Here is a 285,568-nt window from a genome sequence, read left to right on the forward strand (position 1 = left end):
ATATGTTTGTCATTTTGCCTCCGAAGAAGATTCTGCTAGGATCGAAAGCCTAGACCCCTTTTGACTCTCTTATTTACCGCATTGGCTCTTTTTTTTTTTTTTTTAGATAAGCAGTTTACAGCAGCTTCTTTTTGCTATTTAAAAAAATGTTGGCTCCAAGAGTGCTGCAGTGGCCGCACCCGCCATCCCACCCTCATTGGCGCACGAATGAAAGATATAAAGAAAGAAAAAGATTTTTTAAAACGAAGGATAGGAGAAAAAGAAAGTCAAGATCGATAAAACAAAAGATAAGTGGAGGAAGAATAGCGAAGTGAATTAAAAGGCCGGAATAATTTATCAGACATTTAGAGCTCGCGATTCTCGCTCACATTATTCTTGTTATATTACTCTCTATGAATTCTTGGAACACAGTCCTTGTCCCTCTGTCAGTGTGTTGAAAAATTCGTTACCCGAGCTTCAGTCTCGCATTTATTGTTTCTTCTTCATGATTTCAAAAAGAGCTTGGAATTTTCTTTTTTTTTCAGGTTTAAATACATATGAAAACGTGTTAAGCCATCACTCTGATTTCCACTCAGATTTTGCTAAAAAAACGCGCAAAAACCCGTTTTCGCACTTTCGCACGTTTTTTTAATATTGGGTCAATACCAAAAAGTGAAGCAAATCTAGAAAATTTAGATTTTCAGCTTTATTATATTAATCATATCAAATATGTAGAATTTGAGATACCGCCAATTTAGACCTACATTTTTCAAGTTTCCCCCAATTTTGTGTGAGAGAGGGCTACAGATCAAGGACTTCACACATCTTTTGCTCTGATAACTTCGCGCCAAATCAAGCTATAAGTAAGAAAGTGAAACATCATCTGAAAGTTCAGATCACTGTGATTACAATGATATAACAAGTCATCCATTTTGATTAATTAAAAAGAAAGTACCGCCATTTTCTTAATCCAATCTCTTTGTTCGTTTCAAAATGTTGACATTTTACCTGGTCAGAGTAAACCCGTACCCGTGGTTGCCAAGGACAACCCATGCATAATATGCGTATGTGTGTAACAGTTCTGTTGCAGCTCGGTGATCGAACCTTATGCTGCACAGCCCGAGCTTTGGGGAGCTTTGTCGAATTTATTGGTGAGTTGCATTATTATTTTTCAGAGGAACTAAATTAAATATTTTACCATCTTAACATGAGTAGCATACCTTACAAATCACACAGAGAATCATTTTGAATAATTCCAAATAGAAATTAAGTTTTATTGAAAAATTTGTAGGCATGCCTATAAATCGCTCCCTGTGTCAAATTCTACACGAAGACGTTGTGTGTTAGTACTAGGAACGTTCCATTTTGTCTACGGTAGATAGTAAGTTGTCTTATAAACCGGCGAATGTTATGAACACTTGCAGTCAACATGCAAACACGTCTCCTATATTCATACAACATGTTTACATAATAAACACACTTCTCCAGTCATAATAAATAAACGATCGCGATTCAGAGCATTGATGCTATCTATATACAGTCCAACCTGTATTAGTGGCCACCTGTCTATATAGTCGCCACCTGCCTATAGTGACCACTAAAACAGCTTCCCATGGAGGTAGATTGAGTGTTTTAGAACCTGTCTATAGCAGCCACCTGTCTATAAAGGCCACATTTTGTGTTTCCCTTGGGTGATCGCAATAGACAGGTTTCACTGTACATACAGTGAAACCTGTCTATAGTGACCACCAAAGGGAAACACAAACTGTGGCCTTTATAGACAGGTGGCTGCTATAGACAGGTTCTTATACACACAATCTGCCTCAATGGGAATCGGTTAGTATAGTGGTCACTATAGGCAGGTAGCCACTATAGACGGGTGGCCACTAACACAGGTTTGACTGTACACTATCAGGCGCGGATCCAGGAGGGGGCCGAGCCGGCCCCGCCCCCCCCCCCTATTTTTTAACAACCAGCAGAAAAAGTGTACTCTTTACGTTGATAGACCCTACGAAAAACAGAAAGAAAAGTAAGAAAGAGGTATTTTAACAATGATGTGTAATTTACAGCCTCGTAACGACCGGCCCGACCTCGAAAGGAAACCAAAAAAAAGGTGAGGGGAAGAATTGGAAAATAGACGTTATATAAAAATTTTCGCTCGCGCTTCGCGCTCGCATTGCCTGTGAAATGAATCCCAATCAAGAGGGTTAAATGGCACTAATATATAACCAATATATATACAATTTATCCAGTTCTGATATCAATTTGCACACATTTTTTAGCTCGCAAATCAAGCTTTCATTATTTTGATTTACACAAATTGTTAATGTGTATCAAAATGTTCAGCACGCGCTGCACGCTCGCATCGTTTGATTTGTGGAAAAAACATATGCTCTTTGGAAATTCTTACCAAAATTTGTTAAAATGCTCCTTTATCATGTCAGTATATCAAAAAATTAAGCTCATGCTTCGCGCTGGAATTTAATTGTTTGAGACACACAGCTTGTTTATTTAAATAAATACGCGCTTAGACTGTTCATTTTTTTTCAGGTCGGAATATCAGAAGTTTTGAACTCGCGCTTCGCACTCTCATTATTTAATTGGTGATACTTGTATCCTCTCCATTAATCACTAAAAACAGTCCTAATTGAGTCACTTTTCATGTTACTATATAATAAAATTTCGGCTCGCGCTTCGCGCTCGCATTGTTTAGTTGGATATTTATCTTTGTTAATGATTACAAAAACTGCTCTGAATCTTCAGTTCTAAGGACATAAAATATCAAAGAGTTTTAGCTCGCGCTTCGCGCTCGCATTATATATTAAGACCACATGAGATACCTTATATTTTTTATAGCAATAAAAATTAACATATACTTAAAACTTCAGTCTTTAGTTAGGACTACCCCCTGAAAAACCAACAAAAAAAGCCAGATTGTAGCGGCCAATCGAGAAAAATGTTGATCAAAATATTTTTTGCCCCCCCCCCCATTGGCGAAAGCTGGATCCGCCCCTGACTGTACATTATTTACAATGCAAAATAACATGCATAATTTGCGTGCAGCGAACGTAATTGAGGCGCGCAGTAATTTTCTCTCCGGACTGCGTTCTTTTATATACCCCTCATATCCTAATGGATCAGTCCGAGCCTTTTTTTTTATTCTGTGACCTGTCAGACCCACTGATCTCTATAAAAAAATCGTCAGACCGTGCGTCGTGTCTTGAATCGCGTCAGTAGCTAGCGTTGGAAAAGATTCTCAAAGCCCCGGTGGGGTCATTCAATATGACATGGGGACCGCATGACCGTTACCAAAATCGCGGGAAAAGGGGTCAATTTCAAGGAACGTCCGCGGACAGAACACTCCTCGAAGTAGTAAAAATAGGGGTGCTCCGACCGTCCTCGATCTGATGGAAATAGGGGTCAGGAAAAAGGGGAGAACGATTACGGGAAGTAAAATCCGTCACCAAGTCACCAGCCGCAGAGGGCGCGCACATCATGCTCTGTATCTTTATATGGACAACTCTACATTTATTTTTACAAAGAATTCTACCGTTACTTTTCTTATTTTTCAAGAAAAATAAAGTTCTTTTGGATTATTGTATCAGTATGACTTGGCTCTTGGTCATCTTTAAGGACTGAGCACTCTGACGCCTGTGTTGCAATTTCCTCTAATGAGGAAAGGGTGTTAAATGCCGTCCTTGAAATACGGTAAATAGGGGTAAATTTGCGAAATGGGCAAAAGTGTCCTTACAATCTTATAATTAGGGGTGTTTCAAGGTACCATTTTATGGCAATTTTGTCCTTGTTTTGCGTGAAAATAGGGGGGTAAATTTCACAAAATGTCCTTGAAATTGACTGCAATAGGGGGTCACTTGCATTTGTGGTAACGGTCATACGTGTCCCCCTCTGCGGCTCATGAGTGACCCCACCGGGCTCAAAGCATAGAGATGTATACTAATAATATAATTAGTGTACATCTCTATGATCTGCAGACATATTTATATGTCTACAAATTGTTTAGAGACGTTTTCATTTTATAAGCGAAATTTTATACTGTACAGTGACATGAAAGATTTGAAAAATTATTTTCCAAGTCTTCCGCTAGCTCATCTTATTTCTATTTTTATTCACTCGTCCTCTTATTTTTCCCCTTCTTTTTTTCCTCGTCTCTTTTCCTTTTTTCTTTTTTCTTTCTTACCTTTTTTTTGTGCTCCGCCAATAGGGGGGGGGGCGGGCCCCTCGCCCCCCTGGATCCGCCTATGCCATGCGCCTGCGCAATTCATTTTTTTAGCTCCCTGACTTATTATTCATGTACGTACTATGTACCATCATGACCATATAGCGTTTCTATGTACGGAAAATATGTTCACGGACCAAAACTACATCTTTGTAGCTACGTGCGAACTTATCGTTGATATTTTAAAAAAGAATGCCGGAGGTAAGTTGCAAAATTTGAGGGTTTTTTGTGGTAATACAACATCTGATCGATGAGGTTGTATGGTAGGCTATCATAATTTTATTAGTCTCGGATATTATCCATTCAATATAGGCCATCACAGCCGGTTTGACTTGGTTTAAGACATTCTCGTACCGGTATCTGTCACCGTGTTAAATTGGCGAGATCAATAACAATTTCTACAATCACTCGAACTTTTTATAAAATTAAGACATGCACGGAAAAATAATATTGTGCTATACAAAATTATTACACTTAAAATTTACATCGTGTAGTAGTTTGAGGTCCATGATAATCCATTTTACTCACAGAGACGATCTTCTCACTCGTTTAATCACCATAGAGATGTACCGTAGGCTATATATCTCTGGAGAGATCAGTGAGTACATACAATCCCCGAAAAAGGTGCCATCTTGAAAATATCGAGTTTCGCGGGATTTGACTTCGGGGTTTTATTTTCTCTCTCATCGCCATTCGAAAAAACATAAAATTTCTTTCTTCGCTAACATGATTTCGAGTTCGAAAAGTTGTTTTGATGCTGGAAATACGAAACGGGTAAGCAAAATTGTGTTTTTTTAAGTGAGTTTTTGTTTGCATACCCAGAAGGAAAAACCAGTAAGACCTGCAGTATTTTTTTTTTTACTGGTTTCCAGTATAATTTTACTGGTTTCAAGTATATTTTTACTGGGCCAGTTGATTTTTAACTGGACCAGTAAAAATCATCTGGAGACCAGTCAATTGCATTCCAGTTGAAGCAAGGTTAAATTGTTTTTCGTTAAACTGGTGTATAACGAATATTTTCAATTTTTGTTCGGCCTTTATTCATCTTTTATTTCTCAGGCGACGTTTTCTCGTCGATGTATGCGCCGCCGTAGAGCAAATGTGACCAAAGTATAAGTGTGAGAACTAATTCACAATAAAAATGTGTAATTTCATATAAATTATCACATTTAACATAACAGCAGAAAGATTAATTTATTATAATCCTCTTTTCCATCACATTTCATTGACCATGGCCTTAACAAACCAAATGCATGTAATAAATTGATCCAGTAAGACCAGTATACGAGGACCAGTTCAATCAGTTCGAGGACCAGTAGAAAATACCAGTAAAGATCAGCTTGAATTGGATACCAAGCAGTATGAAGACCAGTAACAACCACCAGAAACAAGACCAGTATAAAATTCCAGTAATTCAAGACCAGTTTAGTTTTTGACTTGACCAGTAACCAGTTAGAGTAAACCGATGTTCCAATTTCCAGAGTTACCAGTTAAAATTCTACTGGTCTAATACCTTGGTCACATTTGATCTACGGCGGCCGTACGGCGAGTCGACAACAGCCGTTTTATTAATTTCAATTCAAACCACCTATATGTAGTTGGTACAAAAAATGTTGAAACGGCTGTTGTCGACTCGCCGCACGGCCGCCGTAGACATGGTAGAGCAAATGTGACCATGGTATTACTGGTCCAGTGGAACTGGTTTTTCCTTCTGGGCTATTTCGGGCGATGATTATTTTTCAACTTCACAAAATGTGTCGTAGACTAGAGCCATTCTGGAAAGAGGCCTGTAAAAACTTTAAGAAGCATTTTAGGGTAAAAGTTGGGAACCGGTCTATTTCACACAATTCAAATATGCTGAATCTGATGGGATCGGTTCCCAAGCTAATTTCTCATGTTTTGACCACCTAATTTGCATAAACAAAATGGCTGCAAAATTGATAATTCAGAATATTATTTTGACAATGTTCTTTACTTATATTCGCTTTCATTTTCATTTCATTTTCATTTATTTATTTATTCACGTCCATTAAAATACATTGAGCATACAAAAAACATCAAAAATACATTTAAAAAAAACAAGGAAACAAAGACACATAGCAAGATGCAAGAAAGATTTTAGAAAAGGGCTAAGATTGTATAAGGATAATTACAGTACATGTATAAAAAAATGAACATGAAATGGGAAACTGCAAAAGAACAAAGCAAATGTTCTGTCGAGGCAGTCCCTATGGACAGTAAAATATAAAATTCAAGACTTGTACTGATAAAATAAACATATAATAATTAGGAAATATGATGGGATAAATTAAATTAAGATGTTTGATGGTTGAAAAGAAAGTTTTTCAACTTGGATTTAAAAGAATTTAAGTATGAGATTTGTTTGATGTTACGGGGAAGAGAATTCCAAATGCAAGGTCCTTTGAATTTAAAAGAAAAGGAAGATGCTGCATTTTTACATTCTTCAACATAATAATTTTCAGGATTTCTAGTGTTATAAATTACTGTGCATCAATATTTTACTTTTGATCATTGAGGCAAGATTATACGGCACTTTATTTTGTTTATGTTTAAAAACCATTAATGCTACACAATATTGATTCAATTGATATACATTCAGGAAATTAAGTTTTTTAAAAAGTGGTTTTGAGGGAGCATTAAAATCAGACATGCAATATATTCTAACAATCTTCTTTTGTAATTTGAACAACCCAATGAGCCTGGTGGGATATGTGTTCGCCCAGACAGTGTTACAATACATTAAATAAGGCAAAATCATTGAGTTATACAGTAAAATCAAAATATACTGTGGCAAGAAATGGCGCAGTTTGCTGATGACACCAATATTCCTTGATATTCTGTTTGATATGACTCTTATATGTTCGTTCCATGTTAAATGTTGGTCAATAACAACCCCAAGGAAATTTGTAGATTGCACACGCTTTATGACAACATTATTCATTTTGATGATTAAATTATTTGATAAGTCATCTGTAATAAAACTTTGCTTGTAACTAAAATAAATGAAACTGGACTTCGATGTGTTAAGTGACAACTTATTACAATTAAACCATTGCGAGACGTATTGTAATTCATCGTTCATAGTTTTCTTTAAATCGTTAAAATTTTCATCACTACATAGAATATTGGTGTCAGCAGACATAAATACTGCAAAATCCTGCATACATACGTATACCTTTCGGAAAAATTGTTATTTTTATTTCAGGCTAATTAATTATGCAGATTGCATATTTTGGATCATTATGCTTTAATTTGATAATTTCAGCTCAAATGTTTATATTTTTGGTACAAATAGTATTTGCATCATTATGAATAATTATACGGCCCTTAGAATATAATACCACAGTGAATAATAATGTATTTTATTGTTTTTTAATTTCTTATGTATTTCTTTGTATTTTGAACCTTTTGTTTCGTGCATGTTTTGTCATGGGATCTGTCAAAGTATTGATTATCAAAGGCAGAAAATAATAAGTTTCAATGATTTTTACATTTTTGTATTCGTATACCCATGGGCATGGACCGACTCCCACACTCACATCTGCATACGAAGGTAAATTCCTTCAGGGAGGGCCTTCGCATTTTAAAAGCACACTGTTGATGATCCAAAGAATTTCATGAACCTATCTGTATTCAAGCGAATTTCACTATTAATTGCTTAAATTTTTTATATAAAATGTTTTTTGAATTATGATATCAATCAATTCATTCGTATTTACAGTTTTAGATGATGGATTATTAAATTTGAATCATGACAGTACTGTAAATCTCAACTCCTGATATCAATCAGTCGCATTTAAAATCCTTTGGAGTAGTTATGTTCCCCGACCAACAGAATCTCATTACACATACATGTATATATATATATATATATATATATATCAGTGTGCTTTTCTTTAGCAAAATGAAGTGAAAACAGTCTGCTGAAAATGAAATGTCTTGTGTGTTCTCCATTATGCTTGCCAAATTCTTCCAATTTTGAAAAAAAAATCTCAGAACTGAACCCACATATTTATAAACCATCTAATGTCTCATTTTGCCTATCAATATTAGACCGTTTTAAATGATATAAAAGCCAGACTATGGTGTTCTAAAGTTCCACAAATAAGTCACTGCATGTCCTTTTGATAACAAATTTTGATAGTTGGACTTCATTAACTGATTACATGTGCATCTCCATAATAAATCTTTTTCCAATGCAGTACTGCACCTGTCCTATCAAAGATTGCCGCTTCATTCAACTTAGAGGCATCCGGCTCCCCCCCCCCCACCAGCTTGATACAGCTGCATTGGATGGCTTGATTGATCGGGCAGCCTCATATTATAAAATTGTTGAAATCAAATCAATTTAGCACAAGTATTATGCGGAGGCAGTTGGTATCGAAGTCATCGTGTTTGTGTTCTTGAGATATGTCTGATTCTTATGTCACAGATCCATAGAGAAAACCTAAACTGCTCTCTGACCAGATCTTGTTTCAGGTGTTAAAATGCTCGGAGTGCACCTTTCAATACCGCAGTGAATTGTGTAATGTCCCCTTGGCCATTTATCGAACTTCTGATATTCTCACATATTCATATCATCATAAGATAGATTATTTCTAATTGATAACGAAGATATCTGTCAGAGGATGGTGGGTTCCTGACATGTTTGGTGTTCCTGTAGGTTATTATTAATCCACTTCTTTTGACCCAACAGCATCCAATAGCTGACCCAGCTCTGATAGGCTGCATGCGAGTGTGAGATATCACCATCAAAGTCTAGGTCAAGAATTTCTTTGTAGAGCCAGGAGATCTCTTTCTATGAAGAAAGCAGTTGCCTAAGTTATGTTTGACTTGTCAACCGGTTTTGGTACCCGCTAAACATGTCATTCTTCTTGGGAGACTGACAGTCTGTTTTGGAATTGATGATTCTGCACTCCAATGCTTTCCCTTTACCTTGCCAACAGGAGGACAAGCTGTATTCATCACTGACATGCAGTCTCCTGTTACTATCCTTTGCTATGGAGTTCATCATGTTCATTGGGAGTCTGTCCTTGGTCCCTTGTTCTTCAAACTGTACATCACTCCTCTTGGCTCTATAATGTGGCAACTTGGTCTTGGTGTGCGCTTCTATGCTGTTGACATCCAGCTGTATACCTCACTTTTGATCCATAATTTAAAGATACAGAGGTTCGTGCAGCTGCTGCTGTTGTTGGTGCTGCCACTAAGGATTCGATGTTGGATGAAGGTCAACTTCTTGGAGCTTAACGATTAAAAGCGAAGTAACTTGTTCTGTCATCTCCATATCCGTAATTATTATGACTACAACTCCAGTCTTAATAGGTGAGGAAGCTATATATCTCCAGTATGCAAGAATAGATATCTTGCCGTTGTCTTTGATAGAACAATGAGCATGAAGAAACTCACATCACATGTCTGCCAATCTGCATAAAATATTACCAGCTTCACAGAATTGCTGATATCAGACACTGTCTTACATTAGGTGGTGCGGAAAATATCATCCATGACCAGATAACCTCTAGACTGGACTTCTGCAAACTGTCTCCATGCTGGTTTACCTTCATCAGGCATCCCTAGCACTTTTCAACCATAGAACGCAGTGTGAAATTTGTTCTGCATTGGGCAGTGACTGGGCAGCTGGAAACCTTTTTGTTTTGCCCATGTTTTACCATTGAGCTTATCTGTGTTTAGCCCCCTATTTTTTATCATTTAATCTTCTGTATTCAGTATCGTTTGGCAAAGAATCTTCAATGGCAAGGATTGGATAGAAGCTGTGGTTTTCAGTTACTACTTTGATGATTGACTCAGAGGAAATAAATATATCAGTAATGATAAAAAACGAGTAAGTGATCCGGTAATACAGACCCTTTGCCTTTATTACAAATTCTTCTTTTGTTAACTGTAATGATTGCCGTTCTGATGGAGACGAATCAAATATATAATTTTGCTACAAGGATGTTAACAATGTACTGATACTTAAATCCGATTGATAAACTACACTGAAAAAAAAATCATTAAAGATCATTGATTATTGGGTCTGTTATCTAATTATAAAGGATATTTCAAGAAATCTAATTCCAGCATGATTACAGGTTTTCTAACTTCTAAACCCTTCTTTTCTGACGGGTTCATTGAATTTGGTAATTGTCATGATTATAGGATCAGCATCAATGTGTTTTATATTGGGCATGTATAATATACTTTGCAAGTATATTACTTTCTATATACAGGTGTGGGTGTGGGAGCATGTGTGTGTATTTGTTCCTGAGTACAATTAACAGTTGTGGCAAAAGAAGTTTATCAAATGATTCAATGATTGAAGCTTGATATTTGTCTGCCATTGATACTAGTTTTTTTCAAGATCTCATATCAAACATATACAAAGAAAATGGCAAAAAATACAAGAACATAACAAAAATCAAAGTATAATAAAATACATATAAAAATTGACTTAAATATTATATTTAGGGGCCAAACAATTATCATAATGATACAAATTATATTTGTACCCAGAATAATAATTTTTTGAGGTGTAATTATCAAATTATAGCACATTTTTGCAAAATATGCATAAATTTGCATAATTAATTAGCACCAAACAGAAATAACAAATTTTCCTGAATGGTACATTGTTATGTATGCAGGATTTTGCAGTATCCATATCGGTGAAAGCAAATATTATAAAAGAATATTGTAGAAATAAGATTATAAATAGTCAATTTGGCAGCCATTTTGTTTATGCAAATTAGGTGGTCAAAACATGAAAAATTGGCTTGGGAATCCGTCTTATCAGATTCAGCACATTCAAATTAGATGAAATTGACCGGTTCCCAACTTTTACCCCAAAATGCTTCTTGAACTCATATTCTCCCCATATTGGTCTTGTCTATCGCATATCGCCCCATATCGCCCTCAAATCTAAAACGCAAGGGGATGTCGGACTATATGAGTCATTAGCCTATTTTTCTTGAGTTTGAGCGAGAATGAGCTGGCATTAATAATGACACATGATATGGTTGTTTGATATAAATAACAATTCGTAAAACGAACCGGGAAAACGAATAAAAAATGTCGCATTGAACTTGTGCAGTGATGAGGTAAATTGAAATGAATGCCTGTGTGTCGCTAGCTAGTGCATATGGGCAGCCAAAAGGACCAAAATTAACAATCTACAAATTAAAAAACTCTCGGAAATCCCAGTCTTTCAGAAATAAATGCAGCCTCTCAGACTCTCTCAGAAATGAATTATTTTTGTTATAACATAATTATATCCCCGCAAAACTGTGATTGTGTTTATTTCCAAGAATTGTTTTAATTCCGTGTGAACTTATGATTCTGAAGTTGTCTTTATTTCTGTGGTTGCTTTACTTCTGTATATCTTTACTTCTGCAGTTTTCTTATTTTTGACATTGTTTTATTTGCGAGGTCGTCTTTATCTGAACGACGACATTCATTTGTAAAAATATACTGCTATTTCAATTACGATATTTTTTTTTTGAATGTGTCCTATAATTCAGAAAAAAAATCTTCATCTATGATTGACAAGATTTATTTCAGAGTTGTCTTTTATTTCTCAATTATATCCATTTCTGGTTAAATACTTTTATTTCTGACTTATGTACTAGTCATCCAAAGTAATGTATTCATTTCTGAATGTTATATTTCTGAGATACTACATTTATTTCCGAGAGTTTTTTTGTCTCACCTGCGAAGCAAAGTGAGACTATAGGCGCCGCTTTTCCGACGGCGGCGGTGGCGGCGGCGGCGGCGTCAACATCAAATCTTAACCTGAGGTTAAGTTTTTGAAATGACGTCATAACTTAGAAAGTATATGGACCTAGTTAATAAAACTTGGCCATAAGGTTAATCAAGTATTACTAAACATCCTATTAGAGTTTCATGTCACATGACCAAGGTCAAAGGTCATTTAGGGTCAATGAACTTAGACCATGTTGGAGGATTCAACATCGAAATCTTAACCTGAGGTTAAGTTTTTGAAATGTCATCATAACTTAGGAAATATATGGTCCTAGTTCATGAAACTTGGACATAAGGTTAATCAAGTATCACTGAACATCCTGCATGAGTTTCACGTCACATGACTAAGGTCAAAGGTCATTTAGGGTCAATGAACTTTGGCCGAATTGGGGATATCTGTTGAATTCCTATCATAACTTTGAAAGTTTATGGATCTGATTCATGAAACTTGGACATAATAGTAATCAAGCATCACTGAAAATTTTGTGCAAGTTTCAGGTCTCATGATTAAGGTCAAAGGTCATTTAGGGTCAATGAACTTTGGCCATGTTGGGGTTTTTTTGTTGAATAACCATCATATCTCTGTAAGTTTATTGGTCTAGTTCATAAAAAGTGGACATAAGAGTAACCATGTATCACTGAACATCTTGTGCGAGTTAGAGTAGTATTCAAAGTCAGCACTGCTGCTATATTGAACCGCGTGATGCAGGTGAGACGGCCAGAGGCATTCCACTTGTTTTTTTTGAGAATGTTAATTTTGGCCCTTTTGGCTGCCCATTAAGTACAGTGGTCACGGCGCGGGTAGAACGCGAAATCTACACGTGGCGTGTGTGTGGTGTGTGTGCATGTATACAATTACAAGTCATGTGCAATCATCAGGTGTGAAGCCAAAGGAGACAAAGGCCCCTCTTCAAATACTTTTGACAGCAAATGGGTTACATCAGGAATGAAAGGGGTATATCTCTTTTCAAACATAGTGTTGCAGGGGTGGATCTAGGATTTTCCAAGGGTGGGGGGGGGGCACATTTTCCCAAGGAAAAATTTGACAAGCCAAAAAAAAAATGTTTTCAACCAAAAAAGAAGTACATTTCTTCTACAACTCGACCGCCTGCCCATGCATTGCAGAAGATGGATCGTCAACCAAATCAGATGTCGTCATCCTCCATCCTACCTCAGCACATGCGTCCCCCACCTGGTCCCCCAACCTCCTCAACAACGTATGCAATCTGTGCCACTCCCACCTACTTCAGATTACCCTCCCCCATTTGCTCTACATCCACTGAATAGGGTTTGACCCACCACTAATTGCAACACTGGATATTCCACTGCAATGCTTTCCAGGAAGGTCCCCTGAACAACATACTAAAAGTCCCCAAAAATCCAAGCAGTGGAAATTTATGAAATTTGCATATTATGCAAATTAGCCATAAAAAAAGTTAGAAAAATAAGGAAAATCGTCCAAAAATCACAAATTAAGTGTCCAAAACAATTTTATTTGAGCGAAAATTCATGATAAATAACTTTAATCAATGTTTTAAATCAAAAGTGCAAAAAATCTACCTCATTTGCATAATATGCAAATAAGCATCCTTATATGAAAAAAAAATGTCAAGATATTGTGATTTTTCTCTCATTGACTGCGTGAAAATGTCAATAATGTTGAAATTTACATGCTATCACTAAGGATGTTGAATACATTTATATTAAGCTTAGTGTCTGTAGTGTCATTTGCATATTATGCAAATAAGTATCCAACATGTAATAAATATTCAAGAAAACACACTGGTGATACATTCCTCAAAAAATGCAAGTAGATTATCTATTGAAATTGGAATATGGCAATGCCTTACAGGAAGTTAACACCATATTAAAAGTCAAGTGCGGAAAACAAGATAAATTGAACAGAAACTCATGGTAATCTTTACAAATTTAATGATTCTTCAACTAAAAAAATTGTAAATAAATCTACATCATTTGCATATATAATTATGAGCATCGATCCATGTATGAAAAAAACAATCGAGAAATTTTGATTTTTAATAATAATAATAATAATAATAATAGGCATTTATATAGCGCCATCTATCTAGAAATATTCTATTCCGAGGCGCACAAGAAAAGAAAGAATGAGAAAGTTTGGATGAGTGTCAAAGTGCCAATAACTAATACTGTTAGAAAAGATAAGATTTCAGTTTGGATTTGAAGGTCTCCAGTGATTGTATAATTCTTAAATTTAACGGCAAATTATTCCAGAGAGAAGGTGCTGAGGCAGAGAAAGCTCGTGCACCGTATGCTACACGTGTCTTGGGAGTCTTAAGAAGTTGCTGACATGTGATGATCTCAGGCTTCTAACTGGTGCATAAGGCGTGACAAGGTCTTGTAGATATTTTGGTGCCAACCATTTAACACTTTCCAAGTGAGAAGAAGTATTTTAAATTCTATACGCTTCCGGATTGGCAACCAATGTAACTTTTGGAGAATTGGTGAGATGTGTTGATATTTTGACGTACCAGTTAAAACCCTGGCAGCTGTATTCTGAGCATACTGAAGTTTATTAACATTGCGTGAGGTTATATTAAAAAGAAGAGCATTTCCAACATCTAATCGAGATAGCACAAATGAGTGTATAAGCATAGCAGCAGACTTATGGTCAAGGACTTTCCTAATGCTGTTAACATTATGAATATTATAGTATACTGATTGACATATTTTCTTTACATGTGCATCCATGGACATATGTTCGTCAAATACGACACCGAGATTTCGAACTGATGACAAGGCTTTAATCAAGGAGTCCCCAACCTGTATTGTCCGGTCCGTAATCAAATGACTTTGTGATTTAGAACTAATAATCAACTCCGTTTTAATTTTTATTTAATTTCAACTTATTGTTTAGCATCCATGACCGCATATCATTCTGTCTATTGTATTTTGTAAACGAAGCCTGGCAGACAACTCACTAGCAGGGTCAGTTGGATCAAACAACACATACAACTGTGTATCATCCGCATACATATGAATGTTTATGCCATGTTTATGCGCAATTTTTGCCAGAGGACTAGAATAGATGGCAAAAAACAACGGCCCGAGGACTGAACCTTGGGGCACTCCGAAAGGAAGTTTAACAGGAGACGACCAATCTTGACAACCTGTGATCTATCATGAAGATAGATCTTTTCTCACACAAACAGTTAAACCCCCATTCAACAGGGAGCAAGACCTCTGAAAGACTGCTGTAAGACCATAAAACTTGCTTGCTCTTTCAAGGGTCTTTCAACGAACTTTCAAAGATCTCTGATGTCTTTCACGATTCCTGATATATCTTTCAATGGTCTTTGTGGCCCTCGTGAGTCCCAAAACTTTTTGAAACGGTTCAAAACAGTCTCAGCGGTCTGACAGGAAAATTGTTTTTTTTATGATCTTTCAGTGGTCTTTCAACTAACTTTTAAAGTTCTTATTAGTCTTTCTATGATCTTTCAAGATTTTTTTCGGAGATTACTGTAACACTCATGAGAGATCATTGAATGATAATTGAAAGACTAGGCAAAGTCTGTGGAAAGAATTCTAAAAGATCACTTGATGCATAAACATCTCTGAAAGACCATTGAAAGATTTCTATAGGACAGGTGTCTTTTAGAGTTCTTTGAGGGGTCCTTCTGAGTCATTCCACAGAGATGAAAATTTTCAGTGATCTTGGAGACTGCTGTATAAGACCTTGCCAATTTTTGGTCTTTGAAAGGTCTTTCAAAGGTCTTCCCTCTGTGGATCTAGATCAATATTATGATTACTAAGAATGCCTAGTACATTAACTATCAGCTTAATATATGAAGTGGAATGTACATACATGTATTACGCAAATAAGCATCTGGCATGTTATGAATAATCAAGGAAACTTGTGATATTTTCTTTTAAAATTCCACGTAGATTTTGTGTAACCTTGATTACCTTGCTTGGTTGATATTGACTTTTTTTATGAGCAGTTATCACCGGAGCAGATACCCCACTCATATTGTGCAATGATGAGTCAGTTCTACATGGGTCCCACTGTTTTAATGCTTCATATTTCTATCCAAGTCTTGCTCTCTCCTTGACTTGGTAGAGTCTTTGCGTTTCTTGCTAGTATAGTCCACGCTTGCATGCTCCTTGATTGTCAAGTGATCAGCACAAGATGTCACACCCAGTACAAATAAAAGCTCGTTAGTTTCGAATATTTGGTCCTTGTAGCACACCACTTGTCTTTGTGGTGAATATGAGTTCTAGCTTGAATCACGAAATCTCTGGGCATGGTTTATAAGAGTACCAATGAGTATTTGCCCATACGAGCGACATGAAAACCATTCATAAAGTCATGATAAAGGCGTAAAGTGTATATAGACATCTTTCCCAGATACAGGAATCATGATTAGATGTTCTTGCTGAATCCAGTTGCTGCTTCAGGATGAAGCATCCATTTTCTGTTCTTTCCTCTTTGATGAATCTCCTAAGGATGGCAACTATCTCCAAATATTGTAGCTATAGTTACTAAGCAAATCGTATCCAAATAATATCAATTTCCTGATATTTATGGCAAATGGAAATTCCTCAGTGAGACAATGAACAACCAAGTAGACATTAACAAATGAAGGACTAAGCCAGATTATTGCCTTCCCAACAAGAGGACACAACATAACGGAACACCCTTAACATCACCATCAAATTCCATCCAACTTTGATTAGACAGTGTGTACCCATTCCAGGATTTGTTTGCCACTTTGTGTTACTCATTGGTATACTGTGAGGGTATACAGAGGAATAAACCTTTCAGATATTATGGTACGACTAAGGATGTTCGTCTGGAGGAATGCTGACTTTCATAGTGTCATGCAGATGTACATGTACTTTGGACAATCATACAACTCTCTGCACTGAAATCCGACAAGTCGAGCATAGAAGATTGAATGTCAATCAAGAGGACTTTGACAAGAACCAAACCATTACCCATGTCTACTTCCGACACAAGATGCCTCAATGAGACACTGGACATAGATTGTGTCGGAAGAAAAGTTTTATAGGAAGGCTTGCGCATGTTGAGCTCCTAAAGCATCAGTAAGGTGAAGCTCAGAATTGCTACTATGCATTAAAGAGGACCATAGTATGGTTTGTAGACAAGCCTATAATACACAATTTGTTGACCGGATTGGCAGTGATCCAGGCTGTAACAACTAGCATGTTGGAAGCCCTTAATATCATGCGCTATGACTACATTGGAAGACAACAGATTTTTAGTCTAAGTATTTACCACTGATCATGATGATGATGACGCTGCTCTGCAAGTCCTGGAACCCTGTTCTGACGCAGACATGGCCAGAAAACATTTTTAATCAAACGGGTGTAGCCAAATTACTGAAGAAATTGTTTATAAAAAAAACAACCTGCATGAAGCTACTAGGCCAGATGGAATCTCTGCTACACTTCTTAATGGGACTACTAATCAGATCTCACATGCCATAAGTTTGCTTTTCTTGGCCTTCCTTCTGTCGTTCCCATCCATTTGATATAAGAAAGGTAGGTCAGCTCTACAAACTACTCACCAATTCTCACCAATTTCAAATACTGTGCTTTGTTCTTGCCAATCCCATCATCTTGTCAGACTAACAACATGGCTTTAGGACGTGAAGAACACATTTCAAGTATTTTCCCTAATAAAACAAATTATATTAGGATAAATATGCATGCTTAGTGATAGCAGCATATTGATTTGAACAGTCAATGTGAGAAAATGAAAATTTCTTGACATTTTCCATATATGGATACTTATTTGCATAATATGCAAATGAGGCAGATTTGCTAGATTTTTAAAATAAAAACATTGTACTCATTTATTCATCATGAAATTTTGTTAAAATTACTTGCTTTTGACATTTGATTTATAATCATTGGATTATTTTCCTTATTTTCTATTTCTAATAGCTAATTTGCATAATATGCAAATTAATTTTCAGGCACTGTGATGAATTCTCATGCTTAGTGATAGTAGCATATAAATGTCTACATAAATGAAATGTTTTCAAGCAGTCTATATGAGAACAACCACAATATCTTGACATTTTTTCCATATAAGGATGCTTATTTGCATAATATGCAAATTAGGTAGATTTGTTGGCGCTTTTGAATAAAAACATTGAATACGGTTTTATATTTATCATTACTTCTCGCTCAAATTAAATTGTTTGGACATTTAATTTGTAATCTTTGGACTATTTTCCTTATTTTTCTAACTTGTTATGGCTAATTTGCATAATAGGCCCTATGCAAATTTCATAAATTTCAACTGCTTGGATTTGTTGGGACTTTTAGTATGTTGTTAAGGGGACCTTCCTGGAAAGCATTACCGTGGAAAATCAAGTGTTGCAATTTAGTGGCGGGTAACCCCCCTATTCCCGGCTAGATCGACTGAACTACAACTAGAACCGTCTCCCTATCAACTATCTCAGCTACCCCCCTCGCATTTGAATCAACCATTGAACCACAACTATTTCCCCTCTAGACCTACCTATTCTTATCCGAGTCAGGGATTTCCCCCCGTCTTCGTATGTAGTTTTTTAGCATCATGTGGAAAACAGAAGGTCCTCGATGCACGCACGCACCCTTATAACACGCAGAATTTCCTTGCATCATACCCCCTTTTTCACAAACTAATGTTTGTGACAAGATCTAAGTATCCGTCCGCCTGAAATGAACGTTAACAACTTCTATCAGATGATCATAACGTTATTTACATTCAAAGGGTAAAAATGTGGCACTTTAATTAAAATCACTCAAAACTATCCAAAGTCAGGATTATGTATTTGGATAAAGGGTTTGGGGGACATTTTTATTTTACCCGGGTGGGTTATATCCGTCGTCACATCGGCAGGTGATGGTATCAAGGATTTTCGTTGGAATTATAATAAAGGGCACATTATAAGGCAAATACTCACGAAAGAACCATGGGGATTGGATAATAAGGAAATATAGCACTTTTTATCATCAAATCAGAGGAGATTTTCCTTGTGATAGTGATGTCCGAAGAGCAAACCCACACGCGACGTGCATTCAACATAATTTACAGGGCTGGTCAGAGCGTTTTTGTACGTCAGTGTGCTGTTTGAGTAACGGCGGTTTTCCAGCTGTTTCCATCACTGCTGACCATTTTATGAGGAATATATAAATTTATATAAATTTTCAGTTCGAACTAGATATAAATATATAAAAGATACCATAATTTTTGCCAACACAAATCAATGTCATGCTCTGATATTGTGACGGGTCCATTATGTATTCGGGGATGCATCCTAGCTTACCACTGCATAGTTGAGTCTGAAAACTAAGTTTTATATGTACCTTTCACTTGATAATGATGCTTTAAGTGTTCAAAACAATAATTCATGAAATCAACGCTGAAAAATTATTTGTGTATACATTTTATCCCTCTGTAATTTCCCCAAAAGCCAATATGGAACATGGTCTGCAGACGTAGTCTGCTATATGTCCAGAACACTGTATGCAAGTTTTCGACATGTGATCGTCTACAATAGCCGGTTTTCGATGGAAGACGGTTGAAGTAGTCTAGAACTCGTACATTATCCTCTCCATCGGCAGCGAATGATTGAGGTGTGTGGTAAATTCGGCAAGAATGAGACCAAACTCACTTCTCGATCTTGGTGTGAAACGACATTTAATTGGCAACGTTTTATGTACGAGACGCTTCATCGTCAAATTTCTGAAAACCAAATTTTTTACCAAAACATTTTTTTTTATTTCACAAGCCTTTGGCGTCTTAACCCTTGTTTTAGGAGTCATTGGATGCATTTGTGCATAACAGAAGAGTCACGTATTTGGAAATTGACTTGATACAATTTTTTCCATATTTCATCAGTCTTTTTGCAGAAATTTGCATACTTGACATAGGATGCGAGGTAAATGAGGGGTAATTCAAATCCCTGTCTGACCTTACTTATTTGAAGCGGCTTGTTGTCCTGATAAAAATAACATTTCGTAAAAAAAAACTGAGTGAAAATTGTGACATCGTGAACCCCAAAACCGGATTTAGAAAGGTGGACGGGGGGGGGGGGGATGGGGATAAACTCTGGTTTAAATGCTATAAGGTGTCAAACAGTTTTTAAAAGGCTTATTTTCATTAAAGTAGCTATTGAGATGTGTAGCGTAAGGTTGTTCATTCTGATGTATCCCAAACAAAATTAAATTTTAAAAGGCTTATTTTCATTAAAGTAGCTATTGAGATGTGTAGCGTAAGGTTGTTCATTCTGATGTATCCCAAACAAAATTAAATTGATGGTATAAAAGTGTAATACAGTATTCAAACACTGTTCAGTGAGCACCAGTGGTCAAATGATAAGTTTTACTCCATATACACTGTATATGCAAATCATTAAATCAGCCATTGTCATTAACTTTTTAAAATCTAGAAATAAATATAAATAAGTGAGTAAACCAAAGAAGAAATTACTGAAAAAACTAATTTGGTTAAAAATTGGTGAACTTAGTGGATACATGCATCCCATGGCACCTATATTACTTTTTTTTTATTTAGTATAACCATCTCATACACATATTACAAAACAAATTTGATAACAATTTAAAATAACATGCAGTGTACAGTATGGATAAGTTACATTTTAATTAAAAAAATACATACAAAAAACAACAAAGGAAAAAGAAAAGAAACATAGAAAAGCAATACAGGTCTGTTCGTCTACATTACCCAAAATCTGATAGATTCCATTTTTTAACAAATCTATACATAGTCAGTGTCCCTATAAGCAATACACTTTTCTGTTTGGTAAACTTGTTTTAATTTACTAATAAACAAGTCAAAACAAGGAAGGATATTAAAGTTTTCTTTGCTACAATAAGGCAATGATTGAATAACACATCTTGCTTGTTTTTAATTCCGAATAAAATCTCTTCATCCTTTACTTGGATAATTTCTTTTTAAATTTAATATGCCACCATCTTAGAAAGTCATTCCAAAACTCTCGAGCATTCTACCAACAGGTGTTTGATTGTTTCCTGTTCTTGTTTACAAAAAGAACACATCTCATTGTCTACAACTTTCATTTTCTTTAACTTTGCATTATACCAAACCCCTACTTCTGAAATATATTAGAGATCAAGGTATGACATAAGTGAAGATGATTTTATTTTTATTTATGAGTTGCCTTTTAAAGTTATTCCAGATACAAGAACAAGGATATTTCAATAAAGAATAAATACAAGATGCCTATAACTTTCTTAATACGTGTTATCCTTGGTTTCCTTTAAACACTATTTAAATACAATGGATAGGTTTTCCAGGTCAAATGTCCGTAGATTGGAACCAATCGTCCAAATAGGTATTTCAAATGTCCGTGTACTTGAACAAAATAATGTCCGCATAAGAATATGGATGTCCGATTAGGGATTTCAAATGTCCATGTAGGTTTAAAGTGTTCATATTGCTAAATCAAATATCCGAGTCGGGAGTTCAAAATGTCCACGTAGGTTCAAAGCATAGGCGGATCCAGGGGGGCCCGGGCCCCCTTCTGTTGGCGGAGCAAAAAAAGAAAAAAAATGGGAAAAAGAAAGGAAAAAAGAAAAGGAAGGGAAGAGAGAGGAGAAAAGAAGAAAGGCAAAAATAAGAGGAGGAACGGAAATCCCACATTTGATTTACTGGGCTAAATACATAGAGGGATAATTATTTACATAACTCCACTATAAGTGAGGGTTTACAAAATAGATTGAAACATGCATAATCTTTCTTGAACTGAAATAATGACAGTAGCAGTATAGCGAGTGCGCAGAATGGCGTATCCCCAAATACCACTTTCAAGTGGTTTGTAATATCACAACAAGGGGCCCGTTGCATAAAACTTTTTACCAGAGAAAACTCAGGTTGTTTTTACCGGAGTTTTTTCCCTGTGCTAAAGTCAATGGCGGAAATCAGACTAACCTTAGTTTTCAATTTTTACCAGAGTTTTCTCAGGTAAAATTTTTTATGCAACAGGCTTCAGGGCTATGGATATGGGAGTAGTTTGCCGTGTGCCTAATACTACCATCACATTTGTTGATTACAGTTCAAGGCCCGAATATAGTAGAATAGTATTTTGATTTATTAACCTGAAAGGTGTGATATTTTTGGTTACTTTTCTTTCCATTTCCACTTCTATGTATTTTTAAAAACTTCTTCCTCCTTTCTTGTTATTTTCCTCTTTTGTTCCTCATGATCCTTTGTGTCGCCAGCAAAGGAACGAGGCTGCTTCAGCTTCCAAGATCGAACTACATCTTCCCATATATTTCCCTTTTCATTTTTTTTTACGAGACGGCAAGGGCTTTTGTTTAAAAAAAAATCATTTTTTCCATTTGCTGTTATTCATTTCTCTTTTCCATATTATCATTATGATCGTCTCTATATCCTGCATGTTTCCTCAATCAATTTCCTTAATCCAATTATCCTTTTTCTCATTTTTCTCTATCTTTTATTCTGTTCTTCCCGTATCTCTTAGTTTTTATATTTCCTCTTTCTCTTCCATTCCCCTTCCCTCTCTCCTCTATTTTGTTCACTGTCCCTTTTCTTTAGTCTCTCCCAGTTTCCTTCTCTCTCCTTTCCTTTTCTCTCTTTTTTTTTGGTCTCTTCCCCATTCCTTTTCTCTCCCCTCTTCCCTTCTCATTTTCTCTTTGTCCCCTTCACACTCTCTCCCATCTATATGCCCCTTCTCATTTTCTCTCTTCCTCCCCTTCCTTTTCTCTCCCCTGCCCCGTTCCCTTCTCGTTTTCTATTTCCTCCTTTTCATTCTCAACCCTTCACCATTTTCTCTCTTTTCCACCTCTCATCCTTTCCGATCTGCTTTTCTCTTCTCTCTCAGTCCCTTTCCCATTCCCTTTTCTATCTCCCCTCTTTTGAGGGGAGGAGGGGGGGGGGCATTTCAGGCCCACTTGATCCACGCATGGCGGGACATTGTATCTGGCAAGTGAGGGCAGTTGTGATCATAGAATAAAATTTTTATAATAAAACTTTTATTGTTGATAACTAATGTATGATGCTTGATCATTATTATGTTCAACAGATAGTTTAATTAGTCAAATCGGTTTGAATAAAATTATGAGTACAATTAACATGTCTCACCTGAGTTGTGGAAGCCATGATGTAGAGTAGTCTCAAAGCACTGACAAGTGGTTGAAGGCAAATCAGAATAGGCGGCTGTTGCCATTATACAATGTCAGGCAATCCCAATAAAAAGAGGGTCAGGGCGTGGAGCTTGATTAGCCACAATTTCAGGGGCCATATTGTTTTTGTACAGTAATCGGCCTCTCAAACTATTTTGTCTAATTCGGATGGATATTCCTGAACACTCCCATCCCTTACATTGTTATCAATGGAGGCCTTCATGTTTTTGTACCCCCCCCCAAAAAAAAAATAAATATACCTTTTCAGCTGAACCCTATTTTCGGGGGCCCTTTGGACCTACCGTCTGGGCCACTATACAGGATGAAGTTGCTGGCATGGGTATTTTTGAAAATCCCAATGTATACTGCTTCCATTTCAAAAGGAATTATCCATGTACATTTTCAGCTGAATAAATTAGTTGTGGGGCATATGGGCACTTTGGGGCTACTGTCTGGGCCCCCTTACAGGGTAAAATTGCTGGCATGGGTAGTTTTGTGAGCCTTAAAGTATGCAGATTACATTAAAAAAAAATTAGCCGTGTACCTTTTCAGCTGAATAACCACATTTTCGGGGGCCCTTCGGACCTACTGTCTGGCCCCCTATACGGGATGAAATTGCTGGCATGGGTATTTTTGAAAATCCCAATGTATACTGCCTCCATTGCAAAAGGAATTACCCATGTACATTTTTAGCTTAATAAATTAGTTGTAGGACATATTATACAGGAGATATGGGCACTTTGGGGCTACTGTCTGGGCCCCGTACAGGATAAAGTTGCTTGCATGGGTATTTTGCGAAATACTCGGTCCATTGCCAAAAAATAGCCATGTACCTTTTCAACTGAATAAATCCATTTTCGGCGGGCCCTTCGGGCCTACTGTCTGGGCCCCCGTACAGAATAAAATTGCTGGCATGGGTATTTTTGAAAATCCCAATGTATACTCGGTCCATTGCAAAAAAAAAATTAGGTATGTACCTTTTCAGCTGAATAAACCCATTTTCAGGGGGCCCTTTGGGCCTACTGTCTGGGCCCCCGTACAGAATAAAATTGCTGCATGGGTATTTTTGAAAATCCCAATGTATACTGCCACCATTGCAAAAGGAATTATCCATGTACATTTTTATCTTGATAAATTAGTCGTGGGACATATACTTTGGGGCTACTGTCTGGGCCCCGTACAGGATAAAGTTGCTGGTATGGGTGTTTTGGGAAATCCCAATGTATACTCGGTCCATTGCAAAAAGAATCAGTCATGTACCTTTTCAGCTGAATAAACCCATTAGTCGGGGGGCCCTTTGGGCCTACTGTCTGGGCCCCCGTACAGGATAAAGTTGCTTGCATGGGTATTTTGGGAAATCACAATATATTCTCGGTCCATTGCGAAAAGAATTAGCCATGTACCTTTTCAGCTGAATAAACCAATTTTTGGGGCCCCTATTTGGGGCCATCAGGGCCTTCCGTACAGGATATGGCCCGGCAGCAACACTTTCCCTTGATGACTACCTTCATGCAAACATGATCGGACCATCAAACCTTTTGTACCCGATCAGCTGAATAAACTCTCCCAGCCCCCGGACTATAGCGCTGCACGCTAGCATTTTGATTAGTGAGTTATGTGTATCCCAATATTAATTCTAAATCAAACTACTTTGATGACAGTTTATCAAAAATTTCGGTTCGCGATTTCCGCTCGCATTATCATGCATCTTATGCATAATTACAAAAGTGCTTTAAATGTCCAATTTTCAGGCAATAATATTAACAGATTTCACGCTTTCTTGCTTAGGAAGAGAAATAGGAAGATAGTCATCATTTTCATATGATGACATAATGCCCTTATAGAATGTCCCGGTCCTATGTAAAAACTCAAAGTAATAATAAAATACATCAGCTCTTTTTTAACTGTGATCCATCACAATTCACAATTTTCCCACAAAGTGTTTGCAATACAGAGCTTAAATTGACCCTTCATAGATCGGAATATCATATATTTTTAGCTCGCGCTTTGCGCTCGCTTTATTAATTTTCATGATAAGAAAGGTACTTAGAATACTCGAATTCTAGGTCGAAATCTAAAACACACGTTTATTTAGATACGCAGATTGTTCTCTTTTTAAATCATTATCCAGTTTCAGATCACAATATCATTGTCTGCTCGCGCTTTGCGCTCGCATTATGTATGTATGAAAATTGATAACTTTTCATGATTTACAAAACATGAATAGAGTGTCCAGAAGTTTTCCGCTCGCGCTTCGCGTTCGCATAAAAAAGTTTAGTTTATATACTTAGAGTCCTTCCAAGATTACAAAAAGTGCTTAGAATTTCCATTATTCAGGTAAAAAAAGGTCAAAAATTTTCAGCTCGCGCTTCGCGCTCGCAGTATTTAAATGTTGAAATATGTAACGTCTTATTGGCTAAATGCAAGCAGTTCAGAACAGGTACAATTTCGAGCAGTTCAAAACGTATACAAGCGCGAGCAAAAAATTCTTTGATATTTTATGTCCTTAGAATTGAAGACTCTGAGCAGTTTTTATAATCATGAACACAGACAGGTATCCAACTAAACAATGCGAGCCCGTAGCGCGAGCCTTAAATTTTATTACAGTAATAAAATTTAAGGCTCGCGCTACGCGCTCGCATTGTTTAGTTGGATACTTATCTTTGTTCATGATTATAGGGACTCAATTAGGACTGTTTTAGTGATTAATTAAGAGGATACTTACACTCTAAAAAATGAAGTGCTAATTCAGCTCTTAAAGAGCGTGTATAGTGACTGCACTTCGGAGTGCTGATTTTTCTCGTTCAAATTTGAACTAGACAAATCAGCACTCCAAAGTGCAGTCACTATACACGCTCTTTAAGCATGTTAAGAGCTGAATTAGCACTTCATTTTTTAGAGTATCGCCATTTAAATAATGAGAGTGATATTCCGACCTGAAAACTGGACGGTCTAAGCGCGTTTTTATTTAAAATTAAAGAACAAGCTTGTGTGTCTCAAACAATCAAATGCAAGCGCGAAGCACGAGCTTAATTATTTATATACTGACATGATACAGGAGCATTTTGACAAATTTTGGAAAGAATTTTCAAAGAGGATTGGTATCTCACAAATAAAACAATGCGAGCGCGCAGCACGAGCTGAAAATTTTGATATAACAATTAGTGTAAATTGAACAAAATAATGAAAGCTTGATGTGTGAGCTAAAATATTGTGTGCAAATTGATTTCAGAACTGGATATATGAAGTGCCATTTAATCCTCTTGAATGGAAATCATTACACAGGCAATGCGAGCGCGATGCGCGAGCGAACTTTTTTATATAAAGTCTATATTTTCCAATTCTTCCCCTCATCTTTTTCTTGTTTTCTTTCGGGGTCGGGCCGGCCGTTACGAGTCTGTAAATTACACATCATGGGTATAATAGCTCTTTCTTACTTTTCTTCCTGCTTTTCGTAGTTTCTATCAAGATAAAGAGTACATTTTTCTCTGCAGGTTGTCAAAAAATAGGGGGCCGGGGCCGGCTCGGCCCCCTCCTGGATCCGCGCCTGCATAATAACCCAATTTCCACGCATTTTACTTTAAATAAATATGCTATTAATGTTACACTCTCGGTATGAAGCATGTTGTTTCTGTTAAGCTTTCCATAAATGTTCAAGTATTATAAACCACATTGTAATTGGCTTTATACCCTATTGTTTGAATAATCTTTACTACTGAACAGAATTTCGATACTTAATGAGTACATTCGTCATACGTTATAAGAAAATTTCAATCTCTTTTCAGCATCATTAGCATATCCAAATGGACATTTTAATTACCTAAACGACATTTGATTTACCTATGTACGACTTGCCTTAATTCATGCATGATTATGTAACAATTACATTGAACGGATATGGACGTCTTATTTCCCTATTAGGACATTTGATTTGCAAGATGGACATTTGATTTACCTATTGGAAACAAATTCTATTGTGCGGACATTTGACTTATCTAAGGACATTATTCATCTATCGGGATGCAATTCTTGCTAATGGGACATTTAAAGTCGCTATTGAAATTAGAATTACCTAATCGGACACTTGCTCTGCACACGGCGGACATTTGACCTGGAAAACCTGTATAAAAGTTTTTTTATTTAAATTTCTTGATATTGTCATCCTGTTCAAACACACAACCTTCAATAAAGACGTATCAATAACTGAAGATGTCATCCCAAGTTGATGATATAATGCTCTGAATAGCGTTCGGATTTGCGGCATGAGGGATACTGTGTTCCCTTTTCAGCAATTTCATCAACTTAATGATACACTACTTGTACATTTAATGGTTAGAAAGACAATATAATTATACATGTTCACCCTTGGTTGAAGTTGTTGTTAATGAAAAATGAAAAAAAAAACACGTAATGGTGAAAATTTGGCAAAATCCATCAATAATTCAAAGTTTTATTGATTTCTATTAACATCACATACATGTACATGAATGAACGAGCAGCTACCACATTTTTTATGTGATACAGAATTACAGATTCAATGAATTACTGTTTTTTAAGAAATATGAGAATTACTTTACCTGTCGCCTCACTATAAGTATTATCAGGTATATTTCATTTCCGCTACTTTAAGACAAATTTTTTCAGTCATCATGAACTATTATAAAATGGGGAATTATTGAATTCATATTTATAAAACGACATAGGAAGCCACTGCTTGCATCATATGACATCAAATCTTTTGGTCATTTTTTGTCAAACCTTCACCAATATGTTTCTCTATTTTGTCTACACAATCACATTTATTGTCAAAGTAAACATCCCATTAAACAGCATCTCTGTATAGGATTGTCTGATGCTGACTAGCCTTTTTTTTTACTATATCCCTTAAAATCAGGTGTTTGGTCTGTATTCATGTTGCTCATTAAAATGAGTGTCATTTTAATTGGGACAGCAAGACGTTTAACTAGGATATGTCAACTTGGGTCATTCAGTTATTGCACAACCTGCAGTAAATATGCAAATTTCTGCAAGAAAATATGAAATTCAGTAAAAAAAAAAGTACCAAGTCAAATACTTATCATCTCTTCCTGCATGAACATGATTAACCAATTCCCTGACCCACTGAAACTTATAGGTAAAGAGACCAAAAGTTTTTTTTAATACAATATAAAAAAAACTATGGCCAAAAATGGGATTTTCTGGGGAAGATATAGTGGCGGCCATCTTGGATTTTTGGCCTGCATACTTTTTGTTCGAAACTGATAACCAAGAAAAAATGCCATTTCACACATGAAAACTGTTTCCCCAGAAAAAAAATAATACCCCCCCCCTCCCATTTATAGCCCACTTCTTTGTTTCATCTTTCGGAGACTGGAGAAAGTGCTCAAATAACGGTCAGTTTCAATATCCAACCATGGACCAGGGGAGCGTTTTATAAAAGTACATGTCAGAGGTTTATCCGACATGTACGACAAGTCATGTTTTATCTTATATCTTATCCCCGGGATCTTATAACTGTTGATACAACTGTTTTCCCTTTTCATTGTTGCTGTTTGCCCTTCTCGAATTAGCACCTGAAGTAAATGTTATGTATTATCCATTTATGTTTGCATTTTTGTTTTCATATTTCCACAGATGTTATCCAGAGCCAAAAGAGTTGCTGTCATCTTATTCATCGTTCTGTGTCTGTTGATATGTTTAGAGATATTTTACCACCAAGCATTGATCAGTGAACCAGTGACCACGTCTCTGAATCATATAACTGGGGGAAGACAGGGTAAAAATAAATCTACAGTTGAAGGAATTTACCAATTATCTTCTTTCGAGTATTTTTCGCAAGTCTTACATGGACATTCCGAATTTATAGCAAACGAAGATAGGCGTGGTGAGTTAAATACTTTGAAGAACTCATCGCTAGCATGCACAAAGCGGATTCAAATATGGAGAAGCGATAACCTACCGCAAAGAATTGAGTCTTGTCCTGGATTACCCTGTGGAATCAAGTTAGTTTTTAACACTAGTTATGAAACTCTAAAGGATAGCGATGCTGTTTTGCTGTTCCATGCTTCCAGTTGGGATTGGGCTAGAATAAGGAGTAGCATAGGAGACGGGCAGAAATTAATCTTTTTCTCTCATGAAAGCCCTCCAAACACGGGACAACACGTTGCCCCTCCTGAGAAATACTTAAGCAGAGCCTATGACTATTATATGTCGTTCCGTTTTAGAGAACAGGGGCAACTTTACGGCAGTTACGGATACTACGACCCCCTCAAACCTTCGGTTAGTTTAAACGACACACGTAATTGGGCAGCTGGTCGGAAACAAAAAGTTGTTTGGCTTGCCGCTAAATGTAAATTCCCGGGTGAGGTTTCATGGGATAGGACAGGGTTTGTCAAAAAACTGTCTAAACTCGTTGATGTGGGCATATACGGGAAATGTGGTGAAAAACCTCCATGCCCCTCACGTTATGAAATTGTAGGGGGGAAGGACTACTTAACAAGTTGTAGTGAATTTCTACACCAATTTAAATTTTATCTTGCTCTTGAGAATTCTGCATGCCGCGACTATATCACTGAAAAATTCTGGAGTAATGCTTACATGAACGATTTAATCCCCATTGTATTTGGGACTCGGCGTGCCGATTACGAAGCAGTAGCTCCACCTAATTCATTCATTCACGTTGAGGACTTCAAAACGCTCCAAGGCCTTGCTGATTATATCAACCTCCTGGATAGGAATGACCATTTGTACAACAAATTTTTTCGTTGGAAGAAACATGGCTCGGTAGTCGTCACTCGGCAGGATTGGCTCTTTGAGCCAAGAAATATGTGCCAAGTTGTTCACAGAATTTTAGCTGACGAAAAAGCTGAAAGTGATGGTAAAATAATCAACCATTTGAAAAGCCCTACAGATTTTAATAATTGGTGGGGTCGGTCATGTATGCAGGTTCCAGAATTCCACTAAGAATAAAATCTAGGAGACAATCAATATCAGGGTGACCAGACGTCCCGTATTTCCCGGGATTGTGCGTATTTGGCTCCTTTGTCCCGGTGTCCCGACAAACCCTTCCCGGGACGCCTATTTGTCCCGTACGTATTTCAGATCATTGAACAAAATGTAGTTAATACATTTACAAGTGACGATTTTTTTTATTAAATAACCAACAGATGACGAAGCAGAGACAAAACTAAAATCGTTAAAGGTATTGTTTAACTTTGTGAGCAGCCGATTTAAAAAATTCTCAAACTAATATGAAACATGTGTACAAGTGCATGTATTAGAACTAACAAACCCTGAAAACAACCATTATTGAGAATGAAAAGCTAAAACTACAAGGCAAATCCCGATTTTGTAAATAGGCGTCTTATAGACGCCTAAATAGTACACATAAGTGTATGGGATGAAATTAAGATGGTGTTTCCGGGAACTTTATATTTCAATTTTTGAAGCACTAAATAATTATTTTCGAACGCAATTTTTTCTGGGCTTCATTTTTGTAACATATCACAGACACAGGTGACAAGTGTGACCTTCTAGCTCAGATTTTTTAAAAGTCAAACCAATGTTAACCAATCACTTTAACTGTAAACTGTTGCGTAAAGTTTTTTTGTAAAGTTCTGCGGCGATTTTTCTTGTTAACCCAATGCATTGCAAACAAATTGGCCTCCTGCCTGTGTGTGGCAGCTAGCTAGGCTACTAGCTAGGCACGTGGGATCGGAGCAATTCTCATTGGTGCAAACTATCTCACATGAGAAACAGTTTTTCCACCAAAATAATCAAAAAATCGGCGGGAAATTCTTAAAATTATATTGTGGATTCTCAGATTAATGATTTGGAGATGTAATCGGAGGAAGAATTATTAAGTTTTCAAAACTTTTTAGATCTAGTTTCAGCTTTCGTTTTGAGTCTTGATGTGTACGATGCCGCGATGTTTCATCTACTTTTTAAGTTTGACAATGTTTCACTTTGAAATTTTATTCATTTCTAAAACATTTTACTTTTTAAAATATATTAAAAAAACCTAAATAACATTATGATTTTTGTAAGATGATTGGATTTTTTGGTTTGCTTGAAGTTTGAACTTTTTTACTCTTTATTTTCTACCCTATCCTTCCTGCTTGCCATTTTTGTTCCTTCTATCTTTATTCCATATCTTTCTTTCTTGAACCTTTCTCTCTGTCTGTGTGTTCATTTTCCTTTCTTCTTTCAAATGTCCTCTTTTATTTCCTTAATTCTTTCTTTTCTTTAAATTTTCTTTGCTTTTCCCTTCCTCTCCTGTTTCTTTTCATTCTTTCTCTCCTTCCATTATGTTCTCTTTTTAATTATCTCCTCCCTTCATACTTCCATCCCTCTCTTTCTTCCTTTCTTTATTTTTTCCTTCTAATTCTTTTCCCTTATTCTTTCTTTCCCTTCCTTCCTCTTTCCCTTCCTGTTTTTCTCTTTCTTTCAAAGAATGATGGAAACATTTTTCTTTTCTCTATTCTTTCTTTCTCCCTTTTTCTTACTTTTTCCCTTTCTCTTTTTTATTTTGTACGTCTTACACACATTTATTCATCTTCCCTACCTTTCTTTTTCTTTCTTTCGATATTCATTTCAAAGAATGACAAAAAACTTTTTTCTCTCTCTTTTATTCTTTCTTTTTGGCATTAAAAAAAATGACTGGCAAATTGACAATTCAGAACATTATTTCGACAATGTTCTCTAATTATATTCGCTTTCACAGACATGAATGCTGCAAAATCCTGCATTCATAAGTGTACCTTTCGGAAAAATTTGTTATTATTGTTTGCGGCTGATTATGCAAATTTATGCATATTTTTTATCATTGTGCTATAATTTGATAATTTCAGCTCAAATGTTTAATTTTTTGGTTCAAAAAGCATTTGCATCATGATGAATAATACTGCCCTTGCGGAATATAATATCACAGTGAATAATAATTTATTTTATTTTTTTTTAATTTCTTATGTATTTCTTTGTATTTTGTACCGTTTGTTTTGTACATGTTTTGTTATGGGATCTGTCAAATCATTGATTTTCAATGGCAGAAAATAAGTAGCCTCAATGATTTAATTATGTACGACTTTTTTACATTTTTTATTCGTATATATCCATGGGCATAAACAGCCGATGCACCAACCCCCAGACCAGGCGCGTAGCCAGGGGGGGGCGGTGGGGGCGGTCGCCCCCCCCCCCCAAAACGTCCCCAAAAAGAAAAAAAAAGAAGGGAAAAAAGAGAGGAGAAAAGAAAAAGGGAAGGGAGGAAAGGGGAGAAAGGTAGCTTTGTGTGTTTTTTTTCTTTTTTTTTTCTTAAAAGAGAAACTCCATCACTCTTGCTCTAAATTTATATATGAATTTTTCTTCCGCGCTGCGCGCGGTTAAATGACAATATTGCAATTCTCCATTGTTTCCCCCACCCTTTCTCTAACCCTGTTTTTCCACCTCAGGTATATGTGTTTCTTACCGGTTAAAGTTCAAATGTATCCATTAGGGCATGGAATTAGAGTAAGGCTACGCCAAAGTATATGAAGTTATCTTTTTTTTTAAATTGATCGCGCAACTTCTGGTCGGGTCGGCTCCGGGCGGGTAAAATTTTATATCAATTTCCACCTCCATAAAGTCAACTTCTCCTGCTTTTCAGCTCATTACCAAACAATCATAATTCTGGGGCAAACAGGTTCCTAAAATTCGCGTCGTATTAAATAAAGAAGTACAATATTTTTTTTTTCCCAATTCTATTAAACTTCATGTCATTTCCCTTCACATTCATCTCCTGCCCTGTTTTGCGCCCTCAGTTTGAAATGTTGAATGACACTTAATTTTCTTTATTATTCAAAATGAAGCACTTCAGGATAAGTCAAAGAAATTAGGAATCCTCTTTTTTTTAATTTAATTTCAATAAATCACAGAAGTTTCAACTTTCTGCGCACTATTTCCTCATAAAGAAGTTCAATAATCTTAGAAAATCATTTTAATTAGAGTCGATGGTGGTATTAGACGTATCTGCATTATTTTGATGAAACGTCCGCCCTTTGAAATGTCACAGTTTCATTGCTCTGCGCGGGGCTGAATATCTTTCTCCCGGCATATATACACTTCTTCTCCTCTGTTTTGCGAGTTAAAGATATGCACTGTCGCTAAATTGTTTGTAATCAAATCTGATCTTTCCAAGGGAAGTATTCAATATATCTTTGAGAAGACCCTTTAGTCGGGACCCTTTTCATGGCAAAAAAATGATAAAACGCTTTAGCTTCCGCGCTTCGCGCGAGGGTATTATTTTAATTTCCACCAATGTATTCCTTTTTTGTGCGTTCACAATCACTTTTTGAAAACAAATTAAGGTTCATGAAAACAATGTTCAAAATCACAATGAGTCAACTGAATTGGAGCTGAAATAGGCACTAGAGACAAGAGAGACGGCTCCTTTTCATTTTAATTTATGAAACACCAAAAGCTTCGCGCTTCGCGCGGGAGGGGGAAACTCCCCCTCCCTGCACCCACCCCCTAGGGAGCGCGCTTCGCGCGCTCTTTAAGTGTTGGCACGCTTCGCGTGCATTTACCGCCCCCTCCAAAATGAAATCCTGGCTACGCGGTTGCCCCAGACCCACATCTGCATACAAAGGTAAAGTCCTGCAGGGAGAGCGTTCCCATTTAAAAGCACACTCTTAGTGATCCAACGAATTTCATGATTTCTGTATTCGAGCGAATGTCACTATTAGTTGCTTTAAGATTTAATTATAAAATGGTTTCTTGAATTATGATATCAATAAATTAATTCATATTTACAATTTTAGATGATGAGTTATTAAATTTGAATCATGATAGTACTGTAATTCTCAACTCCTAATAGTTAATCAGTTGCATTTAATATCTTTTGGAGTAGTTATGCTCCCCGACCAACAGAATCTGATCACACATACATGTATATATATTTAGTGTGTTTTTCGTTAGCAAAATGAAGTGAAAACATTCTGTTGAAAGTGAGATGTCCTGTGTATTTTTTCATCATGCTTGTCAAATCGTCTCAATTTTGAAAAAGAAAATTATGATTTATTACAAATTGTTCTTTGGTGAACTGTCATGATTGCATTTCTGATGGAGATGAATCAAAGGATATAATTTTGCTACAAGGATGTTAACAATGTACTGATACTTATATCCGATTGATGAACTACATGTACACTGCATAAACCATACGTTTAATTGATTACTAGATCTAAATATAAAGGATATAAACACATGTTAATATAAATTATCATTAAAAAATAATCTCAGCATGATTACAGGTTTTCCAACTTCTCAACTCTTTTTTTTTACGTGTTCGTTGAATTTGGTAATTGTCATGATTAAAGATCAGCATCAATGTGATCTATATTGGGCATGTGTAATATACCTTGAAAATATATCACTTTCTATGTATAGGTGTGGGTGTGGGAGCGTGTGTGTATGTGTTTGTTTTTAAGTACAATTAACAGTCGTGGTAAAAGAAATTTATCAAATGATTCAATCATTGAAGCTTAGTATTTGTTTGCCATTGGTAATAGTTTTTAAAGATCTCAAACATATTATACAAAGCAAATGGCAGAAAATACAAGAAAAACAAACAAAAAAATATCAAAGAACAATAAATTACATATAAATATTGACTTAAATACTATATTTAAGTTCCAAACAAATATCATAATGATACAAATGCTATTTGTACCCAAAATAATAAACATTTTAGGTGTAATTATCAAATTATTGCATGATATTCAAAATATGCATAAATTTGCATAAATAATTAGCTGCAAACAGAAACAACAAAAAAATCCTGAAAGGTAAATCTTATGTATGCAGGATATTGCAATATCGCTATATCGGTGAAAGCAAATGTTATAAAGGAATATTGCAGAAATAAGATTATAAATGGTCAATTTGGCAGCCATTGTGTTTATGCAAATTAGGTGGTCAAAACATTGAAAATGGCTTGGGAACCGGTCTTATCAGATTCAGCACATTCAAATTAAGTGCAATAGACCGGTTCTCAACTTTTACCCCAAAATGCTCCTTGAACTAAAACTCTCCCCATATTGGTCTACCGTTGTATACTTGACCGAAGGTCCGCGAGGCCGAGGGTCTGCGAGACCGAGGGACCGCGAGACCGAAGGCCCGCGAGACCGAAGGCCCGCGAGACCGACTTTTTTTCCCTTCATCGGTTGCCGCGGTCGAGTGGTTTAAGACGCCTCGTTGCAGTGGCGTAACAGGTGCATGTTGTCGGGGGGGGGGGGGGGTGCCAAATAATTCCCGGTAACTAAATAGAATCAGTGGCCTTGCTAGGATTTCATGACTCATGAGAAAGAGACACATATCTCACCAACAAATTATAATGCGAGCACGCCTGCTCACCACCGCTAGGGCGGTGGTGAGGGGGTGTTTCTGCTACTTACAGTATAAACTTACGATCAGAGGCGTCGATCCTGGGGGGGGGGCAAACATATCGTTTTGCCCCCCCCCCCCCCATTATTCTGGATGTGTAAAAATAAAATAAGATTGTAATGTTAGACAGAATCGGCAAGCGAAATTGAGATGCACAACTCGTTCTTTATTCAAAATCGTGCTCAAAATGTCCGTTTTTCAGAGTGGAATATAAAAATTTTCAGCTCGCGTTTCGCGCTCGCATCACTTCTTTAGCAATAAACCCATACTTTTCATGATTAAATGGGTGAATAGAATGTCCCGTTTTCAGGTAAACCTAAAAAAAAACAACTCTCGCTTCGATTTGCAATAATATTTGGTTGGATATATACATCTTGTTCTTTATTAAAAACGTCAATTAACTGTCAATTTTTTTCAGATCGGAATATCAAAATTTTCAGCTCGCGCGCTTGCGTCAACTGTTCTTTTAGTTACCCATCTTAATCATTGTTACCAAAATGCTTGGAATATCAAGCTTTCAACCGGCAACCGATGAATGGAAAAAAGTCGGTCTCGCGGACCCTCGGTCTCGCAGACCCTCGGTCTAGCGGACCCTCGGTCTCGCGGACCCTCGGTCTCGCGGACCTTCGGTCTAGCGGGCTGTCACCTACACTGGATATGACATCAGCTGTCGTGGTCTAGTGGTTCTGACTCTCACCTTACAAACAGAGGGTCATGAATTTGAGTCCTAGCCATGGTGTTTTTTTTTCTTCAGCCCGAAATTTATCCACACTGTGCTGCACTAGACCCAGGTGAAGTGAATGGGTACCCGGCAGGATTAATTCCTTGAAGCTGTAATAAGAAATATTGGATGAAAACAATGCAAAAGACAGTATATTAGCTAAGGGTTCAAAATATCAATGCTTGTCGTGTGTGTAAGCTTTCTTTAGAAGTTCATATATTTTTTTTAAATATCGATAAATTTGCAGTATACACTACCATTCAATTGAATGGTACCAAATAACAAATATCAACAAAACATTTTGTAAAATATGATAAATAAATTTATGTTTAAACATAGATGGGTAGAAAATAACCTATAATCTAATGGGAGGCCCCAATGATGATGACAAATACCACAGCAAATGAATACCTGAGGACAAATAAAGTGTCCACCCCTCCTCCTCAGCCAACATACTTAATTTTTTTTTTCAGCTATGCCACTGCAGGAATACAATCTGTTTTATCTCATGAAGCTTTGCAATTTTTTCTACTGAAGAAAATTCTTACACACATACCTTTCATAAACTCCATTTTTTTCTTGTACACGGCACGTTTTCTGTGTTCGACACCCGTCGTGTCATTCCCAGATAAGGCTGGACCATCTACCTTATCAGTGCATCCGTCGTCCAAACTTTGAAAATGAAATAAAATCAATTTGAGTGTTGTAAAATCTGCATGTATGTGCAGATACAAACAAAAATAGAATACTAATATAGTAATAGAAAAAGAATGATCTTAGAACTTTAATTTTAGAGATATTTTTCATGGATCTCTGATTACCAGCCCAGAATTCAGGAAAATAATAAGGAAATGTGATCTGGTTCAGATTAGTTCAGACAAGGCTGCACTGTTAAAAAAACCCTGATTTTACAGAAAAATAAAAGAAGATTTTGCAGAAAGCAATACCAGAATCATTCTTTAAAATTCATGAAACAGGAATTTTTCTGCAATTTAACAGAACAGGTCTGTTAGAAAAAGGGGAAAAGAGTGTTTTATTTAAGGAAATTTGTAAGATTACACACACCAAATACCAATTTCCTGTAAGATTACAGGTGTTCTCGAGACTGCTGCAGGAACTTCTTTTAGTTTAAGGATAAATTTTTTAACAGTGTGTATTATAACTGTGCATGCTTTATACTAGTAATAGCTATGTCATCTGAAATTAAATTTCCAGAGCAGCAATTTTCAAAAGGAGGGTAATCGACATAAATTCCATTTTCCTGGTATTGACAATCACAGAAGCGGATCCAAGTGGGCATATTTGACCTGGGGTGCATTGTATATTTATAGTTGCAATAAATATCATGCGCAACTTGATTTTCAACCAATCAACAGCGCGCGACATGCGATTGATTTTTTGACTTGCGTTTAAACGCAACTCTTTCTGCAATGGACCCCTGTGCCCCCACCTTGAGAGCAAGATAAAAATGTGGCTTTCTTACACAAATGTTCCCCCCCCCTTCGAAAGTTACAGCAAATATTTATATTGAAAATATTGTCTCATACAAGAGTGAGGATCTCTTTTTTGGTTTGCTTGTTATTTAAAGTTTCCTTGGGAAAATCTGCACCACTACCCCCTTTGAGAAATCATGGATCTGTTCATGGACAATCATATGCCAGTGGATGAATTCCAGACATTGTTTTAGGCAAGTTTTGATCAGTAAATAAAAACAGATAAAATGTGATCACAGGACAAACTTAAAAAAGGATAAAATTTACTTTAAAAATTGATATGCCTAGCCCCATGAAAAGATCTAATAATACCCTCCCGCATTAATGCTTCACAAGTTTCACACCAGCCAACTTCAAGCAAAACTACCCACCAGAAATTGTCTACACACATTTTGATGTCAATACACAATATGGCCACCACTTTTCAAAATATTGCGGATCGCTTGGATTCGCCATCATGTTGATATGGACCGAAGTTATATGCGACCAAAGATTCGCATGCGGCATGCTGGCTGTTTGTTCGCCACATGTTAGCATGATTTGTTTGCTAACTTCAGTCCAAATAAACATTACGGTGAATCCAAGCAATCCGCGAAGTGACGTCTACGGATTAGATCAACGCATCGAGATCGAAGACTAAATACAGCCGTTCCTTAAATTAAATTCTAATTATGTGATCGATTTTTTCCATTATAATCAGCAAATAACACATTTTATTTATATTTCCATTCATTTCATTATACGTTGTCTCCTATTATTTCTTTCTTGGGTGTGGAACCAAGACCCCCCCCCCGCGCCTGTACGCCAGCTGATTGAACGTAAAACTTAATGTAGGAAGGGCCTCTACAGGGGGGCGTTATAGAGCCATTTGAAAGTTATAGATGAAGAGCCCCTACTGCCTGGGGTCTGGGACAAAGCCCCGGTAGCTTATTTGCATGAAATTTAGCAAGCTTATATATAGCACAATGTTGTATGCAGTCAATTTTTCTTCCCGCTCTTTATTTTCAATCCTCGCCGGGCAGCCCGGTCGTGTTATTTTTTTTCTCGTCCCTTTTCTTTGTTTTCCCATTTAGCTTTTCACTAATTCCATTCTACCTTTATTCCCCGCTATAGTTTGCCATTTTGTCATCTTTTAATTTATTTCCCATCATGCTATTGCATTACATAGGCCTATTTCGGAATGATTTTTTCTTTCTGGAATGTTCTTCTTAATTCGTTCTTTTTCCCGCTTTCCTTTTCCATTTAAAGAAAGAAAAAAAAAATCTTCGTTTTCTTTTCACTTTCCCTTTCCTTTTCCTCCTTTCCTTTTTTACCTTTCCTTCCACTTTCCCTTTCTTTCTGTTCCCCTCCGTTTTCCTTCCCCCCCCCGTTTTTTTTATTTTCCCGGTGAAATCCGCCAGAGGGGGGCAGCTTGCCCCCCCCCCCCCCGGCCCCCCCCCCGCCTGTCATACGCCACTGTCCCTGACATGTAAAATAGAGCTATCTAGGCAAAGGTATTTCTGTCCGAAATGTATAAAATCTGACCATTATTTTTCCTTCATTACCAATTTAGATATTCGTGAGCGATATTCGTTACAAAACAAAATAACATTCCAGGCTATTAATGGCAATAGACTTTGAAAAGCATTCGACTCTGTGTCCCATTCAGTTTTTAAAAATGTTCTACGTAATTTCGGTTTTGGAGTATCTGGTGTAGGCGGATTAAAACATTATGTAATAAAGCGTCAAGCTGTGTTTTTAATGGAGGCATATCTACAGGTATATTTCTGCGTTGAAAAGTGTGTAAGGCAGGGGGACCCGGCCCCTCTCTGCCTATTTATGTTATGTATCGAGGTCTTAGCTCATTCGATTCGTAAAAATTCCGATATACGTGGAATTCACTTTGGTGATTTTGAAGTTAAACAAATAGACGATATGACCCTTTTTGTAAAAGATCCATTATCAATAGATAACATAGAAAAAACCTTTGAAAAATTTGAAAAAATATCAGGTTTGAGAATAAATAAATACAAAATGTTTGTTTTGCTGTAAGGCCCCCTCTCAGAAGAAAACGTTAGAATGCCTTTTGGTAAAATAGTAGAAGTCATTCAATAATATGGGGAATAACTTTTTCATTGGATGTGGAGGTACAGGAAAGGAAAACTTAGAAAGAGATCTTAAGCAAAATAAAAAATGTGTTGAATTGGTGGAAACAGAGATATCTCACTATGGGAAAAATTCAATTGATGAAAACATTTGCACTCTCGAAAATAATTTTTCTATCGTCACTCACCCCAGCACCACCTTGGGTTTTTCATGATATTGAAAAATTAATGTTTGAATTTCTGTGGAATGGGAAAAACAAAATAAAAAGAAACGTTAAGTGCATGGATTGCGAAAAGGGGGGGCTTAGAATGATAGATTTTCACTTATTTGTATTTGCACAAAGGATTATGTGGTTAAAGAGACTCATACTCAGAGATTCGAAAATAGGATGGAAACGATTTTTTATAAATAGGACACGTAAGTGTGGATCGAGGTTTACAGATACTTTTTAATAACAATCTTTAAACTTGTGCAGATTGTCCCTACCAAGCTTTTACATAAACATGTTGGAATATGGGGTGCTACGAAAGAATTATTGCTTAAAAAAGGAAACGTCAAAAAAGAATCAGATATTCTTAAATAATAAGTTTATACGTTTGGACGGAAATATGCTATTTGAAGAAAGTTTATTTCTTATAAATATTTATAAATTACATCATTTAGTTGATGACAGGGGTAATTTTGAATCATTTCGAGCCTTCCTGAGGATGGGATTAAAAGAAGATGAGATAGAATATCTCCACAAAGTATATGAAAATATTCCAGCAACGTGGAAATGTCTCTTGAAGAAAACAGACATATTATTATGCAGGGACACAGCTTTAAATTTCGAATATATGTTTCATGGAAATATATATAGCTAATATTACATCAAAGAAAATCTATAAAGCTTTGTTAAACATGAAATCTGAGAGGTCATGCACTGTTGAAAACATTCAAGAATATATGACTTTTCCGAAAAAGATATATACTGATACAATATTTTTAAGACCCAGGGGAGTTTCAATTTAAATTGTTATATGAACTTGTATATACTAAAAAATATTTGTTTAGATTTAAATTATCAACAAATAATCCATGTTCGTTCTGTGGCAAATGTGAAGAGACATATGAGCACATATTCTTCACCTGTGAATACATAAAAACTTTACGGAGAAATTTATTAGTACGTTTGAAAACGTTAATTGGAAGGATATTCATATTGGAGTTAGGGTTTTTGATATAGGGAAGGAACATTTACTATTTTTTTCTAATTAAATTTATGATCTTTGAGCAAAGTAAGGCTAAAAGAAAACCCCAACCCCTCAAGAGTTTAGAAAAAATATTAGAAAATGAAAAGGAGAAAAAAAAGAATAGCAGAGGCACGTGGAAGATTATCCAGTAAATCTGTGTTGAGTGTGATGGGGGTGGGATGTGAGTGTGCGGGAAGGTCCGAAGATTATGAACAGTAAATCTTCTCTCATAAATCTATAGTAGTATTTTAATAACTTATAAGGTTTCTTTACAGAGTTTTTTTTGGTGTGATACAACCATCAGGAAATGGTGAATAATTTGATTTTAGGTTGTAATTTTTTTTTTCAATTAGACATATGTATTATGTATGTATAAAATGTAAGAGAAAAGAATGTTTATCAGATATTTTGACCAAAACAATGCATTGACTTAGAATTTATTTATGACATTGTTTTACTTCATTTTTGTTAAGAATTGTCAAATGTATATGGATGTGTTGATCACAATATGTACGTTCAAATCAAACTTTGTAATTATAGGTAATTCAATTTGATATCGCTTTTTAATTTATGATCATGAATGTTGTATTTTACTATGTTAAAATTTGTTTTATGAGAGAAGAGAATAAAAGATTACTAAAAAAATACGCTCTGGGCCGTTTTTAATTCCCACATTTGCAGTTGTACTGCCTATAGAATTGTGACCAAGCAGTGGAAGTGGCGGCCGGCCTTGCCCGAGCTACAAGCCTATAAATTATTGAAATTTAAGGCCCGTTTTATCAAACCTTTAAAAATGTGTGGGACAAAAGGTGTTATGTGTGTGTCAGTGCTGAGGGGGTGGCCGGGGGAGCTGATGAAGCCAACTTTGGTTGAAATTAATTAAAACCCCGAGTCCCCCGGTTCCGCGGCCCCTGCATGCATATCCCCGGGGGCCGGGCCTGCATAAACTTATATTACTGTACCGACTGGATAACATGTTTTGTTGTAATTTGCTCGCTAGCTAAAACATGTACCGGTATATAGAATATTATGATAATCAGAAAAAGCGAAAATATTCTCTTTTTTAATGGTTGATATCAATATGAGCGTGCATGGTTTGTTGCGCCCATTTTTGTTTTTGTGTTTTTTGCACTGTAATATTATAGAATGATCCCGCCCTAATGACATTGAACTCCTGACTGTTTTAGATACTCATTATAAGCCCTATTTTCATTATCTACATGGGGGTGGTGGGGGCATGACCCCACAATCTGTACGCCAGTAATAGTGCAAAACGATATAGACAAAAGAAAATCATTGATGCGGCTTGAGAATGTGCAGAGATGAGCTACTCGCTATACGTCCCATCTTTGAAAGGGCTCTCATATCCTGAGAGACTGAAGAAGCTTAATTTGCCTACTCTTGTTTATAGACAAGCTAGGGTGACATGATAGAGACCTTTAAGACTCTTCACAAAAATGACCCTGATGTTACATGCACGCAAGCTCTTCAAGAAATTAGAGCTAATAAGAATACACGTAAGAACTTTTTTACATTGAGAATTCTGCAACTTATGGAATAGTCTTAATTCCTGAGCTTGTAGTAGAGTCTAAGGATGTATTACAATTTGAAAAAAAAGAATGATTTTGGTGGCGTAATAATCCCGTAATGCAGAAATTTGATTATAAGGTTCCTTCCCCGGACCGCTAACAGACGTCACTGTTTATCACCAGGAGCTGGTCATAGAGGAACAGAAGGTCCTGCGTCAAGAACTGAACCTTATGTAACCTTATGTATGTATGTAACCCCCCCCCCTCCCCCCAAAAAGTTAGAAACATAAATCGATGTAGTTGTTGTTTGTTATGGACAAATATAGGTCCGAATGTGTTATAGCGTCCACATCTCCATGGTCACTTTCTTTAGTCTGCTGTGGTGCAAACTCTTCACTCGAGTTATGAATCCGGAATCTGAATCCACAGCCTACAATTATGTATAGAATGCCTCTCTTGCTCACGACAAGTTTATATTTGCTCATCTTACGCGACGAATCATGTGTTTCACTCAGAGTCTGTGCCTGCAGGCTGCAGACTTTAAAGTCAAGACCGTTTAATTTTCAATTAGGGTATGTGCATGTCTGGCCTGTAGACTACTTCCATTGGGGGATTCCCGGTATTTATGGAAGAAAGCGCGCCAAGATCAATTCGGGCTGCGAAGGGCAGCATGCAGTGCATCGAGAGCAACTGTGGCAGCGGATTTCTCGGGGAGATTTCTACAAAAAATGGTGCTGTGATACTGATATCTCCGTTGACTTATCAAGAAAAAGTTCTAAGGCTCATCTATTGTCGTTTGCATGCTAATCTGTCAAAATCAAAAGTTACATAATACATATGTTTATAGAGGCAGAGCTATACTATAGACGGCAAAACTTAGGTTTTTAGCTTCAGTTCTTTCTCCGTACCAACTGGGAACCACTCCGGCCACCCGGTACCCTACTACGGGGCGACCTGGCGCCGTTGCATCGGCTTTTCCGCTGACTTGCAGATCTGATATGTTGGCTGCTTGACTTTAGTCTTAGATGAGTTAGTTTCCTTCCCTGCCTTTTCCTCTGACTATGACTATTTGAATGAGATTGGAACTTAGATCTAATTATATATCTAAACTAGATCTGACAAGTCAAATCATGCATTATTCCTGTCAGTGTCTACCTTGGCTACTCTGTCTTTGATAAAGTGATAATAGTATGTGTACTCAAGTCAAGAACCCCCTGCTACAGTTGTAACTGTACATGTAAGACCCTTAAATTCAGAGTCTTTAAACCCTGGCCTCTAAATGGCTGAGAAGGCTGTAGAACAGAACTTGTCGTGCCCACTTTGTTTTGAAATCTTTGATGAGCCGACCATCCTGACTTCGTGTGGACACACTTTTTGTCGGAAATGTCTAAAGAATTATGACAAGTCCCAATCCCGTAAGGAACCCGATCGCAATTACATGGTGTGTCCCATCTGCAGGGGGATCACAGAGTTTAAATCTACCAACCGTGTTGATGATTTCTGCCCTAACCTGTTGGTCAAAGGCCTGGTAGATGATGTGAAAGATGTCCTTGAGAAGAAGAATCTGAAATCCAGTAAGTATAGAGAGATTAAAACGGGTATTTTTCTTTTGAATTATTAGATAGGATAATACATCTTCATGTACAACATAATGGATTGATTTTTGTATTAAAATAGTAATTTTGGGTGGTATTCTAATAACATTGTTTAATTTTTCTTCTTTTTTAATGCTGATTTCTAATTCATTCACCAAGAACATGTATTATTGACTGGCATGATTATTTTTTAATTCAAAATTGCTGTGGTTTTCCCATTTGGTCAAAAGTGCTTTCTATGACTAATTATGTCCATTTATCTGAAACTACACAATGCTTAAAAATTATCTGTTTTTATAAGGAGATGAGAAAATCCTATTGATTATTCTATGAATTTCATATTATTTTTTTAGCGTTGATGGATATGGTTTGTTTATTAAACATTAAAGTGTGACTAAATTTGTATTCAGTTTTTAATAGGAGATAATTTCAGCAGTTGTCAGACAATCTATTGATCAAAGGTAAATGAAGCTCTTACCTTCTTGTATTATATTCAGATATCTAAGGTTTTTGTATCGCCTGCATAGCAGAGCGAGTCTACTGTAAACAGGTGCTGCTTTTCCGACGGGTGCGTCATCGTTAACATCAAATCTTAACCCTTTGAAAGTTTTTGAAATGTTATCATAACTTAAAAAGTATATGGGCCTAGTTCATAAAACTTAAACATAATGGTTATGGTTACTGAACATCCTGCCAGAGTTTGAGGTCACATGATGAAGGTCATTTAGGGTCAATAAACTTTGGCTATGTTGGGGGTATTTGTTGTTTTCCATCATAACTGAAAGTTTATGGATCTGGTTCATGAAACTTGGACATAAGACTAGAGTAATCAAGAATCGCTGGGCGTTGTGGTATGCGCCTGTAATCCAAGCTGTGGGGAAGTTACAAATTGATGCAGAGGTTCGAGCCCTGGTCACGTCTTTCGGATGGTGACGATAAAGGTCGGTCCCAGACGTAAATAATCATATCTGATTGATACACGTCTGACAATACTCAAATACACACACTGAACATCTTTTGTGTGTTTCAGGTCACATGACCAAGGTCAAAGGCCATTTAGGTTCAATAAACTTTGGTTATGTTTGGGTATAAAAAAAATTTTAACCAAGGTTCAGTTTTTAAATATCATAACTGAAAGTATATGGATCTAGTTCATGAAAGTTAGACCTACCGGTAAGAGCAGTCAAGCATCAGTGAACATAATCCTGCATGAGTTTCAGGTCACATGACCAAGGTCAATGAAATTTGGCCATGTTGGGGGTATTTGTTGAATTGCCATTATATCTTTGAATGTTTATGGATCTAGTTCATGAAATGAGGGTAATCATCTATCACTGATCGTCTTGCACAAGTTGTTGGTCACATGATCAAGGTCAAATGTCATTTAGGGTCAATGAACATAGTATTTTATCATCATATGAACTGTTGATGATCCCACCACATTTTTTCGTAATTTATTTTGGTAAAATATCAATTTGATTTTAAAGTATTGTTTATGGTGCTGCTGTAGTTTCAGTATATAATGATGATTTTATGATTTAAAAAAAAATAATTTGAATGGTCAATATATCCTTGAAGATTTTGATTGAAGATCTGGTTTATACATTCACATTTTATAATCTCTGTGGCTGTGCAATCCTAAATTCTAAGCTGAAAAATAATCACACCAAGACCACATTACAAATATGCACATGTTGGACAATGAATTACTGTATTACTTGGAAAAAGACCAGACACCCGGTCGGGTTGTCATGCGTTAAAACCAGAATAATTTGGCACATTTTTTATTTCCATGCAACTTGGGCTACCATGTGGACATAAATTCAGTTCATTTCAATATTGTCCCTATCTATATTATTTGGAAAGCAGAGAAAAAAGTCTTTATTTTTTCAATTATACAGTCTCTTTTCCGTTCAGTTTATTGATTTTTTTTCTTCAAATTTATCTATCTACAGATGAACGCCCTAGCAGAAGACCAGCTGAGACTCAAAACCCCTCTAGCTCAACACGCAATGACCCAAATGCCACGTCCAGTTCCACTTTGAGACGAGGGGCCGTCAAGATGATAGTTTTTGATGATGGCACCATGATTAAAACAATGCCAGACGGGAGCAAGATCAAGGTTATGCCTGATGGCCGCAAGTTTAAGATGAAGAGGCTGACTTCATCCACGGCCCGAACTGCGGATGCTCGTTCAAGCTCCAGCCGACTGAATAGTGGATCCCCCGTGCCACCAGATCCCTCATCAAATGCATCCAGGCAAGATGAATGTCTCCACCAACCATCAACCTCTGGTACTAGCGTTGGTGAGCCAGAACAAAGAGCCCTCCAGAACAACACAAGAGACTCTAGTAGAAGACCAGCAGAGACTCGTAGCACCTCAAGCTCAAAGTATATTAACCCAAATGCCATGCCCAGTTCAAAGTCTAACGTAAGGGCCATCGAGGTCATATTGCTCAGTGATGGCACCATGATTAAAACAATGCCAGACGGGAGCAAGATCAAGATTATACCAGATGGCCGCAAGTTTAAGATGAAGCGTCTGACCTCGTCCTTGGCCCCGATGCAGAATAATGGTTCACATTCTAGCCAGCTGAGTAATCCGGCACCAACCAGTCTGAATTCATCCAGGCCAGATGAACATCTGCAGAATCCATCAAGCAGTGATACCATTAGTAACTATTCTTCATCTGAGTCTTATTTTGAGGAAACCAGGTTGGTGATGATTGTTCAAATTGATATATTCTTATACCAGATTAGTTGATAAAAATAACATAATAATAGCATGCAACATTAATGTAGCACTTAATACAATGTTTCTATTAAAGGACAAGTCCAACCCAACAAAAAGTTTATTTAAATAAAAAATCCAACAAACCCAACACTGAAAATTTCATCAAATTCTGATGCAAAATAAGAAAGTTATGACATTTTAAAGTTTTGTTTAATATCTCAGAACAGTTGTATGCACATCCTGGTGGGTATGCAAATGAAGAGACTGATGATGTCATCCATTCACTATTTATTTTGGATTTTATTACATGAAATATGGAATTTTCTATTTTTTCTCATTGTCAAGTGAAACAATGATTAATTCCTCCCTGAACATGTGGAATGAGCATTGTTTAATACTATATGATTCAGTCAAGTTGTCAAAGTTCATTGTCAAATAGATCTATGAAAATGAAGTATTGTATAATTCAAACAATAAAAACAAAAGAAATAGAGAGGGACATCATTGACTGTCTCATTTGAGTTGTGCATATCACTGTTTTGTGAAAAATAAGAAAAACTTTAAAAAGGCATAACTTTTTTATTTTACATCCAATCCAATTTTGATGAAATTTTCAGCATTTTGCTAGATTAAATTTTCTCTGTTTATTCAAATCAACATTTTTCTGGGGTGGACTTGACCTTTAAGGACAAGTCCACCCCAACAAAAAGTTGATTTGAATTGAAAAAAAAAATCAGCAAGCATAACACTCAAAATTTCATTAAAATCAAAACAGATCTATGTAAAATTATGACATTTTAAGAAAGTAGACATTTTAAAGTTTCACTGAGTTTCACAAAAGTTACATGCTCATCCTGGTTGGTGTGCGAACGAGGGGACTGATGGCATCACTTACCAATTATCTTGTATTTTATAATATAGCATTTGGAATATTCAAGTTTTCTCATTGTCCTGTGAAACAAATTTATATTCCTCCCTCGAACACATAGAATTACCATTTTTATACCATTTTATGGTTCAGTCAAGTTGATCCTTATTGTCAAATCTGTAAAAATTGAAATACTGTATAATAAAGTAACAGTAAAGAGCAAAAGAATAGTGAGTGAGGGACATCAGCAACTCTCATTTGCATGTCACTGAGTTGTGCATATAACTGTTTCGTTAAAAATAAGCAAAACTTTAAAATGCCACAACTTTCTTATTTTAATTTTCTATTGATTCAAAACAGCTTTTTTTCTGGGGTGGACTTGACCTTTAAGGGTTTAAAACTTCTTGCCAAAATGATAAGATAGCAGGATGGGAGCTTCTTTAAGGGAGAATGAAACCCAGGGGAAAATCTTTTTTTTTTTGATAAGCAATTTAAAAATCAATTCCCCCTCCCCCCCCAAAAAAAAAAGTAAGGAAATTATGAAAGTTGAAAAAGTCTCAATTTTCTATGGCGATCCACAAAGGCACTTTTTGCTTCCAAGTGATATGTTTAGTAGACAGTATAACTCCTTATATTTTGCACACAAAAATCTCCATATGCAGACATTCAAAATGTTAGAAATGCACTCTAAATGGCAGAATCTATTTACCCAATTTGTGATCTTAAATGGTGTAATCAAAGAGAAAGGTTCCAAGAACAGGAATTACAGTTTGATACCTAAAGTTGAGTGAATACAGGAAATCAACTATTTTGCTTTCCGAAGTGTCCACATCTATGTGCAATTAAACAAAACCCATGCTAAGAGGCTCCTGATTATCGATCATTGCACCCCTAAATGTTGTAATCCACATTTAAATAATTTGCAAGTGCAAGAAGTGAGCAGCAAAGGTTACCCCAAGTGTCTTGTGCGGTGCTGGTGAATGGTGCTTATAAATCAACCCTTTCTCTAAAAGACAGCAACGATAACTGGTAGCCTGAAATGAGACCCTCTTGTTCATGCCCATTTCTTTGACACAGTTAAGGAGGTCTTGTGAAATAGATGGAAAATATTTATCTTTGTTATGCCATATTGTGGTGATATGATTAGGGGAATAGCTTTGTATCGGTAGGCCCAATTCTTGTATAATTTGTGAAAATTTAATTTTTTTTTTCCAGTTATTATTCTTTAATGTATATGATAAAGTAGTGTTTTGATGATATTCCGTGAATGCCAGTATTGATAACTTCTCAATTCCCAACAGCCCTTTTGAATCAGAGGAGGAAGATACTTGGAATGAGGAAGAAGGGAGTGAAGATGATGACTCTTTCGTAAGTTTGAATATTCCACTTTTGCATTAAAATGTAACAAAATGAATATAATACCTCTTTAGAACAAGGTTTACCTGTGCCAGTTAAATGTATTGTTCAGTGAAAGAGTTAGTGCTCTCTATATTTTACTACTCTTCATTTAGAAATGAAAATAACTACATATTCTGATGCTAGATCCATGACTTCAAGTACAGGTTACATTTGTTTGAACAGTATTGGTTCAGAATTGACTAATTGGGTATTGTTTGAGGGCTTTGAACAAAGAGCTATTTTTGTGTAAAATAGTTTTGTTCCTGCAAATAGTGTTGTACTAGGTTGTATCATAGGCATACCATGATTAAATGTAATGAGCTGCGAGTAAACTGTTACTGTTATGTGATAATTTTAAATTATATTTCTAAAAAGTCACCAGGTAACATGGGTTGGATATCAAATGATGTGTCACAACATGCTTCCTGAAATTCTAGTGGTACCTTTCGCCTTGACCCTTTCTTTTGACATAGGACAACTGGTTTGATGAGAGCAGCAACACTGAACACTTGGAGTATAGTCCTTCAAGTTATGATGAAGTGGACAGTGATGAAGACGAGGATGACAATGATGAAGATGATGAGGAGGAAGATGACAATGTAGAGGATGAGTTGGATTCTGATGAAATGGATTCTGATAACGATGAAGACGACAATGACCCCCTGCTAGAAAGGTATAGTAGATTTTTCATACTAAATAGGTTCATTATTGCGGATTGAAATAATCGCTAGAGGGTATTCATTTGTCTCGCAATCTACTATGGTCAACAAGGAAATTCGTGATCACTCTCGCAATAAGTGTTCACTGGCTTTCTAGGAAATTCGTGATCACTCTCGCAAAAAAGTTTTCACTAGCTTACAAGTTCACGAGCTTTCGAGTGCCGCTGCAACTCTTTATCAAGTGACGAAAATTGTCTGATATCGTACTCTAAACTAATCTCCAGGACCGTACGCACGAACGCGGGAAAAATAGGTGGGCACTGATCCGTTGATACCATAGTAGATTGCGAGACAAATGAATACCCTCTAGCGATTAGATTTTTCATTTTCAATAGATGGTACATGTAGTACTCAGTGGTAGTATTCTGAACATTGTCTTTTCTCTATATTTTTTTACAGAATCTGTATTCTGTTGGATGTCATAACTTTTGTCATAAATTCTGTCTCTTACTTTTAGCGCGTACCAAAATGTGTGGCTCCTAAATGCGCATAATCCCAATAATAAGACATGACAAAGTTTATGACAGGGTCTAGCAGTCATAAATTTTATCATCTTTAGTACCAAATATCCAGATACCATGCTGACCAAATGTCAAGCATACAATGGTATAATTTAGAATAGATTGTGGTATAAGTGAATTAGAATGCTATCACCAAAGTGGACCTATATTACAATACTATGCTACTCACTCAGAAGGGGGGGGGGGGTAGGGTAGAGGGAAGCTTTCACCGTTGCGGTTTTGATATTTTTCCTTCAAGTCTCCATCTTTTTAAGACAAAATTTGCGACACCTGGCTACGTAGTTTGTGTAGATAAGGCATAATTTTTCACATGTATATACATGTCGTACAAAAAAATTCATCAAATACATGATTTTGTGTGCAGTATTGATAGTTGTATTTTCAGCCATACATCATCAATGTATGTAATATAAAAGGACAGAAAGCCGAAAATGGATGAGTTCGCACCATGTGCATGTAAAACCCACAAAATAATGCAATTTCTTGTTAAAACTGCGTAATACAGGTGAGACTACCAAGGGCATTCCTCCTATTTGTCTTCCTTCCAGATCAACTTATCAATAGGATTTTTCTTTAAGCATTGGTCAACATTAGAATTTGATTGGTCATTAAACTCATTTCATTTGATTCAAATTATTTCATTTTATTTCCAGGCAAGGGTTTTCTAAGAAGTTGAAGTATGGAGAGCCTGTTCAGAAGAATCCAGGCCAGAAAAGGAAGTATGAAGAGAGTGAGGAGGTATATAGTTCAGGTGAAGATTATTAGGATGATCAGACCTTTGGATTACAGTAATACATCTTTTTCAATAAAGCAGATCCGAACCAGCAGCCTATAAATAGATAAAGCGTATTTACTTTGAACTTCAGTGTGATTGTGTAAAATTTATTTCTCTAAATGATTAAAGAAAGAGTTCCATGTTATAAGGATAAATTTATATTCATGTATATATCATAGAAAAACTGTTTTCAATTTTATTCATTCCGCAATAGTAATCCCGTTAATATTATGAAAGCTTTATAACTTTCCAAGAGAATACTTCATATTACAACCAAGATCTCTATCAAAATTACATGACAGTGCAATTTTCTCTTCTCCTTGCTCAAAATGTCTGAAAAAATAGCTTTTTACCCACTCTCTTTTTCTTAAACCTTTTCGTTTTGTCCTAATATTTCTTTCCTTTCAGGGAATGAGACCATGGGGAAGGTTTTGTCTTTCAATTTGATGGTGATTTGCTGTGATTAATAGTTTTTAGATATATAATATGAGGTGGTGTGGTGTTCCTTCCTCTTGTTCTCATTTCCCTTCTATTTGACGCATTTTTAAGAGTATTTAATTATATATACTTGACTATATTATTGTTCTTTTTTATATGATACATATTAATATATACCTCTAATTTGTACACAAGACTGGTATTGGTTTTGGAATTTTTCGTTTTTTCCCTGCCTGCATACATGTAGCAAGACATAGACATTTCTTTTAAGAGAGTAGCTGTGTGGTCAGCATCAAATATTAATTATATTTTTAAGATTTTAAAATGTTATATCTCTGAAAATTTCAGAAAATGTGTCATGTGTCACTAATCATTTGGTCTGATTAGTGACATAAAAGATAATCGTGATTTCAGGTCCCTAGGATAAGGGCTCAGTTTACCATGTTGCATTATCAAAAGAAAGTTAAAACCAAAGGTTAAGATTTTGAATTATGTAAAACTTTGATAGAAAAGTTATCAGGTATCAGCACTTGGATGAATATAATTTCAGGTCACTGGTCAATTCAGATCAATGAACTTTGATAAAATTGATATTTTGTCCATTATATCGAAAGTATATAGTCAAATTGTAAATTTCATATTGCATTTACCAAAGAGTTAAAGGGGTATCTCACTGAGCGATGAATACTTGCAAATGTATAGATTTGAGGATTTTGTCAGGGTTTATGATAGATTAGACAGTTGAGTTACAAACAACTTTACTTGTTGGAGAGTATCGAACAAGTTCAAAATTTCTAATTTATTTTTCTCCAAACATTCGTAAGCCTTTGCAAATAAGTAAGACTGCTGCGTTACATTGAAATTGAAAATTCTAATCGCAAGAGGCATGCATTCATTCCTCAGTGAGAAACATCCTTGTTTACACCAAATTAAATGATTAAAATATTTATTGTACCTATTTCAAGAGTGATGCTTTGGTATTGAAATAATAAAACATTGCTTAATTACCACCAAAAGTTGCATGCTTTATTATTATCATCATTTTTTTATTTATTAAAGAAAAATGAAATATATTTCAGTGTGTGAGGAAAAATGAGATCATAAAATAATTCATGATATTGATGATGGCGATAGTGGTGGTGATGATGGTGGTTATAAAGATGATGGTGATGATTGGATGAGAATAATGGTAATAAATGGTGATATTGATGATGAAAGCGATATGATGATATACGGTGATGGTGGTGATAATGATGGTAATGACGAAAATGGTGTTAGCAATGATGGTGATGATACTGATATTGATTGAAATGATAGTGACGGTGACAGTGATGAGGATAAAGATGATGGTAATGATGTTGGTGGTGATGATTGTGATGACAATTCATGATGGTGATGAAAGTGATAAGGATGAAGATGGATGTGATGGTGAATATGGTGATGGTACTGATGATAATGGTGAATTATTTCTAGTTCTATTTACTTTGAACTTTCACCATTTGTTTCTCTTAGTTTCCTCATTTCCACACAATTTTATTACCAATGATTGGTTTCCCTTTAAAATTGAACCACAATATATACCAACATCATTGCCAATTTACCATCACAATGATCATCATCACATCTGCGATATAATCATGAACACTCTCCATCACATATTACCAACATGATTGCCAATTTTCCATCAAAATGATTGTCCTCACCATAATCGATATCATGATCAACACTTTTTATCACATTTACCAACATCACTGCCAATTCGCCATCACAATGATCACCATCTGCGATATCATGATCATCAACACTTTTTATCACGAATATTTACTAACATTGCCAATTTGCCATCACAATGATTGTCATCACCATCACTCTCTATCACAATATTTATGAACATAATTGCCCATTGCCATCGCAATGGTCGTCATCACCTTCAACAATACCATGATCATTTACACTCTCCATCACAATATTTACCATTACAATTGGCATCCCCACTAGGGTCATGGTCACCATTCTTACTCTAGTCAGATTTCAGATCACCACATACACCCTAAACTCTTTGAAAAAAAAATAGAAATATACAAGCAAACATTACATTCCACCTTTTGACTTTATTAACCTGCTAGTAATAGACAAGTGCACTTCTATTAAGTTCCAACTTTTTTTTTTCTTCAATCAATCAATTCAGACATGTTTCTCCTTGTACTTAATTAGGCATTGAGTTTTAATACAAAATACATATAATTCTTCAAGTCCAACTGTACATGAGTACGAAGACCGTCGTTGGATCGCATCCTCCCGCACCTGATCCAAACCTGGCTCCTACTCGGTCATAAATTCATAAATAGATACAGGAGAATTGCAAGAACAGAAGAAGAAAAATAAGAGCTCATGATGAAATTTTATAACTACAAGACTTCGAAGAGAAAAAGCTGTATAAGTTTGCACATCTTACATTACAAATAAAATTACAATCCTTATCTTTTTTTTTGTCATGGTTATTTACAGACATGTTTAGGGTGGAGAACACTGATGCAATACTTAGGCACTGGTTTGAGGGTCACACTAATTTACATCGCAAGAACTCCCCCCCCCCCCCCCACTCTGGTTTCCCTTCTTGAAAAGAGAACATCAATTGTATAAACATTGTAATATAAGGGCAGGTTATCTTTACCATACCTGCAACACTGTATTGGGAGAGTTTTGCAAATAATTATTACTTTCTAAGTAGAGACATTCTTCAATACTTAATATACACACTTCTTATGTAATTACACATGCCAGGCATTTATACTATTTTCTTTCTTTTAAAGTAAATCTTGTATGGATGATTGCCATTCCATGAAATATGATTCTTAGAAAAAGGAGAGATGGAGGATGTGAGAAACAGAGGATTCAGGAAGGGAGAGAGACAAAGATGGATGATGGAAGGAATTTGAGGGAGGGATAGAGAGAGGGTGGAGGAGAATAAATGAATAGAGAGAAGGGTAATGAAAAAATGAAATGAGGGGAGGAAGAGAGAAACAGTGGCAGAAATAAGAAGGGAAGAGGATTGAGGGCGAGAGGCCCCACTGTACAACATAACAATATATTAAAATAATCTTTTCTCTACATTGCAAACGTTGGCAAAAAAGACCTTATCATTTTACTTACAATTCAGAAATTAATAACTATGGCATTCCACAACATAAATATATTGAGCCTTAAAAAAATAACTTACTTTCCAATTCTCAAAAAAAAACATGATGATGCAGTTTAGATAAACATACATGACAGAACATGATAAAAGCAATAACTGTTTTATTTCAACTAGCAAAGACAAAAAAACATTTGTCAGCAAAATAAATGACAGAAATATATCAACATGACAATGCAATGTTTCTGGAATGTATCAAGAATGATTAAGAAGTCTTAAGAACAATCATTCAATAATTCAAACAATTAATGGCTCAAGGTACATACCAACACCCATGTTTAATAGGAGCAAATATATTTACACATGCCCTGTCTTTATGGAAGAGATAGGGCTTCAAGCCAAAATCTCATTGTTATTTGAGAACACAAATCACTTTGTGACTACTAACAGAGATTTGAACCTGGCATCAACAGTTCATGAATCTGGAGTACCAACCACTATGCCATAACCCCATCGGTAGAAAAAAAATCATTAGAAACAGTCAAAATTAGCCTACAGACCTATATTTTTAGTTATGTACTTGTTTTCATATTTTTTCCAAGTCTTAGGAGTCCTTACAGTGCAGAAGTATATATTCACATTGTTTTTGCACTATGAAATTATTACTATTATTATTTTTATTAATATCATTCTTATTATCATTATTATTATTATCACGATTATATTACCACTAAGTATAATAAACATGGTGTCAAGGGAGAATTTTTTTGCTTGCAGTATGATATTTAGGCATTTGTGAGGAATTGGTAATGTGAGTCAAATTGAAATCTCACTCAATAGTGAAATCACAACAATAATTTTAAGTTTAATATAGGATTCATCTACATCAAGATATTTGCTGGGCAACAAAGCTCAAATTCTCCATTAATTTATTTTGTTTTGTAAGATATTTCACTTAGTCTAGTTTCCAATATCATTATTGTACACATTCAGTTCAATACAATTATCTCAACTTTCAAATTATATTAAATATGAACCTTTTTACCACTATGCCTGTGAACTGTCAATAACACTTATTCATAAAACACATGGACTTCACTCAATATGAGTATTCCTCCATAGATTTATAATGTTTCATAGCTATTTCCAATAATTCTTTGCAAAGGTATAATAAATTATAATAATATCCAAGTTACATCACAAACAATTTGAATACCACTCATAATATCAAATTACGATTGAACAGTAAGTAGGCATAATATCATTTTGTATAAAGACAAGGGAAGTTGTCACAACTTGTAGGTCAGGAGGACACACCACTACTAGGTATGTATAAAAATTAGCGGTTCGGTTTTATAAGGAACTCACACTGCTAGAGAACATCACTATTAATGAAAATATAAGATATAGAGAAACAAATTGGAAAAAATTCTATCAAAATTAGTGAAAAAATGAGTTATACAAGTAAAGAAAATATCTAATTATCTGTACCTTCACTGGTCATTCTCAAACTGGTAATGTTTGAGAAGGGCAAGCTTTTGCACACAACTTTACATGTGATTGTGATTTGTTTTTGTACTTCATTATCATTTTTTTTAGCATTATCTCTTATGGTTCAACTTGTCTATCTCATAAATTTAGAATTTACAAAGATACAAGCCGCAATTTACAGATAGACATTAAATTAAAGGTCAAGAGTAGGCCCGTTTCGGGTACACGTGTACACGCACGGTCAAGTCAGTACACGTGTACTAAATTCCATCACCGTGTACACGGTAGCATCTGCATAAAGCTTGCATGGGACTACAAAGTCAGTGAACAAGCTCACAGCCTCACATTAAATCTTAATTCTCAGACACTGTACATGTTTTAATCACTAATATGTCAATATATTGCAATTAATCTAGAGTGAGTTCACTTCCAAAATCGCCGATTGAGACTCAAGTTATTGTACCACGAAATGGGTCTGCTCCGGTCTCGAAAGCTCAAAAGCGTTGCTCAATCACACTCAGAGCCAATTTGAGAATCACCAATTGCGACAGCGATCATTGCCACAACTTACGTGTTATACGCTCGTACACATGTGCTACAAGCCTACAAACAAACGCTCCTCAAATTGGCAACAAAATAATGAAAATCAATCGATAACTTCAGTTACACTTAATTCTGCAGCAATCTGTGCATGCATGTACGATACAGTATACAAAATGCGCATCCAACGAGCGTCGGCGCTAGCTAGGGCCCAGCACTTATTTTCTTAAGCAGTCTTTATTAATTTAATGCGTTGCTAAGCTGGGTAAACTTTTAATTTGTGTGGATTGATACTTCAAACTTCTCAGGTAAGCTTTACAAGCGTGACTTAGGCTATATAGACCCTTTTTATGACATGTTGATGGGGGTCCGTGTCGACATGAAAACATAACTCGCTCTCACAGTACACGTGTACACGACCGAAAAACATGCCGTGTACACGTGCATCAAAAATTGACTTTCAAAACGGGCCTAGTAAAGAGAGAAAATACCAGAATCGTAACAGAGATTTTTTCTTCAACTCTAAATCAATGATGACAATTTTAGTTCCAACATATAAAAATAAATTGAGACTTTTTACATCCATCCACTGTGTCAGTTTGTAACCGATTTTGATAAAACTTTCTTCCAACTGCCTCTCTCTATCATACCTTTCCATTTGCCCTCCTGATTTGGGTTTCCTTTAGTACTTTAATTTCCTTCAAGATTTGATAACAATTTGTTTCTTTACCAGTGCTCTCCACCCCTATTTACTAAGTGTTTCGACCAAGCTCATAAATACATTTACATGTGAGCATAGGGCATGTCCATTTGTCTGCCAGGGGGGTGCTGTCCATGGTACCAACCGTATGATGCACGCAGGGGGTCCGGGCATCCTATTTGACCGAATGAGGCACCATTCCGGAGCTTACATTGTTCGTCACCACCCACCCAGTGAAAACGTCCCTACAGATACAGATAAAGAGAGAAAAATGAAAATTATTAACAAGTTGTGAATATACTTTTTTTAAGCTGATCAACAAAATGCATAACTCAATTTCCTAAAATCATGCCAAAATGCACAATTTTTGCAGCGATAACAATTGAAAAAAAGAGCAATGTAAAACTAATTAAACAGAAATGAATAGTCAGACCCATAAATTTTGAATACCAAAGACCAAGTTGATCTAAAGTAGTAATCTAAAATTGATTTTTAATGGATTAACACAAATTTGAATATTCAATGAAAATAGAACCATGCAAGAAATGTGCAAGAAATGCAAAAATGTCTCCTTTTTACAAACTGTTTTCATGAAATTGTCACTATTTTTTATATGAAATTGTCGCTATTTCTCTAAAGATATTTGTAAATACTAAAATTTCCCTCAGGTATAAAAATGACACACAGCAATATCTCCAAAAAAAATTAATGGTCCAGAACAAACATATCAAATGGAGTAATAAAGAGCTCAAACACAATGCGATTGTTGAATAACAATAAACAGGGTTAATAACATGAAAGAAATACATGCAAAGCAACAAACGCATACAACAAAACACATTGCACCTACACAGAAAATTATTTACGTGGCATGCAAACAATATAAAGTATACATATTTTAGAGTAATCCTATGTATGGAAATTATAAATTATGAATTAAAAGGTGGAATGGATTTAAGAGATGAAGATAGATGGTAAGTATGGGGAGTGTCATGAGAAGATAAATGAACAGAAAAGAATAAGAGAAAAAGACCAAGTTGAAGAAATGAAAAATATGAAGAGGAGGAAATGATCAATATTAAGTAGATGAAGAAGAAGATAGAAGAACAAGAAGGTGAAAATACAAAGCGAGCATAGAGAAGGACCGAATATAAAAAAAATAAGTATGTTTATAAGAGAGGAAAAGTAAAAAAAACCCCAATGATCTGGTTTGAATGAAGAACAGATGAAAAGTGGAAAGGATAATACAACCCTACACAAAATAAAGAAAAACAAGGTGGTCTTTCTTTTAATTCTTGAAGGTGAAATCAGAAGCTATTTGTTACAAAATTTGTGTTTCCATGATGCCAAGATGCAGTAGTAATAATAATTCTTGTTGCCATGGTAATTTTATGAATCTCGGTCACAAAATTATAAAAAGAGCAGGAATATTTTCATTCTCATTTGACCCCAATGACTTTTCCATGAGGTTAGTCAGTCATCTAATGGGGAATAATGGTAATACACAACTAGCGCCCTCTGTAGCTTAGAAGAAACCATTTCCCAAGTGATTGTGCTAGTGAGTGAGTGTATACAAAATGAGATTATATACAAGTGAAATTCATTTCAAATGTTTTTGAAAATGGATGCAAGTTAATGTGATTTGCATGACATTGCCCTCAATATGAAACTAAATATTCAAAACATGATGCCCAATAGGTGACTTAAAATGTCAAAAGTGGTAAAAAGAATGGTCAACACCCCAAATTGTCAACGAGACACAATGTTTTAAAACACCATTATTACAATATTTTTGTATAATTTTGCTGATGATAAGCGTATAAACCTATGATAAAAATTAACATAAATAAATGAAAATCAAAAGCAATTTCATTTAATAGAACATTTCTTCTACATTTAAAAAATAGTCCCCCCCCCCCCTCAAATAAAAAAAAATGAACCTAGGATTGGGAATAAAATCTAAATGATCGAATTATGGATTGGATTCTACCGGTACGTATTTATTGCACTCTGTTAATCACATCATGAGAGCCAACATGGTTAGTATGCAGCAAACTCTGGTATTGTGATATTGAAAAAGGTTAGTTTTGAATGTAGAGTTTAACACTCTCTAGGCTGATAAAGAGAGAGGCATTGTACCTGCAGTGTTCTACGACACACTGCGAGCTGCAATATTCGTTATCCCAATCGGGGCTTTCTATAGGAGGCCGGTTACACCCGCTGCGAGTACACAGCACTGGCTGTGGCTCGCTTACGGCCTTCGGTGGCGACTGGCAAAAAAAAAAAATGGTAAAACAATTCAGGGGAGGTAAGCAAAAGGAGGTAGAGAAAGGGGATAAAAAAGAAAAGAGAACAAAAGAGAAATTTATATAATCATCCCATATTTACAATAGCCTTGAACATTATTAATTATCATGAATCTATAAACAATACATCACACAGAACTGAATGGAATAATATATAATTAATATCAATTATTTATGAAGAAATAAACAATGTTTATGATTTTTATACCAAAAACTGGTAGATCATGATTCTTTTTAATTTAAAGGTTTCTATCAAAGAGTCCCTTAATGATTAATTTAGGAGTGACAAGTACAAGAAAACAAACCAAATACAGTATCACATACTGAAGGGCCCATACTGGCTCCCAAGCTTTTTGAAGTTTACTATCACTGATATAATTCAAAATGAAACAAAAAATCATAATAGCATGCAAGACAAGTAATCTACACATTGACACATTGATCAAAATCATTGCTAATAAAGCACTATTCATGTATCATCAACCTCATACAAGAGCTGTTCTTTTATTTGATTTTCTAAAATTCAATTAAAAAGGGCCTCCAAACCCCACACCAAACTCATACAAATTGATAAAGAATCATGCCGAACTTGGAATATGATAAATAATACATTTAATACGATATAAAGAACCTAGTCTTGCTATCAAAGTCCTTTGAAAGCGCATAGAGACGTTACATGCATAATGTTACGTCTCTATGCGCTATACAACAAGAACTGTATATCATCATTATCCATTTCAACATTAGTCTGGTTACTCTGATGGAAGGAAATGTAATTCATTCAAAGAGAAAAAAAAAAACTTGTAGTAAGATAGGAAACATCTATTATTACATTCTTTTCATTCATTTTTGTTCAATGGTTTTCTCCATTGATTATTCATAAAGGGGGGGGGGGTTGAAAACTACTAAATTTTGGGAATATATATATCTGTTGAATTATATTACAAGAAAAAAATTGATCTCATTTCACAACCAGTTCAGTAAACTCAGTATAATTTGAAAAAGATCTTTCCTCACCCCTTCTTCTGATAAAGTACAGTCCACCAACTGGTGTATTGTATCTTTATATGAGACCATTAATGTTCAGATGGCTTTAAAGGTTTTTTTTATATATTTTACATTAACTGATGTGTTATATACCTTGTATTTCTAATTTGAAAAGCAGTGCATATATTGATGTCTGCATGCTTGAACTTTTAATCTGAATAATTGAATATAGGCCAAATTGAATTTCTTTGAAAATAAAATGAATCATAAAAATGTGATTTCATTAAGTTGATGATACATGAATAAAAAACAGCACAAGTGGTATTTAATTGCCTTTTTAATACAAAAAATAAAAGATAATTTCAAAATAAATGAGTGGTATGCGTTTCTCACCATTGGTTTGACGACTCTTTGTACGTTCTGCATTGGTTGTACCATAGCTGCCGGCTGACCGTACGGGCTTGCTGCAGTTGTCATGGTGCCGCCGCCCACCGGTGCATTGGACGATGACGGTGGCTTGGGTGCAATAACCCTGGGTGCAACAGAGGGATGGTGCTGGCCGACGACACCGGCCACATTAGCACCATGAGGGGGAGAGACCGAGACCGGACCAGACAGTCTCTGCTGCTTACTGGGAGACTGCTCCTCAGGGTCCATCTGGTCTACGGCGGCCTGGAAACGAAAAACAAAGATTATAAATTAGAGAAAATATTACACCTTAGGATTATCCAGTTTCAGTCCGCCTGTTCAATTTACAAATCCATTTGCCTGCTAGCGAGCTACCACTTCAGTTTAAATGATGATTAAGATTTTCCACCTATAACTATTTCACCAATTAACAATAAGCAACATAAACTTATCTAAGTTAAGTATCTCCATGCCGCTTATTCCCTCATCCCCACCCGGTCACTTTATATATCTTTGTCACAATAAGGGATGTCGGACATCTTCAAACTTCAAGATGTGGATTTCAGTGTCTTGTGTGATTAAGATTTTATAGATATATATCAATTGGGTATGATTATTTATGTCTGGGAACCCCAGAGGGAGGGGGGGGGCACTCACATACATTGGTGGTACTGGACGTGCTGCTCTGGAGGCCCCCCTTTTCAGACCTCAATTCCAGCTCTCTAGATACTCCATATGAAAAAAGTTCTATTCAGAAGCCGCCCAGCCCCACTCACAAGACCCCTGTTACGTAACATCTCTGTTCCCCAGGCCTGCCAAAAATGTCCAGCCGTGCACGCACAGCATAGTGCTAGGGTGCAACGTACCTACAGTATAAAATACTGCGATCCTGTTCCGCAGAACCTGTTTTTCACACTGCTTGGTATATTTCTATTTCCAAAGACCCTGTATTTTACCCTTGTAGTCAGTTCCTTAGACCCCTTTCAGGATTTTGTGAGGCACACCCCCATCTAAATATAATTTGAATGCTTCCCCCCCCCATCCCCGAACTGGGAACAACCTCCAACATCACCATCTAAAAGACAGGACTCGAATCTAACCTCTGCATCAATCATTTGGATACTTCCATACTTATCATTATCTTGCTATAACTGACATAAGAATCAAAGGCCACAAGGGGATCCTCCTTTCCCCTCTCCTCCCCCTTCCCCCCTTCAACACCATCAATGACTGCGTGTCAATCACGCAGGGAAACTGTATGATTCTTGTCGAGCAAACGAACGAATCTTTACACAGCAGGAGTCAAGTTACGATCAATGCACTTGTAAGAGGGTCTCTCTGTCTTAGTGCTTGTGCAAGTTAGCAGGCAAACAGTTAGTCTGTGCCAATCTCCGCAAATCTACAGCAAGGAGATGCCTTGGGGATTGCAATAGAGGGGGGAAAAGACTCAATGATCATCGGAAGCCTAAAGAAATTCCAGAAAAGGGACTGAAACTGTTCTTATATGGAGTCATTAAGAGATTCTTCATATAATAATTTCATTGCTGAAATCTTAGTGAGGATGATGGCAATTCTTTTTCCACAGTTCAATTTCTGATCACTGGGTCCGTTACCTTAAAGCAATTAATCACAAACTTGTTTGACAATCAATTACTAAGATTCATGTAAAGAGCCCACAGAATTGATTTGATGGATAACTAATTTATCATTGAAGGGCCTTGCACAAATGACCTGACTAGATTGAGTCAAACAAATTCCCAATCACAAAAGGAGGAAAAATATCAATAAGTATTGCTGATTTTCAAGCTAATATTAAAAAAAAAAACCTGAAATGTTTCTTTGATTTGGCATCTACTTCCCTAACTGAAAGAAGTATGTACAGCTAAAATACACACAAAAATCTTCTCTGATTGAAAATGCATCAGCATACAGAAATGTAATGAAATGGAAATATCAAAACATCATGTCGTTCCAATCTATTTCTAAATTTCAAATATGTTTACATTTTATTTCCTCCGAAGGTTCCCCCACCTGCATCACTGTACAAACAGTTAGTCTTGAATCAATAGAATTAGACTAGTTTCAAGACTTGAGACCTGTTTTTATTGGTGGAAGGTAGAGGATGGCGGGAAGGGGCTCTTGCTTGATGATGAATAATTTGATTTGGTAAAAAGTAAGACCTCTTGATCATACACATTTTATTCCAACACTCATGTTTCTGCATATTGGGTGGGCTTAAAAGAAAGAAAATGTGAATGGAATCACTCCTTATTATCTTATCAGAAAGGCAGAAAAAATATATGTGCTGTAAACACTTGGAGGGTGTTATGGAAATAAGATAGCGATAAAACAAAACATGTGATCATAGCAATCACATAGAGCATGAAGACAGGGTGAAACATATTTATTCATCATAAATTCATGATTAATGTCATTCAAAAACTAGGGTTGTTTAAACCACAGAGGGTCTCTTTACCATTGACAATTGCTGTCAATGAGCCTGGTGGATAGGCTACATATTTCTTTTGGTTGGTGGGGGGGGGGGAGGACAGAAGAGGAGGATATGCATGAGGTATTGACCCAGTTTAATCATTTTTCCTATACTACCAGTCAGCCTTGAATCAATATTTCCTTTGATGGTTTCAGATGGTTTGAGTATACATGTAAGGGAGGGGTCGGGGGGGGGGGGGGGTATGGAATGGAGCAAGGGTGGCATTGTAACTGCAACAGATAACTGTAAATACATTTACAAGATAATTCTGGATAATGTTCATGAATGGTATCAGTTAGTATCATTATTGCTATCATTATTATTATTATCCTTATTACCGATATGACATTATCAATATCATCTTTTGGTCCATCTAACAAATCATCAGAAATATATGAATATTACAGATCTGTGTGACAAGTGCACCTGAGAGACACGCCACATCAGTGTCATGGCCGTTTCATCATTTGTATTCATATGTCATCAGCACCTAACCCGGTCGCCATGCATTACGATCACAAGATAGATTTGATATAACCATTCAGTATTCAATATCCATCTCCCCCATCTCTCAGAGTAGGGTGTGTAGGAAATAAACGGCCTTATTCTCATCATTCCCCCAATGGGAGAAGGAGAAATGATAATAATAACCGTGCAACGATGCTGAAAACATAAGGAATAAGCTGCCAACACTTAGAGGACTTGTTAGGGGGTGCAAATTGAGTTATAGTGGCACGCAGATCCTGCACAAATTATTGATTGCTCCACTAGTCCCTGCCAGTATCTAGTCCTGACCTAGTTGAATTGTTTGTGCTGTGTGTTATTCTTCACTCCAGAGATTGGCGAGTGAGATAGAGTAAATGTTAGCATAGCTGATTACTAGGAGGACGGTGGAGGAGGGAGAGGGGAGGGGTGCAAAGAGGGGTGGGGTAGGGGGCAGCGAGGACAGGTGTATCAGGGCTGAAGGCCTGTTCCTGTATATGAGATGGTAGCGGGAATGAAGGAGGGGAAGGGTGGTGCTATCGTATAGAGAGGGTAGAGCTGGGGGATGGTGAGGACAGGTGTGTTAGGGTTAAGAGTCAGTCTCCATCTACAAAATTGGTGGAGAAGGGGGAGGGTAGGGGTACAAGAAGGATGGAGTTGGGAGATGGTTAGGAAAGATGTATCAGGGCTGAGAGTATCTCTGTACACAAGGTGGTGGTGAGGATGGTGGAGGAGGGTTAGGGGAGGGGTACATGAGGGATGGGGTTGGGGGATGGTGAAGACAACAGGTGCATCAGGTAGGGGAGTAGGGGTAAAGGAAGGGGTACAGAGATAAGTGGGGTTGGGGATAATGAGGATGGGTCTATCAGGGGTGAAAGTCTGTTTCTGTACAGATGGTGGTGATGGTGTATTGAATTGATGAACACTGGATTTTCTTACTGGTGTGTGGTTGGGAGGGAAGATGGGGATGGGGGTCAAATAAGTTACAAACAGGATAAGAGGTTTGACGGCTGCTGTGATGAGCGTGTCATCTATATTATATCAACTTCATATGAAAACATAGGATTTGAAATGTACAAAACACTGCAATGGGGAATAGTAGGGGTGGGGTACATAGAGGGTGGGGTTTGAGCTTTATCTGAGGATAACAGTGATGAAATGATGATTATGGTAGTTTTACATTTAAGAAATGAAGTGAATACTTATAAAAATGGGATATGAGGGAGGTTGTGCAGTGGAAGTGGAACAAGAGAAAAGGCATGTGGAATCCTTAGGAGAGTTACCAAAGAATTATTTTTCCCCAAACTGATACTGGGAGAAATAGTGGTGATGATAGTGACTAGAGTGCAATAGAAATGAAGTGAGGAAAAAGTCATGTCGTATCGATGGAACTATCACATGATGATCTAGCAGCCTATTCCTAAAATTGATGCATTGAATTAACAAAATTTGACAATTAGCTAAACAAATCGCTCTCTCAAATTTTTTTGTTGTTGCTACTTTGCTCTGAAGCACCTTGAACACCTAATTAGAGATGAAAAGTACACTACATCAATCTTCTGTAATATTATTATTATTATCCTAAACTATATCACAACCAGTAAATGATTGTTAAGCCAAACTGTCACACATAAACACAGTAAATACGAAGGTAATACATGCATCCTTGTGCAATGTCAATCTATGCCTGTGGGGTGGGCCGAGTTACTGTAATAACTTGCAAACCGTGAATATTTCATACTTTAATATTCCTCTTGACAATCGACTACGTACAAGATTTACATCCAATCATCCTATCTCCTGATGCTTAATTGATTGATTCCATGGCCCAAGAGAGATCGTCATCAATATTTCAAAGGTCATCCCCTTCTACTTTCTTTCTCTCTTATATACTCTCTCTCTCCCTCACCCCCCCCCCCTCAAATTGCCATATCCCAATTTTCTTGTTGAACTATACAGAGGAATAATTGAGCAAAGCCCTGGGGAAGCAAGACTACAAGACCTTAATGAGATCGCTTGTAAGACGCTTGGGAGAGGAATCCACTGAAGAACATGTCTGCCCATTACCAGAATTAAAATGTGAAAATTGCTAATGAGTTTTGGTAGGCCGAGGATCGCAAAACGGAGCCTAATTGGGCCCGTTTGCGGTTTAATGGCCGATTTCGGAAGTCATGAATGTTCCGTGGATAGCTGAAGGGGCCAAGAGAGAAAGATTGAGAAAGAGGGAGCACAAATTTGATATTCATTCCACTTTTTACGTGTTAATCTTGCATGACAGTGTGAGTAGTTAAAAAGTACATGGTAAAGATTGCATGAATGAATGAGGAATGTATGTAAAGCCTTAAGTGAATGAACAAGATTTAATAGAGCACGGAGAGAAAGATGGATTGCCGTAACAAAGAATGAAGTTCAGGGCCATTTATCATTCATGAATGAAGATTTTCTCCCATCTATATATCTGTTTGGGGCATGGCAGAACAGGAGATAATGCCAAAGTTGGACCAATAGAAACAAAATTATAAATAATAAAATCCAGAGATAAACTCGGTGATAAATGAATACAGAGGAAGAGAGAGATGGGGGATAACACAAGAAATGGAATAAAAGAATAATACAAAAAAATTGGTAGGAGGAAGGGAGAGGGAAGTAGGGAGGAAGGGAGGGAAGTAGGGAGGGAGGAAGAGGGAAGGGGGAGAAAGATTGAGACAGAGGGCGCGGGTGGGGATCGACAAAGTGACAATGACATGATGTATGATTTCGGAATGGAAAGCAAATAGAGGGCAGTGATGGATGTGTTTTGAAAGGACTTGGACGAGATGGAGAGAACGAAGGAGAGAAGGAAGGAAAGATAAACAAATGAGTCATCAAAAGGAGATTTTGACAAAGAGTGCGTCACTGGTATAATCAGTCAGCTTGTCAAAACAATTAATTGTAGATAGTAAGATTGATCACTGGGGAAACTGTAGGGGAAGGGGGGGGTGAAGGAAGAAAAAGGGAGAGGGAGGATGAAGGGGGTGGGGAAGCATGGGTTGGAGTATGGGGGTAAGGAAGTTTGTTGTGAAAAAAAGGAAGGAAGAGGAAAGGGGTGAAGTAGATTATGGATGGGGGAGAGAAGAATAAAGGGAGTGACGAGCAAATAGTTGAGGGGTATGGGGGAAGGGGTAGTAGAAGGGGGTAGATATCAAAGAAAGGAATAAAACAACTGGGTAAAAAGGGAAGGTAAATAACTGATAGGGAAGGGAAGAGGGATAATAAAGTGAAAATAGGAAGATACATTAAGGTGTGTACATGGCAGTGTATGGGGTATGGATGTGGGTTATAAAATAAGGAAAAAAATTTGCTTGCACAATTAATTTTCATGTGTAAAAATTAAGTCAAATCTGAAAATCAGTTCTATGATAATTCCAAATTTAGTGAGTCAACACCTGGATTCATAAATCTTGTATCAATAATGAATAACAATGTTGCTTTCATGCAATCAATGCTACCATTTTAGAATCTTTTAAATAAAAGTTGTAAATCATTTTTTGATAGGGTTTGGAAAACTAGTTTCCCTTCAAGAAGCTAAGATGAAACTTTTACCTTTGAAACTAAACTTGCTCTGTATGCTGCAAGCTTCTTCAAGTATTCCTTCTTTGCCGTTTCCGTCCTCTGCTTGTAAGCCTGTAAAAAAAACAATCAATTTTAATGAATCAATATCATATTACTCAAAATCTATGCTTCTTCCTTATTCTTTCCCAAAATACATTCGGAAATATGTAAATATAAACAAATTTGCATGATGTAACACACAAAAATCACACAATTGATACCAATTTTTTTTTGTCGTTTACTTGATTGAAGGGGGCCGTTTCATAAAACTTCTTAACTTGGCCATTATTGTAACTACCGTGGAATCCTTGAATATGATTGGCCCCCCAAGTCCTGGTACCATGGTATTTGCCATAGTTACCATAGTTATAACTCTTCATGAAACGTACCCATGGTCGCATTTAAATAAATCGTCTAATCAACTGGGCATGTTAGCATGCATATGTGTAAAGTCAGCTGCATGTGGAAGTTACAAACTGATTTTGAGATCCATAATTCTAGTCACGGCGTGGGTCACATCTTTTGGATGCTGATATTAAATGTCTGGTCCGTTACAATAGTAATAACATAACATGATAAATGAGAAGTGAATGGGGAAAGCCTTGCTCAAAGTGCTGCAGCCGGGTATAAAACCCCACACTTTCATGTGCTGAGTCAGGTACCCCAAACCACTCGACCGTGTCCATAAAAATCCCATAACAAACACACACTCTACCGGTTTCTCATCTTGATGGATGCATGAAAATCTGCATGGGAATATTGAAAATGATGGAATCATATTTTGTATAAAATGTGACTTACGGCCTTCTGTTCAGCATCCAAGCTGTCCCACATTGATGCAACGATCTTAGAGACCTCTCCGAAGCTAGCGTTGGGATTCTGACCCTTGATGGCCGCCTGTGTATCCCTAAAGAACAGAGCATAGGCGGAGACTGGCTTCTGGGGTTCATTTGGGTCCTTCTTACGCTTGCGCTTGGGGGGCTTCTTTTTCGTTTCTTTGACGACCTCTGGCCGCTTGGCCTGAGCAGCAAACTGGATGAGAGAATGTGATATAAGAAGGAAATAAATAAAAACAGATAATTCAAATACAACTATTTCATTACAAGTTTAATGAACAAGCCTATCTTCTCAATTTTGGGACATTTTTTTAGTTTTCTTTGATTTCATGACTCAGTAACCTATAGATGCCATGACAAATGTAGGACTCATCTTATTGTATATAGTGTAATGGCTGCCATGTTTTTTTTACTACATGTATCTGGAACATAATTTCATTTCCGCTATCTTTACTCTTCTAAATAATTCATATTTTTCCTATCGATATTTACTTAATGAGCAGATCTAACAATCTTGAACATTACGGCCCTAAATCTTATTAACAAAAAAGCTTTACACAATTTTCCTGTAAATTCTCAATATACCTCTACCAGCCCATAAGGTGGACCATAACTACTCGGAGTACTAGATGACATTTTTGAGCAGCTAGCTTTAAATTGTTTCAGTGAAGAGGAATAACTCTTTAAAGACAAGATCGTTTGGGTGATTTTGTTCCAAAAAGAATTTGGAATATTCACCTGTGCAAGAGGAGTGTTGTCATCGCTGTCCTCACTACTCTCTAGGTGCCCCGCCCTACCAGCTACCATGTGAGGGGGAGAGGCAGTCTGTCCTGCCATGAGTTGTGCATGGTGTTGCTGTGACATAGGGGGCAGTCCTCCATGGTGCAAGCCAAGCCCAAGCTGTGAGTGATTGATGGTAGATAGGTGCTGTGGACCGGGTGGGTGGGGTGGACCCATCTCTGTATGACCATGATGGAAGAAATTACTGCTGTCCTGAGGGTGGTGTGCTTGCTGGGGGTGGTGAGGGTGGTGCGGTTGCTGTTGCTGCTGCCCAGGGTGGGGGTGGTGTTGCCCCGGTTGCTGTGGGTGTGACATGTGGTAGGAGGGGCTCATATGGGTGGTGGCCCCAGACATTGAGCTCCCTAGGGAGGCGGCCATGACGGGGTCCATACCACTGTTAAAGTGTCCCATACTGCAAGCCGCATCCGTGATGGGCGGTACGTCAAACATCTGAGGGGGGAACTGAGGGTTAACGGGGGCTTGCGCCGATGTCGCCACTGGCAAACTTTCAGTCATGTGTGAGAGCTGATCTGAAAATACTGGGGAGGACTGGCTCGAGTAACTGGGTGTGACATTCGACAAGGAGGTTGTGTAGGTTCCTGCAGGGCTCATAGTGTGGCTCAGGGCAGGGGATTGGGCTTGTGACAGTACTGGAGAATTCGTGGAGGTCCGTGGACTTGGAACGTTTGTAGCTTGTTGAGGGTTTAGAGGGGAGGTCAAGGAGGACATCTGTTGGGGGCTTCCGGCAGTGTGAAAGGTGGGTTCTGTACCCCCACCACCACCCCCTCCTCCACCACCAGCAGCGGTGTGTTCAGGGTATCCTACGGCTGAGGCAGGGTTCATTCCCGGCGTAGCACCCTCGCCTGGCATCCTGGGAGGAGTGATGGGTAGAATCTCAAAGTCCTCACCAAAACTTGGGGTGTGGAATGTCTGGAAACAATAAAAAAAAAAAAAAAAAATTCCTTCATCAATCCATTTTGCTTGGAATAAACTCGTGTGTAAAAATGTGATCAATTAATCATCATTTTGAATACACTACTTATACTGCTTCAAGAAATTGATAACAAAATGCCACTTGTAAAAAGTAACTAATGTATTAATAGTGAAACCTACAGGTACATTATAAAGAATAAGATATTTGGCAAGTAATAAATGTAGGAAAGGACAGAAAAACATATTAAAATGGTAAAACAAAATCTTATTGACCATTCATCAAAAGGTATCTAATGGAGAAACACATTCAAAAGTAATCAAATTTGGGGGACATATTGCCATATATCAAGGAAACTCAAATTACCTTAGAAGTGGAAAAAAGAATTTTGAGTGTCAATAAGGATAGAAAAAGAGAGCAGGAGAGAGAGAGAGAAAGAGAAAAGAGAATGAACAAGTTTTCCATTAAAAAAATGGAAAGAGAGTTTATTGGGAGAGACCCTGGGTACCTAATACACTGCCATCATTATACTTTCTGGAGATAACCATCTAATGGCATGCAAATCTGCAAGATAACATCACCTAGTTTGCGAGAATTCTTCAGGTATTAAAGTGCTCAATAAACAGTACAAAAAACAAGGCTTCCTCTGAAACACTTCATACATCACTCCCATTTCCCCCTTTTCCCTCATTTTTCAGAATCAACAAACAAAAGCGTTTTTTCCTTCACTCCTCACGACACCTTGCCATGACGACAATAACGGCTTAATTTTTATTTCTTCGCGGTGCAGTTTTGAGAGAGGACCCAGTTATGAATGGTAAACCGTATATCATGTGACGTTGGGTAAGCTTCAGAGCACTTAAATGTAAGTCTGCTGATACCGCTGCACGATTCTTAAAAGCAGACAGCTTAGATCATAATCGCTTCATTGATACAAACTAAAGGTCGCGATCTGTGATAAAACGGTGGCATGGGGGATTACAGCTTTGCAATGGACCCCTTAAACCTATGTAAATGAACTGAGCTGAATATTTTGAGACAAAATGCTGGAAAATTTAGACAAAACTGTGAAACTATACTGTTCTCCAATTTGGATAAAGGGGAAGGACTGTGTGTCTGTATGTGAAGTGAAATTTTAAAAAAGTATGAAGGTTGCTATCTGCTCTCTGAAATGTAAATAAATTAAAAGCTGATTTAACCCTGACAAAAAGTTGATTTGAATAAACACAAAAAGATTGAACAAACTCAATGCTGAAAATTTGATCGAAATCAAGTGCAAAATTGAGTTATTGAATTTTACAATCTTATTTTTACAGAATAGTGATTTCAACTTCATTGCTTGCATTTTAATTAGCGAAAATATGTCAGATATGTATTTTTTTTAATATCAATGTAAAATTTTGATTGATTCCTGGGGCCTGTTGCATAAAAGTTTTTACCTGAGAAAACTCTGGTAAAAACTGAAAACTAAGGTTAGTCTGATTTCTGCCATTGACTTCAACACAGGGTTTTCTCAGGTAAATTTTTTTTATGCAATGGTCACCAGAAGTAAGTTCTGAATAGCTTTTATAACCATCATTTTTCATAATTGGGTGTTCACCTTTAACCTTTGTGTAACGGGACCCTGGATGATGACTGCTACTTCTACTTCTTCTAAAACTTCAACTACTAATTGCAGAACTGACTGGTTGAAAAGATACATTGATCTTATCTATCTTATGATAGCACACTTGATGTGAGAGAAGAAAAAAACTTTTATGATATATTACAAATTTAAGTAAATTGTGATTGAAGTTTTAAAACATTTTGCATTTCCAAAAGTTGCAAGTTTTGTTCCTGTAAACACTAACTTCATATTAAGAGGGATATGGTCTTTCAACAGATTCATGTCCCTTATCATTTGTGTATCTCAATCTTGTAGAAAGCTGGTTGGGATAATATAACATGCAGTAACAAAAACTAGGACATGATACAGCCTTGCTCCACATAAACTGAAACGTCTCTTTATCTTTTAATAGGAACAGCACCATTACTCACTCCATTACCTGTCTAAAATTTTAAAAGATAATGATATAAGAATCATGGATCAACTTGAAAGATGAAAAGATAGAAATTCAGGGTAACTAATACTAATATTCAGCAAAAGAAATAATAAGGACAATAAAATGAAAAAGTAGGTTTGTAGACTTCTAATCCAATTGTTTCATTTTCTATAGTTATTTTTATCCGACATCTGGGATATTCAAACTGTATGGACTGACTGGATTACGATCAAACAGAACGCTAACTCGAATAAGATCATTTAGAAGGAGATACGACAGAAACAGAAATATCTCGAAGGCTTGTCCGTCTGGATGAGTGACCCCTTGACCCCATAATCGATAATTCTAGAGTACTTTTCACAAATTAGAGAGCAGGTGTGGAGATGGAAGCTAGATTATTCCGGTGGCAAATCCAGAAGATATTAAGATGGGTTAATAATACTGTTAATAAGGTCAGAATATGGAACACTCATTCTATATCCCTCTTATTTCTATTAATAGGAAGATATTAGAACTCGACAAGAAGTATCATAAGAAATCAATTATAAAGCTAAATTTACACAAAGACGAATGCAGTAGTAACTGGAAGAAACATCAATAAAAACTGCCAAACCATCTATCCAAGCCCTAATAGTTTTGAATGTGTAAAACAATTTTACCCCTCCAAATATTTCATTTGATAGCTTGTATCACAAAATAGTCAGTTTGAACTTTTGTCCATTTTTTCAGAATACTAATCTAAAGACACTTGAATGAAGAATTACTCTATGGACAAGGAAACAATTTTTTTTCCCGAATAGTATTGAACAAGTTGGGGAAAATTATAAATAAAAATGATAGAACTGGTAGTGACATAGCCATTGACAACAGTGGGTCTCTAAATAGAATATTTCCAATCTAATTACAGATGGTGTTATGTCAATACCCACTAATATTTTTACTGGTATTTTTATAATACAGGGAAGCAGGGTACTTTATCCTAGAAATATTCTTGCCAATATTTTCCAACAAGTAAATTATTTACAACAAGCAATAATTCACCTTTCCCTTTTAAGAAGTAATCTTCTAAATCTATCTTTCAATTTCTCACAGACAAGTAAAGCAATAATGACACAAGGTAAACAAAAAGTCTTCAAATGTCCTAATTTTGTAAAAAGGAGACCGAAAGATGAAAAAAAGAGAAAATTCTGAAGATTTCCATACCTCAGACATGTTTCTTGAATTGTAGGCCGGCCTGCCGTTGCGTGTAATGTGTGGTACCTCGCGGGGGTTGCAATAATCGTAGCTATTCACAAAGCCTGATGTTATCTCGTGCGACTGGAGGGTATAACAACAAGAGAGGGCGACAAAAGGAGAGAAAAAATACAAAATTAATGTCATGTCACCGCTTATAGAGCTATGATAATACACAGATGCCAATCTCGGGTTTCTTTCTTGATTCTCTCACATTTCATATGGTTGGTTTTTTGGGCTGTCATAGATGGTGGTTTGGATGTTTACATAACATTTGTGTCTTCCTAAAGATGAATGTATGGAAGGATGAAGATAACAAATGCCATTTTAAAAGTAGGAAGTACATGTATCATGCACTGGAAAGGAAAGGGTTAGAAAGGAGAGTGAGTGTATGTGTGTGAGATAGAGAGACACAAAGAGGAAGAGAATTTACTGATGACTTTTCAGAGAAAATTGCTTATGAAGAGAATGAAATAATGAGGTATATCCCCTCTCTTAATCCAAATCCTCCACCCCTCCCCAATGTACCCTACCTCCCACCCTTACCCCGTCCCACCCCCTCACCCAAACTTTTCTTCTATATGCACCTGGATCCTAGCAAAATAAACAGAAATCAATACAAGAGGAGCAAAGGGCTCTGCAATTGCATGCCCAAATGCTACAAAAATACACACTCGGCATCAATCGATGCTGCAATACAGTTGTAAAAATAATTCCCTCATATCTCCACAAAGTTTTGTCCCGTCTTCCGGTATTCTCTGCGACTCTCCCCGAATGTTGCTGTCTGCTACCTTCAAGGGGTTAATTTTCTCCATTCTTCTTCACTTCTTCAGACTAGTATTACTAATGAGCTATGATTCTAGAAGACATTCCAACTGCAGGTATGCTATGTCACAGAGGGTAGTAAGGTATGGTCACATTGCTATGACTAGTAATAGCTTGCAGTATTGACTGAAATTGATCCACATTGAGCTACACTAAACCCAGGTGAGGTAAATCGGTACCAGCAGAACGTAATAATTCCTCAAAAAGGATATTATAGGAGTGCCTGTTATTATTATTCATTGTTATCTCTCACCCATTACACAACCAGGGCTCTGTAACAAAGGTTTTTTGATGAATTTCAAATATGAATTTACCGGTCAGAATTTTAAAAAGAGTGCGCATGCAACAATGATCTTGATTGGTCATTGGTAGTAACTAGGTAAAACATATATATATATATATATAGTTGCTTCATATCTAACTTAGATGGTGTAATAAGAGGAAATATAATATATCCACTTGGTCTACGTCCAGTCTAATACCACATGGAAAAACATACTTGGTCTACTATCAATTTGGTAAAAATGTCTTTTGGTCTTCACAACACTTGGTCTACTTTCCACTTTGTCTATTCATTATTTTTCATTTGGTCAAATAAATTTGATTCATAATCACCTAGCTTTTAACCCCCAAATATATGTATAATAAATTAAATTGATTCATTATATCACTCATCTCTCCCCGAAGTGTGTGTTAAATGATTATAAACTTTGTGTCCTCTATAGTGTATAATTAAACAGCACTGCCCTCGAAGTGTATCATCACAGGCAATACTGTATTGTATTTATTTAATCATGGTAAAACTTACATTCAGTCATAACAGACTGCTTTTCAGCAGGTCCGTGAACATTAAAAAACATGTAAAAGTGAGACAATACGAAAATATTTTAAAATATTACAGTAACACATAATATAAGACATACCAAGTTATTGTACAATACTACATACCAAGTTATTGTACAAGAGATATTAATATCAGCACACTCATATTTAAAACATTAATATATCAGTCTAATATTGCAAGATCAAATAAAGGCTGTTTCCAATAACTAAGCTTCAATGAAAATTCATTTTGCTGTGTCCAACCTACACTCATAAATCAAGCTGAAGGAAAGAATAAGATGAAAAAATTGAAAAGGCATAAGGGGAAAAACTGCTCGCAAAAAGAGACAAGTGATATTTATGGAGCAAGAGTGAGATCGGAGATGAAAGACTATAAAAAGAAAAATGAGAAGAGAGTGAAAGTAAAAGGGAGATATGTTAGAAGAAATAAATTAAAGAGGAAAAGAAGCTACTGTGGGTACGAGGATATAGGGAATAATGAAAACGGGAGAATCAAAGAAAAACAAATGAAAAAATAATTCATAAACAGATTGAGAGAGGAAGAAGGAAAGAAATGGAGAGGAAGATGGAGATAAAAAGTGAGAGAAATGGGAAGAGAGTGGGGATGGTGACATGAAAGAGAGAGAGAAAAAGAGGGATATATGTGGAGAAATAAATAAGGAAAGATGAAGGTCTTGTTCTAGGCTTTCAAGTAAACAAAATTACACTGGGACAGAAAAAAAATCAATCCTCAAGTAATTGGTTTTCCAAGGTTAAAACGGACAAGACTGAACATTGTTTCTTCCGTGTATTTAGCTGCGTGAGGTATATAGGCTTGATTGACACACGAGATTGGGTCAGCATGGTGAAATGAGAAAAAAATGGACGGAAATGCATATTCTGCGCAGGACTAAAATTTTATGGGATCATGTTTGTTCAACTGCTGCCAATGGATCTGAGAGAAACGATAATTACATTTGTTGGCAGGCTAAGTATATAAAATCATGTACAAATACGCAATCAAGAAATCTGATATTGATGCATGAGGAAAGATATCCATTGTAAAACAATGCCATTGGATTACTGGATGAATATCTAACAAAACTGAATTAAAGATTTAAATAAACAATCTCAGTCCTCTCTGAGATATTTCTAGAATATGTGTCAAGTGCAAAGCTATTTGCAGATAGATTTCATGAAACAGAGAAAAAGACAATTAAAGAGTAAGTGAACAATTCATAGGTATGATTTATCAAGAAAGACAGTGCGTATATTCAGTCTGTAAATAAGCTAAAAAAAACTATATATGCTATGTCTTATAAAATCAAGTTATTCAGGTATTCCTCTACCACAACAATTAAGACCCTATCTTCTCTATGTTAATCTTCATTTAACATTTAGAATATTGCAGTGGTAATAACAATATTCACTTTCCTTCCATTACACACTCTGTATGGAGATGTACATTATGTAGGCTGATGCTATCTTTAGAATATGATCACTAGATGACCTGAAATAATGGACTTAGATTTGGTATTGTCAGGTAATTGTCTTTACATAATTCCAGGCATTTACATCCAATTCCTTGGCACTTATTTCCAATAGAATGTCTGAAACCACAGAGTCTAAATATATCAAAGAATTTTTTTTTTTATCCATATATGTACACACAAAACATATCTTATAAGAAAATAATTATGACAGCGGATGGAGGATAATAGGAAAGGAAAAGAAAGATGGATAAGAGAGAGGAAAGGTAGACAGAAAAGAGAGATAGGGAGAGTGTGTGTGTGAGAGAGCATGAAGGAAAAAGAAAGTGGCAGAAATAATAAAAAAAGATGGTGAGGAAAAAAGAAAAGAGAGAGATTTAAAATAATAATAAAAAAAGAATTGATGATCTATGATTCTGGAAAGAAACCATTCCCCTGTGAGTTTACATTTCCATTAGCAGACACCCTGTAACAAGGTCCTCCACTACAAAAACCAACCAATTTTCCAATGTTCTAATTATCCTCATTATGTCTGCTAAGCCTAGAACAATGGACACTGATTGGGACTTCCAATTATTGGAGCTTGTATTAGGTTTCGTCTTGAGGGGCATCATGGGATATGGATACCGGGGTAACTGATTAATTGGGGTATCATGTATTTCATAATGACTTGCCCACATGTGCTGCTATTACAAAACATTACAAATTGAAAGCAAAATATGTATAATGCATCCAGATAAATATGGACCAAAATGCTAAATTTTATCCAAGATTTGCAACATAGATTAATTCTGATTTGTTTCAAATGTTTCCCCTAAAAAATATAGGCATAATTCAACAACATTAGAATCTATTTATTTTGACATGAATCTTCAACTGAATGCCAACAAGCTACATAATTTTCATTAGCTGGGCTATTAATATAGCACTCTAGAATTTCAAAGAATAAATTCTTGCCAGTATCAACGACCAAATTAACTAAGTATGAATTCTGTCATTCCATTAGGTATTGTAAAGGGTAGTTCCAGTTCGTAACTAGTTAACTCATCTCGGTCTCACATTAGCAAACCATAGATAAAGCCCCCTAACCCCCCCCCCTTACCAATTAAAAATAAACACCAGACCACAATGAGGCTCTTAAGCTTAAGAGAGAAAAAAATGGTTGACACTATCATGATAAATAAAGTCATCAATCTATGTTAGGGAGGAGTTTTCCTGTGAAAAATGAGAGAAAAAAATTCTTTGGAAGATTACTTGTCTATCTGGACATCATTATTGGCCGAAACTTTCCCTCGATATGCCCTCTTGGGAAATACACTTTAATTTACAGTTGTCGCACATGATGAGCCCGTGTGGATCGGCAAAGCTTTCATTACCATGACAACACTGTTAATTACTTAGAAGGGGATGCCCTCTATGCTATCAACTCACTTTGGAAAAAGGTAATGGCGGATGTGAGCCGTAATTAGGATAATTGTTTTGACAGTTTTGATTCAAATTGGAAGGGGAAAAAATCAAATTTAATGGGTTTTGCCCAATACTAATGAGAAGAATGATCCTGTTAAATGGGGAAATAAAGAATTATTTGACCTTTTCTGTGATTAGTTGATGGATAGAGTCATTTAAGAGACCTTCAATTTTCCTTGACTGTTTAGTCTTTACAATATTTTGCTTTAAAAGGATTGGCTTTAAGAGAAGGCCAGTGATACATGGCCATCTGAGTAAAGGCTAATGGCTTACTGAAATGAAAGTGATTTCATAATAGAAATGATTCCAATCATATGTTTATCAGTGGATCCAATGTTGTTAATGAACAGTAATTGCCCACTAAATATTAAAAAAATCATCACATTATGACACTAAAATTTATCATAACTTCTACATTTACACAATGATCAATAGCACGGGATGCCATTCTTCAACTTTCTTAGTAATACAAACTGATTCGATAAAGAACATTTATATCCATTATTCAAAATATTTAAAAAACTCAAGCCATAGAAACATCACATGGGAACTACATGAAATTAATCCTAAAGAATTTGAACTAACGAACTTGAAAAATCATTAAGCTGACTATCAATAAATACCACAAATTGATAAGTGCCACAATAGATATAGTTTAATCTTCATCATCTTTGTTGATTTTATGAAAATTCATTAGATTTCCTTTTGAAATAGATGATCAATGAAAATAAAAAAAAAATTGCTCATTACAAATATCAAAACCAGGTGTAAATTAGGATCAAAATAACAAATGTTATTGCTCCCGATGTGATTTAAATAATTTTAATGATTTGAATTAAAAAAAATAACTGTTCACCACAGGGAGAGAGATGAAACAGTTGAAAAAATTTCACACTTCAGCTTGTTAGCATGATAACAATGTCTAATAGCATGAAAATACACAATTATTACAAGAGATTACAAAAGCTGGTGATCATTCACCTAATGGAGTGTAAAAATAAATCTTGGAATTAAACATTTACTCTTCTAAAAGGTCCATCAATTAAAACCATACCATGAACTGTCAAATAGATAAAAAGAATCCTACCCCCCCCCACAACATCACAACACAACCATTGGAGAAACACTCCATAAACGTAATTGGATTTTCAATTTTAATGGTGCATTTCACGCACCAAATCACATCGCCTGCTCTAAAGAGAAAGTACCGTAATGAGTCAATGAATTGATTTTGTGCGATATTTCTCAAAGATTTATTATACATTAAATATGTGCACTGAGTACAGGCTAATTGGATTTTGGCAGCGTAATGGAGCAAAGGGCTCGGTGGCAAATCTCTTTAGGGCATAAGATGAGAGAGGGGGAGATAAAGAGAAAGAGGAAGAGAGAAAGAGAGAGAGAGTGGGAGAGAGAGACTTATGTCGTAGAGGAGGAAAGTGTTCAGAAAAAAAGGCTTGTATGGATGCTATCAATGGTAAACTACATCAAATGTAACAGATACATCATTATAAGGGGCTACACAGTGCACACAAAAAATATTATAAATACAATATATTTCTAAATAGGTGAACTAAAAGATTTATAACAGAGACACAATATCTAAAACTTGAATTTAAATGCTAAATCAAACAAATATTATGTACCTGGTTCAGCCCCTCAAAAATAGTACGGTAAACACTAAATCATTATAAAAATCATATTCAATATTTTCTTTATGGATGTATAAATTAAAAGTAATCCAGTTGTTTTTCAAATGATCAGAGAATTATTTTTGAATGCAGAAAAAGATTAATCTTCATCATCTAAGATCTAGTACAAATGTATTATTTGTGTATGTAATCATAAATATATTACTTGATGTAAATCATGAACTAGATTATGTATGTATACAGTGCCAGAATTATTAAAATAATAGACTTAAAAGTTGTAGAGCTAGCTTATGTGTTTGATAGTTATAGGGTTAATCAACAATAGAAAGAGGAGCACTTAGAAATCCCTACAGCATCAATGTCAACCTCAAGAGATTACATCAAAGATGAGAATATAATGGGCAATTTTGATGGTTCATAAATGTCTGATAAAGACTTATTTGGAAGCATTAAGCTCTTTTTTTTCCCTTTTAGTTAGTAGCATTTCTGTTGAGCACCCTTGCCCTTATGTTGTGAAAAGGGTACTGTAGGCAAACAATGAAAGAAGCATTAACGACAGTGTGAGTGACAAGGCGATATGACACGACTTGGGGACCTACTTAGCAACAAAAACCCATGCCATCTGTCCATTTTCTACAGTCCAAGAAAGGAGAAAGAACGAGGGAAACCCCTTTCTCCTCACCTCGAGGAATGATCCTCTTGTTTTGGTTGAGAGCCATGTTGGATAGCGATCGTTGGAGGGCTTCAGAGTTTCCGACGGCGGCATCGGGGGGACACAAGACTAGTTTGATTTGCACCTTAATAAACCAACTTGTTAATGCAGTTTAATTACTCCAATTGGAAGAGATTGGTTGTACAAGTGCAGGGACCGTGATGCATATTAAACCTTTTACATAATGTTATCTCATAAGTTCTGCCAATTCAAAAAAATGGATCTGTCTAAAAGCCATCTTGTATATTTCTTGATCTTTTCATTATTTTTACTTTCATGTCACTAAAATGTAATGTATAATGTCCCAAAAGGAATGATACTGTTCAGATTTGCTAACAACTTTTTGTTCAGTTTCTTGTGATCCTACCAATCAATATCTTTGCTTTTGATTTTCTTTAATAATTCTTTCTGCACTTCCATTGCCAATTCAGTCATCCCAAACATCTATTAATAAAAACAGGAAGTTGGTCTGACAAAAAAAATTAATGGTCACCATGACAACTCAACATTGACTGTTAATGGTGAAAAAATACACATGGCCCAATTAACGGATGAAATCTGATCCTCCACCAGCTCGAAATGCGTTTCATCCTTTGTCAGTCCCAATGACTCAATCACTGTATAAACACTCATTAATTACCCATAATCCTCCATTCAAAATGGTTCCAGACAACATGGCTGGGGAGGGGGAGCGGTGATAAATTGTCCCAATTGAAATGGAGTGAAAGGTGAAAGGGCATTGTCATGTTGATGGGGAAGGGGAGAGAGGGAGGGGTCATGTCTTTGTAGGTATGTTCAATCAATTAAACCACAGTGCTAGATCATACAGCAAGGAACCATTGTAATATTCAAAGTAAAAGAAAATAAAAAGGATGAGGAGAGAAAGAAAAGGAAATAGGATGAATAATGTACTTAACAAAATATATTACCTGAAATTTATAAGATATTGAGGACAGAAAATAAAAACGGGTTAAAGAGTGAAAGAGCATTTAAAAACACAATTTAGTGAAACAGTGATAAAATGGAGAGGGACCAAGAAGACTGTAATCTAACCGTGCGAATCCATGTTCATCTTATGCGGACACTCTGAAATAACCTCAGACAAAAATCTTACTTCCTATAGTTTCTATTTACATAACGATGACATTTTGACACCTCACTCTATCCTCTCCTCATAGCTCAAATAAAAAAAAGGAGGGAGAAAAGAAATAAATAAAGAGAAAACACAAAGGCAAAGTTTGTTAAAAATATGGCATAAATTAGGGTGGAGTGTTTGCGTACAATCACCACCCCGTAATGGCTCATGCTCACGGTGAATAATTCATGCCCCAAACAGACCGAGTTTAGGAGTAATTGAATCCCGCGGGGGCCCTTCATACATAAGCAATGCCATGGCATTAAGTACCCTTGTTCCTTCATTCGCAAGTAGAGGAGATTTCAAAAGCCAGAGAAGAGAAAAAGGAGACGGAGCCAAAGAATAAGGAGAAAGAGAGAGGGAGACAGAGTAAAACCATAAGAAGAGTTTCACGTTCTCCTTCTCCATCTTCATCTTTCTCTCGTTGCGCTATCCATACCGGGAGGTTTTCTTAGGTAACAACTTTTGTCAGCCACCCCAGCTGCAGGAGTAACAGACCGTGATTAGTGTTGATTTAAGGAACATCTTCAAATGGAAGCTGATCTCTTTCTATCGCTCTATGATGACGTCCAGTCCTCTTGTGGGATAGAATTTAACATTTTCATTTTCAAGAGTCCTTTGTCCACGACTCCGCAGGATTCCATTTTTAAGTACTTTCTGTCATCGTTGAGTCATGAATATTCATTCAACAACCTCTCATATTATGTATCTTGTTATCAAAAGATAATATTTGCATTCTTCTTTTTTACTTTCTTGAAAATAGGACTCATCTTATATTTCCATTGAAGAGAGGTTACTGACTTGTAACTTGGTTTTCTAATGTGAGCAAGGGGGGGGGGCAAAAGGATGATGATGAAGAATTGGGAAGAGAAGAATAATGGATGAACAGATAGATGAAGAATGGAGAGAGAACTGCATGGATGAACATAGCATGAAGAAATAAGGAGAGATCAGACAATCATTACATTCAATGATCTAATGTACGATGTTCCATCTTTAATAAAATCAAACAAGAACTACTAAGTTGATAAAACATGAAATTCATACCATTCTTATATTTATGAGATGTGTATTCAGAAAACTTGTCCCTTGAAAGAGAAGAAAACTATACAGTATGCAAAAGCAAGAGACAGAAACCCATCTGAAAGGAACTAGATTATATTAAGTAGATTAGTTCACAAGAAAGAATTTCAAGAACATTCCATCAAATGAAAGACGGATCTTGATATCCTTACGATGACTTACCCTAACAAACATGCGTCTCATACCAAGATCTTTTCTTGAGGATCAATTAGACCAACCTGATAGACATGAGAAGCCGAAGACTGCTGGCAAACAAGCACGACACTAATAAATCACAGTAAAACACCGCTTTGCTCCCATTCGAACACGCAAAAGGGGGACAGGGGACAGATGCGTGGATTAGCCACGGAACCCCTAATCAGATGGAAATTTGGGCCTGCGGCGTGGGAATCCGATACTTTGAACCGACACCTGTTTGACAGCATATGAATTCACTCATATTTTGCAGCGCATGGCAAGAATGAATGGCATATTATGAGCACCATGAGATTGAGAAGTGCCAAAATGCTTCAGCGATAACCAGGGGGGACGTCCCGTTTCCTTGGAGGCTCACCCCTTGTAGACTATTATTTCAAATAGCTTTTTTTCCCTTCAGTGTATGAAAGATGACATGAAGAGGTCACCTGAGTAATATTTTCATAAATACTCCACTTAAATGAAGATTTGAAGAAGAAAAAAATATTTGAACTCTTTCCTGATCTATTACAATTAATGAATAACATAATTATGTCATCTAAAATCATCTTTCCCTCTTTCTTTCTTTCTTCCATGTATTTTTTCTGCTATCTTTATCTGTTTGCCAGTACCTGCATTCAGGTACAAGCCTTATAATGTAACATAAATGGACCTAGCTTGTTCTCACTCTATGATTATAGTTATTTTTCTTTGCTTACATTCAGCTATATCTATCTATCTATCTGTCCATTAATCATCAATCTCTTTCTACCTACATGTTTATCAACGCCTATATCTATCCAGTAAGGTTATGCTCTTCCTTCTTCCATTTTCCTTTTCATTTTAAGACTTTTCATACATCTCTCCCTCTTGTTTGCGATCTCTTTATCATTCTATCTATCTATATCCATCCATCTATCTATCCATCCATCCATCCATCCATCCATCCATCCAATGATAAATATATTTATCCATCCATCCATCCATTGATCTATCTATCTATCTTTCTATCTACCCCTCTTCTCTCTCTTTCTATCTCTTTCCCCCTCAGGTGTAATTTTAACCAGTTAACACGAGTTTAAATGCCCAAAGGCTGTCACTATCCAATGCTTTCTCAAGTGCTTATATATTACTTATGCATTACAACCGCAAGGCACAATAAACTCTCAGAGCTTACACGTCTATCTACCCTTTTCCTCCGCGACAAATGTATTTTTCTCACCTCATCTGCATTAAATTCGCATATGGACACTATTCTCACCCGTACAGCTTGTATAAAGACAGAATTTATATTTTATTCAAAAGCATCTTTTGTCGTGACTGGGGGCAGGGTGGAAAGGAGTGAGAAATAGAAAATCAATTAACTCCTCTTTTTTGTGCGTGTTCCACTGTCATGGATATTGTCCTGATACCAGATGGCTTTTCCACACAAATTGATAGTTTGAATGAATGGATTGATAAATCAATGATGATGAATACGGAATGAAAAGGCAATCTACAATACCTGTTAGCAGTGTGTTGCAAACAGGAAAAGTGATTGGGAGAAACTCAAACTACATGTGTGAGGCTACGAAAAGGACTGAAAAAAAACTTGATTGAAAGGATTGATGCATATACAGTTTTCTCTTCAAGCATGATTTTGTTTGAAGTTCGGATTATAGGATGATTTATGAAGATTTGTGAAAATAAATGGTAAACCATACTCTATGGAAAACAGTCAATCATTTCATTCAAATATTTTCATTTTATATTTAAGTTAAATCATTCAAATATTATCTTTTTATATTCAAGATAATTCATTCAAATATTATCTTCAAATGATTCAAATTATTGCTGTTAATCTTTTATGTAACTAACATTCTAATCATTTCAAAATGTATAACTCAAATAGAGCTGGGATAAAAATACTCCTACTCATTGAAATTGGATTTTTCAAATGTGACTCCATATAATAATGTATTATCTGATTTCATTACAAACTTTGAAATCAATGTAATATTTAACTGAATTCATTTTATATTACAAACACACTTTCAATGGGAACAAGAGCAGCATCATGCATAACTTATTATGATTAATTCCACTATGTTCATATCTAATAGAGATTACTTCTCTCTTTTTCTAATTCTCCTCCTCCTTCTCCTCCTCCTTTTTTTTTCTTCTCCTTCTCCTTCTCTTGTAATCACCTTCCCACCCACTATTTTCTTCCAACTTTTCAATTCTTGCAAAAATATATGCAAAAAGCACACCATGGAATTAAGCCAATATGATTGAGAGTAAAATTTAGAAAAAAAGAAAAAAAGTATGGAAAAATATAACTTCTACCAATTTACTAGTTCAGATTTGTTTTATATCAAACTTAATCATACATTTGACCACTCCACAGCGCTTTCTAATTAAACCACTCATGCTTGTAGCATGTTCACTTTATAGGTAGTCAGTTTTGATACATCAAGTACCATGACTTCACTCTAATTGATAATTAACGACCAGCCCAACTAGCAGTAATGGCTTATATCCAAACATAAAGCGACTCCGTGTATTTTCATCGGGCGTCATTCCAACTTCCGGCACACGATCAATTGCTGAGGTCAGCACCAAGTCCGGGAGATAAGAAGTGGATGGACCAATGGAGGCTATCATCGCTTGACCCCATTACAGAGTGACCAGCTCGATCAATGACTCCATGACCAATTAGGAGTCTTCTTTCTCCTCTTGGTGATAATCAACAAGTGGAAATGATGTCATTGATTTTTTGACAAACAATCCCTTCACTGATGAAAAACTAAACATAAGACTGACCCTTAAAATTAACAAGTTTTGGTTCAATGTCAAGGATTTTCCATAGTGCAACGGAGAAAAAAGTAGCTCCAAAAATGATATAGAGACAAAGATGAAACTATAATTACTACTTATCATTACTTTTATCACAATAAAAGAAATTAATTTGTACAACCGTACTTTTTATATCTTCCACCACACAGACAAAAACAACTGTTGGTACAGTTGCTTAAAAGCTTTCTTTCGTTACAAAAAAACCCCATACTGATTAGAATTTACTGCCCATTAGTACGGAAGATTGGTATTCAAAATGAAAAAAAGGCAATAAATTAAAGTGTACTAACATAAAAGCTGGCAGGATAATACAGAGAAATAGCGATTTACAATGAAAATCATCCTACAATCTCTCTCTCCCAATCATCATAAAATGACCATTACCATAAACAGCACTGTTTCCATAGCAACAAAATAAAAAGAGCAGTTGGTCACATGATTTATGAGAGCAGCAGATCACAAATTAATGGCTTTATACAGAGGGATGGTTGATAAAGGCACAAGAAAAATGCAACAATGAGAATTTTGGGATAATCAATATAGGGCTCAGTATTCTCCTTTTTTGTCACTATTTTTCTTGTGAATAATTAATTTTGAATCAATAAAATATCGTGAACCGTCTCCATGTGGATAGTTAATCAATTCAAGTTTAGCGACCTCCCATGGTAATTTCATAATTTTCTAAACTATTAATATGCCATATTAATTTATTGACAAAATAGTAGATTTTATTTTTCAATCTCTATTGATTTGCAATTTGCCAGTACTACCAGAATTCAAATTATTACAATTCTGTAAACAATAAGTACAATTGCACAAAATGTGTCCAAGGAGCACTAATGGTTCATAAAGACCCTTTGAATAATGATTTTTTTTTTATTTGTATTTTTGTATATACATTACTAAATCTATATCAAGTTGTATCCTGCAATTTTCACACATTCTATGGTTGAGAAGAAGCTCTATAACAGATGAAATTGTATGCAAACTGTCGAGGAGTTTCCAAAGAGTGACATTTCATTTGAAATTCTAAGAAAAGCTGTCTTAAAGGAAATAAATGAAATAAAACCAAGCATATTGTACATAATGTCATGAAGAGTAGTACTTAGATCTAATACAATCTAAATATTATGACTGGATAGTTTTGCTTTCAAGCAAGGCTGATTCATTATTTTTCGCCCACTAATGGAAAGAAAATAATTTGCTTGATGAAACAATAATAGAGATGACAAATTTTGCACAAATGACATGGATAAGATTAATTTCCATCACTTAATCAACCAAATTCTCCCTCATAAGAGGATGAAACTGAGAATAAAAAGATGTCATTTTCGCGAAATTGGAACCTCAAATTGAGCACGCTGCCAACATAAATAAGATTAGAAAGGGAAAGTAATACATGGAATTATGACAGAAAATGGATTCTCCGATGTCATTAATTGCTGTGTCTCTTTGTTCTTTCTGACTAAAAGTCGTCCAGTGACTCAGAGTTTTGATCTCCTCCCTTTCTCATAAACTGATGAGCTCTTGGATGTAATTGATTGGACAAGACTTACAGACTAAACAGGAAAGACAAGAGATAAATAAAAACATTGGAACAAAAAGAAGGTGCGTTTAGAAAGTAGAAAATGCGATGTTCCATTGAAACGTTTGATTGTGAACTGTTAGCCGTGGAATCTAACAAGGGAAGTTACAGGGAAAGGGTTAGAAGCGTTCACAAAGTCAGTTGGTTTAATTACAAGATAACGAGCTGAACATCTAATTAATGACTCAATCAAACAATTAATCCTATGAATATTGTAATGTAATTTAGAGTGTACTACTATGCTTGTTTGAACCAAAATGCAGCTCTAACACATGATATCATGTCTAATGGTTACTAGGAAGCTTGCTGATTTCAATAATTAGTCATTGCATGTAAATCAGCAACCTCATAGTCCCACCTGTACAAAATGAATTCACTACATACAATCCTATTTTCATTAAAATATCTTGACAAATACCTGTCACAATCCTTCCAAACTGAAGATATCTGTATCTGTGATTCCTTAAAAGAACACTGTTTATCAAATAGTGTCATAATATCTCACTCAACACATTTCACTATATTTCAAGATGGAAGGGGAAGGGGGGGGGGGTGGCAGGAGTTAATCATTTTGGATGGATGACATTTCCAATTTTATTGCCTCCTGTTCGAATCAAATGACAAAAAATTTATACCCCGTCATCTGATAAGTCGGATTGAATTTCCATCCTAAACATTGGTTTCACTGGAAATATATATTTACATTTTCCACAGTCATGAGAGTGGTAGTCAAGTGCAAGGGGGCTGAAAATCAGATATATGTTTACTCGTACCAAAATTGTGATATACTCCACTGAAAGTCATTGTTTGTGAGTTGTATAAACAGAGCTGTATTGCTAAGCACTCTAACAATAATGCAAAAGTGATAAATGAATGACAGGGAATGTGTTTCATATATTCCTACTTGTCAACCTCCCTCTCCTTCTTTCTCTCTCTCTCATTATCTTTATTTCTTATTCCTTTCTATCCCTCCCTCTCTCATCCATTCATCTCTTCTGTGCTCCTATCCCTCATACTTCACCACCTATATCTCTTTCTCTCTCTTCATGATGCATAATCAATCATTGAACTTTATTGAAAAGGTTTGTAATGGCTACCACTCTTATTTTCTCATTTGAAATCTATGTACATCGATGATGCAACAACAGAGCTATGCTTTTTTGATCATCAAAACTAAAAAAATACCATCTTCAAAACTGGACACATATCAAATTTTAGAATTTTTCATCTGGCATAAAGCACAACATGAACCTTTGCTACTCACCGTCATTCTGTATAAGATTTCTCCCCTACTACTGATATGATACCTTCCCAACAATTGACCCTTTCCACTAGAAACCGATGGCGTGCTATGCCCCCTATATTCCAGTCCAACGTGCTGCGAGAAAGGGACACAAGGCCACGATAACAAAAGATGTCCAAGCCCGTTATTAGTTTGCTGCTGCTGCTGCTACTCTTTATGTATGTGTTACTGATGAAACCAAAACAGAGATGTCTTCAACAAATAATGCTTTTGTCTTCTATAGTCCTTTTTAATATCCCACTGCTTTCTGAATTCTGTAACTCTTATAGGCTTTGGAAAAGGGCCATCGTCAATGGCATAATATAACATCCAACAATGCCTTCAGAGGAAATAGAATACAAATTTGGACGATCAAAGAGAGAGAACTGCCCAATGTTTGATGTCCACTTTCCAACAAATCAAAGCATAACCTCCTATTCCATTAACAAACGATTACACAACTAGGAGCAGCTTTCTCTAGTCCTACAATATTTCAATGTACATGTAGTATGACAGCTAACAACCGATACAAACGTGCACTGTCAACACATAATTGCTTGAGGAACTCCAACTCCTATAGGAGAATAAGATGCTGACACTATAGCAATGGTGGAGATGTCCAAATTGACTTGACTACAGCATCCAATGATGACCCAGTGGCTGCGTATAACACAATGGACTGTCCTTGTGGCAAATGCATCTTTTGACAACAAAGGCAAGCTGACGTTTTGATTGAGTCACCAGGTCCAAGCCAATGGGTCGTCGGAGGATGGGTGGATGGCATCACTGAGCTCTATCGGTGGCTTTCTCTGAATCACAGATGAGTAATTACTGGGAAAGATTTTGTCACGGCTTAGATCCACCACAAACGATGGTGGATACATGTGGTTAGTCTGGGACTTGGTAGGAATATACCAACTTGCTTTGAGACAATTGAATGATTTCCCTTTTAAATCAAATAAGGTTGATATAAACATCTCAATATCTCAAGAATACAATAAATAATCCACTCCTCTTCTGTATAGGTCTATACCTCCATGGCCTCTCAACTGCAATTACCCAAGTATAAAAAAAATGCTTCCCAACTAAATAATCCGATCTGCCTCCACCCGTTAGCCTTTAATATGCACTAATTATACACAGTCCAATTCACAATACATTACAGAGACAGATCAATCCAATTTTTCTTCTCTCTTCTTTACATCTGCATCAATATTCATCTAGGTCGAAACCTGATTGCACAAAATCCATTAACAAGCAATCTCCCAGGATTCAATTTTTCTTCATCCTCTTATCCTTGTCTTCTTGTATTTTATTTTATTGGAGATTTTCTCTCCTTAGACAGGCTCCTTATTATTTTTTCATAAAGATCACATTTATATTTTAAAAGGATAAAAGCTAGTGTTTAATACAAGTCTATGATTGGATAGGATTCTTAAGCATTTTCAATATCTTTTTAGTCCGATGATTTCTTTTTCTCCATAATTTACATTGTTTCTGTTTCTACACCTCTCATTAATAATATCATCAATCCTACTTTGATAAAATGACAGTTTCTGATTTTGCAATAATAAAAACAAAACAGATAAATCATCTTATTCTAATTAGTCCTCATGTTCAACCTTACATGATTAATTATAACTATACTCCGGCCAATTCACCCCCCCCCCCCTTCATTCATCATATATTTTTTCCCCTCAAAAACTTTATATTTTATCTTCCACCCCTCCCCTTTTTCTTATTTACCTGTTTTAACCACTATTATACTTTACAGCCCCCACCCCCCAAAAAAAATATTTTTGGTGGCTTTTTATATCCTTCTATGTAAATCTGCAACATTGAATAAGCTTAAACATTGTAGTGAGTGGGGATTTTCTAGGGCCCTTTTTGAGTAATTTGGGGGTGTAATCGCCCATCAAGCCCTTGTGTAATTTTTCCCCTCGTATTTTGTTTATCTCCTCTTATCTATCTGCATTTGTCTCTGCTGGTCTATTTACGTCTCTTTGTTGCCTTCATCTCTTCCCTCTTCTCTCTTTCTCTTACAGACACTCTCTATACCTTGCCTCCCTCTCCTCCGTTGCCCAAAGGAGAAGTTAATAATTGAAGAATACAGACGTGTATGTTAATTGCACGCATGACCTTAACTATATAAACTGTGAACTCACAACAAAATATCATGCAATACACAATAAAATTCACAAAAATATTCCATAAAGATTGTCCTTGTTATTCTGCCTAAAGATCTATAAGGAGGCAAACAGTTTATGCAACGTTTGCTTCTTTTATTTATTTCTCTTGCGTTGATTCAAAAAGCATTCACTGCCAAACATACTTTACTTTAAGCAATAAGAGAAAAATCCATCACACTGGATTGTGATTTATGATTTTTTCGTCATAGGGTCTATTTTATTTTTTTAAATTATCTATTCAAGCACCTACCCTTCTAATTCTGTAACAAGTTTGATTAGTGTATGCATCCAACAGAATTGGGCTTGCTTAATTCTGTCATAAAATAAAACAATGCCACATTGTTTGCTTACAGAGTTTACTCAGAGGGAAAAGATTTGATAACAATCTTAGATAACAAATACCAAATTAAACTGACACGTGCCGGACACCGTAATGATGCAATTCTTCATTAATAATTATCAAGCGACTTGGGAAGCTCTTGGCAACGGGGGACATAAACGACCATTAGCGAGGTTGCAGCTTGTAATTTTAATATGAAATATAACACTGGATAAAGACTTCACGTCAATTGGAATACGTAGGCCTGAAAGCTGGGATAGACATATTTATTAATATAATTAACAAAACTTATATGCAATGTGATTCATTTAAAATATGACGGATGGAGGACTATTGACATCTATTCAGGCAAGAAAATAAAATAGAATAGCAATAAAACAAAATAAAAATAAATCAGGTTAGCGATTAACCGCTCTCCAAAAAGAAAGAAAGTAAATGAATCAATGAAGTGGGGCATATTAACCTTTAGAAGAGGAATATAAGTACTCAGTTTTAAAATGAAATTAATACATTTTATATTTGAAGCTTCATAATCATTATCATTTACATAGAGGAACCCTTCTAATGCAATAAACTATATAAAAAACCAGGCAAAGTCAAAGAATAAACAGTTAAAGTAGAATACATCATGGTATACTTAAAATTCGAAGACATAAGAAAGAATCGCAGAGAAAATCACTTACAGAATGAAATGAAACTGCAAAGGAAAAGATAATCAAATATTCTTATCGACTTTCAACTCCATGTGTCTCCCAAGAGTGATTACAATTATGAAATCTGAAGAGTTAATTTCCACCCAACTGCAATAATTGCAACAAAAAATTGTTTTCCATTTGAACAATAGTGATACAAAAGAGATCCAAAGTTTGAAAATATTGCTGAATTGTTGTGGAAGGTCGTACAGGTTTACACTTTATGAATTTCCCCAAAGAAATGAAGGAAGACTGATTCACTGACAGGAATAAAAGAAAAGATTCTATTTATTGAAATTGAGTCTTGTCAAAAACATTTCCTCCAATATATACTGCTTGTAGCATACCAAAAACAAATTAAACAAAAAATACTCAAGGATTCAAAAGTCAAGGTATGGTCAAACATAATGAATAACCTTACGTGTGGCTAACTTTGCTCCATCTTCGCATCTTGCCTTGAGAACAACTCCTAAAAAAACAAATTTTTGTATGCCTTTTGACATACAAAGCATAATATGTGGTATCTTTCAAGATCTTTGCGGTAAAATCCATATCATCTTTTTATTTGAATCCATGTTCCTTCCATCAATCTTTAATACATATCCTGCCCTTTTTTGCATTGAAAACTGATCTATACACTGGTGCATTTGGAGCAATAGATCAATAGATAGTCCTGCCATTCATATCATGGAAAGCTTGGTTCAAAAAGGTAACATATCCATCTTTACTATTATGGAGAAAATCATATTTTGTTGATCATATTTTTATCCTTCCACAAAAGATAGAGATAGATAGGTAAATTTTCAGAAGGTTGCTCTCAAAGTCAATTTCAGAGACAGGTATAACAATCAATCATAATTTAATAACAATAATTTCAATTTTAATGAAAAAATGTTGCATTACCCTTTACCACTAAGCTCTACATCCAGATATCCTTTTTTTATTTGATAGATGCTCAATTTCATCTCGTGACACTCTTCAAGGCTACAATACCAAAATCGTTTTTGAAAAATATACAAATATTGATGTGGAATAGTACAAGTGGACTCACACGAATAAGGATTCAAATGGAGAGAAGAAAAAAAAACCTCACTGGCCGATATTACCTACTCGATGAAGAGTCGGCGAAACCTACCAAACATGAAAAACAAATTCATATTTAAAATTCATATTCAAAATGCACAAGCATGAAAGAGACAATGCCGGCCATGTTTTATTAGTGCCAGGCAATTAATGACAGAGAGTTATTGATTCTCTGTCGCATTGGGGGACACAGCAAGACAATGGCCGCAAGGACAACAATACGACAGAGAGCAATAGACTTTATATTTGGGATGCAGATAATTGGACCTTGAGAGATGGTTTATAATCGTCCAATGTTTTTTTTTCTCCCCTCTTTAATTAATAAGGATAACTGAGTGATGATATAATAAGCAGATGATGTTTGTTTTGTAAGAGTCAAAGTGCATTCCACTTCATCAGCAATGACAAGCTTGAAAGAAGAGAATCACAATTGATGCTGGACCTGGTTTCATAAAGCTTGACCTATAAAAAAAACACTGTTACAAGCTACTGAAATGATACAATCTGATTTGGTAAGCTGATATTCCTGACAAAATAAACCTAGAGATTTTGTTAAAACAAAAGCCTGGATCATTCAATATACAATACCATACCACTCAGATTCTTACATGTAATATAACTTTTCTTAACTGTATCACCTATGAAGATATGACCCTGAACCCCCCCCCCCCCCCCCCCCCGAGATTGAACTAATGTACAACTGTGGGTATCTTGGTAAACATAACCTAACTGGAAACTTAAATTTCCAGTGATATTCATTAGAATAAGATTTTTCCTCTCCCTTCTGCAACTTATGATATTTTAATGTTTACTTGCAATAAGATAGAGAATGCTCAAATTACAATATCCATGTGACTGGAAGGACATGACCATGATTGATAAAAGAATGAACTAATGACTTTCTTGCACCAAGCTAATTAGCATTTAAATGTTTAAAATTCAAAGGAATTAGCATTTAAAGAACTTGAAGCATTGAAGCATTGTAAAAAAAATGTGTTCACATCTTCATAAGATAACATATTAGAAATCAATTCGAACTTGGTATATTTTTTTTTTTTTTCAATGCGGGAGGGGGGGGGGGTCACAATGCATGTAAGTTTGATTGAGAACAGATTGTTTTTTTAAGACCTTGTTATAATATTTGTAATGGCAATGAGGTATCGAAGATGACATTTTCTCTCTGGTTGTGAGATTGACCTAGTTTCATGGAACAAACCAGCTGCTTTTTTAAGTCGGATCACACTCATGTTTGTGGGCATTGTCAGAAATAATAAAACACAATGTGAACTGGAATACTATGGGACTACAGGCTGCTGACGCGCTTCATTCACAGGAAGATGACTATAAAAGATGTTTTTAATTGTAGCAAATGATCAAATGTTTCATGTTTTTGTGCGAGGTGGCTAGGTCTTTTGGAAAGGTTTCTACTTGCGATTGAGCATTCCAGCTTTTTCACACTTCTCTCCCTATTTGCCACCCGCTTGCCTCCAAAATAATATGGCAAATGTCACTATCACACTTTGGCTAATGCAGATTACTGCTTGTGGTAATGCCACCACAAAACATAACAAGTAAATGAACACATGGGACTTAACAATAAAATGAATATAACTGGTGTTGAAAAATTTGCTTTCCCCCACTCCACTACAAGCTATCATTTCTCTCCTCTTATTCTATCCAATTCTTCAATTTTTCACCCTGAATAGCTTGGCATGACAAATCCAATTCAGTCCTCATTGCTCTTTCTCTATCTTCCTGTATCTCTCTATTTGATTCTATTCTGTATCAATTTATAATTTCATTTTGAAACTTCAATGCTAACTTTAATTTTCCAATCTATCCCTGTCACACGAGACTAATAATCCTGTTTTTTCTCTTAATAACTACTACATCAACTATCATTGCCTTCATTTCTACTCATTGTCAAAAACTCTTGTTCTTTCTTGTCTCCTCCTTATATCTCTCTCCTCTTTATATCGATGTTGCTTCCAACATTCTTTTTTTATTCTCTCACACTCTCATTCATAACAATCTCTATTATTTTATAATAATAGAAAATGAATTTCAGTAGAATTCTAAGGTCCTGCCAATAGAGAAATTTCAACAATTTGCAGCAACTAAAAAAAAATAATATTAAAAAAATCACCCCTTAGCTGGATTTAGATATTAATGTACAAAATATTTTTGTCTCCTTTCCTCTCCATCACTATCTCTCTAACCCCTTCCCTTTCTCTTGTGTTTTTTTTAATGTCTGTTTTGCAGGTGCAAAAGGAGAGGGATGATCCCATCGTGCAAGGGGGGACATTAATTATTCATGCAAAATGCAAGCAGGAATCAGTGTTATTTGGCCTTGTAGGGTGTGAACAAGTTATTGTTAGAGGTGTTTGGCTAATATCGCCACAAGGCTCAGTACACTTTCGTGAGGGGGCGGATTTCCATGACAAAATTTGTTCACATGTTGCGTGTGAAGTTGCTTTACAATGGACTAGGGGGTTGATATTTGAGTTTCATCATATAAATGAAAACCATCATTGACAGTTTTAGAATACACAAAGAGATAAGAATCAGTATCTTAATAGGCAAAGTGGTTATACTTGGAATTTACCAGACAAAGTAAGTTAGCCATGCATGGATGTCTGAAATTCAATACATTTACAAGATTTAATGTAAACACACAGGAAAGAAGTGATTTATTCATTAATTCTTTTTATACAAGGTAGCTTCACCAGTGTTCTTTTATTACAGGAAGAGCCTTATTCACAATTTTTCATTAAATCTAATAAAAACTAGAAGTGAAATATTAAGAAAATAAAGGTAGGAAATAAAACTTCAGTCAATTTACTGCCTCCTCCTGTCAACATATTAAATTATTACAAGATAATGACTGATTCTTCTCAAATTAGCTTAGAATACTCTGGACTATAAATTTCAACAGGATAGTTGGAATTATATATACTTTACTTTCACTTCAATAATTGAAGGTAAATTGAAGTTTCCTTGAAACAAAAAAAAACAAGCTAATAAAATAGCCAGGGTAAGGAAAAGTGATACAAAGAAAAAATAAATAAATGGAAAGGATGATGAACTAGATAATTGCTACACATTCTTTTTAATTTATATCATCGGCAATCATTCTCCCTTTTTACAGTTTTTTCTCTTATTGGACACAATTATTTTTCTTTTCCCCCATTTTCCTTAATCAGGTCTTGTCATAACACTGTATTACGTTGGCTCCAACCCATGATTCGCTGTTAAGCCAGCACCCATTAATGGCTTAATGTCCGGATAATGGGGCACAGAGAAAGCTTATTCTTACCTACTCTTTTTTTTCTTCCTTATCTTTTTTTGTTGCTATTAATGCAGGATGGAGATAATTGATGATCAGTTTGCTTGAGTGATTATCTTTTTTCCTCATCTTGTTGAAAGCTTTGCATAGCAATCAATCAATGTAATACTTTCTAATCAGAAGATTTTTCTCCCCCCATCGTAAAGGAAAAAAATCAGTCGTGTAGAACGGGTCATAATTATATGCCCATCAATGGTCTATCCAATATGAATCTACCAAAAAGGTAGATAATGAACTATACTCCATTGAATTGAATTCATTAATGAAATTTATATCCATTTACATATGTAATGAGTTCTATTCGGATTACCACTTGTTTTCCTAATCCGGAACATAAACAGAGAAGTACTACTGAAATATGACAAAACAACTCTATGATTTTCATTTTTGATAATTCCCATTGATGATTATTGCAGAAAAAAGGCGTATATTGATTCCATTAATGAGCAAATAAATTTGACTATTGAATTCAACATCAATATAAAAGAGCATGAGAAATATGAGCACCTGAAAGAATGACTTCATATATAATTCAAAAGAAATGTAGTTTGCGAATACAAAGGTTTTACAAAGAAACAATGAATATTAGAACACATCCATCCTGAAAAGGCTTACCTGTAATAAATAACAAAGAGGGAGAGTGTGAGAGAGCATGAGAGAGAGAGAGAGAGAGAGATGGTGTGGTCAGAGGAGTGACGACAGTTAGGGGGAAAACAGAAGTAATAAAAACATATTATAAAGTCAAACATGGATAATCTTCCTCTATGCCCAATTCATAGGCTCAAAATTACACCTACATGTCAGTGTGTCCCTACCAGGTATTTTGTCAGAATCTTGGAATAATTCTGTCACATCGATGCCGGCTCATGCCCAGCTAATTATGAAAAACAAGATGCCAAACACTGCGCTAACTAAACAATGCCTCCAGTCCTACACTGCAGACTTGTCAATCTTCAAAATCTAATATCACTCATAAAGAATGGAAGAGAAAGAGAGGGGGGATGGAAATAATATAAAAAAGAGTGATGCCTTCTTGGAGGATGACAAGAAGAGGGAAGAAAGAAAAAAAAGTGCAGGAAAAGTGCTGGTGACTGCAGCTTGCAAGCTTGCATGTACAATTTCTCAACAAATATGCTCTGTGCGTTTATACACGAAGGCAAACTAGGGCTTGCCCGTGAGTTCTGCTCAAGGGTTTAACAATGAGACAAACCAGGGAAAGAGAGGGGAGAGAAGAAGAAAAAAGAAGGAATTGATTGTATTTGTTTTGTCTATTTTGGTTGCTGTTTCCATTTCATATCTGTTGGGTCCGCGGGGCACACGGGGCTTGTTTCTCTGCCGGGGTTGCATTTCCTCTCCTCCTCGCCGGTGCGACATGATGAAACACCCGTCAGTGGCGCACGATTGAATCGTGGATCAACGTGGAGCGTCGCGGCAGAGGGAAATTACGACAGTCATACGATAGCTTCACCTGTATGCTTTGATTCAAGCAGGTGATACTGCCATCATGGCTCCAGAAAATGGATCACAATCAATCGCAAGCCGCTTGTGGTTTTAACCTTTCAAAGTAGTTTTGCTGAAAGAGAAAATACCATTTTGTCATTTTCCAAGGAAACGTGTCAGAGTAGTCTCCTGAGCATTATACCATCATCTGCATGATAAACAAACACGATCCCATCATTCATATTATTATGTTTCTGTAATACTTGCTCATTTTTCTCCCCTTTTCCTTTCTGATTGCACTCTTGGTAACGTCATTCAAAACAACACGCTGATGCTAGAAAGTAACAATTGTGTTAGATTTTTGAAAGGGTCCAAAAAATAATAAATGTGGGTGGTAAGGGTAGAGGTTGATGATTATTTGGAATGCTCTTCAAAAATGGAATCATTGAGTGAAATGTTACCCCCTTTACACATAATATTTGATCTCAAATCTGGAAATAACAAAAAAAACACAATATATATATCAATATTATATATTGTAATACTGCAAGACATAATGGAATATGAAATAAGCTACATATAGCTCATGACCCACCTCTAAAAAATTATGAAAATCCCTGCTTTATAAATGATTTAGTCTCAACATACATCAGATTACATACATAATGCAGACAATAATATGATCATACCAATATGGACCTATAAATGGGGGTGTGTCAAATCATCTATTTCCAAATAAGACCCTTCCCTGGAGGGAACTGCAATCCTCTTAATTCATTGACCTTGTGATAAAAAAGGGACAAAAAACTCATATCCTCCTTACAGCTCTTCATTTAGAATGAATAATTGAAGTCAGTGAAGAGGAAAGATAAATAAATCTCTTTTGCTGATCGTGACTCATAAATTAAGAGTGTTTTTGGAGCCATTATTGATGACTCATTACAATGGCAACCAAGCACATCCCTTTCTGTCTTAATGTAATAAAATGCATTAAGAGCTATAAATGTAAAATAAGACTGTCCAGCGTGTGGCCGAGGTCAAGATAAATTCTTGAATATGAAATGATTATTGGAAAAAAAAGAGAAAACATTGCATTACGTAATTCCCATGTCAAAAAATACCCATGTATAGTTTTAAATCTCATGTTGCAGATTCTTATGTAAGTCTGTATATTTCTGTTAAAAGGATTGCCATGGTTTAATATTGGTTACCATCAATGGTCTACGTATTTTCTTCCCATAATACGAAAACAAAAGTTTGTTTATAAGAAAATTAGATGTGTCATTGCTATTGTGATAGCATCATTACATCTATTTCTAAGGTACGTTGTATTTTTTAATTACAAAATGAACATGCCTATTAATCTTGTTGTAGATGGTTATGATGAAACATTGTAGGATTTCCCGATTAATTTAAAATATCAAAGAAATAATTACTTTTTGCAGGAACGAAGAGAAAAAATGAACAATTTTTATATCAATCCCTTGTTCTTTAGAAATTTAGCATTGCAGATTTGTATTGGAAACCATTCACAATTCATATAAATATAAGCTCCAACATGTAGTTTGCTGATAGGGCAAGCCCCTGTGTGGCAAAATAAAAGATGAAATCTGGTGATAATATCTGTATCTCTAGGTCAGATGAAATTGGGTTCTCTTTATTTCAATAAAAGCTGCGAAATTGAATTTTTAAAAAAACATATACCAACAACGTCATTCACTATTTTACAAAAAAGGATAATGAACCAGATAACAAAAACTCCTAGTAAAATGAATATTTTGTTTACACCTGTAGAGGAACCACAACTCAATTACTTGACATCTTTAATCATAGATGCAAACAATTGCATCAAAAATATAAGCAGAAAGACCGAAGGTCTACACTCTACCACAAAAGCTTGATTCTATTTCAAAAAGAGTAAACTGTACAATTCTTGAATTTAATTAGCTTTATTTGATTAATAATTAAACTGCAGATTGGATATGGTGAAAATATAAAGTCATTATTCAAGTGAGCAAGCGATAACTTTCTCTTTGATTTCAGAATTTACAATTAATTATTTCCCACTGATGCACAAATTTATTATATCAATTGTCAAATTATGTAAAAGAAAAAAAAACATTACAAATTCTAAAAGGGAATTTCATCAGCTCTTTTCCTGAAAAATTAAGATTGGAAAAAAAATGGAAGAACCATTTAACAATTTCATTCAATAGAAAACAAAAAAGTATTTCAATAGGCAGTTGACAGAGATATCAGATGACCAAAACAAAGTATACAAATGATTTTTTAGATATACTGTATATTAATTAGGATCTAAAAGACAATCATTGATTTCCTCCTGAAATGGATATACTCCATCAATCATGAAGTCTAATGGTGTCTCAAACATCTCCAATTAAAACATGAAAAACAACCTCATCCTATATTCTTCTCGCCAATCAGCGATTAATATTCCACTAGTAAGAGAGCGAGAAATAGGAGGTGGAGAGAGGAAGAGAGAGAGGTAGAAGGTGAGAGAGATAGAAAGAAAGAGAGAGAAAGAAAGACATGGAGGATGGAGAGAAATAAACGATCTCATCACTTGAGTTTCAAAGTAAACAAGTGATGTAATTTCCGCAGATTAATCAAAATGATGAAATTTTCGCCGAGGAGCGGAAGAAAATGATACCAGTTTTAGGGGAGAAAACAAGGTTTGGTGAATGGGAGAAGAATGAGTTACCAGAATTGATTTAAAGAAGATAGAACTTAAGTTACTCTATACAGATATCTCTGTTTTGGACTTAATTGTGCTTTTTATGATGTATCATATGGTAAATAAAGAGTCGTAATTTTTTGTTCCATAGATAGCTTCCTATCATTTTATGAGATTCTGATAACTCTTCCCATAAATCATGTAACAGTGGTTGTTAAAATTTGATGAAAAAAATAGTGAACAATCATGTGAATCATGTTTCTGGAAATGAACAGATCCTATTTTTATATAAAAATGACAAAATATTAAATATTATCAATTAAAAAACAGATTCAGTCTTTCAATAAAATCAGTCTACAACCAAACTCAAGTCCTTAAAAGATTAGATTTTACACATTCCCATTATGGGATTTGAAGGTTGAACGTTCTTCTTATAATAGGTAAGAATTGCATTTTTTTTAAATTGATATTTCTAATAACATTCATAGAAATTAAAGGCAACTGATTTTTCATATGATTTTTAACATTGGTCAACATACTCCTTCCCTAGTTAGATATTGGGGTATTCTTTAAAGGTATCAATATTTCACAGGTTTTCTACGATCTTTCACTGTTCTATATAGCTTCGGCCACATCACTATAACTGGGGCATAACCAGGTTTCTACAAAATAATGTCTGCAATCAATTACTTGGTAGCACTGCCCAATCAAGAGTATTGTTTCATGTGTGCTTAGTTTAAACACTGGCCAGGAACAAATCAGAATTGTTCTTTCATACTTTGCAAACCTTTGAGTATCAGGGCAAAGAACATGCAATGACACATTATTCTCACATGGGTTAAGGAGAGAACTAGGGGGAATTTTTTTTTAAAGTAAGATGTAGATGCATAGTGGCGTACACACAAAGACAAGTGATTTTATATAATGGATGTTCTTGGTGTCATGTGGTTCTGGACACCCCCCCCCCCCCAAGAAAAGGAAGGAAAGGTGGGAATGGTTAGGAGGGGGGGGGGGTAGCAAGGGGATATTAAATGAGAGTAAAAAGTGGTCATGTTTGTACAGGGATGAGGACAAAGGGAGGAAGAAAATAGTGAACTATTAGAAGATTGATCTCTTACCAAGCACAGCTTTACGACCATTAATCATTATTTTGTAGTGGCAGCCACAGAAAATGGGGGAAAGGTGGGGGGGGGGGGGTAGGGGTTAGAAAGGGAGACCTTGGATATCCTGATAATTTTTTTTTCTTAATTGGAAGGAAATTCAAAAGAGTGCATTCAGTGAACACATTTAGGCTGCAGTGTGAATGGTCACAGTGTTCGTATAGTGGACTAATTGACTATGTGATTCACACTCTTAAATGGTAAAATTTAACAGTGTTAATATAATTTCACACTGTAGACACCTGTACAATGTGAAAGGTCACAGTCACACAGTGTGTTCACATACTAGGCTGTTAGAATGTGATCACACTGTTAAAATGCTCAAATTGAACAGTATAAAGATAATTTCACACTGTGGAAACCTATACAATGTGAACATTCACAGTGTGTTCACATAGTGGTCTATGTGAGGATGTAATTACACTGTTAGAATAATCAAATTCAACAGTATAAAGGTGATTTCACATAAAGTGTTCCACACTGTGATAAATACTGTGATCAAACTCTAAGCTACGCTGTGGGTTTTTTCCATGTCATATTCACATTTAAAACTAGAACATAACTTGTGACATCACACACTGTAAAAACTGCGGTGTTAAAACCGACACCAATTGGTGTTAATAGAGGACCACACCCTGAGGTGTTAAAATTACACCCTAGAGATTAAACATAACAACAAAGAGTGTAAATGTAACAACAAAAGGTGTTGTAATAACACCTATAGGTGTAAAACTAACACCACCAATTTAACACTGGTGTAAAATAACTGGTGTGGTCCTCTATGAGCACCAGTTAACACGACAGTTTTTGCTGTGCAGAAGATGATGGATGACTGAAAGGACAAGAAATCTACAACTTCATGACTATGTTCATATCTTCTACAGATGTCAACTGAAATGAGATACAGGAGAATCTGACAAGGAAACATACATCAAAGATGAGTCATCATCATCGCCCAGCATGAAATTATCTGCATGGGACTACAACTACACCTGCCACAGGTGAACGTGTGTAATACACAGGGAGAAATGAAAAAATATGAGACCACAGACTGGAGATTGACTGACGGTGATGGTGGTGCTTGGTAGGCAATGGGGGGGGGGAGCAGATCAGATAGAGGATGTTGACTTGTGGAAGAGATGGAATCCAATTATTGTATCTCTTCATCTGAGGTAGGAGTCATTTCTAAAAAGTAATTAGGATTTTTCATCTGCGCTCATCTGAAATATGGATTAATTTCAATAGGGTGGCAGTTTTTAATCTACATGATTTGAATTCTGCTTTATGCCGATGAAATATAGATGGACTCTAAAACATAAAATAATACGGTATCATAGATTTATCAGGGTTTTGTTTCAAAAATAATGAATTGGATATGAATTTTTAATAGTTGTAGAAAGTTGTTCTAGTTAATCAGGTTTGTGTGGCATTTGTTTGCTAACTATAAACCTAAACCTAATCCTGTTAAATTACTAATTAAATAAGTTCCATGTATTAAGTAGTATTGGACTTCTCAGAAAAGAAAGAGGAAGAGAGAAATAGAAGAGGGGACTAAAATAATGATTGAGGGGGGGGGGGTAAATTGCAAATAGAAGAGACATTATATATACAATTATAGGAAGAATGAGGATAAAAAAGTACTTAAAAACAAACAACTCACATCAGGCACCATAACAGAAATGAAACAATGGTCTGTAATGAAATGAAAAGAATGGGAAAATAGAGAAAGAGAGTGATTGGGGAGGGGTGAGAGGAGAAGAAAAATCAATGAAAAAGGGGGGAGAAGAGGTTGAGGGCATGACAGGAAATTGTATCAAAGGCATCTCTTGATGACCCAATAAGGGTGCAAGAGGGCTACTGAGAGCTCCTCCATTGATCGGCAGGGCGGGGATCGATAACGGATTGACCCCTCTGCCCCGCCCCACCTGGTACAGATGAAGCAGCTGTGGAGCAAGAAAAACCCAAAATGGACAACATTAAGACAGCTTCGCTCTATCCCCTTTCTCCTCAGAATTCACCTCTTCCGTTACAGCTTTGCTGGTTTTCCATGTCTCTATCGTTTAATTCAATCAAATTGACAACATGAATATAAGGTTCCTTGATCAGTTTCCTTCATTCCTTTCTCCTTTTTTTATCTCTATCTCCTCCTTCTCCTTTCTATCTCCATTATCAATTTATCTGTCTCTTTTTATCCAAGTTATATATCTATCTACTCGTCTGTCTACATCCATCTATCTATCTATCCATCCATCCATCCATCCATCCATCTCCACTCCCAGAAAATTTCTTAGATTTTCTTTTTCTCTTTCATAATAATAAATTTTTCTCAACATTACCAGCAGGTAGATTATTAATCAAACTATACACAGTAAAAATCTCTGACTATTCCATAAATACAGTTTCCCCCAAACCAACTTTATATCTCTTTGACCTGTTAATAATCAAAAGCTTTTAATGTAAATTGAATTTGTCTACTGGTTATCTTGTATAATGTCAGGTAAACATATACAATCATTACAATAAAGAGCAACCTATCATGCTTCTCTAAATGCAATAAAAAAGAATAAACATTTATATACTTCATTTAAATGCAGAATTAATTGTCCCTAGCCAGCATAGTCAGAGTGATATTTCAATTAAATGAGGATAAAAAAAGCAGGAATAGTGAGAAGCATATCTCCCTTCTCTGTCCGCAGTCTTTTTCTGTTCTCTCACATATTACAGAAATGAGAGAGAGTTGACACTGAAAATTGTTGTGCTGCTATTACCCCAGCGCCATTACCATCTTAATTGTTGTATATGACAAGATCAAATGACTTTTGACAAGTAATATCTTCCAGCGACGCTTTCCTCGACATCCAGTTTTTCCCCGTCGTCTCCTCCTTGTGCCAACGGTGCATCATCTTCCACTATCTTCACCATCGATAGGGTGTGAGCAAAGATGATGTTCCTCATCTTTGTCTAACACATGTTCTGCCGATATTGTTATGTTTCACCGAAGAGATGGGGTCGGGAATGGGGGGGTGGGTGGAAACATTAGGATTTGCTAATCGCTAGTGGCTAGAGAAGTAGAGGAGTCAACAATGTTTCATATTTGGTCACGAGCGATCAATTCCTGGAGTATCTAATTGTCCATAATGAGAGTCTGTGACATTATCTAATATACTTACAATGTGGAGCAATTGTCAATCACGGCCAACATATCAGAAGTACATTGTACTCCATACTGCCGGATGAGATGTGATGTCAGAGTGATTGCATTATGAGAGGGACATTTTTGCATTGCCCCTCTCGCAAAGAGGTATTATCAAGGAGACGCAATAGTGGTGTAATAAATGATGTTCTGGACTAAAGTATGACAGCATTCACTTAATCTAATGATGCAGATCATGTTTCTTTCAAACGTCATACGTTATTCATGAATCTTATCACAACAAATAAACATGTGGAATATATAAACATATAAATATCATTTCCGGATGACTCATTGAAATTTATGGAAGCAAGGATGAGATGAAAAGAGATGGGCGCCATTATTGAAAAATGTAGAGATAAAAGAAAGCAAGTACAGAGATAGCGGGGAGACAGCCAAGGGGGGGGGGTGAGGGTGCAGCTAAAGAGGAGAGAAAGAGAACAAAAGATAAATAAAGAAAATATAATAGGATGCAACAAATACAGGCAAGACAAAAAGAGTAGAGATAGAGTGAGAGAATTAGAGTAGAAAGAGAAAAGGTGAAGAATTGGAATAACAGAGTAAGAGGCTGAAAGATCTAAAACAAATTTAGATGGACAAACCAGAATGCAATGCAGTAGAAAATGGTGAAGGTAAAGAAAATAATAAGATTAAAACAAAGAGTGAGCAAAGGTAAGAAGGAATGAGGAGGGGAAGAGATGGAGCGAACCCTTATAAGAGGATACACATGGAACAGGGGAGAGAGAGTATATTATCATGTTTGACATGGGGATGAAACTGAGAGAGATGAGATGGATTGATGGATGGCAATGTCAGAGTCAGGAAGAACAAAGTTGACAAATGGAAATTAGGATTGACCCTGGGGATGGGGGGGGGAGGCTTGATCAGATGATTGAATCACAGAGGGGCGGGATGGTAGTGAACTTGGGAATTGCAGTTTGGTAACAGCAATGTTTCATATTTTCAGACTCTCATTTTCAATAAAAAGGTATGGAGTATGATTCTGCTCTATCTAATTGATTTCCTCAATTGAGACATTCATCATCATTGTACTATACAATTTTTAAAATAAGATTTAAGATGAAATGTCTGTTTATCTCTGTTAATAAAAATGTAATGTTTTCCTAAAATATATATTATCTAAATTACCCCCCTCAAATAAAAAAAAATAGAAAAACCCATTCTAAATGTAAGTACATTTGTAGACACAAAATAACATATTTGCTATTATTATCAGATTAAATCAATCATTGAATTATTTTATTGTCATGAAACTCTCTCATTATTGATTTACAGTGATGACTGCATTACCGGTACAATATTTAAATCTTCATTCTTTAGATATTGATATTGACTTGATAAATTTTATATTGAAAAATGTCTGTATGTGTATTCTTTGAAGTTTGAACATACACGATGTTAGCGGTACGAGGGCCCTCACCTGGGGAAAATTTCAATAACAGCCATTGTCTTGCATGGTTGCTTTCACATCCACTTTGCATCAAAGCGTAATATCGGTCTTTCATTGTCTTCTTTCTGGATAGCTATCATTGGTTCTTGAAGTACACATGTCCTCATGAGAATAGGGGGACAACAATAAAAAGATGGGGGAGGTATTTAATCTATAGGCGTGTTGTCAAACCATCAAATGTACCCACTCCCCTCCTCCAAAAAAACAAAAAAATCTCATTCACACACAGACTAAGCTGGTATCTCATCACTCTTTTCCCCAATTGAAAAAAACTGGGATTTTTTATTTATAAAAAAATAATAACAGAAAAAGAAAATGACATGAATACACTCCTATGGACTGACATCATAAAATGCTTATTTGCATGATTCCTGATTTTAAAATGTCTGCAATGCATCCTAGATGATTTGAAAATTAAGGCTACTCAGTCCAGTATCTGAAACTTCTCTTCAACTCTTCTGTTACTTAATTCTCTGTTTTCCAATCTAGTCTCAATCTTCCCTTCCTTCTCTTTAATTTATTCCCTCATTTTTTCAAATCTCCCTCTATCATATGCTCTTCAATCACCCTGTTATCTTGCCCCAAACAAATCCTTGCCCATCACCCACGTCTTCATCCACCATCCAATTCTCTCCCCTGTATCCCACACCCCATTCCCGCCCAACCAAACTCCTAAGTTATGACATTACATGACATTTCAGTCTGTTTAGATACCTTATATCTCAATAATATTAGATTGCTAACAAAACAATCCATGTCTCCTTCTCCTCTTTCATCTGTTCTATCAGACTCAAAATTATAAGTCTCACGAACACAGTTGGAAATAGGAAACTTGGAACGTACAGCTCCACTACAAAGTGAGATTGACAGTGAACATTAATATTTAAACATGATCATGGGAGATTTCAACATGCCCCTCCTCAAACCTATTTAAAACATGTAAGGTGGTAGTTCAGTATCCTTGAGTACCACCAACATAGGGATCACGGTACAGCTAACAACATCCTACTTTTTAGGCAACATATTGCAAAGGTTGTTAAAATTTCCCAGATGATTCAAGAATATGTTCCGCTTTTGCATACAAAAAGAAATTAATTTGTGAATGTTGCCTATAAAATTTCAATGATATGAATGGGTGCTAAACTTTTTTCAGTCTATGAATTCATATACATTGAGAATAAATCATTGACAAATATGAAATACATGATTAATTTCATTTGACGGATTTATTATATTTATATTATGTTGAATCCACCAACATATATGTATAAGTCTAGACAGACAGGACACAGGCATGAGCAGCAAAAAGAATATAAAAAGAGAAAGAGGAATGAGAAAGTAAAACATTGCGGTCAAGACCACATAACAATGTTTAGTATGAATAGCAATGAGGTCTCAATTCACGCAGAGTGGCCTAAAATATACTGTTGGCTCAGAAGTGCTTTTCTTTAAAGCCAAAAGGTGCTTAATTCCACCAATCAGCATGGAAATATAGAGAGAAATAGAACTTGAAAATAGGGGTAAAACTAAATAAACGAAGGAAAAGGGAGAAGTGGCAAAAAAAAGGAATTGGGTTAGCCTTCCTTTCCTACTTGAATTGAGAATTTCATTTCACGGGGAACCGTTTCTAATTTTGAAGTCTGAAGATAGCCGTCCAGTTTATTTAGGTTTCAGAAGAAAAAAGTGTAATAGATCCTCCACCACAAACAAAAACAAAACACTCCACGTCCAAACTTTGTTCGGCTTGTTCAATTTTTTCTTCTCCTTTCTGTCTTAAACCACTGTTGCAGTAGCTTGCCTTACAAGGGGAGAAAAATATTTATTCCAATAACACTTGCCTCCAAGTTTTTGTTTTGCCATGCTCTTGGCCAGAACAAACATGCTTTTTATTTTGTCAAAACATTTTGATATGATTTATTCAGAGTAATGATTGCATCTTGGCTTTGAGGGCTCTAGATCGGTTTGGCCGTCAAGTTCTTTTATGAGAAAAGGGTTGGATTTCAAACTTCTGCCAGGATAGCGCATTATTCAATGAAATGATTTTACCTTGGTTTTGAAGTGCTTGGAGTCAGTTCGGACATGCAGCAAACTTGAAAGTGTGGCAAGGACAGAGTTAAATTTTATATTCAACTAGGACTATACAATGTCCGGACAAACTTGAAGAAATCAATATTAGTTTCATTAACATGAGCTGTGGTCAATTCTACTTGTAAAAGACAGATCAGCTTGATGGTCAAGAATATAAGGCAACAAGTTGAGGCATCCAGAGAAAATAGTGTGGAGTACTTAGCTCTTGATGGTTCTAGAATAGGAGCTAGAGAATATACCCCTACCCATAAAGAAACAAAACAAAAAAATACATACAAAAGATCAAAACATAAAAGAGGAGGAAGAAGAAAGGGTACTAGTTTGTATTTTACTTTAAAAGTGGTTGAGCAGTTACGAATTATAAAGATATGAGATACTTCGAATAATTTTAATGACTTAAACTAATTTCAATTTAAGTTCATTTCAATAAACTGACATTCCAATAAATTCCATAATCTTTTCAATGCAAAATTTTTCCATTGAAATCCGCAGGCAAATGGGTGTTACTATATCTTTTCTAAAAAAAACACCTGTCTTCCAAGTCTAACAGCACCCAGGAAATTGGATGTGTTATCGTATCCTCAAAAATACAAAATTTGTCCTGGAAGACGGTTAAAATTACTTCTTTGCTCCAATCGCTTCTTAATTTGAAGCATATCAGGTTTTTCGCCTTTAATCCCATGTTCCTCCAAAGAAAGGTCTATCAAGTCATTTCGACAGGTGGTTTAGATATAAACAAGGGCTTTCATTTTACAACAAATCAAGTTTGAATGATCTACAAATAATTCCTTTTCTAAAGTTTGAATTCAATGTCAGATAAAATAAAATATATCAAATAAGTAAACACATTTTGTGTACATAATGGGATCTGAAGTGGGACAAATAGTTTTCATCCAAAATCTGATCGTCTTTTTGATATCAATCAATATTCATCATTTCAAGGAATTCATAAAAATGAATCCAACCTCATCATTAATGTGAATCTCAAAAATTGATGAAAGAGGAATCAAATTCACATGTTGTATTAACTACGATTTCTTTTGCAGGGGTTGGTCAGAAGTCCAGAAATATCATTCAATGGTGAATCTCAGTCAATTACAGAGGCTATTTCAAGAGTTTGGGGGTTAATCACCCTTAGCCCCCCCCCCCCCATTCATTTTACCATGAATATGCATACCATATAGCAAATAGGACACGGGGGAGAGGGAGAGAGCAAAAAAGGATGAGGAAAAACAAGATGACGTACATGAACAGTGGATAGAGAAATTATAGAATTTCAATGAGATATGAATAAAGCCTTACAGTTCAACCAGCAAAACTTGCAAATAAACAATGTAAAGCAAAAAAAATTCCTAAATTCAACTCAATCCTGACCTCTGCCCTAAATAATTATATGTCAAGGCCTAGTCTAAGAAAATTAATCTAATAAAATGAGCAGAAAATGGATTGATTTTTCTTTTCCTTTCTAGCTGTCTCCATCATTTTCCCTCATGCCACATTGATTTAATGATTAGCCACAAATGGTCAGGAAGAAACAGGATGGAATAAGAAATATTTAGGACTCCCACTGAGGATGATGACATTCCCATTCTCTCTGCAACTTTCAAAGGCTGAACCAAATTTCTTCCCCAATTCCCTCTTTTTAGCAAGTTCAACCCCTAGCATCCCAAATGGCGAGCACATTGCACCGCACTCATATACTGCTTTGGTCCTGGGACGCTAGAAGTTAATATCATCATTTTTCTACATCACTGCATCGTTCAGCCTATCTCTCTCATTATTTCATACCATTTTCCGGCTTTTTTCCCCCTTAATTTTTCAAAGGTAATTTATTTTTGTTGTTGTCTGCTTCAATTCTCCTTGTAGGTCAATACCAAGTACCCTAAAGCATATAACCCTCTTCAGGGTGTGTTGTTTGAAAACATCAAATTAGGTCAAATTAACTTTAAAGTTTTTCTCATCCAATATTAATTCAATTTTGTAATTTCTGCCAAAGGAAGATGCAAGCTTTTATTTTTTTTGCCTTCCCTTCCTTTTTTACAGGTAACGTTAAGCCTTAGAAGTAGATTTTAGTACAGACAGAGAGAATGAAGACAGTTGCGATAACATTTGATAACAATTACAGAAAGTTGGTTTTAATCAAATAGTGAGGGGGAAAAAGAGAGACAGAATAACAAATCAGTGGAAAATGTTTGAAGGAATAAAGACAGGTTATTTACTCAAGTGACAAAGCTGAAATCAGATTGCATAATTTAATGACATCTTGTACATAAATGTAAATCCAATTTACTTATGAAACAAGAGGTAACATGCGAATCAACACGGTTTGTACAATCGACCTCTGAGCAATCCTGATGAGCTTTGATGAGTTTTTGTCACCTTGGCTAAATGAGATTTGGCAAAAAGGTGTTGTCAAAAGTTAAACAAACTGATTGTCTTTTGGCATTGGATTGGTGCATGGAGCTAGTTAAAGACCTGTCAAATGGCAGCATTAATTTGCATATAAATTCTGTTTTGGGTAAAAACTCGCTGAGATGCCCGAGGAAGACGGGCAAGTATGCAGATTCGAAGGATAACAGAATAAGGACGAAAATGAGAGAAGGAAAGTAATAAACTATTGGGAGCTCCCACCATGAATAAGCAAATTGTGCTACAAGAGAGAAACTACAAGACCTGATAACGGAGAAAAATAACAGGGCAAGGGAAACAATTAAAGGAGGGACATCGATGTGTGATTAGATCGAGCAGGAAATTGGCAAGCCATTGCAATATCGTTTGATTGACAAGTCGGTTAGATGAGAAACATAAGAAGACGACAAAAAGTAATGTGAGCCTAGCGCAAGAAAAATAAAACCTTGCATCAGGTACAAGATCTTCCCCCTCTCCATGAATGGACGATGTCGGAGCCGGTTTGGACAATGAAAACCGGCCTACTCCACCACACCGTCCCTCACGTGCGGCGTGTGTCGGCCGCCGTCATCGGGAGTCGCCGGCTCCAAGTCACAGCTGAGCTCTTCAGAAGTCTTCTCAGCTTTTTCCCTATATTATCTACAGAATGGAAAGTGGTTGGTTCCTCGGTCGGGAGGTTGATGACTTTAGTTGGGAGATTCAATAAGAGGTGAAACTGACAGAAACATTTCAATCTTTTTTCCACCTATCCCAAGAGATACAGCCCGGATGCACTGTCCATTTTCATCTTCTACGCCCTCACTCCCTGCCAAAACCTCTAACCCAATTTAAATAACTATGAATTAATAAAATACAATTTAGGAGACATGAGATTGTGGATCAGTGTTACGTTTCGGTAAGGCTAAACTTATGGGGGTAAGAAAACCCTCGGTCAACACAACGACACAAAATGAAATGAAATCAGACGTTTCTGTGGGAGTAATTCATTTCAAACCTCTTGATTTGTTGCATTAAAAGTGTTGATAATATTTGCCCATGGTTGCATTACACAAATAGGTGCAGAGGAGGGATTCCTAACTTTCAGTGAGCTTCTCAAATATAATTCTCCAAAACAAACTCGGAGGAAAAGTAAGTGTAAATGTGATTACCGTTCCCATCTTGCTACACAAAAGAATACTTGCAAGTAGAGTAGAGTCAAAATGGGTAAAGAAAAACAATACATTTGCCACCATCATAATATACAGTTATCTTATATTCCAGAATTTCTTTATTCTATCTATTACTGAATAGTTAAAGTTGAACTTAGGGGGTTGTTAATTTAATAAACAAGTGTAAATTCATACAGTACAGAGTAATGTAAGAAAATTTGAATTGCATTTTTACTGTGTACGGTACATATCTTGATGAATAATTGACTGCTTAGTTTATAAAGCTATGTCAATTCCTCTCTGATCTAAGGGTAGGCAATGATTGAATTACTAACAGAAACTGTGATTTTAATTGAATCCTGAGCAAAGTTACTAATTTCCTCTAACATTTTGCTCACAATTATTTTCAAATTTTCAATAAATAAATGCTACACTTGCACAGGAGCATATCATAATCTTTCCAAAAAGTTAAAGGGATGGTCCAGGCTGAAAGTATTTATAGCTTGATAAATAGAGTCGAATTCACTGAGCAAAATGCTGAACATTTCATTAAAATCGGTTAACAAATAACGCAGTTATTGAATTTTAAAGTTTAGTAATATTTTGTAAAAACAGTCATATTTATTAGGTGGGCTGATGATGTCACATCTCCACTTGTTCTTTTGTATTTTATAGGTTTATTCAATTTTTTTCCTCCAAGAACTAGAAAAATTGAATTGACAAAAGATTTAGTGCATTAGATATTTATTTTGATCGGTGAATTCTACTCTATGTATTAAGATATAAATATTTTCAGCCCAGACAATCCCTTTAAATAGATTTAAGAGCTATTTCACTTGATAAAAGAATTCTGGGGTTTTTTCCCCACAAATTTGCAGATATTTTGGTGATCAAGTGGGTCTGGAAGCCCCTATTCAGAAAGTTTAAAAAGGAAAGAGGGGAAGGAAGAGAAAAAGGGAGAGAAAAGAACCTTGAAAATTGTGAGCTTGAACTTCTAATAAATCACAGTGACAGCTGAATAACATACAAGAAGACTGGTTCTTATTATAGTTTAGATTAGAAACATATGGCAAGCAGATGCAATTAATACAGGCTAATTGAATGTTATAATGAAGAGAAAGGAGTGCAGACAAAGAGGGAATCAATAGTCAAGGTTGCACCATGAGTAGTTTTGAAGAAAAAAGACAACATTTTGCATCTGTATACCAGTTCCTGTGCATGTGTACACTATGAAAATTAAAATTCTGCCATAAGATTGATTATCACTGAATCATGCAGCCCTTTGATGGTTTCAATTAAAGATTTTTCTTTGAAAGCTTTGAGCTGGTCATGGTTACTGCCAAAGAGGTACAGTATAAAATAAAGAAATTTTGGTACACAACAAGATGAAGCAGAAACTATCATCGTACAGTAAGATTTAAAATATTAATAAGCTGCCTATCTTCTAACAAATTACAGATATTTTTTTTTTAAATTAATAACATCTGTATAAAAAAATATATAGAGCACAGCATATATTTAACAAATAAACCCATATACAGTATAATTCTAAAATCTAATTTAAATTCATAAAATTCTAAAAAAATTGTTTTCATAAAAAATAATAGATGAGTTATTACATTGATGGCTTGAAGGGCAGGAAACTTGAGTTTCATGATGAGAGTATTCCTCTCTTCAAAACTAGGAAAAAGATTGATTATTCTGCAACTGCAATATGACTATTTCAATAATGAAGACTTCTATTTGTGTCTTGTGTAATGAAATTTGATTTTGTGGGATAAATTGGGTGTGTTTATCAATATTGCTTTCGTCTCTTCCTCTCTCTCTCTCCTGTCTATCATACAAATGCATAATGTAATGCCCCGTTCAGGTACCATCTAAACTGGTTCCCAATAAAGCCATCACCAAGAATTGTTCAGCGTGACTGTGATAGTGAACGCTCCAAGCAAACTTATCTTGTGAACTGGTTCAGAGGACCACCCCACCATGTAATTTTCTTTCTTTCAGATGCATAATGCAAGACCCTGTTCACAGTTACATCCCTGAACTGGTTCCCAATGAAACCCCTTCAATGGGATTGGGTCAGTGTGACTATAAACGCTCCAAGCAAACTTATATCGTGAACCCTTTCAGTTGAGCACCCCATAATGCAATTTCTTACATTCAGATACATAATGCAAGACCCTGTTCACAGTTACCTCCCTGAACTAGTTCCCTATTAAACCCCTTCAATGGGGTTGGGTCAGTGTGACTATAAATGCTCCAAGCAAACTTATATTGAGCACCCCGCCATGAAATTTCCAGGATCACTTTGCCTTGGGAATCGGTTTACCAGTGACTGTGAACTGGACTGTCCTGGGAAGTGATCTTCACCTGGAAGTACTACAGTGTGTTGCCCAACATTGCACCATAGTGGTCGTGAAGTTTCACATTGACCTTCATCCCTGTTGCCCTGTACTGAATGCTCCCATAGCAATAAGATGTATACATATTATTGACCTTATAATAATTGTAAATGCTTAAAACCGATCTATAAAATAAAGATTCCTTCATCATCATTGGAAATTTTTAAGGTGGGTATTTCATAAGGCTGTTCAGAAAGTTACACATTAGTTTATGCACAACTGGAACATGTTCTCAGGTGCTCAGTCACTATAGGAATGTATCACAAAGCACAAGAAAGGGTCACCAATCGTGCATACAGTCATTCATAACTGACAATCAGCTTTATGAAACATTTTCTAGGTTGCTTTATCATCTGTCATTAGAAGGTATGCATTCAACATATGCAATAGAGAAAATCAAGCATGTTTGCAAAGATTTAACCGAAATTTCAAGGTGGTATATGAAGATTTTTAATCAACTTCTAACTTTAGATACTCAATATCAATTCAATTTTGATTCTAAAGCATACAAGATATGACACAAAAATATCTGATATCCTTGAAATTCTCTTTGTATAATTGGGAAAACAATACATGTATATCACTCATTTTTATTTTTTATGTAATTGGGTAAGTAATCACATATCAAGCAAATATATTTTTATATGCCTTTTTAAATTTAGAAATGAATGTTAAAATTCAAACTCTTTTACTATTAGATCAAAAACGTTTCTTTTTAATATCTTGAAATATGCTACCAAAGTTGATGCCAAACGGGAAAAAATGAAATCAGAAACTCACTTGAGCTGCCCCAAAATAAATACAAGATCTAAATTTTCAATGTTCTATTCTAAATTTAGAAGAAAAATAAGAAGACATTTCATCATTGCTAGTTTACCTTTCTGCCTGCATAATGTCATTCTCCAAATTACCATTATGTCATTATCCATGGATTTGACATTTTCAAATGGCAAATGTACAAAAACAACCCCTTGCTTTTCCGCTGATACTGCTAATTTTGAAAACTCATAATAAATCAAACACAGCAGAAATGACAAACTGCTATACCATTGCACTTGATATAAAGACAGAGAGGGGTTTATAATTTGGTTTACTAAATGAATTAAACTGAATTCAATTAGTTTTTCTGATCGAGATTTGAGAGAAAAAATAGGAGAGAAGGGGAATGATGGACGGTATGAAAAAATATAAAGCCGGGTTTGATTGTCTCCTAAAGTACAATGCCCTCCACAGAGAGGAAAAAAATAATAATATCTGATCATTTCAACAACCCTTCTCTTCTCTGAGTTCATTAACTTCTTGTTTTACGTAGCCACTGCTGAATCGATGGGCAAGAGAGAATGAAATTATCCCTTTTTATTAATAGAATGAATATGAATTGAACTTAAAATGAATAGCAAATATGGGAATTATGGACATGCTTGTTTACATTGAGAATTTTGTGTAGCTAATTTCCGTAGTTATCAGCCGATGCCTTGTAAGGTTGAACTAAAACAAGCACCACCATGTTTATTTCTGCAATAGTGTGCATGGTGTAGACGTAAATTTAGAAGTCAAACCAAGCATTAATATATATACTTATCATGATTATATCACCGGTAATATGATGGGGTGTATGATCTCAACATCCATTTATTGGTCCCCTAATGTGTGTCACTCATGGGAATCCTGTTAAAGGGGAATCCAACCCAAATAAAAACTTGTTTTTATAAGGAAAAGAAAAATCAGACAAGTTGATAGCTGAAAGTTTGAACAATATTGGACAAACAACAAGAAAGTTAAGAATTTTTAAAAGTTGTAAATATTGGTAATCACTATACCCATGGAGACTTCAAATTGGCCACATATGGGATGTCATAGTGATGTAAGGCAAGGACTACTCTTCCATGTACTCCAATACATATTATGGCTAAATTGTCATTTTTCCCAAAAGTTTTAATTCAAATTATATTTTTCTTTCATGAGGACATAAAACAATATACTATCTGGGTTATATTTAGATTACTGCCCCAGGGGAATGGGTACTTAGGAGAAAACCACAAATCCCTGATAATTAAGTACATGGCCTATGGGAAAGTTGTCCTTGCCCCTTGTCATAATTTACTTACCCAGTTGCCAATTTGAAATCTACATAGTATTAGTGATCTCAATTTTAAAACAGCAATAATTTTCCTATTGCTTGTCCAATTTCTTTCAAACTTTCACCATTCTGTTTAATTTATTTTTCTCCTTCCCATCACACCATTTTATGGCCAAGGCTGGATTCCCCTTTAACATTCATTCGGTTAGTCTCATCCCATATCTTGATTCTAGGCACTGGTTCCATTCATAACTAACTTTGTAGGAGTCGTCTGAATTGGGGTAGTTTATCCTTCAAGAGGCAGATTTATGGATATCTGTTTGACAAAATTCAAAAGTTCTGATTCTATTTCTGATTTAAGCTAAGCTGTTTGAACATTTCGTTGTACTAATGAAAATTAATTTCTTAACACCTTGGGAATTCTGATTATATCGGACAACTTGTATTCCTGGGGAAATCATTAAAAACTTGTCTATTGTATTACTAAAGGTCAGACTGGAGCATAGAAAAACACAAAAATGAGGTGGAGAGAGGAAGAAAAAAAGCAAGAGATGGGGAGAGAGAAGGGGGAAAGGAGAAAGGAAATGGGGAGAGGTGGGCGGAAGGCAGATAGAGGGGAGATAAAAGAGGAGGAGCTATAAAGTTTTAGTATACAGTCTGTTCAGTGCCATGCAAGATGATAATGATGATAAATGAGTTTGAAAAGCAACAAGAGGTTGTTTCAGACTGCCTAACGTTTGTCAGTCCCAGGCATTTTCTGACCGAGAAATTTGCCCTGATCTACCCTGATCAGAAAATACCAGGTTATTTTGGCAGTGAGAAAGCAAATTATGCGTAATATCCCTAAAGAAAATACCGGCTAAATAGTAGGTACTTGTCAAAATTACAAGAATTTTCAGAGGGATTTTTCAAAGGTCGCAGGTATTTTGGCAGTGTGAAAGCAAATAAAAACTTTTTAAGCTCAGCGTGTAGTTGGACGTTGGTGCCATGGGTGGCTGCTGACCTAGGGATTTCGAATCTTGCGCCATGCTTGCTTATCAGACTATTAAGTGCTATTTAGTGAATTTTCTAGTTATATTGCAAATGAAGGCGCACTCAGGTTTCAGTGAAGGATAATTTATTTGTGGTGCCATACCATACCATACCATCACATGCTAATTCAAACAAGGAACCCACAGTGAGCATGCTCAATAACCATGCAAGGTTTTTATTCCACAATCAAGCGAGAATTCTCCCACTTCAGCTCAAGGAGAGTGTTTCTTGAATTTGGGAATTAATCTCAAAGAGGGCTGATAGCACACTCTCAAGATCACGGCAAAAATATCTACACAAATTTTTCATAAGTGGGCAAAGATTCACAATACTAGTAGTTGCAGACCACACATTTAAATCACAATCAGAGATTAAAAAAAAGACTAATTAAATGGTGAAGTGTTGTCGGCCAGTGGATTAACCTCCAGACTTTGAAACAGAGGGTCGTGGCATTGGATGATTTACTTCAATAAGATATTGATTGACATTGTACTGCACTCAATGTGGATCTGCATAATGTACTCCTTATCATCATCTGCTTATATTATAGCAAATTTCTGTCAAAGAAAAACTACAATACAATCTTAGGTGTCAGGAAACAAAGGATGGTATTAAATGCAATAACTTAAGAAAGGGACATAAATTAGTACTTAGCTTAATAAAATTCTAATTAATATTGCATTGTAGAAATGTTATTTTCATCTGACGAGAAACTCTAAATGCCTTGAATAGAGCCTAACGTAGACCCAGCAATAAACCACTTCAACTTCAAACCAAGCCCCTTTGTCTGCGGATCCCAGGCCTATCAGAGGTCACTCGCGTGCCAGTAAGCTCCCCCTTTATGATGTGGACAACCCACAACAAAGAAAAATTCCCTGCACAGTTTAAAGCAGCTCCCTTACCCCCCCCCCCCCACAAACCCCACAGATACTGGCAAAAAAAATATGGCTAACCACACATAAGCCTCTGTCATGTCTGTGTGCATTGACAAGGAAAACGAGAAGAGAAATTAATAAATAGAATATTATGCAAGGAATTATCGGAGGTGTAATCCTCTCTTTTAGAAATATTCAGTATTGTAACAACAAACTTAATGTCAGCACCAAGAATCAAGTGTATAATTGTTGGATGTCATTATTTGATGAAAAGTGATGAATTGTAAATTTGTGTTACATTGTTGCACTCACATAAGGACACATTTATTTTTTTTCATTTATATATTCATTAACATAATATTTAGAGCTAAATCACAGAAACATGAAATGTAATCACCAAAAAACATAGGAAGAATGTCATAAATCAGGATTCTATTAAATGCAATGTATATTGCCAATCAATTAGAATGAATGGATGTTAAATAGGCTAACTTGTGGAAAATTAATTATTCCTTGATCATAAGAAAAAATACTGCTAAAAAATGTATTCAACTAAACTGAATTTCATAAAAATGAAATGGAAAGTCAAAGGTAAACTACCAAATTTTGAAGCAAAATACCCAGATTGCAGGCAATATAATACCATTAAAAATGGTTAATAAGAAATTTCTAATAAAAGGATTAAGAGTATCTGTTAAAGCTTTCAGAAACAAGTAACTATTACGTTGTGATTAAATGATAATAAAAGTCATCAATACGAGCTTTTATTCATTAAGCAATTTATAGAGATATTTTTTTGTGAGAGCAGGGTGAGTATTACATTCAAGACTTCCAACACTTTATATAAAGAAACAAGTATGAATTATCAATTACTTAATATTGAATCCTTCATATTCTTTATTTCTACCACATCCATTCTAAAAATAGACTTTAATTTTGAAACATTCTGTTCTCAAAATGATTTCCCTCTGGGAGACATCATGTAACTGCATAAAGAAGACATTAAGTAAACATCATCATAAAATTTTATCTCAATTGCTCCCATCAATGTTTGCATCACTCCCAGACAAAAAAATATTCCTCTTTCTTTGATTTCAATTTGATGGGAAATTATACTTGAACCTATCTCACAAACATGTCTTTTCAATGACCAGCTGCTCTTCTTTTAAAATGTGATTACAAGGAAGAACTGATCTTTCTAAATATTTACACCAAAATAGGGCATAAATCTGTCATCTGAGATGAAAAATAACCCCTTCTTGAAGATACAAATATATTCAATAACAAACATTAGCTCAGCCATTACATAAAGTTGTAGTACGTGCGAGTTGAACTATGTCTCCATTTATAGAGTGTTTAGTTACATGGCCTGACGTGTTGCACATTCCAAACTACTTTTCTATCAAAGAGTCCGATAATAATAATCCATTTGTTTTTCACTTTGGTTGGCATGATTTACAGGGAAAACCGCTGAGGACTTCTAATTCTTCTTTGTGTTTCGCAAACTTGACATTGTGGAGAGGGAGAATTTACGAGGAGAATCAACTCGGAAGAGAAGGGCCGGGTATCGTCATCCATAAACTAGCCACATCGGAGAGGGGAAACAACCCCTTAGGTACTTGTATTGTGGTGTCAAATAAGCGTGTACATGGGTTTGTAATAGCCGGGAGTCATGCCAATGTGTTGGTAAGCAATTTGACCCAGCTAAGACCTTTAAAATCATGTGAATTAATAATCAGTTTAAATCGAAATAGCATCGAACACAACACCCCAGAGGAATAACACAGAGTTTGCAAGACTGATCAAATTAAGTGCAAATATTCAAGCTTTCATCAAGCTTTTTTTCTATCAAATTTACTCTCTTAATTTGAAACTCTCTCTTGTGTGTGATCAAATTTTCACCACTGCTTGCAACATATCTACAATATACATTATTAGCAGTATAAAATAATAAAATCATTGCAAAGACATCAATTTTGATTTGGTTAGCAATCTTTTTTAAGGCATTGCACCACTTCACTGAATTTTAACTGAATGTAAATCTACGATTCTATTTTTCACCATCAAAGGAAATTTCATTTTGCCCAAAGTGATTTTAAAATGTGCGAACTACAAAATGTAATTTTGATTTATTTTCTCAGCTTTTTAAATTCTGAATTGAATTTGAACATCAAGATTCATAAATGAATAAGAAGAAATGCTATGATAACATCATTTTGATTATTTCAATTGAATTTCATTTTGTTTCTTTTTCTTATGCCAGGCCATTTTTTCTGTTTTCTCTCCTTACAATGTCAACTTTTGCTCCACTTTGGTATCTTCCCTACCTCCTACTATCTTTCTCTCTTTTTCTATGTAACTCCACTCCTCACAAACTCTTCCTTTTCTTTCTTCGTATCAAAGTATCAAGAGTCAGATTTAATTTTTCTCATTTTAGACAAATTCAATTCATTAACCCTCTTCTAATGCAGGTCATACCTCTGCATCCTTCTTCCTTGAAATATCCATTACCTAATATTGAATTCAATCATAAAAATGTCTTCATGTCAAAATTGATGTATTGTGCTGGCATTTCACCTCACAATAGATGATTTATTATTCATAGAATTTGTCTTGGAGTAGCTGTGCAGCTGGTTGAGGGAGAAGATTCCATTCCTCAAAAAATAGTAACATAAAATGAATTTATCCACATCAACAGATAATGCATTATTATCATTATCTTTTTACTTTCTTTCATGACATCAGGTCCATTTAAAACCTTCTGAATTGACAGAATGTTAACAAAAACATAATGCAAACCCCCCTTTTCCCCACACGAATTTCTAAATGCCAACAGAAAAAAGGTATCAACCTAAAATTCAAAATTTCAAGTGCAGTTTTTACACTATTACATTTCAGGCAGGGGTTAGCTTTGATAAATGGTTAAGTACACTGAAGTATTATCTAATATTCATATCTCACAAAAGTGCATTGGCCACTGAATAAGTTTTTCAACAGTTGATTATTTATGAAACTTTGTAACATATGACATTTTTAAGTATCTAGCACCAACTCCCTGTATTGTTTCAGTTATCATTTGATCATTGAACGCTTATCTTACAAATTTAGTGATTTGATATCAAAAACTACATACAAAGATTAATTCCTAAAATTAGATGTAGAAATTCATTTTTCTTTGTGGGAGGGGGGGGGATACCGGAAACTGAAAATAGGATTTATTCATAATACAAAATACATATTTAGAAGTATATTTGATAATTTTATAGATAAAAATTGAAATGTTTCATGAAAGAGAAAGAAAAATGATAAGGTGGATTTAAACAATATAAAATGATTTTTTTTTGTTATCACAATCATCATTATCATCATCATCATCACTATCCTGCCATGATTACATTCCACATAATAATAATTTATTTTCGATATATAGGCCTTTATACAGAATATATTACCATTTATGCCTATATGTTTTGGGAAGAAAATTAGTTGCCTTGGATAAATAACCATTGAATTTCACACTATTTATAAAGAGACTATCACAATTACAGCATGTATATACATGTACCAAACAATCTTCTCCCAGAGGCTTGTCAAATTTCAGGTCAGTAGTTCCTCTGAAATTTTAATTCCCTGTCAGGGGCCCCCTTCTATGTGATTTATGGATTTTGATGTGGAATATCATAAAGAGATATTACCATTTTTTTTTCTCTCAACTGAGCTGCATTTACACTGCAAAATTTCAATTGACACTTTAAGAAAAATGATTTTGTTTTGTTGATGAAATGCATATAGGGCCTATATTGAATTAACGATCCCTCAGGGTGCATTGTACAGAGAATTAAGTCTTAAATAATAACTAATGGTATCTCATTAATTAATTGATACATAAAGAATTAATCTATTCATTTTGCGTTTCATGGAATCTTGGCATCGGATAGCAAAAAGTGTCACTAATTACTGAAGCACAAATGCTGTTATATAAATGATTGGCACATATGAGTTTAATCATTTTTGTGCATCCCATAACACACACATACAAAATATATGAATATATTTTTCCTTTGAATTATACTATTATCAACAAAGAGGCTTGAAGAAATGACTATCGAGTACGCAACATATTTGGGACTATGATTACCAAGAATAACTCGTTTCACAATTGAATCCAATGAAACAAATCTCACTTGTAATATTAGCCAGTTGCCTGGAGAAAAATCAATCAAACAATGTACAGTATATGATAGTGGGAAATCAAAATATGCTGTTCTTGATAATTTTGCTAGTTTTGCTTGAGCAAGCTGTCCTCATTGACAGTTTTGGGATGTCATTTGAACACAGTGGTTCTGATTCTACCCTCCAGCTAGCCAAACAAGTTCATCAGCCTAAATCTGACGATGCTGAGAAAACGATGTAAATAATGAAGAGAATGATGTCATAATTTACCAGAATAGACCCAAAATCTCCTGAGGTGAACTATGATCCCATTTTTCAATGTCTATCTATTCCTCCCCACCCCTCCCTCGCTCTCTTTCTCATATTCTCATGGCAGTTATGGAGTTTGAAAAAAAAATGAAGAGCTCATACTGTCGTAGCTAGTTAGCAGAATAATACCTTGCCCCAATTTCGACAGTGTTACTCCGTTTGCTAATCCCCGACATGGTTCCATCACAATAAAATGGCTTTCAGTGGCCACTCTGAGTTCTTTTGTGACGTTTTCTTTTATTGGTTGTCATGGCGATATATTTAGATTGCATCCCGAGGGTGGATGGCAAGTAAAAAGGAGTAAGTGGATCTCTTCCTTTCTCTCACTCCATCTCTTTCTATCTTTCCATCCTTCTTTCTATGTCTCTCTCTGTCCGTCTGTCTCTCTCTCAGCTACCTCTTGTGTGGATAGATCCTCTGCTTCCATTATTGTCCCTACCCTCCGGGGAGAACAAAACCCAATGAAATGGGGGAAATTCATTAGGTGCTTGGAAGGAAAATAATGAGAAAGGGGATGTTCTCGATAAAAAAAGGAGGAATAAGAGAGGGAAGAAACAGGAATAGGTGGAAGTGAATTAATCATTGTGATGGACATACTTGTGTATTTTGTCAACAGTCAGGAGACATGGCAAGTATTTGGAGAAGAAACATCCACACCTTGGGTAAGGATCTTTCTCTGGTGGTGGAAGAAGTTTGTGAATGATTCTGATCATAACATCCAATTACCATCCCATCATTTCTGTCTTGAGGTTTCATTGATCAAAGCTATTGATTTACTTTATTTTGTTAAAACTTCACATTTCATTCATTTATGGTTTGTCACTTGCAGTCATTGAAAGAGAGATGTGTCTCCTGCGCCTACAGCAAGGAGTTTCAAAGCAGAGCTGTGGCATGAAAAAAAGAAACGTCACTCAAATTCAAGTTGGAATCTCATGAAAGCCGTAACAAGATGTCTGAAAAAGAAACAAACATGGAAAGGAAATATCTCACATATATAATTTTTATTTAGCTGTAGACTTAGGATGAGATAGATAGAATAGGAGCAACAAGTGTAAGGAAAAAAAGCACTCATTCAGGGGTAATGAGCATGCAGAGAGCATTGTAAAACCTTCATTCAAGAGTCATCAATCAATAATTTGTTAGGATAACCGTTGAATCCTCATCACCTTTCTAGGCAACGATCACCTCTCTAAAAGTGGCTAATAATCAACAGAAGACCCTCCTCATCGGCATCACAGCAATTGGCACCATTAACCCGGCGGGCAAGACGAACCAAACGCTGCTCTCCCGATGGTTTGCTCACCCAAATGCCCTCAGAATCCACAAGACAAGGCAGATAACAAGCTCCGAAAACGAGACGTTCAAACATGAATCGACACAAGTGTCACGGTCGTCGGGATCATTGTTTCTTGCTGTTCCTGCATGGGATCGGGCCCAAGAGTATCCCGGACTGGGAAATCAGCAGAGAGAGAGAGAGACATGTTCATTGAAAAGGAGGAGGAAGAGGATGGAGAAGAGGGGGTGATAGAGATGGAGAGGACGTTTACGCGGTCGACAGAGATTGTCTATCGCCTCCGAGCAACACTCTGCGCCTGACATCGGCGATGAAACCCAACCCTCTAATAATAGCCGGACCCATCTGTCAGCTTCGATTGCCTGAATTACTATTCCATTTTTATTGACCAATTTTCATGTACTTTTGCTCTGACACATCGCTATTATGTCCTTTTTTTAACATTAAAAGCACTCTAGCCCTACCCAAAACATGGCCTTGAAATTAATCCATGCATAAAGAGAGATTATGATGACACATCATTCCTTTATAATATGTTTAGATTGGAAGTTATCCCTCTAAATGTCAGTTAAGAATGAATAATCAATATGTAATCTCTAGCTAGTCTCCTTAAAATGCAAGCAAAAGACTAAGCTTGTAAGTTTTCCATTTAAAAACGGAATTCCCACATTTTCTTGAATAACATGTGCCAATCATTGTATGGCAAAAGGACAGGTACCCATATCTGTAACATTAGCCACATTAAAAGCATTGCCTTTTAAGAAATGACAAATGATACATATACATTGCACAGTAAAATGAAAGACTCAAAACAGAGATGGCAGCACAAACAAAAAAATCAAGACTTTTCTGAAAAAGCTCAAATTACAATGAACATTTTCCAAACATAAGTGTTACTTAACAAGGCATTGTGAATTTTTGTGATAATATAGATAATAGTAAGAAAGAGAGAGGGGGAACAGGGATGGGGAGAGATTAAACAAAACAAAAGTAACACAGGAGGAAAATAAAGATATAAACTGTCAATGCACAAAACAGACAGAGAAATTGCTACAGAGTTGAAGAGATAGAAAGAGAAAAGAAAGGGGAGAGAAGAGCAGAGAGAATAAGGGTTTCCATCCTTTTGATTAAATGAGCTCTTTATTTGCCTATAGGAAGGGGCGCGTGGATCCCCCTTTGTTATGCAGATTGGTTCTTTCAACCATAATAACGCTCAATTGCAGGTGTCCCCGACATCACCACAACTCCCTTTCTCTCTCAATCCTAACCATTCACTTTCTTACTCATTTTCTCCTTTGTCTTTCTTTCCCCATTTTTATATTCCGTCCATATCGCGTCTTTATCCATATTTATATCAAGTTCTGTTGAATTTCTGTTTCATTTGATCTAAATCAACAAATATGTTGATTTCCAATTGTCTCTCCCTTTGTGTTTCTGCTGAATTAAAATGATTAAAACATTCCAATCTCTATCATTATATACATGTAGGTTTTCCATGTTTTTTATAGTAATTTTCATTTCACTTGATGGAAAATAACAAATTTATTGATTTTCAGTATCTCACTATCAAAATGATTTTTCAACTGTATAAAAATGTATTCAATTAAAAATATTATTTTTCTCTCACAGAAATTAAGATATTTACAGACTACACGGTCTTTAGACAAAACTGTCTAAATAAAACCCCTTTCTCATCTAAAACAAAGACTATAATGCATTTTGATTCTTCTATTATCAGTAGAAGTACCTGTCTTTCAGCGGAGCCTTACTATTCTATGTTCAAACCACCTGTTTCAAGTCTTTGTCATGTTATGTCATTCCAGTGTTTACAATGATCTTCATATATATGTTTGTACATTGTAACTCGACACAATACCATTACGTGAAGCCTGTATACTTTAAAATGCAATACAAAATGTACTAATGCTTTATAGAAGACAAAAATGATTTTTTCGACATGGTTTGAGCAAGCCAATGAAATCTAGCTAAAAATTGTCACGGGTTGAATCGTCAATACACACTGATGGCTTGCAAAAAGACCCCAGAATACCATGCACGCTCATTATGCTTATGAATGGGCAAGACTTTTACTTTTACCTGAATCATTGTGCATATACATGTATTTGTTACACAACTCTTGTTCTTGATCATTTCATTGGATTCTATTGGAATTACTTTCGTGATCATCACCCAATACATTTTACCCCCCCCCCCTTTTTTACTCTTCCTACTCAAACGCAATGATATACCTGAAGAGGAAACATAAATCTAAAGACTCAAAGTGTTTTTGCCTTTAAATATTTGATATTTAAGGGCTTAGTAAATAATAAATAGAATATAGTACAGATAAGTCAATTAATAAATAAAATGATGATAAAAAACATAAGTAAACAGAACAATTAAAAATACTTTGAATATTACAATGTGAGCAATGTAGAATATCTTTTAAAAACCCTTATTTTTCGTTTATATGTACTTTTTAGGAATAAGTATCTGTTTGTTCTTCTTTGTGTGATATTAAGGGAGTTTTATGACAATTTTATGAATACATTTTTTAAATAAATATAAACAAGTAGTAAGTAGAATAAGGAAATATATCACTCTTCAATATAGTTTTGCATTAATCATAAACAAAATTAAGTGCATATGTACACAAGGGTTTATGTTACCCACTGGCATTTTATGCCATATTATTTCTTACATACCTTACCCACAAACTACACACATATATAATTGTGAAAAAAATACAAATAAAATTTTTGAGTGAGAATGAGCCTTGTTAGTGTTTCTTAGGGTGCGTTTATTCGACACTTTTTTACCCTAGAATCATGATTAGAATCATGATTCAAATCACGATTCTGCAGAATCACGATTGCGTTTAGTCGAAATTGAATATAATCATGATTAGAATCACAAACATGAAACACGAAAAAAGGGGCGTTTGGAAAGACGTTTCTGTAGAATCACGAACGAAAAAGGTCGTATAAACGATATCGTGATTTGAATCATGATTCTATGACGTCATTGTGTCGTGCTTCTTCCGGGTTCGACTCAAAGGCGCGCGCTGTGTTTCGTGCAGGTTAATTTTCGTGTAGCAGTATTGCCAGCATTTAGGAATTATCATTCTGTGTATTGTACCCCCGGGGTTGTACTGTAGCGTCATTTGTATATTTCATTGTTTTCATCAATCATTTCTTCAAGTTCCAAAGGCACAAATTGGACTGATCGACGATGAATTAACTCAGGGCTCTGCTTGTGCTTTGGGCTCAGCCTGAAGCACAAGCATCCCTTACCGGGAATCACAGAAATAAGACGATCCCTAAGTTCAGCGGCGCTTGCGAGGGAGGGATTTCAACGGAGATGTGGCACCGCCTGTCGAGACAAAATTAACAGAATTCGTGCCCAGTACAGGACCATCATAGACAAGAAAAATCGATTGGGAGGTGGGAGGGAGGATAATGACCCCTCAGCTGGTTCCCGATCAAAAACAATATGAGGTACAATACACGGAATTCTGGAAGTAAAAGATTTATTTTTCGGAAGCCGAGTAAGCGTTGCACTTGCACAAACGTTTGCTCGTTAATAGCTCCGGCGGCAGCAAAAATCTAGCAGCCGACGTGGAGTTAGAAACACGTGCGAAAATGTTGACCTATACTTCCTGGGTCAAACTGCGCACTGTGATGCGCACTGGATCGGACCGAATTCAGGGAGAAACAGCGTTAGAAAGATGGTCGTATAAACGCTGATTCTGTCGGATCGTGATTCATGCTGCTGTTTTGAATCATGATTCAAATTGTGATTCAAATCATGATTCTGGGTCGAGGTCGCATAAACGCAGCCTTACTCTCTCCAACCCCAACTGAGTTACAAATTCTTGTCAATTATTAACACACTTATTTCATGCTGTGAATAAACCTCCAGGCATAGATTTATGTTTGACGAGAGTATAAATGGGAGTATGAATCTGTATTGCTCTTTTCCTCTTCCTTCCTTTTACCCCTCCATCCCTCTTTGGTATTTTTTTTTATTTACTAAGTAAATATCAAAACTTTAATTCTAAGGGAAGGGAATATGCTCATAGTACTGCAAAGAATGTGAAGACAGGGATAGAGATAGCAGAAGAATGATAAAAATAAAGATAGGGAAAGATTGAGAGAAAAAGAGGGAGAGACAAATAGAAAGAGAATGGGAAAGAGAGAGAGAAAGAGGAGGAAGAGAAACAGAGAGATAGAGCATCTTGGAAAGGATTCCTGCTCATGCATATTACATGAGCACAGAAATGACTTGAATTTAAGTAGGATAATGCAATATCAATTTTGAAAGGACAATGACCAAGGTTTTTTTCAGGAAGCTCCAGATAAGACAGGCAAGCCAATGGATTTTTATTTCATATTGAGTATAAGGCCTATTCAGCCTACTATTGGCTTGTATTAACTTCGCTTAGTTTAAGCAGCTTTTCATCCACTCAAAAAATGCAGAATATTTCAAGCACGTATCACAGCTCACTGCACCATTAAATAGAAGTACTTAGATCTCAAAAAGCTAGAATGTTTTAGATTTTTTAAAGAGATAGGAAAAATCAAGAGAGATTTATCTTATCAAAACTCTTCCGATTCTCCTCTCAATTTCATTACCATCTTCAAATAAAAAAAACATTTTCCTCCCCTCTTTTTCCCCCTTTTTTCCCCTTTTTTCTCATTTATTCTTCAATATTCTAGTAGATCTCCTATATAAAGCCAAAAACACCACTTTGGCAAAATGGGGAGATAACAAAATGAACATCAATATTCTGTATTGGAATGCTAAATAGAATTGAAACTGTGCCAGAAAAAATTTCTTTGATGACTATAAATAATGACATTTTTTTGGTAACAATTGAGACAATTATTTCATATCTAATGCTGATAGTGAGAAAACATTTCAAGGACTTCTGTATCAGACTAATTTTCTTTCTAATTTCCACTAATTATATGATATTTACAATGCTGACATTCACGAAAATGTTCTTTGGATTATAAATATTGTTTTTTTATAAGGATAAAAGCAATGCTGACTGCTAATGTTGTTATCAAAGAAAAGATACGTCTTTATGGTTCTTGCATAATGCATTGTGCGAGTCTATATCTAGCAAGTTGCAAAGCGAGCTTGGCTGTAAACAGTGCATACACCTCTCATTCAATCTCACACCTTGCAAATTGTTTTTTTTTTGCACTCAAATCATTGTAAAAATACAGTAATATACAACCAAAAAAATTTCAAAGAAAAAAAAGGTGGTGATTAAATCAGTACAATTCACTAAAAGAGCATGATTGCAAAGTTTGGATGATACTGCAATGTTTGTCCCATGATTCCTTGCGACAGAAGACCATCACGGCAAATAATGTAACAAAGAATGAAAGTAACTGAACCTGCATGAGCTATTACACCTCTAACAGATTTATGTATATTGTGTGGTGTTACTTGGCAACATGGGTATTCAGTTTGTAAAGGGTTAATGTGTGCACATACATGTAGCTGCAAATACTATTAGAGCATGGAAATTAGGTTGATATAAAGGAACAAGTGCAGTCCGGATTGTTACTTTCATCTTGACATAATTACATTTTCATTACAAGTGAGAGAGATGACAAAGATCGGGAGGGAGGAAAAGAGGGATAAAAATAAAAGGGTTGGAATCAAAGTTGATATTCATATTCTTCATTAAAGGGATAAAGTATTAATATTGTCAGAGGTATTCGCTTCTGACAACATAAGAATGCCGTAATTTTGCCTAGTGTACATATGTATATCATTAACAATTCCTGAGAAGTTTAGCTAAAATAGAACCCATGACATATCGAAACAAGAAGATTTTTATAATGAATCATGGAAAAAGTAACTGCCTATTAATTTATGGATATTTAAAACAGTTTTACGATTCAAGTCCACTTTTCATTAGTTCAGAGCCAAAGGGCCCTATCTCCATATTATTTCAGGGGTGAGCAACCTTCTACTACAGATGCTCAAATTGCATATACACTGACCTGATTAGGACCTAGAATCCACCAAGATTCATGACAGTTTAACAGGCATAGAATAACAGTCACTGATATTTATATCAAATGTAAACAAGCTCAGTCAGGGTTAGATTTCAAAACCTCTTCTGATCTAGATGACTAACACAAACAAATTTGCTTAATTTCCTTCTTCGCTTCCATATACCCTTTTTTCCTGAATTTTTCCCTTCCAAATTTCCTCGCTCTCTGGACTTGCTTTGGAATAAGCTTGTTGTTAGGATTGTCGAAGTAATTAGCCACCGTTTCAAACGCACCGCGCGCAAGATGATAAAACTCAAGCCAGAGATGTGCTTCATAAATCAGAGATTAGCCACAGTGCTGTGCTCATGCATGGTCTGCAGCATTTGGTTTCACGATGTAATTTGATTACGAATTGAGAGAGTGAAAGGGTTTAGCCTTTTACACATCTTCAGGCAATAAAACAAATGCTGCAGAGAAAAGAAGAGATGGATGTAGAATAAAAGAGAATTTAATATAACACTCCAAGGGGAAAAAAGGGGGTGATGTATATTGCCTTAAAGAATTTATACATGAACTATGGAAATATCATATCCATATGTGCTCAATTATAAAATATATCAGTTTCAATTATTCAATATTTTTTCTTATATTATGTAATCAATTTGCACCTTGCACCTTGTTACAACTCTCTCTCTCTTTTTTTATGTTACAAAATGTTACTAAATCTATTCAACATTTATTCTTGTTCCCATACACATTGAATATGCAATCAACATGAATTATAATCTATGAAAAGGTCAAAAGTTTTTGTAAGTCATTTTAATTTATCATCAGTCAACTTAGAAGACCCATCTATCTCTTTTATTAAATACAGACCTCCTTTTTTATTCTGAAGTACTGAATGATTACCTTAAGGAAAAAAAACATAATAGATATGTAATATGCTTTGATTAGGTCAGCCCCAAAATGACAGGAACAAGGACAATTAGGGATCTAATTTAGCAATATCAACAACATAATGACCATACCTTCATACACCTAATGACTATGCACTCTTGACAATATGACCTTTGACTGACACACGCTGAGCAAACTTAAGTTAGCCCTTTAAAAAAAAGCAAACAAAACAGCCCCATCTTGGTTTGGTGCATATTACAAACACAGCTGGGTTGCCAATTTCTGTGGCTGACTTCAATTCTGATTAAAGATAAATGAAATTGCGATTTTGGAAACAATAACAAGGTCGAGGGTTTCCCTGGCATCTTATTGTTTGAATTTCATTTCAGGGCCGTATTGAATCGGTTTCAATTTAATGATTAATTGTTGGATGAAGAGAGTGTTTTCATAGTTGGAAGACTGACTAAGCGATTTTTAACATCGACCAATAGAGATGATATCATTCAATTTATGGAAAATTAACCATTACTGAAAAATAAAATTACAAATCTATTTAAACTGATAGCTGCTATCTATTTAAACTGATAGCTGCTATAAATAAAAAAAACAAGTTAATTGAAAACTTAATTGCTACCTTAACATAATGGCATGATGACAGTGACTGTGTTCTTTTGTTAACTGCCAATATTTTAAACAATTATACAGGTTTACCTGATATGCTTTTGGATTCATCCAACATTTTATCTAGGTTTGCACCAACAGAATTCCCTACATAAATTTATATAAAAGCATAACATATCCTCTCATTTGAATGACAGACTTTCATCCCATTCATTACTCTACTTCAAAAAATCATCACAAAAAAAGTAACTGTATAGGTGAAATGCTAGCTTTGAGTATCTTATTTATCAAAAAAGAATGAAAGAAAAAAATCTTACCCATGATGAGTCACAACTGAAGAATGCCACTAATGACAAGATCAAATAGACAAAAAATGAGGGTGACACCAATTCTATGTAAGAACAACTTTCCATATTCCAAATTTGCATTCACCCATATCTGAGACACTCACCCCATTGGGATTATGAAGAGAAAATGATGAAAAATGGGGTGCCGACAGAAAACTGTCTTGACCAAGAAAGGGTAATGGGGGGTGGGGCGAGGGGGGAGGGAAAGAAAAGGGACAAGAAGGGCAGGGTCAGGAGGGAGAAAAGATAGGAGGGGTAGTGGGGATGAAGGCTGGATGTGTTGGGAACAGATAGTGGGTAGGGGAGGGAGGGGATAGGTGGGCCAAGAAGAAAAATATAAAGATAAAGACAAAACTGAAGCAGAGAAACAACAGAAACAATTAATGAAATAAGAACATAGAAAATTGATTGAAATACATTAAGAGGGAGGGAGGAGGGAGGGAGGGAGGGAGGAGGGAAAGGGGAAAAGGGGAGGGGGTAGGGTGAGGTAAATGCTTTCTAAATCCTCAACCCCATTGGGAATGGGGTACTTCTAAGTCCTCATCTTTCAGTCTGTGCATTAGATAAGGTAAACATGTCACCACCACCATAATAAATCATCGCCTTTTGCACACCAATCCGCTGGCTTGACACCTTTACCTTAACCCTTCCCGCCCCACTGACAAGAATGAATAGGGAGAAATTATACAAGAATAGATCCTGTTAAATTGCCATTTTTGTTCGCCCACAAACTCTCCAAGGTATTCACTCAGTCCAAAAGAAGCAGTAAGCCTACATGTAGGCTCATGTGAAATACTACACATTCATCAATGAGCCAACGGCTATTAAAGGAAATCACAGAAAATATAAAAGCAGATTCTCTGCTTGAGTGCTAAAACAGACTAAAAATTACAATAGTTAAAAATGGAATACTCCCCTGCATTCACAATACAATTAAACATTGTATGATATATTCTTTACAATAATATTTTATGTAGGCCTACATGTATGTAATGTAAAACAGTAAAATGTAGCAGTACATAAGCCTCAGACTGTTTCTTTGAAGTGAAAAGATTTTTGTGGTACAAAAAATCAAATAAAAAACTATGGATTACTATGCATATACAAATTGGCAGAAAGTAACTACTACGACATGCATGTGAAGAATAATGTATAATGTATTGAAATACTAGTAATTCAATATTTTAATGTATTAAATTGTGAAAAAATTCTACCAATAAGATTGATATGAAGAATTCTGTTGCAGTATCCATACTCATCATTTCCCTGTATTCTTTGTATTATTTCTGAATACCATTCCTACTGGTAAAAAAGAAGAAAAAAAATGAATTACAAGTATAACTATATGAAGGAGAGATTATTGAATTGAAAACGAATAAAGAAAATTGGAGAAAAGATATGAAGACTAAAAAAAATCACCTAAACCTCCTACAGTTTTCCCCTGGCACAAAATATCAGAGAGTTGACAGAATAGATAAAAATTGTGTGCTTAGAGGATTGAGCGATGACCTGGGTCGGGATGACATAAATGGGTCAATATTTGACCTCTGACCTTATAAATTGCCCTGCATTGTAAGAATTACCCCCCAATCACTCAATAACTTATTGCAGATTGCCAACGGAGGGGATGTATTGGGAAGTCCAAAGATATTTGGCTTTGAATTCAGAACTCCCAAGAAATTTATTCTGAAAAGAACAAAATTTTCATGCATGAGGGGGAAACATGAAATGGGGAAGACAAAATAGGAAAGGGAGATATCTGCATTTCATAATTTCATTTTATTTTATTGTTGCAATACTAGATGAAATCTTTCCCCTAAATATATGCAATAACATCTTTTCAGCAATATTCACAAGTTAGCGAGTGGCAGAAGACATACATCTACTCATTAATATATCCTTCAATAAAAAATAGAACAAGAAAAAATAAAACTAAAAATAATAGGCATTTATTTAGCAAAAGTGATGAGCTAAATATTTTTACAATTCAATCTTGTTGGTATGAAGGAGATGACAATGATTTTCAATTTTGCATGAATCTTGATTGAGGAGAAGGCATTTGTTATCCCCATACCTAGCACCAGAGCTCCACCTGTAAGTGATGGAGTAATTGATTTTTCTCAGGTTTGACAACACTCCCCGAGTATTGGTCCACCAATTCCTCCCCTACTCCCATCTCAGATATCAATATCCAGCCATCCAGATATCTTTCCATTCATGCTCATCTCCAGTGCAGCTACCAGCACCATTACAGCCGAAGTGAATGAAAGCAGGTAGCTAGGTAGGTTCCTTGCTTAGAAAGAGGCTGAACAACCGTTGATAGAGGGGGAAGGAGAGGGAGAGTTGCCGCCGCCGGGAGCTCAATCAATACAAGATTGTAATGCACCTCAGCTGCATGTTGCTCCCAATGAATTGCATCGTGTTCTCATCAACGACGGCAACGCAGCGTCTCGTCCACCTCGCACACTGCTCCGACCTCCCGTTATCCCTGGCCGGTCGTCCACAGGTTCATTTGCGCAGCGGGACGTGATGCATTCCGGCTCTTCCGCCACTAAATGACCGAAAGGGAGGAAATCGTGTGACAGGCACGTCGCCGAGACGCGATCACCGATGGAAGATGACTTCCCCGGGTGTGGGGAGTAACATGTAAACGCCAGAAGGAAAACATGATTGAGGTGTCGTCCATTGGGGAGAAGAAAGGAGAGGAGTGATTCTAGATGGAGGATCATTAAGGGTGCTCTGGGAGGTCAATAATACAAGGACAATGAAGACATCATCAAACATCTCACACTTATCCCATCAAAATATCTCTTTTGTTTTTTGATAAATGTACATACACTCTTCAGTCTTTACAATGTACTGTACTTTTATTTTAAAAAAAATTGAATACTTATCACCAAGAGTTACATGCAGGTAGTGATTCAGTATCATTTCTTTTAATGGTAAGGAAATATTTTTGTAAATTCTATTCTCATGACCAACATTTTATATTTGAGACTATTCTTAGTAATGATACTCATTGTCACAAAATCCTATATTATCAATATTTTACTTTGTTGCTTGTGTGTGATTTGTATTATTATAATTCTATGACTACAGTTCAAATATTTTTGTACTCAATACACTTTCACATTTGTTGTTTGTATCTATTTGGGGGTCCAAGACCAATACTGTTTGTGTTTAAATAAACAAAGTATAATTTTTTTATGATAAAAACTTTAATCTAAATAAATTCATTGCACTAAGCATAAGCATTTAGATCATTGGAGTTTCTTTTTGCCCCTTCATTTTGCTTTACACAGTTATACATATTTTATCATAAGGAAACTAAGATGCATTGTATCTGATATCATTATTGATAAATATGTATTTTTGAAAATACATAATTCAGAGTGCACATACTTTTTACATTTACACCCATCACTGTGTTGTAAGTCATGCAAATGTTTTGATTTATGATGTGGTATTGACAAAACTAAATAAAGAATTTGAATACATGACAATCTATGCTTTCAAATTATCACATCTCATGAAAAATGAATTTAAAACTGAATTTCAAAGTGATGAAATATGGATAAAACTTTGAATCAAAGACTGAATGCCAGGGAGAAAATGCTTAGGTATGCATCCCTGTTGGCCAAGTATGAGGGGGGGTTGTTGAAAATTATGAGAGAGAGAGAAAGAGGAAGATCGCAACAAATAACGTCAAACCACTAAGGACAAAGATGAGACCATTGAGAGCGGCAAGTTGAAGGCCAGGATGCCTAAAGAGACAATATGGAACTACCTTCGGAAAGAAAGACATGCATGATGATCAGAAGAAAAGGAGAGATGTAAAACCACATTGGGTGGGTGAATAGCAAAATTATGGAATAAAGGGCAAGAATAAAACCACAAATCAAATGAAGAGCTAAAGTCAGAAAGATGGACATGTATGATGCTCGCTATCAACAGAGGCAGGGACATAAAGCACAGGGGACATGTTGGTTGTTGGTTTGGTAAATCGATCCAGTTCTTTCAACAACAAAATAGAAATTTATGCCGTATGGTTATGAAAGATGCGATGGAAATGAAGGACAGGGTTAAACTAGTATGTCTACTCTGTTTAAAAGATTCCATAGAGTTCAATTAACGCAAGGTTAATGCTGAAGGGTACTGACTGACAAATAGATACAATGTATTGAAAAGAGGGCTGCTGTGTGGGAAGGGAAAGAGTGTGTTGGAAGATGATTTTTTTTTCATTAAAATGTAGATCTGTATGCAGCGTTGTGTGTCGTTTCCAATTAGTGACATTTGAGACTTTAAAAGTTTATAGACCTAGAGGTAAACTCCCCACAGTCAACTTTCTATAAGTTTTTCCAAGTCCAAGCAATTTTTTAAACCAGATTATGCAAAACATGTCGTCACATGCACCACGAACCGTCCTCTCTGCACACTTCGATGCGAAAGTTAAGCGCACTGTATCTATTCCACGATCCGTCCTCTCTGTTACGTTGCCCACTGTGGCGTAAATAATTAACTTCAAGAAAATATAAAGATACGGGATGAAACTTTGGAACCTGAACTTTTAAACGAAGACACTGGTAAATAATTTGCTCTCCTTGTAGGTGCACTTATTGCTGGTTATAAAAAAAACTTTTCTTTAAATGCGTTTTCTGCAAAAGTAATTTTCGCATCGATATGCGCAGAGAGGACGGTTCGTGGTGCGTGCGACGATGTATTACACACCAAGTCAAATTCTCGTTTTTACAAGTCAAACTGATTTCTGTGGCCCTAAGATTTAACTGAGCAAAAGTTACCTGTAGTCCCCCCCCTTTTATGTTCATAAGGAGTGTAAAGGGAGAGGTTGTGAATGGCAATGGGAGGCGAGTTGGATCAGAGGGGGTGAAAAGTGATGAGAGATCGGGTGCAGTGAATTAAAAGGAGGTGGATATGGAACCCAAAATAAGACACTACAAACACTGTCATGAGGATCTTGGTTCTTGAACATCTCATTCATTCATGAATAAAGAAGTCAAATTTTCTCACTGTTACTGACAAACAATCACTAAATTGATGCCCTAGAAAAGAGGAGAAGGGCGTGTGATGGTGAACAAAGTAAAAAATAAACACTTTTAAACGGGAGTACAAGCACGTGTTCATATGCACCAATTGAGAATGGCAGGCTGAACTCGCAACAAACCTTCCAAATCACCAACAACTGATCAAGAACTTCCTTCGACAATTTGTATCAGGGTTTGATGCAGAGTAAATTGGCCTTTATAAGGAGGGGAGACCCTTCGCAGGCTAATTCAAACTGGCATCGAGTCCAAGGTTTTTTAATAAACCCCACCTTAAACCTGATGTAATGGGAAGTGAAGGATCACCAAAATCTACCAAATAAAATCCAATTTACCGGGGAATGGGAGGGGAGATGGATAGAGGGGGCTAAGTGACGTTGTCATGTGGGTTAATTAGAACAGAAGGGGGCTGGAGGGGAACGGTTGGAAGAGAAAGTTTGGTAAAGGCATAGGAATAGGGTTTGAACGACCATTGGTATCCCATCATTCCAGAGCCAAGAACGGGTGGTTGCCGTGGTAGCATGGGCAGCGGAAGGCCCATGGGTAGGAACGGAATACCGTAGGAACAAACTGAGGCGAAACCAAATACATATAAACTTGGAAGTCATTACTAAAGATATCACAACTGAGTTAATTTAAACTAATGAGAAATGTGGGAGAAGGGCTGTATACACTCTTTAAAAGCTCCAATGATAATGCAACGAGGCATGGGGAACATGCCAACACTTCCCCAACACTTCTCATTGTCACCATAAGAACATAGAGACATGTCAAACACATCTATTGATTTCGATCTTTATTTTTCTGTCATCGCTTCATGCTACATGTTAAACAGTCCAGTGAATAAATGTGGCGAGGATCTGACCTACATTTGGTCTAGACAAAATCCATACCAAACTCACATTAAGTCTGCAGAATAATATTCAATTCACATTTAATTTAGTTTGGTAGTGATTGGTATATCAGTGGGATTCAAATGTGTTTGCACAAATTAGTTTTTATTATATGCTATGAAAACAGTGTTTATTTCAGCATTTGTTTTAATAGTTTGATATACATAGAGGTCATTACAAAAAACAATTCTTGAAGTTTGCTTGAACTAACAATGTAAATATCCATTCCCATGAAAATATGATTTCAATTCAAATAAGCAGACACAGTAAATAAATCACACATCAGTATTACATTAGTAGGCCAAGTCATTGGTAATTCTCAGTTTATGATTGAAACTATAATTATCATAAATACCTTTTCTTCTCTTTTATTTTTATTACTACTAATACTACTACTATCGATGATAAATTTAGTATACAGTACCAGTAATTATGCTTCCCAAAAAGGTTTCATGAAATGCGAAAAGAGAAAAGTACTAAAAAAATCCTCACATTCGCTCTGACATAACGAATAAGGAAACAGAAGGAATTGATACAAATCATATTTGGATGCAAATTTCAAACATTCATTCCATATCATACATCAATGTCACTATGTTATGAATAAAAAAAGGTATGATATATTTTGTTTGTGTCAATTTGTCAGAGTGGTGTGGTGAAATGAATATTTCACATTCTTTTGAATCCATATGAAATGCTCAGAGATGACTCACATGAGAGATAGTTTGAAGAGACAAAGACAGAGCGTAAAAAAAGAAAGAGAGAGGGGGCACTTAACAAAGATAAATTTATTATCATGGGGTGGACGAGGACAATGAAATTAGAGGGGTAATTAATCATGATGTATAAAAATAGCTAGAGTCTGTTTTAAAGAAAATATCAGTGAAAGGGGCAGAGCATATTGATGTTGGAAATGAAGATTTTATTTCATTCATCAAATAAAAAAAATGGAAAGCGAAATTCCAAAGGAGAATATGGAACTCACTGGAGAACTAGAAGTTGTACATACATAAGGAAAACTTTCACATGTAAATAGATGCAGATGAATCCAAGGGTTTTCCACTATAAAAGCATTTGAAATTTGTTCATTCTTCAATTAATCAATCTGATAGACAGGGATGACATTCAAAACTTATTTTAAAATAATATTAAAAATTAATTTAGTATAGCTCATCTGCATAAAAAAGGATGGAAATATTGAATGAAATTGAATTCTTATTTTTTCAGCTAATAAAGGTTATCACTGAATACTACGTATTCTCTTTAATCCATTATACAGTATAATTAACAAGAATGATAGATGAAGAGGATCGAAAAAAGTAATGGAGTGAGGAAATGTTTTTCAAAGGTTATTGGTAAATCATCAACAAAAAACGAAGTATTTATGCTTTCAGTATATAAAAAAAAAATCTGAATTCCAATAGATCACAAATACTCTGACTGCCTAAACAGAACATCACGGGAATGTCATGTCCTGAAGATGCTTAATTATTGATGAAAGTTTGGGCATATACAAAACTTTTTTTTCATTCATAATAAATGAGCCGAGGCTGTAGATTTGTTTGCTTTATTTGGGTGTAAAAAAAAATTGTAGCAATATTGCTTAGTATCAAATGATGTAAAAAAAGCAGCAAAATAAAACAGAAAGAAAATGAGCAAAGATGTTTCTTTAGTTTTTTATATTGGTAATATGACTAATTTGAAATATGCAAGCCTAAAAAAATATCAAAATATTTTTGTCCATAATTAAATTTCTAAATAAATTCAGGCTCTTTTTAAGTAAAAAATAAAACATTACAAAAATAAAATGAAAGCATCGAAAATAAATGTCTCTGGAGACATCAAATCATGTTATTTGATTTAAAAAATTATATTACAGTGAAAAGTAATTATGGAATTGGAATATCCTATTGTTGGAACAAATTCGATTTTTTTTATATAGCAATACAAGTATAAGGTTAAATTGAAACAGGAATGCAATTATAATGATGAAAAATTAAAATTTAATCTAAAATTAAGTCTATAAAAAAAGGCATTACTTCTTGATAACAGCGGGGTAGAAAACAAACACTGCTGAAATGGAATGACGACAAAGAATCTAAATTTAGTAAATTCATCCACCTGCAGATTAGTAAACAATCAGAATGAAGTCATCTCCCATCAATCATGACGAGAAACAACACAGTATCACTATGCAGCTAACGAGTTTTGTTAATTATAAATGAAGCTCTGGGGTACATAATTAACTACATGTTGCACGTACCACGGTAACGGGAAAAAGGAACGGAGCAAGACCGGGGTAGAATCATGCACGAGGTGCTGACTGACTTACCTTTGAGAGAAAGTGGTCAAAATCGTTATCAACTGCACAGAACCCTGCATCCATATCGACGGATGTGGCCGGAGGAGGCAAAGAGATGTGTTTTATGATATAGGTAATGTTATGGATGTCCAAAGGTGATCGGGAGAATTAGAACGGTTGTAAACAATGGAACGACAATAACTCGGTCCAACAGCTAGCAGCTGATTTAAACATCCAGGAGAGCCATAGTAGATGACAGAACAAAGGATTCCATGGGGGCTTTAAAAAGTAAAGTGAGGAGGAGAGGAGTGATTCCAAAGAGAGATGCGATCCCGAAACTCCAGCGACCAGACGGAGTTGTCAGGTCTAATCCACAACCTGTGTGATGGGTCTCTTCCGATGATGGTTTTAAAAAAAGAAATCAAGACGAGAATATCTGATTCCGATGTATTCTAGCTGGATCGCGATGGGATCAGGCTGGCTCGCTGCAAACTCTGATCGTCCGTCCCGGAGAGAGTTGCACTTGTTACGACGAGGGTTCTACCAGTTTGGGTTCCAGACCACTGCTTGACAATAGCATACACACGCACACACGCGAGTGAGTGAGTGGAGTGTGAGTGGAGAAAGCAATCGTTGGCCGAGAGCCAGGCAAAGGGAATTCAACTGTGTAAAAGCAGGGCTTTGAATGGGGGTCCTGTGCTGAGAACGCTATACACACACACACACAGATGGACACTGGAGCTACACACACTGAGTTCGTGTACAAATACGCAGAACAGTGGTGGAGTGGTATCAATGATGTTGAGTACACGCAATGCATCACCGAACAAGAGATTGGTCCCAAACAAAGCAATGCAACAACACATGACAAGACCGTTCTCTCCCCTTCTCTCTCTCTCTCTCTCTTTCACATCACAATCACGGCATCACAACGACAACAGGCTGTCACTCAGCCACTGTCAGAAAGGATAACCAACCGAGGCCCCGCCCCTTCCCTAACCCAGTCATGGTTGTCTAATGCATGCATCTGTATTCTGACTGGCTACCGAGCCCCCTTGTCCTCTCTGCATAATGAGGTACGGCACACGCCTGGTGGAGGGGGCCACGTGCCCGCAGACAAAGGTGGAAAAGGGATAATTGTTTGCCCACGTGCTCCCCAACAGAGAATGCCATTTATTGGAAGAAGTAATTGACCCAAGCACAGCTCTTCCAAACAGCACCCCTCCTCCCCATTACTATCAGGACCAAAACACTGCCCAGTTTCTGCTATTAAAATTCATTCTCCAAAGATGGAAGAAAAATAGCTCTGTCAGTCTCTCTCCAATACCTCCATGACCTGTGTATGAAGCTTCATGAATGGATGTAACAGGTTGGACTAACAATGCAAAATAGATTTCTCTCATGCCAAAAGGTTAAGCCTAAAATCAGATAACCCGCAATGATCTATGCTTCTGCAGATCGTTTATCCAAGATGATTTCAAAAGATTTCCCCTACATTTAAAAAAAACCTTTTGACTTATAAAGCATCCTCATAAAAGTCTTAATTGAAAATACTTTATTCCCCCCCCCCCTTCATTCCCCTCTCCCCTTCACCTCCTGACACTAACCCCTCTCCCCCTCACCTCCTGACATTAACCCCCTCTCCCCATCTCATTCTCAATGAAATTACATCTTGAACAAGTGCAAGGCACTAATCATCCATCCATCTTGCTATGCACCTGTCTCTTTAAAGGGTACTCCAGGCTGAAAATATTTAGGTCTAAATTAATAAAGTGAAGTTCACCGAGCAAAATGCTGAAAATTTCATCAAAATCTGATAAATAAGCTCAGCAATATATTGGGGAACAGTATTATTATTCATTAGGTGGGCTGACAATGACATATCCTCACTTTTCCTTTTCTTATGTAATGAAATCATAATTGTTTCATTTTACATACATGTGTGAATGGTATGTCTCCCTTGTAATGAAATAAGATGCAGAAATGTACATCATTCAATTTTTTTTAGTTCTTGAAGAAAAAAAATGAATAAATTTAAAGGGGAAATTCACCTTGAAGAAAAGTTTGTTGTAAAATTAGCAGAAAAAATAAGAAAAAAAATAATGGTGAAATGTTCGAGGAAAAGATTAAGAAAGTTATTGCAAGTTTGGGATTTGTGACATAAAAAACAAGCAGCTGTCCCATTTGTTATGTAATGTAAAATGCATTAATTTCAATTTTTTAATGGTTTTGATGACTTATTTTTGGTTTCTTTTTAGGAATCGGTGTGAAATGTTTTTCTATTGATATAATGAAGGTACAGTAAAATCTATTTGTACATTTTTTTGGAAATAACATTTCTTTGATTTTTTAGCTGCTCGCATGTGACGCCACAAATCAAACGATTAAAATTCTAATATATGTTTATTCTTTGGATTTTTTTCTCAAACCTTCAGCATTATCTTTTATTATTTTTTTCTGCTATTTTGTCAGGGCGAAACCTTTGATTTCATAAAATACTAAAACTGCCATGTTTTTACTACGAATGTTCATAAATTTTTTTATTTTATCTTGTTGATTTTTATCAAATTCAACGAGTTGTTGAAATGGAGTGACGTTCCCCCTACCCCCTTTTCTTCCCCCCCCCCCCCCCCCCCCCTCTCTCTTTTCCTTGGAATACAGAATCCAAAGATCCTCTCTTCTCTATCCCCAATTTCATCTTTTCTCTCCCTCTCTCCCCATCTTTCCCTTTCTTTCTTTTCAAGAATTCCAAGATCTTCTCTCCTCCCTCTGTCTCTCTCTGATATCCACTCCCAATCTCTTTCTCTCTCTCTCTCTTGATCTTGTTTAGTCCCACCGTAGGCAATATTCTGGGGGATCAGCTGTGTGTTACTTGTCATGTTTTACTAGGTTACTGACTTCTTTCAATTTGTTGCCTGTTGCTAATCTATAATGACACTTTCCCTGTTTGTCCATATCCTTTCCTTTTAAATGGAAAACACTTTTTTTTCTACAGATTTCTTTTCTTTTTTATTCTGTTTTCTTTCTCTTTTTCATTATTCATTCATTTATTAATCATTATCATTTACATCATATTTATTCTATTCATCTAATTACTTGATTTATCTTATCTTTTGACTATCCAATACTATTAAATGTTTCACTTTCTTCAATTATCACTTTTAAAAATTTCTATTTTTTTAATATTTCGATTTATCATTTTTATTTTTGGGAGTGGGTAGAAATACAATTTTTTTTATGTATTACCGTGCAGTAAGTATACATATTCAACAAAGTTCTGAGTCAGTGCTAAGTGATTAACACAGACTGAGTATAATTCAAAATAAAATTAACAAATTGATGATATTGAGGTCTAAGGTTTATGTAGATATCATGACTGTGAATAAGATTCAAATTTGAATACAATATTATTAAAATTCAAATTTCAATGGGATTTGAACATATGGGTTTTGAATGTTATTTTCTTCAGTCTGGACACAAATTAATATTGATGAGAATTCATGCTGTTAGCTAAACATCAAATGTACAACCATGTTAAATCTTATTATTTAAATCTATCTCATACTTAGCTCTTTACTATCATTTAATGAATATACAATATCTTCATTTTGACACTTTATCAAAATATACAGAAGTAAATGAATCAAAGTGCAGTGATTAGTGAGGGATGAAATGGTAGCTGAAAATTGATATGAGACCATCAAAAAGGGAAATAATTCTAAATGTATACTTAGAACTATTATGAGGAAAAGAGTAGGAAACCAATTTTTCACTTTCTTTACAAAAAATGTATACTGACCGAAACACTTGTCATTGTGAGGAACGTATTCCAAATTGAAATATCAAAGTATTTCCATGGGATTTTTTCCATATACCCCCCCCCCATTGCTGATGAAAGGGGAGGGGGAAGAACTTTCCTTAACAATATTCAATGGACACACTTTATATCTATCTTGAACTCTGTTCTGAACTGGGACAATTAGGTTTTCTACTTTTTCCATTCATTTGCTGTCCGATCTTTTTTTTCCACATGCAAACTGGAATATCTCTCTTAGAGGGGTTTTCCGGCCTGAAAATGTTAGTATCTAAATGAATAGAATGAAATTCACAGAGCAAAATGCTTCAACAAAGTCAGACAACAAATGAAGATATTGAATTTTAAAGTTTAGCAATATTTTGTGAAAATAATTATATGCACGTCATCATGAATATTCATTAGGTGGGCTGATGATGTCACATCCCCACTTTCCTTTTCATTATGTTATTTAATTACATGAAATCATAATTGTTTATTTTTTTTCCAATTGTGAATAATCTGTCTCCTTTATAATGAAGTAAGTTGCAACAACTATTTGCCAACACACAATTCAGTTATCAATTCATTTTTTCAGTTCTTGGTAGAAAAAATGTGAACAAACCTAATTTTATATAATAAAATACAAAAAAGAACAAGCGGGGATATGACATCATCAATTTGCTCACTGAATATTCATGAAGGGATGCCTAGAACTGTTTCACCGGAATAATGCAAATCTTTAAAATGCCATAACTTTTTATCCCTTGTCCGAATTTTATCAAATTTTCAGTGTTTTGATTGTCTTATTTTTTTAAATCTGTTTAAATCATATTATTTTCAGCGTGGAACATCCCTATAAGGTTGTGGAGATTAAAGTCAACTTAAACATTTGCTCATCAGAAAGGAAGATTCTCCACACACCAACCCCTGCCCTTTTTTTTATGGAATCCGTCAATGAATTCATTCTTACCCTAGGGTGAAACTTGTAATCAGCTGTAGTCTGCTTGTCTTGTTATGATGGTCTGTCTGCCTGCCTGCCAAGGGGGTCCTCGCCGAGCCGTTTATCCAGGCCGATGCACCTCGTTCACAATCCACTCTGATTCCTGATGCAATGCCAATGCCGATCTGCTCCTCAAAGAACAACAATTATGATGTGTCTTTTGCTGGTCAACCTTCAAAATCCTGGTAGGTAGGGTCTTTGCTTTCAATACCTGTGTAAGGGAGTATTCATTTTACATATGTAGCAAAGCATGCAAGCACAAGACTGCATTACAACAAGGACCTACATCATCTCATGCAAAACTAACTAAAAATAAGCACACTAGCTGATTTTTTATTATTTTTTAGAAATAACAATGACAATTGCTAATATAGGCACAAAACAAAACAAAGAACTTAAAATATTTGCATACTCTGAATAAAATGCACCTAGATACAACTTTTTAATCACATATGTTTGCCAAATTAGCATGAATGTTCAAATACATAGTTGATACACAGCTCAGAATACTTAATAAAAATAGGCATATAGGCCCCATATAATTATCCTAGAAAACTTATTTCACATCAATGTAGGCCTACTGGAATGTAATTTGAATAAATAGAGAAGGAAATGGGGGAAAAGAGAAAAGGATTTCATAACAGCTGGGACTACATGCGGTCACATCACAAATTACCAAGAAATTACAAGATTAAACAAATTACTATAGACGGATTGAATGATTGCCACAATAAATGAATGAATAAAAGAACAAATAAAATGAATAGACACATGAATTAGACGATGTCTAAATGAATAGATTAAACCATGGATAAATGAAATGAATGTCAATAAAAAAATATTTCAAGATGACCAGTAAAATGGGTTGATGAATCTAAACTAAACACAGGGACACATAAAATGATCAGAAAACTTTAGCAGAATCTGAAAAAAAGTAACTGTCAAAAATGGCAACAACTTTCCAATTAGCACAAAGAAATATAACAAACATAAAATGACATTGACTTTTCTGAACAATGATGAAGATATACAAGACAAATCCCAAAGTAATGAGCAACAACAAATCACTGACAAGCATTGCAGTTTGAAAAAATATGTAAAATATTAGATGTGAAGGAGCAAGGCAACAGAGCTTACCACAAAGGCTTCTTTTTTGCATATTTAAGTTGTATAAGTTGTAAAAGATGGATCAATTGCATAAATGGATTTGTGAAAATTTGCAATAAAAATTGAGTTTCTAAAAAAAAAAAAACATTGGCTCTAGAGTTCCTGTTTCTTCATTACTTCGTCACAGTAGTATCAATACAATTCATGTCCCAAAAGAAAACAAATTTAATGCTAACCAAATTAAATATCTTGCTAAAAATCTAACTCAAGTCATCAATAGATATAAATAAGTATAAGAACATACCGTCAAAATGCTATCAATTTAAGAATACATTTTTCATAAAAATCATTTATAAACTATATTTCAATGTGTCTTTAATTCAGTTTCACATCTGAAGCTGTAAATAAAATATGCATTCATGTAAGTCATGCAGTGTAAATTTTCTGTTTTTCCAAGCCAGTATCGAAGAAATATCAGTCAGGCTTCAGAATTTTTCTTCGCTTGGTAGAAAAAATGACAACTTCTGGAAACAAAAAAGACATTTCACGGCCACTGTGTCCATCTAAATACAAAGGTAATGTAAAGTGGTGTGGGCTAATGAAAGCGCATGCAAGCAAGGCCATATAATGGCAAAATATATTTCTAAGAGCAATATAATGAGTACTTTTAAAGAAATGGTGGGGACTTTGAAAAATATCGTATTGCAGTAAGTTGTATGCTGTAATGTTGCTGTTGAAGAGTAGGCAGTTAAGGTACAGGGATGTGATAAAAAAGAATCAGGATATAGATTTTTCTACATCAATTTTACTTTATAAAGTAGGTGTAAATGTCATGTGTCTACCTTTAATCTGATACCAGAGGTATTTAAAACAAAATAAAAGGAAACTGATAAGTTTGTATTCTGCTTTCTTTTACAAAAGAGTATCTTCCAAACCAAATTAGGTGATACTGATAGCTCATTAAAAATATAAAAGTTTTTCAAACGTAAAAGCACATAAAAGAGGATTATCATATAACATGAACTGATGTAAATTCTTCTCATCAAATCCGGTTGTGATCAAATACAAGTATAAGATATAGTAACTATTTGTTAATGCAACATTTCATACTTTGCATAACTTTAACAAGATTAAATACTTAGAATATTGCAAAAATAACCCAGCTTAAACATCAAACAAGCAAAATTTCTCTTTTTCTTTTCAATAAACCAAACACCTGTACTTCTACATCAAAGGGTTTCACTCCATACATTGAAAACATGCCATTAAATAATTAATTACTACACTACTCAACCTAATTTGGATTGTTTTAAGGTCTTCATCCACCCCTAATGGCAATCTGTGCAGCACTTAATGATAATTAATTTTTCTCCCTACATTACAAAAGCCCAATGCTAAGTGTCGGTCGAGGACATTAAGAATTGAATAGGGCATTAATATACCAATACGCTTCTACAAAAAGCAAATAGGCAACACAATTAGACTGGAGTTTAGGCTGTGCAACCATCAATTAATTCAGATTTTATAGCTTTATTTTTTTTTGTACTCTAATGTACCGCACATCCGTTTTTTCTGTTTATCAGTTCATGGTCCTTTATCTTCTTGAGAATTTTCACATTTCTTACTTTCCTTTATTCAGATTTACAATTTAAAACTTCATATTTTTTCATTTTCTTTTTTTTTCTCTTAAGGATACATTTATTCTAATTTATATTACATGCAGCTTAAATTCAAGAACCTTAATTCAATCTCAGAAGAAAGAGAATATATTTTGCAAGATATAACCCTAATAAAAAAATATCTTCTCTATTTAATATTTGTTTCAATTCATACAGGTTTGTTGTACAAGAACGTTAAAAGAAAATATTTGAATGAAAACACTCTTTAAGAAATGGGAATGAACAAGAAGTTTACTGGACTGAATTAAAAGATTTTTTAAAGAATATTTTGACGGTCTATCAAAACTGCAATAAACTATTCCCTTTTCATTTAAAAAGGTAGTGTCATTTACATCAAGGGGGGAATGGCATATTGTTTTTTTTTCTAATTGATCTCATAAAAGTGACTGCATCATTTGTTAGTTTTTAAGAAAGAATCTTATATTTAGTTCTTGTAAGCATGATGTAGAATAACAAATATTTAAATATTCATAGTATTCAATAGAAAAAAACAAAAACAAATGCTAGTCATATACATGTGTACTATTTACATCTCACAAGACAGTGTACTTGATATTCGATGTTGATAGAGATGAAAACCACATAGTATTTCCCCATTTTGGTGGACAGCTATATTTTTTCTGTGATGAATTCAGTTGCTAAGGACATAATACAGTCAACAATGAATTAAATCACATCATCAATTGGATTTTCTATATTGTTTTCTTCTGTGGAATGTCCACCCTCCCCCCCCCCATAATGGCCCTAATCGTGTCCAGTTTTTTTGGCTTGTGAAACATTACATGGTGGTGCTGTTTGTGTGCTGGTCTGGGGGATACTGAATGGTTAAGAGGGGGAGGCGAGAGAAGGAGAGGAGGGAGTCTATACAACAATTAAGTGAGTGATATAGAATGGGAAAAGAGTGGTTATTACTTGAGACAGAAAAACAAACAAAGCAGGACAATTCATAATGTTAATACTTCTATTGGGAGGTGAGTTAAAATCTTTAAAGTGTGGAGAAATGTAAACAAAAAATCAGGGGAAAATGCTTAGCAAAGTTTGATTGATATCATAAAACATATTGTACAAAAACTTTGACCATATATATTCAGGAAAATTTATGTCTAAAAATGAATGAATATGACAATCTGGCTCCAAAGTTCTCTTAAGAGTGATACAGTACTAAAACCTCTGGAATTGAAAAGAAATCATGATGGATTCCTTCTCATGTCTTTTTCTAATATAGGCCTATCTTTAAGATAAAGAGTTTAAATTTACTTTATTAGAAAATGTAACAATCAATACTAAACTCTTCAGCTTAGAAGTAGAGCAATCATTCTGATGGAGAAAGGGGGAGGGTGTTTTTCAAATAAACTGCACAAGCAATATCAAAGAGTAAGGGGAGAAAGGCAATGGGCAGGCGGAAAGAGGCAGAGGGGAGGGAGGGGAAGAAAGGGAGAGGGAGGGGAGAAATAGGGTAAGTTTGTTTTGGGGGAAACCATTGTTCCATAGGGGGTGTGAACAGAGATTAGAAGAGCCAGTGTGGCTATTCTTCCTCCTACCACCTGTCTTGGTTCATTCACATGCAAATGAGAGTCCCACAAAGGATACAATTAAACCAAGGCAAATAAGAATTAATGAATTGCTCTTTTTTATCCTCTCAAACTTTTCTTTTTCATAAGACTCATGTAATCCACTCTACTCCTGAATACCTTCTTCAAAATTCATCATTTTGAGAGGAATCCAACCGTTTTGACAAGTTGGACAAAACTCTCCGCAAGATGGGGCCTGGAGGATGTTTTGGTTGTGTTCCCTGTAATCCAATTTCATTGGCTCTCTTCAAATTTAATTACTTTCAAAATAAAAATAACATATGTGGGACCAAGGTCACCAGCTTGGGCTAATTGGTTTACTTTTCCCTTCTTACTCAGCTCAATGTCACTTTTACCAATAAATCAATCCAATACCACGAGGGGTAATATTTTTTCATGATCATGTAAAGTTCAAATTATTCTGGGAAGATAAGCCTTTGCTAAGGTAACACAAAGTGAACTATATGTTTCAGTGACTTTAATAGTTCATATGAAATCTTAATTTAAATTTTCATTTGTTTTCTATTCCAATGTAATATCAGTATTTAGAGAAAAATCAGCTATTCCTAATAAAGATATATATTATTTTTCATTCTAAAAATTCATCATATAAAATAAAGTTAGAACATTTTAATATCAAAGATATAGATATCTTTTTGTGTTGGTGCAAGAACGCCCTTAGCATCATACATAAGTTCATTGCATAAGGGCATTTCTGCAATGATACTGTTGGGTATTCTTGCACCGACACAACGAATCAAAGGCTTTTAAGCTTATCTCACTTTTGTGGTACTACGTTTCATTAACAATATATTATGAATATGAATAAATGAAGGTATAATGATTACATCAGTTTTCTAAGATGGAATTTGTTTTCTTTTGACATTCCAGTTTTACAAATGTGTTGTCGTCAGTGAATGTGTTTTCAACCATCATAGTTCAAATTTGTCATTTTTAAGCCATTAAAACAGCTTCTAGCACCTTTCTTAATTGGCAATGTTATTATTCTTATTCGAAATAGCCCTTATGGCACTGTCACACCTTGGCGTTTTAGACAACGTATGCCCGACGTATGAGGAATTTGGCGAATACGCTGGCGTACGTCGAATTCGTTACGTTTTGCATACGTTAAGATTACGCTAAAACATGCTGGTATACGTCGTCATACGGCGAGGTCGTCGAAAAATTTTGTGCAAGCACAACATTTTTCGACGTATGCCAGCGTATGGCTCATACGTCCCGCATACGCGGGCCATAAGTTGTAGGCAAGTTACGTGATCGTTTATACACGTTGACACACGTTACTCCTAAGTTACTCATAAGTCGATGTACGTCGAGATAATGTCCAGCATACCCTACAACTTACTTCTAACCTATGAGTAACGTCCTTTGAACGTTTGTGTAACTTAACTCCAACGTATATTGACGTATTAAAACGTGCTCGGACGACCACAAAACTTACTGAATGTGTTTATAACTTACAGCTACCGTATAATGGCGTATTGACAATGTTTATAGGAATTGGTATATAAAGGTGGGGTTCACAGGAGTTTTCTTCAGCATGGCGATGGTGTTGATACGGTGATGTATCGTGTGGTTATGATTTGAATAGTCGAGCGGCAGCCTTTGTATAGGCTACGACACGTGTTCGTCAGCGATACGCTGCCGCGCACTAAGTTAGGCTATCGTAGGGCATAAGTTGTGTACGCCTGCAATACGCTAAGCATTCGTTGGAATACGTTACTTATAAGTTAACGAAGCGTTCGATATAAGTTACTAATACGTTATGTATACGTCCAACTCGTTATGAATACGCTAAGTATACTCCCAGAGTTGAAAAAATCAAAGTTCAGCATATGCCGACATTTTAGAGAAATTTTGATACGTCGGGCATACGCTGTCTAAAACGCCAAGGTGTGACACCACCATTAGTGCACATACCTGAGAGAAATAAATTTTGATTTAAAATCAGTAAATTGAACCAATGATGCATATTTTTAATATATATCCTTTATAACATAATCGTTTTAGGGCACATGCATTAATATATACTCTAGTTTGTACTTTATGTCTTCATATTTCAGCCCTGCATTCAGAGAGTCCAAGTGATCCTAATATAGAAATGTACTGAAAATAGAAAGTCATTCAAAAAGTATCTTTTCATACTGTCCATTTCAACAGAAACATGCCACCCCTCCATGAACCAATGTAATGAACCAACATAAACAATGAACCAATCATAGGTGACTTATCTCAAAGGTCAATACCATTAGGTGGGCAAACATGGGGTGGGTCTTATCCATGTTGATCTAGGGACATTAAAAACAGAATGCAGCTCCAGATTATAAGGGTAGAGTTTAAAAAAAAACTGACATGGTACTCACACACAAATCCTAACCTTATGCCATATTTTCATGTTTTCAAAGTATATAACATTTGTGTGTGTGTGTGTGTGTGTGTGTGTAGGTGTGTGAGTGCAGACAATAATATGAATCATTAAGATGTCACACATATTTCTTTAATGCTTTAACTAAGAGGAAATTAATGAGAACAAAGGCAATAGATTTTAAGAAGGCAGTCAAGTTCATAATTGGTTGACCTACTATAAAGCTAGCACTTTTAGATATAGTGTGGCAAATCATCTATATGCAAAGACATACAATTCAGTTCAAACCCTCCAAAAAATGTCAAATTTGACGCAGCTAAACAACCCCATGACTTCACAACCATTTCATGATGATGTGATAAGTGGTGTTATAGATGTCATAATGATCTCATTGATCTTATAATGATTTCTTTATGTTGTAATGGGTAAGTTATGATTTCTATTTTCTCATTTTTGTAAGAAAGTGATTGATGTTCAGTATACAGAGCCCAGGAACCCCCCCCCCAAAAAAAAAAAAAGAAAGAAAAGAAAGAAAGAAATTAATTAATTAAATTAATTAATAAAAGATGCACATGATCATGATTGATGACTTAACATCAATCATTAAATGGTTCAAAATAATTATTCATTTCATTTCAAAATTTGAAAATGAATAACCTTCAAGTTAAAAATTGCTAAAACTAAATTATAGGTCCTATGGCTAACATTTGATTCAGCTGCTCAGATTCAGCCACTTGATTCATAAGCCTACAATTGTCAATCCTCAATGGCTTCTTCTTTACATGAATGTAACTTCTATACAAGAACATGCTAGAACAGAATAAAACTACAGTAGCTAACAATACAGAAGAAATGAATATATGAATGACGATTTGTGAAAGTGATGAAGGCAAGGAGGAGGGGGGGGGGCTGAGGAGAGAGTGGTTCGTATATGATTTACATCATTTGTTTCCATGGGCATTTTTATCTCAATTTGGATGACTTATTAACACAACAGCAAACCGAGAACTGTGGAGTAAAAATCTAAAATGGGGTAATTAAACTATTATATAAAAATATTTGAAAATAACATAAGAGAAATAAAAAGAGGTGGTAAAGCAGAAAATTAATGATAGAAATAAGGCATGAGGAAAATAGAACAGATGAAATAGTAGATGATAATGATGATGATGATGAGAGGAAGAACAAAAGAGAAAGAAAAAACGTGAGGGAGAAGAAATGGGGAGAGAAGTACCCTTTGCAATTCAAGTGGTTGATTTATACTTCTAAGTTTAAACAGTGGTGCAGATATTTGTTCACTTGCTATGCTGAGCAGTTACCATGGTAACAGTTATTCCAGAAGGGTCAAAAGAAGATGTTTGCTCAGAACAACCAATATAAAAATATCATAAAAATGTCATAAGTTGTACCTCAGCAAAGCAACAAGGCTATAATTAAATGCAATCTCACTTTTGTTTTGGTAGAGAAATATAATTTGAAATGTATTTGCACAGGTGTTTTCCCCCTCTGTTCCTCTCTCTTACTTGCCTAATGTCCAATCAAGTGAAAAAGATTGTATTTCTGTCTATTTTTTGGCACCCATAATGTAGCAGTAATGATCATTTAAAATCACAAGATACCATTAGGTGAATATCATTTTCAAATTTCTCATATCATAATGACAAGATTAAAGCCTGTTTAGGGGACCTAAAGAGTACAAATTTTCTTCAGTTTTATGTACATCATAAAAACAATCCAAAATCTAATATTTAGGGATCAAATCAGCAATCAAAACATAAAAGTTGACATCTGGAAATTCTTTCAATCACTTTGTTTTCTTTCTGTATAGAACTATTTTTAAAGCATGGGGAATATAAGAAAAAATAAAATCCTCACCTACTGAAAGTAAGCAATCATTAAATTTGTGAGATCATTGATTAAAGGGCCTTTACTTGGAAAAATAATAACATTCCCAAGAGAGGGTGATTAATCTGACCAATGCAGAAATGTTCACACAGAATGTTCTATATGTTCAGTAAAATAAAAAAATCTTAGTTACACATAATACCATATAAACAGTCTCTATGTGTGTGTCCGTTACACTTCTCATATTGAGATGTTCAAGACTCGACAAGATGTTCATATATATAGATGTAGAATTCTTTTATACTTATAAAGGAATTGGCTTGCAAATGGTCTGGTGAAATGAAGGCATTATTGCCAAATAATATTGATTTGATTTTGATCACAAACTCCGTGATTGAAATCTTTCATCCCATTTAACCAAATTAATGTATCACGATCAAAGTCTAAAATCTTGTTCATATGCCATTATATTTTTCAGACAAAAACTAAATCAGTTAAAATTATTGCTATAGATCAGATAAATTAATCAGAATCCCTCTTAACTTATTGGAAGTTTATGACTGTTTATGAATCTGAATTTTAAAACATATATCTATATCCCCAATGTTTTACTGTCATATTATCATAACAAATCATAAGGTACTGAGAATTGTAACAAGTTGGTTCCTTGCAAAGAAAAATTATCTCCAACAATGACAATGAGCTTTCTGAGTGTAAATTCATATTTTCCCCACAAAATATGACTTCTTTTGAGTATAAATGAATCTACCTGAAAATAAGAAAGTTTATTTTAAGAAACAGTTTTACTTAAAAATGTTAAATATTTTTGTAATATAAAAACAAACAAATATAAATTAAAAAATATAAATACCAATTAACTTAATCACATGATGACATGATAGTAGATTGGATTCAAAACTATATATAAATTATTCATGACATTCAAGAACTACTTTCTATCAAAATGCTCCTCAAAAATCAACCATTTTCCCTAAAGGAATTAACAGTGATAAAATCTATTTATACTCTCTCCTTTGACGTCATATTGACAGAGGGAAAAAAATCTCTCCGCCCACATTTATTCAGCCTCCATTAGAATGAAGAAAGAACGACCCAATTCTCTTTATTTCCTTTATCATACTCCACCTATATTATAGAAATTAAATGGTATGGTGATGATTTTTTTTTAAATGAATTTGAATTAAAAGGCCAAGTATAACACCACAGTTTATTGATGCTTCTTAAAATATATATCCATTCAGAAATAATTTTTTTTTCCTTTATCATAGTTTGTTATAAATATATTACAGCATTATTTTTTATTACCTGAAAGTCTGATTCATAAAATCAGGAGTCATTGTAAACCTTTCTAACATCAAAATCAAGTAATTTTTTTTCATACTATACAAGCCCTTATTATCTAAGCCCTATTCTTCACCTCTGTTTATGTATGTGCAATATGATACTCAAGATAATTACTACACTTTATTTATATCATGTTGTAAATGTTTTGTATGAAAATAAGTGTACATGGAGTAAAAAGTGTTATTAGAGTGTTTGCTTTAAATTAACAAAATTATAATTGTTCAAATTTTCATCGATGCTACAAGAAAAATCCTGTATTAAAAATGTCCTACTTTCATTAATCCAATCTCTATTTTCCTCCCTGCTCTCAATTGCATATATGAGTCAACAATCTCATTTTTTGATTGACAGATTCTCAGTAATGCACTTATTATTTGCATTTGAAAGAAATCAGCCTATATAATAGCATTTTTCCACTCTCCTACTTCACTGTTTCGCCTTCCTTCCTCAACATTGTCTCTCGCTTCTACCACTTTCTCTCAATTTCCCTTTCTTTCTCTCTCTCCCCATCCCCCCCCCCCCTCTCTCTCTCTCCCTCATCCTCTCTATTTTACTCTTCCTCTTTGTATATTGACTTTATGATCTATGACGTCTTCTCTCTCTTCTTTCTATCTACCTCTGTCTCTACCTTCATTTTTATCTTATTTATTTTTTTCTGCCCTTTCTCTCATTGCTTTGTCTCTCCCTGCATCTCTGTTTGTGTGTCTCTTTATGTCTTTCTGACTCTCTATACTTAGTTTTCTTTCACTTTAGGGTTAATCCAAACTTCCCCTCTGTATCTCCCTCTCTCTCTCCCTCTCTGCCAATACCCCCCTCATCACTCCCCTACACCCATAATTTTCTATTCACACAATGTGATGATGCATAGATATAACCTCGCTATATTACAGAATGATGCTAAAATGATGAAGAATGGGATGAAATCCAGAGCATATTAACTATAGAAGAAAAAAACACAAAAGCCAAAAAAATGTATCGAATGGTTTGGAAAAATGAGGGAAATTGTACATATTCACATGAGAACAGGAAGATATACATGAGTATTCATGCACAACGGTGTTAGCAATGAAACGAACAAAAAACGGTGAGATAGACTGCAGGATTTAGAAGATGTAGAATAAGACATATTTATCCATTTCTCAAACTCATCTTCAGTCATTTTCCTACACTTAAAAAAAAGTTCATTTTTATTTTCAACTGGATCATGAATAAAATCCTAAATCTCGATCCATCCCTGGTACTAATCTAAATCTCAACGATATTGAACAAAGTACTTAAGCGTTTATATTTTTTTAGAAGACTAGATTTTACTTTGCAACATATTGTCTAGCTCTTAAGACCTCTTTTAGATATGCCTTCATAAATAATCCTGATTTGACTATTCTGCTTTATTTTCTCATGAATTTAAGTTTCATTCCATGCATTCACAATTTTCAAAAGCTTTTTTCCTCATGTATATTGCAATGTATGCTAGGGGTATGAAATCATGAAGGGGGGAAAACTGTGGGACAAAAATGTGGTTCTCAAATTTAAAAAAGGGATGTAATTTTAATTGCTCAGTCAAAGCAAGAATAAAGTTATCTCTTCAAAAAAGGGAGGCATTTTTCAGATAAGGGCATATACAATACAATTCAGGGTGGGGGGCTACATATCCCAATATCATGCTGGTTTATTGTTATTTAGATTTCATGACAGCAAGAAGTTTCTATTGGTATAAAAAAATATGACAAGTAACAGACTTACAAGTAAATGACTCCCCCCCCCCCCCCCCCCGCCCCTCATCATTAAAATGTGTATTAAGGTTACAAGGTGAGAGGGATAAAGGTCGAGATCAGGCAAGTATTTTATGAAGCAAATAGTCAGTGATTTTCACCAACTAATTTGTTTTGAGCCAATCAGATGCAAGGATTTTAGTAGCTTATAACAGTTGTCAGTGAAAATCGCCAACCATTATGCTTCGTGAAACACTCCTCTGGTTGATAATTGAACGGTCTACTGGAGTGAAAGAAGATGGGCAAACTAAGCGATAACAAAGGCCAGTGATCGATGGGAGATAGATTGAAATACATCATGCTCCGACTGAGATTGATCAAGTCAGTGATACACCAGAAATGCACTCAACCAAGGACCGTGTTTACATGACCAACATTAACCCTTTCCACCCTGAAACACTTCTGAAATTCTGACTGGATATTTCTTAGTGTCCGTGGAACTTGAAGAACACTCTAATCAGAACATTTCAGCGCACCGCATGTGTGCAAAAATGCTATACCAATGCAATTATGATTGCTGCTATTAAAGGGATGGTCCAGGCTGAAGATAATATCATTTGAATAGATAAAGAAAAATCAAACATAACACTGAAAATTTGATCAAAATCAGACAATGCATAAGAAAGTTACGATATTTTAAAGATTTGCATTATTCCAGAAAAACAGTTCTAGGCATGTCTTCATGAATATTCAATGAGCAAATTGATGATGTCATATCCCCACTTGTTCTTTTGTATTTTATTTTATGAAATTAGGTTTATTCAAATTTTTCCTCAAAGAACTAGAAAAATCAGATTGACAACTGATTTATGCATTACATAGGCCTATTCATTCCTGCAACTAATTTCATTATAAGAGAGACATATCTTTCACACAAGTATGAAATAATGAAACAAATATAATTTCATGTAATAACATCAGAAAAGGGATAAGGATGATGTGACATCATCAGCCCACCTAATGAATATTCATGAGGATGTGAATATTACTGTTTTCACAAAATATTGCTACACTTTAAAATTCAATAGCTTTGTTATTTGTTGTCAGATTTTGATATTTTTAGCATTTTGCTGTGTGAATTTACTCTATTTTATCAGCAGTGTTTATACAACCAACGTTGGTTAACCATTTCCACTTAGCACAAAGGGGCAAAATCAATATGGTGATCAGATATTTGTTTCAACTAATTCTTCTACTTACATGTATTGTACAAGGTAGAATAATCAATATCATTTATTCTATATTGAGCCAATGGCGTATTTTATGAAATTACTCAATATAACAATCAATATCACTCAATTGTTATAAAATCCATAGTAAGCACTTTCCATATGACACAGCAGGGAGGGAATTTAGGGTGATCAAATATCAAACACGGACTGGAGATATGCATACTCATAATTGTTTAAATACAATTCATTTAGTGATATTTATTTATTCAGTGTCTTTTTATACAGGAGCAATTTCAATATCCAGAATTGTTCTCCCAAGTGGCAGCGACATGTTGGTACAGATAAAAACTATTTTTATGATAAACATTGTACCAATAATGCACTTAACACAGCAATTGACGTCACTTGATTTGTTTACACAACCTCTTGAGTCAAGAGATTGAATTCATAAGAATTTAATGAATAAAGGAAATGTAATTTTTATGGCCTCACTTTTTAATGGTGACACAAGAAATTACAATTTAAACAAAGTTTCTTAGCATTTTTCATGACTTAACTGAATTGACCTTGTGACCTCGTGACCTTTCCCTTCTTGTGATTAATCTATATCCTACTGTTAAAAGAAAACGGAATGTTCCTTTATACATAGAAAAAAATAATTCCATCATAGTATCCTAGAATATATCCCTAACATTTAGCTAAACAACAATTTACATGATATGCAATCTATCTTAACCACATTTTGTAACTAACCCGACCTTAATTTGTGTCGTCAATGTCGCTTGGCCTCTAATTGTTTCAACTAACAGCATGAGAACGGCACTAATTCTTGTTAACTTGTGTAAAGCAGTATCGATAAAGATCTCACTTTTCCAATTAGATGACATGAAAGCTCACGATAAGGGTAGAGCTTCCGGGATCCACGCAATTACGTTCGTTAACCCTTTTGTGTACAACTGGATCAAATCAAAACAACACACTCCTAAAACGTGTGGGTTACGAAATCATCGCAATAACAGGCCGGCTGCGGAGCATCACTCCAACGTGATGGAAACTGAAAAAGAAAATGATGGGAGGAAAAAAAAAACAATTTTTGCTTCCAGAAAAAGAGGACGTGCGGAGTTTCTGGTGTCGGGTAAACAAAATTACGACATCTGAGCGGGAGAGAAGCGAAACTCAAGATTTTGGATGGCTTGAGGGAGGGTGTAGGGTAATTAAATGCAACCGAATACCTGATTCTACTGTGAATCACAAACACTAATTGAGATCAGATCAAAAACTTTGTGTTCTGTCCTCGGGCAGCTCCATCATCCTGTGATCTCGAACGGTGTGAACAGGGGAGTATTTCAAGAAGCACATAGGCAGTCATTTTCACTGACAAATGTTATAAGCTACTGAAGATCATTGCATCTGAAAAGTGGGGAGGGGATGACCACATAGAAAATCAAATATCAGATGGTCATTTTCACCATTTTTAAATATGTTTATTAAAACAGTCAGAGGCTCAAGGCCCCAGCCCCCCCCCCCCCCCCCCTTTGTCCACATTCCGGGGCCGCTGCTTATGAACAGGGAGGCTCAAGAAATATTCTTTTGTACAATTAAATTACTTATATCTCCTCACTTACTTATACCATTCTCAAAATGGATGATAAAAATATTCACCCTTAATATGCAACAGGTACAGATCACCAAATGACACAAACGATATGAGTCACAACTGCAAATTATCTGGCATTTTAAGAACTAAAGCTATCAAATCTTGAGGCTAATATCCTTGAGGTATGCAGAAACCACAGATCATTTAAAACATGAATCAAATTTTCTAACACAATACTTTTCAAAGAAAAGCACAAACGCATTATAAGAAAGACTATCTGCTCACTTGAATTTATACCTCAGTGACGATCTGGGGCCTGTAACACAAAGCTTAGCAATGATCGTAGAACATTTTTCTACCATTGATTCCAATGACAACAATGTACAATCAATAGTATAAATCAAGCGTACGATTAATCACTAACCTTTGTGTTACGGGACCCAGAACCTTGTAACATAAAGATTAGCGATTGATCATACACTTGATTTTCACAATTGATTACACATTGTAGTCATTGGAATTGATCGTAGAAAAAGGTTCTACTATCATTGCTAAGCTTTGTGCTACGGGCCCCTGGACCCTGTAACATAAAGCTTAGCAACTGATCATGGGGCTGATCTCTGATTGCATTTATTATTGCATACAATCAATTATAAACAAAAAATCAGTTCTAAGATCAATAGCTAAGCTTTATGACAAGGGCTCTGCTTGGATCATAAAGTCTCCCAATATTCCATTCTTTCATCAACACCCCATTGCAAACCAAATATCCAAGCAAACTTTTGCAATAACAACAAAAAAATGTTCCTCTAATCACTGCCCGAAGCAAAGTCACTCTCTCCTTGCTTTCACCAACCACATATCAAAGTCACTCAATGCTAATAATAGACAAATGAAATTCTTTTTATTTCTAATCAAGTGACAAAATCCGGGATGAACGTGATGAATTGTGTTCACGCTAGCTTTATAATCAGGAAAGTATTTCATTAAGCAATCTTAAAGTGATTTTCACTGACATATTTGTTCTGAGCCAATCAGATGCAAGTATTTCAGTAGCTTATAACAGTCGTCAATGACTATTTGTTTAATAATAATAATAGCTGGGTTTATAAAGTACTTACTGGCTGAGGATACAAAGCACTTCTATTATTACCTGGGCTTTAGCTGCACTGCCCATGTAGGTGCTCAAGCACGCACCAGGAACCCATTCACCTCACCTGGGTTGAGTGCAGCACCATATGGATAGAATTCTTGCTGAAGAAAAGCGTGCCAAAGCTGGGAATTGAACCCACATCCCTAAGATTGAAGGACGGGAGTCATAACCACTAGACAATGATGCCCCCACATAAAATGAATGATCCCCATGAACCCTCATCTGAAATGATATTCTACAAAATTATTCAATTCCAATCAATTTTTAAAATGTTTGAGTAACAGACAACTCAGAAAAAAAATGAGAGCAACTGACTTAATTTGGGATTATTCTTTTCAAATGTGACAGCATTTATACTTCAGAAATTTATTTCAAAATGGGACATTGACTTGTTTAATGGGAAGAGCAGTTATACAATAATTTGACATTTTGATGACATCCAACAACATCTTCAAAATATTTGCTGAAATAATATGAAAAAGAGCCTTTTTTCATTTTTCCTCCTTTTCTCTGCTTTTTACCTTATTACTGGAGAGAATACCTGATCAGATTTCAGTTTTGACTGCCTTTATGAAAGATGTAACCATATTAAAGGTATCAAATTCTTTTGATGATAAACAAGGGGATGTGAAGAGGAAAGAAGAGCTCTCGTATTCAATCTGTCAACAAGCTTTGATACATGCAATTTGTAAATGCCAACCAGATGTGATAGAGAATGGGAAGTATGATAAAAATGAAAAATGAGAAGGGGGGCGAATCTCGTTCTATGCTGATGGTCTCACTTGTATGAAAGCTCTTCATATTTTTCTTTTTGTGCAATAATTTGTGTAAGATCGTGCCAAAATTTTCCAGTTTATTTTTTGGGGGTGGGGGAGGGGGTGGATATTCAAGTTCACAGATTTAAAAAACAATGGCAATAGTAGCAATTTGGCAAGAGCAATTTTCAAACAAAATATTTACATAAATTGTAAAAGAGCGTCAATGAATTTCTATTGGATTCAATATTTAACATGAAGAGAAGTAAATATTGTTTTCTAGAGATTTTCTATTCATCCTTTGTGAAAGCATGTAAATCAGTGGATACTTAAATAATTCAATGACAACAATTAGCTAAGTATGGTAACTCTCAAGTACACCTTAAGCTCATATTTTAGTTTAACATGTTTCATCTTTCCAAAAGCAAAGAAACAAGCAATAATTCTAAATGGTTTGCTTTTCAGGCCCAATCCCCTTCTCATACTGTAAGAGAACGAAAGTGCAGGAAAAAAAGAGTATGAGATTGAGAAAGCGATAGAATGAGAGAAAATCTCGAAAGTCAGCCCATCTTTTTGACAAGGAGGGGCCACTAAACCAAAGTCTTGCCATCACTCTCAGCATCTGAAAACCAATTGTGCAAACTAAATCAGATTATTGGTTTAAATAATCTCAATTACATCACAGAAGCAATAAAAGAAAACAAATACTAGTAGAGGACTACTTCATCACAAGTGTAACATAAATATGCGACAACAGTTAAAAACAGGGAAATCTCTACTTTTTATTACTTAAAACTTGTCATTGGTGGGTTGTCAAATTTGATTTTACGTCCAAGAAGAAAAAAAAACCTGACCACATGAGAATGAAACCCCTTCAATTCCGATGACTATTTTAAAGTTTCGTCGTCCCGACCGCAAGCGAAAACCTCAGAAACCACCGATGCCGATATCGGGATCTTATCTTGGTGTATTTGGGTCAGCGGATCAGCTAGGCTGATATGAAAGTCAATGTTTGTCTTAGGTTTGTATAACGCAGTCGTTGACGCTATTTGAGGGTGATGTGCTGAATTAAGCCGCACTCGGTGAATAAAACAACAGTGATTAGGGAAAGGTTATTGCTTTGCTTGTAATGAAACTAAGTTGAGAACTGCAAAATGACTGGATTGACTCATAAAAGCTTGAAATGCTGCAGGAATAATCATGAATTTCTCCAGTGCGTGGGGTGTCCGATTTAGAGGCTTGGGTTTAGGGGGGATTCTTCAATTTCACTTGGAGCTGCAAGTTGATTCAATACGTGTTATGATTAAGGGTTGAATTGTTTATATTGGTTATGCGGGGAATATGATGTCTATTGAATATGTACATTAATCATCCAAATTGATATCAAGAAACATCATTTAAACATATTATCGTTTGAATACTGTACTTCAAACAGCTTCAGTTATCTATTCCCCACATAAGCTTTCTAGTTAGCATTTTGGTCCCTGTTTGCTAATAATCAGCATGTATACTTAGTATTCTAAAATCATACAGGAAAAATCTTGTTATAAAGAAGAATACTTAAAAAAAACTAATGAGCTTTTACCTTTCCTTCATGATCAAATTTTCAGGTCGATCTACAAAAATAAAATGCCCTCTTTCACCCCGTCCTCAAATATTTTTGCTGGAATTCTTTCAATCAACCCATTTTAATCTTCCCTCTCTAGAACAGCTTTATGAAATATATCACATCTGATTTTAAAGCTAAAGGAAAGTAGATGCAGCCAACAATGGGGTCAGCAGAAAGTCTTAAATCAAGGTTGACTGTCGCCATATCATGGTTTATTTACACAAATTTAACTCTGTGAAATCATACAATCTAAGCTGACAAATAACCACACTGAAGATCACCATACACATGTGGGACAGTATATCAATATGACTTCGAAGAAGACTCGACATCTGGCTTACATGCCATGCTTGTTTTGTAATTTTGTTAGTAATCAAACATTTCCTACCAGAAAGTTTGGCAAATATACTGGTCGGTCAACAGAGCTTACCATAATCCAAGGTCAAGGACATGGATGCCCTACTGACCGTCAATGCCCATCCCATTGGCCTTACAGTATATTTTTTGCTAAACGGTACATTTACCCAGGTAGCCACTTCAGTTCCGAAAACTCCCAGCAGGCCAGGCTATAATTGCCCAGGCTTAGGTTCGGCTACCTTGGCGCTCAAGAATTAGATGAATTTCTTCCTACCGGGTGTCCGTTCACCTCACCCGGGTCAAGTGCAGCACAATGTGGGTAAATTTCTTGCAGAAGGAAAACATGCCATGGAAAGGAATTTAACCTACGTCCCTCAGAATAAAAGACCAAGAGTCATAACCACAAGACCACGATGCCCCCACAAACCACGCTAGGGCCATCTGCACCATCCCGAGTTTTCAAATTAGCGCGCTATTTCTGATCCGGCTAATTATCCCAATCTGAACAATCTCGAGATTATTTGCAATGGAGATGCAATTATTGCGCAAGTTCGGAGGATTAATCTTGAGATTGCAATCCCAAGTCAACTTGGGATTATTTGCAAAATAGCGCGCTATTTTACGAATTATCGCACTAATTCGTAGTTGCAGACGCACTCGAGATTGCATCGATGCCTTGCTCGAGCAGGAATCGCTCTTCTAGCGATAGTGGAGACGGGGTTTCTTGAATCTCTAAATAATCGCGAAGAGGGCCGATCGGTCTAAAATCTCGAGATTGAGCAAACTCGGGATGGTGCAGCACCGCCTACTGTCCCCATTGAAGATGGACCGTCAGAGTAGTAAGTCCATGCATTGACCTTCAAGATTTTTGTGCTCCTTTTTTTCCTTACCTCTTTAAATATAGCAATATGCCCTAAAACTGATGCCTTGCCCTTAATTAATATTATAAAAACTCACCACCTGGGTTGATTTGAAAAGGACAAAAACAGTTCAAACTCTCATTTCAGAGAACTGGGGACTTCAACAGTCCCCAGTTTTCTGTAATATTAAAGGAAAAATATCAAGGAATTCACAGGAAACACATCTATTCATGCCAAAAATACAATTGTGAAAAATGAAATGAAAAATCAAAGCAAACTACAATAAAGAAAAATCGTACATAAGTGAAAAATGTGACCATCAAACCTGTTTGCAGTGTTAAGCTGTGTTTGTCAGGCTCAATTAGCAATTTAGAAAATGGTTAACTGGGATCTATATCAGAGCTAGGTCATACCCCATAACCTTTCGATCAAGGATCACCTAAGAAGGGGGACATACCCATTTCCTATAGATAGAGTCTTCAAAATGGATTGTTTCTACTTAGAATACCAGACAACCAGAGATAAACTGTGGTAGAAAGGTAGAGCAGTCATGTGGAATTTATAACACACGACACATGGATCAGCTGCTCGTCTGTGACAACATAAAATACAAATTTAAAACATTTATAACTCTGTCATTCTTTGATTGATTTCATCAAACTTTCCTGTTTTTCTTTATCCTTTCTGACTTTCTTACAACTACATTATAATCTGGGTGAACTATATTCCTAACTCGAACAAAGGGAGAGGCTGCTTTCATACTGACCTTATTCAAACCTCAAAAGTACCTGATTATTCATTTGGTGTGCTTACAACCACTTAAACCAGGTAATTCCAGGTAGCTGTGATTTTGCAGCATGACTCGTTCAAAATGGATATGTATTCCTCTTGCCTAGCTAATATCTAAAGTCTTTAAATTCTGCTTTTACAATGAAAAAAATACTGCCACCTTGGAGAAATTCTGGTGAAAGCTCTCGCAATTGTAAGGAACACCTACTAATTATTTTGTTTCATACTGGCGAAAATACCTAGTATTTTCTGATCTGGGTAGAATTTCCGTTCAGAAAAATACCTAGAATTTTATGTGATGGCGTGCATATGAAACTCCCTGGAGAGAGAAAGAAACCACAATAATGGCCTGTGCACATAATAAGGATTTATGTACATGGCAATCGTAAAAGGAAACACTAGAACAATGCAAGTGATAATTTTCTAAAGGACTGATTTTCTTCAACTGGGGACCCATATATGAACATCAATTAGGAAAAATAAAAAATCAAATTCATATTTTGAGATAGATCAATGTTAATAAGCTATTCTCAAATACAAATTCGAATAGATACCGATGTTGCCAAGCTTGCCGTTGTTGCATTTTAATTGTCAGAATGTAAATTTCAAACATTACATGTTGTTATGTCAGGTAAACACAGTTATTTGTATGATTATCTGTAAAAGTGAAAGGTATTAATTGTATCCTGGCATTCTTATGCTTCACATTGGATAGCATTACAATTACTAGTTTAATGTTATACAATGAAATTTTGTTGTGTAAACAGCTATAGTAAGAAATGGTGTATGAATAAACGCAGACTAAAAAAAAGCGCAGGCACGGCCTGGCCTAGCTGCATACGATAACGATTCATAGGTCAAAAAGTCAGGCATACATGGATATTCAGCGCATCTACCTTCTATCAGTAGAATTTTAAAACAGTGATCAAACCAATTAACTTCTGGGACTTACTTGCCTGCTAGAACTGGCAGGAAATGAATTGAGCTGAAAATAGTCAAAGCAAATTCAATCCTGATTAAAGCAGAGAGGTAAATGTTCATTACAAGCATCTTTGTCTGATTGTTATAAAAAATTGCTGAGTAGAACTGTAATTTTCCTAATATACATGTATAAAATATTAATAATTGCTCCTTTTTTTATTTCATAGAATGTTTCATAATTTCTAAATTAATAAAAATGCTCATTTATTTACAACTATGAATGACTTGAGAGACTGCAATAATATAAAGAAAGTATTTTCGGAACATAAGCCCTTGAATTAAGCCATTGGCACAATAGATATAAATTATTTATATAAATATCAATTATAGGGCTAACTCTTTTCAACAACCTCTTTCTAACGGAAATTTGCCAATATTTCTATAAATGGATTGGTAATACCATGGACAAAGGAGCTCTAATATTTCTTTGCTTATTGATAACCAGCTGAGAAATAAGCTTAAGCACAATAGCTCTTTTTTGTTAAAGTCATGCTCAATTAATTCTAATTATAGTTTATATTCATGCCATATAAGAAAGAATTGCATATTGGATGTAATATTCACTTTGCTGTAAATATTGGAATAAAGCTTCAATAATATTTGATTGAATACATCACAAAATACATTTTTAAACAAACTACACAGCTCATCTACCAGTGCAGTTAAAAAAAACTGTTTCATTGTCACACACAAACCGCACAAACTATGATATTATATATAGAGAAAGAATGATAGCCATGTAACAAAAAATTAGTAAAAATTAGATAAAGACTATTACAAACATACAAAAGGAAACCATGCTAAACGTATTTCACAAAATAGTTAAAAAAGGGATTTCAGGTGACACAAACAAACAAATGCTTACTTAATACATTAAACAATCATATGAGATGGTATGAGTAAATGACAAGAATAACGGACAAGAGATGGATAACAAACATACAACATGTGACACAAAAAACAAATGCATACTTATTAAGTTCAACATGCACAATACATCTAACAGTCTACATAAATCTTAAAAACATTTAACTTTTTTAACGTCATGCACTAACTGAACATCGATGTGTCATTTTTTAAATTATTAATAATTGATAAATTAAAATCCATTTTCACAAACACAACATTCATTACGATACCCAAACATGCATAAAATTATTTGCAATTGTGACATCAATAAGTAATCTTTATCACAGTAAAATACAAAAAAATAATGCTAATCTGAGACTTGCTTACCAAATTTATTTATTGAAAAAAAAACAATTTCATTTTAAAATTGTTCAATGCAATTAAAATTCTTCGATTATGTGATTCAGCGATTTTACCATATTTAATCATGTAATGCTTGTTTCTTACTACGTAGTACCTCTAATCTATGTTTACATTTATTCATTAATTTACTTTATTTATTCCTTGACTTATTTAATCATTTTAATATACAAATTTATTTCTTGAGTTATCTAAATATTTACACACTTATTTATATGTTAATAAAATTAATTTATTAACGTTTTTTGTTTTCCTCCTCACTCACTCCTGTCCCTCCTCACTCACTCACTTCATTACTCACTCATTTACTCACTCACACCCACAGTCACTCACAAACACTCTATTACTCACTCACTAACTCACTAACTCAACCCACCAACCAACCAACCAACCAACCACTCAAACCCTCAAACACCCAAACCCTTCTGGCACCACATGGGTTCATTACAAATATGTTAGAGTTCATTGAAATAATAGAAAGTTTTAAAGTATTATCGCATATTATTTTTTACAATTAACAAAGATAGAATCATATGAGATGGTATGAGTAAATGACATGAATGACAGATAAGAGATGGATAGCAAACATACAACACCACTTGACAAATCCAACACAACTTACCTGGAAAATGAGTTCACATCAGTATTAGATAACCCTGGATATACAAAATTAAAATAAGAGGGGGTAAGAGAGAGAGATGAGAGTGGAGAGAGAAACAAAGAGAGAGTGAACAAGAGATAGAAAAGGGATCAGTGATGGAGGAGAGAGGAGAGTGAGTGTAAGAGATAGAGAAGAGGGATGAGAGAAAGAGTAAGAGAGAAGAATGGAGAGTGTTAGAGGGAGGGTAAATGTAGAGAAAAAGAGAGAGAAATAGAGAAAGGACCAAAAGGCAAAGAGGGAAAAAATCAAACTAAGAAATCAATATATCTCCCTTTTAAATTGACCAGGATCACAATCAAATCTAATGCCAATACCACATGAACGATACACATTTTATCTATGAAATAAAACAATTGAAAAAGAAATTATTTTGGTATGAGGCGTATCATAGTTTATCAACAGTAGGTTGGAGTGAAATAGACCCTTCACTTGTGTTTTTCACAGATATGTTATTCACAAGATATATGATAAGTCTACATGGCTGTAACTCTTCTCCACTTTGATCTGAAAGAAATAATGCAAACACATTCAAAGATATACTGTAAAGGAAGAAAATTGATTAGACCAATGGCAACTTGGAGGAAACAACAGTGTAGCTATTTCATAATGCCGAATTTATTCATCAACTTTATGCTTTTGAATTTGTTATCATTGAATATGAACTCGACAGAAAGTGCATACGTCAACATGTACTTTTTATCGGACTGAAAACTGGGTTGAGACTAGTCATATTTTTTTCTCTGTTTGTTTTGGGTTTGTGACATTTTGTGAGTAGAGAGTGAAAGCGAGTATCAAGTGTTTCTAGCAAATGTCAACTGAGGAGTAATGTCACTTTTCACTTGTAACGTTTAATGGGTGCAGCTATCCGGATCAGGGAATATAGCCCCCTCCCCCTTCACCACTCCTGCATTGACAATGACACGTTTCTCCACTTAATAAATCGCAAAGATCCATTCTGAAAATACAGTCATATATTTTTAAATCACTCATTTTAATAAACTCATGAAACCCTGAATTGGTAACCTAAAACAAATCAAACAAGATACATCCTTACCAAATGATCTCCCCTGTTAAATCCATACCCCTTTTTTTGCACACCCCTGAAGGTACGGGGCCAACCATTTCAGAACCCAATTCTTCCTCGCGTTTCAAAATATGAATACTGACAGGCAATTGACGGGGTTTATTTTTTCGTCTGCTGGTTGCCTCATCACAATGTACTGTTTCTCTCAACTCCAATTTTCAAGTGTCTGCTACAATATCCTGCCCATGACGTGACAATGAAAGAGAAAAGGATGAAAAAAGGAAACTGATCTTGATATTTAACATGTATCGATACTTTTCTTTTGAAACTAATTGGTGCACTTGTTGATGCAACTAGATGTAATCTTGAATAGCTGGGACATGGTCACAATTGAAAAAAAAGGAGATTTGGAGCAAATTTGGACAAAATGTTCTAGGAGGTAAGATGATTGATGGAAAGAGAAAATGCTTAGCAAACAGCAAAGTGCAGACTTTCCAGGAATCTATCACATGATATACTTGTCAAGTGTTTTGCCAATACTCTAGCATTGTAAAGGCAATTTCTAGATGATAACTCAGAGACAGATCACATTACCCATAAAAAATTGTGGTACTTGACTATAAATTTTGTTAAATAACATTGCACAGCACAATAAGACATGCATCAAAAAGAACCCCCCCCCCAAAAAAAAAAGGGGGAATCTAAAAGTATTTGACAAGTAGACTGTAAATTTCAAAGACAGTGAAGTTAACTCAACCTTTTGACTAGTGACTACACTTTTATTTTACTTCCATAGAATTCCACAAGACACCAAGTCAGAGCACTTGATATGGATTGCAATTATGAAAGAGCAAATCTGACTGGTTCTTGGTCAGCATGTTCAACAAAGTGTGCATGCAACAATAAACTTGTTTGACCATTGTCATTTAGACACTGATTGCAAGCCTTTTAAATACTGAGCCCCGAACTGCTCTACAGCTACTGGGGTGTTTCACAAATATATTTAAAGGTCAAATCCACCCCAGAAAAATGTTGATTTGAATCAATAGACAAAATCAAACAAGAAAAGCTGAAAATTTCATCAAAATCAGATGTCAAATAATAAAGTTATGACATTTAAAGTTTCGCTTATTTTCTACAAAACAATTGTATGCACAGCTCGGCAACATGCAAATGACAGAGTCGATGATGTCCCTCACTCACTAATTCTTTTGTTTTTATTGATTGAATTATACAATATATCATTTTTACATTTGACAATAAGGACCAGCTAAAACAACAATTAAAAAACATTAATTTAAACAATTGTAATTCCCCAGGTTCATGGAGGAAGACGACTTGTTTCACCTTCCAATGAGGAGAGAATATTTCATACAATAAAATACAAAAGAAATAGTGAGTGAGTGAAGTCATCAGTCCCCTCATTTGCATACAGACCAGGATGTGCATATAACTGTTTTGTGAAATTAAGCAAAACTGTCATAACTTTCTTATTTTACATCAGATTTCGATGAAATTTTCATGTTATGCTAATTGGATTTTTCTCTTTTTGTTCAAATCATATATTTGTTGGGGTGGACTTGTCCTTTAAGAATGACTTAGAGTTGCACTTAAATGCCGAGATGTACATGACATGCAACGCGCATTCTTATTGATCAATTGGCAGTAGTGCGCATCCTCTTGAAATAATTTGACCAATGCCATCATGCCTTTAATAACGCAAGCAACTAGGCATTTAAGTGTAACTCAGTCATACTAAACTCTTTTTGAAAAACATCCCCCTGGTTTTACTATCCAGAATACAACTCTCTGATTATGTAGTCTTATAATGTATACTATAACCCATTAGCTGAAAATATATGTATATTTTTAACTGCGCTTTTAAATTGCCTAGAAAATTCTCCCTATTTAATAAAGATCAAACAACCATCATAATGATGATTCATACCAAACTTCACACTATATATCATGAAGTTAATTCTTCATTGTAAAATAATTGAATTTTTTATATATTTTTTAATATCTTGTTTTATCAAGAGGTCTTGATATCAAGACTATTTGGCAGAACACGTTTCTATTAGTGGACACCCACAATCGTCATCATTGGAGGACAGACCATTTTCAAATTCTTTGGCAAAACTTAGCCAGGGATTTGAACCCTTGACCTGATTAGATAGGTCTCATACCACTCTTGATTTATAACGACCAAATTACAGTCTTAAAAAAAGTAAGCAAAATAATTTCATTCATTGGAATTACTCTAGGCAAATTTCTTTAATCAAAAAAGGAATTATCCCCCCCCCTCTCCCTCTCTCTCTCAGAAACCAGTATAAGATTTAATGAGAAATGACATTCCAAAGAAACATAAATCTGCGAAGGAGATGCAATATTCTTCTTCTAAATGACTTTCCATTGAGTTAGCTCATTTCCACAGCCCATGACGTGCACGACCTATCATGCAGAAAAATATCATCCCATTTCTGCTATGGACTGAGAAAGGCGTTAAGAAACATCAGTCATTTGTGGCTTTATTCGTGACCCAGAAATGGACTTGATCTTATCAAATCAAGAATAAATATTCCATTTGCCAGGCCATGTAATACCATCTATCTGTATTATCATCGACAAGGATCGGCTGAGCTAGTAATGGGGAACTTCGCACTCCATTTTTAATGGTTTGCCCTATTTATCCCTTCTAATATGTGTGCTGTCTCATATCGTTTCTGTCACTTAAGCACAATAGTTTATTGCACAGAGAGTAGCTTACATTTATGGAAAGTGTGTTCCCACTGATTGCATTTTTACGTTGTGTTTTTGAGAAGAGATGTCCATCTCGTAAATAAGGGGGTAGGTTGCTAACCGATGATGTAAAAAAAATTGAATCGTTCAAAAGTGAATTCTTGTTGCACAGCAATTGAGGGGGGAAGGAATTTCTTAATGAAATATATCCAACCATATGTTTGAAGCCTCCTAAAAAAATTCTACCATGTTAACAAACCTACAGTATTTCTGAGAATTAGTTTTTATCTAACCAACCATAAAAAAATATGAAAACTTAAAATATACAGAAAGAGAGAAAGGGACAATTCATTGCTGAATTCTTGCTGCAACAAAAAGTTTCTCATGTCAAAATTGCATCATGGACACAATAAGCTTTTAATCCAGGGTAGAATAACAACAGAATGGTCCATAAAAATAGGTTTCAGCCGCAAGGACCTTGGTGCATTTCTTCTAATGGAATTTAATGCACAATCTTGCTTTACTAGGATGTAATTTACTTGGAAGACACACTGAAGAGAGAGTAGAATTGCAGCCCAGGCTTCATTAATATGTGTTTTTGTAAGGTAACTCCTTTACTCTCCTTTTTACAGCTTGTGCCAACAAAATACTGCAAGGATGGTGAGTGATGCTGTGTTGACAACTGGAAGAAAAAAATTGTAGTGGAACACATTTCTAAGAAAATATTCACACATACTTACAAGTTGATTAATTCTGAAACATCTTCTTTATATTTTTCCTTCATATTTGTTTTATTATTAATCATGGATCAGTGTATGGATTACTCTAAGTAGTGAAGTACCTTAGTGATGTCACAAAATGGATAAAGGCATAATTAGCAAACCCAAGTTTGGTATATACCCATTTGCACAATAGCTCACAGTAAATATTATAATGGTTGAGCAAAATATTCAAATCAATTTTGTTTGTACAGCCATCCAACATCTCAATAGGGCCTAAATACAGACTTGGGAACCAATAGGCCTATAACTTGCTAACATAACTGCAACACATCATCACACATTCTTTTATAAAAGCATGCTAGAAAGTTTTATACAATCCAAAATCTCTTATTTTTGTACATCTCCAACAAATAATGATGCCTCTAATAAGAAAATTAGAATACCTCAAGTCTGCTAAGAGGACAACACTCTAAACTCTATTCAGGTCCTTACAACATAAAACTTAGCGATTGATTAGGATGATCTCTACAATTGATTGCATGGACTTCTGTGGATGATCTATCATAAAAATTCAGCCCACAATCTATCACTGATCTCTATGTTACAGGGCCAAGATGTTACAAATATATAACCAGCCAAGCTCAGGATTAAGCTTTAAATCTTGTAGATTTAAATTTAAATAATTTGCAATCAAATCATTAAATCTATATCTACCTCCACAGTTTGGCTGGTCACTGTTCAATAGATCAGGATTATGTTGAATGGATATTATTTTAGAGTGTAGTCAATAGAAGTGTGTATATTTCTTACTTCTTTTAACAATGATTCTTGAAATTTTGTTCATATCTTTTTTTTTCTTTTTTTTTTGGGGGGGGTTAATGCACTGATCTTCTACACCCTCAAGAACAAATTGTAAAATTTAACCAGCGAGGTAATTTCTAACCAATCTATCAAAGGTAAAGTCCATCCCATAAAAATGTTGATAGGAATAGAGAAAAATCAAATTAGCATATGCTGAAAATTTCATCAAAATCAGATGTAAAATATGAAAGTTATGACATTTAAAGTTCCATTTATTTTTCACAAAAAAGTGATATGCACAACTCAGTGACATGCAAATGAGCCAGTCGATGATGTCCCTCACTCACTATTTCTTTTTTTTTTTTAATGTTTGAATTATACAATATTTCAAGATTTGACAATAAGGGCCAACTTGACTTAAACATATATAGTATCAAACAAGACAATGAGAAAATTAGAATAGGTCATATTTCACATAATAAAATACAAAAGAAATAGTAAGTGGATGACGTCATCAGTCTCTTCATTTGCATACCAACCAGGATGTACATATAACTGTTTTGTGTAATTAAGTGAAACTTTAAAATGTTATAATTTTTGGTGTTGTGCTTGTTGGATTTTTCTTTTTTAATGCAAATTAACTTTTTGTTGGGTGGATTGTCCTTTAAAAACTATTTTGTGGTACAATGTGTACAAAATATTAGGGACAACTAAAAAGGAATTCTTGTATAGGACAATCAATTGACAGATTTTGGGTTAACCCTCCCCCCCCCCCCCAAAAAAAAAAAAAAGTGTGAAGAGTTACTCCAAAATATATTTTTTAAATAAAAGTAGTTTCACTATTCACATTTCCTGCCTTATTTAAAACCTTTATCCAGGGCAGCACAACAGGGGGGAGGCAAAGGGGTATTGATCATCTCATCCCTTTGTGACTTTGAAGAACAAAAAAAAAACAGAGGAGGGAAAATGGAGGAAATACCATTTAGAACAATTTGACAAATGGGGATGTGACCCTATATTATTCCACTAAGAAAAAATATTAGCTCTTTAATTGTCTCCCCTCCCCCTCCAACAATATTTTGCCACCATCTCTACCTTTATCATATGCTACATCCCTGATTTATACCTAGTACTCACTCATACACAGTATTTTGATTAAAGAGCATTGATAAAAAGGAAACATTAAAAAATTGAAATACAAGCAGAGTACACCTAATACAGTTAAAAACGAGGCTACCTTTGAGGAAGGATCAAAGACCTACATGTAAATAAAAAGCCGCTTTTTGCAATAGTTGGGGGGGGAATGTTTCTGCTCTCATTCAAGTTTTTGTTGATCTTCTCCAAGAATTGTCTAATGAATTTCATCAATGACATTTTGGCATCATTCATGATGACTTAGTCCAATTAATCAACATTCATTCACAAGCTCGTTAGCGGCCACTTAAAGTGATTATCCAAAACTCATTTGATTACCCGGACCAGAGCCAAGAAGAGGGCCAGTATTACCCTTTGGTTTTATATAAGCATAACTTTCAAGTTCAGCGCAGACCTCATTAGGCTAATGGATCATGGGTAATTGGGGGGCACTGCTCAGCCGCCATTTCCGATTGGCTACCGTCCTGATCAGCGATTGAAATGACAGGAAATAAAAAGACAAGACTTTAGAATAATAAAGCAAAAAGGTCAGGCATTTAGCTGCAATTGAAGACAATGTACTTCCCACTTTAAGCCAAAACATCAAGGAGGAAACTGGCAAAGAAAGATATGAGAATAGTTGACGAGCTGAAAACAAAGATAAAGGCCGGTCCAACTTTTCCGTTCATGCTCATTCATGAGCAAGACAAATGTATATACAGACAGACCGCTATCAAGTGACTTCCAAGGTATTTTTATGTACATTTCAAAGAAAAGTTCTTTTTTAATGCAGGATATGAATGTAACTGATCATCAAGAGACGGCCAAGGTTAAAATTGAGACAAATTTGCACATGTATGTCATATTTTTTCCACTAAACTTGCCAAAAGAGAGTAGAATACTTTTTTTACTATTTTGTGTCTGACTGAAAACCATACAATCACTCGGACACAGCCCAAGCAGGGCTACCTCCACCGGACAAGTCTACTGATGCGACGCAGACGCTTTCTCAGGTCCCCGGAGCGCAGGGCACAGTCAGCATAGTTAAAGCGAAAATCCTACTTGTAGCTGAATCATAAGCTTTCTGATGACTAAAATGTCAATGTGAAATCACTTTTGCTTGTTTGTAATGAGTCTGCATGCTGAAAATACACTTGATGGCCATGATTTGATTGAAAGATTTGGGTTGCTTGATTTTAGGTCAAGCAGGGTTAGTTCAAAACCTCCCAACCGGTAAGTGAAATTATAAGCGTTCGCAGCCGCCATGCAGCACCACACCGCCGAGTGAGCTTGAGTCCTATTACATTATTTTCACAAAATCACAAAATTCCAATCAAAATGTAAGCTTTTCTCAACACAGATTGTGAGCAAATGCATTTGGGCTCCCTTTTTCTAATTTGAGTCTTCCTTCCTTTCCTTATCCTTTTTTCTTTTTCTTCCTTTCAATCTCCTTCCTATTCTCCTTTCTCTTATCCTTCTCATTATCCTATGTTTGGCTCTTCCTCCTCATCCTTGTCAATCTCTTCCTTTTTTTCCTTCTCCTTCATCTTCCTCTAATCTCTTCCCCATATTTCTTCTTCATCTTCTTCCCTTCCATCCCTTTACCATCACCATCCTCACTTTATTCCTAAGAGAAACTAGAATATAATATTCAAAATAAATAGAATCTCTGCACAACCAATACAGATTTGTCTTGCTCTGCAAACACTGAAAATGGGAAATTATTTATTAACAATATGAAATCGATTCCTATGCATTACTTACACCTAGTAGAACATGAAAAAATCCTTTCATCAGGTGACTCAGCTGGCCTTCAAACCACCATCCTCCCAAGTAATCACTTTTGGTCTAGAGAATCTTATTAAAATCAGAATACTAACCACAAGATTCCAAAGGTCACTAAAAGGCCACAGCTTCTGTCAGTAATAATATATGCAGCACTGACTGAGACACAAGGATTAAAGTTTTATGTAAATATTGCATATCATTACTAACACATTGAGATATACAGAGGAAATATCAAAAGATTAAGATGGCAAATGAACTCACATTCCCATCAGTGTGTATTAATCCTATATAAGTCCAGATAATTGAATAAATTTTGTTAAGATACTACAAAGATGAAATTAAATTACCAGGCAAAAAACCCATCTTTACCAATAATGTATCAAATCTGTAATTTTCTAAATTAGGGTGAGGGTGACCTTGTCAAATGATCATCCCTTGTTAAGAAAATATGGATTTTTTATTCAAAAAAGAAAAAAAAATTGCGTAGAGTGTCCGTCTCACAACCTGGAGGTCGGGAATTCAAACCCCAGCGGCGGCGTCAGACCAAAAGATGATAAACATCGGAGTTACTGCTACCCTGTTTGCCATTAAATAATACAAGGGATCTAGCGCTACAGCGATCTGGCACCATACAGTGGTTGCTGGGCCCAAGATTAAATTGGGCATAACAAACTTTGGAGCAATTCTGTTTCTGATATCTGTTTCAAACATTAAAAAAAAATGAAACAATAAAAAACTAACACACTGCCTTGACCTAATCCACATACATACATGTCCCACAAAAAATGATAATCGCACTCTAGATGGGTGCAATTAAAACATTTTATTATGTTTACACCTGTAAACTACAATCCATTTTCTACGAACGGATGAAACTTTATGTAATATGGTCCAATAAATCACAGATGGGAGCATTTTGCCATTTGACATCAGGACATCTCTCCATCCACAATTTGCAATTAGAAGTATATGTAGTCAGGTTCAGCTAACAAGATTTTCTATCTATCCCAGTAGTGCAAATTGTATCTATTCATGTTAAAACCACAGGCGTAAATCTGTAGGGATTTTCTTTTGATCAGCTCTTGGGATGACCTATTCATTTATCCCCTTCTGATGAATAGAAATCTTTACATATTATATCAGTAAGATAATTGATTGGAAAATATATTTCATCTTATTATGATGTGTCAAATCTAAGAAATTCATGACATAAAGTATATTCACATCTAACGATGATAGCAACGGCTGAAATATTGACTGTTTATATCTGCTGAAGGTGATTTTATAATTATAGATTCTGGAGTTGAAGGTAACACAATATGTGCATTTCATAAATTCTAAAATATGAATTCTATATGAATATCATACCCAAAGTTACCAAGGCCATGGGCGTGGATGACCAATAGAATGCTCCCGATACCCCTCTTACTGAACTTACCTTGGAAATTTTGCTGCCCCTTTTTAATTTTCCTGATTTGTGCTACAAGTGACAAATGTGCCCAATAGAAAAGCGACTTTATCCTGTAAAAAAATTTGAATTTCAGACCTGTGATATATATTTGACAGTAATAAACATGCACTGTTTGCTAAATGAGATGGTGATATGTTTCATGGAGCTTTAATAACAAATAGTTTGGGGGCACTGGAGCATCTATCAAAGTTATAACGTACACTTATTGCTACATCACCAAAGAAGATCAAAATAAATTGTATGTGTAATTCACAATACAGACCATTAATGCCCACTATCATGACGATGGTAAAAATAATTTTATTGCATTTTGACCTTTGTGACTTTGTACACAAACACACATGCAGATTTCTATTAAAGTTTGTTGTTCCAATGCCCTCCCACATGATAAAACTCACCAAAATATGTTGAATTAGAGCTAGGCTGATGTTCTCCTCTGCAAGCTTGATTCTTTATGATCTCTTCTGCATTTGTTTTTACAGATTACCCTTTTGTATTCACTTTAAACCATTACCAATCAAATGGTTGAAAAAATCAGTATTGTTAAAATTGCAATCATAGAATCCACTTCTTTTTCAAGCAAAACAGACTTAGAATTAAACCCATTCTTGTGGGATATCTCTCTCAAGCAGAACATTAAAACAATCAAGCAAATAATTAAAAAAAATCCCTAAATGGCTTAAATGACAATGGGTGAAGAATTCTGGCTTGAAATTGGACTGAGAAAAAAAAATGGTCAGTGGGGTGAATAATTGAAGTATATAATTACTGACCTATTTTGATCTTTTTAGCTCTTCTCCCATCTATTTCCTATTTTACTCCCAATTTCCTCATTACTATCAATCTTTTCCCTCTCTCTTTCCTTCCTTTCCCCCAAAGTCCATCTCTCTTGGAGTAATTAGAGCTTCCACGGCGATGATTCAGTGTTCCAATTGCCACCCATTCAACTTGGTCAGTAGACCGTAAAAAGAGGATCGGAGGAGGAGGAGGGAGCAATCTGCATGCAACGGGCTCGCCTGGCCGCGTTGTCCCGCATGTTCCGGTAAATGATGATGTTCGTGAGGTGACTACCCACCCAACGAGGGTATCGCCGTTACAGGCATTGTGAGCACGTAGAATGAAATGACATAATTATTTGGACGTGACAGTGATTCGTTTAAGATACTGGAAAAAGGGGAATTATTTTGTATGCTATGCATGCACAGATACTGGCACAGATATGAGTGCTCATATTTGCTGAATTCTGCCAAGCAAAGCAAAAGGAATACACAATTGCAAAGTCATGTAACTAATGTGACAGGCTGCCAGAGACAAACTTTATTTCCGATACACAAGGAGAAAGCTATTTCAAATAACAACTCTATGTTTCTAATAATCATTTCTTACCATACTTATTTATCATGGACTCAAAATTATTGACTAAGTATGTATTTGATGTTCATAACAAATTCTATATATTGGTTTCACTGATATGGAGTGTGCACCTAAAAGATATATGTCACCTTTGAAGAATTCAATCCAGAAGTATATTGTCACAACCCAATGTGAATAGTAACATGTACATTTATTGCATCATTATTATCATTATCACTCCACATTCATGAATCTGTTTAAAATGAAAGAACACTTCAATCTATTTTAAGCAGTGCAACCTATTCTTTTTTTTTACATTCTAATTTTCAAAGACAAGTTTACAAGTAAAATAAGGGTAGCTATTGAAAAAAAAATAGGTGCATACACAGCAAAAAGTGACATAAAATGTTATTATTAAAATCATGATTCTAAATTTTTCTCAAAAATTCTTGTGATTTTGATAGCAATCAAAATCAAAGTTCTTCTTGTGTTTTTTTTTAGAATAATTATATATTACTAAATGGCTCTGAATGGGAAACCAGAAATATTCCAATAGAAATTCCATGAATCAGTGATTCATAAAATATTTCTGGTATCCGATGAAATAAGGCCATCTAATATAATTATCATCATCTATCCCCCCCCAAAAAAAGACAAATTTAATTGAGCAACTCACGTCACTTACTACAATCAGTTAAAATGGTCTCACTTCACATGGTCATTGTAGAAATGTGATTTAAAATGTAGTTCATTATGACATTATTAAGAATCATCATACTCTGCTGCCTATCGCATTGCATTTATTATTGTACATGTATATTTTGCGCATTCGCGCATGTGCTCTAGACAATTGAATACTAGTCAGCAGTGCAAACCCTTCACTCGAGTTAAGGGTCTGAATGTGCAGCCTACTCATGCCTTGTGTACTGAAGGCCCTCTCGCTCAGCAAGTTTTGTATGTGCTAGTCTTTGTGTGGAGACACACTTGCTGATCAAAGTTTCAATCAGGGTCTGTGCCTGCAGACTTATGGTCTCATTGAACAGCAAGTTTTGTACAGGAGCCTATGGGATATTCATCAAATTTCGGTCCTTCTAGGAATACACTCTCGTATTGTGGCAATTGATGCAAACCAAAATACATGTTTTTAATGCATTTCTATAACACTCTATAAAAATCATAATTATTTGCTGAGCACTGTAAGAATCCTACTGCAATTGGAAAAAAAAATTTTTGTCTAACCCATGATGCACATCGTCTATTAAAGCATAAACATTTGATGCCTTTGTGCATGCACAAAATCCACTGATATCACTATCTAGTGATGTAGGTCCCAAATGTTTCTTCCTTGCAATTCAAATTGTGCATTTTCACTGTGTGTGAATGGTAAAAAAAATAAACATATCTAAATTTGTATTGCATTTCAAAATTTCAATAATTTCATCCGTGCATGAATAAAACCCTACTAACATTCATTTACAGATGATTTATGATAAAATATCTGAAGATATTTTCCCCTCTGTTTTCTTAAATTATTTTACTCAAAGAAGACATACATGTACATGAGGCATACAGACACTAAGCTGGAGAGGAGCTGGGCTTAACACTTTAGGACATGTTGCAAGAAATATTTGGGATAAATTTGCAACTTTTATTTTGCAAATCTACAGTAGATAGAACTACAGCAAAAAAAATGTACTTCAAGACAAGCATTCAAGTGCGATTTGGTAATTGATTGCCATACTCAGGACTGATTTTGGAAATTGACTTTCAACAATCACTTGGTTTGAAAGTTTCTTGCACCATCCCATTATATAATAATAATGTGACTGATAAAGTGCCAAATCCACCCTGTAGAGAGCTCAGGGCGCATTAAAGAGCTAAGAGTTAAATAAAACAAGTTTTTAGAAGATTTTTTGAAGTTTCGACAGAAGCACACTTTTTTATGTCTTCAGGAAGGCTATTTCACAAAGTTGGGCATGCAAATGCAAATGATCTTTCCCCCTAAGATTTTGAAACTTTTGGAATAACATTCCAAGGAAGCCAGAAGTGGAGAAGCGCAAAGCCATTCGAAACTAATTACCCGTATCCCTAACCTTCTATTCACTGTCATCATATAGCATTATCTACTATTCTATTCATATTTATATGAATTCAATCCTATATGTAAAAGGTAGCTGGTATCTGGTAGCAAACCTACACTGTAAACTTTTCATGGAGCAGAAAGTAATAGGTTTTGAAACCAGTAACCAAAATATTTTCAAAACTCTTCAGGGTTCCTTCATTATAATCTAAAGTCAAGTTCAGTCAAAATGTAAATTACCCTCATATTAAAAAATACTTTTGTTTTATCAAATTAAATTCAACCATGGCATGCTTAAATAGCAAAAGAAATGAAAATAATGACATTGAAGTGAAAGGATATATAGATGACTGGATAAATGAATGGCCTCGAGACAAGCAAAAGGCAATTACAACAAGTAAACGCTTTTATCCTAATGGCTAAAAATTAACCTCCGTATCACATTAGCCAGATTACAGGTAATAAGTGATGGGTCCACAAGAGAGAAAGGGGAGAGTTAGGAAGAAAAGCAGAGGAAAAACACCGCAATGCTTTTAAAAGCTGATGACACTAATTCAGGGCAAAATGATAAATCATAGGTTTTAATTGCCCCTTGATCAATCGTGGGGTTCTGCGAATTGGCAAAGTGCCATTCGGTTTAATCACGTTTCGGTGACATGTATTTGTTTACAAAGCACTCCATGCATTGTCTCTGAGACGCATCCAGCCCAACCATGTAAAGCATCGCACAACGTGGGCGGAAATAAAGAATATCAACATGTGTCGAGCATTTCGCAACATGTTTGCAACATCCACTGCCAGAGCCAAAGGGAAATCCTTGTATGTACTAATTCAATATCGTTGCAGTGGCGACATCTGAGGTGTTAATGGCCGAAATGACCTTCGAAACCTTAGGCCTACTATTAATGGTTGTTGATGTGGAACAAGGTGTGCATGTATTTCATGCTCTCATTAGTTACATCTTACTTCGTTTTTTTTTTAAAGAAACATTTGCACATCATTATAAAACAAAAATAGAAAACACCGATTGGTATTTTCATATCTCTAGCTACATGAGCATGACAAGGCCACTTTTACAATTGGTGGAGTCATTCAGTATGATCATATTATATATTATACATGACATACACACACACACCCACCCAAGCTCTCTTAATGAGCTGAAAGGTATTACAGGGAATATAAGAAAAATTGAAATGTGTTTATATTCAATGCAGAACATTATTTTGTTTGAATTAAATGTTAGATCAAGGTCTCTAAAATTGGAAACATGCACAACATGAATAATTCAAACGCAGTAAAAATTCTTTACTTAACAATAGGCCTTATTTTGCCTATGCTTCATTACTTTTGATTAAATCTTCTATTCCAAACAATCCAAGAGTCTGTTTTTTATAAGAGAAATTATAAGAATGTATTTTTTAACCTTGTACCTGCACTTTGCAACAGAAGATAAAGCTCCATAGAGACGCAATCCCATCTGAAAACAAGGCAGATTACTGAACAAACATCTGCAAAGAGAGTATTAGAGAAAAGAAATAAGAGATAAAAAAAGGATACCAACCAAAAACTGAATAAAGAGAAAATGAAAATGTATGAAGAAATAATTAAATATACTTCCAAAGGATGGTGAAAAGGTAATGACCTGCAAGGGAAACTCTGGTGGTTCTAAAAATAACTCTTAGTTCTGGATATGAGATTGAAATTATGGAAGAAACTGCCACAATGTTGATTGTAATTCAGTAATTCACCCATGAGTGAATGCAAACTGTATGAGATGGGAATCACAAAAGTGATAAGCATTTAATTCAAGTCTGCATACAGAAATCAATACATAAAGGCTACAAGCAAATCATATTACATGTGCACATAATCTCCTGAAGATGTGAACTTACTATATGCCTCTAGAAAGTGTAGAATAGAATGGATTAGAACACTTCAAGAATTGAAAGTACTAGTTCATTAGATTAATCAGGGTTTAAATTGAACATTTTAATAAAAAAAATGCAAAGTTAAGTCAAATTTAAGAATAACTCTTTTTGTGAGTGCAGTATTTTTGGATCTTTAGCCAATGTGTGGAATGGATTTTGACTCGAACTGTATTTCTGCTGTAAAAGCAAATTTCATTCCCATGAAAATGTGTATATCTGGCTGGAAATACTTATCAAACGAGTGACCTTAACTCCTGAAATTAATTCTACTACATATGAAAGAGACAATCAAGTTAATACATGATGTAAAACTTCAAATTATCAATTATAACTTCTCCCGGGCTTATAATCTACATGTACTCTTATAGTCCAATGACTTACTTGAAAGAATGTGTTATAGTTTTAGATCAATTCAACTCTTGAAGAAAAAGACAAAATCTATAAAACTTATATAAATCCCTTTTCAATCCCAAACACCACCACACCTGTGAACTACTTTAAGAATGACTGGTGATCCTTTCTTGTGGTAAATGGTATACACCAAAATGTTCATTACCAATTGTTTAGCATGTAAATAAGGTTATCCGTTGTTCTTTAAGTTGCTTTTAACTTATGAATACCAGTATGAAACACCCACAAGAAGATTATTTGTCATTGAAAACAACAAAAGAGGTTAATGACTATCAATCCAAAAATAACCCACAATATATTTTCATAAAGGATTTTATAACATGAAAAGAAATTGAAGTATAGTTCTCCATTTTTAAGAATACATGATAAATCTTGAAAAAATCTTGAATTCTCAAGATAGTGTGTATCATGAAAATCCACTTCATATTATTATTATCTCTACGAAATCATCTATGTTTTTCTGTAAGAATTTTTAAAAGCTATAATGGTGAATGATGTAAAGTTTGGTTGCTTTAGATTTCTGATAGCTCAGAATAAGTTTTTGATATTTTTTAATGTAAACATCATTTAGGCTATTCTGGAAGGTAACTCTACAACTGAAAAAAAAAAGGCTTTTGTGCATTCAGTCTTCATAAGGCTCTTAAGTGTACTGTACAAATTGAGTCACAAGAGGGCAGCATTCATCTCCAATCTGTGTTGTGTCTTTTCCAAAGGAAGTTATATTGCATACACTTTGCAGGTACTATACCAATTCCCATCATCTCATTTATAAAATTTCATCTCATCTTGCTGTAAGCATTTAGCACAAATCTATTCATATTGCTTGATTATTTGTAGCAAATACGATACACACTTGGTTAAACATTTTCAATTACTGGATATTGTTTAATAAAAAAATATCTAACTACTGGTACCTAAAGAGACACAATCTCTAAAAACTATTGGAGAAATGAGTCCTATGTTGCCAAAAATAAACTGTATTTTGCCCCAAAAAGGCTAGAATTATTGTCCCTGCTCAAGACTTAAAGAAAATATCAACAAACACTGATCAATTGAAAATAATATATTGAATTGAAAAAAATTGATAAATGAATCAAACAAATATAACCATAAAAATAATGAGTAAACACCCTACACAAAACGACACTCTCGCCTTGTGGTGCAATTCAGAACCAAAGTTGCAATAAATAGAAACCAACCCAAGCCCCCCCCCCCCAAGAAAAAAAGATGAAAAATAAAAAAAATGAGAATATTCCATATTAAAGAATGGCTGAGCATACATACTACATGTAACCCATCCACCTTTGACCCTACTGAAAAAGTACAAGCAGATTTTAAACAGATAATACTATTTTTTTATTTGAAAACCACAGTATTAATGATTGATCCACGACATCAAACCAGAATTAAAGGGAGGGAGATTGAGCACCCATTTTTATTTTTTTATTTTTCAGTTATTATCTTTAACAGCTCATAAAGTACACCAAATACCTTCAATAGTTGGGGGACTCCCAACCCCCCCCCCCCCATTTAATAAAAAATGTGTTAAAAAAATTAACATCTATTTTACAATGTATTCATTTAGCATTTACTTCTGTATCAAGAACAATATAGTAATTTATATATCAATGCATTGTATTTTCTTTCAAACTGAAAACTTTTCAATTAGAATTTGAAAACTCAAATAAAATGGTGATTTTCAAGATTTTTATGAGAATACAATTCCACAGACACAGAAGTGTTAGGTTAAAATTCATCCTTTGCCAAATCCACACAGCTCTATACCCCTTTGACTGCCTTCAGTTCAAAACATGCTGAGGGAATTAAATACAATTAATTGAAGTTGATCCTGATTTTGCTGACAACTAATGACGAGTGAAAGTGAGGTCAGGGGAGCTTTATTATGAAGAATGGAATTGAGATACCCCCTGAGGTGATAATTAAACTACAGTTGGTTGTAGAATTAGGAAGAATGAAGTAAAAATAGGTCCTTTCAGACTGACTCAAAAACTGAGAATACCAGGTATACATGAACACCACTTTCACATCAAAAAACGCTTTGGAATGAACACTCAGCAAAGCGTCATATTTGAAAAGGGATCAAATATTCTGCAATCTACGTGTACAGTGTTCTGAAAAAGGAATATTCAAAATATGCCTCTTTATCTTTTTGGTGTGTAAAGAAAAAGGAAACAAAGCAGAATGAAATGTAAAAGCGTGGGTGGGTATCTTTAACTGACCTCTCATCTTTATCGTTTGTAGACGAGTTTAAGAATTAAACTATACATACAAATAGAAAAAATTAACTTCTCAGTATTAACAAATCACAATAAGTTAAATAACAATCATAAATAGGGCTGGTATCGATAACGTCTTTATCAATAGTCTTTCCGATAATCGCTTGTTTTTGCCACTTAGTGATATTGATAACATTTCACGTGTTGTCGATAATACCTGCTATTATATTGGGACACAGTGATTTCCCACGATTTCACTGAATTCACGGAAATAAATTTTTGAAAGTGGCTTTTCAAACAGAAAATCACAGAAAACATATTTTTCCTAAAACTGCACAGAACAGCAACAGAAATTACTCTAAAATCTCAACAAAATATGAATACTTACTACTAGCTACAAAAAACGATCTCACCCCCATTTCGCTATAATCATGACAATCCAAACATTGTGACTGCACTCCATTTTGATCGAATAGAAAACATCACAAGCTCAATTTCAGCAAAGTACCAACTAACATACGTAAGCTTAGAAGGCAGCACATGGCCGTGTGTTGCTGCCCTCAACGCTATACATGTAAAAATGTACAGCACGATATCAAAATGGCAAATAGGCGAAAGACATTGAATGCTAAGAATGATGTCCAAAAAGCCCCCAAATTATTGATAAAACTTCATCCAAACTAAAATAATGCTAATAACGTGAAAGGTGAGGATGTATTTACATGTATGCTAAATATGTTTGTTAAAAGATGTTATGTAATCATTTACATCTAATGAACAGGGATTTTAAAGCATTCTTGGTACAGTGGCAGATACAAATTTTGACCAACGCGAGTATGTGACATCGCTATAATGGATAAACAATGAGTATTGATTATGTGCTTTTGTCGATAATTATCGATATATCGATAAGATATTTTTAATGCGATATCGACAGACAATTTTCTTAACGATAAGAGCCCTAATTTTATCCTGAATAGTTGATTTGTTTTATTACATATATCAATCAAAACAAAGTGTATTACTAATTATGATCAAGCCTCTTGTTTACGTCATACGTTTGTGTTGTTTGTACTACCATACAGCATGTTTATAAAGCTAGAGATAGCCAAATGCATGGTGGGTAATGACATATTTCTGCACTGTCTCACGCCTTAATATTACGCTTTCGCTCAAAACGGACTTCATTGGTTCTGTGTGAACAGAAACCAGAAGCGTTTTGAAAGTGAAGCATAATGAAATATAAAGGCATGGATATTCCGTTTTGGCAGTGTGAAAACAGTTGGAATTTACTCTGATATACCTTGATTACAATATAACAGGTATTTTTATCTGGTTGTTTGACTTGCAACACCTATTTAAAGTTTTTTTACGAGATAAAATTAAGAGAACTTTCCCATCCCAGGGAGTATGTTGGAAACGTCTGCCACAGGGTGCTGCTTTGGTTGCTTATTTGCTGAGCTGACAATATCTTTGACCCCACGCCTTTTCCTCTACGCAGATCATGCATGCAAATTTGGAACTTTGACAATTTGACCAGAAAGCATCTGATGCTGGTGAGTACGTCTGCAAAACATAATCGTAACATATTTTGAGACCTGAATAAATTCTCTAAATTTTCAGGAATTCGCATGATGGAGTCGGTCTGAAACCATCTCATGTATCTACCTGAGATCGAGTGAGATTAAAGGGTTACTCTAATCTAGAAATAAGATGTTTTCGAAAGAAGCATAAAAAATAATGAGAAAAGAAAGAGATAAAATAGACCAAGCTGTGAAAAAAAAATGTGGAATTCAATAAAAAAATCTGCTTTTTCCATAAAATACTTGGAGGGCTACCCATGAATTGAAAAAAATGTGTGAATTATAAAAAATAGAGTGTGCAAAACCAATGACATAAGCAAATTGACGATTTTCTAACCAAAATTTAATCATGCACCTTAGCAAATTATTGATCATAGTATTTATTTATTTAGTTATATTTCAGCAGCATAGCTCCACCAGTAATGTAAATACTGTTTTACATGGAGCCCTGCACTAAATCATGTTAGACAAATATTTCATTAATTACATCTTAAGGGAGTGTACAAAGTCATATTTAAGCTGCATATCCAGACCACTTTCCTCTTGAGAAGGGATTACACAATAGACTAATTGAACACAAACTTGAATTTAACGTTTTTGAAAAACGTGTTTCTAGGATAAATACTGTAATGTAAATTGAGCACAGCATCATCGAACAATTGCAGGGGGCAGGAGTGCAGATTTCATGAAGTAGTGAATATTCTAGGGGTCATCCCTCTCACATTTTGTCAATCTAACCAAGAAGTGTTTGTGCTCTCCCAAGCCAGCAGAACAAGTGCTTGGAACAGCAAATCTGTCTGATTTAAATTTCACATCTTTAGACCCAATTCTTTTGCAGGGCCGTTTCGCCAGCACCGGTAAGGCGATATCTGGTCGTTGTTTCTCGTATTGTGGCTAACAAGTGTTTGAGCGGCATGACGCATTGCGGTAAGACGATCATGGCGCTGGTTTACGAAACGCTCTGAAGCACTGCATTCAAATTGAATGAGTTTGGGGTATCCAACACACAACCTCCTGCCGTTTACCTTACAAAGCTCATTTTCGTGCCGTGGTAACAAACCGATATGCAAATTTCACCGTAAACATTGACTCCCCTTGCGCTATCACTTTCCAGGATTGAATTGCTCCTTGTCGACTAGAAAGGAGGTGAAATAGGTGAAAAACGGGATGGAGTTTGGACACTGAATACTCTGTACACAGTTATCTTCTTCACAAACATTGTGTTACAATTTGCTCTGAGCAAGATCATTTCACCCTCGAAACAAGTCCTGTGCTAAAAACAGATTTTATTTAAAGTAGAGCAAGAAATTCAAACACAGCCTTCTCTCTCTCCAACCAAAACCACCTTAATCTCCCCAAACATAATTACTTGGTATGAAATTCGGTATCTACAAGACCTCTTTAAATTAACATTCAAATCTCTTGAAAGGGAATAAACTGAGGATACTTCATAGACATAAGTGAACAATCTCCTTAGACAAACTAATAGAAAATCATTGCGATGGGGGTGGGGGTGAAAAATGAAAAAAAGATCGGCATAAGTAGAAATTTCCACTAGCTCTTGAGAGTACTAATTGCAGCATTAGAATTCACCACACTCGATGGGATCAAAAACAAGTCTATGAAAGGTCTCTTGCATTGAGTTATTCAATGGTAACTGCTTTTAAGTGTCTTAAGTGATGTTTCAGCCCTAGCCAAGTACTTGCCTAATGGCACAATCCGTCTTCGACCCTAGCAGCTATCGGGGTCAGTCAAACTTCCTTTAAAGGTTTAATCCAATCGTGGAAACATTTCTTGAATATATAATGGTATGTTCCACTATCCATGATATCGTAAGAGAAATTAGGTACCTGTGAAAACTAAAATCAAATAAACCAGACAATAGCATACTGCATTTAAAGTAAGTTTTGCATGGTGGATAGTCTAATTTCAGATACTTTTATTTATTACAAATTATTAGGTGTGAGAGTTTATCTAAAAATTATTAAAGAATTTGAATGATTCTTTTTTTTCTTCAAGAAAACATTATTTTTCCAAACCAGACAATAACTTATATTCATATATCTTGTCTCAAGAAAGATGCAAATTTTAAATAGCTTACGTTTAAGTATTTCCTTTTATCAACGTTCAATTGTGTTATTGATGTCTTTCACTTTAGAACCACTGAAACATTGTTTCCAATTATTACTATTTTTGTAATGTTATAATCTGAAGAGATATGTAAATTTTATATCTTATCAGAAGTGGATTGTTATGGCCCAAGGTATTTGCCTCCAGACTCTGAAACAGAGGGTCATAGGTTCAATCCCAGCCATCACAGGATTATTCAGCAAGAAATTCTTCCAAATTTTGCCGCACTTGACCCAGGAGAGGTAAAGGGGGATACCTGGTAGGATTAATTCTTGAATGCACTGAACACTGCCGAAAAAGTGGCATCTCGAGCTAAAGCCAGGATGATAATAGTTCCTCTTTGTATCCTTTGGCAAAAAGTGCTCTATCAAAAATATATTGTACCACTTTAAATACACTCTCAATTTCACAGATTTAGAACCAGTCCTGATGGTAAGTAACCATTGACCAGTCAAACTGTGGATTTAGATATTCAAATCACAAAGATTTGAAAATAAAACCTTTGAGGTTTAAATATAGATCTTCTGTATCTGCTCTATCCAGAATCAAATATGCCACTGAACCACAGTAGACAGTGATTCGTATCAAATCCCAACAATGTTAATAATAGCATAAGGTTAGCAATGCTCCTTTAACTGCTTGGTCTTAAAAGTGAAAAGGGGGCAACAGATTGTTATTGAAGAGTAATTGAATTCAAGTGTAATTTTTTAATGCATTTAACCTTGTGTCTGAAATGCACTCGAATACTCTTTTACCCTACTATGAAATTAATAGAAATATGTGTTTTGTATATTTGACATTTTAATATGCGGTTCGGCAAAAGTATGAGATAAATCCTTTTAAGAATTCCTGATGAAAAGGGAATTTCAATATGCATTCAAATATAAACAAATGACTTTAAGCACTCACTGTTCACAAGATTGAAGTCATTTCTTTTTCAACTTCACTTTATTAATTTTCTCATGGGATTTCTTTCACTTTATGTTGTTACAGCCAATCTAAAAAGGTAAAGGGTCAAATATGTGCATAACATGATTATCATCTATATTATTCCAATCTCATAAGTGTGCAGTGGCTACACAATTTTGCTTTACGATTAATCTTTATGAAAATCCAATTTTGATTTATTTGGTAAGTATTTAGTAACCTCCCTCTGTAATGATTTTGATTTTTCTTAAAATAGCCTTTTGAGCACTAGTCTCACAAAATTAGTAATTCAATTTCGGGGGGGGGGGTGTTTTACAAAGATTTAAGTACCGGCAAGACTTAGAGTTGCACATAAATAAGATAAGCAATGCACAATCTTATTGATCAATATGCAGTAAAGCGCATCCTCTTGGCATGATGTGACCAATGTGGTAATGCCTTAAATACTGTATGCAACTAGGTATTTAAGTACAACTCTAAGTCATAGATAAATCTTTGTGAAACAACCCCCCCTGATATCAGAAAGCTACAAAGATTCTATCCTATCATCTCTAAATTATGCCATGCTTGAAATAGTGGTTTAAAGACAAATTCCAGTTTTGGTAACGATTTCAAAATGACTTTTTACAGAATATAATATAATGACCACCCAAGTGTCTGTTTGTATGAATAAAAAATATGTACCAAAGGATTCTGGAAGAAATTGTGTAATTGCTGAGAAATAAGCAAAATAAGCGCGGATTCGGTCACTTCCGTCGGGTCTTTATTCCAGCAATAATTATACACTGTCCCACATGTGCCTATCTGTTTGGGTGATCTTCAGTGTGAACGTTTTTTCAGCGTAGATTTCAAGATTTCACAAAGTTCAGTTTACATACCGGTAACTGTACCAGATCTAGATCCTCGATGATATTCTGACAATTAAGCCTGGTTTTACAGACTTTCTCATGAAATCAGTGTTTACTGCAACTACTGGCATTTCTCTTTAATGTAAAGATATATATAGAGAGAATTATTTTGATCAGGCACGTATTATGATATACCCAACATTGTAACTGTTATAGCTCATACATGTACTGACTTGTTATATTCTAGTAATGAATTGAGATAGTTACATTCACATTTGGGCAAAGAAAGTCCGACCCCCTAAATATGGGACCTTCATGAAATTTTCTGTCTCTGATTTCCGGTTCTTATAAGTCTGGAATATTGTCAAAAGACCATGACTTGGTCAGTTTCTAAAGTGAGGTAAAACTTGAGAAAAATGGGGGTCGGCCATACAAAAAGATTGATTATTTAATAGAATTGCCCATTTGTGGAATTTACCAAAGTCGATTCACCCTTATTTCGCACACATTCAGAGCCTAATTTGACATAAAAAGGGTGCTATTTATAATCATCATCATTATCTGAACTTGGAGAAAGGGATTCATACATGTAGAATCAGGATTGTGTTGTCTTTGATAAAATTTGATGAATTTGGTTCTGCAGAATTGCATTATTTATGTTCATAACCTGCTATCATTACGACTGACTTTGTCTAGTCACCTTTTGAAAGTTTTTTTTTAACTGTTTCGGGCAGATAACTCAAATTACGTTGATATCGTAAATCCCAGCTGATTCAGGTTTTGGTAAGTTTGACTGTATCTTGAATGAGATAACAGCAAGTAGGAAACGTTCAATAAGAAAGAGGATTCTTGTAACAATGATTGCCTCATCATGTCATATATCATGGAAACAGGGAAAGGCTCATAGCCTAAGATGAGTCACGCCTCAAAGTCAGATTTAATGAATCGCAAATGGGATAACTGTCGGGAGACAAGCAGCAGGACATTAATTCGAAACACTTAACCACCACGCCAGACTGTACGGCGCCAGACCGAAACACTTCAGTGTACCTTTCGCACCTCTCTCCCTCCCTCGTGGATCGGACAAATCGGGAGAAACAAAAATGTTTTTGTAGAATTCCCAGAGCTTTATTTAACATTCTATCTGATATTTGATGGGATCATCGGATCCATTCCTAACCAAGCACTTCGACAGGTCTTCCAGCCCCCCCCCCCCTTCTGCTTTTCTCTTACTCTCATTTGTCATTCATACATGTATCCTCTTCAGAGAACTCTGGCCGCCAGATGCTATGTCTGTGCATGATAGTTTTATAGCCAATGAGTTCAGTTAATAAAACAGTGAAAAGTTCTCTGCCATTGCCCAATATCCTTAGAAGATAAAAGTTTGAACAATATTCGGTCAAACAATTAAACTTAAGAAAGCTGCCTTTTTAAGTAACAAACGATGAATATCTCCAGGTGGTAGTTGCTATCAAAGGAAAGCAAAGGAGTGAGACAGAGGATTCTATAATATTTGCATCTATGACAGTTGTTCAGTGGAAAATACTAACATTAAGCCAATCGCAGCATTAATGAGCCGACTGTTCACATTAATTCATTAAAATACAAAGTTCTCTCAAGTTTTCATAATCCTGGACTATTGATAACCCCGTATTATCCTTAACCACAAACTGTCAATTTTTCCTTTTCACACAGGCCAAATTTGCTGCGTTATCCCGGCTACGGAAATGCTTACTTTTCTCCCGGGGGGCCACTTCCATTCACGAGTGGATACCATGCGCGACCATGGGGTCTCGAAAAGCACCCTAAATGCGTAATTTCTATATTCTGAAAATGCACCCCTAAGCAAGTATTGGCGTGTGAAACCCTACCCTTAACAAGTATTGGAAACAAAATCGTTCTTGGCAAATATTCCTTGAAATGAACCCCTAAACAAGTACAGGAATGTTTTATTGTTACGGGTCCTTCGGTCGTCGGCTTTACCTTATTTGGTTTAGTACGACCCCACCTTCTACACCTCGCGCAAATCGGACTCTAAACACGAAGTGTTGGGGCAAAAAGGACATCCTTTATAAAACATTTTAATTTTGTTTTATCATCCCCGCAAATTCGACCCTAAACACGTAATTTTCCGAGTGAAATAGATCCCTTTTTTAATTATTTTTGTGTTTTTGACACCCTTATCACGTTACATACGTAACGTGTCTTATCGTGAAAAAGACATCCTTTTTACGTGTTTTTTTGGTCGCGCATGGTATCCACTCGTCAATGTAAGTGGCCCCCCCGGGACTTTTCTCAAACTAAATTCAGTAGTCCCAGACTAGTGGTAGCAATTCATGAGCGCTTTAATGTATCTCAAATTGGACAACAGGGCTGGCTCCGTTGCCCTTAGATAGGGCAACATCAAGCACCGTCTTTGCTTGGCCGGGTTTCTTTTCTCACAGTGACTCTTAACCCTGGACTTTCATGCTTAACATCCCCAATGCTCTTTTAACCCTGCTATTTTGAAGGGCAAAATAATCCTGTACTATGTAGGGTGGGTACGGAAACTTTGCAAAATCGCTGTGAGAAGAAATTGGGCTAAGCTTAAGGCTAGATTATAGGATGGGCTAACTTGCCATTTAGCCCCACCTACATGTACATGTACAGTACAGGGTTAAGGACAATTTCACCTGTGAGAAAAGGGTACCAGTATTAACAGTAAAAAGCATGTATTTAGTGTCATGTGATCCAAGTACCTGTTCATTATTGAACTATTTCTTACTATTTCTTAAACAAAGTGCTTAAATAAGTTTAATAATTCACAAAATCTGCATAAACTATGGTGTCAGATCATAGATTCAAAACCACATTTGTGAATTTGGTCCAATGAGAGAAAGAGACAGGAAGAGAGAAAGACAGACAGATAGTTAGATAGAGAGAAAAGGAGGAAGTGAAATAGACAAAAAATGATAGAGTGAAGAGAAAGGGACACGAAGCAAGTTGAGTTATATCCTAATTTTGCAATACGGCGAGGCACCAATCCCATTATGGTGAATTTTTCAAAGAAACACTAGCACAAGTGACTCTGCATAAAAATAAGAAGTTGAAAATTGCCCTACATCTTCATGACGTCAACTCACTCGTCTAATACAAATAAAATCTGATATCCGCTCCCTCCCACTTAGGTCTTGCAATAATATCAAATATCATTGTGTAACCTGTCCCACTTAATTATATTTTTCTCTTTAATTCTTATTACTAATGCTATTGAACTATTCTTTACCCCATTTGTTTGAAATACATACTTCATTTGTCATCCCCTCTAAATCCTTTCCCTTCACTAATCTCCTTTAAAAGAGAATGAAATCCTTGGAGCAAGTTAGCTTGTGTGAAAGCAGAAAAATAAAAAAATAAGATTGACCAAAGTTTGAGTAAACTTGACAAACAATAAGAGCGTTTTGAGCATTTGAATATCAAGATCAATAGTGCCATGCAGATCCTCCTATTGGCAATACAACCAAGATCTGTGATGTCACACAACTCTTCTGACACTGAAAATAAACCCCAAAACATCTCTCTTTTTTCTCATTCTAATGATATGACAAACAATCCATCCACAATATAATGTTGTGAAACATCTATCACATGTCCTCTCATTCAATGATATTTATACTGATAGAGCAACATGGCTCTGCCCCTGCACTGTAGCTGCCGGCCCGCGATCAATTGGGCAAAATGAATTTTCGGAGTATTTCAGATTTCTTGTTCAAACAAAATATGGATTTTCACTTTTCTTCATTTTCATCTTTGATACGCCACTGATCTTGTATGACTATTATGAGGCACAGAATCAATGAGTAAAATATCTGTTTTCATTGCCTATTGGGCTCTTTCATCATCTGTTCAAAATGAAAGAAGATTATACTTTATTTAGACAAGACAATAAGATTACCATCAATGATTACCCTTGCTGCTTTTCCATTTTATCAGCTTTTCAGACATACAAATAATGAATGTTTATGAGTGCAATGGACAGAATACCTCATGAGATTGAAAGATGAAATGATCCACTGAACGACATGTCTGCAGTCTTGGTGCTCGCGTGCAATGGACAAAATCGTATGGATCCAAAATTGCACGGTTGATAACGTAAATGGGCTAAATGATCGGTGTCGAACATCTAATCAAATGACAAGGATCTATCTAGGTGTCATATACATCACATTATTATTAAAATTAACATCAAATACATATCCCACACGTACCTGTACATTCAATTCTATGATATTAAATCACGGAATTGCTGGTGATTGAATATGGCATGAAGTATGACAGGTCACAGCCCTGACAGGTCATGTTTATAATGTTTACCAGAATAATGTGTTGACTAACGAAATATATACTAGATATTTATGCTACTTGGTGAGCCCCCTATATCCTTCAAGTTTTGACACAATCTATAGACATTCATACAACATGCCTCAAATGTCAAAACCCTTGTTTCACCACAGATTGCATATTTCTTGGCAGGATGAACCAACAGTCATTATTTAAGCACTGTTAATTCTCCAGCATTCTGAGGAAATTGATCCGCATGGAAGAGGAAATGCACACGGAAATGGAATCCACCCTTCTTTCCTTTTCCATCTCCTAACGACGGAGCAAGCGCACTGGCCGTTAACATGAAATCTACCAGGGTCCAACACCACTTCACTGACATCTTGAGTGAACTCGACGATCACCGTGTTGTCTTAGTAGCTCCTGATTTAAAAGTCAAAGAGGTCATTACTGTGATCATCTGACAGTCAACGATCGTGCCAACTAAAGATCACGCGCCAAAGAGGAAAAAAAATCAAGATCATAGCGAAAAAAAACAACTTCTCAACAGTCACACAAAGATGAGAGATTGCAAGGCAGACGTTGACATTCTTGTACACGATCTTTCTTTTGCAGTTTGTTGACCGTCAAGTCCATCCCCCAAATAAGCAAGTGTGATACAGGAAATTTCATCAAAATTGAATGTAAAATAAGGACAATTTAAAAAATAACTTAATTTTTTCAAAACAATGGTGACTTGCAGTTGAGATAGCAGATGTCACACATTTAATTATCATCACAATGATGGAAAACACAAGTTTGATTAATTCATGAACATGATGAATTTACATTGTTCTAAGCTCTTGTGTTTCAATAGAGAGCATCCCATACATGCACTTTTTTCTAAAAAAATGAAAGTTATTTTAATTGTGCGGTGGATATATCACCAGACACATCACTTCACACCCCTTTCTATACAAAAAGTATTTTTGTATTCATCATTAAAAAATAATAATGATAAAACCGACATGCCTATATAGCGCATATCACTGCCAAATGCGTCCCTATGCGCTTTATTGGATATTAAAATATAGAGTTTATAAATTCATATTTATGGGTTATCATTAAAGTTTCACCAATATTAAAGCAATATTGACTGGCCTCGGGGCGATACGACATATATCGCCCAAACTAGATTTATATCGCCCGAGTCGTAGACGAGGGTGATATCAATTTAGTGAGGGCGATATATGTCCTTTCGCCCCCAGGCCAGTCAATATTGCTATTATTAACCAAATCAGACATCTAGAGCCAAATCGTTAAAATTTAGATATTTTAAATTTTTAGAATGAGAATCTAGTTTCTCATGTTGAGCAGACTGGGCTTCTGAACTTTACCATTGTGACGTAATTGAAATGACGCGTCCCTGGAAGTTGAGACAACGCTGGATACTGCGTCCCTAGGCCAGCTTACCATTATGACGTATAGCACTGCGCGGTTCAAGGACGCGTACAAAACGCGTAGAATACCCGGATGTTAGAGCTGCCTTTTATTGCCCGCCACATTTCCACGCATTTTCTCATTGACTTTCTTGAGCGGGCAATAAATTGGGCCCGTGGATAAACAATTGGAATTTTATTGACCGGCCATTCGATCCCAGTATTAAGCAGGCAACAATGTTTCAAAGTTGCCCTGCTCAGATGTCTGATACGGTTAATAATTTTCTTTATTTTTTTGCTTTTATTGGAACCAATTTTCATCTGGGTGAACTCCCTTATTAATGACCCATACGACTAGAGAAAAAGGGAATTTTACATGCTCATTCACAGATGAGTCGATGGATCAAGTAAATTTTCACACAGGAGCTTATAGTCAGGGAGTAAACTTTCCTCCATTCCTACTAGATCAGCATGAAACAGGCTCCCACAACGTCAGCACACAGAGAGAGACATTGTTAAAAATGTTTAGCCATTTATAGATCAAATCTAACACTATAAATTAAGAATGTCAGCTCATAACAATTCTCAATTTCATCACATTTTAAAAATTTCTGCCTCTTGGGGAATTTTTTTTACAATAGTGACATGTATCTCAAATTGATGTCACAAATGTATTCAGTTAAGAATTTCATTTCACAATTTGTGGAATTGTGGAACAATTTAGTAACATAATAACCAATAATTTGTAATAATTGGCATAAAGGGGAGTTTATCAATAACCTATGAATATGTTAACAAAAAAGCAATATTTGTTTCCAAACACACCTGCAATAATATGAAAAAAATCATGATTTACATAGGATACTATACCTTTCGAGCTTCATTCTTAAAATGGTTATACTTTTTAACTTCCTTCAGCATTTTTATCAACTTATATATAACTAATAAACAAAATCATGAAATAGCATCAATTATCACACATTTCCTGATAAGCATTACAATGATTCTGCTAAACTTTCCTCAAACAAGCAAGTCAGTGGCACTCAGAAGTTGTCAGGAGACCAACGACTTCTCCCAGATCAAAAATATTGAACATTCCATTTTGACTCCCACAGATTAATCAGCGAACATACCCAATTTGATGTGGAGATTTCCTCCAATATTCTGCATCTGTAATTCATTATTTCAAGTCATTTGCGGATACCACTACCCAAAAGAAGGAGTGCAATTTACCCCAATCAGCTCTCCATAAAAACTGATTGGATAAAGTATGGAAGGGGATTTTCTTTGTGCTTTGTGGCACTGTCGAAAAGTGGGTAGGTTTCAAAGTTTGTTGATGTCTTACGGGTTTATGGCATTCCATGGTAATGAAATATGCATTTGGGCCGTTTTCTTCTTGTAAGATATTTCAGCCCCCATTTCATAACCTACAGATAATTCACCCAACATTTCAAATAAACATCCTGTCAATTCTCACAGCTTATGCCAGTCCCACTTTCGAAACCGACTCCAGATTGACGTAAGCTATTATGATGGCCAATGACATTAATCGGTATTACTGTGACTGAGGTATTCTTATCAATCATCACTCTTATTAATGGTTCATGTAGAAAATAAAGATAAGCACAACATAAAGACCAAAGAGTAAAGCAATGTTTTGATTGATTGATTGATTGATTGATTGGTGGGGATTTTTTACCTGATTGCTAAGAATGAGGTAATGAGGTAAGAATAGTTAATGAGGATTAATGCCTTACCAAAGGGCACTAGCGCACCAAGTCCCCCACTCTACTGACTGAGCTATCGCACCTCCACTGTATCAAAATAAGTGGAATATTTTATGATTGAGACTTTTGAAATATCTGATAACTTTTTGCACGCACAGATTATAATTCAGTGAAATACTTCATTATGCATTATCAACAAACAAGAGCATGGCAGGCCCTTGAATATCTTCAGGGCACAATATTCCATTAAAGCACAAACGGGTAAAATCAAAGAGGATACAATATCCAAGGCCAATCAATTGCACATGCAAAGCCATGGTCTTGGTGGCCTTGGATCAGGAGAAAAATTACACAGGAACTCGAGGAAATTTTGCACCTGAAATGCCCAAAAGAGCCAAAAATCCCAGTGACTACAATGCTAAATCCTATCCAATGTTGCAGATTTAAGCTCAAGGTCCTGAAAAGTAACCCCTGAATATAGAAATTAAAAAAAATCCTGCCTGGGATTCAATTCAAGCCCTGGAAAGTGTCCTTTAGAAAAATGCACTCACCTGGCTTAAACTTAGAATGTGAAGAGGGGTTGCTAAAAGTCACTCTTCCATCACTGAACATTTCCTACTCTGATTTGGAGGAAGCTGTATAGTCGAAAACTAAAATGCCCCTTAATCCAGATACATAGCAAGCATACATACCACTTCCTCCACTACAAATGTCGAAAGAGAGTGGCTCCTTTTAAATGTCTTAAGAAAGAAAGGGACCACTTTTCGACGCTGGTAAAGGATGAATTTGATGAGTAATGATAATGACTGATATTACTTAAGATCAGCACTAAGACTTCATTTTGAAAGCCATTAGACCGGTCCCATTTTCAAAAGCAAAAAAAATATATATTCCCTTCTATTCATTATTGTAAAAAATGAATTGAAAGAAATTTCCTTAGGCAAATCCACTTTGTTTAATTCTTGGGGGACAAAATTTGAATAAACATTATCTAATAAAATACTCAAAATAAATATGTACTGTACTCAGTAAAAACCTTCAGAATTTCATCTTTTCAGTTTCACCTCCAATTTCAAATAAGTATTCATGTTTTGTTTCTATAATTTACTGTGGCCTAAATCCAGTCCAAGCAGTGGGGGGGGGTGATAGCAAAATATCAAGCTGAAAATAAAAAATCTAGGGGGCACCCCCACATCAAAGGCTATGCATACAGGAACTGGTATAAAATGTGTACGCAATCCAACTTTTGGTGATGACAGTTAAGGCCTACATGTATCACAATTTTTTATGGTTATTAATGGTTTTGTTGAGATTAGATATATAAACTAAAAATTACAGTTGGACAGACCAATTATATCGATATGCAAGCAAAATGAGCAAATGAAGAGTCAACATTTTTTCCATGAAAACTCACTGGTTAGAAGTGAGATGAGATTTTAAAAAGATGGGATCATGATTATTGGGAATAAGGGTGCCTTATGATATGAATCATATGCCATAACAGACCACAATAAAAACTCTCAAAACATGGAAATAGTGTAATGATGCAAATGAAAAGGAACATATTGTAGAAAGGACAGACATTAAATAATCTTTCACCCTTTGAACCCTAAAATTATTAGGGACAGTGACCCATACCCTGAATTATTTGCACGCATTAAAAGTCACACGTCTTCAGGCCGGTATTCCGGCCTATTGGGCATATGCGCATTCACTGGTAGGCCAAAATACAGGCCTATTGGGTTCAAAGGATTAAAGGTCCTATGAAATACAGCAAAGATGCTGATTTATTCGTTAGCTTAGTGGTTACTAATTACGATTCCATCAAAATTTTACCCGAAAAACATCCCACATCAGGTTCAAGGGCAATTTTATATTGAAAATTGAGCCAAATTCAACCCGCCCACAAAAATTCAGCCCGATTTGGTTTTGTATATATATAACGTGACAATTATGACGTCGGGGAGGAAGCTGCTGAGTGTTGCTGACGTTTGGAACGTGAAGTGCCTATTATGGTTGCACGTGTGGATTCAAAGTAAATAAATTGAATAGCTGGATGGAATATTCAGAACCTGAATCTTCAAAGTCTGAAGAATCAGACGCAGCTGATGACGATGCTGCAGCCATGATAAAAACCTCATAAAAATCTAAAAAATCTGTTAAGGATGAGCTCGGTCGAAACAGCAACTACACGAGGAATGTGTACACTAGGGGTCCGGCTGCACAGCTGGGAAAGCCTTCCTTCGATGACGTCACAATGATTGACAGGTCGATCGGTCGACTCTTTCGAAAATTTTAGTGGGCGTTCCCGTTGAAGTTCATTTCCATGGAATAACTCAACACCGGTTCGTCGTACACAGGAAACGATGGCAAAGTCGTATTTTTCAAGTAAAACTACTTAATAATAGATATGTATCTAGAAAACGATGGAATGGGTGTCATAGGACCTTTAAATTTATATTCAGAGATGATGCAAAATTCAAAATTCTGAATGAAATGTCTTGCACATTTTATATGTGATTAAATTGCCATATGTTAAAAGGCAATTATAAATCTCAGATATAATTTGATAAAATTTTTAAGATATGGGAGACATTGCTGTTTGTTTTTTATTGTTCGGCATTTATTTGATCAATGTCATCATTAACTCCTTGTAAACTTAACTTGAGAATGGGATAGGCCTATATTTGTACACATCACCTCCACTTCCACAAAGATGCGAGGATTTGATCCGCCCATTCACGCCAGTGTATCTAAAAGGGTGGTTGATCGGTTTATATTCCAAGTTATAACAATATTCAAAAGTCACTGGAATCATACAATTAATAAATGGACTCATCATTACCATAATACTGTGATACAGTCAATATAACAATTCAGGAAAGCAATTAAGTTAAACGTCAGAATTTGTCACAGCCAAAAAGATTTGCATTTTAAGAATGCAAAATTGAGCCAAATTAAGCACTTTCACAATATTCAAAGATAAATTCACCCATTAACAGTAGTAATAATTATTTAAAGATAGAAAAAAATATCTTTCTGTCCTGAAAAGTGTTGAAACGATTATAATACAGGCCATCACCCTCCCCTCTCCAACTAGTAGGCAGACATATCTCCCTTCCCCCAACCCCCCCCCCCAATTTTCGCTGATGTTAATTTCCTTGAATTCCTTTAGAATTTTTCTTTTTCTGGTGAACTCACCTTTAACTGATAAAAGCAAACTAATTTCCCTAAGATGCAAAGGCTCTGTTCAGGATTAATATCAGCCAAAAAAAAAAGAAAAGAAAATTGTATTAAAAGGGCAGCAAATTCAGTAGGGAAAAAAAAAACCCTCAAATATCAGCAATTTTCTACTTAATACAATCATCATTAGGCAAGTAAAAAAGGAGCAATACTGCAGATACACCCCCATCCCCCCCCCCCTGGATTTCATACAATATAAGATGTGAAATGTATGTACACCCCTACACTGCTTCATATACAATCATTGAAATGCTTCTCATTCTAGAAAAAAATGACAATAAACCAACTGCAGATCTATTTTGTTTCACCACCTTCGGGAGATAAAGAATGTGCCTGGTCAATTCTCAATCAGTGAGGGGGCTGTTCATCTCTCTCAACTGGTTAAAAAAATATATTATGGAGGAAAGGAACATGAACGAACAATTACAATGATGCATTTTGCCTCTTTCACTGGTAAAAAAAATGTAGAGGGTCTATTTAAGTTTCAAAAGTTGCTTTCAAAATGCAATTTAATTAGGCTGTTAGGCTTAGGATTCACCAATGCTGCAATTATCTTTTCTTATAGGAGACCTTCTGATACGTGTGTGTAGGGAGCATTACTCTGAAACTTACACTGCTGTTATGAAAATGAAGAAATATCTTTATATATTTCAAATCCTTTATTTAAAAAAATACAAATAATTGATTGCAAATCATACTTACGTACAAAAGAAACACATGTAGCTGAAAAATCTTGACAGCAATCCTGCAACAGCAAAAAAACATACTTTATTGTGTTAAATGTGTCAAAATATTACACCATCTTTGAGATGAGACAAGCATCAAACTACTGCTTAATGTACTTTTTTACATGACTTTTATTTCATGAGGTACATCAACTATACTCCTTTGTACTCCATTTGACTCTACTTAGGACAGCATGAATATCACCCCAACCAAAAAAGGAAATAACAATAATAGCAATAATAATAATACAAAAAATGAATAGTCATAATTATAATAACAATAATGATAACAATAATAATACATACAAAGGTAAATAAATAAATGAAGGATAAAAAATACATCATAAATGCATAACAATTTTTATTATTGTTGTTACTAATTTTATCATCATTGTATCTGTATTACTGACTGACACACAGGCAAACTTACTGACATACAGAATGACTGACAGACAAAATATCTGACAAACTGACAGACAGAATGACTGGCAGACAAAATATCTGACAAACTAACAGACAGAATGACTGACAGACAAAATATCTGACAAACTTACAGACAGAATGACTGACAGACAAAATATCTGACAAACTGACAGACAAAATATCTGACAAACTGACAGACAGAATGACTGGCAGACAAATAGGCTGAAAAATAGACAAACAGAAAGACTGGCAGACTGGCTGAATTTATACTAATTATTATAAATAAATACACGAATTTACAAACATCTAATGAAAGTTTAAAAGTGGATTATCGATCATGAAGTGGTCATCCAAGTTCTTCTATATGCATAAAAGTTAATACTAGTGATTATTCAGTAATTGGAAAAAAAAACCTCAGTAGACACAGGTCTCTTTCTATAAAGCAATGTTAGCAGATCTGTGTTGCCAATCTTAAGGTATTTTCAAAGACAAAACTTTTTTGACCTACATTTGTGATGATACCAATTAACATTGATAATTTCCATTTTCATTATTGGTAACTCATATCAAAATATATTATATCATTTTCAATCATAATTTTTTATCTTATACATGATCAGAGGTACATATAATTTCTCACAATGACAATCCAAATGTTCAGTTTCATCTATTTTACCAGTAATTTTAGGTCACATCAATTGTCTTTCTTTAACTGTTAGAAGGGATTTTCAAACTTGTAATATTACATCAGGTTATACAACATTGTTCAATAATGACATTTTTGATTTTCTGAGCTATACTCTTGAGTTTTTCTGTCTACTTTATATTAACATGTATTTCCTTTTATTTTCTATCACTTGCTTGTCCTCTTCAGCCGAATAAATTCTTTCCTATACCTCCTAGACTCTAAAAGGAGGTTAGAAATGAGCAAACCTAACTCTCCAAAGAAAAAAAAATCAACAAAACAAGATTCAGAGAATAAACTCAAATTTGTTCAGCATGCCTGCACTTGTACGCCCTAATGGTTTTCCCCCATTAATAAACTTTTGCATTTACATTACTCGCTCCATTATGGCAAACAATTTCATCACTGCCTGATCAAAAACATTGACAAGGGTTCCAATTTGCGATGCCATTTGCGGTCCCCACCAGTAATTTCCCTCCTTCCGGACAAAACAATATCTTCTTTATTTATCCACTTCATTCAGCTTTTCATCTCTTTTGCGGATCAATTTTCCCTCTCTTTTCCTTATTCTTTTATCCACTCCCTCTCTCCCTCCTCTCTCTACACTCCAGACTGTTCAATTTGTGAGGGGGCAAACTCAAAATTGGTAATTGTGTCACATTCTATTTGCCTGGGCATTAATCATCATCCGTGTAATCAGAATTCTCTACTGGATGTACCTTTCTACTTTATCCATTACAAATACAAAGCAAAATCCAATCCGCTACATAATCCCTCTTACAAACCCAAATGTTAAGTGTGTTCATAATTAATTGCAATTAAGCGGGAGAACACGCGAAAGAGGGAAATGATAATTTTATGATTATACTGCCAGTCAGTGAACTGCCATTGTAGAATACAGACTGCACTTTTATCAACTAATGAGAGTTTTGATTCTTAATTCAATCTCTCTCTCTTCGTAATTCTTCACCTTTCCCCCTAATCTCTCAAAAATGAAATACACAGACGTGAGCCTGATATTCAGAAATTGATGCACAAGTAACTGTTTTTGGCTAAACCTTGAATTTCCTAATTGGGTATTCATAACTTTGAGTCTACTGGCTCATGACATAATTGAATTAATTTACTTCAATCTGACTGTACTTTTCTAATATATTCTAAATAGGAAATCAAATTTTATAATCTATAATCTAAATAAATACTATGAGCAAATGAAAAATATTCCTTAAACAAATAACTAATGGGCTTTCAATCATTCCCACAGCAAAGAATTCTATTAGTATCCTTCAACCTTTTTTCTGTTTTAGAACATGAGCGAGGTTAATAAATGATATTTTGCAGTCTGTTAAAAACCACTTTCATTCTTTTTTCTGAATTTCTTTTCATTTTTATTCTGCTTGCACATTTTTTTCATATCTCCCTTTGATATCTTTATAGATTTTCTATACTTTAAATGCTTCGCGTTTCTACCATTTATATAAAAAATGTTTTCCTTAACAAATTTTTCATTCTTAAAATTTTTAAACTTATTATTTGCAAAAAGCTTATCGTTTTAATGTAGTTCCAAACCTAGGCGAGTATTCTGAAAATTATTTTATCTTGTTTGTTAAATTCAGTAGTCATAGTGATCAGAAATGAGAAATGCCATTTACTTTTGTGCTGTTACATGGGCGCATTACGCACATCAACCTACCACAAGTACTCCTTCAAAATCCTTACTATAATTTGCTTATCTTGAGTCACCCTTTGTCTCTAAATATATGTCCTCCCACCGATTTTTTACATCAGATTTCTGATTTTCTCAAAGCTAAAATTTTAGATAATTTTTTTTGTAAACATGGTATTTTTTAATGTGCATGGAGGCATTTGTGGATATGTTGCATTCTGTAACAGTTTTTTTTTTGTAGCAGCAGGGCCTGGGAGAACAGTTTTCGGAACTAGGATGCAAGCTAACTCGGCACTTCAGACAACTCGGCCCATTCAATCAGCAGCATAACTCAATTGGTAGCTCAACAAGCCCAAGTTCAACCCCATTCAAAGTTCATATTTATTAAATGTAAAATATTGTCAATATAAAATTAGCACCTGAATTACTTTCCTTTTTATAATTAAAATTACTCTCCTCCTTTTCCTACTTCACTCTATCCCCATGCAGTCTCTCAGTTGGGAGTGAGAAGAGAGCGAGCTTAATGATTTAAGATAGGAACAAAAATAGTTTTAAAAAAGGACAGCTGATAAGAACAAATTATACATTATTATCATGACAGACATTTCTACAATAAACTGGGATTCAAGATTGTAGGCAACAGCTATTGTATGTATGCAATGTGATTGAGCAAGAAGAATCCTGGAAATTGGTAGCCCCGGAAGTTGTACTTAAAGATAAATACCAGTTGTGGTAACAATCGTACGCGCACGTTGTGACCTCTACATGACCTTTCATGGCATGGAAAGTTGACCCTTGACCTCAAGTTGATGTGATGTAAATATGGTTGATGTTTTATAGTTGATAATGAAGATATGTTTGATAATGTGATTTTACAAAATGGCGTCTACATGACATCACAATGACCTTTTGACCTTGAACTCAAAATGGGGTGGGGTTGGGTTGGTTGGTTAATAATAATGAGAGAGGGTATTTATTATTAAAAGCACAAAATAACTAGCAAAGTTCTCTACGAGCTTTAAAATTACGGATAAACAAAATATACATTTAACAAAAATACAGTAATAATGATTCAATTAAAAATAATAAAAATAAAAAATAAAATGAAAATGAATACATTTTCACCGAATTTAGACTCTCCCAGAATGAAAGGCATTTTCTGTAGAGATCTGCGTTTTCAAATAACTTGTGAAAAGCTTAAGGTACATGAACTTACAATACATGTACATAGCCTGTGGCTATGATTTCATTTCTTCATTTCTTTAGCATAATTCATATGCAATCCAAGTGCACCTAACAGTCACAATCACACACAAACACTCACCTACACTAGTGATTCTAACCATGAAAAAAAAACTTTAAAATTATCTATTGTTTTTTAATTTATTATTTTTTGATCTGAATTCTCTTTTTCTCCATCTCTCTGTCTTTTTAAAATATTTTTATTTCATTCATTTATTTCGATTTTTTTTTTTTGGGGGGGGGGTCATTGTTCGTGAATCATCAAAGACGAAAAATAAATAAGCCCATGTGTGTGTGGTTGTAAAGGGGATAAGGAGCGAGGGTGTCAAAACACACTTAAATATTTAAATATCTGATTTAATTGTTTGAATAAGCCTATTACTTAGCATGCTATTCATGTACTAATTTAAAAAATTGCAGGAGCTGCACTTACTATAAAAAGATTTGCAATGTGGTTCACCATTATATTCTTCTTTTTTTGAATTGCCCATGGTTCCAGAAAATTCCCCCCAGTTCCTGTAAAAAGCCTGTGAGCCAGGGGCAATATTTTTTTTAAATCGCCGCTGGTCTGCAGTTACTTATTCCCAGGCTTGTCCGCGCATGGACTCGTTAAGGGTATCAGAAACATTGATTTCGGATTTTCAAGAAAAAGGGTGGTTTTGAAAGACTGGTCAATGGTCAATCGCGGGGTTCCCTGAGGTCATATTTTGGCAACAACTTGTTTAGGGGCCAAATTGTGCAAAAACGAAAAAATTGTTGAGGGGGTTATTTTGCAAACAAAGAAAAACTTGTTTAGAGGGTGTTTGGAAATTCCTTGGTCATGCGTGTGTACAGCGACATATTTGACTCCCCCCCCCCCCCCTGGGTAATTCTGGGTTTACTTTAGGGGCAAAAATTATTTGCACACAAAATTTAGCTTGCTAACTTAAGTTGTGTACGGTACATTGATTTAACGTCTTCCTATCCTGCAATACCTGCATAATTAGACCCCCCCCCCCTCCCCCACACATTGTTTGGCCTTAGACCAAAAGCTTCGGTCTCTGTTTATATGTTGGTTGTTCCGCTGAACTTTGTTGGCTCCTCTCACAAAATACAGAGACCAAATTTCTAGTACCACCTGTACAGGGGACTCAATTGCCATACGTTTGTGTATTATGTTCGGATGAAACAGGGAAGTGAACTGAAGTTGCACCACAGCCGAAGTAAGTCACTGTTTTTTCCTCTTTTAAAGGTCAAGTCCACCTCAGAAAAATGTTGATTTGAATCAATAGATTCAAATTTGATTTGAATCAATAGAGAAAAATCAGACAAGCACAATGCTGAAAATTTCATCAAAATCGGATGTAAAATAAGAAAGTTATGACATTTCAAAGTTTCGCTTATTTTCAACAAAATAGTTATATGAACGAGCCAGTTACATCCAAATGAGAGAGTCGATGATGTCACTCACTATTTCTTTTGTTTTTTATTGTTTGAATTATACAATATTTCAATTTTTACGAATTTGACGATTAGGACCTCCTTGCCTGAAGCACAAAATGTTAAAATAATGGAATTCCACGTGTTCAGGGAGGAATGAAACTTCATTTTACATGACAATGACAAGAAAATAAAAATATTTCATATTTCATATAATAAAATACAAAAGAAATAGTGAGTGATGTCATCAACTCTCTCATTTGGATGTATTAACTGGCTCGTTCATACAACTATTTTGTTGAAAATAAGCAAAACTTTAAAATGCCATAACTTTCTTATTTTACATCCGATTTTGATGAAATTTTCAGTGTTATGCTTGTTGAATTTTTCTCTTTTCATTCAAATCAAGTGTTTGTTGGGGTGGACTTGTCCTTTAAGTTTATATTTCACCATTTTGGTGCATTTCAGGCCAAACCGGAATAATAATAATTTTTATATCGGAACAATTTTTTTAAATATTTTTTATGAAATAAAGACAAAAATCAATGAGCCCCGCCGGAAAGATTTTGTATTATTGTTAACCCCCGATAAAAGCCATCTGTCATGTCTGTGACTGTGTGCGAGGAGATTTTTTTTTTTTTAATTTAAAATTTAAAAAAAAAATCCTCAAAACAGACGGCTGCCAGCTGTCTAGTTTGGCCTTGGCTTGGGTCCACTCAACTCCAAAAGCCAACGCCACCGCTGCGCCGCCTTAATTTTGGCCGGTCGGGGCCGCAGCAGAGCCAGAGCGTCGGTCATGATCATGCTCATGTCATGCCGATGGCGCGCTGGCGGAAGAGATGGCCGATGGAACAATAGAACTCCAGTCTCCACCTGGGGCCCGTTTCTCAACACCGTCATAAGTCTAACTTCTTGACTAAATCGGAGATAGTGAGCTACTTGTCCGCTAACCGTTTCACGAAGCCCTCTTTGCCAAGTTCGGGTACAACAACCTCACTAAATATTTATGACAACTCCGAACCTGTCACAACTTCTTTCTTAGTGACGTAGTGGCATCACATGGGTAGACTATGACGTGCAAAAGTGCCTAGAAATTCGAAAATTTTAATCTTACGTAATCAATCATAGAGGTTGAAATTACATCACAAAACAAGTGGGATAATGCATTCAACGATAATTGTAATGCAAAGAAACTATAAAAACTGTTGGTAAAACACCACAAAACCATTCATTTTGAAATAGTAAAATAATTTAATTGATAAAGATTCTACCACGTCAGGCCATCCATAACTACGCTCGTATTCGTTGTTTTCAGACCCCTATTACCATTTGGATAAATTATATCTCTAATTTATGCATAGAATTCGTCAAATCGTATATTTCGGTATCAAATATTTAAAAAGTTTATGTTGAACTATATTTTGATGATGTTTGGAATCATAAAATATTGTATAATTATCATAATTTTACAAAGAAAACCGTTTTGGTTTACTTTCGTAAACTATTAAAATTGAATATCCCGGGGGTTCCCATCTCAACGTCCATATGTGATTTCTTAGTCATGAAATGAATTATTCATAATTTCATTTTCTCAGCAATTGATTGCTCCAGTCTTCATGGCCTAAATATGTATGATGCATAATTTACCCGTGCTATTATTTTGAAAAGATGTATTTCCCAATTCATCACAATATTGACAATTTTGTCATAATTTTTATTTTTGAAAATCATGCTATTTTGTGACTAAGGCTACGTCTTGTCTGCTCTTGTTACCGATAGTATCGATATCAAGGTATTCTAGTTAGGAAGCCTTTCGAGAAACAGGTTTAGTAAGATTATCGATTGGAACTAACTCCGTGGTTGGTGGATAAAGATATGACTAACTTGTCCATGTGTTGAGAAACGGGCCCCAGGCCAACCAGATAACTGAGCTGCGATTGTTCACAATTTTCATTCACGCAGTACAGTACACACACTTGCACTACAAATAATATATCAGTCAATTGCCTAAACTGTCTTTATGGGGGAGAAGAGAACAAAACCGTAGATAGATCTAATTCTTTGTAAAAATATGACCGACCGGTTTTACACGACTATTTTGATCATATTCGGTATAACATAAGCTGCTGACCGAAAACTACTTGCATGTCAAATTAGAAAGAAATACACCAATTTAAATGAACAAATTAACTATTTTAAGATACAAAACTATTTAAAAAATCTATTTCTAAATATGTTAAACTAAAAACTGAGTTGACCCTTACTCAATTTACTCGGCCGGCCCAGTCCAAATTAGCTCAAAATAACTCCAAAGCTAAATTCCAGCTTCGGATTCTAGCACTAGCAGCACTGCTTGCACCACATAAAGACGATAAACGAGCCAGACATTTTCATGCGTTGCCAATTTGATGATATTCATTCATGCATTTTTTCTCTAGAGATATCATAGAGATACGTAGTAATATATCTCTATGAGAGATATATATGGGGCGCCAAGTGTCCGCCAGTATATTCTGTGCAATTCAAGCAATTCCGTACACAAAATGTGTTTTTATTCAGACGAAAATCTTTTCGTCATGACGCTGTTTTATTTCGTACACGAAATTTATTTTGTGTCACACAAAATTAATTTTGTCTCAACGAAAAAAATTTCGTCTAGACGAAATGTAATTGCGTCAAAAAACTTTTTTTGGCGTGCCATACTCCGTCCAATTCACGCCATTCCGTACACAAAAGTTTTTTTGTTCATATGAAAATGATTTCGTCATGATGCAATTTTATTTCGTATACGAAATTATTCTTGTCACACAAAATAAATTTTCGTCGAGACAAAATGTAATTTCGTCCACAAAATTTATTTCGTACACACGAAATGAATTTTGATCTAACGAAATGGCACCCCAAGTGTTCAAAGGAAAATTCTGTAGGAAAATTTGTGTTTCACTCCAACGAAATTCATTTCGTCATGATGCAGTGTGATTTCGTATACGAAATTTATTTTGTGTCACACTTATAATCAATTTCGTCGAGACGGAAAAAAATTGCGTCCTCAAAATTCATTTCGTTGCGATGCGAATATCTATTCCGTCGATGAAATGATTTTGTGTCACATCACAAAAAATTCTGTCGACGAAATGATTTTGTGTCACATCACAAAAAATTCCGTCCATGTAAAATAATTCTGTCTCCTCTTTCTGGCAGGGTATATGAGATCGTCGCTGATTGGCTGCACCTTGCTCAAGCCGATCTTCGATCGATCGATATCCGGCCGCGGGACGGTCACACTCACAGGTCGGCATGTTGGTGAACCTTTCCTGTTTAGCTTAGATTTCACGTTATCATGGTTATTCATGCCAACAAGAGCTGCAAACAACTTCTCTAATTAGTAGAATGTGGACGGACATTGCATTCGTAAGTTCAGCTATGTTTGAATTACGTTGAAAACAAAATGGGAAATCGTAGTGGTTGCCATACCTGCTACTTTCATTTGCAAGAAGCTGTGTACTGTAAAAATTATAGTCCCATGTATTCAAGTTTGTGTACTGTAGTCAGACAAAGGGGGGGGGATTGGTCTTTTCTGCACACCTAAAATGGTGAGGAATTATACAGGCTGAAGATATTTTGGCCTAGAACTTAGCAAATAATGTAAAATTCATACAGAGCAAAATGCTGAAAATTTCATTGAAATCAGATGACAAATATATTTTTTTTTAATTTGAAATAACAAATTTATTCAACAGTTTGGGCTTGGCCGCAACTTGGCGCAAGTTTACCCAGCCTCACTAACCTCATACCCCGGGGCCGGGGCACTTGAACAAAAAAGTGGTGGGGGTGTGCCGCAGGAGAGACAAAAACGGGGGCCTTGGGCTTGGAGCGGGAGTATTGTAAAAAGGAGGGTCCTCGGAACGGGGTTTGGAACTAAAATTTTGTGAAATGGGGGTCCTTGGAAGTTGGAACGGATCGATCGCCAGCGTGTGAGTACGTGCGTATGCATCCCTATAGGCTATGGAACGGGCATCCGTGATGCAGCTAGCGCAGCCTCCGCCGGGTGCGCTCGCTCAGAGACGATGGTCGGACAGCGCTCTGTGGCCGCTTTTCACCAAAATTGCAGCAGATCAATGCGACCGGAATGGCGTAACGAAAAATATGCGAAGCTTTGGAGCGAATTTCTTCTTTTTTCTAGATGAGAACAAAATGCTTTGCCTTGGAGCAGCTTTCTTTGTTTTTTTCTCAATAAGACAAAAATGCTATGCCTTGGCTTGGAACGGAAATTTGGGTGTAAAAATGGGGGTCCCCTCCGCGGCACATACCCACTATGCATTATATACTGAGTGCCCCCCCCCCCCCCGGGCCTCGTACTAGTGTGAGTGCCCTAGCCTACTCCACTTACACGTATTGCGATGTTTCAGTCTTGATTCAGGCCCTCTTCAAATTCAGCTCCTCTGTAATTATGCTCTCGCAGACAAAGTCCGGAGGGGGCATTAAGCGTTCCACCTGTCCATTGATTTGCCTGCCTCCCCCCCCCCACCCCCACTTGGTTTCAGTGCAATAAATTGAAATATATTTGATTGTTTTTTTTTTAAATTTAGGTGTGTTGGTAGATGACACTCTAGGCACCGTGCCTATTAATTCCTGTGTTAAAAAAGTGAGTGCACGCGAACTAAAAGTTGGACTTAAATTACTAGATTTTAACATGGAACTCCATTAAGAAAACTATTTTTAATTAGTCCCTAGATACTACTTTTTTTCTTGGGGTATTGAAGCCTATTCGTCCAGAACTTGCTCAACTTTTGCGACTAGCCTTGTCGCCATAGGGTTGTACACATCCTCGTTTAATACTGATTGTCACGTGACACGGCAATGTGTGTGTGTGTGTGTCGTTAGGCTGTTTGGCCTGTATTCAAGGCGTTCTATCCGTTATGATTTTATATTGAAGCAGAATACATCAGGTATAGGCCCATGTCAAGTCAAATCGATACAGGGATCGAGGAGGGGGGAGGGGTAGAGCAAAAAATTCCCAGTCACATGAAAAATGATATTTTTTAATGATTGTTCATGCATTAGGGCAAACCCCTGTGTGGCAGGAGCATGATGAGTAAAAAAAATGAAATAGTAGAAAGAAAGAGGCCGAAACATATGGCACGTGGGAATAAAGTTGCTTTATATGTTCCAAGCGAATGAAGCAAGCGAGAAAAAACCTTTCGTGCAAATCTAAATTTGAGACAGATATCTTACCTTACACTTTTCCTAATTTTGGTTTCTTTAATTCCCTTCATTTTTTTATATCTTGGTTGTACGTAGAACATTCGGGGGGCATGCACTGGGCATAACCCTGGCTTGTGTACCCCAGTGCTAAATCAGCAGGTGGGTTTTGATATCTCTGGATCTTTAGCAATTTTAAAACTTTTTATAGTTGTAATGGATGAGAAAATCCCTGCAATCTGATTGGTTGAGAGCAATGCAAAAATTTTACTGGGCTGCATGAACGATATCCCGATAATCAAAACGCAACGATATCCACTGTAAACAAGCAATCGTCCGAAAAGGTCATTGTGATGTCATCGCGCATGTACTGTTACCGTCGCTTGTTTACGTCAAAATTTGAATTTCGATCAAAGCAGAATGAATCAAAGGATGCAAAATGATCTGTAAGTACAAATACGGTACCGTAATTGTCATTGGGATTAAAACTGCCCACATACTCGTTAGTTGAGAAGTCCAGACATACATGTACGATCTAACGTTAGATCTATACTGCCCTGGGCTGGCTGTGCACAGCGAAATATCCACTGCAGGCCCAGGCAGGCGCTGGCCCCCGGCGCGGCCCGCATACACACACACAGCTACATGTATTGGAGGTCGGAGGCTGCCTCAACTGCTCAAGATATAGTCAATGCAAAGCTGTATCTGGCATTTTGGGTATAACAATATCTTTGTGGCAACATTATCCAGTTAAGCCCATATTTATGTTGTCCAGGGTTATCAAAGTGTCTGCGCTCTGCATTAGATTTTGGAATTTTCATGCATCGATCCGGTAAATAAATCATGCGTCCAGTAAATAAATCATGCGTCCGGTAAAAAAAATCATGTGTCCGGTAAATTAAATTTACCCGACGCATGAAATTATCATGCATCCAGTAAATCATTAATTTTTGTGGTTTATTAAAAAAAAAATTCCATTCTATAAAACAGATGATGCATGGGTTTCTTTCGTGGGTCAGTGGAACTGTGTGCATGTGGTTACCTTGTACACAGAGTTCCTACTGACCCACTCTAACGCATCATTTGTATATAGATGGCTACTATTTTTTATTAAATCGCGAGTGTAGACCTAAATGTAATTATAGAAAAACATTTCGTTAAGGTTTTTATTTTTTTGACCCCCCCCCCATAAAAGAAGGAAAAACAATTATAAATGAAGTTATAATATACACCCCTTTAATGATTTCGCTTTTTCTTCTCTCTTTTCCCCTCCTTTTTTTTGGGGGGGACCTTTTCGTTTATTTCCCAGTCTTCCCTTTCTCCCCCCCCCTCTCTCTTTCTTTCTTTCTTTCTTTCCTTTTCTCTTATCTGGATTTTTTTTCCGGTGAAATCCACTAGGGATCAAGGGCCAGCCTGCATGCCCCTGCAGCGGTTTACGCCTCTGCCGTGGTATACGCATGATCTTAACCCTAAAAAGACTGAATCAGCCCCCCCCCTCGACATTTTTCGTGATAAATCCGCCGCGCAAATCTTTTTGACCGCGTTGCTCGCTGACTTTTTACTTTCAAGTCTCGCACAACTTTTGAGACCAAAATTGTGACCCCCGGGTACACACTTTCGAAATTACGCAACATTTCGTTCGTGCATGCAGACCCAAAATTACTCAAAAACGTGAATTTGTGTACAAATCCAATACAAATAGTGTTTTTAGCCAAAATTCATAAATGTATTATTATTTTTCCTTTTACTGCTTAAAATCAATTTATTTTATCTTTTTCATGGTCAAAATAAAGTCCCTGACAATATCCATTGAAAAAACAATGAAAAACAAAGTCGAAAAACAATGAAATACATAAGAAATTTAGAAAACAATAGAATACATAAGAAAATAAACATGATGTTGAAATTTTTTAAAAATAAATTTGATCAGATGCCTATCTAGAGTAGGTGAAACAAAAATTAGCATTTCAGGGGCATTATTTTATTAATTAGAGCAAACTAATGATTTTACGCAAAAATTAGCATAATTAATGAAACATGAGATTTTTTGCATAATTTGATGTGATAATTTGGTAGATTATGCCATGGGTAATGTGTGCCAATTTTCGTCGCGATCGCGCAATCGACGTCCGAGATCATAAGGGGGCGCTGAATCAGCCCCCCTCCCCAGTCTTCTTAGGCATCGAAATAGCCCAGTCTATTTAGGGTTAATCATGATTAAAACTAGAGGTAAATCCAAGATTTTCCAAAGTAGGGGGGGGTGGGGTGAATTTTCTCAAGTACAATTAGACAACTCCCAAAAAAGGTTCTCACTTAAAAAAAACCGGTCATTTTGTCTCACGTAAAGTGATGGTCACTAAAAATGAAAGTCATTTCGTTCGCGTGATATTCGGCAAGCTCCCCCCAAAAAAATAAATAAGAAAAGGGAAAGTCATTTTGTCCATGTTATATTTGGCAACCCCCCCAAAAAAAAAATTAAAATTAAAAAAAGGTTTTAACTGTAATTATGATCGAAGGCAATTTTGTCTTGCGTAAAATTTGACAAATGAAAAGTAAGATTGTCACTAAAAAAATGAATGTAATTTTGACCCACATAAAATTTGGCAAGCCCCCCCCCCAAAAAAAAATGAAAAGGTTTTAACAAGCAAAAAAAAGGCTAAAAAGAGAAAGAAGAGACAAGAATATGAACGAAATATATCCCCATTACAAATAATGCTGTGATCATCATGAGGGAGGGGTCGCATAACTAATATAATTCCAAAATATTTACTATAAATCTCAATAGGGGGATCGTGTAGAAATGCTCACCAACAGTGAGCATTAATATAATCCATTTTAATTTCAACTAATTTTATAAAGTATTAAATGTCTTCCCACCAAATGAAAGTCATATCGCATAACTCCAATTTGTATTAAGGCGTACATTTACCAAAGTCTTGAGTTTGAAATCAGATTCAGAACAGCATTGTCCAACCGGCAACCCATATTTTGGGTAATGTCGCCTATGAGGTCCAAACATTAACATTAATCATTGGTACTAGGAGTGTGTGTGTGTATTTTGAGTTTTTGACAGACGTATATCAATCAGGTTTGATTATTTACGTCTGGGACCGACCTTTAATGTCACAATCCGAAAGACGTGATCAGGGCTCGAACCTCTGCATCAATGTGTAACTTCCCCACAGCTTGGAGTGGGTGACACCATAGGAGTGGATGACACCATAGTAATAATAATAATAATATTCCACATATTTATATAGCGCTTAATGCATCGGAACGACGTCTCTAAGAGACTAAGCGCTTTCCAGACTCAGTATTACCACGGTCATCAGAACCTTGTATGCCTGCGTACAATGTATGCACCTTCTCCACTCCCTGGGGAGCACTCCAACAAGAGTTCCAAGACTCAATTGCTAGGCATACTACATTATACATAGGCTTTCACATCCTACCAGGTACCCATTTAACACCTGGTGGAGAGTGGCAAAGTGGATTAACCCTTGCCAAAGGACGCTAGTCCATGGCGGGATTCGAACACACGACCCTCTGATAGTACAGGCCAAGTTTGAATTTGGAGTCGGCAGGTCAAAACACATTAAATATGCAATTTAGTTTCCGCATGATAATGTCTTTTTTATGAGTTATGAAATATTCTACTTATTTGAACAAATTTGGGTGTGTAGGTAGATGATACCAATACAGGCTAAGTTCGAATTCGGAATATGCTGGTCAAAGATCACAGCTCATTAAATATGCGAGTTGGATTCCTCACGATATCTTATCAAAAGTCATCAGATTTTTTAAAATTTGGGTGTGTTGGTAGATGATGATGCACAGCATTTATATAGTGCCATATATCTGTTAAAGACATTCCAAGGCGTATTGGAGGAGCCAGCCAATCTGGGTCGCCTACAAGGGTGCGCACACAGAACTGTGACCCGCAGGTATCTCCTCCCAACTACTGGTTGGGGGTATCCGGGTGGACCACTACACTGGGTCATTAAATATGCGAGTTGGTTTCTTATAAAATAACATCAATATGAAATAATCACGTAGGCCTTATATAAAAAGTGCAAAGGCAAGCAATTTTTTTTCTTACTTTTTTTGGAACTTTTATATATGTATTTAGGATGTATTTTGTCCTGAAAATTTAACATTCTAGGCACCGTTTGTGATCCTGAACAAGATGTGTGTGTTCTAGATAATTACTGAGAATGCCAAGCACGAACATAATTTTTAATAAGTGTTCTAGCATGATCCTGTTAAGGACTGTTTAACCATGAGGATGGTACATATTTCAATAATGGGAATGCGAAGCACGAGCTGAAAATTGTTGACATTCCGACCTAAAAAAAATGGTCATTTGTTCTATGCACTAGATCATAAAATGATAGGTACGTAACTAAATAATTGATGCGAGTGCAAATTGGGAATTTGAGTGTGGCAAACTGATTCTGTTTGGTTCTGCTTGCGTAGACTGGGGCCCGTTTCTCAACACCGTTAAGTCTTCTAACTTCTTAACTAAATTGGAAATAGTTAGCTACCTGTTAGCGAACTGTTTCACGAATCCCTCTTTGCCAAGATCGGGGACAACTTGACCAAATAGTTATGACATCTCCAAACCTGTCATAACTTACTTCTTTCTTAAGGGTCAAGTCCACCTCAGAAAAAATGTTGATTTGAATCAATGGAGAAAGACCAGACAAGCACAATGCTGAAAATTTCATCAAAATCGGATGTAAAATAATAAATTAATGACATTTCAAAGTTTCGCTTATTTTGAACAAAATAGTTATATTAACGCACCAGTTACATTCAAATGAGAGAGTCGATGATGTCACTCACTATTTCTTTTGTTTTTATATTGTTTGAATTATACAATATTTCATTTTTTACAAATTTGACAATTAGGACCTCCTTGCCTGAAGCACAAAATGTTAAAATAATGTAATTCCACGTGTTCAGGGAGGAATGACACTTCATTTCACATGACAATGACGAGAAATAAAAATAATTCATATTTCATATAATAGATTACAAAAGAAATAGTGAGTGATGTCATCAGTTTCTCATTTGCATATCGACCGAGATGTGCATAACTGTTTTGTGAAATGAAGCGAAACTTTAGAATGCCATAACTTTCTTATTTTACATGCAATTTTGATGAAATTTTCAGTGTTATGGTTGTTGAATTTTTCTCTTTTTATTCAAATAAAGTTTTTGTTGGAGTGGACTTGTCCTTTATGTAGTGATATCATGTGGATAGACTGTGACATTCAAATGAGCCTCGAAATTTGAAAATTTTATTACGTAATAATTTAAAGAAAAATGAATTATATAGCAAACAAGTGGGATAAATCATTCAATAGTAATTGTAATGCACAGAAATTATAACAAGTGTTAATTTAAGGTAGTAAAATAATTGAATTGACAAAGATTCTACCACTTCAGGTCATCCATAATTGGACTCGTTTTCAGACCCTTATCAAAATTTTAATAAATTCTTCCTCTAATATACGCATAGCATTCATAAAATTGTGCGTTTAGGTATCTAAAGAGTTTAACAATCCATGATAATATATTTTTTGATGATGTTTGGAATCCTGAAAATCTGTTTGATTATCATCATGTTAAAGGCAAAAAGAAGCTGCTGAAAACTGCTTATCTAAAAAAAAAAAGAGCCAATGGAGTAAATTAGAGAGTCAAAAGGGGGCCTAAGCTTTCGATCCTAGCAGAATCTTCGTCGGAGGCAAAATGACAAACATATAAAGTGGAACAACCATGATATAGACCACAAACATCCAACAGCAACACTAGAAACCATCATGTTAGGAAGAAAGCCTTATGGTTTACTTACGTAAACTATTCAAATTTTATATCTTGGGATAAATATCTCAATGTCCACTTACATGTGATTTTTTTTATCATGATATGAATTAGTGTTAATTTCATTTCCTCAGAAATTTAATGCCCATGTCTGCATGTTTAAGTACTTTTTAAGCATATTTTGCCTCTATTTTTTGCAACTTTTGGAAAATTTGCTATTTTGTGACTAAGGCTACGTCTGGTATGTACTTTCCACCAATAGTATCAATATGATATTAATGGATTCTAGTTAATCCTTTTGGGTAATTTTGGAACTAATTCTGTGTTTGGTAGATAAATAGGACTAACTTGTCCAGGTGTTGAGAAACGGGCCCCTGCTGATGAGTAGGCCTAGAGTTTTTATGCCCCTGCAGATGAAGCCCGGAGGGGGCATTAAGTGTTGCCCCTGTCAGCCCCCCCCCTTGGTTTCCGCGCAATAACTTGAAAAACATTCAATGGATTTAAAAAAATTTGGTGTGTAGGTAGATGTCACCAAAATACAGGCTAAGTTCACAGCTCATTATGCAAGTTGGTTCAAAATTTATTTTTTTGATTATATTTATATGCGTATTGATTTCTGCATGATATTAAGTTCAATCATATTGAATGGATTTCTGATCGCGTTAACTGGGGCCCGGGTTGGCACGTTTTAACCAGTGTGTTTTAAAACACATTTTTTTTACTTGTGTGTTATAAATAAATCCTCTTTCTCTTCCCCCCTTTACTCTTTCTTGATTGCTTTGTCATGTTCCTCTTCTCCCTGTTCAATCTTGCACAGCAATCAATATTAAGAATATCATTTTAACAAACAAATCTATGTGATTAGCTCACTTTTATCTACAATAAATTCGTAAACATGGCAGGGCCACACAACATTCAAGACTATTTTTGGAATGCATGCATGGTTACGCAGTTATGATATACACAAGTGCATATTATCAGATCCCGAATTGCTTAAAAACTTGATTTCATGTACAACTCAATGTGAGTCATTGCCAAAATTTGTATCTGTATCATTATTTTCAGAAATTGCTGAAAATTTCTATTAGTAATAAATTTGAAAATCTGTACATAAGAAAAATGAAAAAGTAAAAAAAAAAAACATTACCAGTAACCTACATAGACTGGGCTATTTCATTTCCTAAGAAGACTGGGGGGGGGGGCTTTATGATCTGGGCAGTCAATCATGGGATCACAGCGATGATTGGCAAACGCATTACCCATGGTATATTCTAAAAAACTATAATCAAATTTTGCCTAAATCTCATTGCTAATTTACGCGTAAAATCAAAAGTTTGCTCTAATTAACTAAATAATGCCCCTGAAATGATCACTTTTGGTTCACAGACTCAATATATTTCAACATCACACTTATTTTCTTATGTGTTTATTGTTGTTTCAATGGAAATAGTCGGGGACCATATTTGACCGTAAAAAAGTTGAAATTAATTGATTTTAATCAGTAAAAGGAAATATAATGGCACATTTATGAATTATGGCTAAAAACACTATTTCCATAGATTTGTACGCAAATTCACATTTTTCCAGCAACTTTTGGTCTGCATGCACTTCCAAAATGTGTAATTTCGAAAGCACATACCAGGGGGTCGCAATTTTGGTCTCAAAAGTTGCGCGAGACTCGAAAAAGTGAGTGATGCTGTAAGTCTGTGAGTGATGCGGTAAAAAAAATTGTGCAGTGGATTTATTGCAAAATATGACAAGGGGGTAAATCAGCCCCCAGTCTCATAAGGGTTAAAAACATTATATAGGCCTACTGATTGTTTTTAATATACATTTGATCAGAATTCCTGAATTAAAAAAATAAGTAGTTCAAGGGCTATATTTATAGGTTTGAATTGAATTTGTATTTTATGCCCTAAAATTGGTATAATTGATTCAAATGAAATAAAGCATATTGATTTACCCGAAATGAAATTAAGCTTTGAAACCCAATGTATATCAATTTTTCCATTGTGCAAATTCTCCTCGCCCCCCCCCCCTCGATTGACAAGACTCAGGACACCTAGGGACAACACGTATATAATCATGTATTAGGAATGAAATGTCATATTACTTATAAAGTGTTTTTTTTTGTAGGCATTCAATTTCCATGATTTAGTAATTTTGGGGGAAATATCAACTTTTCTGTTCAAAATTCATAAACAAAATTGTGGTAATCTCTTATTAAAACATCAAGAACTGAAATCTTATTTTATTTAGTGTATAGTTTAATTGATTTACAGAAAATTGCATCATAAAACAATAAAAAAACATTTTGTACTACAATTCTGCGGGGGCATCTGTTTCCTTTGGACACGTCAAACTTTCTTAATTATGTGTAATTGATTCTATGACATGTGTTTACATTTGCTGCAGATTCCCATTCAGCCATTGGACTGAACCGGTACCAAGACCGGAACTGTAACACAGTAAGGATGGTCAATATGAAGCGAGCTTCATTGAATTCCTCCAAGAGCTCTGTACTCTGTTCTGATCATTTTGAAGATGCTTGCTTTGACCTGGGCAGACGATACGTCTTAAACAGGATGCTGTCCCAACCATATTTGATTTCCCGCCTCGTCTTCAGAAGGTACAGTGGATCTATATCATACATGCGTTCTAAAGAAATATATATTCTGTTTTATCTACCTTTGTTTTGATAGAACATTGCTTTAATTATTCAATTTTCAGTAGCAAAATAGAGATGAAAATTATCCTAATCAGGAGGATAACCATGGACCGGGGCCTATACTGTGTATTTACAGTAAACTACTAAATAAATATATTTTTTAAAATTTGGTTTAACTCATAATCCTGGGCTACTTTGAGATTGCATAGCCCAGGGAGGGGGAGGTGGGCTTTTTTGGTCCCCCTCTTCAGATCTTGCCTCTGATCAAAACGAAAACCAATGCACACATCAACATCAATGTAATCTGCAAGCATGGAACTAAAGGTTACAGAATTCATTAAAATTTATTGTTAATAAATTATTTATTGTTAATAAATTAGTAATGCTAATTTATGCGTAATAGAGAATTCTTTGTTTTAAAGGTTAATCTCTAAAGAATTCCCGAAATTCTATGATTTCTAACAAAGTTGCTCAAAAATAAATGGTAAATGACATTTCTAATCTGTATTTTATTGTTTCTATAATTCCATATGTATTTCTTTGTTTTGGGGCCTTATGTATTTTATAGTTTTTTTAATGGGATCTGTTCATGGCACTATTCTGATTATAAAAAGCAAAGATTTGATTATTTTCAACCAATAAGTGCAAGAATAATGATAAATTTGTCAATTATGACTGAAAATAGAATTTCCATTGGATTAAATGTGTATACAAAATAATATTTTTGAGCAATTTTTGGTCCGACATAAACTCATAAAATGTTGCGTAACTGAATATCCGGGTGTCTCAAAAGCTCTGCAGAATTGACCAAAAAGTAATCATGGTACCTCATTTCTCATTGTGGACTTATCATGAAAAATGTGGATGGGGAGGGGAGCTTATTAAGCCCCCCCCCCCCGGGCTAGATAGGGTTTATATATCATCATGTATATTTTTAAAAAAATTATCTTGTTGCAAGTCACTGCAAAAGGTTTGATTTCTAAACGAATATTGTTCTTCATGGATAATCGAATATTTGATTGAAAAATTATCTTTGAATAGTTATCTTTTCATTCTTGTATCTGTTTTTGTTCAATATTCTTTTTTCTTATTTTTTTATTAATTCGTCTCCTACAGAATTCACCCAAACCAAGGTATTTCCCAAAAGACTTTTCGATTCAGCAAACAACCTCCCAGATACTGCAAAGACACCAGTGCCAAAGTCTTCAGCACCTTAATTTCTCGAAGACCACTCCTACTGAATACCAGAAAGTCCAAGAGGGGTAAAGTGGAAGTCAACAACAATAATGGACTGTATTAAAACTTGGAGAAGAGGCTGAAAACCACACAGAAGTCCTACCTTATACATTACTTGCTTTTAAGTTTGGACAAACATTGATTTGCACAACTTTACAACAAAAAATTTACGCTGTGTGGATTCTGATTATTTAAAATAGCTCAATGAAAACGTTTATCACTGGGCATGTAACAAAAATGAATTCATTGAATTTGAAGATGTCTTACAGTATATTCATTCTGATTTGAATGTCAGAAGAGAAAAAAGTTTGTGAAAAGTAGGAATGACGGCAAGCTGACAGAAGAATAGAATACATGTAGGATAGAACAAGGCCACAGTTATAAATGAGCTGTTGGATAGAGACAAAAAGATGAATTAAGAATGGGGGTGATAGAGAAATAGAGACAGGAATTGGGGAGCCTGTGATGAATGCCTGAGAAAGTAAAAATTACCATATTTTATTTTTTTAAGGATTTGAACAGTCAGGAAGAATGTGGTCTTTTTTCTGTTGTTATTTCTCAAAATACTGGTATGTTTTGTGTACAGAAAGGGGTATAATCCTTTGCAATAATCACTCTCACAGAAAATATTAACTAATCAAAAGAAAAGTCAAATATTTCACTGATTTACAATTGTTCGGTCACTCTCATATCTAAAGTTACCCCCCCCCCCCATCATTTCAAGGTATTGGAGAGAGAGGTTGGGCAGGACATGGCTGTCAGCAGAAAAAAAATGCAGGGTGGGGCAAAACAATTTTGGGATATGTGCGAGGGAGCGAATGCGACAGAGCAGAATTTTGTGGGGGGATATATGCGAGAGAGCAAAATGACAGAAGGAAAATGCAGGGGCCAAGAGATTTGAGGAATATGTAAGAGGGAGCGAAGTGACCAAGCAGAAGAAATGTAGAGGACAACAAATTGTTGGGTATGTGAGGGAGCAAAGCAACCAATTAAAAAAGGAGGTTAGTCAAAACGTTCTTGAATATGAGTAAGGAAGCAACTTGTTCACTTCCGAGCAGTAGGACTCGTTTTAAAATAGCTTAGGAAATATGTGTTTCCTAAGCATGGTAAACACATATTGTAGGCCTATAGTACAATTTAGGTGCTCTAAGAGTTAAATTCTGAATGAGCTGCATTTGCTGGTAAATCATGCGCAGAGGATCTTTGTCTTTTATCCATTTCTACACTTTTCTTTAGATTTCAGTTTTAAGGCGGGAAGGATCCCACCCTCCTGTGGATGCTAATATTTTGACTGACCCTGGGTAAATAGAATAATTACAAAAACAAAAATGATGTTTTAATATGAGATTTTTTAATGCCCCTTGAAAGTCCACCATCTTTCTCACTCTCTCCATCTTTCTTTTTATTCATTTTAACTTTCCAATTCTTTCTCTCTTGATATCTATAAAGTTCAGGTTCACCCTTTTAACTTGCACTATTCCAAGCCCCCAACCAATTGGCATCCACAGGAATGGGGGAGTGGGGCTTCCCCCTAGAAAATAAAGTCAAACAAAAGAAAAATGTGGAAAATAGAAATGGATAAAGACAAATAATCCTCTACGCATGTCTTACCTACCAATACAGTTCATTCACAATTTAATTCTTGCAACACCTAAATTCTACTATGAGTTTACCATACTTAGAAAATGCATATTTCCTATGCCATTTTTAAACAAGTCCCTATCGCTGGGAGTGAACGTGTTGCTCACCAGCACGAATTCGAAAATATTTTGATTGACCTGGGGCCCGTTTCATAAAACATTTGCCGCAGCGGCAACTCCCATTTTCTGCGGCAAATCTCAAAACAGCGGCAAATGACAATTTCTGCGGCAATATTTGATGCAGCTATTTGAGCTGCGTCAAATATTTGCCGCAGATACTTTCAGGGGCAAATGACAATTTCTGCGACAATATTTGATCTATTTGAGTTGCGTCAAATATTGCAGCAGAAACGGCTTTTTCATCAAAATATCAACAATTTGGAGGGCCTAACAACCATATTGCTAAAGTTTTTGATGATATTGAATTGATAAATTGCTTTTTGTCATTCTAAATAGAAAATACAGGTATTTTCACTCATTGACAAATAAAAGTAGATATTTATTGAATCACTAAATTTATTGAATTGAATTTACTGAATTTATTAAAGTCAAATTTATTTCATTAAATAGATACATAGGAACATCCATTGTGTTCCTGCAAATTTACACTTTAAAAAAGTATTTCTTTATCCTGTAAAAGAATGAATAATTGTCTCAGTTTGTCAAAGATGTTGCGTCATTGGCTTTTGAGTTTCAATTAGATTCATTTCATTATTCATAAGTGTTTTTTTTGCTGCTGTTGGTTTTTTTCTGATGTGTTTGTTGAAACTCCAGCTGAAGCTGTGGTTGCTGTTAACGTTCCCGGAGTGCTTGTTGGACACCTTGATGTTGTTGAGGTTGCCAGTGTGGTTTTTGCATCTCCTGCAGAAATTGTTGATGCTGCTGTAGTTGTTGCTGTTGGTCAATGTAGTGTTACATCTCCTGTGTGTTTGCTGCTGTTTTTGCTCCTACTGTGCATGTGATTGAAGTACCTGAAATAGTAATTAATTTATAATGCATATGAGCAAGATACTCCCGGGGGGGGGGGCACTCGACCAAAAATGTGGTGGGGGTGTGCCGCGGGCGAGACAAAAAACGGGGGCCTCGGAACGGGCTTCGGAACGACAAATGTTTGTGAAAACGGGGGTCCTTGGAACGGATCGCCAGCGTGTGAGTGCGTATGCATCCCCACGGAACGGTCATGCGTGCATGATGCAGCTAGCGCGGCCTCCGCCGGGGGAGCTCTGCGGCCGCTTTTCACCAAAATTCGACTCGTTCAATGCGATCGGAGCGGCGTAACGAAAAATATGCTAGCTTTGGAGCGGATTTCCCTCTTCTTTTTTCTCGATAAGAAGAAAATGCTATGCCTTGGAGCGGCTTTCTTTGTTCTTTTTATCAACAAGGCAAAAATGCTATGCCTTGGAACGGAAATTTGAGTGTGAAAATGGGGGTCCCCTCCGCGGCACATACCCACTATGCATTATATACTGAGTGCCCCCCCCCCCCCCCGGAAGATACTAAACTTATTCCTAATTTCAATTTCATTGTTAACCCTTAATAGAGTGGGGGGGGGGGGTGGAGGCACCTCTTGGTACTTTGCAAGATTTATCCAAATGGACAAGATCCTCAGGCACTCCCGGGATGACCTACCAGAATAGCCTCACAGTAAGGTGTATTAACAGGATTTTGTACTCATAACATTCAGTTGATTTTGCATGAACTCAATTCATCAAATGAATGTAAAGGGTCTACCAGTAAAAAAAATTCTGTGAGCTTTTTCGGGTAATCTTTCTGAGTCCTTTTACTCCTTTAATGAAATATTAATAATTAAATACATGATGAAGTGAGTTTGACAGTTATTTGACATGTTGCATCTTATGTGCTAGTGGTGGGGTCAATCATTATAGAAATGCAGAATATACATGTACATGTACCAATTTGGCAAGAGAAAGCAAGTCACATTATCGACCAATGATTGATATTGGTTTGTTACTTTTGCAGCTGAAAAAAAAATCATCAACACCTCAAACTAAGAGTTTAATTCTAAAATTTGGATTCCTGACAAAGAGCAAATCAAGAAGACAAAAATAATTCAAATTGTTATTATGACTTACTTTCTATGCCAAAATGAATCAGAATTATAAATAAGTTTAACTTACCTTTAAAATCACATTTCTCGGCTCTTTATCTGGCTCTTCAAACCCTTCAGTTGTTGATTCTGGCATGACTTTCTGATACTATTTTGTGTCCTTCTGGAACTGTGGACAAAACCTCACCTGAAGGAATAAATTAAAATTTTCAAAAAATGTTTGGCACTATAATTTTTTTTCTCACATGAATACATTACATGTATATCAAAAGAAAAGAAAAGGAAACTTCATTTGACTATTAGGTTTTTGTCAGGGGGGGGGGGTAAAGGGGTCAAGATGGGTCAATATGATGAACAAAAATGCAATAGTAAATAATATATAAGGATCAATCTCTGGTTGAAAAACGTCACTTCATGCAATTATTCCTCATAATTCATCTTGCACACACATATACACATAGTGAGGATGGGTGAGAGAGAGCGAGCATCGTCATCGTACATGCAAAAAGTATTAAATCCATCACTGATGTATAGATGGGGGCCATGCCCCCCAGTCAGACTGCAGGTCCCAAGAGAGTGGCTTCTTTCATCCAAATGATATTCATGACTTGAGATGTTTTGTATATTTAATGAGCTTGACGCGGACCATAACACCTTTTCATTCGGTCATTGCTGCTCTAACTGTGCATCGAATTTCATGAATTTGGTACCATTGTAAAGAAGAATCATTCTTTCATGTCATATGTTTGGATTTATTCAAAGATTTTGTAATATAGGTTCAAAGTTTGATCTAAAATATGCTATAAAATAAATATTTTCACCAGACAAAAGTTGCTATTTTCACACTTTATTTGTGTTTGAGCCCAAATGATTTTTATATCATGATAAAGCTGAATATGTATGCTTTGAAACGATATAGGTTTCAAAATAAGAATTGGTTTAATCGGGTCAAGATCACACTTTTCATTTGCCAAGTACATAAAGCAGTTTGAAAACAAGAATACTGCATTCTGATTGGTCAAATAGACCACCCAGTGGCAAATTCCAACGGTTCCAGTGCCAGGGTTCGTAGGAAGGTCACACTTCCCATGTGGTAATCTCCTCAAATACCCTGTGCCTGTTGTTCTGTGAACCTTATCCAGCCAATCAGAACTCTGGATTTCATGCAAGTACAAAATTACAGAAATCTCGTATTGTACCTTAGTGGGAAAAGTGTGATCTTGACCCGATTAAAAGGTGCCGCATATCAAGAGTGGCATTGTGAGAAAGAAAAGAAGTTCAGCTTTATGGTGATATGGATATCATTGAGGCTCAAAATAAAAAGTTTGCACAATGTGCAAAAGAAAATGGAAGAAGAAAATTAAGTTTTGAGGCACACTTTCAGGCCAGAAATTTACTTATTTAACAAAATATTGTATACAAAATAAATGACCAATATGAAAGAGTAACTTTTACTCTATCTGATAGTGCAATAATATTTAATTTAACTTGAGGTTAAAAAGAAATGCCAGTAGTTGCAGTAAACACTGATTTCATGAGAAAGTCTGGCTTAATTGTCAGTATATCATCGAGGATCTAGATTTGGTAAAGTTACATAAACTGAACTTTGTGAAATCTTGAAATCTACGCTGAAAAATGTTCACACTGAAGATCACCAACACAGATAGGCACACGTGGGACAGTGTATTATTATTGCTGGAATATGAGCTTATTTTGCTTATTTCTCAGCAATTACACAATTTCTTCCAGAATCCTTTGGCACATATTTTTTATTCATACAAACAGACACTTGGGTGGTCATTATATTAGATTCTGTAAAAAGTCATTTTGAGATCGTTACCAATACTGGAATTTCTCTTTAAAACAGGTAAATTCTTAGACTCGAGAAAGAAAATCTCATGAATCACAAGATTTTGCAAGGATTCAGCCACGAGATGATTTGGATGTATCTGGACTTTTTGCTCATTAGCATAGGGACCTGCGGTCTGACTGCCCCCCCCCCCCCAATGTTTAACGACCAAGAAAGAAAAGGAGAAAAAGAAAGAAAGCGAACGAGAAAGGGTGAAATAGAGAGTATTTACTGGATATTATTACGTCAAAATCTTTCCAAATTTTGATTTCTGTATTAAAAAGTTCTAAAATTTTGCACACTCCCTTCGCTCTCTTTGGAGAACTTTTGTTCCATTCGCCATATTTAGCCCTCTCAAAATATTTGGCTCATTACGCCACTGAATTCAATTGTAAGAATTTTATGTTTGCTTAATGTAGACTTAATCTAACCCTAATAAGACTGCCAGGGTATTTTGGAGGCAGGAAAGATGGGCGGAAGGGGAGTGGGGGCCCTCAAGATTGACCGTTAATTGCGCAATTGTGAAGAAATGCAAAATGCCTGCCACAGATGAAAAAATTGTATATTTGATCATTCTAAAATTATTTAGAATTATATGTTTTACTAAATCATGCATGAAATTAGAATTTGGCTGGAAATCTATAAACACAGACCTTGAAGTTTTTGTTCAGACACATAAAAATTAATTGATATCACATACCTTTCATATGTATTTTTTTCCTTTCTTAAGTATTTCTTTGTTTTTTTTTACTTTTTTTATATTGTTGACAAAATTTTCTGATCATAAGCACAATGAAATTAATAGATTTTAATCAGTAAAAATAAACATTAACCGGTACGATACAATTATGAATTCTGGCTAGAAACAGATTTTGCATTGGATTTGTCCATGAAATCACATTTTAGTGCAATTCTGACATGTGTACTTACACAATGCACAATGTTGCATAATTGCAGAACCGGGTACCCAGGTGTCACAAATTTTGTCTGAACACTCATAAACTTTTTTTAAAAAAGGCTTTATAATGACGCGGCACAATCTTTCACGTTGTGGATTTATCGTGAAAATTTTTGGGCTCCCACGGCCTTTTTAGGGTTAAATCAGATAGCACATCATGATGGGTTTTACTGATATTCATTCTGCAACCCATATTTCAAAGACTATCCATCATATCTGACATTGATTTTTACCTGTGGCAGTATGTTAGTCTCTGCATTTCTACAACTGTGGCCAAATATTCTACTACTAGTTCATTAGATGGGCCCATGGCATTTTTCTTATTGTAGGAGACTGGCAAGCCCTGGCTTTGAAGTTCCTGGTATATCCTTCTCCAGCTGCAATATCTGGTCAGTTGAGGACTTGGGGGCTTTGTGTCAGGAGTGGTCTTGGTAATGGCGGTGGCAATGGTGATGGCAGTGACAGAAGCAGACTTGGTGGTGGTGACTGCAATTGCAGCATTGTTGATGGTGGTATATGCCTCATCACGACCAACATTAGCTCCTGCTGCCATGCTGCTGGTCTCCATCTATTATGTTTTAAATAGAATAAAACATTAAAACAATTGATTATTAACACATCAACTTCAGAACACTAGCATATTGATAATAAAACTTATAGATTAGCAGTCAAAGCATAAAATGAACTTCCACAGAAGAGTACATGTACCTTCTAATAGAATTTCAGACCACCTTGAGGATGTTATGCTCAAAGCAAGGTTTTTATTTGACAACATTGGTCAGAGGGACATGGATTTAAATGTCAGAATACAACTGGTATCATTGGTTGATCAATCATACTGTACAATACCCCATTTAGATATATGTTGCTGTTATCTTCCACTTTACCCCTCTTAGATTTTTGGCATTGAGTAGTAGTCCCAGGGAAGGTGCTGAAGACTTTGGTACAGGTGTCTTTGCAGTATCTGGGAGGTTGCTTGCTGAATCTAAATGACTTTCTTTCGAGGGTTTCCCTGGTTTGTGTGCATTCTGTACGAGAAGAGTGAATAAAAAAAAAAAACATTAAAAAAAGAAGAAAAATTGAATAAACCGAGATGCAAGAATGAAAAAATGACTTTAAATTTGTCAAATTAATATTCAATAGTACATTTAGAATAATATTTGTTTAGAAATGAATCCTTTTCAATGGACTTGCAGCAAAATAAACATGTTTAAATATTCATGATGATTTATTAACCCTATCTGGCCCCAAAGGAGGAAGGGGGGGGTCTTAAAGGAATGGTCCAGGCTGAAAATATTTATATCTTAATACATAGAGTAGAATCCACTGAGCAAAATGCTGAAAATGTCATCAAAATCGGATAACAAATAATAAAGTTATTGAAGTTTAAAGTTTAGCAATATTTTGAGAAAATAGTCATATCATGAATATTCATTAGGTGGGATGATGTCACATCCCCACTTTCTGTTTGGTTCATAAAATCATAATTTTTTCATTATTTCATACATGTGTAAATGATGTGTCTCCATTATGATGAAATAAGTTTCAGCAATTAATATCTAATGTACTAAATCAGTTGTCAATCCAATTTTTCTAGTTCTTGGAGGATAAAATTTAATAAACATAATTTCATATAATAAAATTCAAAAGAACAATTTGAGATGTGACATCATCAGCCCACCTAATGAATATTCATGACGACCGTTTTCACAAACTACTGTTATAAACTATCAAATTCAATAACTTGATTATTTGTCATCTGATTTTGATGAAATTTTCGGCATTTTGCTCAGTGACTTCTACTCTATTTATTAAGCTACATGTATAAATATTTTCAGCCTGGACCATCACTTTAATAAGCCCCCCTCCACATGTTTTGCAATAATTCCACAGTTAGAAACATGTCCTCATATTTTTTTTGTTGGTCAAGTCTCGCAGAAGTTTAGGGACCAAGTTTGCGGCATCCGGATACGCAGTAATGCAACAATGTATGAGTTCATGTCGGACCTAGAATTGCTCAAAAACATTATTTTTCTTACAAATCTAATCCAATGGAAATTCTATTTTAAATCATAAATGACAAATGCATCATTATTCTTGCACTTATTGGTTGAAATTATAAAATCTTTGCTTTGTCTCAAAATATTATATCTATATTTTGATATTAATAGATGCTCTAAGATCTTATCTTTGAAATGGCATTTAAAAAATAAATTCATGCTTGAGCGAACACGGGACGTTTTATACTTTTAGACTTTTGGCTAATCAGCAGACTTATAATATATTCATTATCTTTGCCATAATTTTCGAAAAATGCTGTCAAATTTCACTAATAAATTTATTCATTTACCTGAATTACATTGGTTTTAATTTGAACTTCTTTTACCTTTGAATTTTCCTTCATAAGTAAGAAGAGACTTTCTTGTCAACCCAAGTGAGAAGATTTGCATTTTTAATTGGGAGAATTTGTAATCATTCAAATCCTTTTTATTATGTGAAACAAATTATGTTATGGTACCTTTGATAATAATTATGTGAAACAATTTATGTAATGGTACCTATAAAAGACATGAATCCTATTTTCAAGGGGTCATTGAATCCTTCACCAAGTTTAATTGTGCTTGACAGGACAAACAAGAAAATATTCATGTCTTTCAATGGCAATGGTGTATTGAGTCAATTTTGAAGGAGGAAGATATGGCAGATCAGGTAAAATGCATTAAAAAGTTGTGAAGCGAGCAAGCAAAAATTTCCAGTTTTTACTAAAATATCCAATTTTGTGATTTTGACATAATATTCAGAATAATATCATATTTCACTTTCTATGTTTTCTGTTATTTTTCTTTCCACTTTTTTCCTTGGTCATAATTTTGTATTGGGAGGGGGGGGAGCACCCCGAGCCCCCACCCCTCAGTATGCCACTGTTCAAAGGCATCATTACCTTTGCAGAACACAATGAAAGGATTCGAAAAAAAACACGCTCTACCATAATTTGGTTTAAAAAAATGTTCTTGCCTAAGGAATATTCAAAACTAAAAGAGAACATATTAAAAAGGAACAACACCACAACTATCCAAATAAATAAGTAGATTTGGAAATGAATTTTGACTGCATAATTCGAAAATTATGGCAAAGATAATGAAAAGGTTAAGAGGAATTCTGCTGATAGCAAGAAGTCCGACCATCATATTATGCCATTTTGGCGCAAGCTTCCTTTTTTACCCCAGACAAAACAAAAATTTGTGTTTGCGTAAGCACGAACAAAACCAAATTATTTTAATAGCATTTGAAGGATAAGACTCCATAGCATGTATTGACACCAAAATATTGAGATCATAATTTGAAACAAAAATTTTATAGACTTTTCAAATCTATCCCATTTTTTCATACGCACTGTAGAACTTGGGAACTTATTTAGAGATTTACTTAACTGTACAGCAGAGAATTCTCTATTTATGCATAAAATAATTTATCAAAAATGAATTTTAATAAATTATGAAAAATCAGCAATACACCCTTAGCTTTGCAATTTCAAAGAAGCTCATGCTAATTATGTAGGGCTAAACCAAATTTTTAATTTGTTTGATCATTTAGTAAGCGTTAACTTAAAATACACAGTCCCCTGGTACACAGTATAGGCCGAGGTCCATGGTGACCCTCCCGAATAGGATAATTTTCATTTCTCTTTGGCTACTGAGAATGGAATATTCAAAACATTGTTCTGTCAAACCAAAGGTAGATAGATAATACAGAGATTATATTTCTTTAAAACACGTATGATATAGATCTACTGTACCTTCTGATGACGAGGCGGCAAATTAAATGTGGTTGGGACAGCATCCTGTCTTAGACGAATCGTTTGCCCAGTCCTGTCAAAGCAAGCATCTTCAAAATGATCAGAACAGAGTTCAGAGCTCTTGGAGGAATTCGATGAAGCTTGCTTCATATTGACCATCCATACTGTGTTACAGTACCAGTTCAGTCCAACGGCTGAATGGGAATCTGCAGCAAATGTAAACACATGTCATGAAATCAATTATATATAATTAAGAAAACTCTAGGCCTACTCAGCAGCGGCCCGTTTATCAACACCTGGACAAGTGAGTCATATTTATCTACTAACCACAGAGTTAGTTCCTATCTTTAGGATTTTTTACAAGAAATAATCCATTAATAACGTTATATTGAGACTATCGGTAGAAAGTACAAGAGATGTAGCCTTAATCACATAATAGCATAATTTTCAAAAAGTTAAATCATGATAAAACTTGCAATTATTGTGATAAATCAGGAAATACATCCAATCAAAAAAATAGCAGAGCCAAAACTAGAACAAAAGCTTCAATCTCTGTTAAAGGGGAATCCAACCCAAATAAAAACTTGTTCTTAGGGGAATAAGAAAAATCAGTCAAGTTGATAGGTGAAAGTTTGAACACTATCTGACAAATAATAAGAAAGTTATTTTTTTAAAGTTGTGAATATTGGTAATCCCTAGATCCACGAGACTGCAAATTGGCCACATATGTGATGTCACAGTGATGTAAGGCAAGGACTACTCTTCCATGTACTCCAATACATAAAATGGCTAATATGTCATTTTTTCAAATGTTTTACTTCAAATTTTTATTTTTCTTTCACATGAGGACATAAAACAATATACTACCAGGGTTATATTTAGATTACTGCCCCAGGGGAAGGGCAGTTAGGAGAAAAACACAAATCCCTGATAATTAAGTACATGGCCTATGGGAAAGTTGTCCTTGCCTCTTGTCATAATTTACTTACCCAGTTGCCACTTTGAAATCTACATAATCATAGGGATTTCAATTTTAAAGCAGCCATAACTTTCTTATTGTTGGTCCGATTTCTTTCAAACTTTCACCATTCTGTTTTATCTAATTTTCTCCTTTCCAACACTATATTTTATGACCAAGGCTGGATTCCCCTTAAGTGTAAAGGCATCCGGCCGAGCGTTGTTGGAGCGGTCGTGGAGCGGAGAGAAAAAAAAAATCATCACTGCTCGCTACCGTTTACCATTTTCAAGTTCGATTTTAGTTTTTTTTGTTTTCGATTTTTTCCCCCATTTTGAGAGAAAAATTCTACCCTCTTTCCCTACCGCTCCAACAACGCTCGGCCGGTGTGACCATGCCTTTATGTTGGTTGTTCAGCTGAATTTCGTTGGCTTCACTCACCAAATACAGAAAAAGATATAAAAATACTCCTCGAGACAGAGGGCTGCCAGCTGTCTACTAAAGGCAAAACATGCATCAAACATAATTAAACCATGCAGACTTGGGGATTAAAATGCCGAGAAAAATGAAATCATCACTAATTCATTTTGAACATGACTAAAAAACAAGGCAAAAGCAATTTTTGTCTCGCCCACTTATGAAAATAACCAGAAATATTGTGATTTGCGAGGGCACGCAAGAATTATATCGAAACTTCATTGTGAAATTACTGGGATGGAATAACACTTGTCATACCAGCCTTGCACGTAAACTTTAATATTGACCTGAAAATGACCTTTGACCTTACCATGTGACATCCGACTGCAGCATAAGTCTGCAAGTTTGGTTGAAAAGTGACTTACGGTTGCGGAGTTAGGTGTCATAAGAGAGTCTTGCATGTAAACTTTAACCTGTAGATGACCTTTGACCTTTCCATGTGACCTCTGACTGCAGCATAACATGCAGGTCCCCCAAGTCCATCTACCTTCCAAGTTTGGTTGAAAAGTGACTTACGGTTGCGGAGTTAGGTGTCATAAGAGAGTCTTGCATGTAAACCTTAACCTGTAAATGACCTTTGACCTTTCCATGTGACCTCCGACTGCAGCATAACATGCACGTCCCCCAAGTCTATCCAACATCCAAGTTTGGTTGAAAAGTGACTTACGGTTGCGGAGTTAGTTTTCATAAGAGTCTTGCATGTAAACTTTGACGTTGACCTGAAAATGACCTTTGAACTTATCATGTGACCTCCCACTTCAGCGTAACATGTGCAGGTCCCCCAAGTCCATCTACTGTCCATGTTAGGTTGAAAAGCGACTTACATTTGCGAAGTTAGGTGTCCTGCATGTAAACTTTAACGTTGACCTGAAAATGACCTTCGACCTTACCATGTGACCTCTGACTGTAGCATAACATGCAGGTCCCCCAAGTCCATCGACCATCCATGTTTGATTGAAAAGTGACTTATGGTTGCGGAGTTAGGTGTCATAAGAGTCTTGCATGTAAACTTTAACCTGTATGATATTTTACCTTACCATGTGACCTCTGACTGCAGCATAACATGCACGTCCCCCAAGTCTATCCAACATCCAAGTTTGGTTGAAAAGTGACTTACGGTTGCGGAGTTAGGTGTCATAAGAGTCTTGCATGTGAACTGTAACGTTGACCTGAAAATGACCTTTGACCTTACCATATGACCTCAGACTGCAGCATAACATGCAGGTCCCCCAAGTCCATCTACCATCCAAGTTTGGTTGAAAAGCGACTTACGGTTGTGGAGTTAGGTGTCATAAAAGTGTTGCATGTAAACTTTAACGTTGACCTGAAAATGACCTTTGACCTTACCATGTGACCTCTGACTGCAGCTCAACATGCAGGTCACCCAGGTCCATCTACCATCCATGTTTGGTTTAAAAGCGACTTACGGTTGTGGAGTTATGTGTCATTACAGGTTTGTGACGGACGGACAGACGACATTTGGATCCCTTAGTCTCGCCTTCACCTCTGGTGGGCAGGACAAATATGTCATACGGACGTTGAGATATGCCGCGAGAGCTTTTCTCGAAAGGGTGGGTTGAGGAGGAAAGTCAAACAAAACACACCTTTTCGGGACAACCGGGGGAACTTTCCATGAAAGGCTGCATGTGTTTAATATTTTTTCTGAACCAATCGTTTCTATGAAAATTAGTCTTGAAATAACAATATAACAGTAATATAGACACTAGACAGAGGTGCATAGATGGGGGGAGGCTTGGGATGCTCTCCCCCCCCCCAAAAAAAAAAAGGGAAAGAAAAATGAAATATAACATTTTCTGAATATTTTTATGTCAAGCTACAAAATGTGATTTTTTTTAATGAAAAGCTTGCTCGCTCACAACTTCTATTGAATTTTGCCTGATATGACACATCTGACTCCCTCAAAATCTTGGGCTCATTTTGTCTCTGATTATTAGGAGAAAAAGAGAGCTTGCAGTTTTTGTGATTCTGAATAAAATTTCATATTAATGAAGTAATTCTGGACACAAAATAATTACACAAAGCCATATGGAATTATGAGAAATAGTAAACAAATATATCAGGCTTTGAGAAAGTATAGTTGAATTATTTATCCGAGGTTGGTCTGACAATTACTTCCTGAGGGGCGAAGCCCCGAGGGAAATATAGTAGTTTTGCCAGTCCAACCGAGGATTAATAATTCCCACTATGCTTTCGAATGAAACGCCTGATATATTTGTTTTTTATCCAACTTTTTATAATTTATAACCAAAATCTATGTGATGAGCTTGCAAAGTCCGGTTACTTGAGTTGAATTACCTACTTTTCTCTGAGCCATCGTGCTCAGCAGAACGCAGATCAGTGCCTGTGCCGACACATCGCTGGACTTGCCGGGAGAGAGAGCGCGCTGGCCGGTGTGCCTGAGAGTTTAGCTAGATCCAGTTTTGTGAAATAATGATGTCAGACCTCGATATACTAGTATCCAAAAATATATCGAGGTATGACGTCAGAGTTGAAATATATTCGGTCACATGATGCTACTTGAACCAATAGTACTATACATGATTTACTCTATGTAGGATATAATGTATTCTATTCTATAGGCGTAAGTATTTGCATAGAAGTGTGATGAAACAAATCAGTGGCGAAGTGAGCCAAAGTTTTGAAGGGGCTAGATATGAATAATTGGGCAGATCTTTTTTTGTGAGCGAGCAAAAAAAATAAAAATATTTAACTTTATAAATATCCAATGAAAGCATAATATTCAGAAAAAATATATTTCACCATTTTCTTTTCTACTTTCTTGGTCATAATTTATTTTTGTAGGAGAGGAGAGGGGGCAAGCGCCCGAAGACCCCTCGCCTCATCTGTGCACTGAAGAAATTACTTTGAAACTGACTTTCCTTTGCAAGCTGCTGGATAATCTTTATATAATAGTTACCATGCAAGGACGGCTGCACTGCCGAGACTATTGAAAATAAATACATGAAAATGCACAAAATTTGTGTTTTCCCTTCTTTCCTTCCGTTTTGTTTCACCTGCATAGGAGAGTAAAATTATATTATAGGCGCTGTTTTTCTGACGGTGGCGGCATCAACACCAAATCTTAACAAAAGGTTGTGTTTTTTAAATGAAAACTTAGAAACCTAGTTCATGAAATTTGGGCATAAGGTTAATCAAGTATTGCTAAACGTCCTGCCTGAGTTTCAGGTCACTCAGTTGTTGTGTGTCCGTACAGGTTGTGTGTCCACACGATCAATGTTAGAAAGTCATTTGAAAAAAGTTAGAAGCGAAGTTTCATCAAATTTTAGTACAAAATGTTGGGAAATATAAAGAACAAAATAGAAGATGATAACAAGTATTGAATTCATATTTTTAGTGTAATCCAAAGACAAAAAGGAAGGCTTCAAAAAGATTGTTTACATTCATAATTCCGAAGCTTCGTTATTCCGAAGGTTTGGATATTCCGGAGGTTCGTTAATCTGAAAGCGAAATAAGGTTCGTTGTTCCGAAGGTCCGACAATCCAAAAATTGAAATGACGTTCGTTGTTCCAAAGGTTCGTTAATCCGAAAAGGAATAATGAGAGTCATAATTCCGAAGGTTCGTTAGTCCGAAAAAAAATGAGGTTCGTTGTTCATTTAGTTTTTTCGGATTAACGAACCTCATTTCGTTTTCGGATTAACGAACCTCATTTCGTTTTCGGACTAACGAACCTTCGGAATTATCACTCATTATTCCTTTTCGGATTAACGAACCTTCGGAATTACGCCACAAATGTTCGGATTAACGAACCCTTTTTCGATTTAACGAACATTGTGGTTCAGGCAATAATGAATTCACGTGTTTTGGAATTACGAACCTTCTGAATTACGAAGTGTAACCAAAAGATAACATGTCCGGACACTGGACCCCCTCCTATATTAGTTTTGTTTTTAAAGATCGTGATGTTCCATGAGTTTTATATTTCCCCATAAAATCCCACCTTTGTCACTCGGAATATCAGATCGACTTAACGGACACGATGTTCAGCCAGATGGAGCGTATAGTAGTGGTGGTGAAGTGGAGCCGGCACAAACATCGCTCGAAGTAACTAAACTTGTACTAGTAATGAGTGGGGCTAGGACCTAGGCCAAACATACTTAGGCTACCACAACAGGCGATAGGCTTTCTTACCCCTCCAAAGATAACTTCTTAAATTGGAGATAAAATTTTACCTTCTAGGGTGACCTTTTCTTGGACTTGCCCTATACCCTGTACCATGAACCGTTTTGGCAGTGGATATCTAAGTCAGTGGGTCGCGCATGGGATCTCATTCTTACTTCTGGTGTCCATACCACATGATTTTTCTGTGCGCGGTGGCGCATCTTTGGGCCCGAGCCGAGATAGGCCTCGACTCTAACATTAGAGTCTACGGACAAGCCCAACTCATAGTCAAGGGTTCATTACATGCAGAAACAGATCTAGAGGGGGGGTTGCAACCCCCCCCAAAAAAAAAAAAAAATCTGGGGACCATTTTTTTTAAATCTTATCTTTTTTAAAAAACTTGTAATTTTATTTTATTCTATTTCTATGTAGTATTCATTTAATTTATTATTATTATTTATTTGGGGGGAGGGTTGGGCGAACAAATGTCACATAGTCCTTTTTGCCCCCCATCAGCTTTTTTGAGGACACGGGCCACCGCGGAAGTGACAATCTAGGCCAGGGTTGCTGATTCTCATCCCCAAACAAAAATCCCCCCATTAAAAAAAAAAAATGGGGGATTGCAACTTAATTTTACAAATTTTCATGGGGGTTAATTTGGCAACGACCTCTATATCAAAAATAGTGGTGTTTTAGATGCAAGGAAACGCCATTTTCACACACAGATTTTCAAAAATTTTCCCTACGTGGGAGGGGGGACACCCCCCCAAACACCCTCGCTTGCTCCGCTCGCTTGGACTCGGTCGCTACGCTCCCTCACATACCACCCCAACCCCCCTTTATAAAAGCTGGATCCGCCCCTGACATGCCACAGCGCACAGAAAAACCAAGCCATTACTTAGAAGTGGTGTGTTTAATGCCTTATGGACGTGGACATCACTTGCAGAAGTGGGATCGCAGCAAGCCAGCATGCGCGACCCACTAACTCATTAACTGTCAATTCGAAATCCACTGCCAAACATGGTTCAATGGTTTAATTTACCAGTATTAATACTAACCTCGCAATGCGTGTGGGTGCCCAAGCTAAAGCTGTTTTTAATAATCTAAAAATAAAATCACGTCAATCACTGACTCAGTCTCAGTCAATAATTATATAAAATTTGTCATCCAATGAAGTTTCCAATTTCAACATGCATTTTGCTCTGAGTCAGTCTGAGTATGAATTTTACACCATTTATCAAAATCTAGGCCTAAATATCAGCCTGTATAATTCATTACCATTTTAGGTGTGCACAAAAGACCAATCCCCCTGGCCTGGCATGGGCATGGTCGACTACAGTAGGACCCTACACAAACTTGAATACACGGGACTATAAATTGCACAGCTTCTTGCAAATGCAAGTTTGGCAACGACTAACGAATTCCCATTTTGTTTTCAACGTAATTTTGAAGTCGAAAACATAGCTAAACTTACGAATGCAATGTCCGTCCACATTCTACCATTAGAGAAGTTGTTTGCAGCTCTCGTTGACATGAATAACGTGAAATCTAAGCTAAACAAGAAAGGTTCACCAACATGCCGACCTGTGAGTGTGACCGTCCCGCGCCCGGATATCGATCGAGCGAAGATATCGGCTTGAGCAAGGTGCAGCCAATCAGCGACGATCTCATATTCCCTGCCAGAAAGAGGAGACAGAATTATTTTACATGGACAGAATTTTTTGTGATGTGACACAAAATCATTTCGTCGACGGAATTTTTTGTGATGTGACACAAAATCATTTCGTTGACGGAATAAATATTTGCATCGCAACGAAATGAATTTCGAGGACGCAATTTTATTTCGTCTCGAGGAAATTGATTATAAGTGTGACACAAAATAAATTTCGTATACGAAATCAAACTGCATCATGACGAAATGAATTTCGTTGGAGTGAAACACATATTTTCCTACAGAATTTTCCTTTGGACAATTGGGGTGCTATTTCGTTAGATCAAAATTCATTTCGTGTGTACGAAATAAATTTTGTGGACCAAATTACATTTCGTCTCGACGAAAATTTATTTTGTGTGACAAGAATAATTTCGTATACGAAATAAAACTGTGTCATGACGAAATCATTTTCATACGAACAAAAAAACTTTTGTGTACGGAATGACGTGAATTGGACGGAATTTACCATCGGACATTTGGTGCGCCATTTTGTATGGCACGCCAAATGAAGTTTGTGGACGCAATTACATTTTGTCTAAACGAAATTTATTTTGTGCATTTCGTCGAGACGAAAATGATTTTGTGTGACACAAAATAAATTTCGTGTACGAAATTAGAAAAGCGTCATGACAAAAAGATTTTCGTCTGAATAAAAACACATTTTGTGTACGGAATTGCTTGAATTGCACAGAATATACTGGCGTACACTTGGCACGCCATAGATATATACTGTTACTTATATTTGTTTGCTTATTTATCAATTTGTTTTTTATTAGTTCATCTAGTCATTCATTTATTAAAGTCTTACATTTCATTCACACATTTGTTCTTTTATTAATTTACAATCATGATAGCCATAAGTCCTGCCCAAACAAATATTATTATCATCAAATACAATATCATTTTGATCCACCATCGCCGCACCACAATCACTACTATTACGTTGTTCTGTGCCACCAGTAGCCCACCACCACACATGCAGACCAATGCAATACATGTAGTAGTAGTAGTAGCAGCAGTAGTAGTAGTAGTAGTCCGCCCCTATTAATCAAAATTATGAAGGGGTACTAGTGTCTGACAAATATGGGAGGTAGAAAATGGAAGAAAAAGTAAAGAAAGAGAGACATGGGTCATGTTATTCTATTGCCCTATTTGCCCATGTTGAAACGCCCACTCCCCCGCCAACCAAATACCCTGGCGCCGCCTATACCTCTCACTTTTATGGAACAACTTATCTACATTGCTTTCTGATTTTTTTTAAGTTCATATACATGTATTACGCCAATTTTTACGAAAATTCGTTATTCCGAACACACGTACGCAAATTGCATACAAGACGTAAAGGAGCTATGCATGCAAAATAAATAGAGTTTGCTACGTGATAGATCGGGGGGGGGGGGGTGTCAATTAAGATATTTCGATAGTGTGACAAGACGAAAATGTTTCTATTTTTAACCCAAGTAAATTTTACGGCCTGTTCTCTTTTATATACTCTACTTTCTTATCTATTTCTTTTTCTCCCTCTTTCCTATGGCCTCCTTCTGTGTTTTTGTTTTTGTTTGTACCAAATAAAGCGGTCGCCCCCATGTCCGCGACTGTACGTGATACCGCACTTGTGGAAACATTCCTGTTCGAAAAATCGATTCTATTTGTTTGATGAACAAAAGGTGGTTGATAATGACCCTTTTTTTCAACTGTCAGAAAATGTTTGAAGAAAAATTTATTTCTTTTAGTGGCGGCCCGCCCTAAGAAATGCTGGATCCGCCACTTGTTCGTTATAAATCCGACAATAAACGGTTGTCATTCAGAAGGTGATTCAGTATACGATAGTCTGAAAATGAAAATAAGGTTTCTTAATTCGAAAATTATCGATTTATTATTTCATTTCTGACTATCGAAATCTTCCGAGTAACGATCCTATTATATCGTTTTCGAATTAACGAAGTTTGGGAAAATCGAACTTTTTATCATCGGAATAAAAAACATTCGGAAACGAGCCTTCTTTTGAACGAGGGATCGAGGTAAATTATTAACCAATTATGAGGAGAGAGAGAGAAGGGGGGGGGGAAGGACGAGGAAGAATGAGAGGACCTATAGCTGACATGACAGGGGCGGATCCAACTTTCGCCAATAGGGGGGGCCGAAAATATTTTCATCAAAGTTTTTCTGGATTAGCCACTATAATCTGATTTTTTGTTGGTTTTTCAGGGGGTATTTCTAACTAAAGACTTGAGTTTTAAATATATGTTAGTTTTTATTGTTATAAACAAGATAGGGTATCTCATGTGGTCTTAATATATAATGCGAGCGCGAAGCGCGAGCTAAAATTCTTTGATATTTTATGTCCTTAGAACTGAAGATTCTGAGCAGTTTTTATAATCATGAAAAACAGATAAGTATCCAACTAAACAATGCGAGCGCGAAGCGCGAGCCGAAATTTGATTATAGTATTGTGAAAAGGGACTCAATTAGGACTGTTTTTAGTGATTAATGAAGAGGATATCAGCAATAAATAATGAGAGTGCGAAGCTCGAGCTCAAAATTTTGATATTCCGACCTGAAAACTGGACTGTCTAAGCGCGTTTTTATTTAAATAAAGAACAAGCTGTGTGTCTCAAGCAATTAAATGCGAGCGCGAGCATATGAGCTTATTTTTTTGATATACTGACATGATAAAAGAGCATTTTGACAAATTTTGGAAAGAATTTCCAAAGAAGATAGGTATCTCACAAATCAAACAATGCGAGCGCGCAGCGCGAGCTGAGAATTTTGATATAACAATTTGTGTAAATCAAACAAAATAATGAAAGCTTGATGTGCGAATATTGTGTGCAAATTGATTTCAGAAGTGGATATAATAGGAAGTGTCATTTAATCCTCTTGAATGGGATTCATTACACAGGCAATGCGAGCGCGAAGCGCGAGCGAAATTTTTCATATAGGGCCCAAAGTATTTTACAATTGTTTCCCTAACCTTTTTCTTGTTTCCTTTCGGGGTCGGGCCGGCCGTTACGAGACTGTAAGTTACACATCATGGGTATAATACCTCTTTCTTACTTTTCTTTCTGTTTTTCGAAATTCTATCAAGATAATCATAAAGAGTACATTTTTTCTGCAAGTTATCAAAAAATAGGGGGGGGCCGGCTCGGCCCCCTCCTCCTCCTGGATACGCGCCTGCATGATAATAGGTGGGGTAGATAATGTCACCTTTATTGATTTTTCTGATGTCATGATCACGTGGAGAGGCATTCTTTTTGTTTCGTCACTTGCAGCCTCGTGACCCGGATGTAAGCCTACAAAATACAATATACTGGAGGTCTTATAAGCTTAACGCATTTGAAATCTAGCGATATTGTTTTTGTGAAGTTATATACACAGGGGTCGCGGAGTGGTTTTCAAGGGGGGGGGCTGACCATGCAAAAAATTCACAGCCATATTGTAATTTTTACGTGTTTTTAAATGTTTTTTAAGTGGGGGTGAAGCCCCCCCCCCCCCGTTTCCGCGGCCCCCGATGCACAATATTGCACATCATCATGAATACGATGAATATTCATTATGTGGGCTGATGAGGTCACATCCTCTCTTTCCATTTTCTTGTGCTATTACATGGAATCACAATTTCATTAATTTCATTATTTCATCTTTATTTGAAATTTAGCAATATTTTGTGAAGTTATATGCTCAATTGCACATCATCAAGAACATTTATTATGTGGGCTGATGATGTCACATCCACACATTCCCTTTTCTTATGCTATTACATGAAATCATTATTTCATTATTTCATCTTTTTTAATGCATGGGAGTATGATATGACTCCCTTCTAATGAAGTAAGTTGCAGCAGGGAATATCAAATGTATTAAATCATGTTTTAAAATCATTCAAGCTTTGCTTTTGTGACTACCCTTGTAACCATCTTATTTATTTTGAGTAACAGAAAATACCACTTAGATATTATGATTCATTTGATTATTTGTATACAAAATTATTTGTTCATTATCTTTAAGTCAAATTTTAAATAGGCCTATTTATTTCATTGTTTAGATTTCAGTGAAAATGTTGCGAAAATTTGTCAATCATTTTTTTTTATTCTTGAAGGAAAAACTTGGAATGTCTGTCTATTGAATATTCATGAAGACATGCATACTGTCATTAATTGTCCGATTTTGACAAAATTTTCAGTGTTTTGTTTACTGATTTATATTAATCTAATTGAATCATACTATTGTCAGCCTGGAGTACCCCTTTAAAATTGTTCGTTAAAACAATTAACTCGGCTACTTCTCTGGTTGAAACTTACATCATAAAACAATACACTGGGATAAGAAGTAGCTCCTAACAGCTAACTTTGGGGAGGAGGCTTGGTCTGAACAATGAATATAACCCATATGCAGCAAGTAAAGGGAATAATGAGTTACTAGTAACATTCAACGCCGTTAAAAAAACGATAATGATATTTCCCTTATTTTTTACGAATTCATCAATTTCATACTAGACTTAAAAATGCATGGAAAAAATATTTTAGGTATTCTTGAAGATCTTTTTTGGGTTCAGAACTTTGAATGTTACGTCCCCGGGTTACATCACCTCTTAATATTATTTCTTATTCATTTTTATTAATCTATCTATCTATCTATCCATCCATCCATCCATCCATCTATCTATCTATCTATCTATCTATCTATCTATCTATCTATCTATCTATCTTTATAAATGCTTTATACTGTCGGTAACGTCCAGGAATACTTTTTTTGGCGATGAAGGTATATGTTCTTATTTTCTAAACTAGTTCGACACGTCCAGTGGAAGTCAGTGCACCCTAGCTCACACCCAGCTTGAGATTCAGGACAAAGAGGGATGAAATTTCAAAAAGTCGGGATGAGAAGGGGGATCACAGGATCATACGAGGTATTACAAAAAAAAGAAGACGAATGCATTTCATCATTATCATGTGAGTGATTACGTCATTGAGATGGATTTCATGTTGAAACTGCATGTATGTAACGTAATGCCTCACGTGATGATCGATAAATCAAGGGGGCGTGGCTAAGTAATATTCCAGCTGACCTTATTTCCAGCTAAAATTATATCTCTATAATCCGCATGCTACGTACCTAACTTTTTTTTGGAACTGTTGATGTTTTCCTTTCTTTATTTACAATTTAAATTATAATATGATTTGGCCTAATTATCGCTGTTTTCAATGAATTTATTTTTTTATAAGAGTAGACGTATTATCACATCCACTATTATGACAGAGGAGTCTGAATTTAGGCTAATAATCCGCACTCACGTGAGTTTATTTGTAAACAACGTCGTTGACGAATTCTGCCTTGACGAAAATATATTTGATGAAAAATCGCTGATCAGGCATTTAAAGTAAGATGTTTCATGGATAAAACTTGAGGGGACTTTAACATCTGATTCATTGCACCGTTTGATAGACTTCTTGTTGTTGCATTCCACGACTTTATGCATTAGCAGCCAGTATCGCAGGTACGTAAACTGAACCAAGACAAGTCAGGCAGCGCAGCTAACCACGGCACAGGCCAGGCCCAGCCAGGGCCAGGGAGCTCCGCCTCGAAGCTCCGCCGCGATGCTAATTTTTTGACCGGCGTGGTTAATGCCCGGGGTTAATGCCAGTTTCGTCCACTCATTTGATCTGCCATCAGTTCGTCCACTATCCACATTGTCTAATTGCAAATTAGCCAAAGATTATAACCAGTTGTTGGTCCAATATAGTCATTTCATTTGGTCTAATTCAGTGGACTAGTGTCAACTGTCGTGACTAATTTAGTCTCTGAATGATCTAGGACTAGGAGCCTATGCTAATTGTGCAAAATGAATTAAAATGAATTGGATATTAATATTAGAACAACTGGTTAGGAGAAGAAATGGTCATATATGAAAGGTTATTAGACAGCGTGATAATTGGACCAAATGGTTGTTATGTTAGATGAAATGTTGATGGATGGAATGGCATAATTTAAATGAAAAGAGGCCATGGCAATGGCATGTGGTGAGTGGACGAGTTGGCAGTAGACGAATTGGTAATTCAACATCATCGTGTCACCCTTTGTACGCTCGCACTCTATTAGAAGTGTGGGACTGCTGCAGCTAGGTAAAAGCCGAACAAGTCAATTTTAATGAATCAATCACACATTTTGACTTACTTTGGGATGATCTGTATGGATTTAGATATAAGCCTAAGCACTCATTCAATGAACAAGGTTATAATAAGCCCTAACCATCTTTGTCTTGGCCAGGGATTTATTATTTAACTATCAAAATAGTAATACAGTACTCATCGTTTTTTTTTTACCAGTCGACTTATTAATGACCAGTAGCCTACTTTTCTGATTATTACTTTCAATCATTCTCTAGTTGTAAACATCCATCAGCTTCTGCATTTCATTATTATTTTATAGAAATATTGCCAAACATTGGGCTAGATTATTTTATGTGCACTTTGTTTTATAAGTTGATTTGTATGCAGTGCTCCATGTGGGGGGGGGGGGGGGGTGATATGCTTCCGAGCAACAGCTATTATGCTTTTATCACCCCTGACCAGTATTCTGACCTGACCTGATTCTGTATTACCATGTATAATGTCATCTATTCTTGTATCATTATTTGGTCAAATAAATAATGATAATAATAATAATAATAAAAAATTCCCAAAATTTGAATACTGACTCTGTGCAGCAGCCAGAAAGAATGTTGATAGAGTCAGAGTTTTTTTATTAGTTTTGGCAGGCGTGGATCCAAGAAAATTGGTAAAAATTGTTTCATGTCAGAGCAGGGACTCTTTTTTTTCCATTGTCAAATTTTTGATCCATGGGTATTTCTTATATAGTTGAAATAATGGCATTAATGCCATGCTATGAATTCCTATACATAGGCCAAAGACTGTCTGTATGCAGTAAACTGTACTGCACTGCTGGTACGCTGATCATCTTGGAGCAGCACTAGACCGATTAATCAGTCTATTTATAATTTTGGTCAGGGATATCATGGATATGATTCACTGAGACTCAGTATGGAGGAGAACTAGAAAGTGTTGAAGAACTCTACTTCTTCTTCTTCAATGTAGTCCAGTTCACCTTTGGTGTATATAACCATACACAGCAGACATATCAGTCTAGCGTCACTTTAATACACTGGAAGAAGACGACATCTTTTCACTGTTTCGGCACAGCTCAATCCTGAGCTCAGTGACATACTGTGTCATGGTTTGATTTCTTTTACAGTCTGACTGGTACTCAAACTCTTATTGTTAATGTTATTTGATTAAATTACAGGTACAAACCAAAATGCTAAGACTGATTGTCATTGCCGCTGTGCTTGTATCATCAGCTAGTGCTGCATGTAAATGTGGTCCTGCTCAATACATGGGAGGCCTTGGTAAGTCTCATTCAGACTTTAGCATATATGTTGTGATATAGACAGAAATATCAGTCTGTTTCGGTTATGAGACCTTGTCTACCTTCATGGCATATTGGCATTCCTCCCCTCTCAGGAGAACAACTAAGAAAATCAGGAAATATTTAAAAAGAATAAAACATTAAGATTTTTCACTCTAGTTGCGATACTGATTAAAAATACAGTATGCAAACGAGCAGAATAATGGTATTGAAAATAAGTCAGAGTACATGTACATGTATCTATCTGTTACTGTTAGGTTATTGAAGATTAATAGAGTACTGTACTAAGAGGCTATTCCCAGTACTCCTTAAATTTGTCTGAATCTGATAGTTGGACCTATTTGATGTGGAAATCTTGGAAGTTCACATTTTGTCGTGTCAGTGTACGATAAATGCACATGACAAGAAGGAAACACCTGGGGTAAAAAAAATTTGAAGATTCCTCCTGGGATCAGCTGACTTCAAATCATTTTCTAATTGGTTTCAAGTGTTATTGTTTGTGGCTAAGTAATATTATGTGGATTGCTAATACATACTTGTTATATCACAATTTTGATACTGTTAATGAACTACATTTAAAAGAACAAAATAAGAAGTATTGTTGGTGAAGTAAAATGTTAGCTTTCCTTTCACTCTCATCAATTATATAATCATACATGTTACACATACATAATTTAGGGAAAGCTGGTCTGTTAAATAGATGGAACACTTTTGCATACTAAGTTATGAGAACTTTGCCTTTTTCATGATACTTGACATATTACTGAGAATTGCCTTGTCCTTTGGGTTGAAAGTTGTGAAGTTGCCTATTTTGCCACTTTATATAGCACTGAAAGGAATTGGCAGATTGTGATTTTTTGTTCTCTTATTACTAGATTCCCATCATTGATTAAAGTGACAGTTTAAGTGATATATGTATGTAGAAAAGTAATTGGGGGAGATATACAAGTGTGATGTCACATAATGGGAAAAATTCCATTGACATTAGTGATCTCAACATTCAAATGCTTATAACTTTCTCATCATTTGTTAGATTTTTATCAAAATTTAATTGATTTGCTTCTTTCATATTTCTGTTTTCAAACAAGATGAATAGATCTCTGCATCTTAATTCTGAATGGGTGTGCTAATACACCCAGGCCATAGTATTATAATGGTTCATGAGCCAGATCTAGAACTACAATTAAATGATTAGAGCTAACATTGATTTTAAAGACTTTCACAAATTCTTTGTTTGGAGTGACTTCATGTATTTTTTACGGGTTTTTTTTTTTTTTTTTGGGGGGGGGGGTAACAGAACCCTGATTTTGATTGAGTCTATTTGTTTTATTCATTGACAGGGAGTGTTGTCGGTGAATCAACACAGCCTCCTCTTGGACTGAACGTTGCTGAGTTTGGTGCATGGGACTTTATGAACCGTAGGTTCGGATTTAAGGTTGATCTGGTTTTTTCCAATGGCACTTCAGTCAGCTACAGGATGATCCAGAACTATACAGAGGTATGGGGATACCACCATTACAACCTTACTGGAAAGACCACAATGTTCCACAGTGTGGTCACAGTGTTGAACACAATGTGAAATCACCTTCACACTGTTACATTTGAGCACAGTGTGAATCACATATTCAACCAATGTGAACACACTGAATTTTCACACTTTCAAGGTGTCCACATGATGAAAATAATCTTCACACTGTTGACTTTGAGCATTTTAACAGTGTGGATATTATTTTCACATAGTCCACTATGTGAACACACTGTGATCACACCGTGTTCTTTCCAGAAGGGAAGATGTAGGCCAAGGTCACTTTTCAAATACCGGTATAAGATGCTTCAGTATGTTCAAGTACTGGTAGATTTTATAACATTAGATTCAATCATGAAATCGGTTGTTTGGTTTTTGCATTGATTTTATGCTTTAATATTGTTGGGAGTCATTCAGTCCTTGCCTATTTTCACTTTCAAGAACAAAAATGAATAACCCCCCCAAAACTTGTAATAAAAACCCACATGTCCAATCCTTTTTAATGGAAAATTAATGAAAGCTTGTTTTACCACGTCACATACAGTAAACTGTCATTCAGGATCTCATGATTTCCTATTTATTTGCTTTGTTTACTAGGGTGCTCAGTGGATTTTCATAGATGAGTACAAGTTCTGTGAGAAGCAAAAGGCAGTGTTACCAGAGCCTTCAAATTGCATTCCAGGTAAAATAAGCCATATCTCTCAAGGGTGGCACTCTCACTTCATTGGTGTTTTGTATTCTCAAAATCCATTCTTTGTATATAATTCCACATGCTTGTTGTGTTTATTTTACTCCCCAAACTAGTATACACTCTATAAAACATATGCCTGGCTTATCTTATTAGTGTTAATGTACATTCTAAATGTTTTTTTCTCTCTCTACCAGAAACTGCGACCTCCTTTGGTAAACTGTACGTCGGAGGCTTTAGTGGATCTAGTGATACATTAGAAGTGGAGACCTGGGTTAATACAATCAGTGAAGGCACTCTAATGGGATCTGGTAGTATGACAGTGAGGACCAAGGACTGTTTCCCTGTAGGTGCTCAATTCATGGGTACCAGTACTGAGATGGGACCAGCAAGTGAGTCTGGAAATTCATGTTTTTTATTTGGGTGTAACTTAAACTTAGAAAGACTAGGATATGTTGATATCTTGAAAGACTGGGGTAGCTGATTTAGCCAACCCCATCCTTAAAGGTCAAGTCCACCCCCCGGAGGGGCCACTTACATCGACGAGTGGATACCATGCGCGACCAAAAAACACGTAAAAAGGATGTCTTTTTCACGATAGGGCACGTTACGTACGTAACGTGATAAGGGTGTCAAAAACACAAAAATAATGAAAAAGGGGTATCTATTTCGCTAGGAAAATTATGTGTTTAGGGTCGAATTTGCGGGGATGATAAAACAAAATTCAAATAGGATGTCCTTTTTGCCCCAACACTTCGTGTTTAGAGTCCGATTTGCGCGAGGTGTAGAAGATGGGGTCGTACTAAACTAAATAAGGTAAAGCCGACGACCGAAGGACCCGTAACAATAAAACATTCCTGTACTTGTTTAGGGGTTTATTTCAGGGAATATTTGCCAAGAGTATATCGTTTTGTTTCCAATACTTGTTAAGGGTAGGGTTTCACACGCCAATACTTGTTAAGGGGTGCATTTTCAGAATATGGAAATTACGTGTTTAGGGTTCTTTTCGAGACCCCATGGTCGCGAATGGTATCCACTTGTGAATGGAAGTGGCTCCTCCGGGGTCCACCCCTGAAAAAAAGTTGATTTAAATAAATAGAGAAAAATCAAACATGAATAACGATGAAAACTTCGTCAAAATCGGATGTAAAGTAAGAAAGTTATGACATTTTTAAAGTTTCGCTTATTTTCACAAAACAGTTTTATGCTCAACTCGGTGATATGCAAATAAGAGAGTCAATGATGTCACTCACTCACTATTTCTTTTGTTTTTTATTGTTTGAATTATACAATATATTTAAAGTTTTACGAATTTGACAATTAGGAACCCCTTGCTGGAACCACAAAATGTTAAAATAATGGAATTCCATGTGTTCAGGGAGGAATGAAACTTTGTTTCACATGACAATGACAAGAAAATCAATATATTTCGTATTTCATTTAATAAAATACAAAATAAATTGTGAGTGGGTGATGTCATCAGTCCCCTCATTTGCATACCAAACAGGATGTGCATATAACTGTTATGAGAAATTAAGCGAAACTTTATGTTATAACTTTCCGTTTTTACATCTGATTTTGATGACATTTTCAGTGTTATGCTTGTTTGATTTTTCTCTTTCTGTTCAAATCAGCTTTTTGCTGGTGTGGACTTGTCCTTTAAAGATCTCAGCCGTTGACTGCATGATCTCAATGGAAATTTGGATGCACATAGTGTCTGTGATGTTTCTCTGAAATGGAAAAAAAATTCTGCAAAATTGTTTTTTGTTTCCTAAATCATGCATGAAATCAAATTTTTACTCCCAGTCACAAAATGATTCTTTAAAATGGGCAAATTTTCTGTCTAAATACTCTTATTTTTCAATCCTGGTTTATTATTGCTGGTTTGCCTAAATATGTTGATGAGATTTTAACAACAAAAAACATAAAACAATTTGAAATTGAATCTGTACCTTAAACAATATATTTGGAGCAATTTTTGGTCTGCCATGCAAAGGAGAAAACCTGTGCATGGGCGACTTTTGAACCATAATTATCACGAAATTGGTCTCAAAAGATGCTCATTAATAAAAAGAACTATATGCAACATTGCAGTGATAGATTCTTGCATGTAAGACTTATTGCAAAAGCAGTCAATCAGCCCCGTTCTTTTTAGGGTTAATCCCTAGTCTGAATATATGATTGAACTATGGGTAGCTATGGAAATGTGGAAAAATTTCAATATTTGGTCAGGTGGTAGGACATTTGGCACCTGATCTATAAAAGTCTTCAGGGATTGATGAGAACAATAGCACCCTTCCCACTGGAGCATGAACAAAAAGTGCAGTGACCTGCTTCAAAAAAATTTTGTCAGAAAATTTGTACATGATGTAATCAATCATTGTAATATGAAGTCACAAATTGTGAGGTTGATCCTTTTTCTGACATATGAAATGGGCAATAATTCAATTGTGTTTTGTTTTTTCAATTTATTAATTCACGCAAGTGCTCCAGAGTATGTTTAAAGACCATAATTCTCTAAGTAATTCTTGGTTTTTACCTAGAAAATTATCATACTTATCAAACAAAAGTAACCACCACCACCACCCAGAGAATAAAATTGCACAGAATAAATCACATTTAATGATTTAAACTCCCTATTTAAAAGCAATATCCAATGTATTTTTGTTGTTGTTGACAGCTGCGGTAGTTATGTCTTCTGGTTGGTATAACATGACAGAAGGTATCCCCCATCCTGAAGATTGGTTTACCCTTCCCAGCTACTGCAACTCACAGGTAAGAAAGACAATGGGACAGGTCGAAGGTCGGTATGTAAATGAGAGAGCTGATGATGTCACATTGTATTAAAAAAAATATTATATGAATTATAGAAGTTGTCCATTTATTGTAAAGACAATAAGGAAGGTCTTTACTGATTCACATTGGGTTGCAATAATGGAATTTCTTAAATTTACAGAGAAATTAAACCAAGTTTTTATTATGAATAAGAACCATTGAAAATATCATATCTCCCATAATGAAATGCAAAAGAAATACAGAGTAAGTTTTGTTATTGGTTCCTTTATTTCCATACTGCCTCTGTTGAACATATTTCTCCTTTGTGAAAATATGCCAAACTGAAAGTGAATTACTTTCTTTTTCACTTTTGATTTATGAAATTTATAGCATTATCTTTGTCTGACTTTTACATATTTATTCAAATTCATGTTTATTTGGGGTGGTCTTGACCTTCAAGAAAATTTCGGCTGTAAACAAGTATTAGTTTCAGATTAATCGCTCCTCTTGTGAATTGTTGAATTCTTCCTTTGCTTGTACTCTAATATTAATCCAAGTTAAGTATGAATTCATTTCTTTGTTCAATTTCTTACAGGAGTCGAATGCAGTAAAGCGCCATCCTATTCCAAAGCTGAATTTTAAGAGGTTCTTCTAAGTATTGTCATATTGCAAAGGGATCCAGATCAGATGCATTTTACATAGGGAATTCGATATTTGAAATTTTTTTTTATTATTTTTATTACCAATTCTTGATTTGTAAGTTATACAAAATAATTAGTATACTAGGATAAATACTGACTCACATGGTCCTTGTAAAGTGTGATGATGTTCTCTTCATCATGGAGGCTTGCGCCAATCAAAGTGGAAGAAATTTAATTTCTATTTTGTGTGTTTAGATGATACATGCTCACCATTGTTCATTATCATGTTGGCAAACCATTCTTTCAAGACTTGCATAATAGCACAGGCGATAAATGAGAATTTGGAAGAAACAAAGAATTATCTGATTTTTATCTCATTAAAAGATGAAGCCAGCACTGGAAAGAATGAAGATCAGTTAGTAGAGTTAAAGAGTGGGATCCAAGGAAGACTATTGTTCAATTGAGGTTTTTAATCAATTAAAAGAGAAACACAGTGATTAATGCATGATGTTGATTACACTTTGGGCAACCAATCTCTTGGAATGACACGAAGGAGGTACAATTTCTGCCCATGTATTTTGAAATGCACAACCTATTCCCCTCTCCATTCTTGTCAACAGTACTGTGTGTAGATGTAACGGAAGCTATAGCTTTTGAATTTTGTAGATATTGTTATCTTGATTTTTAAGATAAATTTTGAAATATTCAATCATTTAAGCAATAGAAAATCAGTTGATATAATTATATAAAAATGTGACTTTTTAATGTGATGAAATCATTTATATGAAACCAATTTTTTCCCTATGATTTAAGATATCTGTATATAATGATGAGAGTACAAAATAGTTTTTGATGTTCTTTGAGTCAAATCTTTTAATTATTGTGCATTTTATGAAAACAAATTATAGTACTAATCATTTCATGAGTCAGTACTAACTGAAGTGTGTCATTTTTAAATTTTCTGGAAACCCTCAGCTGGCTGATTTATACAAGCTAGTTGCTAGTAAATATAAATGAACAAAATTAACAGTGATGATAATACATCTAATAGAATGATTATTATGAAATGATGAAATTGTAAGTCTTGAAAAAGGATAGTGCCTCGTGGGAAGTGACTGCAATCAGGATTGTTCCAATAGAAAAATGTATAAATACAAAATCATTTCATAATTACATTTGATAGTCTAACTGATAGTTATCAGATAAAGAGAGTGTACAAATATTGATTATAGACAATCGTTGGCTTTTCAGATGAGTAATTTCCTGCTTTTATTGTATTGTATCCTCAAGTGTTCTCATTGTGTGCCTTTCCTCTGTCTATCATATTAAAGTAAAATCATTACTGATTTGACTTCAAACTTACTGCTTTGGCTGTCGTTAAGTTTGTTTTAATGTTGATTTTTATTGTGGGCACATAAGTTATTGTTAAAAAAGTCAAACAGCCTTAGAAAAGGATGGATACATGACAAGAATCTGAATTGATTGATAAAATCACTAAATTTTACAAAATAGCAATTAAAGATAAAATGTTTCAACCATTTATAACCAACAGGTTTAGGCTATCCCAGTTAAAACATATTTTCAGTCATGTTTTCATATATAACAAAGAAAGATGAACAGGCTGAGTGGAAATGATGAGAAAATTTGGGCTAGAGGTGTGACCAGTAGTGGGGGGGGGGGAGAGGGGCATATGCTGCCCCCATTTGACTCCCTGAGTCCCCTCCCCTTTATGAAGTGAGAGTGAAAGTTTTCAGAGAGAATATTCAATTTGCTTGTCAATTCTTGTCTTACCTGCATAGATCGTAGTTTCTAGAGAAATTAGTTCAGCATATAGGGGGCCTATTGTGCTGGATGATGATCTTAATGTGGTTGTGGTTAAGACCGTTTGCTATTTATTTCGGAGCATAAACATGCATGAATGAGGAACTCTTGAGAAAGTTATATGCATCATCAGCTACAATTACAATTTGAAATATAGGAAGGTATTAAGATTCGGAAAACAGGAGATGATGAATATAATATTTTCAAAGTACAGTATAAGAATAAATCTCTGAAGTTGAATTAATGTTGGATGGAAGTCTAAGGCTTTATGATGTCAGTCAGTCTATTATATATAGGCTATCATTAGTTTTGGGGCGTAACAAATTAAGGTGGGAGTAATCCAATTAAAGTTCCTCTGATGGTCTACAGGCTACTGACACTGTCTATCAAATTTCTCTGATTATAAGGGGTGTATTCATCGAGGGATGGTCTTTTATGGTCAGGGCCATTAAAATGGATATGGTAATGGGGGTTTTGGGAGTTCTAACTAGGGTTGCAAAGGGCTGGAAACTTTCCGGAAATTTTGGAAAATTTCCATGGAAAGTTTCGGGAATTTTCAGCTGCCGGGAATTTTGGGAATTTTCGGGAATTTTCATTTTTTCACAAAAAGTGATAAATTCTGTTTTTAAATACAAAATTATAAATTGATAACCTAAAATATCATATTTTCCATTTGTATTTATACTATTCTTCATTCTTTAAATTGCCCATGGTATAAAATATTCATCAAACTACATAAATACATTATAGTATATGTAAATGTAGTAACATGATGGAGCATTATGTACAAAATGAAGCTTTTCAATTCAACATGAAAAAAATAATACTTTGCATTACACTTTTTTTTCATTTTTCTTTAAATATCAATGTTTTTTTATGTGAGAACCTGCCATTATATAATAGCGTGTTATTAAAAGAATACTGCTCCCTACATGTAGCCTGCATGAACAGACCCTTATTGAAACTTTGATCCACAAGTGGGACTTCATACAAGACTAGCACGAATACAACTTTCTGTTGAACGAAAGGACCTTCTGTACACAAGTCATTGCCAGAAATCTTAGGCTGCTTCTTCAGACCACTTTCCTCGAGTGAAGGGTTTGCCCTTGTCTGCTGTGCAAAGCCTTCACTCGAGTTAAGGGTCTGAATGTGCAGCCTACTCATGCCTTGTATACAGAAGGCCCTAACGCTCAGGAAACAGCAAGATTTTATGTGCTAGTCTTTGCATGGAGACCCACTTTTTTATCAAAGTTTCAATCAGGGTCTGTGACTGCAGACTAGGTTTGCACAGTAGACTAATCCCACCAGCAGCTATGGCACTGACTAAACCTGGCTTGAGTCTAAAAATGGGAAAATCAGGTCCAGGAACAAAAAACGTTATATTACTAATTTATTTCTGAGATGCCCCCCGAAAACATGGGGGGCAAGAAATAACATTATTATAATGGGTGACATTGAAAACAATCAAGATGAATAATTTTTCGCAATGGGAGAAAAAAAATGCACTATTAAAGTTTGTTGACCTCAAATGACCTTTGACCTTGATTGAGATTGAGAAACTTGTGATCAATTTCATATCTTTTGTGACATTAAATGACAATCTCATATCAGTTTCATTTAATTTGATCTAGTATTTAAAAAATACTATGTTTATTTCTAAGAGGGTTAATTGAACTGAAGTTAACTTTAAGCTTGAGCCAGAAAACTATATACTCATCAAATTAACACTACAAACTGCACAAAGTTCTCACTTCTGCTATGCAGAAATAAATGAGAAATAGATGATAATATAATAATAATAATATAATGCTAATAACAACAATAATGCCATAATTATTATTAATAATGATTCTTATCTGCAAAAAGATGAGAATATCTAAGAGGCATTAGTGTAAATCATTTGCAGTGTACATGTACTGCCATCGCACATACCATTCAACCAGTAAAAAAGTAAATCAACTTTTACATGAAATTCATTGAAATTCTGCCTTGTCTGACTGTCTTAGCATTTATATTTTGCTTGAAACTTGCTGACAAAGCACAATCAAGCATCATCTGCCAGAACAATCCTTTCAATTCCTGTATATAAATATCAGAAAATTGCTACTTTTTGAAAATTCCCAACATTTCTTGAAAATTCCCAACACTTCTTGAAAATTCCCGAAAATTGCCCAAAATTCCCAATAAATTCCCGTTTATTCCCATGGAAAGTTTCCACCGCGAAAATTCCCGGGAATTTTGCAACCCTAGTTCTAACACTAAGCCCGGGGGGGCACTTACATGATGGGACGGACATTGGGGGGAAACCGGGGGGGGGGGGGTAGGCCAGGGAGTCTCCTCCCGACTCCCTGATTTAAGATTTAGTCCCTTTAGTGGGCCTTAGTTATCTACTCAGGTGCCGTTGCATAAAAATTTTGCCAAAGAAAAACTTTGGCGAACACCATAGTTTCAAATTTGGTCAAATTAAATTTTATGGCAAAAAAAGTCTTGCAAACTTTTTTCAAGTTGTCAGTTTTTTAAGATTTGAATAACCTTGAACGAGGATGCGCCGATATCAGCTGCTAAATAGGACAAAATGTAAACTTCAGTAAAAGTAAGCACGACTTTTTTTATTCACTCATATGTATTGATATTTATAATTTTGATCATTCCAAGTCAATGAAATATTTGCAAAAATATCTTTGTATTAATTTGAAACACGATTGGTATCGTAATTATGAGACTTACGATGTTTTGAAAGACGTTTCATTCGTTCTGTTTTGTGTTCGCAGTAGTCAGCGTCTTTGCCATGTCTATTGCCGCCGGAGCTTCGGCATGGTAATGTGACTCTGCGGGTTACACTTGCGGCTCGAGCAGCTAGCAGCTGCTCGGGGGGGGGCACTTCCATTCACGGGTGGATACCATGCGCGACCATGCCCATATGGGGTCTCGAAAAGCACCCTAAACACGTAATTTCCATATTCTGAAAATGTACCCCTTAACAAGTATTGGCGTGTGAAACCCTACCCTTAACAAGTATTGGAAACAAAAGTCAAAATGATGATAGTACTTTCAAAGGGGTGAAAGTACTCATTTTGACTTAGTTATGTTTCCAAAAGACTCTTGGCAGATATTCCCTGAAATTAACCCCTAACATAATAACCTGGCCTAACCTAGGCCTACAGGAATGTTTTATTGTTACGGGTCCTTAGGTCGTCTTATTTACCTTATTTGGTTTAGTACGACCCCACCTTCTACACCTCGCGCAAATCGGACTCTAAACACGAAGTGTCGGGGCAAAAAGGACATCCTTTATAAAACATTTTAATTTTGTTTTATCATCCCCGCAAATTCGACCCTAAACACGTAGTTTTCCTAGCAAAATAGATACCCTTTTATCATTATTTTTGTGTTTTTGACACCCTTATCACGTTACATACGTAACGTGCCCTATCGTGAAAAAGACATCCTTTTTACATGTTTTTTTGGTCGCGCATGGTATCCAGTCGTCAATGTAAGTGCCCCCCCCCCCCCCGGGTAGCTGCTTCGGCACATTTGAAAGATTTTATCTGTCAGTTGATTATTGGCCATTGTATTTCTATTGCTTTGATCATATATTCTGACTTAAGGCGTATGTCATTAAATTTGGGTTTATACCAATTTGAATAAAAAGATTATTGTCATTATCATGATATTGGGAACCACCGTTCACTTCATACAGCAGCGCTTTATTCAGTCACACGCACGGTTCCCTATTTCCACCTCCATTCACTTTGTACACAAGTGCGCGTACACAAATCTACGAGTGGTTCCCAAAACCACGATTTGGCCTTGATTATTTAAAGAATTCAGAATCAGACAAGCATATTAAAGCTGAAAATTTGTATCCAAATAGGCCTACATTTTTTTTTAGACATTTCATTTAAGATTTTATAGGTGGCGATGACGTCACTCACATTTTTTTTGGCATGGTAGCGGGCTACTGCACTGCGCTACGCTACATCGTACAATTCCTACTGTCAAATAAAGAATGTTATATAATAACGCGCAAAGCTTTACGAACAAAAAAAATCCGGGACTGGTGCAAAAAGCACACATTATGAACACACGCAGTTCTTCGCGAAGAACTGTGTGTATTCATATGCGTGCGTTTTGCGCCTGTCCTGGATTTTTACTTAGATGAGCAGTATTAATGGCGTCTGGGCATATTAACTAATATGGCCAACAATGCCTGCTTGCTTGGAGTAGGGCGACGGACAGAAGATGCCTTGATCAGCAGCGAGAGGTTTGAATCCAAAGAATTCAGAATCAGACAAGCATATTAAAGCTGAAAATTTGTATCCAAATAGGCCTACATTTTTTTTGACATTTCATTTAAGATTTTATAGGTGGCGATGACATCACTCACATTTTTTTGGCATGGTAGCGGGCTACTGCACTGCGCTACGCTACATCGTACAATTCCTACTGTCAAATAAAGAATGTTATATAACGCGCAAAGCTTTACGAACAAAAAAAATCCGGGACTGGTGCAAAAAGCACACATTATGAACACACGCAGTGCTTCGCGAAGCACTGTGTGTATTCATATGCGTGCGTTTTGCGCCTGTCCTGGATTTTTACTTAGATGAGCAGTATTAATGGCGTCTGGGCATATTAACTAATATGGCCAACAATTCCTGCTAGCTCGGAGTAGGGCGACGGACAGAAGATGCCTCGATCAGCAGCGAGAGGTTCGAATCCAAGCTCCAACCGGAAGTAAGAAAAAAAAGAAGAAAAAGAGAATGAAAAAAGGGGGTTTTGGAGAAGTATTTTTTAAAATTAGTGGAGGGGACATATGGAAGTCTTTCCTTTTTTTGGGGGGGGTATTTATTTATTGTTGGAAACAATTCATCCCTGGATAGGGAGCTCCAGCCCCCGAAGCGGGCCTGAGCCCAGGAGTCGACCGTGCAAAACAGGGAGACACTGGGGTAGATTGGGGAAACAGAAATTATGCACTTACCACAATATGAAGGTCTATCGTGACACACAAATCCTGACATCAAGGCACAGACTGGAACCTCAAAAAAACAAAATATAGCCTCGGTCTTGATCAGTCATTTTTTCTTTTATTTTGAAAGAAGGAGATGTATCGCGAAAGAACTTTTTGTTTTTTTGAGGTTCCAGTCTGTGCCTCGAATCGATGTCAGGATTTGTGTGTTACAATAGACATTCACCCCTGCATTCAACCATATAATCGTAGTAAGAGCATAATTTCTGTTTCCACATTCCAATAAGATTACGATTGAGACCCCAATATACCCCAGTGTCTCCCTCGTTTTAGGGGCCGGAGCTGCCTGGGTTACCCTGAATATTACCGCACCTACCATATTGGTAGTCTCTTTATTGTCAAATGTGCAAAAAAATACTGTATCATGCTAATAAAAGAAACTATAGAAAAATAAAAGTCATATTTTCTCTGTGCATACAAATACACAATGTCTGTTTTCATTTTCCCCCACTTTTCTCATTTCTTTATTAGCAAAGTTTTACAGTTTGAGCTAGATGGTCAAATTGCAATTTATATTTTCCACCATATTTTTTTTGAACCATAAGCCTATTATCTTGCCACAGGATTCAAATGAGCAAAGCACAGATTGAAGATGTTGAATGAATTGAGTATCAGAGGGACGCAATACATCTTGACCTCACTGTCGAACAGAGTGATACAGAGGTGCACATTATGCAGTACGAGGCCTTCTTCAGTGGATAAATGGCAGAGTCCATATCGACAATTCACCCCTACTAGGCCATATTGTGTGAGGCAGGTAATTTATCCAAACCTGGTAGTAAAATGAAATCTCGAGGTTCAAGCAGAAATATGAAGAAAAGCAGGTTGCTGAACATAATTATGAATAATCAAGTAGAAGTCCAACGGAGTATATTTAAAAAAAAAGATCACCAAGTCTATGCTCATCTTGAATTGGCAATATACATTAAAAGTTGATTCTACAAAGGGAAGGGATAGGCCAGCAACCATCAGATGTGTCTTAAAAATTTAAGATGTGAATTGATTTTGTTACCCCCCAATTCCTGTTTTTTCAAGTTGTAGTAAAAAATACATTGTATAAAATATTTTGATTGGTCCTCAGAAAGGAAAAAAAATAGGTGAAAACTTTGTTAAACTATTGCATTGTAATATTTTTTGTGAATCAAGCAAAATGTACAAATTACTATTAATTTGCATAGCTGGGACTATGAATATGCATTGAGAAAAAGAAATCATCCTAATTGTTTGTCTTGTATTTGATTTACACAATAATTTACAATACACCGGAGTGGAAAGGATAGGCACGAATGAATATATTCAAATTTATGTCTGATCATAAATTTTGAATAGAATTGAACATTAGATCCAAAATTTCATATTGAAGCAACAAACACCCAGGCTTGTTTTTCTAAGGCCATGGTCATGGGAGCCCTCTTGAATGGCCTTGATTCCCCTCTCATTGGCCTTTTTTTCATTCCACATTTGTGGGATCATACAAAAATGTGGAAAGTGGCCTTGCCCTGAAATAATGTCAAATTTTAAAAATCTGTAACACTAATTTGTGTTTGCCTCTTTGATGGTTCTCATCTAAGCCCGGTCAGCAACTGGATGAGGGTTGAGGGTGTCTTGTCTCGAATCATGGACATAGATGTAGACCTAGTTGTGATTTTAGCTCAATTTTTTCTACCTCTTTGCATTTGATAGTTTTCTCAAGTGATATTTAGCTATGTATCTAGCTCTTTAAATATATTTGTAATAAAGAAAATAATACTTCTATTGTCATTTTCCATTAATGATCCTTTACGATAGAAGTTTCCTGATCAGAATGTGATCTGTCATCGATGGTTCTCTACTACTACATGGGGCACTCAACAGAGAAAAGCTGTTACAGAGAGAAAGTCAGGCTCAGATGGACAACAATTAACTATAGGAAAGAGAGGTAAATAGCCATTCTTGACAACTTCATATGCTCATGGGAATCTCAATTTCTCAAACTTGTGATTTTATCCTTTTTATAAATTAATTTGTAAAACAATTTGTTTTGCTAAATCAAATGATGATGATGATGATAAGGACGACAACGACGCCGCTGCTGCTGCTGATGGTCACATGGTGGTGGAAAACATTTTATGAAACAAGACTTGAGGACCATTTTACATAGCTGTTTCTAAGTTATGAAGTCTTAACACATTTTTGACAGCCTTTTCTTGTGTATGGCGTGCCAAACGTACGCCAGTATATTCTGTGCAATTCAAGCAATTCCGTACACAAAATGTGTTTTTATTCAGACGAAAATCTTTTTGTCATGACGCTTTTCTAATTTCGTACACGAAATTTATTTTGTGTCACACAAAATCATTTTCGTCTCGACGAAATGCACAAAATAAATTTCGTTTAGACAAAATGTAATTGCGTCCACAAACTTCATTTGGCGTGCCATACAAAATGGCGCACCAAATGTCCGATGGTAAATTCCGTCCAATTCACGTCATTCCGTACACAAAAGTTTTTTTGTTCGTATGAAAATGATTTCGTCATGACGCAGTTTTATTTCGTATACGAAATTATTCTTGTCACACAAAATAAATTTTCGTCGAGACGAAATGTAATTTGGTCCACAAAATTTATTTCGTACACACGAAATGAATTTTGATCTAACGAAATAGCACCCCAATTGTCCAAAGGAAAATTCTGTAGGAAAATATGTGTTTCACTCCAACGAAATTCATTTCGTCATGATGCAGTTTGATTTCGTATACGAAATTTATTTTGTGTCACACTTATAATCAATTTCCTCGAGACGAAATAAAATTGCGTCCTCGAAATTCATTTCGTTGCGATGCAAATATTTATTCCGTTAACGAAATGATTTTGTGTCACATCACAAAAAATTCCGTCGACGAAATGATTTTGTGTCACATCACAAAAAATTCTGTCCATGTAAAATAATTCTGTCTCCTCTTTCTGGCAGGGAATATGAGATCGTCGCTGATTGGCTGCACCTTGCTCAAGCCGATATCTTCGCTCGATCGATATCCGGGCGCGGGACGGTCACACACACAGGTCGGCATGTTGGTGAACCTTTCTTGTTTAGCTTAGATTTCACGTTATTCATCATGTCAACGAGAGCTGCAAACAACTTCTCTAATTGGTAGAATGTGGACGGACATTGCATTCGTAAGTTTAGCTATGTTTTCGACTTCAAAATTACGTTGAAAACAAAATGGGAATTCGTTAGTCGTTGCCAAACTTGCATTTGCAAGAAGCTGTGCAATTTATAGTCCCGTGTATTCAAGTTTGTGTAGGGTCCTACTGTAGTCGACCATGCCAGGCCAGGGGGGATTGGTCTTTTGTGCACACCTAAAATGGTAATGAATTATACAGGCTGATATTTAGGCCTAGATTTTGATAAATGGTGTAAAATTCATACTCAGACTGACTCAGAGCAAAATGCATGTTGAAATTGGAAACTTCATTGGATGACAAATTTTATATAATTATTGACTGTCATGACTGTCTGACTCTGAGACTGAGTCAGTGATTGACGTGATTTTATTTTTAGATTATTAAAAACAGCTTTAGCTTGGGCACCCACACGCATTGCGAGGTTAGTATTAATACTGGTAAATTAAACCATTGAACCATGTTTGGCAGTGGATTTCGAATTGACAGTTAATGAGTTAGTGGGTCGCGCATGCTGGCTTGCTGCGATCCCACTTCTGCAAGTGATGTCCACGTCCATAAGGCATTAAACACACCACTTCTAAGTAATGGCTTGGTTTTTCTGTGCGCTGTGGCATGTCAGGGGCGGATCCAGCTTTTATAAAGGGGGGGTTGGGGTGGTATGTGAGGGAGCGTAGCGACCGAGTCCAAGCGAGCGGAGCAAGCGAGGGTGTTTGGGGGGTGTCCCCCCTCCCACGTAGGGAAAATTTTTGAAAATCTGTGTGTGAAAATGGCGTTTCCTTGCATCTAAAACACCACTATTTTTGATATAGAGGTCGTTGCCAAATTAACCCCCATGAAAATTTGTAAAATTAAGTTGCAATCCCCCATTTTTTTTTTTTTAATGGGGGGATTTTTGTTTGGGGATGAGAATCAGCAACCCTGGCCTAGATTGTCACTTCCGCGGTGGCCCGTGTCCTCAAAAATGCTGATGGGGGGCAAAAAGGACTATGTGACATTTGTTCGCCCAACCCTCCCCCCAAATAAATAATAATAATAAATTAAATGAATACTACATAGAAATAGAATAAAATAAAATTACAAGTTTTTTTAAAAAAGATAAGATTTAAAAAAAATGGTCCCCAGATTTTTTTTTTTTTTTGGGGGGGGTTGCAACCCCCCCTCTAGATCTGTTTCTGCATGTAATGAACCCTTGACTATGAGTTGGGCTTGTCCGTAGACTCTAATGTTAGAGTCGAGGCCTATCTCGGCTCGGGCCCAAAGATGCGCCACCGCGCACAGAAAAATCATGTGGTATGGACACCAGAAGTAAGAATGAGATCCCATGCGCGACCCACTGACTTAGATATCCACTGCCAAAACGGTTCATGGTACAGGGTATAGGGCAAGTCCAAGAAAAGGTCACCCTAGAAGGTAAAATTTTATCTCCAATTTAAGAAGTTATCTTTGGAGGGGTAAGAAAGCCTATCGCCTGTTGTGGTAGCCTAAGTATGTTTGGCCTAGGTCCTAGCCCCACTCATTACTAGTACAAGTTTAGTTACTTCGAGCGATGTTTGTGCCGGCTCCACTTCACCACCACTACTATACACTCCATCTGGCTGAACATCGTGTCCGTTAAGTCGATCTGATATTCCGAGTGACAAAGGTGGGATTTTATGGGGAAATATAAAACTCATGGAACATCACGATCTTTAAAAACAAAACTAATATAGGAGGGGGTCCAGTGTCCGGACATGTTATCTTTTGGTTACACTTCGTAATTCAGAAGGTTCGTAATTCCAAAACACGTGAATTCATTATTGCCTGAACCACAATGTTCGTTAAATCGAAAAAGGGTTCGTTAATCCGAACATTTGTGGCGTAATTCCGAAGGTTCGTTAATCCGAAAAGGAATAATGAGTGATAATTCCGAAGGTTCGTTAGTCCGAAAACGAAATGAGGTTCGTTAATCCGAAAACGAAATGAGGTTCGTTAATCCGAAAAAACTAAATGAACAACGAACCTCATTTTTTTTCGGACTAACGAACCTTCGGAATTATGACTCTCATTATTCCTTTTCGGATTAACAAACCTTTGGAACAACGAACGTCATTTCAATTTTTGGATTGTCGGACCTTCGGAACAACGAACCTTATTTCGCTTTCAGATTAACGAACCTCCGGAATATCCAAACCTTCGGAATAACGAAGCTTCGGAATTATGAATGTAAACAATCTTTTTGAAGCCTTCCTTTTTGTCTTTGGATTACACTAAAAATATGAATTCAATACTTGTTATCATCTTCTATTTTGTTCTTTATATTTCCCAACATTTTGTACTAAAATTTGATGAAACTTCGCTTCTAACTTTTTTCAAATGACTTTCTAACATTGATCGTGTGGACACACAACCTGTACGGACACACAACAACTGAGTGACCTGAAACTCAGGCAGGACGTTTAGCAATACTTGATTAACCTTATGCCCAAATTTCATGAACTAGGTTTCTAAGTTTTCATTTAAAAAACACAACCTTTTGTTAAGATTTGGTGTTGATGCCGCCACCGTCAGAAAAACAGCGCCTATAATATAATTTTACTCTCCTATGCAGGTGAAACAAAACGGAAGGAAAGACGGGAAAACACAAATTTTGTGCATTTTCATGTATTTATTTTCAATAGTCTCGGCAGTGCAGCCGTCCTTGCATGGTAACTATTATATAAAGATTATCCAGCAGCTTGCAAAGGAAAGTCAGTTTCAAAGTAATTTCTTCAGTGCACAGATGAGGCGAGGGGGTCTTCGGGCGCTTGCCCCCTCTCCTCTCCTACAAAAATAAATTATGACCAAGAAAGTAGAAAAGAAAATGGTGAAATATATTTTTTCTGAATATTATGCTTTCATTGGATATTTATAAAGTTAAATATTTTTATTTTTTTTGCTCGCTCACAAAAAAAAGATCTGCCCAATTATTCATATCTAGCCCCTTCAAAACTTTGGCTCACTTCGCCACTGATTTGTTTCATCACACTTCTATGCAAATACTTACGCCTATAGAATAGAATACATTATATCCTACATAGAGTAAATCATGTATAGTACTATTGGTTCAAGTAGCATCATGTGACCGAATATATTTCAACTCTGACGTCATACCTCGATATATTTTTGGATACTAGTATATCGAGGTCTGACATCATTATTTCACAAAACTGGATCTAGCTAAACTCTCAGGCACACCGGCCAGCGCGCTCTCTCTCCCGGCAAGTCCAGCGATGTGTCGGCACAGGCACTGATCTGCGTTCTGCTGAGCACGATGGCTCAGAGAAAAGTAGGTAATTCAACTCAAATAACCGGACTTTGCAAGCTCATCACATAGATTTTGGTTATAAATTATAAAAAGTTGGATAAAAAACAAATATATCAGGCGTTTCATTCGAAAGCATAGTGGGAATTATTAATCCTCGGTTGGACTGGCAAAACTACTATATTTCCCTCGGGGCTTCGCCCCTCAGGAAGTAATTGTCAGACCAACCTCGGATAAATAATTCAACTATACTTTCTCAAAGCCTGATATATTTGTTTACTATTTCTCATAATTCCATATGGCTTTGTGTAATTATTTTGTGTCCAGAATTACTTCATTAATATGAAATTTTATTCAGAATCACAAAAACTGCAAGCTCTCTTTTTCTCCTAATAATCAGAGACAAAATGAGCCCAAGATTTTGAGGGAGTCAGATGTGTCATATCAGGCAAAATTCAATAGAAGTTGTGAGCGAGCAAGCTTTTCATTAAAAAAAATCACATTTTGTAGCTTGACATAAAAATATTCAGAAAATGTTATATTTCATTTTTCTTTCCCTTTTTTTTTTGGGGGGGGGGAGAGCATCCCAAGCCTCCCCCCATCTATGCACCTCTGTCTAGTGTCTATATTACTGTTATATTGTTATTTCAAGACTAATTTTCATAGAAACGATTGGTTCAGAAAAAATATTAAACACATGCAGCCTTTCATGGAAAGTCCCCCCGGTTGTCCCGAAAAGGTGTGTTTTGTTTGACTTTCCTCCTCAACCCACCCTTTCGAGAAAAGCTCTCGCGGCATATCTCAACGTCCGTATGACATATTTGTCCTGCCCACCAGAGGTGAAGGCGAGACTAAGGGATCCAAATGTCGTCTGTCCGTCCGTCACAAACCTGTAATGACACATAACTCCACAACCGTAAGTCGCTTTTAAACCAAACATGGATGGTAGATGGACCTGGGTGACCTGCATGTTGAGCTGCAGTCAGAGGTCACATGGTAAGGTCAAAGGTCATTTTCAGGTCAACGTTAAAGTTTACATGCAACACTTTTATGACACCTAACTCCACAACCGTAAGTCGCTTTTCAACCAAACTTGGATGGTAGATGGACTTGGGGGACCTGCATGTTATGCTGCAGTCTGAGGTCATATGGTAAGGTCAAAGGTCATTTTCAGGTCAACGTTACAGTTCACATGCAAGACTCTTATGACACCTAACTCCGCAACCGTAAGTCACTTTTCAACCAAACTTGGATGTTGGATAGACTTGGGGGACGTGCATGTTATGCTGCAGTCAGAGGTCACATGGTAAGGTAAAATATCATTTACAGGTTAAAGTTTACATGCAAGACTCTTATGACACCTAACTCCGCAACCATAAGTCACTTTTCAATCAAACATGGATGGTCGATGGACTTGGGGGACCTGCATGTTATGCTACAGTCAGAGGTCACATGGTAAGGTCGAAGGTCATTTTCAGGTCAACGTTAAAGTTTACATGCAGGACACCTAACTTCGCAAATGTAAGTCGCTTTTCAACCTAACATGGACAGTAGATGGACTTGGGGGACCTGCACATGTTACGCTGAAGTGGGAGGTCACATGATAAGTTCAAAGGTCATTTTCAGGTCAACGTCAAAGTTTACATGCAAGACTCTCTTATGAAAACTAACTCCGCAACCGTAAGTCACTTTTCAACCAAACTTGGATGTTGGATAGACTTGGGGGACGTGCATGTTATGCTGCAGTCGGAGGTCACATGGAAAGGTCAAAGGTCATTTACAGGTTAAAGTTTACATGCAAGACTCTCTTATGACACCTAACTCCGCAACCGTAAGTCACTTTTCAACCAAACTTGGAAGGTAGATGGACTTGGGGGACCTGCATGTTATGCTGCAGTCAGAGGTCACATGGAAAGGTCAAAGGTCATCTACAGGTTAAAGTTTACATGCAAGACTCTCTTATGACACCTAACTCCGCAACCGTAAGTCACTTTTCAACCAAACTTGCAGACTTATGCTGCAGTCGGATGTCACATGGTAAGGTCAAAGGTCATTTTCAGGTCAATATTAAAGTTTACGTGCAAGGCTGGTATGACAAGTGTTATTCCATCCCAGTAATTTCACAATGAAGTTTCGATATAATTCTTGCGTGCCCTCGCAAATCACAATATTTCTGGTTATTTTCATAAGTGGGCGAGACAAAAATTGCTTTTGCCTTGTTTTTTAGTCATGTTCAAAATGAATTAGTGATGATTTCATTTTTCTCGGCATTTTAATCCCCAAGTCTGCATGGTTTAATTATGTTTGATGCATGTTTTGCCTTTAGTAGACAGCTGGCAGCCCTCTGTCTCGAGGAGTATTTTTATATCTTTTTCTGTATTTGGTGAGTGAAGCCAACGAAATTCAGCTGAACAACCAACATAAAGGCATGGTCACACCGGCCGAGCGTTGTTGGAGCGGTAGGGAAAGAGGGTAGAATTTTTCTCTCAAAATGGGGGAAAAAATCGAAAACAAAAAAAACTAAAATCGAACTTGAAAATGGTAAACGGTAGCGAGCAGTGATGATTTTTTTTTCTCTCCGCTCCACGACCGCTCCAACAACGCTCGGCCGGATGCCTTTACACTTAAGGGGAATCCAGCCTTGGTCATAAAATATAGTGTTGGAAAGGAGAAAATTAGATAAAACAGAATGGTGAAAGTTTGAAAGAAATCGGACCAACAATAAGAAAGTTATGGCTGCTTTAAAATTGAAATCCCTATGATTATGTAGATTTCAAAGTGGCAACTGGGTAAGTAAATTATGACAAGAGGCAAGGACAACTTTCCCATAGGCCATGTACTTAATTATCAGGGATTTGTGTTTTTCTCCTAACTGCCCTTCCCCTGGGGCAGTAATCTAAATATAACCCTGGTAGTATATTGTTTTATGTCCTCATGTGAAAGAAAAATAAAAATTTGAAGTAAAACATTTGAAAAAATGACATATTAGCCATTTTATGTATTGGAGTACATGGAAGAGTAGTCCTTGCCTTACATCACTGTGACATCACATATGTGGCCAATTTGCAGTCTCGTGGATCTAGGGATTACCAATATTCACAACTTTAAAAAAATAACTTTCTTATTATTTGTCAGATAGTGTTCAAACTTTCACCTATCAACTTGACTGATTTTTCTTATTCCCCTAAGAACAAGTTTTTATTTGGGTTGGATTCCCCTTTAACAGAGATTGAAGCTTTTGTTCTAGTTTTGGCTCTGCTATTTTTTTGATTGGATGTATTTCCTGATTTATCACAATAATTGCAAGTTTTATCATGATTTAACTTTTTGAAAATTATGCTATTATGTGATTAAGGCTACATCTCTTGTACTTTCTACCGATAGTCTCAATATAACGTTATTAATGGATTATTTCTTGTAAAAAATCCTAAAGATAGGAACTAACTCTGTGGTTAGTAGATAAATATGACTCACTTGTCCAGGTGTTGATAAACGGGCCGCTGCTGAGTAGGCCTAGAGTTTTCTTAATTATATATAATTGATTTCATGACATGTGTTTACATTTGCTGCAGATTCCCATTCAGCCGTTGGACTGAACTGGTACTGTAACACAGTATGGATGGTCAATATGAAGCAAGCTTCATCGAATTCCTCCAAGAGCTCTGAACTCTGTTCTGATCATTTTGAAGATGCTTGCTTTGACAGGACTGGGCAAACGATTCGTCTAAGACAGGATGCTGTCCCAACCACATTTAATTTGCCGCCTCGTCATCAGAAGGTACAGTAGATCTATATCATACGTGTTTTAAAGAAATATAATCTCTGTATTATCTATCTACCTTTGGTTTGACAGAACAATGTTTTGAATATTCCATTCTCAGTAGCCAAAGAGAAATGAAAATTATCCTATTCGGGAGGGTCACCATGGACCTCGGCCTATACTGTGTACCAGGGGACTGTGTATTTTAAGTTAACGCTTACTAAATGATCAAACAAATTAAAAATTTGGTTTAGCCCTACATAATTAGCATGAGCTTCTTTGAAATTGCAAAGCTAAGGGTGTATTGCTGATTTTTCATAATTTATTAAAATTCATTTTTGATAAATTATTTTATGCATAAATAGAGAATTCTCTGCTGTACAGTTAAGTAAATCTCTAAATAAGTTCCCAAGTTCTACAGTGCGTATGAAAAAATGGGATAGATTTGAAAAGTCTATAAAATTTTTGTTTCAAATTATGATCTCAATATTTTGGTGTCAATACATGCTATGGAGTCTTATCCTTCAAATGCTATTAAAATAATTTGGTTTTGTTCGTGCTTACGCAAACACAAATTTTTGTTTTGTCTGGGGTAAAAAAGGAAGCTTGCGCCAAAATGGCATAATATGATGGTCGGACTTCTTGCTATCAGCAGAATTCCTCTTAACCTTTTCATTATCTTTGCCATAATTTTCGAATTATGCAGTCAAAATTCATTTCCAAATCTACTTATTTATTTGGATAGTTGTGGTGTTGTTCCTTTTTAATATGTTCTCTTTTAGTTTTGAATATTCCTTAGGCAAGAACATTTTTTTAAACCAAATTATGGTAGAGCGTGTTTTTTTTTCGAATCCTTTCATTGTGTTCTGCAAAGGTAATGATGCCTTTGAACAGTGGCATACTGAGGGGTGGGGGCTCGGGGTGCTCCCCCCCCCCTCCCAATACAAAATTATGACCAAGGAAAAAAGTGGAAAGAAAAATAACAGAAAACATAGAAAGTGAAATATGATATTATTCTGAATATTATGTCAAAATCACAAAATTGGATATTTTAGTAAAAACTGGAAATTTTTGCTTGCTCGCTTCACAACTTTTTAATGCATTTTACCTGATCTGCCATATCTTCCTCCTTCAAAATTGACTCAATACACCATTGCCATTGAAAGACATGAATATTTTCTTGTTTGTCCTGTCAAGCACATAATTAAACTTGGTGAAGGATTCAATGACCCCTTGAAAATAGGATTCATGTCTTTTATAGGTACCATTACATAAATTGTTTCACATAATTATTATCAAAGGTACCATAACATAATTTGTTTCACATAATAAAAAGGATTTGAATGATTACAAATTCTCCCAATTAAAAATGCAAATCTTCTCACTTGGGTTGACAAGAAAGTCTCTTCTTACTTATGAAGGAAAATTCAAAGGTAAAAGAAGTTCAAATTAAAACCAATGTAATTCAGGTAAATGAATAAATTTATTAGTGAAATTTGACAGCATTTTTCGAAAATTATGGCAAAGATAATGAATATATTATAAGTCTGCTGATTAGCCAAAAGTCTAAAAGTATAAAACGTCCCGTGTTCGCTCAAGCATGAATTTATTTTTTAAATGCCATTTCAAAGATAAGATCTTAGAGCATCTATTAATATCAAAATATAGATATAATATTTTGAGACAAAGCAAAGATTTTATAATTTCAACCAATAAGTGCAAGAATAATGATGCATTTGTCATTTATGATTTAAAATAGAATTTCCATTGGATTAGATTTGTAAGAAAAATAATGTTTTTGAGCAATTCTAGGTCCGACATGAACTCATACATTGTTGCATTACTGCGTATCCGGATGCCGCAAACTTGGTCCCTAAACTTCTGCGAGACTTGACCAACAAAAAAAATATGAGGACATGTTTCTAACTGTGGAATTATTGCAAAACATGTGGAGGGGGGCTTATTAAAGTGATGGTCCAGGCTGAAAATATTTATACATGTAGCTTAATAAATAGAGTAGAAGTCACTGAGCAAAATGCCGAAAATTTCATCAAAATCAGATGACAAATAATCAAGTTATTGAATTTGATAGTTTATAACAGTAGTTTGTGAAAACGGTCGTCATGAATATTCATTAGGTGGGCTGATGATGTCACATCTCAAATTGTTCTTTTGAATTTTATTATATGAAATTATGTTTATTAAATTTTATCCTCCAAGAACTAGAAAAATTGGATTGACAACTGATTTAGTACATTAGATATTAATTGCTGAAACTTATTTCATCATAATGGAGACACATCATTTACACATGTATGAAATAATGAAAAAATTATGATTTTATGAACCAAACAGAAAGTGGGGATGTGACATCATCCCACCTAATGAATATTCATGATATGACTATTTTCTCAAAATATTGCTAAACTTTAAACTTCAATAACTTTATTATTTGTTATCCGATTTTGATGACATTTTCAGCATTTTGCTCAGTGGATTCTACTCTATGTATTAAGATATAAATATTTTCAGCCTGGACCATCCCTTTAAGACCCCCCCTTCCTCCTTTGGGGCCAGATAGGGTTAATAAATCATCATGAATATTTAAACATGTTTATTTTGCTGCAAGTCCATTGAAAAGGATTCATTTCTAAACAAATATTATTCTAAATGTACTATTGAATATTAATTTGACAAATTTAAAGTCATTTTTTCATTCTTGCATCTCGGTTTATTCAATTTTTCTTCTTTTTTTAATGTTTTTTTTTTATTCACTCTTCTCGTACAGAATGCACACAAACCAGGGAAACCCTCGAAAGAAAGTCATTTAGATTCAGCAAGCAACCTCCCAGATACTGCAAAGACACCTGTACCAAAGTCTTCAGCACCTTCCCTGGGACTACTACTCAATGCCAAAAATCTAAGAGGGGTAAAGTGGAAGATAACAGCAACATATATCTAAATGGGGTATTGTACAGTATGATTGATCAACCAATGATACCAGTTGTATTCTGACATTTAAATCCATGTCCCTCTGACCAATGTTGTCAAATAAAAACCTTGCTTTGAGCATAACATCCTCAAGGTGGTCTGAAATTCTATTAGAAGGTACATGTACTCTTCTGTGGAAGTTCATTTTATGCTTTGACTGCTAATCTATAAGTTTTATTATCAATATGCTAGTGTTCTGAAGTTGATGTGTTAATAATCAATTGTTTTAATGTTTTATTCTATTTAAAACATAATAGATGGAGACCAGCAGCATGGCAGCAGGAGCTAATGTTGGTCGTGATGAGGCATATACCACCATCAACAATGCTGCAATTGCAGTCACCACCACCAAGTCTGCTTCTGTCACTGCCATCACCATTGCCACCGCCATTACCAAGACCACTCCTGACACAAAGCCCCCAAGTCCTCAACTGACCAGATATTGCAGCTGGAGAAGGATATACCAGGAACTTCAAAGCCAGGGCTTGCCAGTCTCCTACAATAAGAAAAATGCCATGGGCCCATCTAATGAACTAGTAGTAGAATATTTGGCCACAGTTGTAGAAATGCAGAGACTAACATACTGCCACAGGTAAAAATCAATGTCAGATATGATGGATAGTCTTTGAAATATGGGTTGCAGAATGAATATCAGTAAAACCCATCATGATGTGCTATCTGATTTAACCCTAAAAAGGCCGTGGGAGCCCAAAAATTTTCACGATAAATCCACAACGTGAAAGATTGTGCCGCGTCATTATAAAGCCTTTTTTAAAAAAAGTTTATGAGTGTTCAGACAAAATTTGTGACACCTGGGTACCCGGTTCTGCAATTATGCAACATTGTGCATTGTGTAAGTACACATGTCAGAATTGCACTAAAATGTGATTTCATGGACAAATCCAATGCAAAATCTGTTTCTAGCCAGAATTCATAATTGTATCGTACCGGTTAATGTTTATTTTTACTGATTAAAATCTATTAATTTCATTGTGCTTATGATCAGAAAATTTTGTCAACAATATAAAAAAAGTAAAAAAAAAACAAAGAAATACTTAAGAAAGGAAAAAAATACATATGAAAGGTATGTGATATCAATTAATTTTTATGTGTCTGAACAAAACTTCAAGGTCTGTGTTTATAGATTTCCAGCCAAATTCTAATTTCATGCATGATTTAGTAAAACATATAATTCTAAATAATTTTAGAATGATCAAATATACAATTTTTTCATCTGTGGCAGGCATTTTGCATTTCTTCACAATTGCGCAATTAACGGTCAATCTTGAGGGCCCCCACTCCCCTTCCGCCCATCTTTCCTGCCTCCAAAATACCCTGGCAGTCTTATTAGGGTTAGATTAAGTCTACATTAAGCAAACATAAAATTCTTACAATTGAATTCAGTGGCGTAATGAGCTAATGAGCAAATATTTTGAGAGGGCTAAATATGGCGAATGGAACAAAAGTTCTCCAAAGAGAGCGAAGGGAGTGTGCAAAATTTTAGAACTTTTTAATACAGAAATCAAAATTTGGAAAGATTTTGACGTAATAATATCCAGTAAATACTCTCTATTTCACCCTTTCTCGTTCGCTTTCTTTCTTTTTCTCCTTTTCTTTCTTGGTCGTTAAACATTGGGGGGGGGGGGGCAGTCAGACCGCAGGTCCCTATGCTAATGAGCAAAAAGTCCAGATACATCCAAATCATCTCGTGGCTGAATCCTTGCAAAATCTTGTGATTCATGAGATTTTCTTTCTCGAGTCTAAGAATTTACCTGTTTTAAAGAGAAATTCCAGTATTGGTAACGATCTCAAAATGACTTTTTACAGAATCTAATATAATGACCACCCAAGTGTCTGTTTGTATGAATAAAAAATATGTGCCAAAGGATTCTGGAAGAAATTGTGTAATTGCTGAGAAATAAGCAAAATAAGCTCATATTCCAGCAATAATAATACACTGTCCCACGTGTGCCTATCTGTGTTGGTGATCTTCAGTGTGAACATTTTTCAGCGTAGATTTCAAGATTTCACAAAGTTCAGTTTATGTAACTTTACCAAATCTAGATCCTCGATGATATACTGACAATTAAGCCAGACTTTCTCATGAAATCAGTGTTTACTGCAAATACTGGCATTTCTTTTTAACCTCAAGTTAAATTAAATATTATTGCACTATCAGATAGAGTAAAAGTTACTCTTTCATATTGGTCATTTATTTTGTATACAATATTTTGTTAAATAAGTAAATTTCTGGCCTGAAAGTGTGCCTCAAAACTTAATTTTCTTCTTCCATTTTCTTTTGCACATTGTGCAAACTTTTTATTTTGAGCCTCAATGATATCCATATCACCATAAAGCTGAACTTCTTTTCTTTCTCACAATGCCACTCTTGATATGCGGCACCTTTTAATCGGGTCAAGATCACACTTTTCCCACTAAGGTACAATACGAGATTTCTGTAATTTTGTACTTGCATGAAATCCAGAGTTCTGATTGGCTGGATAAGGTTCACAGAACAACAGGCACAGGGTATTTGAGGAGATTACCACATGGGAAGTGTGACCTTCCTACGAACCCTGGCACTGGAACCGTTGGAATTTGCCACTGGGTGGTCTATTTGACCAATCAGAATGCAGTATTCTTGTTTTCAAACTGCTTTATGTACTTGGCAAATGAAAAGTGTGATCTTGACCCGATTAAACCAATTCTTATTTTGAAACCTATATCGTTTCAAAGCATACATATTCAGCTTTATCATGATATAAAAATCATTTGGGCTCAAACACAAATAAAGTGTGAAAATAGCAACTTTTGTCTGGTGAAAATATTTATTTTATAGCATATTTTAGATCAAACTTTGAACCTATATTACAAAATCTTTGAATAAATCCAAACATATGACATGAAAGAATGATTCTTCTTCTTTACAATGGTACCAAATTCATGAAATTCGATGCACAGTTAGAGCAGCAATGACCGAATGAAAAGGTGTTATGGTCCGCGTCAAGCTCATTAAATATACAAAACATCTCAAGTCATGAATATCATTTGGATGAAAGAAGCCACTCTCTTGGGACCTGCAGTCTGACTGGGGGGCATGGCCCCCATCTATACATCAGTGATGGATTTAATACTTTTTGCATGTACGATGACGATGCTCGCTCTCTCTCACCCATCCTCACTATGTGTATATGTGTGTGCAAGATGAATTATGAGGAATAATTGCATGAAGTGACGTTTTTCAACCAGAGATTGATCCTTATATATTATTTACTATTGCATTTTTGTTCATCATATTGACCCATCTTGACCCCTTTACCCCCCCCCCCCCCTGACAAAAACCTAATAGTCAAATGAAGTTTCCTTTTCTTTTCTTTTGATATACATGTAATGTATTCATGTGAGAAAAAAAATTATAGTGCCAAACATTTTTTGAAAATTTTAATTTATTCCTTCAGGTGAGGTTTTGTCCACAGTTCCAGAAGGACACAAAATAGTATCAGAAAGTCATGCCAGAATCAACAACTGAAGGGTTTGAAGAGCCAGATAAAGAGCCGAGAAATGTGATTTTAAAGGTAAGTTAAACTTATTTATAATTCTGATTCATTTTGGCATAGAAAGTAAGTCATAATAACAATTTGAATTATTTTTGTCTTCTTGATTTGCTCTTTGTCAGGAATCCAAATTTTAGAATTAAACTCTTAGTTTGAGGTGTTGATGATTTTTTTTCAGCTGCAAAAGTAACAAACCAATATCAATCATTGGTCGATAATGTGACTTGCTTTCTCTTGCCAAATTGGTACATGTACATGTATATTCTGCATTTCTATAATGATTGACCCCACCACTAGCACATAAGATGCAACATGTCAAATAACTGTCAAACTCACTTCATCATGTATTTAATTATTAATATTTCATTAAAGGAGTAAAAGGACTCAGAAAGATTACCCGAAAAAGCTCACAGAATTTTTTTTACTGGTAGACCCTTTACATTCATTTGATGAATTGAGTTCATGCAAAATCAACTGAATGTTATGAGTACAAAATCCTGTTAATACACCTTACTGTGAGGCTATTCTGGTAGGTCATCCCGGGAGTGCCTGAGGATCTTGTCCATTTGGATAAATCTTGCAAAGTACCAAGAGGTGCCTCCACCCCCCCCCCCACTCTATTAAGGGTTAACAATGAAATTGAAATTAGGAATAAGTTTAGTATCTTCCCGGGGGGGGGGGGCACTCAGTATATAATGCATAGTGGGTATGTGCCGCGGAGGGGACCCCCATTTTCACACTCAAATTTCCGTTCCAAGGCATAGCATTTTTGCCTTGTTGATAAAAAGAACAAAGAAAGCCGCTCCAAGGCATAGCATTTTCTTCTTATCGAGAAAAAAGAAGATGGAAATCCGCTCCAAAGCTAGCATATTTTTCGTTACGCCGCTCCGATCGCATTGAACGAGTCGAATTTTGGTGAAAAGCGGCCGCAGAGCTCCCCCGGCGGAGGCCGCGCTAGCTGCATCATGCACGCATGACCGTTCCGTGGGGATGCATACGCACTCACACGCTGGCGATCCGTTCCAAGGACCCCCTTTTTCACAAACATTTGTCGTTCCGAAGCCCGTTCCGAGGACCCTCCTTTTTACAATAAGCCCGCTCCAAGGCCCCCGTTTTTTGTCTCGCCCGCAGCACACCCCCACCACATTTTTGGTCGAGTGCCCCCCCCCCCCGGGAGTATCTTGCTCATATGCATTATAAATTAATTACTATTTCAGGTACTTCAATCACATGCACAGTAGGAGCAAAAACAGCAGCAAACACACAGGAGATGTAACACTACATTGACCAACAGCAACAACTACAGCAGCATCAACAATTTCTGCAGGAGATGCAAAAACCACACTGGCAACCTCAACAACATCAAGGTGTCCAACAAGCACTCCGGGAACGTTAACAGCAACCACAGCTTCAGCTGGAGTTTCAACAAACACATCAGAAAAAAACCAACAGCAGCAAAAAAAAACACTTATGAATAATGAAATGAATCTAATTGAAACTCAAAAGCCAATGACGCAACATCTTTGACAAACTGAGACAATTATTCATTCTTTTACAGGATAAAGAAATACTTTTTTAAAGTGTAAATTTGCAGGAACACAATGGATGTTCCTATGTATCTATTTAATGAAATAAATTTGACTTTAATAAATTCAGTAAATTCAATTCAATAAATTTAGTGATTCAATAAATATCTACTTTTATTTGTCAATGAGTGAAAATACCTGTATTTTCTATTTAAATGACAAAAAGCAATTTATCAATTCAATATCATCAAAAACTTTAGCAATATGGTTGTTAGGCCCTCCAAATTGTTGATATTTTGATGAAAAAAGCCGTTTCTGCTGCAATATTTGACGCAACTCAAATAGATCAAATATTGTCGCAGAAATTGTCATTTGCCCCTGAAAGTATCTGCGGCAAATATTTGACGCAGCTCAAATAGCTGCATCAAATATTGCCGCAGAAATTGTCATTTGCCGCTGTTTTGAGATTTGCCGCAGAAAATGGGAGTTGCCGCTGCGGCAAATGTTTTATGAAACGGGCCCCAGGTCAATCAAAATATTTTCGAATTCGTGCTGGTGAGCAACACGTTCACTCCCAGCGATAGGGACTTGTTTAAAAATGGCATAGGAAATATGCATTTTCTAAGTATGGTAAACTCATAGTAGAATTTAGGTGTTGCAAGAATTAAATTGTGAATGGTAGGTAAGACATGCGTAGAGGATTATTTGTCTTTATCCATTTCTATTTTCCACATTTTTCTTTTGTTTGACTTTATTTTCTAGGGGAAGCCCCACTCCCCCATTCCTGTGGATGCCAATTGGTTGGGGGCTTGGAATAGTGCAAGTTAAAAGGGTGAACCTGAACTTTATAGATATCAAGAGAGAAAGAATTGGAAAGTTAAAATGAATAAAAAGAAAGATGGAGAGAGTGAGAAAGATGGTGGACTTTCAAGGGGCATTAAAAAACCTCATATTAAAACATCATTTTTGTTTTTGTAATTATTCTATTTACCCAGGGTCAGTCAAAATATTAGCATCCACAGGAGGGTGGGATCCTTCCCGCCTTAAAACTGAAATCTAAAGAAAAGTGTAGAAATGGATAAAAGACAAAGATCCTCTGCGCATGATTTACCAGCAAATGCAGCTCATTCAGAATTTAACTCTTAGAGCACCTAAATTGTACTATAGGCCTACAATATGTGTTTACCATGCTTAGGAAACACATATTTCCTAAGCTATTTTAAAACGAGTCCTACTGCTCGGAAGTGAACAAGTTGCTTCCTTACTCATATTCAAGAACGTTTTGACTAACCTCCTTTTTTAATTGGTTGCTTTGCTCCCTCACATACCCAACAATTTGTTGTCCTCTACATTTCTTCTGCTTGGTCACTTCGCTCCCTCTTACATATTCCTCAAATCTCTTGGCCCCTGCATTTTCCTTCTGTCATTTTGCTCTCTCGCATATATCCCCCCCACAAAATTCTGCTCTGTCGCATTCGCTCCCTCGCACATATCCCAAAATTGTTTTGCCCCACCCTGCATTTTTTTTCTGCTGACAGCCATGTCCTGCCCAACCTCTCTCTCCAATACCTTGAAATGATGGGGGGGGGGTAACTTTAGATATGAGAGTGACCGAACAATTGTAAATCAGTGAAATATTTGACTTTTCTTTTGATTAGTTAATATTTTCTGTGAGAGTGATTATTGCAAAGGATTATACCCTTTCTGTACACAAAACATACCAGTATTTTGAGAAATAACAACAGAAAAAAGACCACATTCTTCCTGACTGTTCAAATCCTTAAAAAAATAAAATATGGTAATTTTTACTTTCTCAGGCATTCATCACAGGCTCCCCAATTCCTGTCTCTATTTCTCTATCACCCCCATTCTTAATTCATCTTTTTGTCTCTATCCAACAGCTCATTTATAACTGTGGCCTTGTTCTATCCTACATGTATTCTATTCTTCTGTCAGCTTGCCGTCATTCCTACTTTTCACAAACTTTTTTCTCTTCTGACATTCAAATCAGAATGAATATACTGTAAGACATCTTCAAATTCAATGAATTCATTTTTGTTACATGCCCAGTGATAAACGTATTCATTGAGCTATTTTAAATAATCAGAATCCACACAGCGTAAATTTTTGTTGTAAAGTTGTGCAAATCAATGTTTGTCCAAACTTAAAAGCAAGTAATGTATAAGGTAGGACTTCTGTGTGGTTTTCAGCCTCTTCTCCAAGTTTTAATACAGTCCATTATTGTTGTTGACTTCCACTTTACCCCTCTTGACTTTCTGGTATTCAGTAGGAGTGGTCTTTGAGAAATTAAGGTGCTGAAGACTTTGGCACTGGTGTCTTTGCAGTATCTGGGAGGTTGTTTGCTGAATCGAAAAGTCTTTTGGGAAATACCTTGGTTTGGGTGAATTCTGTAGGAGACGAATTAATAAAAAAATAAGAAAAAAGAATATTGAACAAAAACAGATACAAGAATGAAAAGATAACTATTCAAAGATAATTTTTCAATCAAATATTCGATTATCCATGAAGAACAATATTCGTTTAGAAATCAAACCTTTTGCAGTGACTTGCAACAAGATAATTTTTTTAAAAATATACATGATGATATATAAACCCTATCTAGCCCCGGGGGGGGGGGGGGGCTTAATAAGCTCCCCCCCCATCCACATTTTTCATGATAAGTCCACAATGAGAAATGAGGTACCATGATTACTTTTTGGTCAATTCTGCAGAGCTTTTGAGACACCCGGATATTCAGTTACGCAACATTTTATGAGTTTATGTCGGACCAAAAATTGCTCAAAAATATTATTTTGTATACACATTTAATCCAATGGAAATTCTATTTTCAGTCATAATTGACAAATTTATCATTATTCTTGCACTTATTGGTTGAAAATAATCAAATCTTTGCTTTTTATAATCAGAATAGTGCCATGAACAGATCCCATTAAAAAAACTATAAAATACATAAGGCCCCAAAACAAAGAAATACATATGGAATTATAGAAACAATAAAATACATAAGATTAGAAATGTCATTTACCATTTATTTTTGAACCTTTAAAACAAAGAATTCTCTATTACGCATAAATTAGCATTACTAATTTATTAACAATAAATAATTTATTAACAATAAATTTTAATGAATTCTGTAACCTTTAGTTCCATGCTTGCAGATTACATTGATGTTGATGTGTGCATTGGTTTTCGTTTTGATCAGAGGCAAGATCTGAAGAGGGGGACCAAAAAAGCCCACCTCCCCCTCCCTGGGCTATGCAATCTCAAAGTAGCCCAGGATTATGAGTTAAACCAAATTTTAAAAAATATATTTATTTAGTAGTTTACTGTAAATACACAGTATAGGCCCCGGTCCATGGTTATCCTCCTGATTAGGATAATTTTCATCTCTATTTTGCTACTGAAAATTGAATAATTAAAGCAATGTTCTATCAAAACAAAGGTAGATAAAACAGAATATATATTTCTTTAGAACGCATGTATGATATAGATCCACTGTACCTTCTGAAGACGAGGCGGGAAATCAAATATGGTTGGGACAGCATCCTGTTTAAGACGTATCGTCTGCCCAGGTCAAAGCAAGCATCTTCAAAATGATCAGAACAGAGTACAGAGCTCTTGGAGGAATTCAATGAAGCTCGCTTCATATTGACCATCCTTACTGTGTTACAGTTCCGGTCTTGGTACCGGTTCAGTCCAATGGCTGAATGGGAATCTGCAGCAAATGTAAACACATGTCATAGAATCAATTACACATAATTAAGAAAGTTTGACGTGTCCAAAGGAAACAGATGCCCCCGCAGAATTGTAGTACAAAATGTTTTTTTATTGTTTTATGATGCAATTTTCTGTAAATCAATTAAACTATACACTAAATAAAATAAGATTTCAGTTCTTGATGTTTTAATAAGAGATTACCACAATTTTGTTTATGAATTTTGAACAGAAAAGTTGATATTTCCCCCCAAATTACTAAATCATGGAAATTGAATGCCTACAAAAAAAAACACTTTATAAGTAATATGACATTTCATTCCTAATACATGATTATATACGTGTTGTCCCTAGGTGTCCTGAGTCTTGTCAATCGAGGGGGGGGGGGGGGCGAGGAGAATTTGCACAATGGAAAAATTGATATACATTGGGTTTCAAAGCTTAATTTCATTTCGGGTAAATCAATATGCTTTATTTCATTTGAATCAATTATACCAATTTTAGGGCATAAAATACAAATTCAATTCAAACCTATAAATATAGCCCTTGAACTACTTATTTTTTTAATTCAGGAATTCTGATCAAATGTATATTAAAAACAATCAGTAGGCCTATATAATGTTTTTAACCCTTATGAGACTGGGGGCTGATTTACCCCCTTGTCATATTTTGCAATAAATCCACTGCACAATTTTTTTACCGCATCACTCACAGACTTACAGCATCACTCACTTTTTCGAGTCTCGCGCAACTTTTGAGACCAAAATTGCGACCCCCTGGTATGTGCTTTCGAAATTACACAACATTTTGGAAGTGCATGCAGACCAAAAGTTGCTGGAAAAATGTGAATTTGCGTACAAATCTATGGAAATAGTGTTTTTAGCCATAATTCATAAATGTGCCATTATATTTCCTTTTACTGATTAAAATCAATTAATTCAACTTTTTTACGGTCAAATATGGTCCCCGACTATTTCCATTGAAACAACAATAAACACATAAGAAAATAAGTGTGATGTTGAAATATATTGAGTCTGTGAACCAAAAGTGATCATTTCAGGGGCATTATTTAGTTAATTAGAGCAAACTTTTGATTTTACGCGTAAATTAGCAATGAGATTTAGGCAAAATTTGATTATAGTTTTTTAGAATATACCATGGGTAATGCGTTTGCCAATCATCGCTGTGATCCCATGATTGACTGCCCAGATCATAAAGCCCCCCCCCCCCCCCAGTCTTCTTAGGAAATGAAATAGCCCAGTCTATGTAGGTTACTGGTAATGTTTTTTTTTTTTACTTTTTCATTTTTCTTATGTACAGATTTTCAAATTTATTACTAATAGAATTTTCAGCAATTTCTGAAAATAATGATACAGATACAAATTTTGGCAATGACTCACATTGAGTTGTACATGAAATCAAGTTTTTAAGCAATTCGGGATCTGATAATATGCACTTGTGTATATCATAACTGCGTAACCATGCATGCATTCCAAAAATAGTCTTGAATGTTGTGTGGCCCTGCCATGTTACGAATTTATTGTAGATAAAAGTGAGCTAATCACATAGATTTGTTTGTTAAAATGATATTCTTAATATTGATTGCTGTGCAAGATTGAACAGGGAGAAGAGGAACATGACAAAGCAATCAAGAAAGAGTAAAGGGGGGAAGAGAAAGAGGATTTATTTATAACACACAAGTAAAAAAAATGTGTTTTAAAACACACTGGTTAAAACGTGCCAACCCGGGCCCCAGTTAACGCGATCAGAAATCCATTCAATATGATTGAACTTAATATCATGCAGAAATCAATACGCATATAAATATAATAAAAAAATAAATTTTGAACCAACTTGCATAATGAGCTGTGAACTTAGCCTGTATTTTGGTGACATCTACCTACACACCAAATTTTTTTAAATCCATTGAATGTTTTTCAAGTTATTGCGCGGAAACCAAGGGGGGGGGCTGACAGGGGCAACACTTAATGCCCCCTCCGGGCTTCATCTGCAGGGGCATAAAAACTCTAGGCCTACTCATCAGCAGGGGCCCGTTTCTCACACCTGGACAAGTTAGTCCTATTTATCTACCAAACACAGAATTAGTTCCAAAATTACCCAAAAGGATTAACTAGATCCATTAATATCATATTGATACTATTGGTGGAAAGTACATACCAGACGTAGCCTTAGTCACAAAATAGCGAATTTTCCAAAAGTTGCAAAAAATAGAGGCAAAATTGCTTAAAAAGTACTTAAACTGCATGGGGACATAAATTTCTGAGGAAGGAATGAAATTAACACTAATTCATATCTTGATAAAAAAACATCAAATGTAAGGAACTTTGAGATATTTATCCCAAGATATAAAATTTGAATAGTTTACGTAAGTAAACCATAAGGCTTTCTTCCTAACATGATGGTTTCTAGTGTTGCTGTTGGATGTTTGTGGTCTATATCATGGTTGTTCCACTTTATATGTTTGTCATTTTGCCTCCGACGAAGATTCTGCTAGGATCGAAAGCTTAGGCCCCCTTTTGACTCTCTAATTACTCCATTGGCTCTTTTTTTTTTAGATAAGCAGTTTTCAGCAGCTTCTTTTTGCCTTTAACATGATGATAATCAAACAAATTTTCAGGATTCCAAACATCATCAAAAATATATTATCATGGATTGTTAAACTCTTTAGATACCTAAACGCACAATTTTATGAATGCTATGCGTATATTAGAGGAAGAATTTTAATTAAAATTTGATAAGGGTCTGAAAACGAGTCAATTATGGATGACCTGAAGTGGTAGAATCTTTGTCAATTCAATTATTTTACTACCTTAAATTAACACTTGTTATAATTTCTGTGCATTACAATTACTATTGAATGATTTATCCCACTTGTTTGCTATATAAATTCATTTTTTTTTAAATATTACGTAATAAAATTTTCAAATTTCGAGGCTCATTTGATGTCACAGTCTATCCACATGATATCACTACATAAGGACAAGTCCACTCCAACAAAAACTTTATTTGAATAAAAAGAGAAAAATTCAACAACCATAACACTGAAAAATTTCA

General features: G+C 35.7%; 6 protein-coding genes and 4 long non-coding RNA genes across 23 annotated transcripts in view; 6 read left to right on the top strand and 4 right to left on the bottom strand.

Moving 5' to 3' along the window:
- Positions 1 to 9,484, top strand: part of LOC121409376 (tripartite motif-containing protein 59-like) — a 17,239-nt gene extending 7,755 nt beyond the window's left edge. Inside the window, exon 2 of the mRNA XM_041601310.1 lies at positions 9,399 to 9,484. Coding sequence (XP_041457244.1) covers positions 9,399 to 9,484 — 86 coding nt within the window. The remainder of the gene's footprint in view (positions 1 to 9,398) is intronic.
- A 33,569-nt stretch (positions 9,485 to 43,053) lies between these two features.
- Positions 43,054 to 51,685, top strand: LOC121407171 (nucleolin-like). The gene is made up of 5 exons (XM_041598120.1): positions 43,054 to 44,230; positions 46,207 to 46,966; positions 49,155 to 49,221; positions 49,725 to 49,924; positions 51,145 to 51,685. The coding sequence occupies exons 1-5, from the start codon at positions 43,936 to 43,938 to the stop codon at positions 51,254 to 51,256; spliced, it is 1,434 nt and encodes a 477-aa protein (XP_041454054.1). The 5' UTR covers positions 43,054 to 43,935; the 3' UTR covers positions 51,257 to 51,685.
- A 5,709-nt stretch (positions 51,686 to 57,394) lies between these two features.
- Positions 57,395 to 89,482, bottom strand: LOC121407172 (thymocyte selection-associated high mobility group box protein TOX-like). 2 transcript variants are annotated; one of them, XM_041598121.1, is made up of 8 exons: positions 88,701 to 89,477; positions 73,630 to 73,743; positions 69,412 to 70,383; positions 68,639 to 68,869; positions 67,829 to 67,909; positions 61,258 to 61,536; positions 59,711 to 59,841; positions 57,395 to 57,816 (listed from the first exon to the last, which is right to left on the bottom strand). In XM_041598121.1, the coding sequence occupies exons 1-8, from the start codon at positions 88,704 to 88,706 to the stop codon at positions 57,747 to 57,749; spliced, it is 1,884 nt and encodes a 627-aa protein (XP_041454055.1). In that variant the 5' UTR covers positions 88,707 to 89,477; the 3' UTR covers positions 57,395 to 57,746. The 2 variants fall into 2 exon arrangements, with proteins under 2 accessions (XP_041454055.1, XP_041454056.1); XM_041598122.1 differs by lacking the exon at positions 59,711 to 59,841 and having other exon boundaries at positions 88,701 to 89,482.
- Positions 89,483 to 122,440: 32,958 nt separating this feature from the next.
- On the bottom strand, positions 122,441 to 210,436 carry LOC121407173. Of its 5 annotated transcripts, none has more exons than XR_005968875.1 (6): positions 210,313 to 210,436; positions 202,591 to 202,633; positions 182,547 to 182,624; positions 167,963 to 167,996; positions 145,044 to 145,284; positions 122,441 to 123,281 (listed from the first exon to the last, which is right to left on the bottom strand). It is a non-coding gene; the product is annotated as an uncharacterized LOC121407173 (long non-coding RNA). The 5 variants fall into 5 exon arrangements; XR_005968876.1 differs by having other exon boundaries at positions 122,441 to 123,286; XR_005968878.1 differs by lacking the exon at positions 122,441 to 123,281 and having other exon boundaries at positions 144,839 to 145,284; positions 202,595 to 202,633.
- An 801-nt stretch (positions 210,437 to 211,237) lies between these two features.
- LOC121407175 lies at positions 211,238 to 223,504 on the top strand. 2 transcript variants are annotated; one of them, XR_005968879.1, is made up of 3 exons: positions 211,238 to 211,459; positions 221,492 to 221,705; positions 222,861 to 223,504. It is a non-coding gene; the product is annotated as an uncharacterized LOC121407175 (long non-coding RNA). The 2 variants fall into 2 exon arrangements; XR_005968880.1 differs by lacking the exon at positions 211,238 to 211,459 and adding an exon at positions 212,801 to 213,696.
- Positions 223,505 to 225,555: 2,051 nt separating this feature from the next.
- Positions 225,556 to 240,553, bottom strand: LOC121407174 (THAP domain-containing protein 5-like). 5 transcript variants are annotated; one of them, XM_041598126.1, is made up of 6 exons: positions 240,339 to 240,553; positions 233,292 to 233,497; positions 230,383 to 230,523; positions 229,729 to 230,063; positions 226,759 to 226,875; positions 225,556 to 225,591 (listed from the first exon to the last, which is right to left on the bottom strand). In XM_041598126.1, the coding sequence occupies exons 2-5, from the start codon at positions 233,448 to 233,450 to the stop codon at positions 226,872 to 226,874; spliced, it is 639 nt and encodes a 212-aa protein (XP_041454060.1). In that variant the 5' UTR covers positions 233,451 to 233,497; positions 240,339 to 240,553; the 3' UTR covers positions 225,556 to 225,591; positions 226,759 to 226,871. The 5 variants fall into 5 exon arrangements, with proteins under 5 accessions (XP_041454060.1, XP_041454058.1, XP_041454059.1 ...); XM_041598124.1 differs by lacking the exon at positions 240,339 to 240,553 and adding an exon at positions 238,936 to 239,188; XM_041598125.1 differs by lacking the exon at positions 240,339 to 240,553 and adding an exon at positions 237,040 to 237,406.
- A 7,299-nt stretch (positions 240,554 to 247,852) lies between these two features.
- Positions 247,853 to 253,974, top strand: LOC121407176 (development-specific protein LVN1.2-like). Its single transcript, XM_041598130.1, has 6 exons — positions 247,853 to 247,983; positions 249,344 to 249,501; positions 250,126 to 250,210; positions 250,414 to 250,608; positions 252,897 to 252,991; positions 253,587 to 253,974. Exons 1-6 carry the CDS (start codon positions 247,893 to 247,895, stop codon positions 253,644 to 253,646), a joined length of 684 nt encoding a protein of 227 aa, XP_041454064.1. The 5' UTR covers positions 247,853 to 247,892; the 3' UTR covers positions 253,647 to 253,974.
- Positions 253,975 to 257,887: 3,913 nt separating this feature from the next.
- On the top strand, positions 257,888 to 262,394 carry LOC121409375. The gene is made up of 3 exons (XR_005969141.1): positions 257,888 to 258,046; positions 261,046 to 261,239; positions 262,271 to 262,394. It is a non-coding gene; the product is annotated as an uncharacterized LOC121409375 (long non-coding RNA).
- Positions 262,395 to 263,534: 1,140 nt separating this feature from the next.
- Positions 263,535 to 278,662, top strand: LOC121407177 (THAP domain-containing protein 5-like). 4 transcript variants are annotated; one of them, XM_041598132.1, is made up of 6 exons: positions 263,535 to 263,638; positions 270,500 to 270,705; positions 273,476 to 273,616; positions 273,936 to 274,270; positions 277,137 to 277,253; positions 278,450 to 278,662. In XM_041598132.1, exons 2-5 carry the CDS (start codon positions 270,547 to 270,549, stop codon positions 277,138 to 277,140), a joined length of 639 nt encoding a protein of 212 aa, XP_041454066.1. In that variant the 5' UTR covers positions 263,535 to 263,638; positions 270,500 to 270,546; the 3' UTR covers positions 277,141 to 277,253; positions 278,450 to 278,662. The 4 variants fall into 4 exon arrangements, with proteins under 4 accessions (XP_041454066.1, XP_041454065.1, XP_041454068.1 ...); XM_041598131.1 differs by lacking the exon at positions 263,535 to 263,638 and adding an exon at positions 264,805 to 265,057; XM_041598133.1 differs by lacking the exon at positions 263,535 to 263,638 and adding an exon at positions 266,570 to 266,951.
- A 405-nt stretch (positions 278,663 to 279,067) lies between these two features.
- Positions 279,068 to 282,663, bottom strand: LOC121407178. The gene is made up of 2 exons (XR_005968881.1): positions 282,281 to 282,663; positions 279,068 to 281,166 (listed from the first exon to the last, which is right to left on the bottom strand). It is a non-coding gene; the product is annotated as an uncharacterized LOC121407178 (long non-coding RNA).
- Positions 282,664 to 285,568: the final 2,905 nt, after the last annotated feature.

This window comes from Lytechinus variegatus, chromosome 2, assembly GCF_018143015.1.
Source record: "Lytechinus variegatus isolate NC3 chromosome 2, Lvar_3.0, whole genome shotgun sequence".
Lineage (NCBI taxonomy): Eukaryota > Metazoa > Echinodermata > Echinoidea > Temnopleuroida > Toxopneustidae > Lytechinus > Lytechinus variegatus.

What these genes read in the sequence shown, in the direction of transcription:
- LOC121407171 (XM_041598120.1), top strand. Translation starts at nt 43,936, where the DNA reads ATGGCTGAGAAGGCTGTAGAACAGAACTTGTCGTGCCCACTTTGTTTT. An exon ending in GTGAAGATGATGACTCTTTC is followed by an intron (nt 49,222 to 49,724) that starts GTAAGTTTGAAT and finishes CTTTTGACATAG; the next exon opens with GACAACTGGTTTGATGAGAG. An exon ending in AATGACCCCCTGCTAGAAAG is followed by an intron (nt 49,925 to 51,144) that starts GTATAGTAGATT and finishes TTTTATTTCCAG; the next exon opens with GCAAGGGTTTTCTAAGAAGT.
- LOC121407172 (XM_041598121.1), bottom strand. An exon ending in ATTCAAGAAACATGTCTGAG is followed by an intron (nt 70,384 to 73,629) that starts GTATGGAAATCT and finishes TATTGTTTCCAG; the next exon opens with ACATTCCACACCCCAAGTTT. An exon ending in GAGCAAGTTTAGTTTCAAAG is followed by an intron (nt 61,537 to 67,828) that starts GTAAAAGTTTCA and finishes TTTCGTTTCCAG; the next exon opens with GCCGCCGTAGACCAGATGGA.
- LOC121407174 (XM_041598124.1), bottom strand. Translation starts at nt 238,981, where the DNA reads ATGGTACAGGGTATAGGGCAAGTCCAAGAAAAGGTCACCCTAGAAG. An exon ending in AGAAAAGGTCACCCTAGAAG is followed by an intron (nt 233,498 to 238,935) that starts GTAAAATTTTAT and finishes CATTTGCTGCAG; the next exon opens with ATTCCCATTCAGCCGTTGGA. An exon ending in ATGCCAAAAATCTAAGAGGG is followed by an intron (nt 230,064 to 230,382) that starts GTAAAGTGGAAG and finishes AAAACATAATAG; the next exon opens with ATGGAGACCAGCAGCATGGC.
- LOC121407176 (XM_041598130.1), top strand. Translation starts at nt 247,893, where the DNA reads ATGCTAAGACTGATTGTCATTGCCGCTGTGCTTGTATCATCAGCTAGT. An exon ending in TACTGAGATGGGACCAGCAA is followed by an intron (nt 250,609 to 252,896) that starts GTGAGTCTGGAA and finishes TGTTGTTGACAG; the next exon opens with CTGCGGTAGTTATGTCTTCT. An exon ending in CCAGCTACTGCAACTCACAG is followed by an intron (nt 252,992 to 253,586) that starts GTAAGAAAGACA and finishes AATTTCTTACAG; the next exon opens with GAGTCGAATGCAGTAAAGCG.
- LOC121407177 (XM_041598131.1), top strand. Translation starts at nt 265,012, where the DNA reads ATGGTACAGGGTATAGGGCAAGTCCAAGAAAAGGTCACCCTAGAAG. An exon ending in AGAAAAGGTCACCCTAGAAG is followed by an intron (nt 265,058 to 270,499) that starts GTAAAATTTTAT and finishes CATTTGCTGCAG; the next exon opens with ATTCCCATTCAGCCGTTGGA. An exon ending in TGCCGCCTCGTCATCAGAAG is followed by an intron (nt 270,706 to 273,475) that starts GTACAGTAGATC and finishes CTTCTCGTACAG; the next exon opens with AATGCACACAAACCAGGGAA.